At 37.7% G+C, this 279,447-nt stretch overlaps 2 protein-coding genes across 2 annotated transcripts; one reads left to right on the top strand and one right to left on the bottom strand.

Moving 5' to 3' along the window:
- Positions 1-59,271: 59,271 nt before the first annotated feature.
- On the bottom strand, positions 59,272-201,906 carry PHF14 (PHD finger protein 14). Its single transcript, XM_054384818.1, has 17 exons — positions 201,777-201,906; positions 190,367-191,016; positions 185,495-185,639; positions 178,927-179,086; positions 173,563-173,674; positions 172,496-172,633; positions 170,287-170,433; positions 166,167-166,437; positions 165,485-165,591; positions 164,136-164,231; positions 162,486-162,589; positions 161,364-161,495; positions 156,155-156,323; positions 149,005-149,055; positions 148,714-148,835; positions 116,023-116,140; positions 59,272-59,346 (listed from the first exon to the last, which is right to left on the bottom strand). The coding sequence occupies exons 1-17, from the start codon at positions 201,904-201,906 to the stop codon at positions 59,272-59,274; spliced, it is 2,727 nt and encodes a 908-aa protein (XP_054240793.1).
- A 15,808-nt stretch (positions 201,907-217,714) lies between these two features.
- NDUFA4 (NDUFA4 mitochondrial complex associated) lies at positions 217,715-221,032 on the top strand. The gene is made up of 4 exons (XM_054385044.1): positions 217,715-217,848; positions 218,496-218,584; positions 218,882-218,942; positions 220,818-221,032. The coding sequence occupies exons 1-4, from the start codon at positions 217,807-217,809 to the stop codon at positions 220,872-220,874; spliced, it is 249 nt and encodes an 82-aa protein (XP_054241019.1). The 5' UTR covers positions 217,715-217,806; the 3' UTR covers positions 220,875-221,032.
- Positions 221,033-279,447: the final 58,415 nt, after the last annotated feature.

Below are 279,447 nucleotides of genomic sequence, written 5' to 3'. Positions count from 1 at the left end.
TCCATTTCTGCAATATATATTTACACACCAGTTCACTGGAGGAGGGGAGTCCAATTATGGTAGCTATTACCTCCCCAGTAACCCTTCAAGGCTAACCCTTAAAAGGTTTAAGCCTGATTTTGAGAGGCCACAACTTTGATTATAGAGGCATTACAGGATTTTCAGAAATCCTTCCTACCTGTTTCCTCCTGCTGGAATCCACAGTAAAGCAACAAAAACGTTGGACTTGTCTTCCCACCTGCAATTTAATAGAGGAATTTTTTTTAGATCATTTGATAGAATCATAGCATGGTTTGGCTTGGAAGGGACCTTTAGTGGTTATCTAGTCCAACCCCCAAGCAGTACACAGGGACATCTTTAACTATATATCAGGTTGCTCACAGCCCCATCCAACTTGACTTTGTTGTGATGCATGGAGCTTCTACCACCTCTTTTGGTAACCTCTGTTCCAGTGGTTCACCACTTTCATACTCTTAGTGGAGGATTTGGGAGCAAGTCTTAGCAATCCTTTCTTACCTGTGAATGTCAAATTTAAATCTGTCTTGTGGCTTAACTCTCAACTCTTTAGTTCTTCCCAGTGCTGACGCATATATGGAAACAGCAATATATGAGCCCATGACCAGCATTTAATTAATAGTTCTGTGAATGCACAGAGTGGTTGGCTGTCCAGGACAGTCAGATTGTTGGTCATGTGCTGCCTAATGAAGTCCTACACAAACCTTTCCCAAACTGAACCCAAACTTTTTTTTTACACAACTTGTTGCACGAAAAAAAACCTGAAACTGTCATGGAAAACAAAGAGAGGGTGACATCCTCTGTCTTGTTTTTATGTTCCTGTCTTGATTCCCTTAACTTTCTATGCTCCCATTCTGTCTTGATGCTTGAAACAAAAATGCCAGATTTCATCCTTACCTTGAACTTTCCTGATTTGCTGTCGTAGGCTTAATTCACTTTCATGTGTTGTCTCACTCTTAAGATCATAGACAACAATAGTTACTAGTTGACAGTTTACAGGTATTTGAAGACATGCTGCGGAAAGCAAAAATATACATACCTCAACTGTGAGGCTGAAATAATGTGTTTCCTCTCTTCAAGCAAACAAACCTTGAAGATGCCTAATTCTACATGTTTCAGGTTCCATCATGCATTCTATTGCTTTACACTTTCCCTTATTATACATATTTGGTGTTACTTTTCATTGGAACATCTTAGTAAAGACTTTGTGCAATTATAGCAGAACTGAGAACTCCCTCTTTGGAAAGCTGACTCTCATATGACAATAAGGATTAAAGGAAGCTGAAATCTTCAATATCTATTGTTTTTCAAAGAATTCTGGGATGAAAACTTGGTGAAGCAGATTGAAAATATTCTCTGTGAAGTCCCTGCAGAGAAAATCCCCACAGAACTCAGCCAAAAGCCCCTAATCCTGTGTGCAGCTCCATACTGCTATAAACATATAGCTTTAAACATCAAGAGCTATCACTTCTAGGAGCAGACACTGCCTGCAAAAACTTGCTGTTAACTTCAGAAAAGGCAGTTAACTGAGAAGAGACTGAGATGAAAACTGAAAAAAAAAAAAAAAAAAAAAAATCACTGAACAGAATGGGTTCTGTTGTAGCTCAAGCCAGGACGGATGCGTAGCATCATACATATGATAACAGAGCCAAGTTCAGGTCAATAATCCATACTTAAGTCAGGAGAGGAACCTTCACATGTGTCTGTTTCAACTTTGGATCTCATTTTTAATTGTGATATTCTACAAAATGAAAGACACTTCATCACTTAATTTAATGTGAACCACTGAACTATGGACTAAAGTGCACACATACATACCAAAGACTAGAGCACCCACATACTCAAGCCTCTCCTCTGCTCTTTCCCAACCAGAGGGCTGAACCCATGTAACCCCCACCTCCAGGTGGCCATACAGACCATGGAAGCACCTGATACTTTCCCTCACTGACTGCTTCTGCAAGGACCAGTTCTTTCTGGAATCACGCTTCAACCAGACTCTATTAGGCACTGGTTAGCTTCTTAGCCCCCCCAAAACATAAACTACCAGTTATTAATTCTGACCCTCCAAAACATAAACTACTAGTTATTAATGCTGGCCATGTGACCTACTAATAAAGAACCATTGTCCTGAACAAAGGTTGACTCCCAGAATCATCTGACAAACTGGTGGGGAAATAAAGCTTCACTGGCTCAGTGTTACCTCTTATTTTAAGGGTTATTCTGGTATCTACCTCACTGCTTCTTCAGTCCCCAAGAATAAAGAATTCTGTAGCTCCATTTTAGCAGTGGAAATTGGTGACACCAGGTTTCACTCAGCTGAGGAAAGAAAAAAGAAATAATTAGCTGGCAGTCTTGTGACTGCCTGAAGATGGATTTAATGAACTGCAGCAAAAGCTTTCTGCAACATTAGAACAGCAGCTGGAGCTAGATCCTACATTTCTGCTTAAATAGCCTTCACTTACTCGTTGATGAGAAAAACATTAGTAGCAATCATTTGTTCGGTTTTACAGAAATCTAAAAGGATGCTTTGCAGCCCAAGTGAGAAGTTAATTGTCAATCTCAAAGTGGCTTTTCAAGCCTGTAGCAGAATTACAGTGCTAAAGAAGCTGGGGCAGAAGTCTAATGGCCCCAAATTATAAATGGGCCCTTTCAGAAAGGCAAAACATTATTCACATTAAAAATTGCTCTACTCTGTCTCTGTTAATGCATTCTCTTTGAAATGAGGTGGTAGTGCAGATGACAAGACTGCCATCTGCCACCTTCGATGGATGAAATGGCAGTATGGTGCCTTTTATCAAGAATTCTTCATGGGTCTTATCAAAAATGCTTACTGCCACATACTAAAAATTGTTTTTAGGTTTAACAAGTTCGTAGAAACTTTCAGTTCTCAATCCCTTCATCCTCCAGCCTGTGTAGATACTGAGGATTGCCCCAACATAGGTGTAGGACCTTACACTTGGCTTTGTGGAACCTTATGAGGTTCACACAGGCCCACTTTTGAGCTTGTCCAGGTGCCTCTGGATGGCATCTCATAAATATAAACAATTTAACCTCTGAAAAGCTTTTAAGTCCATGTTTCATCCTGGAAAGCTTTCTGAAGCAGCTAAAGCAGATGCTAGTAAGAGCAACAACAAAGGAAAACAAGTTGGAATAGCAGGAAGGATAGCAGGAGTGATAGCAGGTGTCTACATTTTTTTTTCTTTGTTTCTCTCGTGATAGCACAACCATAGTTTTACACAGACAGCATTATCAGGCAGTTTTTCTATGCAGAATCACTAGTGGTTGTGACTCAAAGATGATGATGTGGTCCAGAGAAAGACAGGCCTGATACAATAGCAGAATCCTTGAACAGTGAAGACAAGATGCAGCAAAGCAGTAGGAAGGGGCACAGCCTGGCACTGGACACCCTTTGGCTATAGGTCATCCATGTTCAGTTAAAGAAATGCAGGTTAGGAGCTGGACAGAACTGGTTTTAGGGGTAACAAAAAAACCCAAAGAAATAGTATCTATTATACATAAAAGACACCATATACAGTAAATTTGAGTCTAACATGGAACTGGAGATCAATAAAGATGGAGAAAAAAAATGTAAAAAGGTGTTGGCAGACATTTAAAAATGACCACAGGTTGATCATAGAGTGAAGAAGAAGAAACCATCAACATGAGCATCATATTTGTCACAGTGAAGGAGTCCAGATGCTGACAATTCACCATAGCAGCCCACAACGGCCATTGGCAAGAAACCATTAAGTTCAGCATCCAGCAGAGCGGTGGAGATGTGAGCCTGATGCTGGGAGAAGAGGTAGACCATAGAATGTGTGTGTAACTCTTAACTGCATTATTAGTCTCTTTTAAGCAATTAGATTTGGATTAATTTTGCTTAGACTGCTTTACTTTCAGCTAGACCAACAATAAATATTTAGCTTTACCTATGTAAAAGGAAGATGAGCTTCCTCTGTGCCCACAAGCATGATTTTGAGTGAGACAGCTCTGCAGCAGCAGAGAGAGGGCTGGGGTAAATGAATAAGAAAAAAGAACAGGTGAATTTTTTAGTTATATGAATATTGAAACAGTAATCCTCTCCTTAGTACATCAAATTCTAAAAAATACAGAGAAAAATAAAGAAAATCTTGAAAGCTAGATACACTCTGCTTTAATTTCTACACATTACTCTAAAGATTTAAAGCCAAAGATTGTCATTACCTTAAGGGCATATCTTACTATTTTTAATAGAGAAATTCACACTACTTTTGTAGGATCTCTTAATTCAGAACCAAACCAAAAATCCTGAATTTACCAAATCTTCACTATATGCAAAGCAATGTTCTGACAGAAAAATAAATAAATAAAAGCAATGATATGTAAGGTAGGAAATATTTAAAGTACTTTTTACCATAATCAAGTCTTTCATCTCTGTCACAACAGTAAATGATGTGTCACAAGGGTAACTAGCTGAACTAATTTTGTCTAGCTAACATACCAATGAGCTAAAAAACTATTCAGTAAGGACACAGATGTTGCTAATGATTAAAAAAATAAATAAATGTGACTGAGCAGACATAGTAAGAAGCCTATGGGTTAGTTACTGAAAGTAGTAAAATTATAAGCAATTGGGGGGAAAAAAATGCCTGGAGTCAATTAAAAAGTAGCTAAGATTAACTGTAAAGCACTGCAGGACAGCATTTGGGGACAAAGAAGAGCAAGGGGAAATACGTCATAAAGCAATGAGCCACAGCAAAATCTCTTATGATCAAAGGCATAAAATATGTGCTGTGAGGCTTCTCTCCCTCAGGAGCAGAGTACAATTATTTCAAACTAGCTTACAGTTGTGATAGCAAATAGCCAAACAGCACCTTTGGCTGTAACTCACCAAAACTGCTGAAGATAGTGACTCATAGTCACAAGTCAGCCAGGCTGAGCTTCTTGTGACTAGAAAATATTAAAAATGATTATAGAAAACCAATTAGTTAAAGACAAGTGAAGAACACACCCCACCCTTAGTACAGCTAGTAAACTGAATGGAAAAAAATAAAGTAAAAAGGAAAAAACAAACTTCCCCCCCCTTTTTTAAAAGCCAACAAGTCTCTCAGTAGAGACTTTCTCTCTTTCAACTTACCTGTGTTTGGTATATCATGAGTAGAACCAATTGCTAGGTTCACACTGACCAAGGAGGTCAACCTCAAACAAAAGCATATTTAATCACTACTTGTAAAATGGACCTAAAATACAGTGAAGGCACAACTCAAGGATATGAACTTGTCACTCTCAGATTTTTATGTGTCACAATTAAATAATAGTGTGAAATGACTACATTCTGCCACTGAAAATTTTAGACTTTGCTTTTACAAGATTTACTTACTGAGAGTTAAAAGCTGTCCAAGTTGTCACCTCCACATCAGTATATCAAATTAAACTGACTTTTCAAATGAGCTTCTAATCTGTTGGCTGAAAGATTTGGGGGGGAAGGCATGATCTTGCCACATAATATTTCTCTTATTGCCAGTTTGCATCCAAGCAATTTTACCTCTTGGCATTTACTGCCATGTTAGATGACTGCATAGAGCTTATTTGAATTAGCTTCACTGCATTAGAGCAGGCTATTCACACACTGTACACTGCTTTCATCACAAGCATATGGGAGATTTCTGGGATGAAGAAGCTGATGCACTAATAAGTATGCTAAGAGATTCAGACAGCATACTGTCAATTTTCCAGTTGTAGAACCTTATCTTCATATCAGAGGGTGATGTAAATTTTTGTAGTCTTTACTGTAGACTTCCTAGATACATTCTAAAGGACTGATTAACATTTTGACCATAACATATTTATACCTCAATGTGTTTTTTCAAGTCTATAATGTATGGAATTGCTTAGTGTCCTTTTAACCAGTTCAGTAAATTCAGGTACCCCTGGTTTTTTCACTGCTGTGAGGGTAATAAGCCCAGTTATTAAAATCCCATTTTGTGGACTCTCAATGTTCTTGCCTTAGAAAAAGAACAAAGGCTCAACATTTTCTAACATTTTTTCCCCTTTTCCCTTAAAGCTCCCTGTAGTCTGAGGTAAAAGCAATTTAATAAAGCCTCTTTCTGATGTTTACAGCTTTAAAAAGAAGGCAAAACTTCAGAAAACTTTAGCAGAACACTAAAACAAATTGGGGGCATATTTTTTTTTCTACCACTTCCATGATGTCTTCCAGACACTTTTACATGTCATCAAACCAATTAGCCAAAATGAAACCTATCAGTGAACAAACTGAACCAGAATGACTTCATCATTTAACAGGAATAGCACCTTTTCAAACATAACCATCCAACTGTCATTTCTTTGACTCAAAGTGGGACATCAAAGATGTTAGATTGAGAGCAAAGAACTGTAACTGCTGAAAAAAACCCTGACAATCCAAGAAAAAAAGATTAATCAAATAGAGGTGCAAATGAAATCAATGAATCTCTAGCACAGATTTTTAGTATAAACATTCGTCTTTGCACATCAAAATATGAAGAGTGAAAAACTTTACAGAATTTTCCAAGTGCTAATTACTACAAACTCTGGACTCCTGAAGAATTTACTTGTAGTTTAAAGCTGATCTGCTTGCATGTCATGTATGTCTTAGAACATTGGAATTATTAGTGTGTTATAATGTCTTGGAACAAGACCAAAGTGGAAGAACAAACTGCTTTATCAGAAGCCTTTCTACCTAGGTAAGATGTTTTCAGTCTGTGTATGTCCAATATCCATTTCTAGGAGAGACCATGTATGTAAACAGTATTACTAATACCACTAATAAATGATAAATGGATATACAAGCAGCTGCAAACAGGGTACTAAGTACCACCTGAGCATATTAGCACTGAGCCAAGACATACTCCTAAACCCAAAACTTTGGACAGCTTTTGAATTTGTAGTGCCTGAACTCGGATATGTGAATGACAGTGAGTTTTCAAAGGCACTTGCTTTCATAGAAATCAAATATCTCTCAGAAATGAAAACACAATCACCACCAAGAAAAATATTTCTTCCTATTATGAAAGAACAGCTTTCTATTATGAAAGAACAGCACAACTCAGAGTGAACACAGAATCACAGAATGTTGGGGAGTAGAAGGGACATCCAGAGGGCATTGAATCAAGCTCCCCGTCACCAAAACAGGACCACCTCAGGCAGGCTGCACAGGAATACATCCAAGTGGGTTTTGAAAGTCTCCAGAGAAGAAGACTCCACAACCTCTCTGGGCAGCCTGTTCCAGTGCTCTGTCAGCCTCACCATAAAGACGTGTGTCCTCCTTTTGAGGTGGCACCTCCTGTGTCCTGAGCTCTATGAGGTGGTCATGTGCTGTCCTAGGAGGATGAGTTTTGGGTCTAGAGGTTAGACCTAACAAAGTTAATACGGGCCTGCAACAAAAAATACACATACAGGACATATTTTGACACTTAGAAAATTAAGTCCTGGGCTTTTGTTACCCATTCTTTATGCCAATGTTCCTGCCAACAACACAGGAGCTGTTTCCAATTCCTTCCTCAGTGACAGACAGGCATGAGAGCTTCTGTACTGAACACACTGATAATGAGCAATGCACACATTTGGATGGAAACTACACAAATGAAGTATCTGTCCTGTCCTCTGCCTCTTTCTGTTGTCCATGTGATTCCCCCTTTGTAACAGTGCTTTCAAAGGATATCTCTGGAGAGACACTGGAATTAAATTAAATTACATCTCTTTTTGATTGACTACAAAGCAGCTGTCAAACAAGCAAAGTATCTCCCATCTCCCTCAGAAATAATAATAAATAGCTGCTGAGATAAACATTGCCAAGCTGGTTATGCCTAGCAGTGCTGGGGCTGAAATTTGCAATGGACTTAAATGGGAGGAGAGAAAAATATTTGGCAGCAGGTAATAAAAAGAACCTATGAAGTTCATAAGACTCCAGACAGTGAGAGCTTGTGTTTTGAGAAGTAAAAAAAAAAAAAAAAAAGTGGAAAATGAACACAAATGTAATGCAAATAGTTCATATTTGGTTATCACAGGGCCTTGGTCCCTGAAAAATACTGAGGCTTCTGCTATGAAAACACCATGGCTACATCCAAAAAGCCCTGTTCTGTATCCATTACCAAACCTGAGTGATGAATAATTTGGATGAGATAAAATGATACCTTAATTGTTTTTCTGGCAAGAGACCTCTCCATTCTGACCTGTTCTCCCCACCTAGCCATAATATCTGAATTTTCACAATTGTGTGCTTTAGATGGAGGTCTACTAAGAACAGGACAGTGCCTTGCTCTGGCTCTCCAGGGAACTATCCCCTTACTGATACAGGAATGGTGCTACAGGAGGATGACAGCCCTACAGTGTTAACTATGGAAGGCAGGATGCAGAGAGGGGAAAACAAAACAAACAACAAAAAAAGGCCAGTGTGGGAGCAAGGAGGGGAGAGAAATGTAGCAAGGTAGCAGCCAGCAGCTTCTTAATGACAATGCAAAACGAAAAAGAATCCGACCTTAGGCAAATCTTACCTTTCTTTATACTGTCAGTTTCTTGTCCAGTGTACTAGTACATCACAGCAAACTATGCACAGCGTTAGCCCCCAAATCCACGAGGTGGCACTCTGGTCACAGCACTCAGCCTGCTCCTTCCCAGCAGGAGGGATAAACTGGGCTCCTTGCTCACTCTATCTCATTGCACAAACCTGAACACAGCAAATCAACATTTTCTTCGAAAATAAACATACAGTCAGAATTTGGGAGATAAATATTCTGTAAATTCTGACAAGATGTTTTGGGTTGGTTGGGTTTTTGTTTTGTTTTGGGTTTTTTTGGGTGGTTTTTTTTTTTGTGGCAAATGCAGAAATAAAATCAGGGCAACACGGAGGCTTAAAGCTACTGATTACTGCACTGGGAAAGTCCCATTGGAGACAAAAAAAAAAAAATCCCTTTATTTTGTTCCTCCTTTCATTTATACGGCTTTGAATACAGCATTGCCCTGTCCACACTAGTTCATCTAGCAAATCACTGCTTTACCAATGCTTTCCCTGGATTTAGCTATTGCCATTGTCACTGCCCCAACCCTGTGTGCTCTTATTTGCTGATTCAGCACCCCTAGGAATGTTGAAATGTAAACCAGCAGTAATGTAAATGTTGAAATATAAATCAGACCTCCTTCTGAAATGAGAAGAGCACAAGTGGTAAAAGTCTAGTGAACACACAAGAACCTCAAGGAAAGGCTGCAGGACTCTGAATAAAATTGTAAGAGGGGACAAACGTAAAGTCATAAGATAGAAGGAAACAAGTACATTTTTCTGAAGAGATGGTACAAAGCACAGCACAATTCAGGCTACTGATGAAGAGGAGATACAACCATGTGCACTAATGAGGAGTTTCTGCAAATAAATGGGTGAAAGGAATAAGGACCAGTAGTTTAATAGATTTATCAAACATCTGGGGAAAACTGAGTTGAAAAGACAAAAGTGAACCCTGGTTTAAAAGACCAGCCTTGTAAAGGGAGATTCTTGCAGCAACTGAGATCTGCAGAGAGATTTTGTCCTGACAGAAGCTCAGCAAAGAGGATGAGCTGTGCAGGAAAGCATCTTGGGCACAACCATTTGCTATATGCATAATAATGAACCTTCAAAGGTGAAGGCCTTAGTTTCCATCAAATATCACAGCTGTCTTTCTCCTAGAAGTGGTACACACAAACAATCACTCCATTACACCCTGCATGTGGGTACTTTTCCCTCCTTGGATGAATTGTCAATGTAGTTTTATTGGAAAATCAGGGTGGCCAGTGCCGTTCTCTGGGTTATCCCAACAGTCCCCAGACTTCAGCCAAGTCAATACAGTTCTGAGAATTAGTGGACTAAACATTATTAGCCCAATTTGTACAACATACACCAATTCTCCTCCCTATTTCTTGTTTGAAAAGGTAACAGTGCAACTACTGCCTATGGAAGTCAGCATTTTCCCCACCCCCAAGTAGGCAATAGAGAATATGTGCAGTTGCTTTTCCCTATTACTATCTTTTTCCACCATTTCCTAAACTAGTGATGGGCTTTGCTTGATTATTTCATAAGTTGTAAAGAATTTCAAGAATAATTATTAGAAGATATATTAGCACAAAAAACCCCAAACCAAAACATGTTGTTGCAAACAGGGAAACTACAAGGGTGCTGATCTTGCAGGCCTGGAGGTGGCTCCTGCTGCCAACATGCTGACCATTACTCAGCTGCAGACCCTGACAACTGCACACATCTGCATTAGTGAGAGCTTGAAGGAGGTCATTCAGGAGGGGACTTCCTCTGCTCAGCCTGGATTATAGTTCTACAAATTGGTCAGAACCAGAACCAAAAGTAGTAAGAAAGAATAATTCCTCTTTCTTTAATAGCAGTAGATTAATCTATTCTACTCAAAATTACACAGATTAAACTAGATTATAATTATGAATGCCAGCAATGCTCTTTGCTGTCTTCATTAGGTAATTATCAGATTATCTTTACCTGTCATAAAGGGCTGAGCTTTCAAACATTTTATGAAAACCAGTAAAAAAGTTATATTCAAGAGAAAACAAAACACACAAACACAAATAAACAACAACAAAAAAAAAAAAAAAAACACAACAAAACAAAACAAAAAAACCAGGAACAACCAACTTGTAAGCCCCCTAAGCATAATTTAAGTATTTCTGTTTACATCATTAAATACTCTTTCAGAAAATGCATGGATTGCAGCATAGCCATCTGAAACCTGCTGCTAGAAAAGCTGATCATAGCTATGATTCTGCCATGGTTCTTATTTAGATAGCATGAATTCTAATAACTAATTCTACCTTTGAGATTTCTCTGGGTGAATGCGTTTCTAGACAAAGCAAGAGAGACCTTTTTCACATCATGTGTATACATTGTCTTACCTTATTCTCACCTCCCCAGACACCTTCCCTTATCTAGAGCTTTTTTCCTTTTTTTCCTCTCTTCCCTTTAAAAGCCCTTGAAAATTTGCTGGAAAGGGCTGAAAAGCCATCTAAAAAGGAATGAACAGTCATTTTGGTAAAAACATGTAACTTCTCTATGCTGTCAAACCACCTGGAGCTCCAAGGACAAAGAAGCTGTTCTGATGGTCAGCTTGTCAGCTCCTAATCCATCCTGTGAACAAATAGCACTTGAGGAAACTATTTCTTTGGCACTGGCTTAGCCTCTCTCTAAAGAGGAGACATAATAGAATATTGTAAAAACACCCTCTCCCAATCTCTCATGAAATATTGTACACTCAAAATCTACTTGTTTTGCCTTTGTACCTCTTGCTCTGTTTCACAGGACTCACAAAAGCGTGCTGATTATGACTTGATTCTTTAGACTCCCTCTTTTCACTGAAGAGTATCCTGTCTACAAGCAAGAGAGAGCACAAGGCTTGGCTACATGGAGAAGCTGGTTTGCAGGGAGCTAGACCTGCACTTACAGCATGCTAACCATCACAGTAATTCGTCACAGAAGCATAGTTTGCACTAAAGATATTTCTAGCACCTTACTTACTCGCCTTTGAAAATGGGCTGTACTCCTCCAAGGGTTGGAGTGGACCAAATGTCTCATTCCTACCCCACTTTCCTGAACAGAGCTTACCTGGCAAGAGTAAATTAAAACTGCCTGTCTGGTTTACTGATGGTGGTGCTCTTACATAATTTACTTTCAAAATTGTTTGCACTCACAGGGTGAAGTACTCACACTAAGGAGAATTGTTTTCTCAGCAGAGGTGGTAGCAAGGATTTATATCAGGGGAATGAAGTGTTTCTCTCCAGTTGAGTGTTTCGCTGTGTATGTGTTATATCAGTGAACTCAAGCAGCCTTCTCAGAAACAGATCAAGTTCTATGTGTGCAGTAGAGCCAGAAGGGGGAAGTTTAGTCTCTAGCCTGTATATTCTTTTAAGGTGCTTGGTGGATAAAATATGCTGCAAAATATATAAGAATTAGGGCATGTTCAGGCACAAATAGAGCTAATTTATGTTTTCCAGGCAAATAAAGTAAAGAAAAAATTGCTCTGCCTCTCTATCATTCACTCAAATAAAAATTTTGGATCACAACTAACAAAAGGACATGGTCTCAAATACCTCTGTCTTGTAATGGAAATGGATGGCAAGCTAGAGAGGTGCCTTAATGACAGAGCAACTGCCACAAACTCAAACACACATTTTCTTAAGAAAGCAGAGAATCTCACCTAGAAGATGTCCTTAGGATACCAGAATCCAAAGTTCTCTTGCTTGAAGATCTCTTTGCTTCCTAGGAGCTCAGTGAGGATGGCTCTGTGGCTGGACCCCCTCTGTTGCGTGGACAGTGCTGTATTTTGCAATGTGGATTACTCTAAAAATTTCAATCAGCTCTATTTCATAATACACAAGAAAAGATTTTAGATTCCATAATTTGGGCAACACACCCCCTTTACACAAACATCATGACGATAAATCATAGAATCAGTCAAGGTTGGAAGGGACCACAAGGATCATTTAGTTCCAACCCCCCTGCCATGGGCAGGGACACCTCACACTAGATCAGGCTGACCAGAGCCTCATCCAGCCTGGCCTTCAACAATTATTTTTTTTTGTTCCTTTTGTTGCTTGTTTGTTTTAACTGCTTATTTTCTCACTGAAGCTAATTAAAAGAGCAAACAATCAACCTAGAGACATATTTTAGTATCACAGAATCAACAAGACCCCAGAGATCATCAAGTCCAACCTATCACCCAGCACCTCATGACTAACTAAACCATGGCTTCAAGTGCCACGTCCAATCCTTTTTTGAACACTTCCAGAGACAGTAACTCCACCACCTCCCCGGGCAGCACATTCTGATGGCAAATCACTCTTTCTGTGAAGAACTTTCTCCTCACCTTGAGCCTAAAATTCCCCTGGTGCAGCTTGAGACTGTGTCCTCTTGTTCTGGTGCTGGTTGCCTGGGAGAAGAGATCAACCCCCACCCGTCTACAGCCTCCTTTCAGGTAGCTGTAGAGAGCAGCAAGGTTTCCCCTGAGCCTCCTCTTTTCCAGAGGAAAAGGACCTAAAGAGAGGAAAAGATAATTTTTCAATAGTAATAAATGCATGGCTTTTTTGCAAAACAGCACACATCTAGTTTCAAAATCTGCACACAAAATTATCTCAACAAGTGAGGCTGACCACCAAAATGAAAAACCCAATAAAGGTGATTAATAGGCAAGAGTAGCATTTATATCATAGAGTTTGGGAAAAATAAAACAAAACCAAAACAATAAGAAGAAACCCCCAAAACCCAAACAAACAAACAAAACCAAACAACAAAAAAACCCCAAACCCCCCCCCCCCCCCAATAACCAACCCAAACTCTGCTACATCAGATGCACTCTCTCTCTCGGTAATACTCAGTGCAACACAATGCAAGAGTCAGAAAGGCAGACACGTTTATCCAGAGAGCTGGTAACTACCACATAAGTTCCACAAGAGAGCAGCAGATGCTTGTCTTTCAGAAAGAAATGTCACGGATCTGCTTTTTTCCTATCCTTTTCCCTCCTTCATGATTATTATTCCCCTGAAAAACGAAATGAATGCAAAGGTGCCCAGGCAGCTGGTACACAAGCAGTTCCTGAATGTTGGGGGGGGGGGATTCTTATCTGACTCCAAGCTGACAAAGTAGAAGGTGTCATCTAAAATACATGAGAATCACAGGATGTTAGGGCTTGGAAGAGACCTCCAGGGATCAGAGTCCAAGTCCACCCACCTACCCCCAGCTGCCAAAGCAGGATGACCTAGGGCAGATCACACAGGAATGCATCCAGGTGGGTTTTGAAGGTCCTCAGAGAAGGACTTTCAGAGAACCCCACAACCTCTCTGGGCAGACTGCTCCAGTGCTCTGTCAGCCTCAATGTCAAGTGCCTCCTCATGTTTAGGTGGAGCCTCCTGTGTTCCAGCTTGCACCTGTTGTTCCTTGTCCTGTCCCCAGGGCACTGCTGAAAAGAGACTGGCACCTTCATCCTGGCACCCACCCCTCAGATCTTTATAGACATTGTTAAGACCCCCTCTCAGTCTTCTGTTCTCAAGACTAAACATCTCCAGGTCTCTCAGTCTTAACTATTAAAAAATGATATACTTAAAATTATTTATTAAGTATGTGTCATCATGCAGCTTCTAAAGGACATATTTAGTTGCAGGAAAGGGATGTGGTTTTCTTAACATATCCCAGATATATGATGGGACACATGTCCCATATGAATACATGAAAATATTTTTAAGTGGAATAATTGGGGAATAATTTCAAGAGGACTAAAATATATATAAGCATGAATAGGAAAACCTTTTTTTGTTTTTAAATTTTCAGTTCATTGGGAAATCGTGATTTTGGTATTTTTCTGTGTTTTGGTTTTTTCATTAGTAACAAATCAAAAACATGAAAGAGTCCAAGGGAGAGCTACAAGGATGATTGTGGGACTTGAACATCTCTCCTATGAAGAAAGGCTGAGAGATCTGGAGCTGTTTAGTCTTGAAAAGAGAAGGCTGAGAGGGAATTTTCTTAAGGTCTATAAATGTCTGAGGGGTAGGTGCCAAGATGAAAATGCCAAACTCTTTTTGGTGGTGCCCAGTGATAGAAAAAGGAATGGGGGTTCAAGCTAGAACACAGGAGGTTTCAACTCCACATGAGGAGATACTTATGGTAAGGCTGACAGAGCACTGGAACAGGCTGCCCAGAGAGGTTGTGGAGTCTCCTTCTCTGGAGACTTTCAAAACCCACCTGGATATATTCCTGTGCAGTCTGCCTGAGGTGATCCTGCTTTGGTGCAGGGGGCTTGGACTCAATGCTCTCTGGAGATCCCTTCCAACCCCTAACATTCTGTAATACTATAGGTTTGTATTCCTAGAGCAAAATGGATTTTAAAACTCTTGGACATCAGAGTTTTTTCTGAAAATTAAAAAAAAAAAAAAATTACAAATACTTTTAGGTGTATACTTTCCACACTTCCATACATCCTGTCATTCAGGTGAGAACTTTATTGGTCTGTACACAATCACAAAACCTTTTCAATACCAAAACAGAACTGCAGGATATGTTCAGGTGAGTCACTCTGGAAAACAAGGGAACAGAATTTGTCCATGTTAAAGCAGAAGAAAAACCCCTCCACACCCTAATACTTGCAATAGCATTAAGAACAGCCAAATAAATATATCTCTCTTTCTTTAGGTTAAAAAGTTCCATTAAAGCCCCCTTGCAGAGTGGAAAAGTTTGTGTTTAAGGCAGACACTGGCTAAGCCTGCTGAAGGGGCCATGGCAAGCATTAAGCTGAGATTCTTTTGATGTCTCCTGAAGCAGCCAGAATGACTGACCGCTCCCATTAGTGCTTCTTGCTAATGAACTGCTGTGCTGAATGCTGCTTTTTACCACTAGCACATTCTGTGGAAGATGGGCCCCGTTCAGCAGAGATTTAGAAAGATGCTGGGAGGCTGAAAGAACAGACAAAACATCAGGCAAATATTTAACGACTAGCAGAGCCTGGCAAACAGGGGGATGCGTTCCATTTTGGAAGTGATTTAGAAAAGAGTTAGCTATCATGGATGTCAATTAACATCAAATCAGTTATAAAACATCTGCAGATGGCATAAAGGTTCTTCCTTCACTCCAGTGCTTTTGGAAATCACAGTATTTATCATTATCTGGGCATGATGCTTCCACTCCTCTCCCTCCTGCCCCTGCATCTGTGGAGACAAACCTTCTGTTATATATGTCTTTCAGATTCTCTCTTTGATACCCCTTTCCAGAATGATGAAAAGAACTATTAAGGGGGAATCATACAGGAAACGTAACAAGGATTTCAGATTCTCTTCCTAAAAGCAACAGAGGAATTGTGCTACAAGAGGTGGGTCATCAATAAAGAAGCAGCCATCTGGACAGCTGTTTGACCAGCTTTTTGTCTTTCTGAGGCTAAGTCTCAGAGCCTCAGAGACAACCCCATCAAATAAATGTGGCAAGATTGATGCTCCAGCACAAAGTCTGTCACATACAATCTTTTTAAAGAAGTCAATCACGCAAACAACTGCAATTTGCATTTTATAGTCTAAAGATGGCATTTAACTGTGCCAGGTAGCCACATAAACGGACAGATAAATAGCCTTTACATATGGTGTTGTTTTCTTGCTGTATGCTAAACAGTTTGGACTTGAGACTCCCTAGATGCCAGAACTGCATCAGTCTAGGATCACTAATGTGGCCTGAAGGATTCATGCAAGTTCTCAGCTCTGTGGGTGATTAGGCCAAAAGAGCCTACCAAAAATAAGCAGCAGGAGAAGACCCCAACATTTATAATTATGGCCTTTGGATAGCATTCAGCCAGAAAAATAGATTTTTTTTTTTCTTCACAATAGCAGGATATTTTAAAAAACAATTATAGGAATATAGAAAATATTCATGTAATCCCTCTACCCATTCATTAAATCAACTGAAAGATGCAAAGTTCAGGTAAAATATTAGGGTCCCAGAGGTTTTTTTTTTTTCTCTTCAGTTATGCCTTGTAACTGTAGATTTCTAAATGTCTGTTCAAGATGTTTCATCAGTTTTACCAGCATTATTTAGATGTCCTTTTGTGCTAGAGTAATGTACCTGCAAATATAATCTACTGGTCCTAGAGATTTTATGGTTGGTGTGATTTTTCTGCTCTTTACAATCCTTCCTTTTACTGAAAGCCAAACAAACCAAACCAACAAACAAAACAAACAATAAAAAGAGCTCCATGAGAAATTCCAAGGAACTTTACATTATGGGTTTTGCAGTCATTAGTAGTTTATTTCACCTTGTTATTATTTGTTATAGGCTGCAAGCATTTACGAAATATGTGATGCAAGAGAACTTTGATACTTGGGAGATATATTGGACTGGTAGGTAGACACTCCACTCATTTCAGGACAATCTATGAGCTGGCTAGAGTATTGTAGGATAGCTCTGTCTGCTTGACACTTATGAAATTGCATTTTAGGTAATGATACACTTCCCACCTGCCTACTATCTATTTTCTAATCAATTCCAATCTGCTTCCCAGGACAGTAAACCGGTTTATTTCTGTTTAACACATACCTGTCTGGTTAATGACTACTTCTTTTGTTGTACATAACAGGCTGAATACATATTAGTAGCCATACTTTAACTATGATTTTTTTCTGTTTTTTTTTCCCTAAAAAAAATTAAATCTTTACTACTCAGATTATTATCATATTGGATAGAAAAAAAAATTATGAAACCCTACGGGGATAAAAAGAAGTGGCACGATTAATTATCCTCTGGACCATACACTTAGAATCACAGAATTGTCAGGTTTGGAAGGGACCTCGAGGATCATCCAATTCCAACCCCCCTGCCATGGGCAGTGACACCTCACGCTTGATCAGGCTGCCCAGAGCCACATCCAGCCTGGCCTTAAAAACACCCAGGGGTGGGGTTTCTGCCACCTCCCTGGGCAACCTGTTTCAGTGTCTCACCACCCTTATGGTGAAGAACTTCTTCCTAACATCTAATCTAAGTCTCCCCTCCTCTAGCTTGGATCTATTCCCCCTAGTCCTGTCACTGCCCAACACCCTAAAAAGTCCTTCATCAGCTTTCCTGTAGGTCCCCTTCAGATACTGGAAGGCACAATAAGTTTCCCTCAGAGCTTTTTCTTCTCCAAACTGAACCCCAACTCTCTCAGCCTATTCTCATAGGAGAGGAGCTCCAGCCCTCTGATCATCCTTGTGGCCCTTTTTTGGCCGTGTTCCAGCATGTCCAGATCTTTCTTGTAATAGGGACTCCAGAACTGGACACAGTACTGCAGGTAGGGGTCTCAAGAGAGCAGTGTGGAGAATGTAGATTCACAAGCACAGTTTTCAAGGCTGCATACAGAGTTTACTAGTTTCAATTTACCCCGAGATTCAAACAGTAGCTTTTCAAATAATGGAAATATAACTACTTTATATAAGAGAGATACTTCAAATTTTTCCAAGCAGGCCTCAAGCTAAATCATTTCTTTTTGTGGTACTTTTGAAGGATAAGGATTTGAGGACACTGTATTTTAGTCATTTTTTCCAGATGAGATGAAAGAGATGTGCCACACTGTGTAACAAAGCATGGCACATTCCAGGTTTGGGCAGAGATGACGTGGCATATTTTACTTACTGTTCATGTATCATTTGCTTTATTTTGAGACACTGTCCTTTCCCTTGGTACAGCATAGCTATGTTATATGAACTGTAAAAGGAAAGTTCAGTTACTGGTCAAATACACTCGCTGCCTTACTAAGAGGGGAAGGTTCTCTCTCTCTCAGATGTTTTGGTTTCTGAAGGTTAAGGTCCTGGGGATTCTGCCAGAAGGCAGATGCTGGGCTGGCAGACTGCATATCCTTTCAGTCATGGGGGTGTTTCTGAAAGAAAATTCTCTTGAATAGCTGTACAACCTCTTTTAACTGGCTTTTTTCTACCGGTTTCCTTGGGATTCATACCCACTCCACTTTTCCCAAGGATACTCATGATCTTATGGCCATCATATACTTGAACTTTTGTTCTTCTTTTTTATGAGGAAAAGCCACAACAGCAAGTTTGGTTCTTGCTTCATTCCTCTGACAGAAAAAGCATTCTCCCATTTGATCTAATTGGTTACTAGTTTATGTGTTTCCTTACCTCCCATGACACTTTTCTGATCCATACATCTAGCCTCTAATCCTAGCCAAAGGCAAACAAGGGTTACTCTGTCTGAAACTGGATTAGCAACAGAGCTCTGAGCTTAGTTTATCAGGAGAGGCTGCCTAGCTGCTCTTCTCAGTTTCTCTGTCCTATTTATTTTTTCTTGTGTATAACATGAGAACAAGATGTGTGACCTGCACTGAAAGAATTGGAAAGGACAATAGAACTCAAAAAATCGTGGTGCTTCATAAAAAGATAATCATATGAACAAGCTAATTTTTAAATATTTTAAATATTTTTTATAATTTTAATATAAATATAATTTTAATATAAACTTACTATATTTTAAATATACTTTTTAGTATAATTTTAATATACTTTTAGTATAATTTTAATATACTTTTAAAAATAGCAGGGAAACACTTGTTTTTTCCTCTGGTGGTCTAATTTTGATAACTTTTTTCAATCTACAAGAGGCAATGGTTTGAAATTAGAGAAGAGTAGATTTAGGCTGGATGTTAGGAATCGGTTCTTTACCATGAGAGTAGCAGAACACTGGAACAGGTTGCCCAGGGAGGTAGCTGCGGCCCCATCCCTGGAGATATTCAGACTTGATGAGGCTTTGAGCAACCTGATCTAGTGGAGGATGTCCCTGCTGACTGCAGGGGAGTTGGACTAAATGAACTTTGGAGGTCCCTTCAAACCCAAACTGTTCTGTGATTCTGTGTCTGTTCGGATCCTGGGGGCAGGGGACAACTGCAAGGCACAGAGAAGACTCCCTCAAGCCAGGGAAACACAGGGCTCCAATTGAAATCCCACCTTGTTTCCTTTACCAGGACTTTACTATCATAGTGTTTTATGCAAGGGAAGGAAATCTATTTCACAGCAAATGACTTGTAGCTGGAGTTATTTCTACTTGCAAAAATGTGCATTTTTAAAGTGGTTTCTTTGCAAGTATTGCATTGCATCCACCATTTGAGTGCAACGACTCCTGTCCTCTGCAGCTAGACTTCTTGTTAGTGTGGCAAGTAGCCTGAGAGCAATTTCTGTCTCTTCCCCACTATCTGCTCTCGCCTCACCGATTTCTGCTCAAGGCAATGGAACTATATCAGCTGTTAGAGACAGATGTTCAAATAAAGAAAAACCTAACCCGTTACTCAATTGAATTTGAGCTATAAGCAAGCATAATTTCAGAAATGGGAAGAAAAACATTTTTGAAATGAAAATGAGATTGTATAACCATGTGCACTCTCATTTTCCAAAAAGTAATTATTAAAGTGCTCGACTCTAGCAATTTAAAACCTCCTGCTGTAAAAAGCAGGTATAGAAAAAAAAGCATAAAGAGGAAGACAACTCTCTTCTTTTTAATGACTGCTTGAAGCAAGGTCTGACTACAAAAGCCTGCATTCCTGGTTGAATCTCAAGTCACCTTAGCTGTGAGGCTGTACCTCCCTGATGCTGATTTGGCTACCACTGGTATAATTTGTATCCTCCAGAGATGTCAGTGGTGAGGGACTAAGTTCTTGAGAGGAAGAGCACATAGGCTCTAAAGAAATAAAACCCTTTGTGACAGGTTGTGAGAGGTTCAGGACTAAAAGAAACTTATATCTAGAGTAAGAATGATTTCAGCAGCTTGAAATAAAATAAATCTGGAAATCAGAACTTCCTTTTTTTATAAGGTCTTTGTAAAACCAAATTCTTATAAATAATACAATTGAAAACTGAGTATACAGACCATCAGACTGTCTCAGATGGGATTATTATCATCTGCCAACACAAAAGAGAACACTGTTCAATTATCACAGAATCAATAAGGTTAGAAAAGACCTCAAGGATCATCAAAGTCCAACCTGTCACCCAAGACCTCATGACCACTAAACAATGTCACCAAGTGTCACGTCCAATCCCCTCCTGACACCTCCAGGGATGGTGACTCCACCACCTCCCTGGGCAGCACATTCAAACCTCTAACAACTCTCTCTGTGAAGAACTTTCTCCTCACCTCGAGCCTAAACTTCCCCTGGCACAGCTTGAGACTGTGTCCTCTTGTTCTGGTGCTGGTTGCCTGGGAGAAGAGACCAACCCCCTCCTGGCTACAACCTCCCTTCAGGTAGTTGTAGACAGCAATGAGGTCACCCCTGAGCCTCCTCTTCTCCAGGCTAAACAATCCCAGCTCCTTCATTATAATATGCCCCAAGAGTTTGTAGACACCTACTTCACAATCCACCAAAGGCAGCAGCATATTATCTTTACTCATGGGACAAAAGAATGTGGTAAACACCAACTAAATGTCTTGCCATGGGAGAAAGAAGATTGTCCATAAGGTCTAAGAAAAGATGATAGCTTTCCTACTGTCTCAGATATTCTGTTTTCATAAGGCCATTTTCCCCATTCCATGTTGCATTCTTTTTTTAGGAAGTTTAATTACCATCTTTTGACAAACATTATATTGACTAAATGAAAATGAAATTAGATTGGACCACATATTTTTCTTAATTTTTTTTTTCCAAACTAAAAATAAAATTAGTGAGACCCAAAAAACTTAAAACACAGGACAGGATGAGTAGCTTGCATTTTGTTATACCTCAGAAGAGAAGGAATATAAAATAGCAAAGAAATGCTTCATTTTATTTTACATTTCAGTAAGCATACTTTTATCAGATTTACCTTCCAAACTCAACACACTTGAGCTATCCTCTGCTGATTTTCACAGGGCAGTAAGAATTGCAGCCAAAAGACCTCTTTCAAGTCTGTATTTTGGCTCATATGTTAGCTAGTTTCTGTTGTTTGTGAATAATAAATGAAGTGGATAGCACAATAAAAATGAGCCTTCCTTTGGAAGCATTGTACACTATACCTTCTTGCAGAGAAAACAGTTTTCCTTTTCTAAACCTGGTAAAACAAAGAACTAGTTACTATTTCTCCCTATCCCCACACAAATTAAGGCTGCTTGCTTTCCTTTTTCACATTTGATGATGGCAAATATTTTAATGAAAACCAGCTTCTTATTTTACAAGAACCCTTTTGAAGGCAAGCACCCAGCACATCCTGCTATGTAAAATGGCTATGTACTACTGGTTTTACAATTGTTGATGAGGTAAAATTATTGATGAGGTGAAGACAAAATCGTCAATAAAGTGAAAATAAAGGAATGGCAATGACTTCCCAGATATTTTCTTGAAAAAAACACCACTAAAAGTTGTCAAGGTAGTATATATCTGCCTAATATACAGTAGGGTGGTAGGAAAAAGGTAAAAAGCAAGCCAGAGGCTGCAGTCAAGGTTGGAAGGATGAGGGATGTAAGAACACATATATCCATAGTCAAAATCTAGATATAATGCATATTTATATGGTAATACTTTTATCTTGTATATATATAAAAGATAATGTAATATTTTACATAACAAAATATTCTTAATATTTTAAATGGAAGCATAAACTAAATAATTTGAGTTGAAAATCATCACAAAACCTAATTACAACTCATGTTCTATACCATATTTAAATGAGGGAGCAAGCAGTCCTACAGAAAAGGGCAAAAATCCAAATTGTGGGATAAAGAGTTGGCTGCCTGTCTGAGTAGCTGTGTGACAGAGCTGGGAAGTCACCTGTAAATGCCCACTTGATGTGGTTCCAAGTCTGAGCCACCAAGCACATTCATGTCTTGAAGTGACAGTGTAGATGTGAAATGCAATTCATCAATATTGCCTATTTCTTTGGATAACAAATAGGAATTCAAGCTGGTACAAAGCAGAGAAAGTATACAGGGGAACAAGCCCTGGGGACTTTCAGAAGTTAAGCAACTGGACAGCTGTGACTGTGTTTTCTGTTTGCCTCTTTGTAACCTTTTCTTTCCAAACTTATGATTTCCAAACTTAGTCTGTAGACCTATTAAACTATTTTTTGCCTTACAGCTAAGTCTGCATGGTGTTGGAGACAGTGAGGATAAGTCTGAAACCTGTGGATTTGCAGTATTTCCTACAGATCGAGTGCTTGAAGCTATCCAGGAAGGAATTTGGACATGTCTGACAACTTCTGAAGCACTTTTGTAAACAATAGAATAAATTTTTAACCCAGGACATACTGGATATTTTGTAAGCAAGATATTTAACATATGAAAATAGGTTTTCTCAATCAGGAACCCTAACCAGCCCTCAATCACCATGAGATGAATACAGGAACACAGAAGCTGCCAAGTGTGTAGTGAGTCTGGAGAGTACAGGCACAGATATTTGGAAGAGGAAAAAAAAAATATAATAAAACTATATAACAAAAACCTCACAGTATGATAACAACAAAGCTGGGAAGCATATTTTGTTTACCCTCCATTTGTGGTTCCTAGGCTCTTGAAACAGACCATAGGAATAACATTTTGCATCAAGGCTGATAAATTACTGAGTCTTTACACCTTTGGTCACATGTTGTTCTGAAAGAAAACAATTAACCACGTACATAGAACCAGACCTTGCATTAATAATGATATTTTATTTACCTCACACTGATAATTTGAAATAAGAAAAGAGAATTCTGCAAAGAAGAAAGTATTAAAATAATGCATGAACACATGTTTGTGGTTCTTCAGAGAGAAAATACATAAAAACAGGGAAAAGAGTGTGTGTCTAAACAACCAAACAGACAAAAACCCAAACAAAAATACAGAGAGATTTGCTGAATAATGCTTCTAATATACAGGAAAGAAAACTAAGGCAAAATAAACACCCTTAATGACAAATATCCAATAATTAAATTACTTCCAGTAAAGAAGTAATACATGTATATATATAATATAAATTCCTGGACGACATGGAACAAAAAGACTTCTAGCATAAAGGAAGAAAAAGTATTTGGTGAACTAGAGCTTCCTAAATGTTAAAAGAAAGACACTTTTAGATGGACGTTTCCAGAAGAGTGCTAGGAAAGATGGTAAAAGTATGGTATGCAAAAAAATTATACAAAAATGCCTTAGTTTTTTGAGATTTGAAAAAAAAAAAAATAGAATTAAACATAGAACAAAAATCCAGACAAGACTGGAAGTTGTTTACAAAAATTTAGTATTTCTTGGATATCTATGAACTTGTAGAACTTTCTCACAAAAAGATGTAAAATTTAAAGGAATTCAAAAGCTGTCCCAAGTTTAAAAATATTTGGAAACAGGAGCTTAATTTGGAGCAGGAATACCCAGATATTTTAGTACAGCTGTCTACTTATGCCTTTAAAACCAGGTACCCACTAGATATCCATCAAAGACATCAGAATCAGTTGTGACTACATGAATCTAATGCACAGGGTGAGATGAGCAGCAAACACAGACAGAAATAAATGTACAACCAGCCAAACATCAGAGAACACTTCCAGCCACAAATACACCAAGCCCATTTCATTTTTGCTATTTTGGAGATTTATGATGAAAATCCTTAGCTGAGAGGAACATGTTCTTTTATTAAAGGCTGGTTATACATTGTGAAAGATGTAACAACCTCCAATTCCAGTGACTCCATCCATTTGGAGTAGTATCTTAAGCATTTGGTGCAATGCCAGTTGTCTTATGCTACCTTTTACTGACTATTCTCACTTTGCATACTGTGCTACAGCTCCCCAAGTTCAAAAGGAATAGAGAGTGACCATGCTTAACCTGGCCTAATGGTTAAAAGCTGGAGATATGCTGATGAGCCAGGGAAGAATTTGAACCCTGGTAACCCAACTCAGGTCCAACAAACGTGCTCTGAACTGACAATTCTAGCAAAAGCAACTTGAAAACATCCCAAACATTCCAAGTGATGGACTGCTACATGTAAAGCTAAAGGTTGTCATCATCATATTGCTTCTTATTTTCACTGTCATTACTGATCATGGTACTAGACAAAAAAAGAACCACCTGAATCTGAGTTCAAGAGCTGAGTGCAGCAGTTACTCTTTGAAATAGATCCTAAGTAAAGAGGCAAGGCTGTTCATGAAGACCATGAAGAGGAGCCTACCTTATAAAACACTGACAAAGTGGACATTCTAAGTGAACAAAAGCACCCCCACAAGAATTTCTGAGTTCAAGTCTAGGTTTCATAGAGATAAGCAGGAATTCAAACACCCCTTCTCCTCACCTTGCAACATCTCTTGCTTGGTAATTATAGGATGGCAGTTCCCATTCCAAGCCCATCTCAGGTATCCAGATTGGTTTGGATCCTTCTGCAGGGGCAGATACCAACCTATTATGCACCCAAGTTATAGGCATGCATTTATTCTACTACACCTAGGGCTTCCCTCTCTCTGTATTTTATATCCTTGTTGCTAAAGTAAGTCCTCACAACTATGGGATGAGAAAAAGGTGTTACTGGTTAAAAGGCACTGATTTGCTAATGAAGTCTAAGATAGGTTCAGCTGAGGCAAATTTATGGGTGAATTGGTGCTCTCAGTACTTTCCTTGATGATGCAAAACTTTGTTATGCAAAAAGTCTGAAATCTCAGATTTCTTTATTGACATGAAAACTTAAAATGTAAAGGTCAAGTAATCAAGAAGATTCAAATTGTAGTTTATCTCGTGCATGAACATGAAATATCCTGTTGTTTGGTTTTGTTTTTTTTCAGCTTACAAGAGCTATTATTGGAAATGCAGCTCTTTGTGGGTAAGTGTGGCAGATGGTGCATAGGAGTGAGTGGTGAGCAATTTACAGTAAACAAATTCTTTATCTCTGACGGGTCATGGGGAGAACTAACATGGTCCCCAATTCCATGAGGGGAAAACAGTGGCGTTCAAATGTACTGATCATGATGAAAGGCATTTGTAAAGAAAAAACAAAACCAATACAAGGTCTTTAGATTATTAAACTGAGAAACCCTTTCTGCAGAAATTCTAAGGGCATGCCTTCTGGGGCTGACAGCATGATGCAATCTGTAAAGGTGCTCCAGTGTGCTCAGCATCTACTTTTGAGAGCACTGTTAACAGGCTCAGCACCACCGAGGTGGTCAAATTTAGTCCAGGTGTTTACTGACAGACCACAGCTCTTGTTAGTGATAGTTATACATGGGCTATTAGGTACAAATAAGACTTTATAACTAATTTAACCATGTGTCTTACAAGACAAAAGACAGTGTGCATCTGGGAATATTTATCAGATTTTCCTCAACTTGGAGGAGTCTGTAATCTGTCTCAGAAGCATATGAATTCCTGTGTGGATAAAGCAACCCTAACTAAAGGAATGAGACGGATTTTTTTATAGACAGTTCAGATACAATGAGAAATTTATTTCTGCCCATACTAGCTACATCTGTAGTATGAACTATTAGTGGCAGAACAATAGTTTCCAAACATATTTTCTATACTTCTAAAATTTGGACTCAAATAGCAATCTCTGCCTAGCAGGTAACTACCATCACCAGTTAAAGGTGGAATAAGCAAATGCCTTCTTATGCAAACGATAAGCTAGCCAGGTGACAGCTATTCTACACTGCCCCTTCCCCACCCCCCTGCCACCCCCCCCCCCCCTCAAATTAGACCTAATGTTGCATGGAAATTAATTAATCAATTAACATCTGGTTAGAAGTAGTATCTCTGAGAACTATTTTAGTTTGAAAGAAATTGGTAATGAAGCCACTTAACTTCTCTGCAATTCCATTTATGGAACTGAAAATAGAAATTACTGCATTTTTTTGCACACAGTAAAAAAACTACCAAATACTGTGTTCCCTACCTCAGCACCTAAACCCTGCCAGATCACAGCTGCCACCAGAAGCCTCTATATACCTCTGCTTCTTCAGTAATTCCTTCCAAAACCGCAAGATGTCATGGGCATGTGGGAATGCATGTTAACATAGATGTTGCTTCCCAAAATATTTAATCTCCGTATTTTCCATTCTACTGTTTACTTTTCTAAGCTTAACTGACTCATATTCTCTAATTTCATAGCTTCTGTAAATCTGTGACTTTATAGCTCATAAACAGTCATGCACTACAGCAAAAGCCTCTGCAGATCTCCCTGTGAGTACTGCTGCTTATAACATGTAAGTAGCATTTGCTTGTGGAGTCAGAGAAGGTGGAGAGGTTGGAGAAGATTTCCTGAGAACAATGACTTGCAAAAATATATAGCAATAAATCTGTTTATAGAAAAGAGAATAAAGCTCTGAACCCATTACTTCTCTGTTTCTTATCTCCTACACTTGTTAAAGCCTCAAATCTTCCTTTGCCTGGCACTGTAAGAACCATTAAAGCGTTCACAGAACCCAGTCAGTCATTTCCCCAGGGAAATTACTGTGTCTATCACTAGCATCAAGACTAACAAAATTACTTCTCTTACATCCCCACCACCTTCAACAAAGAAAAGATAACAATGGGATTTCAATAAATAAATGCTCTCAACTAGTACCTGAAATCCAAACATGAAAAGAAATATTATTGTCACACATTTCACAATGTCAAATAGTAAGAGAAAGGAGAATTTAGCTACAGGGTTGAAAAAAAGTGTGGTTGTTTTTTAAATCATTTTCTTGTCCAAATAAAATGCTATAAAATCATTGGTAAAGCAACCATCTATACCAGGGATTTATGAGTGTGAGTTTGCTATACCATTTCAGCCTGAGCAATCATTCCTCTGTGTTGTTTTGTTCTTTAACATAAACAAACATAGGGTTTACATTTCTAACACTCTTAAACCTGGGTGGTTAAAGTCTGGATAATCCCACTTAAGCCCTTTGGGTTTTTTTTTTTTTGGCTTTTGCATTACAATTATCCCTTTGGGTTTTTTTTCCTTTTACATTAAAATTATCCCTTTGGTTCAGTTCTCAAGATGAAAGCAATCATCATTGTGATTGATGTTTGAGACAGTGGGCTCTGAGAACTTCAATATCTCCAGTGGTTGTGGAGTGTTACTGTGATTTCAAACCATTGCCCCTCGTCCATTCACTACAGGCCTTCGTAAACAGTCCCTCTATGAGAAGGACTGTTTACAAAGGCCTGTAGTGATAGGGTGAGGGGCAACGGTTTGAAATTAGAGAAGAGGAGATTTAGGTTGGATGCTAGGAACAAGTTCTTTACCATGAGGGTGGTAGAACACTGGAATAGTTTGCCCAGGGAGGTATTCAAGGTATCCATCCTGGAGATATTCAAGGTCAGGCTCAACAAGGCTCTGAGCAACCTGGTCTAGTCCCTGGTCACTGTCAAGGGGAGTTAACCTTTGGACCCTCTCAACCCAAAGCATTCTATGATTCTATAAGTACTACTATGAAGAAGACTCTAAAAGATGTGGTATGTTACTCATGTAACCTAGCAGACCTTGATTTCTTCTTATTCATATATGTGCAGTGCACTGAAAACATTGTCTTCACAGGGGTCTACTGTTCCTATCTTCAGAACATGTTATGTTTAATTTCCAATGTCTGATTAACACTGTAATGTCTGGAAGGGATAGCAATTTCTTTCTTTTTAATTACTTTTCAAAAAATTAATATCTTCTACTCAAGAGAGGTTTGAACTGCTTGTGACTTTCTATATCATCTGTTTTTTAACAGAAAAAAATCTAGGGTCTCTGGCAGGTTTTAGATGATTTGCTGCACTTTTAAGTCATCTACATACAATTCAATTCTGTATGCTTTTTGGAGGTGTTAGTCAGTGGTTCTTTATCAAAATTAACTTCAATTTCCTTGATCTTTTGTCAAGTAGCTGATTTGGTACTTCTTGAAATTGCAAATTACAAAATAAACAATTTTAAAAAATAAGGTGAACAACTGAGCTGAAACAGCTGATTTTTCACTGTAATAATAAACTAACTTGGAAATAATTATCTAGTTGCATCTCAGAGAGCTAGGTTCTTGGCTAGGAAGTACTGAATTACTTCAGGCAACATCCTGCTCTACGTGAACCTGCACGATCAGGGGGATTTGCCTAGGTGATCTCCAGAGGTGGCTTCCAAACTCTATCATTCTATGATTCTGTGATTAGCTAGAAGACAAGTAAAACTGCTGCTTATTGAGGTAAAAAATAAAAAACAAACAAAGAAATGAACAAAAAAAACCCCAAACCCCAAAACAAACAAGCAAACAAAAACAACCATTGGGCTGGGAAACAACAGTGAAGGTCATTTAGATGAACAGCCATTACAGATACACTGGATTCAGCTACTGAGTCCATGAAACCTCTAGGAAAGAGATGAAACCTCTCCAACTGACCTCTGTATCCAGTAAAATCAGGGATTTTTTTTTAATGACATAAAATTGTCCCTACCAATCTACACAGCAATATGTCTATATAAAAACACAGTTTCAGGAAGATATATGGACAAACAAACCTGTTATTATCAATCATCACATAATATATATCCATGTCTCAGAATGGAAGCATTGTTCATGAAGTACACATTATATTTTTCCTACATAAATATATTTCATCTAAGAGCTGTAATGACTAAAATGTTATTTAAATATGAGGTTTCTCTGTACTTTAACTACTGTAATTCAGGACAAAAACACTGAAAAATATTGCAAGAGTGAAAGTAGGTTAGTTCCACTAACCTGTAGTTCAGGAATATGAATTTGAAGCTTTCCTCTTTCTTATTCCCATTTTTTTGTTTGTTTGGTTGGTTGGTTGGTTTTTTGGTGTTTTTTTTTTTAAGTATTATGAGTTAAACATGTCAGTCAATTTTTTTGGACACACTAGCTATGAATCTCTCACTACCCCCTTAGTGATTGATCAAGGCTTTTTTAAAATATTCCAAGTTGGCTTCCTCAGAAATTGAAGTATCCAGATTCCTTCTTGAAAACTTTGATTATAACACTCTTCCATTTTATATTATGGTAATACAATTAAATTTTTCAAATTAATTGTTTAGTGAATATCAAACAGTTTTATTCAGGGTTAAATCCTGGCTTTTCTGTTTTGGAGAGGATGGTCATAACACCCCATAAGTAAATCTCTTAAAATCAGTTCCTGATTCTTTCTTTCCAGTTAGGTGTTGTAGTTCAGTATGCAAATCAGTTCTGCTTCTCTCTTTCTCTCACACATACTTATACAAATATTTGTGCCTCTTTTTCAACAGCCACTGCCCCATGTTGTAAAAATAAAGGAGGAAATTTGAATTAACTTGTTATCAGAAACTATCAGATGAACATATTAGTATTATTTATAATTGCTGCATTGTTGCCTGAGGAGCCAGTTGCCAAGGGAATCATTAAACCCACTGATTTTGACTTTTGTAGAAGATTTGAGAAAATTGCTTTTAGGGAAACTTCTTTCATTTTATCCACAAAGTAGAAAAAAGGCTAAACTAGGCAGAACAAATAGAACTTCTCTGAGATGCCTGATAGAAAATTCCCCAGGGTGGAAGCTTCAAATGGGTACAATAAATCTTGATTTTAGAGTTTTACTTCAAGGGAAGCAGGGTGATGGTTTTGAGCAACCATCTTGCAAACGACACATCTACAACAGAGTATGAACAATAAACAGTGGCATTGTATACTGCTTGTTCAGGATGAATGATGAAATCATTGTCAATGTAATTGTGCTAATTCAGTTCAGATCCACATATGGCCAGAAAAATAAAGCAGAGCATAGCATCATCCTTTCATATCCTTAGACTCTTGCCTATGCATCCTTTCAGACTCATTTATACATCTTCTATGCTGCCCTCTCTACACTCCCTGTGTACTACCTATTTGATTTAGTTACTTTCTATGTATTATTTATATATATAATATAAATACTATATTTATGCATATTTAGTTACTTTCTACACATTAGATTTAGTTACTTTCTGAAAACTCTCCTAAGGCACACATATACTGGCCTACATCAAGATTAATTTCTCTTAGTGTATTAAGTGGCAACATTACAGAGGGTAACTTCCAAACCCAGCCTTCTGTTGCAATAGCAGTCCTACCTGATATGACTTTCAGTCATCCTTTTGTGTTCATCTTCCATTACATCACTAAATCCTTTCCTCAGTTCCACTTCTCACCCTGAGAAGACACTATTGAGTCAGGATTATATAGCAAGCTCTCTGGGCCTGACCTATTCCACTGACCAATTCCACTGACCAATTCCATTCATTCAGTGAAGGCATTCCATTTTGGAATCCATGCCCATTAGTACTAGACAACAAGCCACCAGTAAATGGTTTCAACACAGTGCAACATTCAGCCTAATATGCAGCTAAATCCTATCAGTTACTGACTCCAAAGCACCAGCAGTTTTGGGAAATGGTAAAAGATGAAGCAGAAAGAAAACAAACAAACAAACAACTGAGGACATAATAAGCACTTTGAAGATTGTTGTGGAGGGTGAACCTGAGAATCAATGCATCCAACAACAGAAACAAGCAAAGGAAAGCAACCTTTTTTGTTCCTCATAACTTTTTCTTCTGTTTCCAGCATTCCTGCCTGAGTTTCTGCCCTGTCCCCTTTTCCAGCTGCTGGGTGTCCTCCACTTCAGATGATTTCTCCTACTTCAGAACTGGAGATTCTAACATAAAGAGCTTTTCCTTATTTTGGGAGTGGATTTTTATAAGCAGATCAAATTTTATTCTAAATTTTAGATTAGAACTTTCCAAGTTCTGACAATACTGTGACCTCTTGCTTTCCTTCCCAAGAAAATGTTTCACCTTGTATCACCCAGATTTCTACATTCGAATATGTGAGCAGGCTCTCGATCTCTACATCGAAACATCTCAAGTTTTGCCAAAAAATTACACCCATTTCCTTTATCTCATGGCTGCATGTAATGAGTTGAGGCATAGTTCCAACACTGGATGGACAGCGAATCATTTCTGTACTGTAAAATAGTAAAATCTGCCTGGAAACTTTCAGTTTTAACAGCAAACATGCAAAATCCACCACAAATATCTTTTCTTTAAATCCTGTACACCACTGAGAGACTAATGCTACAAATAACTGGCAATTACTTAAATAGTGTTCAATCCTTAAATAGCGTTAGATTTACCAACCTGTAGGTACATCATATTTTAATTGTAACAGAAAATTATCATTCAAACAGAGAAAAAGAAATAAGTCTGCAAGTGTAGCCTTTCCTCATCCAGTTTCATTTCATCAAGAAGCTCTAAAGATATTTTTCAATAATTTCATTTTGGTACAACTGTTGCAATAAATAGTGAGAATATGTGAAAACGTATTGCTGAAGCCAGATGAATGCCATGCCATAAATATCCTTTCTTTTTCTATAATAAGTCTAAAGTTCAGAAGGTGACCACAGAAGCGTTTGGAATTATGGTAGGTGTTTTTAAATTACCACGGTATCACAGTATATCAGAGGTTGGAAGGGACCTCAAGAGATCATCAGGTCCAATGCCCTGCCAGAGTAGGATCACTTAGGGTACTCTGCACAGGAATGCATCCAGGTGGGTTTTGAAAATCTTCAGAGAAGGATACTCTACAACCTCCCTGGGCAGCTTGTTCCAGGGCTCTGTCACCCTGACTGTAAAGAATTTCTCCTCATGTTGAGGTGAAATCTTCTATGTCCAAGTTTGAACCCATTGTTCCTTGTCCTATCACTGTGAACCACCGAAAAGAGCCTGGACCCCTCCACTTGACACCCACCCCTCAGATATTTATAGACACTGATCAGATCCCCTCTTAGTCCTCTCTTCTCAAGACCTAATAGCCCCAGGGATCTCAGTCTCTCTTCATAAAGGAGATACTCAAGTCCCCAAACCATCCTCGTGGCTTATTAATTATGACAAATTAATGAAATTACTTTATATAAATAATTATTTTAACTCCAAGTGCTGAAGAGATTGTGGAAGAAAAAAGGACATTTCGCTTGGACAGAATACCAACACGTAGTATCAAGATGGGTGAAAAAGGGATAAGGGTATGCTTGGCAGGAAACTTCAATAATTTCACAAAACAACTTGTTAGTTAGCAAACATCAGTGGAACAAACATTGATATTCTTTGTCCTTTTGTAAATTATCACAGTGTTGAAGATTCATTTATTTGCCTTCTTATTGTCACTATATCAGCGTCTCCAAAACTTAATACAAAATCTTTGTTCCGTATTACGAAGCATTAGGCAATAAAAGGATATAAAATGTCTCTATTCTCCATTCTATCATTTACATAAAGAACATTTGCACCAGAAGATAAGTTCATACTGGTCCTGAGATGGATCGTAACAGAGCAACTGTGCTGAACCATGAATAAAAAGTGTCTATAAAGACCACAGGTAAACTGTTAGTAGAAAATTATTTCTGAAACCTTCAGGAGTCTGCAGACTTCCTGAGATCAATTTCACTATGTCCTAGTTTGGACTTACATGATGCAAAAATCTTTGTTATTGCTCTGAGGTGGCCTCAGCATTTTGCAACACTTATAAGCTTTCCAGTCTTTAGATGTAAAAAGTTTAATGGTAAATTTTGCCCTTGATAGCTGAAGAATATCCTTCTGTGTGTCTGCTGAGCTTTCTTGCCTCTTATCTACTCAAATTATCTTCCTTTTTTGCAAATTTTTGAAGCTGAAACGTGATTAAGAGAAAACAATTTAAACCCTTTCTAAAGACAAATGTTAAATACTTCTCACTGTTCTCAGAATCTTCTCTCTATTAGCACAGTTATGATCTCTGATAGCTCAAAGCCAGATGTTTCCCAGTTGGAAGGGGGTGGCCACAAAGCAGGCTTTTATGTACTTAATTAATCTTAAACAAGAAATTTCTGGATCTTGATAGATGCTGAGATAACTATTTCAGCATTAAAATTATTATAACAATTTAATCTATTAAACAGCTTTTCTTTAATATATGCTTCCTCTATAATATTTTACTTTATTTTTATAGAACCACTCCCCTGCTTTGTGTAGCATCCCACTACAGGACCAAAGCAACATCCTGGTTTGTATAAGCAATAGAGGGGCCAGCAGGAGCAGGGGAGGGATCATGCTCATGTACTCAGCACTGGTTAGGCTTCACCTCAAACACTGTGTTCAGTTTTGGGTTGCTTACTACTGAGGGAACTGAGGCTGTTTAGCCTTGATAAAAGGAGGCTGAGGAGAGGCCTTATCACTCTCTACAACTACATGAGAGGAGGTTGTGCTGCATTGAGTGTTAGTCTCCTCCCAAGTAACAAGCAACAGCAAGAGGAAAGAGCTTCAGGTTTCACTAAGGGAGGTTTATATTGGATTTTAAAAGAAACTTCTCCACATAAAGGGTTGTCAAGCATTGGAACTGGCTGCCCAGGAAAGTGGAGGAGTCCACCATCCCCAGACATATTTGAAAGGCATGTAGATATTGCACTTAGTGTTGGACTTGGCAGTGATGACAGCTGAACTTCATGATCTTGAATTTCTTTTCCAACCAAAATTATTCTATGATTCTATGCTAAAGATCCATCCAACTAAGTGAACATTTTAGAGTGTCCTGTATCTAAGAGACCCTCAACTGCAATTAAAACAAATTTGAGATACACATTTCAGCAAAAATCCAAACTCACCTGTCTCTTGAAATGCATTATTTACTGTTTTCATCAAAGTAGCCCCAGTAGAGCCTGTTAAAGTAGAGGTTATAACTCATGAGTTACAGCCCTTTGTAAGGCATTCTATAAACACACATAAAATACTTAAAAAAAAATCTGACACATTCTGACACCACCTGCCAGATCACAATATTTGATCTGAGTAACACAATCAATAATTTAAACCTACATATTCAGACTCCACAGTATCAGTTCTGCACATGCCAAGTTCAAGAAGAAGAGATGTTAACAAACCAAGATGTGCAACAAACTTCATCTAAAATGTGTCTTTTAAGCAGTGAGCACATCAAGAAGCAACTCATGGCTTTGTGTGCCCATGCTGTCCTGCATTTTGGGCTCTGAAGTTGTATAAACTCTTCTAATGCCTTCTGACAGCATGGTGATCTACCTGGCAAACACATTCCTGGGTTGCTTATCCTGTCAGCAGCACTGAAGAGGAGAAAGTCTTTCTGCTCCACCTGTCAGCTTCCAGTTTGTTAGAAAGTGAGAAATTCCGCTGCTGAATTTGGGCAAATGATTGTAGAAACACTGCTCAGCAGTACCCAGACTGTGGCAGGACAGCTGGCAGCACAGCTTTGGCTGGTAGGTTCCATGTTTTGTGGTGCTGAGGAGAAGGCTTTGATGATTTGCTGAGTAAAAGCATGAGCGTATAAATCAGCAAAATCCTTTGCAAATCTCCTTAAACACTGAAAATTTAAATTTCCTATGAGAAAAATGAGGCCCACATGTTAGAAGACTGCCTGTGGGGATAATAGTTTCTTCTTCTCCTGGGCATTGTGGAAACTTGCAACATCTCTTCAGCCTGTGCACTGCAAGTCCTTTTAATCTGATTGCCCCTATCTCCCCCACATAGCAGCAGCAAGGTTTTTTTAAATGCATACACGTTACTGGTCTTGCATAGTGATTTCTTTGAATGTCTTACTCTTCTCCTGGAGAGTCATTGCACTCAACCAAAACAGACATGCAGAAATTCCTGTTGCTCAGGCTTGCCACTGTTGTGCTCCTTCCACATCTGCTAATTCTTTGTAATGTCTCTGAAACAGCACAAATGGCACAGTTCATCGAAACATAGCAGGCGCTGTAAAAACAAACACAGAGAAAAACAAAACCCAAACCAACTCTAGAGCTCAATTACAGTGACCTAAAAAGCCTCCTGCTATGTAGTTTTTGCATTAAGCTGTAACTTTGCAAAAATCATTCCTGCTGAGTTATAATGTGCTTATTTTTTATTATGATTTTTAAAATCTCTCACTTGTCAGGAAAAACAAAACCCAGGATGTGAATGTTGGAACATTATGAGAATGAATTCATAAGCCAGCTCTCTCTGCCAGAGTGTTCTTGCTGAATGCTGCAGGGAGCAGGAGACTCAGCATGTGGTCAACCAAAACTGCTTTCTGAAAGAAAATAAGAAGAAAACACAAAAAAACCCAACAAACAAACAGCAAAACCCAACCCAACCCAAACCAAACAACTCATGGGAATGAGGGAGAAAGAAGATTTCTGACATCTATTTAAAGATCATGCAGCTACATACACATAAAATTACTAGGCCCAAGAAAATGTCTCTTCATTTAATCAGTAACCAGTCTGGTAAAGCCAAAACAAAAGAATTAACAACAGTCCCATGGTTCCTCCCATCACACGTATCAGATAAGAGTGGGCCTCTGAAAAATGGAGCCCAGAAAGATGTTCATCTAATGTGTTCACAGCCAGCATCCCTGACTAGAGACAGTGCAAAGGCAGGAAAGGTAAGATACAGCCACAGCTGTACTCACAGCATCAGTGAGGATCCAGGAGACCTTACAGTGACTGTAAAACCAGAGACAGAAAACCTTTTCTCCTAAAATTAATGTGCTTGGTGTTTATGTTTTATTCATAGCTCTTCTGGTGGAGTTGTCATGCGTCACTTCCAAATTCTCATCCCTTGACCAAGCTGTCTGATACCGAGTGGCAGAGCACTATGGGCACCTCTCATTCTCTCTGTAGTTTTTGTACTTTTCTTGTAGTATACTTTGTTAATCTGTTCACTCTCTCAATTTTTTTTCTCAAAGGTATTAGTCACTCCTTTTACACATTCTTACAGAAAAGACCTTGGCATTACTGCATCACATCATCTCATGCAAAATCCTGGTTTTACTTACAGTGACCATAAAAAGCATTTCACTCTCAGTTCTGAAACTCTTCAAAGTGACACTTGCTCTTTACATTTCATTAATTTGTCATTTCCTTACCCTTGCTCTTGACTTCTTATTAATTTGTCATCTCCTTACCCTCAAACAGTTAAATATCTCTGCCAAACACATCAGTACAACAATAAATAGACTGTTACATCAATCTTATACAATTAACAATAAATTCAGGGGTGAAACTGACACTAGATTAAAACAACACACTGGAGATTGAAACAGAACTAATGAATTGGCAAAAGTCCAATGTAGATGCCCATAAGATCAATTTACAGGACACTGGTATGTACACAGTAAGAATTGTGATGCCTGCAATGTGCTGTGGCATAATTAGTAAAGCATGCCTGGGGTAAAAAAATCAAAAGAAATAGTTAAAGAAGAGCCACCCCCTTCCAATTAGTTTGGAAATAAACTGTGTAATATGCTGGAAGTGGCAGAGCACACATCCAAGTACAAATATGACAAAGATAAGGTGAGAACAAACTTCACACTGTACCTGATCTCTAAACTTCATTGAAATTTTTATTAGACAAAAACAGTTCTAAATATTTTCACTCCATCTCTAAATAGTTTCATTTACAGCTTTTTGGGTTCTCTTTCTCCTAATGTATGTTCTTCCCTGTTTATTGACCTTCTTTTTCCATCAAAAGAAAATTGGTTACTGACGTTTTGACCAGCAGTGTCACAGAACTCTCCATTAGACACCTTCTTCCATGGTACCACGCTTGTTACAAACATTGTAATGTTCCAAGTGCTACCAAATGCCACTCAGCTGTAAGTTAGTCCTTTAACTAATGGCAGTCCCATTGCCTGAAAACTCTGGAGCAGAAGCAAGGAAAGAAACATAACACAGTCATTAGAGAATCTTTTCCTTAAAACTAATGAAACTAAACCCACAAACTAACTGTGGTGTGAGTGTGCCATCTCACAGACTTTCTAAATAAAGAAAGAAAACTTGAGTCATGGTCACAGAGAGTAGCAGTGAAGATCAGTGCTTTGAGTCTAACACCAGCCTTACAAATTCAAGCTGAGAACAAAGGCCCCACTGCTGTGATACGGTCTGCTGTGCTTGTGCTGCACAGGGTTTGCTGCAGATTAAGTCAAAGCTACTACATTTTGTAGACATTCTCGCTCTGTCTTTTTTGCCTGCAGAGAAAAAGATTAATCTTTATTTTCTAGACTCCTGCTTTTCTTGAAGGAACAGGTAATACAGACTGATTCAGCTGAAAGAAGAAAATCCAGTTCTCAGGCCTCTCTGTATTTCTATGCTTGAGTAGCACTGTTAACTCATTTCACAGTGTTTTGGGCTGCTCATTTGCACTGTGCTGCTGCAGCCTGTACCTCTTCCTAGCTCCCCCCTGCAAGTTATAATCATTACAGTCATAGGGCATCTGTGAGCCCACTCTGTGTTAGGCAGCGATACTGAACACCAATTGGGAAAGAGGCTTCTCTTTCACAGGACCTTACACTCAGAGGCACCATAGTAAAAAACACTTAAATGCATGATAATGCTTTATGTTTCTTTCCATTGTATTTTACCAGGCTCCACCACATAAGCACTCCATGTGGTCTTTCAGTATATGTGACATTGTACCTCTGCCAAGTTTTGAAACTCCTTTATGCTGGTACACATTGATAGAAAACACTACAACAGTCATCAAACACTTGCCACACTACTCTGAAAGCAATTTTCAGAGCAAGAAAACACAGCCCAGTGATCTGCCCTGGAAGAGGCACGCTGAAGGAGATACCTGCCCCTCTTTAAATTCATTGCACAGTCAGACTTATCACCCTGCACCTCCATCGAGAGGTTGTCAAATATAACAGTTTGTTAAATTCACTGTCCCACTCCACCACACTGCTCCAATTAATTATTTCACCCATCAATTCAGTGACAAGTCACAGTACAAGTATCTCTATCATCAAAATAACCACCACTAGCTTCTACCAGCTCCATGCTGGGACTCCACCAAAATTATCTGGGATAGTGACTGGACTAGACCTTGTAGCAGAGGTGCTCCAGCCCCCGTGATCATTTTTGTAGCCCTCCTCTGGACCTGTTCCATCAGGTCCATGTCCTTCTTGTGTTGAGGACATCAGAGCTGGGTGCAGTTCTTCAGGTGAGGTCTTACCAGAGCAAAGTGGCAGAATCACCTCTCTTCATCTGCTGGCAACACTTCTTTTGATGTAGCTCAGAATGGAACTTGCCTTTTGTGCTGCAAGTGCACATTGTTGGCTCATGTCCAGATTCTCATCCACCAGAATTCCCAAGTGCTTTCTGCAGAGCTGCTTTCTATCATCTTACCCCTCAGCCTGTATTGAGGATTGTTCCTGCGAGGTACAGGACCCTGCACTTGGTCTTGTTGAACTATATGAGGTTCACCTGTGCCCACCTCTCCAACCTGTCCAGGTCTTTTTGGATAATATCTATTTTATTGACTGAAGAGACTCTTCATCATCATATTAATTCTAATCACAATTTCATACATTATTACTTTCTAGGAAGCAAACTTTCCAATTTTCATTTTTTTTAATGTCCACTAACATAAATTTTTAGTACATACTACTTGTGATAAGTATTCAGAGCTTTTTTTGCGTAGGCTCAGGCTGAGGGCCTGAGCAGAACTACTTATTCAGACCATTTTGCACTAAGGACAGAGATGAGGTCATTGAAGCAGAATAAACTAATCCAAGAACTCAGAAATGAGAGCAAAATGCTTGTGATGACCTTTCACTTTATGCAATAAATTATCTAAAACAAATGTTCCTTTAATTTGCTTTATAATGGTAATCACAGGAAATGACTGTCCAGCTCTCAGAGGTTTATCTGAAGTAATTAAGCATTTTCTAGCCCAGAATTTCTTTTCCTGTTGATGAGACTAGAAGTTCAATTCACTTCAGCTGGCAATGCAGTTCTAGAAGGTCAAAAAATAAACTTGTGCCATTTCTTTCACCTTCTATTAAAGATGTATCAAACTACCCATGAACATTCATACCGTATATCATTGAACATGAATGGGCTCAATGGCCTGTACAGAACAAGGGTATTGAGCAACCTATTAGACATGCTGACAAAAATACAATATTTGGGTCATATTTTACAACATAAAAATAATTACTTCAAAGTTACACTAAAAGATACAGCTTACTTAAAACTACAGACAACTTTTCTACTTCATAAGTCATTTTTCTAATAGAGAAGAATAAGTATATTTGTGCTGGCCTACCATTATATTTAAATGCAGTCTTGAAGTCTGTTTGAAAGCATTGTGTAGTCACAAGTTGTATGTAGAATCTAAAAATAAAAGTGCACACAACAAGCACTATTTGGTCTTGGTTTGCTTAATTTTGCCTTCTTTTTTTTCTACTCAAGAAAAGTAATATGAATATTAAAAACCTTCAGTAGAGCCTTTTAATTTTTTTTTTTAATTTGCAGATTAATTAGCAATCTGATATCAGCAAAAATCTAGTTTTCTCATCATTTGTGACAGAAATGTCATCATGGTAAAAATTACAAAAAAGAAGCCAATAAATCTTCTCCATTATAATCAGGTTCAGATAAGGTTTAGGGTATGAACAGTCCTCACTAAACAAGAATTTTGCATTTAAGAAACTCTTTAATGTCAGAATATTTCAACTTTACCAATCTGACTCTTAAAGGACATACCTGAATGGATGAAAGCAAACCAGGAAATCTCATTAAATGTTGCCAGCAGCTTCAAATCATTATGAATTTTCCAATAGAGCATCCGATAATTACATTAGTTTTCCAATAATGTAGTCAAATGTCTCTCATTACAACTAATTGAGAAAGTACAACAGATTACCCAGTCTCACTGTTTTATGAAAAGAAAATCGTGTTTGGTCAACTCTGCTAACAGCTGAACACATTAGCATGCACCAAAAGTTACAAACATAGCATTATAGAATTATTTAGTGTGTCAAAGTTGAGTCCAACCTTTGACCTAACACTGCCAAGTCCACCACTAAACCATATCCCTAAGTGCCACATCTACATCTTAGGAGTGTGACCAGCAGGTCAAGAGAGGTGATTCTTCCCCTTTACTCTGCTCTTGTGAGACGTCACCTTGAATACTGCATCCAGTTCTGCTGTCTCTACCATAAGGACTCAGAGCTGCTGGAGTGAGTTCAAAGGAGGGCTACAAAGATAATTGATGGGCTGGAAGACCTCTGCTATGAGGACAGGCTGAGAGAGCTGCAGTTGTTCAGCCTAGAGAAGACTCCAGGGGGAATCTTGTAACTGCCTTCCAATCCTGAAGGGAGCCTACAGGAAGAAGGCTGCAGAGGGACTTTTCATAAGGATATCTAGCAGTAGGGCAAAAGCGAATGGTTTTAAGCTGAGAGAGAGTAGGTTTAGACTGGATCTTAGCAAGAAGTTCTTCAGCACAAGGGTGGTGAGACTCTGAAATACATTGCACAGGGAAGTTGTGGATGCCTCCTCCCTGGGGCTGTTCAAGGCCAGGATGGATGAGGCCCTGAGCAGCTGAGTCTAGCTGAGAGGTATCCCTGCCCATGGCGGGGAGGTTGGAGTAGATGATCTCTAAGGTCCCTTCCAACCTAGGCCATTCTATTATTCTATGAGACATATCTCTTGATATGTCATCTCCAGGGTTGGTGACTCCACTATTTCTGCATGTCAGCACTAACCTTTCTGCAGGTCAGAATTCCTTTATTCATTGCTCCTATGCAAACTTCCAAAACTGACCTGTAAAAAGTTGTGTGAGGCTTCAAATTCACAGTCATTCTTTGATTACAATCATAAGTATTTTTGGTCACCAAGTCTCAATAGGTTGCTAATTTTCTCTGTGTCAAACTGAAAAGCTTTCCTGGTACTCCTGGGACCTAACCTGTTCTGAACTTCAGGGTCGTAGTTCTGGGGACAATCCCATTAGCTTTACATGAATGTTTCTTGGATAAATCCTGCAGGCAAAAGGACAGGACATAACTGGACCTACACAGTCCTTATTACCAGCAGTGAGGAGCACACTGGAGGAAACTCAGATAAAACTTGTAGAGTTGGAAGTCAGGCTGGTTCTCACCCAACACAACAATAAAATCCACATGATCATCATCATCATCTTATTACTATTATTATTATAATTATTATTATAATTATTATTACAGTTATCCAGTTAAGTAGAACAACATATAGTAGAGCCCTCTATAGCTAAGTGCATCAGGCACTTGTGTAGTAAGACAGGCAGAGCACACAGAACCTACTGCCAGCCTGGTCAAAGGGCATCTCTCAGTGTCTACAGTATGAAATCACCTCAGAACTATGAAGCCTACTTGGAGGCAAAAAATCAATGGTCATTCAGTTCTGAACTCCTGTATATTCCTTGGTAGCTTACTTATTCCAAAATTAAAAAATGAAAGAACAAACAAAAAGCTGAGGTAATGAAAGAAAATATTTTCAACATGTCCCTTATAAGTCTTCACTCAGTTGTTCCAAACTCATAATTGCTTAAAACAGGATGAAAGAGGGAAGATGTGACTTTAAGTGAGATTCAACTATTTGTGATAACATTTGGAGTCACAAGCATGACACCAAAAGCCTGCAACCAGAAACAGCGTGCAATTACTGCTCTAGATCTGTTTTGACACCACCTCCTATACATCACCCATGTGCTTCGGAGACTCTGGGGCCGGAGGCCATGAGAAGCATATGCTTTCTATTGTTTTACATACTTGTGCCTACAGACTAGAGACCAGTGTGATCACTGCACTCAGCTATTTGGTGGTGAAGTCCCTCCCTTCGAGTCCAGGGCAGCAAATGGCATCCATGGTTCAATGCCCCAGTACAGCTCTTCTGTCCTTGTCCAAAGAAGAAAGTACAGATGGTGAATTTAAAAAATAATAATAATAATAATTAGGAGGACATCTCTGTGCAGCTAGACTGAGTGTACATCAGCTTTTCAAAGTCTTGGTAAAAAGCCCTGTAGAAACTTTGCCTTTGAAACACGCTCCTGTCTAATAAGCACAAGGCTACGTTAATAGGATGTCTATAGTAATATCAATAACAATAATAATAATCTTGATAAAGGAGACAGCTCTGTAATGAATATGATAATGATTAATTTTTCAGAACTTTCAAATGGCCATTTCAGATCACTGTCCTTATATATTAAGAACACTGCACATATGTCATCATTGATTTTTTTTAACTTCAACTTTTCAAATATTTATGGCTTAAATCAGCGGCAGACACAAAATATGCATGGAAAAGATAGCACAGGGGATAGTTGTGACGTATTTGAAAGGTGCTGCATGGAGAGTTACAATTACTAAAGGAGTGGCAAGACAGGAAAATCTCTCAAAAATGAGCACGCTACATGAAAGCAAAAGAAATATTTTGCAAAAGATCTAAAAGGATTAATTCCAAATACAAATCAAACATTGCTTTCTTTTACAAACCATCCATTTCTGCACTGATAGCAGTTTTCTTAATTAGTAAATAGGCTACCCAAAGCACCAGATCTATTTAGGAAGATGGGCAATGGGAATGGATAAGAGAGCACTGCAATGAGCCAATACATTATAGCTGTGTCATGTCTCCCTATTCAGGAACCATTAGCTGCCATCCTGGCTCCTTCCGCACAAGCACTACTTGGTTAACATCACGTACCAATTTATCACTCAGCAATAATCTTTCTCCTCAGAAATTTAAACTTGGAAATGGTTTTCACTGACTGGCAGGATAGGATATTCAAGTCCTTCTTTTCTCTTTACATCCAGCATAAAATTTTTGCAAAAACCTTGAGAGAAAGTGGTCATTATTTAAAGGTCAGTTTTGAAGACAATTAATGCATCTACTTAAGAGTTCTGAAAAACCATCTAAACCAATCCTGAACAGAAAAGATGGACTGTTAGAGCCAAGGAGGGAACACACTGAAGATGCACTGCTGAATATAAAAACTTCCTGGGTCTCTCAGTGACCATATTATATAACTGAAGCCATTTGCAGCCCTTCAAAGGACCAAAACCAGCATTCACAATGACAGTGTGTGCATGCTTGTGTGTATGCATGTGCACACCTGCATTTCTAGGAGAGGAATAGAGCTTGAAACCATAAAATTGAGATTAATTTATTTTGCTCTCATTCAATTTGGCATTTTTCTAAGTGGGGCAGACAGCATCCCAGGTGTAGAACAGAACCCATAAAATTTCAGCTAATTTAAAAGAAAAACCTAAATTCTCCTTATCATGAAAACAGCAGTGATTTAAATGTTGGCAAGCAGAATTATTTATCAACAGTTGCACGGCTTCACAAAACGAAACGCAATTCAGCGCTAGCCATGAAGAAACCATATTCCTTTCTTTAAAGCAAAGATGGGAATGAAAATGAGTACTGTAGTGACTGATAAAGGGGAGCTATTGCTTTCCAATAAGGTAAATGGCACAAGACTGATCCCTGAGTAATTTGGCATAAATTTTCCTGGTAACATGAAAAGGATATTGTGTGTGGAGTCTCTTCCCATCGATTCATTCCTTCTTTTCAGGCTCCGGTGCTGCTGGAACAGATTGTCAGCTCTAGCGCCAGCCCAAGTGACACCCGATTCACCCACTGGCAGCCATTCAAGCCTATCTGGGCAAGCAGGCCTCTGTGAACTGGGAACTTCAGGTTTTGTCTACAGTGTTTATCAGCAGTTTTCATGCTGCTGAAATTATCTTGGCAGGGCTGCTTACAGTAATCCCTCACCTCTTTGTGCAACCGCTGTTTGCAAACACAGCTCTCCTTACTTGTAGGTGTGTTATCTCCAGAGACTTCAGCCTGGAAAGGCTGTGCAAATGATCACTTAAATTGGGCTCCTCAGACAATTCAGATGATGTGCAAAATCAATACCCTGTAAAAACTAATGTAGGGGTTTTTTAAATGCAATTAAGTTAACTAGCTGCATGTTTAACCTTGGCATTCAGATCCTTCAAGAGTGTGAAGCCTGCAAGTGATAAAGTCCTCCAAACATCACCTAAATACATTTCCTCTGGATCCTAGTCATGTCCTTGGGCTCTAAGAGCCACTTTGGGGGTTCAATAATCAAACAAAACCCAATGTCTTAACTTCATATTAAGTAAGATGAGTCATATGCTTAAACATCCATGGTGTCCTGGCTGACAGGCTGGGGAATAAGAGAACAATTGGATGTATATATGAAAGGAGGAATTTAATTTATCTGTACCTACAATCATGCCCAGGAGCTGGATAAAAAAGACACCAAGTGAAACAAATTGAGTTAACAGTGTGCCTCAAAATATCTATGAGTGAATGTCTTGCAACCCTGAGGGAAGGAACCAATCCATACCTATATATAATCATCAGCATATGGTACAGTGTTTTCTATCATAATTAGATATTATCCAATGAAGGCGGGCAAGAATAAAGCAAATTAAGACCCAAACCAGGAACTCTGGAGAGTCCTGAAAATGACTGAGAACAAAAGCACAAACTTTTTTAGGCATTTATTAAAGCATTTATCCATTTGATACATAAGCATCAGTTCTTCAAAGCCAGTCTGAAACACTTTGACAACTAAGATATAAACAAGCTTAAAAAGTACCGAACACATTCAAAATTACTAAGTTTGGATGAGAAATATTGCCATGGGTCAGTGCAATGTCAGAAGAAGAGGGAAGATTTGAGATGACTATACTGAAAGACAGCTGTGTTCAAAACACATCAAAAAATAACCTCACAATTCAATATTTTCTATACAAGATGACCAGAGCCCAAGAATAAAACCTATTTCTAAAAGATTCCTATAGCTGTTCCTGGAATGATACATTAACTATCTTTTCATCACATTAGTAGTGAAAGAACTGAAAGGTAAAAGATACAGTAAGTCCAGCACTCAAAGCAGAAAAACTCTCCTTGAAGATAACCCTTAAACCCATTAATATTGTGTCATTTAAAGATCAGTGAAACATGCAAAAAGGTGATGGCAATGTTCTAGTGAGAGGAGGAATTAAGTAGTAAAATTCTATTTGTTTTTCAATAAGGAATAATTTATTGCCAAGATTAAGCAAAGGACAGAAAATAGATTTTTTTTTTAACCTGCCAGTACAATTCTCATAATCATTTGAACACAGACTCACAGATTTACAGATTGCATTGGGTTGGAAGGGACCCTCAAAGGTCATCTTGTCCAAACCCCCTGAAGTGAGCAGGGACACCTCCAACTAGACCTGGCTGCCCAGGGCTACATTGAGTTTGATCTTGAATGTCTCCAGGGACAGGGCCTCAACCACATCCCTGGGCAGCCTGTTCCAGTGTTTTACCACTCTTACTGTAAAGAGCTTCTGGAGTGGGTTCAGAGGAGGGCCACAAAAACTATCAGAGAGCTGGAGAACCTCTCCTATGAAGACAGGCTCAAAGAAGAGAAGGGTCTCGGGATGGCTTATAGCTGCATTTCAGTCTCTGAAGGGGACCTACAGGAAGGCTGGGGAAGGCCTGTTTAGAAGGGCTTGGAGTGACAAGATGAGGGGCAATGGTTTTAAACTGGAGCAGGGTAGATCTAAGTTAAACATAAGGAGGAAGTTCTTTACAATGAGAGTGGTGAAATACTGGAATAGGTTGCCCAGGAGACATTCAAAGTCAGGCTTGATGGTGTCCTGGGCAACCTGATCTAGTTGGAGATGTCCCTTCTCACTACAAGGATGTTGGACAAGATGACCTTTGAAGGTCCCTTCCAACCCAATGCAATCTGTAAATTTATGAGTGTGTGTTCGAATGATGACCTGTGAGGGTCCCTTCCAACCTGAAGCTCTGTGATTCTGTGTGTATACCTAAAGGAAGGTTACATAAAGATGACTACCCACCATGGCTGTGTGGTGTACCTCCTCACCATATCAACAGCATTCATCAGGTGCACATACAGGGTTTCTGTGCTAGAATAAGAGTCCTTAGATGACGGATCAGTTATGGAAGTAAGTTCACCAAATCTTTTCATCCTGACTTACCAGTCCCTTCAGCATGGAATCAAACACTTCTTTTTGCTATAATAGCAACCTGCACCCTACTTTCCTCTGTAAAAAATTACATTCTTATCCAAAGGCTTCTTCTTATAGTAATCATTTAAACTATGAATTAAGCAGTCATGTCTTGTTTGACTCTAGATGTGTGACTTAAAGCGTACCTCCTGCCTGAAAGCAGGACATCTTACATCTGGAAATAGTTATTTTTTAACGTCTGCTCTCTTTGTGCATCATCTCCTGCTATACTTACGGTAGGAATCAAAAAATGAAATATTCTGTGATTTTTTAAATAGGATTTAGCAAAAAAGAACTTGGTCTGTAAGGCACAATCCAAATATAATATAATTTAATATAATGTCCCTGTTATGCAAATAAATTAGTCTTTTATATTAAACACATAATCTCATTTAAAAACCCTCAGAAATGAATCATTAATCATCTTCAAATTTCAAATTTATGCATGTGGGAAATTTGCTTGGATTTATTTTATGTTGGTGACATAAATTGCTCTGCCATGCATTCAGATACAAGTGTATATTTTAATCACTTAATTTGCAAGACCTGGCTACATACTACAAATATGTATGTATGTATTCTGTGATTCTGTGTGTGTCATTAATGTGGCTTTTCATGTTATTCCATTAAACAAACACTGCAGAAATAAGCAGGCAAAAAAGCATCCCTAGAATGTGTCAATTCTATTTTAATCTCAGGTTTAGTTTGCATACATGGGTACATATATCTGGAGTACTGTGTCTAGCTCTGGTGCCCTCAACACAGGAAGGACATGGACCTGATGAAGCAGGTCCAGAGGAGGGCCACAAAAATGATACAGGGGCTGAAGCACCTCTTCTATGAGGACAGGCTGAGGGAGCTGGCGTTGTTCAGCCTGGAAAAGAGAAGGCTCCAGGGAGATCTAATATTGGCCTCCCAATACCCGAAGGGGGCTGCAAGAAGGCTGTGGAGGGACTATTTACAAAGGCCTGCAGTGAGAGGATGAGGGCCAATGGTTAGAAAGCAGGGAAGAGTAGATTAAGATTGGATGCTAGGAACAAGTTCTTCACCATGAGGGTAGTGGAACACTGGACAGGTTGCCCAGGGAGGTATTTGAGGCCCAGGGAGGTATTCAGGTTCAGACTCAACAGGTCTGGGCAACCTGATCTCGTGGAGGATGTCCCGGCTGATGTAGGATGTTGGACTAGACGACCTTTGGAGTCATCCAACCTTTCTTTGGACCTTCCAGCCCAAGCCATTCTATGATTCTATGAATCTATGTTTACAGTGTAACAGGCATTATGACAATGTGGATTATTATTTGCCAAGTTTTAGTGGAAAATGTCCTTTATTTGAGCTGGCCATTACAGTCAAGCTCTCTACCAGAAATTTAGATCTGATGAGATAAATAGTGACAGTATAGAAATCAAATATTTTGTTGTAAGACTTGACATATTAAAATCAGTCTCTGCTGAATTCTCTCACATGGGAATGAAAATTCTTTTGTGCAGTGACTGGCAAAATTTAGAAATGTCTAATGTTAAACAGAAATAGAGGCTTCAAGTAATTTTTCAGCTGAAAGCTTTAAAGATAAAGCAGAATTAAGGAACACACATTGTTTCCCCAACACCCTAAGCAAGAAAGTTCTTACCTTTTATTTTTTTTCTCTTGCACTCTGAATTAATATTCTAAATAAACTGGACATTTGCAATATCTGGAAAACAACTTGATGTCATTTCTCATTACAGCAGTCCTATTATTCTATAGTATGCCTATGAACACACATAATAAAAATATGCAAATTTGCCAGAAAGTCAGTATATTTTGCCCTTAGTCATATGCAGCACTTTGCTTACTGTGTATAATTAGCATATAAAAATAAATTGGTGCCAGGGTTCCTATTCACTTGCTTTGCTATAAATATAAGTTAAATCAACAGGTTGAATTAGGTTTTAGACAGGAAAACAAATAAAAGCACTAATCTTTAAACACAGAAGAATCATTCTGCAGCCATTCATTTTATAAAAAAAGTGCTTTGCCTGTTCTATAAAGGACATCCAAATAATTTCCTTGAATTAGCAAAGTTAGGTTGATAAACAGTAAGAGTCTGAAAATTCTTTCTATGCCAAATAGAAATAATTGTAATTTTATTAGAGTTTTGTCATAGTACAACTTCAGTCTATGACACAAATGTAATTTGACCACATTCAAAAATACGTTTAATAGGAATATTCACTGGGTAGGATGGCATGAAGTATGCTAATTGTTCTCATTATTAGAAGACTACAGTATGGTCTCTATAAAAGCAGAAGACCAAGACTTCTCAAGCTCCTACATCCCTAGGAAGAAAACTGTATTAATAAACAGAGATTTTTCAGAGTGGAAATGAAAAATCCATCTCCTACTATAAATTAAATCACTCTGCAATGTAATTTCAAACAAAACAGTACTTCTGGTGGCATTCAGTCAAGTTAAAATCAAGCAGATGGCAACATGGGCACACGCTTGTGTGTGTTTCTATGTGTGCAGGGCCATGTGTGCAAGTGTTGTTGTAGGTCAGAGGAAATGATTCATTATTCCATCTTAATTCTTTGTAGACACTTGTCAGCATTGCAAACCACTTCCAGTTTAGCAGGAATGAAAGCAAGATTCATTTCTGCTGCAGAGGAGTCCAGCTCAAAGAAAGTTTTGCATATTTGGGTTCAGAAGCATGAGCAGTACAGTGCCACTAACACTGTATTGACCTAAAGAAAAGGTGTATAGAGAATTTATAGCTATTCAAGGCTTCTTGACTAGATCTATAGTCATAATTTATTTCCTCAAATATGTAAAATATTTAGGGAAAGAATTGAGAATACTAAGCTAACAGCAGCTGAACACTGTTGTCCACAAATGTCAGCTCAGTGTTTTTCTGAGTGATGTGGAAATCAGTATGTCAGTTCAAAGGAACTAGCGGCTTCTGCCAGGATCCAGGAGAGGAGACAGTGATGCCCTACACCAGGCCCTGGCTTAAGGTGACTGTAGTACAAACATTACGCTACTGACACTGCAGCAGGACCTGCATGTGGTCTCAGACACCCTTAATGTGCCAGGGTTGTCTACACTTGTTAAGGTAGGTCACCCATGAACATGATATTTACATAATAGAAGAGCAGCATGGCAGAGAGAGAAGGGCAGGATGCCTGGGTTTAATGGTGATGCTGCCCTGTGTGTTGTGAGAAAGCAGCAAGCTGCTACACAAAGCCTACAGGAAGATACACAATCCTCAGCTCCTCAGGACCCGCCATGCTGATGTACTCACAATGTCATAGCAAACCAGCTTTTCCCCCCCACGATATAGGTGTAGAATAATTTAACAAGGCAAAACAACACAGCTTGTATAATCATATGTCATATGAATGGCTCTGCTGCTTGCCATACTAGCATAGATTAACTCCAATGAGTTCTTGGCACTCTGATTGTTTCCCTCTTTTTTTTTATCACAACACCTTTCTTGACATCAGAGTGTCTGTTGTACTTTACTTCACCCAGAGATCTCTTTTCCCCCAAATTCACTGATTCCATTACCTGTGCCCACATAACTTACCTTGCTTTGGCAGAAGAGAAAGAATATATGGCCGACTTCTCATGAAGTAATCAATACTGCTTCAAAGATCAGACAGCCAGCAAAGGCTTGTAAATAAGTGCCACTTCTCTCTTCAACAGCCCTCCATAGGTGACATTTGCAATGCTTTTAATCTCAATTGACCTGACCCAAGGGAAAGATGACAAAAGCCTCTGCTGAATCAGAGCTCCTGAGGTTACTGCTTCACTGGAGAATCACCACCTTGTGTCACATTGCTTTTCTTTTATAAGTACTGAACCCTTAGGCTTTACAAAGATGTTATGTACACCATAGATGAACTCTCTAATAAATGATCATCAAACAATGAACACATCTTTGTTTAAAAGTGGTGCAGGATGTACTCTAAAGCAGCAACACTGCAGGTTATACTTCGGGGTGACTGTATTTCTAGCAGAGCACTTGGCTAACATGTCATGAATCACTGACAGCAGCTTCTACAGAATCACAGAACAGAGAGCTACTAGAACAGCCCTGAGCCGTTATTTTCTGTGGGGCATATGCACAGTCATTCTGTCAGCAGGGTGAGACAGGAAGACCCTTACAGAGCAAAAGTTTACACCCATCCTTTTGAAGAAAGAGTGAGCAAGAGAAATGCTACAATGAATAATACCTAAGAGATTAAAACACCGATTTAAAACATTATTTTCTATCTATAATATTTTTTCCTTTGATATTTAGAAGATGTTTCATCTATGGTTAGACATAAAGAGATGCAAAAATAATTATCTTTATGGAAGTAAACCAACAAAACAATACAAGAAAAATATAACTTTATCAGTGTTCTCTTGTAAATTGGTCATAAATTGAAAAATAGCAATTCCTTCCAAGGAATATCTAGGAGACTGCCACAATTTTTCAAAAATACCATGTGTGTATTATCTTACAAGTTTAAGCTTGTGTGGTTTGTGATAAAGTCCAGAGGTCAGTCACATTCCAAATATATGGAACTGGTGGTCAGTAGAGCAGGACTTGTGCACAAAGGAATGAGGAAAAGTTTCTGAAGCTTCTTTGCCATTGTCAGACCTTAGGGACATTTAATTCTGTCAGCTTCAGCTTCACAAGCATCACCTAGGTCTGAATATGTTTGAGTTGTTCAAAATTTAAGGAGAGGAAATAAGAAAAAAAACAACCACGAACCAACGAACCAACCAAACAAGTGAAAACCATTCCCAAGCCAAGACCTCAGTTCTGTTTCCATTATCATGTATTTCTGAAGAGACAGACAGTAAAACAATATGACAGAATTGCTGATGCACTCTGAAAAGGAGTACAAAAATCTGCAATTTGAATAGTTGCACTATGAGTCTTATTTCAGAAGGCAGTGTGAGTGTGAACCCCAGGAGCTTACTTGGACCATTGATCTCTAAAGCCTGCAAGACCTCAGCCTGCCATCTGCCCACGGGCTGAAGGGGAACGGCTCCTCCAGTGTGCTCTTTCCTGTCCTCCCTCACTGACCTCAGTATCCTCATGGTTGTCCCTCATTTTCCTCTTCTTTCCCCAAACAAAGGAACTTGCCCTCTTAAATACATTATCACAGAGCAGCTGACTGGCTCAACTTTGGCCAGAGCTGAGTCCAACTTTGAAGCTGGTAGGAGCTTCTGGAAGCTTCTTTCAGGAGTCATCGCAGTAGCCCCGTTCCCTGCTAACAAAACTCCACCAAACACAACCTCAGCACAACAGAATAAATAACAGGGAGGTCGGGGGGTTTTGTTTTAAGAATCTTAGTCAAAACATTTTTAAATAAAGTGTCAAGCATAGTAAATGATAAGCCTTGGTATTAAGAATTTGATATGCCACTTGACCTTATTCTAACAGTTAAAATATTAAAAATAAACACAAAATTAAAAGGTATACTTCTCAGCTTGACCATTTCTCTAAGGTTAATTGGTCACTGTTTCATCAAAATCCTCTAGGGCTTGTGCCATTTCCTTTTCACAAACATTTAACAGCTAATTATGAACATTTTTAAAGCATTGTAAGGCACTTCCACCAACCTACCAGCAGGAAAAACCCCACAGGTTAGAGGGAAACCTTCAGTAGCTGCATTGTTCTAACTCAGAACTGAATGAAGACTGCTTTTTTCTTATTCATTTGTACAGTTCCTAAATAGTGGTAATGAGGTATTACTAATTCATGTAAAATCCACACAATAATGGCAAATAGTTATAATAATGTCTCACTCATTGTGAATGAAGCAGTAGAGGGAACAGGCCATGAACTTGCTTGAAAGTCAGCAACTAGACACTTTAATTGCAATATATGTTTAGGTTTAAAACAATCTCACCTTAGACTACCTTAGACTACCTTCTCAAACAAGAATATAAAATTATTAATTATGCTGGGAAAATGACTTTAATCATTTCAACAAACTAGTTATTTTCATTGGTATAGGGGCTACATCTTCAGTTTTCTCTCAGGCCTTAGGATGGGTTTTGCCCTACTGCAAAATTCTCTCTGAAGGTTAACAAGCCTTGGACAGTACGAAGGTGGGAGATTAATTCAGCCTTCGTGCCCTCTCAGAAAACATTTGGAACTGCCATTTTTTGTGGTAAGAGAACCTAAATCAAGTGAGCCTTCATGATGTCAGTGGTGGCAGCATGCCCAGAGAAGAGGAAATCTTTCAAACAGGACACTCCCAGGTTACAGGGCAGAAGCAGGGTGGTTGGTTATAAATTTGTATTCAAATTGGTACCAGAGAGAAACAAATAGGCCAAGAACAAGAGCTTTGTGTATTTTTCCTTCTTTAGTGAGACACTTTTACTTACTTGAGGCTCCAAGCAGTTTAGGACTAATGGGAAGATTTAGATAAGCATGCTATTTTGCAATTAAAGAATGAACACTGCATTTCTTTTCAGAGACAAAACATCTTATAATACTCCAGCTGATTCAATATTTGAAGGAGAGGTTGATGTCTGAAGATCTAGATTCAAAAAAAAAAAAATCAAATGATCGTTCAAATACTTAAGAAAAAAGTTTATTTCATAACACATCTTTCATAGCAAGACATTAAAATATCCAGGTTTGAGTAAAAAAGATTCAAATACTGGTAACTGAAACAATGATCCTTAAAATAAATACTAATTAATTGTGTTTCAGCAATTTAAACAAAAACATCCCAAAGCCTTTCTTGTGGGTAACACAGCTTAGGTTCTAGCTTTTATATTTCACATCTCCTCAGCAACTAATTAGTGTTTCTTATTCCATGAGGGTTTTAAGCACTTGCTGAATACTGTTTCATGTAGCCTTTAAAACCTTCACAACTCAGTGATAATTAAAGATTGAAGTTGTCTCTATATTTTTTGTTTGTTTGTTTCCAGGTCACTGGAATTGGCTGGTTTTGTCTCAATTTATTTCACATACCCAACTCACTGACTATCCAGAACTACAGTTATTATCTCCCATCTATAGAAATGAAAGCTCTGACACCCACGTGGGAAAAACTTTTCAAATCACAGTAATGAGTTATTTGTCTATAAGCCACAAATTACTAAATTTGTTATATTGGTACTTCCCCAAATGTTTTCTCACTGTTTCAAGAATGAGGGTGCTTCTCCCAAACCTGTTCAGCTACATAGCTGAATAAAAAATGGTTTCTCTTGGTATCTCACAGTGTAAATTTCATTTGGTACAAATGGTAACATTCACTTGTAAAACCTGGTGGCAACTTTATGCTGTAAAAGAATAGACTTCATTTTCCCAACAGAAACTAGCAGAAGTATGTAGCAGAGTAGTGACATTAATTGCTTTCAGCAGCAATTCCTTCTTTTTGAAACTTCTAATTGCTGGGGCCTTGCAAGAGCACTACAGGCTGCCTGGCTTTACCTGAAAGAATATAGGCAGTGAGGTGCTATGGGCTTGTTCTGATGTGGCAGACACAGTACATAAACTTTCAATAATATACTAAAATTTACAATTATTAGATCAATATGTATATGATGTTCATTACTGTACTTACTGCATGAACCAGGAAAAAAACAAAAGGTCTCACTGTACCATTATCTGCTACTGCATTCATCATGTGTTATTATTTCATCATCACAGCTATTTCAAAACAAAGTGACTTGGCAAGACAAAAACCAAAACCAAACAACAACAACAACAAAAACCAAGAAAAAAAAATTGATCAGGCATAAAATTATTGTATTTTTGGTTAAAGTGCAGAACAATAGCACAATATAGGTATGGTAGAGCTTTAGTTTTTTTCATTCAGCTGTTTAATATGCTGTAGGTATAAATGAAACACTTAAACCAAGCATCAAAACTGAACCTTTCAGATGTTAATGTGGTGATAGCTCTGTTATTATGAGCCTAATGATATCTAGTGCACACAAGAATACATAGGTGTCATGCTGGGAAACCAATGATCTGGCTCTCATTCTGACTGCAGGCAAAGAATATCTCATCAAAGCTATAAATTTCATGAGTCTGTTCCCAAATTTAAAACCCTTAAGGAAATGGTTTTCATGGTTCAACAGTTTTAAAGGGTTGCTCTTACTTGGCTTTGTAACAAGGAAATTAATAGTTCTTCCAAAACAAATCAGAATTATGCCATAGCTGCATGCATTTTCATGCTGTTGCCTTCAGCATTTTACTTCCTTTGCCAGATAACATCACTGCAGAATCCACATTGAATTCACCATGGGGAAACATTTATTACCTGCTATGATTTCGCTCTATAGCCTTAGATAGGTGATAGAAGTAATTTACTCATTTCTATGTAAAAATTGTTTTCTTTAGGTCATGTGAAATAGAGTCAGTTTCTAATCAACCTTCACTTTTCACAGAGTAAAACCTATCCAGCCTAATGTCAGGGAGAGTTAGTTTCTGTAGCGTGATGCAGAGCAGCCAACCAAGGGGTAGACAGCTTATGGGACTGCAATAACAAAGAAGCACTGAAGTGATCTACTTCTGTCAGGATGGTTTCTTCCCTGTCAAAATTCTGACCGTGCAAATATGGAAGTGTCTGAGAGAAACAATCACATTTAAATAATTTTCTTAATTTAAAGGTATAAAAATGCTTTCTAGTGAGCAGAAAATGAATGTTGTGTTAGGATTAGCTGTTGTATGTCACATTTCATGCATATATGCACTATGACTAGTGCTGTTGGGAGAAAAAAAAAAGGCATAAATGAGCACCAAATATCCAGCATAGCAATGCATTTGAATACATCAATAACAAAATACTCTGAATTCTCATTTTAACCAGCAAGAAGTTACACATATGCTGGGATTAAAACACTGAGATATATCCTGTGTGTGCAGAATACTTATGAATGCACAGAATTTTACATCCAACTATTTCAATGCCTGTAGAGCTATGAACAGGAGATAACAGCATTTGTGTTTTGGCTTGTGCCAAATGTTTGGAGCCCTGTCTTTAATATATGAGAATGTAGCATTCAGAGTAAGGATCCTTGCATGACAAAAAAACCCAACCAATCAAAAAACCCCAGGTAAGGGAATTAATCTAACAGCAAACTATTGCACATATATCTATGCTGTATCTATGATATAACATAAACCACATTATCATAAATCATAAATGTTCCTTTGTGGGTGATTGACAAGAATTTCCACATTTCAGATTGCTGATGCCCATTGTGAGGCAGTGTAAAATTCAGATGTTATTTTCTAACAATTCGGTCTTCTCTGCAACAGAAAACACAGTGGTGGAGTCCACAGAATTTGCAATAACCCACTCTTCCACTGGGGGGAAAGAGCAAACATGGAGGACTGAACATGAACCAACAGTAACGCATCATAAGCTGCACAAAAAAGCAGTAAATTTGCTTTAATATAAGGAAAAAGACAGTTTCTCCTCAAGCATGGAAAACACAATTATCTTTTAAGCCATCCCAAAATAGCTATCACTGGTGCAGACCAGAAAACAGCAATTCCCAACCAGAATGGGAACAAATAGTTTTCTATCTAGACTTTCAGAGAAGCAAGTGAGTCCTGCTATCAAATAACTGCATAAAAAGAGAGAGAATGAAATTAAAAGGACATTGTCTGCTCGGGCACATGTATGACAACCTACAAGGAATGTACTGCCCCATTAAAATGTCTGTAATCAGCCAAATTAAAGCTGTCAAAACTTTTGCTCATCCCATCTCTAAGTTAGTGTTCGAGCATCTTTAGATATGGTTTGAGCTTCACCCTACAGGAAAGCTGCTTTCAGCATGCAGACTGGCTTGTGTCTGTCTGCAGCATGGACATACCTCTAATAAAAGCCACAGTGTTCTGCATCAGGTTTTCAACTTAGTTCTGATGAAGAGAAACAGAAGTATCATGTCATAGTCATGTGGGAACATGTAGCAATCACTCTGGAACGTGATTTAATAGTCATGGTGGTGTTAGGTTGATGGTTGGACTCACTCTTAGAAGTCTTTTCCAACCAAAATGATTCTATGATTCCACGACTGTTGCAGCCATGAATTTTACCCCATGTGTTCAATACACCACCCCCCCAAAAAACAACAAAAAACCCAAACAAAACCACCCCCGCCCCCCCCAATCAGCTGTAAGTTTTAATTATAGCAGAATCAAGATTAAAGAAATGAAGTCACCTACGTTGCATAGTCTTTATTCAGTCTTGATAAGTTAAACCCCCACTCTGTTTAGTGAAAACACTCACAAAGAAGTAATAATAAAAAAGTCTCCTCCATTTTTCTGGAAGGGATGAAGTTTAGGAGTACATTTTGATTCAATAGCTTTTATCTCACTTCATCCCAAACCCAGCTGAGTATGCTAACAGTGCATTTTGCAGTGAAAATCTCTAAATTTGGATATTTTGAATTAAATAACTTAGCAAAGGGATAGGTTTTTATTTATCAACTCTGAGTATAGACTTCTGGCTATATAGGTTGGATTTCTGAAAAAGGAATTGCCTAAAAGTATGATATATGTAATTAGATTTTCATGTTAAATTTTTAAGAGTTTAAGAAAGATACAGAAATAATCCGTTTAAGCTCATCAGCATTATGCATCAAATGGAAGCTTCTACATTTCTCAAAGTCTGAACCATTTTTCTCACTCAGGTGTTCAAGAGCCAAGTAATACATTTCCATACAAAACCTGAACATCAAATAACACCTTTCTCCTCTCATGCACTTGTACAGTCCCAGGCTGTCACAGAGCTTAGACTCACAGCAAAAGGACAAACCTGCTGCCACAGATAGAATAGAAATAGATTATTTTGCATAAATTAGATCCTATCCACTCAACTTTCGATAGGATCATTTGTGTGGATAAACCTAAACACCAAGTGCACGGGGGTTGAGAGCGGGCAGGGAAGCCAAGACTTAGCCATAATCTATCCCTGTTAATAGAATCATAAAGGCTAGAAAAGATCTCTATGATCATTGAGTCCAATTGTCAATCCAACACCACCATGCCCACTAAACCATATCCCCAAGTGCCATGTCAACAGGTTTTTTTGAACACCTCCAGGGATGGTGACTCCACCACCTCCTTGGGCAGCCTGTTCCAATGCTTGACCACTCTGTCAGCATAAAAATTTTTCCTAATATGTAACCTAAACCTCCTCTGATGCAATATGAGGCCGTTTCCTCATCCTATCATTAGTCACTAAGGAGAAGAGACCAACCTTCACCTCACTACAACAACTTCTTCCAGGGAGTTGTAGAGAATGAGAAGGTCTCCCCTCAGCCTCCTTTTCTCCAGACTAAACGGTCCCAGTTCCCTCAGTCAATCCTCATAACCCTACCTTTGTCTAAGTTCTGTGTGAAACATCATTCTCACATTATCCTGTAAGTTGCATGTTCTGTTCAAAAGGCCTTTCAGCCTTTAATAATGGCAACACTGCCCCTTCTGATCCTGGTGAAGACTAAGCTCTGAGAACTGACCCAGGCATTCTAGGCTAGCTGGAAAAAAAAAAAAGAAACAAAACCAAAACCCCAAAAAACCCCACCCTTCACTTCAGTCTCATCTCCACAGTGATCCTACACACCACTATGCACTGATAGGTCCATAAAGAGCTGCATGGTAAATCTGAGCCTCTGCATTTCCTAAATCTGACTCTTCCACTGCAGTGAAGTCAAAATCATATTCCCCCTCCTTTCTGAGATGGCTACAGTGGTTGAGCTGCACCAAATGGACCAATGCTGAATTTATTTTATATGCTAATTTACATGATAGCTGCATTCGTTAAAATGAGATCTAGTGTTATTAAACTCCTGTAGAGTAATTGTGATTGAAATTTGTCCACGAGCTACACACATTTGAACCCCATGAACCAGAAAAGAATTTATAAAAGATACTGCCTGAGCACAGGCACGTTGTTTTTAAAATATCTGAAACTATAAATTATACAGACAGGAAAAAAATTGAGGACAAATACTATTTACAATCTGATTTAACACTCAATACAGAAAAACAGTAGAAATAGAGAAGAGTGGAAAAAGAGGCAAACTTTTTCAAATGAAGACAATTCATTTCACTCAAGGGGCTTCTGTGTGTTGCCCTAACCCTAAAACAGGATCAGTAAGATTTTTGGTTTCTTCACTGCAGTCTGTGAAACTATCCAACTATATATCTCCAGGCCAAAAAACCAGGGGCAAAAATGGAAATTAAAATAATAAGCATAGGAATAAAAGTTTTTTCTTTAGATTTTCACTACTCACTTAAAGGTCTAATGAGACAGCAAGAAGTTGATTCTATTAGAATGGAGAGATTGGTATAAAGGAATCATACCTGGGAAGGGTGTCCTAATCAAGACAAAAGCTTGACATTCATCAACTGAGAATGATCACCTGAAGATGGAAAAGCTTACAAAGAAGAAAATTACAATGCAACATGAAACAAACTCAAAATCACATGACAAACAAACATGTCCAGCTAATTACTTGTGAAAGCCTACTGTACATACCAAAAAAATCCTTCCCTGCACCCAGTCCTCAGTAGCATTCATTCTAATCACTGATCAGAAAAAATCTGAGAACTCATTTAGTGGAACATAATTATCTAACTTTTAAAAATCAAAGCTCATGCTCAGAAATAGCAAAATATGTCTGAGTTATAACTATCCTTTAAGGATAACATTCCTTTGTAGAGGGAAAAAAAAAATTGACCTGTTTGCTTAGTAAATGCTATTAGTGATGAATAACCCATCAGCTTTCTAAACTATGTTCAAAAAGCTTTTTGAATGTTACTGGTATGGTGCTCAGTTCTGATAATTCAGCTTTTAATGCAATCAAGAATATCACCAGGAGCTACTTAATTAATTCCCCAGTGCAGCATGAATTTAATTTTCAATGACTTTATTGAGAACTTTTTGGGTTAATTTTACAATGAGAAACTACAGTCACTGTTACAGAACTTGCAAGTATTTCAAACAAGACAGCAATTGCCTATTTTTTGGATTTTTTCTGTTCCAAATTCAGCTCCTGAGATGGATTTTCTGCCTCAGCTCCATTTTCATCTTCCTGTAAAAGAAAATGAAAACCTGAATATTAATCAACTTATTGAAGAAGTACACTTTTGTACTTATGCATAGAATTCTGTACAGGCTGCCGCCACCTTTTTGCCTAATAAGCACAGAAATAAGCAAAAAAAAGTCATTTATTCAAGCATTTGTTTTTGCTCAAGAGCTGAAACAATGACTCTATGAAATTTAAACACAGCTGATCACCTACATTTATAGCAGAAGAATAATTTAATGAGTAAATATTTCACTGACCAGTTTACTAGATGGTTACCTGAAGAAATTACTACACCATACATGGATGACAAGATGTTCAGAAGCCTGCTGCAGATAGTGTTGCACACCTTTCCTTTGTTCTTGACCAGAGGTTTCCACTAAATTACTTTCAAATGCAAGAACTTTCATCATTGTTCTAAAAATTACTTTTGAAAAGCATCCGCCATTGAAAAATGTTTCATTTTTTGGAGACCAGATACGTTTACTTCACCATTTGATAAAAGACAATAAATTTAACTTCAGAGACACTTTATGTGCTGCAGCATCGTATTTTTGTCCCATCTAGCATATTTTCTTGACAGGTCTGCCAATTTTCCAATTACTTGTACCACCATATGTTATCTGAAGATCAGTCAGGTCTAAAATAGGAAACATGAGCATGTCAGGCAGCAGCATGCTTACAATATTCTACAGCTTCAGCTCCAAGAGTAGGGCTCATAATTCACTACAGGTTCCTCCAGATCTCACTGAAAAAAATGAGGTGACATCATAATGTCCGTTTCCATAGGAATGGATACTATTTTGTATCCAGTACAAAATCGTGACCTCCAAAGTATAAATCATGGAAGACTGAGAAAAAGTTGCCTTTATAAGGCACTTGCAACCCATTGCATTAGGAACAGTTCTTGCCACGCATTTAAAGAACGGTCACTTCTCCTGCCCGTTTTAATTCAATCTAACAGAGAAACTTCCTCATTCAAAAACATAGAAGAGAAGAAATGAACAGAAATTTAGGAATGAAGGAGTGTCCTGGATCCTGTAACACTACTCATCACAAGTCAACAACTGAGAGAAAGGAAATGTCAGGTGCTTTAATTGGGACCCAGGAATCGAGGGTGCCGTTTCACTGCTTTAAAAGAGCACCTTCATTCTTCACAAAATCACAGAACATTAAGGGTTGGAATGCACCTCAAAAGATCATCCAGTCCAACCCCCATGCTAGAGCAGGATCACCTAGAGTAGGTCACATAGGAACATGTCCAGGAGCATTTTGAATGCCCCTGAGAAGGAGACTCCATAACCTCTTTAGGCAGCCTGATCAAGTGTTTTGTCACTTACACAGTGAAAAAGTTTTTCCTTCTTTTGCACCTTAGTCTTGCTTTCACCATCAAAGGGTATTTTGAAAAGACAATTGTAACAAAGGTTTAGAGGCAAAACATATATAGGAGGATGATGTGAGCACCACAAAATAGAAGAACAGTGGTAAATCTCATTAAAAGAAATATGGTCATGCATTATGTTACACTATGCTAAAATAAAATTGAGACGCTGGTTGTTCTATTTGAGAAACATACACTCCAGACCATTCTGCTTCTAAATCCTCCCTGCTTCTGGGGATAGAAGCACAGAAATATTGAGGTTGGAATAGACCTCTGAGATCATCAAGTCCAGTTTATGACCTAACACCACCACCCTGGCTAGACCATGTCACTAAGCGCCACATCCAATCTTTCCTAAACATCTCCAGGGATGGTGACTCCACCACCTCCCTGTGCAGTCCATTCCAGTGTCTAGTTACCCTTTCCATAAGGAATTGCCATCATTCCAACATCCTGACTTGTACTCCCTCATATAGAGAATATAACCACCCCCCCACACTCCCCCCAATCATTCTTTTCCCACATTGACATATTGCTTAGTGCTTCCTCTCCTAATGGAGGGAGCATGCAGACATTTCATTGACTACAAGGCCATACCTTCACTGAGGACAACAAGAAGATGAAAGAGCATTAGGCTCCACTCTTGAACATCAGCTTCCTGAGTCTATTTTGTGTGGACAAAAAGGTCTCATCCAGCAAAAGACGATTTGTAATAGAAGCTTCTGATTTTGTGTAGACTTGAAATGGTTTAATTCTGTGATAAGATCATGCTGACTCCCTGACAGATTCTAGGTTACAGCAGCAGCTGCAGTGATCAGCGTTTTCTGAGATGAAGAAATGATGGCTGAGTGGCTACAGCAATTCCAGGGCTTGCTCTGTGTGAATACTCAAAATGGAAGAATCTGCTTTGGGATACTCTGCAGTACCAACACACTTCCTTTGCTCTACCCTTATTCAAACATGTAAAATTCTACCCTTATTCAAACATGTAAAAGCTATCACAAGTGTACATTTGATTTATGATGACAGATTCCCACATACCAGTCATTCGGGTCCCTGACTGATTGTTATTTTGTTATTTTTATGCCAAAAGCCTTTCTCAATAGCCTTGTGTTAAAACGTGTTCCACATAGGACATCTTAATTTTGTAGAGGCACTTTTACTCCATCACCATTATCCAAGAACAGAAACTCACATTTCATTTTGAAACAGAAATCTAACTGCAGTGTCTCTGAATATGAGGGACTGCTGCACAAAACACAGAGCAATGATGGCTGATCTTTTTCACAGTATGAGTTATCAAGGGAAGGAACCATTTTCTTTGTCAGATATGCCTTCAGCTAGATCAATTCCCAGATCTGTGCACTGTCACAAAAACAGCAGTGCAAACACAAAAGAGGTGGAAGCAATGATGGTCGAGGGACACTGGAAAGTATCACAGAATCGTAGTATGGTCTGGGTTGGAAGGGACCTCCAAAGGTCATCTAGTCCAACCCCCTCTGCTGTAATCAGGGATGCCCTTCACTAGACCAGGGTGCCCCGAGCCCTGTCAAGCCTGACCTTGAATATCTCCAGGGATGAGGCCTCAGCTGCCTCCCTGGACAACCTGTTGCAGTGTTCTTAAAATCCAAACTAGATCTATTCTTCTCTAGTTTGAAGCCATTGCCCCTTGTCCTATCACCACAGGTTTTTGGAAACAGTCCCATTTCAGCTGTCTTGAGACCCCTTTCAGGTACTAGAAGGCCACTATTAGATCTCTCTGGAGCCTTCTCTTCTCCAGGCTGAACAACCCCAGCTCCCTCAGGCGGTCCTCATGGCAGAGCTGTTCCAACTCCCAGATCATTTTTGCAGTCCTCCTCTGGACCCGCTCCATCGGGTCCATGTGATTCCTATACAGAGAGCACCAGAGCTGGATGCAGTGCTCCAGATGAGGTGTCACCAGAGCAAAGTGACAGAATCATCTCTCTTGATCTGCTGCCCACACATCTTTTGATGCAGCACAGGGTGCCATTGACCTCCTGGGCTGCAAGCCTACACTGTCTGCTCATGTCCAGCTTCTTGCCCATCCTATTCTGTATGGCTGCTTTCTACCACCTCATCCCCCAGTCTGTATGGATAAAGCCACCAGTTTTGGCATTAATGCAGATTTCTGGCAGAAAATAAGTAACCACAGTGGTCTGGAAATTGTAAACTTACTAATGACTGAAAACTATTAGAAAATTTTTAAGAATTAGAAGTGCAATACAACTGCCAGGATACTTGGCAAAGATTTGAATGGACAATTTAAAGCATACAAATTAAGTGTATTTCAAGATGTGAAGACTATTCTTTCAGTTTGCTGACAATGCAAAATTCCTGTGAAATGTTGTATTTTTACTTTTCTAATAGCCCAAGAGACATCCCAATGATTACACTCAGAATATTGAATTGTTTGGAATTTCTAATGCCATTAATAATGTTTGAATTTTCAACTAAAGAGCCTATATAGCTTAATGATCATGAAATTATGCCAGACTGCAGATTAAACATATTTAATATATTTGTTTTACTAATTACCACCTATCATTATCATTATAATGCTTTTAATTCTGATGGATAGCAAAGGCAAACCTTTTATTTTCATGTTATCTGTTAAAAACCAGTCCATGATGGCAGAGTGTAAAGCTCCTATTGCCAGTGGCTACACAGCAGGTGAAATACTGCATTCCAGCTCCTGTTTCACAGAAATTCAATTCACATTATTTCTATTCATGTCTCACATCTCTATTTTATATTATTCTTTATTTCACTTCCATGTGCTTATGACTCTAGCATCTAGTTCTTCCTGTTCTAAAATTCCTGAAACACAGAATAAACATTTTTGTGTTAAAATGGTCAGTGGCCAAAGTAGTTTTTGCTAGCAAATGTCAGAAATCCAATTTATCTCAATACCTCTTCTGACCACAGCCAGCCAGAGACTCAGATACTACACAATGAATTTGGAACACACCTAAAAGATGCCTCCACACATCTGTTGGCTTTTAAGAATAGCAAAGTGAAACACTCAAGACTATATTACAACCCTTCCTGAAAAACTGCATTTAACAGTACAAAGATTATTTCCATGTTGAAATGAATGATGTTTACTAGTCTGGAATTGTCATTATTTCAGATTTACAAAACCAACAGCGATAAGGAAAAGTACAAAATTTTATTCCACTAGTTGATGAAATTAAATCTGGGAGATTACAGTGATTGAAACAAATCCTAACTGTAGAAGGAATGTGACACTGGCTTGTATGTAGAATAGATCACAACCCAATTAACTGTGTGACGAAATGCATAGATTTGTGTGTTATACCACACCTGTAATTTCTAAAGTTGCATTACAAAGGTATATTCAATCAAATATGTGCTTTGCAAACTGTATCTAAACCTAATAAACAGATATATACTACAGTACCATGTAAATGAATATGTGAATCACAACCAAGTCTGCAAAACACAAAAGTACCTCACTATAAAGAGGAATGACTAAAGAGGCCTCCATGCTATCATGTAATACAGAAATACCATCTCAAAACCACTCAGGACCAAATTCAGATACCATTAGATTTCATAGTACCTTAATATTGTACTAAGCTCCAGTCATGGTGTCCAGCTGGCACTTTATCTGCCTCACAAATTCTAACTAGAAAAACCACCAGTAGGTGAAAAGACTTATAACACTCTTCCAAAACATATCAGCAACAAGGGACTTTAGAAACTAGGAGAGCTTTTCTTTGTGTATGTTGAAGTCTAGATTTCCAATGCCATACGCCAAATTTGGAGGAAAATGAGTTTTGGGCAAAGCCTGGGAGTTCAATCAGGCTGTCAAATAGGCAAAAGGTGAGCAAACAGCACTAACATTTAAGAATTACTTTGCTTCCAAAGCCTAGGCTAGCCTTTTCAAACTGACACCTCCGTAATGAAGAGCAGTGTAAAAGCATAGAATACAATGGAGAGAGTTTTTTTACCAATGGTTAAAGCAAATACAAATTTCTTGTCTAGATGACAGTTTTCTGTCAGAGTAGCTCAGCAGTGATAAGGCAGCTGTTTGTTTCCCAAGAAAAGGAGACCCTTGCTACATGGATCATTTTCATAGTGACAGCCTTGACAAGTTTGGCATTTGCTTCATGAAGTATTCTGAAGCAGCCATCAAGAAAATGCCCCCTCTGGGACCTATGGCAAGCTGACAGTTGTACATTTTAATGCACATCTCCATTAATTCTTACTGTCGAAGCCCCAACCTCCACCCCCCAGATTCCTACAGTGAAATCTCTGCTGATCTGGTCCATTAAAAGATGGAGGCTATGAATGAACTAACCATTATATGTAAGTAAACATGACATCAGTTAACTGGACACAGCTCTCTATCCCATTTTATTCAGGAAGAGCAACATTTAGCTGTCGATTTCCTTCACCAAAGCAGTGCAAGGCACCGTGCTCTAGGTGGCAATGCAAGACCAGGAGATCCATTTTTATACTAGAGTTCCTCTCAAGAAGCTACAAGCAGCTGTGTGTTTATCACAAACTCTTTCCTTTAACTTGTGCTGGAATAAGAACTGTCTTTTAAAAATGTTTGTCAGTGCCCTGTATTTTCTCTTTCCTTGTTTCTAATTCTGATCATACAGATGAATGTACCATTGCAAGAGCCCTCACAGTCAAATTTTGTTTAATGTTTAGTACAGAAGTGGAATTTCATGCCAAATTTCAACTCTTCCATCTGTTTCCCTCCTTTTAGGAAACAACTATTCCACTGAGTGGCCCTTTTGGCAGACTGCCACTACAGTTGGGACACTCTTCAGGGCAGGTGGCGCTTGAAACCCAACCATTGTTTTAAAAGTTTATCTGCTTCTCCTTGAAGAAAGTAGAGAAAAGTGCTCCCTCGTCAACAATCTGAGTCTTTAAAGGTTTTGGTTTATGCACTTCAGACTGTCTTATATATGCTTATACATCACAGATCTGAAACATCAACTAAGAAATAGATGAAAAACAACTTTTAAACAGGATTGTACTGGGCCTAGATGGCATATTTCTCCTAAATATCCACTCTGGTCTCAGAGTCCATACTTGCATTAATTTTCAAGCCTTTGCTCTGACACCATCCTAATTAAGATTTTTTTTTCCTAAGAGAAGTTGTCCCTCAATTAAAACACTTACATTTGTGTACATATGAACATATATATGGAAACCAGAATAGTGTTTTCTACTTCTCCTGAATGATAAATTAAAAGAGAAAGCTCTACTTCATAAATCCTCATCATACTATTATAATATTCAATAGCCTAGAAATGCATATTCTAATCAAATGAAGATGATTTCATGTATTCATTACTATACTCCCACACTACACATTCACTAAATTACAAGTGGCAAAACTTCGTGTTTGTAATCTTGATACTAAGACATCAAATGGCTTCTTCTGACATTAACTACATGAGAGCAGAAAGGTGCTCAGGCCAAGAATAAGGAATGAGTAGCTCTTATAAATTGTATTTCTAAGTACTGTATTTCTAAGTACTATTGCATTAAGTAATTATTGTTTAGTTAAAAACAAAACAAAACAATGAAACAAATAAGAGGCTAATTTTTAAATCCTAAATAGTTAGGCTATATATGTATCTTGCTAGTTACTAAATTGTATCTTAATTTTTTACATGTTTTAACTGTTTTCAGAAATAGGTTTTGCTACAGACAGCCTTTTATCTGAACATTCTTTGTTTCCAAAATGATTAACAACATTATGTAGAAAAGCAGGCACAACTGAGTTATGGAAAAATGCTTCTGTAAGCCAAAATCAAGGCATGCTGCCTACAGTCAAAGGCAGCTGAAAGACATCACTCTGAACATCACTGGAGTGCACGTTTTTGGTGGAAAAAGGCAGCACTGCCACATGAAAGGAACACATTTATCTCAATAACAGAGGAAATCTAGACCCTAATGAAAATGTTTTAGGAAAAATGAATGCATTGCATGCTTCTGATCAAAATTAATTAGAATTTTAATGTTTTACATTCGCAGCATAATTCTTTAAATGGTGCATTTATTTCATAGTAATAAACACTCGGTTCATTAAGTAAAGTTCAAAATCTGTGTTACTCGCTACATTTAACAACCTTTGGCCCTCTTCCTCAGTATTTCTTGATTCAGGTTTCCAAAGCATTGAATAAGCAATTGAGGAACACAATTAAATCTCATGACTCTGCATATTTAGGATCCTTATTTCATCTAAGACAAAGAGCAATTAATCTACTATTCTATACTGAATTCCAACTTTATTGAGCCATGGTGGATACCGAAATGAACTTACAGAAAATGCTTAATTAAATTACTGTAAGAAGCATAACCTAAGTTTTTTTCTTTCCTCATGACAAAAGAAAATGCACATTAAGTTAGAAGGAGCCTACTGCAGTGTTATAAATTTAATAACTTGGGAATTCATGAAAATATTGCTAGAATCTGACAACTAACAATTTAGAAAGCTTGTTTTTTCCCCCCTCTATATTTCATCAGAACATTTCACTCGAGTACAGCCATGAACTTCCTTTCAGGCTCAAGGCATAAAAGATGAATCTTTCAAAGGAGCTAATGTGGTGACAGGGAAGTCACTTGTTTTCCAATATGTAATGTAAGTAAATACTGTAAAAATGGCCTTATATTTGCTGTAATACTGTGTTCTTATATTTAGTACAGCCTACGAGGTTGCAAACAAAATTAGTAGAAATGGATGAAGCTGTAGAAGGAGATGAAGGATGGAGTATGACTGCAAATAGAACCTGTGCTACTGATAAATATGAGACAGAAGAGACTTTTACTCTTTTAAAACACAACCACCCACCATTCCTTTCAGGAGGTTCCCCAAAACACATGCTGACATTTAAATTCAAAATATAACAACAATAACTGGGCAGACATTTCAATGGTTTCAACATTCATTAAACAAAATCCCCCCAGAGAACATTCTAGGCTAGGACCAGATCCACATCTTTGTGTTAACAACCAAGGTACAAGCTCTCATGGAAGACCTACATGATCCCTATTGCTACCACTCATTTAATCTAACCCTGGCACTGCAGACTTACACACAAGTAAGCATCATTTCTCTACAAGCCGCATAAACATACTTTTAATTTGACAATATTACCCAAACAAGACAAAAAATCCATGGCTTTAGAAATTGGAATTCAGTTGCTTTGATGGCAAACGAAGGCTTGTGGATTTATTTGGGTTTATATGTTCACTTTATATTTGAAGATAGCATTTACTCTTCTGATTCAGTACTGACACCTAACAGTCCTGTTTCACAATATATCAACCCAGCTGTATTTGAAGCATCAAGGCTGTATTGGCAATAAACAGATAGTCAACTTTGAGTCAAAATTGTAACATTTAATATACCAAGATTTCAACAGATGCAAGCTGAACAGTATCTAAATTAAAAAATGAACATATTAGGTTTAACACTAGAAAGAATTCTCTTTGATCTCCACCTGTTTTTGTATTTCCAAGCCAAATATTTCTAAAGGGAAATATTATTTAATTCAATGGGTATAATGAAGGATGTTTTGACAATTTGTCATGCTAGCGATATTGCTTCACTGCATTTTTTTACTGTCAGAACCTGATGAAATTCTTTCAATTGGAAGTACAGCAATGTCCAACCATTTAAGGTAACACTATCATAAAATTGATTTTTGCAAAAAATCTGCCCTGTAAAAGCAGCATCTGCCTCTAAGTACGCTCTGATCTCCTTCCCAAACTGGCTCATGTTCTTCTGTGGCAAATGCTACCTAGTATTTGATACAAATAATTTTGCCTGCTCCCATCTTGAGGTAACTTTGTCAAGGGTTAGGACTGGGCCAGTCACTACATGAGTGATAAATGCTCTCTATTAACACCTGTTCCTTCCCCAAGGAAAAGTGAAAGGGAACATGGGAGAAAGGCTTACAAACTGGAAAACTAAAACTACTTTAATAAACATAGTATTAATAAAACAAAATATATACAAAACCAATATTGAATGTAACCCCCCTGGCTGGACACCCCGCTGGACTCAGTGGCAAATGGGAATCGAGTTCAGGAGATGGATTCTGGAACTGCATTCGAGAAATCATGGATTGGGATGGAAGGCATAATGGACAGAGTCCTCCTTGGACACTGGCCAGTGAAGAAGAGGCTTGACCCTTGTGATCCCTCAGCTTTATACTAAATTTGATGTTTATGGAATGGAATTCCTCGTTTGTTGGTCCTTGTCTGCTCCTCTCCACAGGTGTGGCCCTTTACTCTGCACCACCCATACGGTACAGGAGATTGAGCAGTGACCTTGGTCTGCACACCAATCCTTACTACTAGGAACAAGTACTATCCCTGCTAGAAGCAGATACTGTCTGCAATAACATGCCATTAACTTCAGAAAGGGCAGTTACTGAGAAGAGACTGAGCTGAAAAGTGCAATCATTGAACAGAATTAGTTCTGTTCTAGCTCAAACCAGGACAACATGAAACAATGCAATACATCAACAATTGCAGAATTAACACACTGCTATTTAGATCAGCATTTAAATTTCAAAACAAACAGGTAACTATGCAAATTCATCTGCTAAGGTAATTTAAAAATAGTAAGAATAAGACTATGAAGAAAACACAGAAAATGTTCTCTGTTTTGGCAGACAAAAAACTTCCAGGATCTTAATCCTCCTATGTTAATTGATGCATCCCTTTGTCTGTCAGCACTCTCCTTAACATCAATGACAGTGACTAGCATTAATCATTCATGACTTGAAGTGAACTGATGTATTTTCAATTCATTCAAATTCAAGGAAACTTTTCAGGACATAAGTTCTTCAACAAAGCAAAAATTAAAGAAAAAAGTAATGTTTCTTCCCTGGTCCACTCAACACCCAGTAAAGCAAGGTCTGAAACTCAGAAGAGGAATTTCTCAGCTAAAATCTCTGACATTTCTCCCCCTACCATAATGCATATTTGGCCTGGAGGTTGTGGTAAGTGAACTGGTAGCTACATTAAAGAACTTATCCATAAAATGTGAATAATACTTTCAATGTCAGGCTGGAGCTCTATGCATGAAAAGATTTATACAAGTGCTAAGTGCTGTCATTGTTATTACATTCAGAAAGTACAGGAGACTTTAAAAGCATTAACTTCTCTAGTGCAGAACATCACCTGTTCTTTCTGAAACCAGCAAAGAAGACATAAATTAATTCAGTTATTGCAGGAAATTGTCTGGTTTTAAATTCTGATGCATATTTTTTGTCTCTGGGAAAAGTAAACAACTATTAAAAGCAGGAATTTTATGATACATGATATGATATAATATACAGTAAGCTATAAAGCCTATGAAAAAGGGTTCTACTTCATCTAAACTTATTTTTCATCAGGAAATTATTTAATTGCAAAGATGCTTTGAGAGCAATCTGAAGGCAATGTAAAAAATAGGTGTCTGGCTTGGAAGGATGAAAACAGAATGGAGTCAATTTTTAAAACATAATGAAACAAGACAGTAACTACCAAGCCAGCACTAGCACACCAGCCAGAGGGATCAACTACGCTGCTGTTCCTCTTTTTCAGAAGGACAAGTACCTGCTCTCAAGGAAGACCACACCCTACCAGCATGTAAGTGGTCATCAGTCTCCTCTCCGTGACAGCTGCAGTGGCCAGCTTGAGTTAGATCAACTTTTTCTGTGAACATACTTTTCAAAGAATGACAGAATGCCCTGGGTTGGAAGGCATCTTTAAAGGGCATCTAGTCCAACCCACCTGCAGTAAGCAGGGACATCCCCAACAGGGTCAGGTTCTTCAGAGCCCCATAAAGCCTGACCTTGAATGTCTGCAGGGATTGGGCCCCAACCCCTTCCCTGGGCAACCTGTTCCAGTGTTCCATCAGCAACCTATTCCAGTGTTCCACCACCCTCATAGTAAAGAACTTCTTCCTAATGTCCAATCTGAAATCTGCCTTTCTCTAGATTACAACCATAGCCTCTTGTCCTAGTGCTACATGCCCTTGTAAACAGTCTCTCCCCCTTCAGGTAGTGGAAGGCTGCTACAAGGTCTCATTGGAGCCTTCTGGCTGAACAGCCCCAACTCTTTCAGCCTGCCTTCATAGGAGAGCTGCTCCATTTCTCAGATCATTTTTGTGTCCCTCCTCTGAACCCTCTCCATCAGGTACAAGTCCTTCTTGTGTTGAGGGCTCCAGAGCTGGACACAATGCTCCAGGTAACGTCTCACCAGAGCAGAGCAGAGTGTCAGAAACACCTCTCTCAATCTGTCTTCCATCATGCAATGGTAATTAAAGTTGTGGCCCAGAATTACATCTTTGAGTGCACAACTTTTGGATGTTTAGTTTCTGATGTTGAATTTTTAAACTGTCTTGTTTATGTCCTGCCTTGCGCTTACAATTCAAAATTTGCTGTTTACTCAGTGGACGTTGGAAGCTTCACACACGACATCCCCTTCATCCAAGAACAGCAATAATTCATTTGCCCTAGTAACACAACATTTTCAGATACAGAGAGCAGTGCCTCTACATAAAAATCAGTTTTTTCCTCTTGAAAATCTTTCATTCATTGACAAAAATTAAAGGCAAAATTTTCTTTGCTATGTATTTACAACTTTAATTACAGGGGGACAGCTCTTGGTAGTGCCCAACACGTTAAACTACTTGCTCTGAACAGAACTGTCACTAATACAATATTTACAAAATGATTTCTGCATGAATGGGATTGTTCCAGGCTGAAAGCAACATTTTAATACCATAAACAAACAAGAGATGAATGCTCAAAATGAACTGTTTAACAGGGGTTTATGTACCCCCTGCGCATTGTATTTGGAAAGGAAGCCCTGAAACTCAGAGGCAGAGGGATTCTCCATGGATTAGGAGAGACACCCAGAGCCCTTTCAGCAGCATCCCTTTATGGAGAATTTGGCACTTACACTCTGTCTGCTTCAGCAAATGACTTCACGCTTTGTCCTTTTAATCCAATTTCCACCTTAATATAGACTAAAGTGTAGTGAAAACACTGACAGAGGATGCCAGGAAATGAATTGCGTTCAAAATCTAATCCAGGCGGTAATCCAATCCCACACAGTCAGCTCCTCATTGACTGGGAAGTTTAACCCACAGCCAGCCTCATACAAACCACCATTCAGCACTAGCTGTGACTAGATATAATAATCACACATCAAGACATGACTCAACAAGGCAGATAAGAGGCTATGTCTTGACAAAAAGAGGAGCAACAGGCAGTCTATTGAAAGCCACACTAATTGATTGTAACACTTACCCCAACTAGAATAGCTCAGATTTGTAGGTTATTACAGTGTTAGGTGCTTTGCTGGTGCAGTCCTCAAGTGTATAAGCTACCCCATTCAGCAAGAGCTTCCTCATTACCAGGTATTATCTCCTTTTTATCCATCTTTCAAACAGCTGCCCCACACACAGCAGACAGGAGCTCATTGAGAAAACCCCTTCTCGTATTTTACTGACACAGAAAATAGTGATTTCCTAGTCAATGAATATTGCTACTTGTTTTTTCTTTCTTGGAGTGATCAACCACAGGAAGCAACTTGGGCAATGTCCTGAAAACAACAGGCCAGCAGCTTGCCATCCATGTGTCCTGGCACAGAAAGGCCAGGAATCCAACATCACTGCATGTCTCTCTTGCAGAAGTTCTGAGTCCATTGATAGCTCAAAGGCTGCTCGTGGACATGATGTCAGGGTGCCTGTTAGCACAGTGAGATTCACCAGGTATTTAAAGAAAAAAACCCAACCCAACAATCTTTTTAAACAGCCTAAACAGGATCAAAGCATACCACTAAGATATTCCCATCACAACATTCAGCACTACATACTTTTTTATCCTAGACAAACTAGTACCTGTTCATAGAGGTCTCTGTCTTTAATTCATGCCTTGAGCAGAAACAGGAGAAAGATAATGGTCCCAACCCGAAAGAAAAGCAGATTTCAGTAAACTAATGGATTACAGTCCTGTGACTCAGAATCTGCACAAAAGCACAAAGCAAGAGAATCAAGTGCCAGAGCTCACTGGCAGTTCACTCTAACAACCTCTAGCAGCCCACTGCAGCTCTTCTACTTCCCTTCACAGTGGAAAAACATGACAAGCATCAGCCAAGGGTAAGTAACTCAAGTTAATTCTCAAGTTTGGGGATCCATGCTAAGTTCTTAACTGGCTACTGCTGGCATTTGTGAAGCAAGCGTTTTCTTAATGTAGCTTCTTTTGCATAGTCAAGCTTGACACGTCTCCACAGGAGTGTAAATGCTTCCTTAATAATTTCTAAAATTTCTCACAAAATCTAAGGATTTTGTTGACAGAGGATATTTCAAAGTTAAGCTGGTAGAAGCACAGAAGCGTGCAGGAAGGGGGAAGAAAAATCAAGAAAAAGGAAAATACTTTTCTTGGTAATATTCTTTCCCAGGTGATTTGAAAAGAGATTGGACCCCTCCACTTGACACCCACCCCTCAGATATTTATACACATTGGACACAATACTAGACACAATACTCCTGGTGTGGTCTCATATCCAAAAGCATGTGATAGCTGAATGTGAGTGGATGATTTACAACAGGTATGACCTCATACTTCACTATAAACCTGTCCTTGTATTGTACCTGTCTTATAGCGAAACAAAAATAGATATTTTAAAGGAAAGTACAACAGGCTGTTGAGAATCCCAAGTTCTTAGTGCAAGCTACTGAAAGCTCTAGGTAGTTCTCCAGAAGCAGATCCATACAGATGCAGAAAGATTGATTTTTTGGAATGGAACACTGAGTTTTATTGATTCTCAATTGTGTGTTGTCTGCCTAGTCAATGTTTATTTTCAATACAAAATGTCTTCATTTTGAGTAGAACAACACTGGGAGAAAAGCTTGTACAATCTCAGGATAGTTAGTGTAAAGCGGAATGGTTCAGTTAACTTCTTGCCTTTATTACTATTAATTTACTCAGATTCTTCAAAAGGCGGGAAGAGTCAGTGAACCTGCAGGACAAGACCAAACATAAGTGGCTGTCTGCTGTCCTGAAAACAACACTCTTTCAAGTGTGATGGTCATTATAAATTGGATGCATAGAATTTAGAGATACAAATGCAATCAATGTCACTGCTTCTCTCTCACAAGTAGCAGAACCTACAGGTAAACAAGGTCCTCATCCCATGTGTAGATAGCTATTTTGGTTGAAGTACTGTTATTTGGAGGCCTCTTGAGGTGACTGACCAAAATTTAGCATACATAAACAGCATAATCTTTAAAAAAGATGCCTAAAAGTCTAAACAAAATGTGAAGTGGGGTTAATAGAAGGAATACCCAGAATATAACTCTCCACCCTTATCTACCACATTGATGTTAGGATGGGAAAGTGCAACCATTTCCTAATAGATTTGCTAAAAAACATATGGCAAGGGCAGGTGGCAAGCAAATGGAGACATCCTTGAAACTGTTTCTGCAGAGTGCCCACCTAAGAGTAACTCCACCAAAGAACTGCAAAAGGTAAAGATTCAGAGTCTAGAGATATTGGAAATATCTGGAAATATTTACAGAAAGATTTAAAATTGAAATTGCCAGTTTCTTTCAAGCTACTGATCATGCAGTATTAAACAACTTTTGTTGCCTTATCATAGTAATTAGTTGTGGTTCACATTAATGACATTCTTATCATGCCTAAGATGCTAATGCAATTTGACAACAGCAAATACCATAAGATCATTTAGCTTATCCATGTCACTAGCAGGGATAAATGCATAGCTTAACATTAATGACTGTCCCAACGTAAAAATTGCTTCCAAAACGAAGGACTGCTGCTGTGTTTTTGTCATGGAAAGGAAGGATCCATTCTCACATTGTCCTTTAATATCCAAGCCCACAATGTTAGGTATAACCCATAAAATTATATTTACACACATTTCCAGTTAGATACATGACCTTCCTAAATCTTTCAGCTTGTTTCAATGACAGTGTGATGTCATACTAATCAATGATTAAAGTTAAATTTATTTCAGGGGAAAAAAACACTTGGTGTTCAACATAAAATTCGCATATCCATCAGAAACACCAAGACTTCAGTTCAGCTTTCTACTCATTTACAAAAAGCTCCTCTGCCTGTAACAGATGCTTTTGGTCCTTCACAAATGAGAACAAAAATGTCTCTTCTGACCAAGAGCCTTGGAGAGCACCTGTCAGAAGACATGCACTTTCCAGCTGCAGCATGTGGCTGTAATTGTGGGAAGCTGCAGCAGCTCAGGGCTTGAGAAAGAAAAAAGAGCACAAAGCTTAACCACTCACCCTCGAATGGGAAGCAGGTACATTCCTCCCCTTGTTACAGAAATATATACGACCCTTGACAGCACTTCAAATCAATGGTTGTAAAAAGGGACAGCTATAAATTCTGCAAAGCAGGTGCGGGGTTTCATCACACACAACTTTTCTCTTGTGCTATTATTCCATTACAAATAGTACCGACTCTTTGCTGCATCTTCTTGTTAAAGAAACTGGAAGCATAGCTGAAAATGTGTTAAGATGCTGAACCATTGTATTTGTGTATAAAATGCTTCATGACAAATATTTTGAATTCTAATTATATTCTTATTAACCCAATTACTTTGCTATGTATATATCGAAACATAATAATACACTGTGATATGCATCTCATCTCTATCATGTTTACTGCTAAGGCCAATTTTAACTAAATGAAGAGTTCTTTCAAATATACTCACTATAGGTAGATTTCATGCTGTTTTTTGCAAAAGATCTTAGTCTTGTACAAAATACAAGAGTATTATACATATCTCTTAGGCATTCCAGAGTATCTTAAGCTTTCTAGAACAATAAAATCTGTACCATTAGGTTGACACTAAATAAGCATCATGATTGATAATGTGTTCTAAACAAAATAGCTGCAGAATTAATATGAAGTTTACCACAAGCTTGGTTTAACTTTCACTTGACCTTCACTTTTTGTTAAAAAAAAAAAAAGGTTTTCTTATTCATACATACATTTCTGTTGAAGATGGGGTTAAACTTGTCAGAAGCATTTTAATAAAATACTGAAGATCTCCTTTAATTTATGGCAGATATATTTTCAAGAAGGAAAATGCTGATATTATCTTGGTTATAAGCTCACTGCTGAAATGATTTAGATATTATTTTCCTTTCACACAGTATCAGCATAAAGCTTTTCTTTGCAGGCAATGAATTATAGTTGACACTTCAAGCCTATTCTATCAGTATCTTCTAGTTCAGAAGAATGAGAAAACATAAATATTTATTCTATATATACAGAAGAGACAGAGGACTCTGATAAAAATGATCCATTATGGAATGATGAATAATTGTTACACGTGTCACACTTACAATAGCAAAGGGCAAAAAGAAAAAAAATGCCACTTTTTAAAATATGAGGATTTGAGGTTATTGTGTAAATAAAAATGCTGTCAATTTATCACTTTGAGCTGATAAGTGTTTAAGCTCAGTGATTTCTGATGACATTCACTTCATGACTACATGGATGATGAAGCTGCTTGATACAGATCCTCAGTCTGATTTGACAAAGTCTATTAAATCTCTGCTTTAACAGTGGAAAAAATATTTATGCAAACAGCCTTTGATTTTCCCAGTTTATATATGGAATACTTCTCTATCCTGTTTCTATTACTCCCTTAAATATCTCTATTATGCAGGCTGTTATAACTTGCTGAATAGTAAGTTCTATAGGAAAAAAAAAGGACATTTCCACATATTTGAAACAATATTTTCAATCTTATTATCAGGCTTTCCTTTAAAAAAAAAGAGAAAAATCTCACCTATGAAGTGTAAACCCTAGCCAAAATGTAGTAAACAGAGCAAATAAAATTTGACTTTTTATTCAAAATGCCTGTTTTTATACTAGAAATGGAAGGATATAAAATTTTTAATTATTTTTCAGTGCTTTTAACCATATAGCCCTGACTATAAAATTGAAATGTATTCACAATACAAATTATGGAGTTAAAAATAAATAATCAAATTTGTGAGCTCTTAGGTAAGCTTGCCATGAGAAAGGCATAATATATAATTGCACAGAGTTATTTGCTATTTTGTGTTATGGGTGCTTCATGAACTGTAACATAAAAATTCCTTGCTTATTAAATGCAAATTAAAATGCATATTGATTTAAATGAAAACAAAGTAGCATTAAATCAGTAAACAAAATCAGGAAGTTCTAAAGTTAAAATACTCTGGGAATATTGGCTAAGCCATCTTCTCAAAGTGCCACAGTTGTGTTAAGCAGTGAACTATAAAATACAGCCCACAGATGCTAACTTAGCAGAAAAAAAACACCCTGAAAACACACCACATATGCAACATTGCATGTGAAAAGTACTTTAATTTTTGACACTATTTCTTGGCTTAATCAGTCCACCTGGACACTGCCAGTTAACTCTTGGCATAAGAAAATAAGAAGGCATAAGAAAATAAGCATTGGCTTACAATAAATGTTTATCTAGCTCAGTTTTTTTTGTCACCTTCAATGGCCACAGGCAGACACCCAGGGAAGACTGCAAGAAGAAGGCAAGAGCAAATCAAGTTTATCCCTATTAGTTTCCCAAACTGAATGTTACTACTAAATACAGTAACTTTTTAGATAAAGAAATTTTATCTGAGAGACTTAGTATCATAGGAGGAACTTAGAAAACACAGACTTTAGGAATAGTAATATTTTTTAAAGGACACTAAATTCTTTCACTTTTTTTTCTTAGATAAAATAATTCAAATATATTTGCCTCCATGGCATAAGGAGAGATCTTGCAGGGTGTAACACTTATGGTGAAGAAGGAAGTTTTCTCTACTTGATCTTTCTTATAGGATTTGGCTTTTTGTACATTTTTAATATGCTTCCCCTGTTTTAATAACTTGATACATCTGCAGACATTGAAAGCTTTCTCAAGTAACAACATGACTTCAAAATTAGGTTATTTTTACTCTGCTGCTTATCAGGCTAAAATACAAATGATGGTGATTTTGGATTATCTATAGGCTCTGAATGGCACTGCATCACTTTTGCCTCTATCTGTATTTCAAATATCATCCTTGAAACTACAAAGAGGCTGTTAAAACAAGCAACGTTTTGCAGAAACCAACATTTCCAATTTTGCACAGCACTCACACACAAATTACATTCTATGGATGACTCCAGTTTTAAGTGCTGACCTACTGAGATCTTTTTGCTAGAGCTAACTATATAACTGTCAGAAAATGAGAGTAACCACCTCAAAACAAGAAACAAATTCTCTGCTCCCTTCTGCTCCCTTCTTTGTATTTTCTTTCTTCATGCTTCCTACTTTTTCATGTCTTATCTTCCATTTTGAGTACTACTCTGCCCAGATTCAGAGCCACATTAGCACAAATATGTCCTTATTCTTGACTTTGTGTTTAATTTTCTACACTTCTCTAAGAAGATATTGTTGAACTGTATGACTTTATTTTCCTAAACTGTGCATATTTATCTTCATAATATCCATCCTGTGTGACCTATATTGGATAAACTGAGTATCTACAGAGAGAGTACTTATATGCAAAATAGTCCATTGAAAATTTGGAGAAAAATGGAGTCAAGTGCAATCAAAGGTTTGGAAAACACATTAAAATGGAGCACTAGAAGCTCACAGTCCATAAAGGCTTATACAGGGAAAAGAAAATTGAAAACAAATGAGCCTTTGATCTAGCTGGTGAAGACAGAAGCTGGACTAAGACAAATCCAGACTACAAATCAAACTGAGGTGCATTGCAAACTGGCCCCACAACAGAGTTCAGAGGGTCATCATCAGTGGCACAGAGTTAACTTGGAGGCCTGTGGCAAGTGGTGTCCCCCAGGGATCGGTACTGGGTCCAGTTTTGTTCAATATCTTTATCAAGGACCTGGATGAGGGCATTGAGAGTACCTTCAGCAAGTTCACTGATGGTACAAAACTGGGGGGGTTGGCTGACACCTGTCAGGCTGTGCAGCCATCCAATGTGACTTGGACAGGCTGGAGAGCTGGGTGCAGGCAAAGCTCCTGAAGTTTAATATGGACAAGTGCAAGGTCCTACATCTGGGGAGAAATAACAACAGGCACCAGCGAGACCACATCTGGAATACTGTGTCTGGTTTTGGGATCCCCAGTTCAAGAAAGACAGAGACCTGCTGGAGAGAATCCAAGGGAGAGCCATGAGGATGATTAGGGGACTTGAGCATCTCCCCTATGAAGAGAGACTGAGATCCCTGGGGCTGTTTAGTCTGGAGAAGAGACGACTGAGAGGGGATCTGATCAATGTCTATAAATGTGTGAGGGGTGGGTGTCAGGAGGAGGGGGCCAGGCTCTTTTGGGTGGTTCACAGTGATAAGACAAGGAACAAGGGTTCAAACTCGAACATAGAAGATTTCACCTCAACATGAGGAGAAACTTCTTTACAGTGAGGGTGACAGATCCCTGGAACAGGCTGCCCAGAGGGGTTGTGGAGTCTCCTTCTCTGGAGACTTTCAAAACCCACCTGGATGTGTTCCTGTGTGGACTACCCTAAGTGATCCTGCTCTGGCAGGGGGGCTGGACCTGATGATCTCTTGAGGTCCCTTCCAACCTCTGATATACTGTGATACTGCAATAATATTTACCACTGAGGGTCAGCACATGAAGCAAACCATTATTCAGGGGCTTGGGTTCACTCTGCATGATTTGAAATGCTTTTAGTGAAGATAGACATCTTAGTTTACAAAAATATGCCTTTATCCACAATAAATTTACAAGAGAAGCACTATGGCATGTACCACATAATAAATTAGAGTATTGGATAACAATCTCTCCTGACCTTCTAATCTATGAACCTTTAAGAACGAAACCTGGCTACTGATTAATAAAATTGAAGGTATCGCTAATATTTAACACATTAAAAAGCCCAACTACTAGCCAAACACACAGCAAACACTTCTGTTGTCATTCTCTTGCACAGATTTAAAGCAACTTTCTATACTGACTGCTCAGCTTGCAATTTCAGTTGTAAATCTACCCCAAAGCTGAACCTCCTACTTAAATTTACTCTTATATTTAGAGAGAAGATAACTCAGGTTATCTTTGGAGAGAAGATAACTCAGGTTAGAGTCCTACATTTGAATGTGGTTCCCTATACTTTCTTGTATCCAAACCAAGAGCAACAGATTTCCAGCAAGCAAGGTGTAGACACATACCAATACTCTGAAAAGATTTCTTCTGATGAGGACGACACAAAAATTCACCAGGACACAAGCAAGCATAACACTTCCTGAGTATTTCAATGCCTGCCCTTCTTGATTCAGATTCACAGTCTAAATTTTGTGTAATCTGGAAATCTTAAAAGTAGTAATTGATCATAATTTGCAGAAAGAAGAGCAGGAGTTTGATTAGTTACAACATTAAACAATAGCTCTTAAGTAATTCTCCAGAAGAACCCCAAAAGAGTTTATAAGCCTGATTTGTATAGTATACTGAGAGGAAGGCTGTAAAATTCTGTAAGATCTTCTTGCTCTATGAGAACCACTTGAAAGGAGGTTGTAGCCAGGTGGGTGATGATCTCTTCTCCTTAGTAACAAGTCATAGGACAAGAGGAAATGGCCTCAAGTTGCACTGGGGGAGGTTTAGATTTAATACTAGAAGAAACTTCTTCACTAAAAGGCTTCTCAAGCACTGGCATAGACTACCCAGGGAGGTGGTTGAATCCCCATCCCTGGAGGTGTTTAAAAGATGCAGAGATGTGGTGCTGAGGAACATAGTTTATCGTCAGACCTCAGGCAGAGTTAGGTAATGGTTGGACTTGATCTTAAAGGTCTTTTCCAACTGAAACGATTCTATGATTCTATGAAAATGAGAAGTGCTCCTTTTGAGTGGGTAAATAAATTTAAAAAAAAGTGCCAGAGATACTAATAGGTATTTTGAGGGTTAGTTTAATTTAGTTTCTGTGGAGCACTGAAATCACCATACAGTCTTACTGTCAGTTCAGGCACATTTAACTGCAGGCTGCCATTGAAGAGGGGGAGTCATTCTCCATGGCCATGCATTACCTTCCAACTCATGGATGTCATCCTGTAGTCTGCTAGATCAGCCCACAGACCCAGCTCATTCATATTCTGGTCTGGTGAGGCCAGCAGGTAGGCTGAGGGTACAAGACCAACTTTTCAGCAGCAGCGTGAATCTGGACTGATGAAAACTTTTTGAGGACTTGCTTTGCCGGCCACTGACCTGCAGAGCATCTCCTGGCCACTGACCTGCAGAGCATCTCCTGGCCACTATCTTAGCTAGCAATGAAATACATTGTCCTAGGTTAAATCCTTCTCTGATTGCCCTGAAAAGCCCTCTGCAAACAGTGAAGACAATCTGTGGAGGTTTAGACAAATCATTTTAGCCAGCTAAGTTGTGCAGTAGGTGTATCTCCACCTCTTGTGAATATGGAGAATACAGAATAATACCAAAGCAGTTCAGATGAGAGGGCACAAAAGTATCCTTAATGACTGAAGGTCTGATAATTTCCTGTGCAGACTTCAATCAGTTTAAACAAGAATCTCATCGAAGTAAAATGGATAACAGAGAACTAGCTTCTCAAAGACACCACTCCTCGTCAGAGTCTAAGTCTATCTGAATTTAATTGTATTTTCAGTAACGTTTTTGCAGTTTCTAAATAAACCAAATCCCATAACTATGGCACAAAATATCTATTAAAGGTAATACAGTGGGCTTGGGAGGCTAAAATAGCTGAGTAGCCACTTTTAAAAAAGAAAAAAGAATAATCATAGGAAACTTAAGGAGTTAGCAGGTCAATGAGGGCTATGAAAGATAATGGTGTGTGCTAATCTACTTCACAGTCTTCAGAAAATACAGATTTGGCATTAACATCAATTTAGTTTTAATTTACTGTTAATTAGGCTAGATTAATGTATGCATGACTATCACAAAAATACACATTAATATCAAAAAGAGCTATTCGAATACATAACACACCACAGATCCTACTGTGCTACAATATTTCCATAATACGAACTTTGGAATATCTAAATATTCTACTTCACAGTGAGAGAAATTTAGAGAAACAAAATTTGATGAAGCAGCATTGCCACACTTTTAGGATTGCGCTGCAGCTCAGAGATAACCCTGAAATAAGTGGGCAGGGAAAAATCTATATAACCTACGTTATTAATGACTACTGACTGACCTCTGCTTATCTTCACCACCTTAAAGATGACATTGAAATTTTCAAGTTGGCTCAAGATTCATTATGTGAAATCTAGACTATAATAACTTAAAAGGGTTCAGATATTTTCAGCCTGTCATATTAGAACAAACCAGAAAACTACTGACATGATATATCACCTGGAAGAAGGATCATTGCTTTGTTCACACAGGGCAATGTGAAGTCTAATATTTACACTGCATACAATGACCAGAGAAAATATTTGCTTAATTTTTCATTCTGCTATAACAGATAAGAAGGTAATGTACCCCTCTGAAAAGAAAGAAAAAAACCCAACACTATGAGTATGTCCATAACACACTGAAGAAAGGACTTATGTTTATTTTCCTCCACTGTTTATCACACGTGCTGCACAGATGACAATAGCCTCCATGACACTGTACCATGCCAGGGCATGAATCACAGAATGGTAGGGGTTGGAAGGGACCTGTGGAGATCATCTAGTCCAACCTCCCTGCCAGAGCAGGTTTGTCTAGATCAGGCTGTACAGGGCAGCATCCAGATGGGTTTTGAATGACTCCAGAGATGGAGACTCCACCACCTCTCTGGGAAGCCTTGTTCCAGTGCTCTACCACCCTCAAAGTACAGAAGTTTCTCCTCTTGTTTAGATGGGACTTCCTATATTCAAGTTTGTGCCTATTACTTGTTGTCCTGTCACTAAGCACCACTGAAAAATGACTGGCCCCATCCTCCTGACACCCACCCTCTAAGTATTTATAAGCATTTATACGATCCCCCCTCAGTCTTCTCCAGGCTAAAAAGCCCCAAGTCTCTCAGCCTTTCTTCAACACAGAGGTGTTCTAGTCCCCTAAACATCTTCATAGCCTTTCCCTGGATTCTCTCCTGAACTGGGGAGTGCAGAACTGGACACAGTACTCCAGATGAGGCCTCACCAGGGCAGAGTAGAGGTGGAGGACAACGTCCCTTGACCTCCCTTGACTTTGATGGCCACACTCTTCTAGACACACCCCAGGATGCCTCAAGACAATTCACTAATAGCTGACCAGATAGCACACACAGGTACAGTTAAGCCCACTGACATTAGTACAGCTATCAAAACATAAAGCAGGTGGGAAATAGCCTTCAGCTTGGACAATTTGTTGCTCTTTCCCCACCTAAAGCTTGGTTGATGCTAAATTTTCATTCTATTTTCTACTCTCTTCCTTTAGCCACTCCTCCAAATTTTTATGATTTTAAGTGTGTCATTTAAGCTGAAATGAAAAGCTGTTGTTTCTTCTGAGAATATAGCTGTCTGTTTAACACTCTGTAACGCCTCAAAGTGGCCAAATATAACACTATGTTTGTTTCAAATTGAATTATAAAAAAATAGAACTTCTTTTGTGGACAATGTGTTTTATTAAATACACAGAAGCTGTAATTTATTTGCTTCTTCTGGTCCTAGCCATGTTAAGGAATGTATCAATTTTTTTGTTTTCCAAATAAAAAAAGAATCTGGTATCACTGGATTAAAAAAAATATTTTTATTTCTTTTTATCTTTGAGAGTAATGAAATTTCAACTTCCTTTGAAGGAATGAAATTCCAACTCATCTGCATTCAGAATATGAATACAAATTTGAATGAAAGTGATTTTAAATGCTACTGGCTTTCTGTTTTCAATGTATCCACTGATTAATGACCCTTTTATGTGATCTGGAAACGCCAAAGAATAATACCTCAGGGAAAATTATGTTTTCGCTTGAGTTAAAATACTCATTTTTACAACAGAAAGAATGCATGAAATCCTAAAATCACAGATAACTCCATCCAGAAAATCTATATATCAGGGGGAAAAAAAATACATTAGTAGAGAACTAATAATTGTTCAGAGAAAATAATTTCAAACTAAAGCCATGGTAAAATTAATGAATCTCACAGATTAATAAACTGCTCACTGGGTAGCATTTATTGTGGCACATTTGTGCATGTTTCACTGTTTCTCTCTTACTTGCAATTAATTATGGCTACTTGTAATTGATGATCTCCAGGGTACACACCAGAGCCTATCAAGATTAATGAACACGCCCCAGATGCTGGAGTCATGCAGGAGGTCTGACCATGCATAGGATCTGTGCTGCAACCCTGAATGTTCTCCTGCAGTGAACTTGTAGGCATTGTTGACAACAGAGATGTAGCTGACAGAGGAAATTCCAGGAGCATCTCCTTTCCCCTCCATCACTATATGGGAGACATAATCTTAGCTGATGCGTGTGTCTGTGCTTTTGACTGGGTACTGCTTGCTGCCCTGTGCTGTCTTTCAAATCCTTCCCCCTTTTCTGTCCCCCAAAGGAGAGTCTGATACCAGATCATAACATTTAGCTAACTTTTATAGCATGCTTTTCTCTCTAGACAGTGGTGTCAATTTCTGAATTCAATTATCTGGATATTGGGCAAAAAAATCCCACAACAGTCAGTCATTTTCTAAATTTCTAGCACAATTTTTTATTGCTTTCAGAAATATGGCTGGATTTCAGGCAATAAGAAAGAATACTGCAGGGATTCTGAGCTTTTGACATTTTTAATTGCCTCTGCTTTGGTTATTACACAACAGATATTTTCGTCATCTAAATATAATGTAGCTTTGTAAAACCCTTTAAAATATGATTTCAAGCCAATGAATGCCATTTTCTATTTGCCTTTAATTTTCTCTCAATAGTAAGTTCATCAGAGTGTAACAATTAATTAACTTAATTAAGCTAACTTAATTACGTTCTTTCATAGGTCAATATGTAGAGCTACTCAGATTAATAGCAGAGCTTGTAAAGTTAATCTTCTTGTATAATGCAAATGATGCCAAGTCATGTATTAAATACCTTCCTGAGTAACAGATGATATAGGACTGAATGTATTTTAAAGAAGGGCAGAGACTGTGAAAAGGTTAAATAAAGAAAAATGACTTGGATTTGTGAAAATTTTAAACAGACCTAATTCATTTTTTAAATTAATAATGTTCTTGCAAGAGAAGCCCTCATTCTGTGAGGCCATGTGCAGCTTAAATATACATAAATAAATTTCTACTTCCAAAGCAGAACTGCACAACAGCATTTTCCAGCCCCCTCATGACCTTTATGTTTTGCTATTAAGAAGATTACATAAAACAGTCATGTGAAGAGATCAGATGGAAAATGTGTATTCCTAACTCCAGAGCATTTCCATGCTTGCTCTGTTTCCCAGTTTATTTTACAGAGGAATCACTTCAGTAGTCAAAGGTATCATGTTCTCTTCTCTCTTCATTATTAATTCACCTTTAACACAGACTCTAAGGCTTTTTAGTCATGTGGCTTAGCACTTTCATTATAAAATATTAATGGCAGCTACAGTAATCGTAATAATTATTTGTCGAAGCATAAAAAAGTAAAATCAAACAAAATTCCTGAGTGCCAAAGGATCTCAATAGGTGACTCAACTCCCATTCCTGCCTCCCCACCCCCCTTTTTTTTTTTGAATGATAAATTAGTCTGATGGTTGGAACCCAACAGGCAGTGGGATTATGGGCCAAATCACCAAAAAGCCTGCTGGGTCCATACAGCATGGAAATTTCCAATTACTTTTCTGAGCAGGAAAGCACTTCAGAAGTTAAACCAAAAAAAAAAAAAATGTAGTGCTCAAGAGTAAAGATGCAGTCCAACCCACTCCATGTGGATAACTGTATTTTTTTTTTTCCAATTAGTGTGTCAGGAAGAACCACATTTTTATAGCAAATACAGTCTGATACAATTCTTCTGTTAAATGAGTTCAAGCTAGCAGCTACACTGAACAGAGGGAAAATACTGTTATGTCCATGAAATTTAGAAAGGAATGCACAGCCTTTTCACAAGCACAAGCATAAAAGCTTTGCTTTTATATACAGGTATGCAAATGTATATTTTCTCTAAGAGTTCAATTCATCTATCTGCTTCTTGCCAATGCTTATTCTATATGATTATTTGCTCAAATGAAAGATGTCAGTGATGGAAATCTAGTTATTTAACATTCCAAATTTGGCCATGGAACTAGTTTTTATTCAGTTCTTTCAGAACGTGCTACACACTTTGTTTAAATAGCAAACACACCACAGTGTAACAAAAATAGCATAAGGATGGATTGTACACTCTGCTGACGAAACCTGTGACTTCAGGTTTTGAAAAAAAAAAAAATTAATACTAACTTCAAAAGGCCATGGGACTTGCTAGGCACAGTTTGATCCAGAGATCCAGGAAGGAAGATAACTCCAGAACCAAAAGCTAGTATCAGCTGCCAGATGTGTTTATAAAAATTAAGGAATGTTTCCTTTGCTCGTACATGAAACAATGCAGGTGGCTCCCCCCCAGATTTCCAAGAATAAAACAATGATTTTTAACACCAAGTTCTATAATCCTTTTTAAGCTGCTTGTGCCATATTTAGTATGACTAACAGAAGAGGACTTAAGCGTGGGACACATCTTCTCCTATAAAACAAAAGTGTACCTCAGCTGTGCTTTACTAATGGAAAAAAGCCTGAGCTCTACTCAGATAAGCTGCAAGCACTGAATGTCTGATAGTTCATAAACGGATTAATGGGTACCTATCTTAATCTTTCTTTAGGTGAGATTCACAATGCTTTGCACAGCTTTTTTAGCTTTAATACATCACTCAGAAAGCACCACAGATACATAGATCCATAGAACGGTTTAGGCTGGAAGAGACCTTAAAGATCATTTAGCTCCAAACCCCCAGGTCACTCAAGGCTTCATCCAAACTGGCCTTGAACACCTCTATGGAAGGGGCATGCACAACCTCCTTGGGCAACCTGTTCCAGTGTCCCATCACCCTCACTGTAAAGAGTTTCTTCCTAACGTGCAGCCTAAATCTACCCTCCTCAAGCTTAAGCCCATTCCTTCTCATCCTATCACTACAAGTCCTTGTGAAAAGTCTCTTCTTGCCTTTCTTGTAGGCCCACTTCAGGTACTGGAAGGCCACTCCAAGGTCTCCCCAGAGCCGCCTTTTCTCCTGGCTGAACAGCCCCAACTCTCTCAGCCTGTCCTTACAGGGAGGTGCTCCAGCCCTCAGAGCACCTTCTTGGCCCTCCTCTGCACCCCCTCCAGCAGTTTGTATTCATATGCTACCATCTTGTCCTTCATATTTTACCCTAAAATGCTCCAGAACATACATAGATACATACATACATACATGCTTTTTTTTTTTTTGCAGGGGAAAGTAGGGAATTGGTTGGTGAGTTAATTATTTTTTTTTCCCAAAGAGAGAGAATGACACAGCATTTCATCTGTATCTGTACCATTCTGGCAATGCAACCATTTACAAAGAACAGCTCTGTTAGCCTGTAGGCTTACACTATTAAAACATGATTAATTGACTGCCACAGGATCAGCAAAGAATATTAATATATCTAACTCATATATTTCTGTTTTTTTTTTTCTAATTAAAGGAGATGATATGTCTCTTATGAGACTCAGGTTTAAGGGAACTGTCAAAACTAGTCTCTTCTTGCTTAGATAACCAACCATTGACATCATCATTCCCCAAACATTAAAATGTTACCTATGAGAAATGGTATCAAAATACAGCTCACCCATCTTGCACTTTAGGCAACACATGAAAAAGAGAAAGTAAAACTGCTTTAACAACAGACTTTCACTTTCTTCAATGTCACTGTATATTTATCTAAAAAACCTATATACATGTATTTACTAAATATACACTGCAAATGCCCCACACACAATGGAAGTGACCATGGAAAGCAGAGTCGGGGTCATAAAATCTAATTCATCAGCCTTTCAATTTAATCCAACCCTTACAGTGTTATTTAAGCAAGTCTATTTGTACATTTAAAACATTTTAAAAGCTCTGAATCTTAAGAAATCAACTTGTTAAGAGAATTTTCCTTCACCTATTCATGGTAAAGAATATCAGAGATAAAATTCAATGTACTGACTCAGGGCATATTAGTAATAGTGCAGTTTTGAATTCTGAAATAGTTGTGGGGTCAAAATTCCTATTTTAAGTATTACTTAAGTATTTTAAGTATTTTAAGTATTACTGTTGGAGGGAAACCACCAAAACTATCTATTCCATCAAAATAGGAATAGTAATAGGAATATAGGAATATAATATTCCATAAAATCAGAGTTATTCTACAGTTTCCTAAGAAAATGCTAAGACAGGTTAATTAAATGACACTGAAATTAGGATGGCACACATCTGTCCCCTTCCAAATGCATCCCATTTTTCTTTCAGCTTGTATTGGGTTTGGCTGAGCTGGAGTTAATTCTCCCAGAGCAATTTTCTGGTGCTGTGTTTTGCAGACCCATAGCTGGGTGTTGATAACACACCAGTGTTTTGGCTATTGCTGAGCTAAGCACCAAGGCTGTGCTTTTCCAGCATTTCCCTCCCCAACAGTAGGCTGAGGGATGGGCCCAAACTGACCAAAGGGCTATTCCAACCATATGATGTCAGCTCAGATATAAAGGCTAAGTGAAAGAAGGAAGGGTGGGAAAATTCATTGATGGCGTTTGTCCTCTGGAGCAATCACTACGTGCATTGAGGCCCTGCTTCCTGGGGAGTGACCCAACATTGTCTGCTGATGGGAAGTACAGAATAACATCTTTGCTTGCACTTGCTTCCATGTGCAGCCTTTGCTTTGGCTTTTCATCCTATTAAATTGCTTCTGTCTTTACTCACTGGCCTTTGGTTGTATTTTCCCTCTCTCCTGTCCATCTAAGAAGGGGAGTGATAGAGTGGCTTTGGTGGGCATCTGGCCCCCAGCCAAAGCCAAACCATCACACAATTCCACTTTTCAATTCCAATCCTTAATAAAAACAATAAAGAAGTACAATATTAACCCATAAATCACATTGGAAAATTCTGTATCTCATTCAAACATTCAAAGCTATACAACATACATTTTATTGAGAACTGCACAGCCTTAGAAAACACAGATTAAGTTATCTTGTTTACTTTAAACACAGAGGGACTATTTTATAACCCAAAGTGTTTCTGCATCTGCCATACACTGAGGAATACACTATACTGTCTGGAATCCTTCACAAGTACAAGCATTTCACAGACATCTAAATCTAAAAACCCAACATGCTAATCATTGCTGCAGAGGCTTTTGTGCCACATAGCTCAACAGTGTCCCTGTCCCATGCAGAGTTGAATCTGATTTTAGACCATGAAAAGAAGCTGGAAAGAAGGGAGGCAGTAAAAGGAGCAAATGCCATCCTGCCCCTCCTGTTGAGTAGAACTCAAAATTCAACCATTGACTGAACAAGCAAAAGAAAGCCTCATCTGAGTGATCAGATGACATCCTACAAAGTTAAAACTGATGACATGAGTAACTGAGTGCTAGATTAAGGCTGACCTAGCTAAGAGGAAAGGAAATTGTAAGCAGGAAAAAAATACAGCTTATACAAATTAAAGTGGCAACTCATGGGGTTTTTCCTTATTTTCTCCTATTAGAGATTGCTCTCTTCTCACATTTGCAAGTCCAAGACTCTGTTTGAACATCATTTCCACATCATTCTCAACTCTCTTCAACCTCCTGAAATCCTTAGTTTGTTAGCCATTTTATCTTATTTAAACCCTTATCCTGTTTCCCTTTTCCATGGCTGCATTTGAGCTTTTCTTAACAACTACCTTCTCACCAGCACTGATGGGCAGAATTCAGATGATACCTAAATTACTACACAAATAATGAATCAGTTAGCAGCTACAGTTATATATTCTAAATATTAACTCAATAAGCAGATACTGAAAGAATATAAAGAAGTGATCTACCAGGAGACTTCAAATAAAATTAGAAATAAAAAAGTTAAAGTAAAGCTCTGCAAGTCCTTTTCTGGTTGCTGTTGTTAAAGACCTGGTTTTTAGGGTGTAGCTCACAAATGTTTATTTACCATGTTGACTTATCCATATGTAACTTAGCTGGGTTGTTTTACGGTGGTTTCTGAATTTGGATGTTCAATGCACTGGTACTCCCCTCTCAAGGTTCCCTCCAAATTCGACCACAAAACTCTTTCTGACTCACCTCTCTTTGATTTGATAAAAATTGCAGTAAATACAATTGGAGAAAAACCAGTTCTATTATTGAGGTATCCAGTAAAATGCAAAAGTTATTTCAATTCTCTGAAATTTCCTTTTCCCCTCCAGTGTAGGTGGTTTTATTCCACAAAGGCAGATACTCTACACCATCTTCCTCGCGGTCACCTTTCACCAAACATATTTCATTCCTTTGTCTGCAGCACTTTTCCTTTACTTTTACTTTTAAATATCATCTGTGCTCTCAATTTTAATCTCTCCAATGGAGGGAGATAAGCTGGAAAAGCTGAGATTTAAGAGGCAGAACTCATGGTCCTCCATAGACTAGAGGTCTTGCTATTACTGCTACTCAAGAATACATGCAGAAGCATTGCTAGAAGATTGTGTTACTCTATCCTCAGGACTGCTTAGATGTGATAACCTGACATGGAATATGTGGTGATACTTCAAAATAAGTGAAATACATATTTGGTCTTAATCTATAAGACCGATCTTAAGAATTCTCCTGGCCCTGTACCATGGACTTCCCTCTTCTTCAAAGTGACAAGACTACCAGAGGAAAGGAGAAACTCAAGAAGGTGTTTGGTAATTATGTAAAGGCTTCACTAAAGAACTAATAAGCATCTCTCTATTTCCAGTGGCTGGTATTTTGCACTCTCCTTCACTGGGAAAATAAGAGTCAAAAGAAATCTCAGAAAAAAAATAGGAAAGACTAGTCTTAGTCTTTCCTGATACTTGGAGTATCTTTAATAATTGTAACTAACCTGTTGAAGAAGTCAAAATTTATAATGCTAAGGCTACTGCAAATGAAGGACTTCCTTCTCACAGGAAGGGTTAATTTCAGGATAATAATAGCTCTTGGAAAGGATGATTACCACTGCAGAATGAAGTTTTAAGTTTGAATTCTGCAGATAACCTCTCCTGCACCTATGGTGTACTGTGACAAGTATGCACTGCAAGGACAGAAAAAAAAAAACATGTCATTGGCTACATTATGGAACTACCTTATAAGTTAGCACCTTTTCTCCTAACAACAGGGATTACGGCCTGATGGCCATACTACATCATTAGCATTTAGTACAATTTTTTTGAAAACAAGGGCACACACACACAAAAAAAGGCATGACATAAGTGAAGGTCTTTACTTTGCACACCCCAGCAGCCAGCTGTATTTTAATTTAGTGAAGGATAGCAACGCTTTTCATCTACCTGTATACCTATGCACAGATTCGATTTCTGACTCTAGTGTCATAAAGTTCAATTTGCCAGAATCTAATGGGACTCCTGTTTCTGTATTGGTATGAAAGACAGGAACAAGAAAAAATATTTTCCCAATCACTGACAATAAGAAGTGGTATTAAAACGATAGCAGATCGAAGATATTTGGCTTATAGGTACTGCTGATTAAGGCCCTGAGATTTACCTTGGTCTTGCATGTTGTTGGTATGAAAGGGTAAGCTTGAGTTTTAGCTTTAAAAAGTCTCTGCTATGAGTAAAACATCACTAGGCATGAAAAACAGGCAAATGTGTATCTCCCAACAATGAATCTTGGAAAAGAACAGACACAGAATGTCCTACCTCTTCTGGACGTTTCTGTGCCACCGATACCAGCTCTTCAGAGCTACTTCTTGAGGTAGAGGGTACCACATTACCTGGGGCCTCTGAGACCACCTCATTTGACGGCTCGGAGTCCTGAGGGCAACAGAGACAAATAGACCCCTCAGCAGCGTGTTGATGTGCCACGCCAAGAAAATGAGACTTTTCAGAGGAACTGTGCTCTAAGCACAGAGAGAGAAATGGAAAATACTTGAGGTCTCAAACTCCGCTATTTTACTATGGGCAATTTCTTTTATCCCAGAGGCAAAATATATTTTCTCTTAAAATGGTAATGCTTTATTCACAAGAGTATTATAAGAATTATTAAATAGCTATACAGCATTTCAGAATTGCAAAGTTCTGAATAAGCACACTGGTCTTGCTCATACCTACCCCTGCTCCTGAACTGCAAGGAAGGGAATATTACCTTCCATCCCCTTACTCAAGGCAAAGGGTTTTGCAAAACAGCTGAGACCATGCTAGGATAACACCCCCACCCCACCCACCCCCTGCCCAAATGTATTTTACTAATCTCTGCAAACTAATATAGCACACAACTCATTACAGTTATTAGAGTTGGCTATGAGTAACTTTAACACTACACTAAGATAAATAAAATTAAAATTCTTAAGTAGTTTGCATTCTATTTTCCACATTACCTTGATTTGGCAATGCAACACGACTAGATCAGTCAAAAGAAAAAAAAAAACTTTAATACCTTCTCTGCTTCCCACAGTGGTTTTGATAGCTGCATAGATTGAGATATTTTACTACAGAGGAAAAAAAAATAATCCATGAATTGGTACTATCTCTATTTTGCTTGTTGCAATCCTCATTACAGAAGATATTTTAGATGTCATCATTTTAGCAAGCAGGATATGCGCTTTTGATGTATCACTTTCTCTCTACAGTCATTAATCGCAAGGTAATCAAGACTATACTTCTGGAAACTGCAAGCTGCAAGGCTCATTATTAAGTTTTTCATCATCACAACCTCAAAAAAGTAAATTAAAATTTCATAATGCTAGTATTCAGCATTTGCAGTTTAGCCCAATGGATGTTTGTTGGAAGGGAAAAAGCTGAGGCATAGAAAGTTGGACAAATCTCTTTGGGCCTGGATAAGGAATACACTAATATCTCTATTCCATACATCTTTTCAGGTGAAACTCTTTAAAATAGATTCTGAACTTAAACATATCAAATAAAGCTTTTTTTGCCTTTCTGGTTGCATGACCTCTCTGTGACTTAGGAAACAAAAAACCCAAAACATATTCTGGCCTATTCTGTGGCTTACCAAAATAGATTTTAGGTTTGGTGTGTGAAAGACATTTTAGAAAAATCAGCTTTCTGTGAAGACTAAAGAATACCATCAATTAAAATATTAATGGTGAAGCCAAACTGCAATTGCACTCAACTGTTTCATGGGCCCTGTGGAACAAAAGGAAAAGCTGAATACCTAGGTAGAGCTGCCATCCCAAATAATTCCCTAACAGGAATAATAAAACACAAGTTTTCAGCTCTCTCAGCTCCTCAAAACACCATGGCTAAACACAGTGAACTATAAAGAGAAATATCTCTAGCATTCTGCTAATGAAAGTGATTTTCCTCTACTCAGGGTACAAAAGACCCGTGTTCTGTATGTCATCAAAATAAACTTGGCATGGTCTTCAACCTGACAGCTTACTGTTTTTCCCAGCAGATCTGGACTTGCACAGGCAAACATCCTCGCTTAGAGCCCTCCTCAGTTTGATTGCCAGCAAACTATAACGACTCTTCTTGCTGACCCAATTAGGCATGAACTGACTCTTAGCACTGAAAAGAACTATTTTGTTTTCTCCTTGAGAACTGGGAAGCTAAATCACCACCATGCAATTTATCAGCTCAATATGCTTTCAGAAGCTCTTCTGCACTACTTACAAAACCAAAAGTAACAACCACATCTACTGGAAGAAAATTATGTACTTGTCTGAATTCTTCGGTTCAGTGATTTCTCTCCTTGAATTCTGTCTATCTTTCATGTGTGGACAAACTTTTTTTTTTATGTTGCTATCACCTGTGGCCAGGTAATGGTGGCAATATTTCTTATAACTTAAAACTTTTGACAGTAAAAACCTGATGGTTTTCAAAAATAGTCTGAGCAGCTGCAATTTCGTAAATGCACATCCCTGTTTCATTCTTCCTGCCTCAAGAAGGCCAGCACATCAAAAACGTTCTTCCCCCATCCAGTCTCAAATATCTTCTTTCCAAGTAGCTTGGTCATCCTTCTCAATAGTTTCCTTAAGAATCAGCTAGCTAATATAAAACTTCTATTTTTAAGGAGGTGGCTGGAAATCAAATTCATTTTATTATTCAGAAACGAAGCAGAGAAAATGTGTTTCCTTTTCCAATTACACTGGTTTTATTATCTCTTTTCACACTGCTGTCACTTCTTAGGAAAACTGTATAGAGCCTGAGCATATGTAAGAAAGGCAATCTATGTTGCTCTGAAGTACAGCTTTCAGAAATAAAAATATTCAGTACGTGGACCGAGATCCTTTCATGCAAGGTACAACAATAAAAATGCTGCAAGGTGCAAGTCAGAATTTTCACAAAGCTTCTTCTCAGAATCACAGAATATATCTGGCTTGAAGAGACCTCAAAGATCATCCAATCCAATCCTTGACCCAGCACTGAAGGGTCAACACTAAACCATATCCCCAAGCACCAGGTGCACATGCCTCTTGAACAACTCCAGGATGGTGACCCCACCACTGCCCTGGGCAGTGTTTGAGAACCCTTTCAGAGAAGAAATATTTACTAATATCCAGCCTAAACCTCTGCTGGTGCAACTTGTAACTACTTCCTCTAGTCCTGTTGCTTGACACCAAGAAGAGGCTGGACCCCTCCTCACTCCAGCCTCCCTTCAGGTAGTTGTAGAGAGCGATGAGGTCTCCCCTCAGCCTCCTCTTCTCCAGACTGAACAACCCCAGCTCCCTCACTGCTCCTCACTAGACCCGTTCTCCAGACCATTCACCAGATTCCTTGTCCTTCACAGGACTTGCTCCAGCACCCCAATGTCTTTCTTGTAGGATGTAGCCTAAACCTGAACCCAGTACTCAAGGTGTGGCCTCACCAGGGCTAAGTACAAGGGCTATATCACTTCCCTACTCCTTCTGGCCACCCTACTCCTGACACAGGCCAGGCTCCTGTGCTCCAGACCCTTCACAAGCCTCGTTGTCCTTCTCCAGACACATTCTAGCAGCTCAATGTCCCTCTTGTTGCAAGGGGCCCAGAACCAGGCACAATACTCAAGATGTGGCCTCACCAGTGCTCAGTACAGGAGGATGATCACCATCCTGTTCCTGCTGGCCACTGTGTTTCTAATACAAGCCAAGATGCCAGTGGCTCTCTTGGCCACCTGGGCACACTGCTGACTCACATTCAGTCACAGAATCAATTATCAACCAATACCTCCAGGTCCCTCTCCCAAGTCGCAGCTTTCCAACCACACATCCCCAGGTCTGTAGCTTACCATGGGGTTATTGTGACCCACATGGAGGACCTGGCACTTGGCCTTGTTGAACTTCATACAATTAGCCTTGCCCCATTGATCTAACCTGTCCAGATCCTGCTGTAAAACTTCCTTACCCTCTAGCAGATTGACACAGCCACCCTGCTTGGTGTCATCTGCAAACTTACTGGCAGTGCACTCAATCCCCTCATCCAGATCTTTAATGAAGATATTAAACAGGACAGGCCCCAGTACTGAACCCTGGGGGACACCACCAGTGACTGGGCACCAGCCAGATTTAACTCCATTCACCACCACTCTTTGAGCCTGGCCAGACAGGCAGTTTTTTACCCAGTGCAGAGGGTGCTTGTCCAGGCTTTGTAACTGAAGTTTCTGAAGGAGAATGATGTGAGTGGTGGGTAAGTACAGGGTCAAACGAGTAAGAGTTCTGGCAACAAATCCTGGTAGCTTGACTAGTACTCAGCTTTGGTAGGGGAGTCAGACCCAATGATCTCTGGAGGTCAGTTCCAACCTCTAACATTCTATGATGCTATGAAATAAAACAACCTGAAAAAGGATTAGCATTGTTTATTTTTGTAAGAAGTGAAATAAACTCTATCTCTGTTCTGAAACAACATTGTGTTAAAATGTTAAAAGGAGTTAAGAAGTGTTAAAAAGAAAAAAGTTTTCCACAAATAATTAAAATTATTTTCCCATCCTTCCTAATTATTATTTATATGATGATACACTGGAGTGACTGCAAAAGGTCATCTCTTACTTTTTTCAAGCCTTGTATGATGACAACCATGCCAATGGCACTCATTCCTCTATGAGCCTCAACTGTAGCACTGATAGACATGACTGTTCATGGAGATGTAACCTACATAGTAAGTCATGTGGCATGTTTCTTTTAGTGCCTATTTCATTAAACTATGACTGTTTTCCAGCCTGCATATGAAAGCTCACACACCTGCATTTTCAAGTTGGACATATCAAGACATGATTTTCTAATGCATCACAATATTTAATTATATTAATTAATAAATCAGGTGGGAAAACCACTACTAAGAAGTACTTTTGAGTTCCTGAAAACACAGGAATTCTTTATCAAAATATAAATGTACCATAAACAAATTAATTCAGAATGCTCAGTAACCACATTTTCCTTGTAAAATGATGATTTTTATCAAGGCTCCTCAGAAGACAATCCTTCTTGGACTTATGAGTCCTTGAGGTGGAAACATGAAACGTGTAGACATGTTTATGCAAGAAAGACAACCCTGCCTTGAATTATGTCTCTTTCCATAAAACCTACATGTTCATGCAGTTTAAGACGCCACAACCACCGTTCTGCCAGAACAACAAGTCATTTGAATTACACATAAATACATAACACATTGGATATTCTAGTCCTGGGATGGAACTTGCTTGCTAGTCTTGGCACCAGTTAGAATGTTCTTGTCAGCAGACACAGAAGTATAGCTGGTTAAATTCTGAATCTTGGACCTCCAGGAATTACTATTTTTTTAAATTCAGGTCAGCCGAGATCAAAGGTGACTGGTAGGAGGTGAGAAATCAAAGGTGCATCCAAGTGCAGCAGCTCCCTCAAAGCATTCAGTTCTGTTTTCCCCTTCATCCCATTTGGCATATTTGCTATTTGCATCTACTGTAACAGAAGCAAAAAGTGTAATTTTAGTTTTGTTCTTTTCTGTGCAGAAGTATCACTGACACAGTATGCTGAAACATCAACAGTGCTTACAGACCAGATGTGGACATATATGTGAGCTACATAAAAGTGAGAGATTTTCAAGGGCAATATTTACATTTTATGCTCTGCTGATGCTGTGGCTTGAGGACTTGACTATTTTTATTTTTTAAAACCCACACCATTAAATACAAGATCAATACACAGTATACAGATATGTATTGTATATGTCAATATGATACAGATGTGATATACAGAGAGGTATATTCATAGGGAATGTTCACAGTGAACATTATGGTAACCAAATACTGTAATTGTTTACTAATCTATGTTGCTGTCAGCACAGATGTTGACTCATACAAAACAGAAACTCCATACAGCTTCTGACTTTGAAGAAAATGGAGAACTGATATATATATATATATATAAATATAGATATAGATATATAAAGTATGGATAAAATACTTTGCTAAAAAGCTTAAGAAGTTGAATTTGAAACAAGATGAGGGGAAAATAGTGTCTTACAATTGTATATAAGACCAGTCAAGCATCCACTACTTTTTCCACCATTGCTACAAAGCACAACAAAACAAAACTAAAAAAGAAATTGAAATTAATCAACCCACAAACCCTTTATAGATGATTTCAAGCTGACAGGTTTGAATATATCATGTTAACTCTGCATCAGTTTTCATCTATCATCCTTTACCTGGGTCCAGTTGAAAATTACACAAGCCATAAATTAGCTTTAAACAAGTTTTGAATCAGCCTGGAACTAGTTTCCAAATTAAAGAGCTGTCAGTACATTACATGGTACTGTCATTTTATTACCCCAATCAATTCTGTGTGGCCTGAGGAAGAAAGAAAATGGATGCTGTCTTCATTTGCAAAGGGTTTATCTCTCACACCAGGCTCTGAAAACATGACTGCAGTAATGAATTGGAAACCAAAGTTACTAACAAAGACTTTAGCAGTAGCAAAGTAGAAATATTTTTTGTCCCTCTTCAGACTTACAAAAGGAAAAAAAAACAGAAAAAAAGAAAAAAAGAGCCCTTTCTGAAACATGAAGCCAGCTTCTTAAGGCTGAAGGACTGTGGGAAGAAATTAGCACATTTCTATTGAAGTGTTAAAGTGCTTGTAGCCTCTCAGAGTACCATTTTCAGTGCTGCACAGCAAAAGCTTTTCTGGGTCAGAATGAAGGTGCCTCTCTAGCCCAGACAGCACAGCATCTCCCCATCACTCCTTTCTGCCCTTACTCTGCCCTACACCCCTGGGACATGCTCCGAAACCATTAATGAAATCTCAGCCAGAATTTGGTATAATCTAGTGAAGAGAAGCTGTCTCCTAGTTCTTGACACTTCACAGGTGGACAAAGCAAACCTCCAGGAGAAACACGGAGTTTATCTCAATCTACTTACATGTGAGATCAATCACATTGTCATCCCTAGGATTTACACTGCATCAGTTAATGAGGTAAGAACACAGGCTTTACACTTTAAAGTCACGCTCCACAGCAGTAAAATTTCCCTTCTTCTGTCTATTCTGCCTTTGTCACTCTCTGTATGCTGATTTTATTTAACGTCTGACAATCTCCAGTCTTCCTCTCCCCTCTCCCAAGAAAGAAAATTACAAATGCAACCTTTAATGCACATGTGCTGACCTCCTGCACTGCCAGACACAGAGCCAACACTGTTCTTCTGCCCTTGGCTATTTTTTCTCTCTTTTGAGAAGGGGACAACAGCTTCTATGTTTATACACTGTTAACACAACAGGGTCTCATTCTCAGCTGACGCTGAAACTACCTCGATTCAAGTAATAAACCTTAACAGAGCTCTAAAACCTCTGCCTGCTTTTAAAGAGAGAACCAAAAACCCTTGATCAAATTCTGTATTTTCTAAATATAGAAACTTAATTACATTCTTTAGCCTCACACTATTTTTCTTTCAAACACAATGTGAATGTGAAGGAACTAATAAAGTTACAAAAAGCTTCAATAAATACCCATCTGTTTCATTTTATTATTCCTCTATCACTCAGTAAGCTACAAGATTGACAAAGCAAGCCTGTATCTTTCAAATCTACCTACATTTACAAGTGTCAAAGGGTGAATTCCCACTTTCACAGTTGTTTTAAAGTAAGGATGCTACTATTGCTAAGATTTTACTCAAAGTGTTTGAACAAAGCATGAAAGGAAACAGGGTCATGTGTTTGGATCCTTTTTTAAATGGAAAAATTAGTAATTTACATGTATTTAAATCTAGAAAAAGCACTCAAACCAATGTTTTTCATATTAATTCATTCAACTATATCACATGCAAATAAAACCAGCAAACAGCACAACATTTTACCAGTTGAAGGCATTCTCATTCACTGACTTATGAAACTTTCTCCTTTCTAACTCACATATTTTTTACATTTCCATCAGTCAGTGTACTAATCCTACCTCTCACTGGACTGAATTCTCCACCTTTTTGAAACAAACTCTCCTAGATCATTGAATTTCCTTTTTAACTTTCTCATCATTCATAATTTCCTAACATTCCAAAGCTGTTCTTTTAGCTACCTTTTTGTGACCCCAGAATTCTCTGAAATATATTCAATACCAACTCTTAAAACACTGTAGTAGACATATTAGGATACAAAAACTGGAATCAAATTTCACAATACAGCTTCACCACACTCATCTCATATGCATAATGCAAAGGAGCACAACTTTCCTGTTACTATCATGGATTAAAGCCATTGATCACACAAGTACAATACAGCCCCAACTACTGGCAAAAATTTTTGCATGAACATGATCACCAGAAATTTTTAGGATTATGTCAATAAAGGGAAGAAGTGTCAGCATCCATCCATTTTGTGCTAAATCACTTATGTCTTGCATAATTTGGTAATTATCTGGTGCACCAGAGCAAAAGATTTTATATGAATATAAAAATACTTTGCAGTATATTAATTATAGTGGCCAGACTGTTGTACTATGCTATTACCACTGCCTATCAGTAACTCAATGCTATTCCCTTCTCCTGTACACGCAGCTTTCTTATCACAGAAATCATAGAATCACCTGGGTTGGAAGAGACCTCCAAAGGCCATCTAGTCCAACCCCCCTGCAGTGAGCAGGGACATCTTCAACTAGATCAGGTTGCCCAGAGCCCTGTCAAGCCTCACCTTGAATAGCTCCATGGATGGGGCCTCAACCACCTCTCTGGGCAACCTGTTCCAGTGCTCATCCACCCTCATTGTAAAGAATTTCTTCCTATGCATTGTTTTTCTATTTTTTTCTTATTATGACTTAGGTTACAGGCACATACTACAAAGTCATTTTTGTCTTGATTTTATATTTTACTGAGTTTTAAAAGTTATTTTATGGAGTTCTGAAAGCTCTTTAAGAGAATACACACAGAATTTACTACTGCTGGATCAGGATATTTCACCTGACCTATGACCATTTTGTACAGCTCTAATGTCTCTGAATCATTTTTTCCCCTCTGTCTAAAAAAAACTTAAGCAAACAACCTAAAAGTTACAGAACAAATTTTCAAACACATCACAAGCATTTATGACCCCAGCAAGTGTGGGGTTTACTCTGCAGCTGCAGGTGTGCTGCACAACACTGCAATTGTTGACTTGGACATATTTAGAGAGTGATGCAGGCACTTTACAGCTATCATTTAAACCAAGATCTTCTAAACAAATGTACAAAGCTACAAATGTACAAAGCTGTAGTAACTGTGGAAGGCAGTGCTGCAATACAATTGCTCCAGTACAAGGCTACATTTGAGGTTGCAGTTATTTCCTTAAGCAATGTTTTTCCCCTTCAGAAGTGACCAGGGCAGACCACAGCAAACCATTTGCACAGTCTCTCTAAAAGACGGAATCACAGAATCATTAAGGTTGGAAAAGACCTCTATGATCACGAAGTCCAACCATCAACCCAACACCACCATGCCCTCTAAACCATGTCCCAAAGTGCCACGTCAACATGTTTTTTCACAACCTTCAGAGATGGTGACTCCACCACCTCCCTGGCAAAATGTTCCAAAGCCTGACCATTCTTTCAGGAAAGAAATTTTTCCTAATATCCAATTTAAATCTCCTCTGGTGCAACTTGAGGCTGTTCCCTCTCAATATTGGGAGGAGAGGCTGATCCTCACCCTACTGCAACCTCCTTTCTGGATGTTTTAGAGAGTGAGAAGGTCTCCCCTCAGCCTTCTTCAGACCAAACAACTTCAGTTCCCTCAGCTGTTCCTCACAAGATCTTTTCTCTAGACCCTTCACCAGCTTCATTGCCCTTCACTGGACATGCTCCAGCACCTCAATGTCTTTCTTGTATTAAGTGGCCCAAACCTGAACCCAATACTCAAGGCATGGCCTCACCAGTGCCGAGTACAGGGGTACCATCTTTACCCTACTCCTGCTAGTCACACTATTCCTCATCCAGGCTAGGCTGGCATCAGACTTCTTGGCCACCTGAGCACACTGCTGGCTCATGGTCAGATGGCTATCAACCAGCACCACCAGGTCCTTTTCTGCCAGGCATCTTTCCAGCCACTCTGCCCCAAGCCTGGAGCATTGCATGAGGGTGTTGTGACCCAAGTGCAGCACACAGTGCTTGGCCTTGTTATATAGTTTTAGCCCATTTGTATTTCTGTTCAAATAGTAGTTAAATTGCCCCAAACTTTTCATGCTCTTGGACTGCTGAGGCAGTGTCAGCTTGGGAGTAAGGTACAGGGCAAACTTACTTGACTTCTCAGGGTCAAGCTGCAGATTTGCACAATTTACGGTCGAAGTAGTTTCCTTTCCTGCACTTCAGCAGCTTGGGAAAAAGTACACACAAAATTTACTCACAGTACATCACTAACACTTAATTTGAACTAGAAGATTGAGCACTTCAGAAGATCTCTGCTCCAAAAAGCAGCTGCTTTATTCTAACAAAAATAGAATGTAGCTCAGAAAAGGCTTTCTTTCAAGCACACAATCTTCAGATACTGTGCATCAGCATGCAGAGTGTGTCTGTCAGATGTTGGAACAAAGCTTTAAATTGTACCATCTAACTTAATTCTCAAGACAGGGTCAGCACATTCATAAAGTGTTTTTTTTTCTTTCTCTTTTTTTTTCCCTTTGAGAAGTCCTTTAAGCAATATTTATTTAGCTCCTTACATCTTCATCAGCATTGATTCTTGCTTTTCAGCTCCTTGAAGTCCAGATTTTCCCAACATCATGCAAAACAGAGAGATATTAAAATGTGTGATCACCAAAAGCATCATAAAATTGTCAAAGGCTACTTATTAAATCAAAACTCTCTCTCCACTTCCAGAATGCTTTTTCCAGTAACAAGATGAAATAAAGGGATTGCACAGTACATAATTTTTTGCAGTCTGAGTTTATTACACAAGTTTTATTGGTCCCTAAACTTTCCTTTTCTGTCTGTGCTTCAGAGTTTTTCTATAGACACTTTACCCTGTTCTGGGGGAAGGCTCTTTTGTGTGTACTCTACATTCTTCTTTCTGTTTTGCCACAGCCCTATTTCTTGATGCATCTCATTCTTGCCATAAGGTTTTCTGTGTTTTTTTCCTAAGTGGAATTTTCTCATTCTTATGAATGTGTGTGTCCTCATATTTCTATGCCAAGCACCCTTCTTGCAGTCCTATTATTTTTACCCACCCTATTTTTTTTCTCTCTCCCTCTCTTCTTAAGAAGTACCATCATTTCCAACTGATAAAGCAGAAAAATAAAACACTAATTCAAAGCTATAAAAATATTTTTATTAAAAATTAATCTATTTATTCTAAAGCTTTCTATAAAAATGTGTCTTATATCCACCTTTTCAGATCTACCTAACATCTGAATGTGTCTAATTAAAAAGTGTTTTGGACATCCTTTAAGGATTTGTCAAAGAAATGGTAGAAACACCACTATTTTGTCAGTGCCCCTGAAGTAATTAATGAATATTTCCATTCAACTTTATACTACTAAATAGGGATACATTACTACCAATATATTAAGAAATAAATACTGTTAATATAAAGTAGCCAGCTAAAGCAAAGGGATATTTTAATTCTGTCCAACTGAGCTAAACTGACAATGGGCTGCTTACTAAGGAGGGAATGACCACTCCAGTTGACACAATTTAAGATGTAACATTAATCAGTCATCTTTTGCTGAATCCACAGCATCTGGAAGTCACAACTTGTGCTGCTGTGTTAAAGTACCCTAAAAAGTCTTGGAAATTCCTCACTCTTCATGAATGAATAGCACTATAAATGATACATGGAATGATGAGGCTAAATGTACTCAAAATGTTGACTTCACTGTCTTGTTGTAGGAGGCACAAATATTTTGCCTTGGTTTTTTTTTAATTAAAGATTGCATCTACTGGAGAAAATCTGTAGTGGAAAACACACATCAAGCCCTTACTCTTACATACAGTTGCTTAGTAACATTGTAAACTAGATTCTTTCATTGGAAAACATATGCATAAAGTGCTTGTATGAACAGACAAATGATAACATTTAACACCTAGCAATATATACCCACATATCAATTTTTAGGCTTTCAACCCTGAGATTACTGATATGTGAATTCCACAACTTCTCTTACCAAAATAAGCATGGAATCACTTTTGTGGTCAATGAAACTAAACCACAAGTCTAGCTGTGATACAGCAAATTTAAGAGTGGTTTTAATAGTCACTTCATGCCAGTAAATACTGTGGTGCCATGGGGACAATTCTGTAGAGCAATTCAGTCAGTTTTGAGGATCAGCCAGATGTGCTACACATTTCAAAGGTGTGACTGCTTTGGCCACAGAGACAGCAGGCCCATTACCAATCAGAATACATTCTCAGCTTTAGCGTCCCTTGACAGGAATCTGGTTTGTCTTGAGACCACTCCATTACGTGAACCAAAGGGTGGCAGTAGGTGACAACTGGGTGATTCCTTGCAAAAATGCATTCCTGATCTTAAACAAAATGCTGAGATAAACACACAGGTAAGATACCTCAGATTAAGATCCATGAAAATGAGTGTAACAGAACATTGATTCATTTAAGTTGATCAACAGGAAGTAGTCAAAATAACAAGGTCTTTTAAACACCAGCTTTATTCAAAATTCAGTAGTATTACCCTGGATTATCAACAGCCTGAGATTTACTACACTGAAAGTTCTTCAGAGTCTATGCACTCACTCTCCCCCTTTCTTCAACTGTAAAAGCAAACCAACCAACCTCCAAAGCCCAGACACACTCAATGCCTTACTTTTAGACAATGGTTTGATTGCCATCCAAAATGAATTGGTGAACACATTCAAGCACCATAGGAAAAATCCAAAAGTCCTGGTTCACTCCCCTCTTCTTTTTTTTTCCTTAAGAGGGTTCAAAATCACATTTCAAAATCTCAAGGAATTGCACAAGTCATCTTACTAGTCTCTAGCTGAAGCAGCTGCTTTGCATGGGAGACTGAATCACCAGGTAAAAGGATTCACAGTAGCACAGTATATTAGAGGTTGGAAGGGACCTCAAGAGATCATTGGGTCCAAGCCCCTTGCCAAAGCAGGATCACTTGGGGTAGTCTGCACAGGAATGCATCCAGGTGGGTATTGGTACCTGAGAAAGGGTACAAATTGTCTGCTGAATATTTTACTATTCTATAGCAAGGAGCCTTTCAGTCTCTGTCCTGAACCCAGAAAGCACATAAACATCAACAGGTCTATAGGTCATTCCCATGAGAGAAATAGTAACAGATTAATAAATCACATCTCCCAAATCTCCAAATACTTTTATTTTCTCACAGTCAGCTTTTCAAAGTAAGATTCTTGAAACTGTCCTTACATGAATAGAGACATAACAACCTTCAAAGGGTTCCTTACCACCAGCAATTAAAAAAAAACCAAAACAGCGAGTATTTAGAATATCATTTTCTTCTGAAGTTCCTCTGCCTTCTGCAATACTTTCAATCTATAAGAAGCAGTGGAGATATCAGGCACTAGAAGAAAATGGTAGGACAAGCTGCATACTCGTTCATTACACAACCTATGTGCAAATATCAGTACCCGATATGTAATCCTTATTTATTGCACAGGATGGGTTATACATTTAATATTCATTATGTCAATGACTGTGACAATCTGCTGACACCCTTCTAATTCAAAAAATAAATGGGTGATATGATTAACCCACTCCAAGTACACTTGTGTGTACCTTCCATAATACCAAGTTATCTTGCCGTTTCCTTTTTGACACATCTTTTCTTTGGCTATTTATACCACATTGAAAAGAATGCCATCAGCCCTTCAGTCTTGGTTAACATTACTGACTAGAAGACAGATTCCAAGGCTTTCCATACATGAATTTTTTTGGTACTGTTTGACACAGCTGAAATACACTGAAGACCTTTTGAACATGCCCTGACGTGTTTCAAACCACTGAACCAGGTAATAATTTCCAACTGTTACCAAGGACATATTTACTACAAAATCTAAGATAAACTTAATTGCTATCAGAATTAAACAATGCACTATACATTTTAAAGGTTTTGGAAAAAAATGTTTTCAAAAGCCACCTGCAAATTCTACGTAACATTTGTGTTGCTGCTTGGTAGTGCTGATTGTAATGCTCTTACAGTTATAGTCCCACACAAGATATTTGCTGAGGCAGTTTTTAAGAGGGAACTTTTCTGCTATGAAATGCTAAAATCCAAGCAATGAGACACTACTTTGGACAGAAAGTGGCTGACACAGCACAAATCAGCAGTGCCCAGCTGTCTTCTGTAAAATGTGATTAAATGTGGCTGGCACTAAGAGAATCTCTGTTTGAGAATGGCGACTAAAGCTCACTACCACTATCTAACACGATGGTGAAAAGCCAATTCTCTCTCTGCTGAAAGTCATTACTTGCTTAGCACTTCACAAAATGGCCCTTTTTTTGGGTTTCTCCCCCCCCCCCCCCCTTTCTCTCTCCTGGTTCAACATGATTAGATTTTGCCTGGGTAGCATTAGTAAATTACACTGATGAGTGCCACATTACTTAAAGTACCATATATTGCTGAATTTTTTTGAAAGACTTTAAAATAAAATCAACCATGAGAATAAAGGTGAGCAGGTAATTACAGGTGGTGTGCTAAAATATTTGCAGGATAATAAATTTGAACTAGAGAGGAATTAAGATACGTAATTCTTCTTTAATTACATGCCTTCTAATTCTATATAAAACAGAAGGCAAGAACTCTATTTCTAGGCAAAGAAATTGATGTTGGTAAAAACAGAACACTACTTTGCAAAATCAGAGTGGGATGCCACCAGACTCTAGATATACCTTTGTACCACTGAGGATTCCCTTTATGTCATTGCAAGGCACAGACCTTTTGCTCTTCCAAAAGTCTTCAATTCTTCGTGAATACTCCAATTAGAAGGCTAAGCACAATGAATATGATTTTTAATATTGCCCTCCTGGCAGTCTTATGTAATCTAAACCACAAACTTAAACAAGGCTCAAAAAGTTAAAAACATTCAAGTCAGTTACAAGCCTTTAATCACACATCTTTTTTTTTTTGGATGCTCTCAAAAATGAACATGTGTTCTATTAAGTAAACAACAATCAAATTTTCCAATAGGGTTGTTAATAGATCATAGTCAATTACAATTTATTGGTAAATATGTTTATGACTCCACTCAGCATGAAGCCCCTAATTAGCAATACTCACAAGGCTCATTATTTTAGAAACTCTAGAACTTGGAAGTCAACTGAATTGATGAAGTAGATCTGAATGTGCATCAGTGATGGAAGTTATGATGCCTTGGCAGCTATAGTTTGATGACTTTCAGACACGTCAATCTTCCTTTTGTGACTTCACTTAGAAGAAACATAAAACAGAGAAAACTTGGATTACAACTACCATCTCCATGTCTTTTACATTTCAATATGATCAGAGGGCTGGAGCACCTCTTCTGTGAGGACAGGCTGAGAGAGTTGGGGTTGTTCATTTAGGAGATGATAAGGCTTCTAAGAGACCTTATCGTGTCCTTCCAGTATCTGAAGGGGGCCTACAGGAAAGCTGGTGAGGGACTTTTAGGGCATTGGGGAGTGACAGGACTAGGGGGAATGGATCCAAACTACAGGAAGGGAGATTTAGATTAGATATTAGGAAGAACTTCTTCATAAGGGTAGTGAAACACTGGAACAGGTTGCCCAAAGAGGTGGTGGAAGTCCCATCCCTGGGTGTTTTTAAGGCCAGGCTGGACATGGCTCTGAGCAACCTGATCTAGTGGAAAGTGTTCCTGCCCATGGCAAAGGGGTTGGAACTAGATGATCCTTGAGGTCCCTTCCAACCCTGGCAACACTGTGAATATGGTATCCTCAGCACATGAAATTCACTGGCACAATGCTGCTCAATATTATAAATCTCTAGAAATTGATTTTCAAAAGCAAGGAAGAGAAAGCCTCTAGTTCTTTCAGGAGCAAGCATTTCCCTTGTCCTTCCCAGACACTACTCCTCTTTCAGCCTTCTCACATGCTTTTAGAGTAGGCACAGCTGCATACCAAAGAGGAAGTATAAAACCTTCCTGTTGCAGGGTGCTCCTCAGGGCTGAAAAAAAAAGTGCTCTCAATTTTCATTCCCTCCCACTGTGTTAGCACAAACCCAGGTTTAGTGTCTTTACTTCACACACAACGTGAGCTGCTTTTCAGATTTTTCCCAATTGCAGATAGGTCCCAGCAGAGCCTCTTTGCCATTCAGTGCTACAGTAGCAGGCTGTGTAGGCTGTAAATTCATTTTGTCATGGTTTAGGAAGTGTAAGTCATAATTCAGCAGCAGAGCTATTTTCTAGATAAAGCACGTTCTTAAGCAGATTTTGTTAGAAACATGACCTAAAGAAGGTAAGGAGTAGGGTGGTGTTTCTAACAGTTGTCCATGAAGAGGTTTTGCTTTCTTAACCACTATCTTATAACAGGTAACAGTTACTCTAAACAACACCTAAACTTGGGGTTTAGACATTTAAATACTACATTATGTATATTCAGATTAGATGCATTAAAAATTAACAGGCATTATGCTATGTCTGAGATTTACATTTTTTTCAGTCTGCTGACTAGGCACCTCTTTGAATGTTCCAATAGAAATTAGACATGGGTGGGTATTTTAAAAACAATGATAATAAGTGAGGAATATTTCTTCTAATGTCAGCCATCCTTCTTTGGTTTTACTTCAATCACATATATTTAGTCTCAAAAAAAGCAAAACTCAAGACAACTTATGAAAAGCAGGACTACCTCACGAATAATTTGTGGATCACCTAAAAAGCCTCTTGAAAAAATAATGTGCTTCATTTAAAGGTAGACTAAGATGCATGTGTATAATGACAGCAGAAGGAATCACACTTTACAGTAGTATTCAAAACCCTTTTTCGTCTCTTTTTGTCATCAATGTTCAGCACTACAGAAAACATCAAATGATACTACTACTGCTTCCCTATTAAGAAAAAGAGTTTATACCAATGTGTGAAGTTCCAGCTTTAGAAAAAAATTCTGTGCTGTTGGGTTGTTTATGAAAAAAAGTGAATGAAGTTAAGCAGCAAGTGATTTCTTCAGTCTCTTGGGAAAGAAAAAACATGGGGAAGGAGAAAATGAACCTTGGAAAAGAAACAGTTTCTGAAGCAAGTACCATTGAAACAGGGCTTTTTTGGACAAAAACATTCACTTAAAACTGCTGTGCATAGTTTAAATCTTCATTTTCTAAGAATACACCATTGGGAAAACAGATTCTTATTAGGATTATTAAAACTGCTGTTTTCTGACAAAGCTTACTTCAAGAAAAATATTTGCATTCCAGTTCACACTCCTAACTGGTACTTTATTTCTTAAACATTTTAATTAACACTCTTTGATCTATCCTAGTGTTATTCTTCAAAATCAGAAATCTGCTTTTGAGTTTGGAACAACAATACCTCATTAAGAAGAAGATCCCTGTGTTCCAATTTCTTTAAATTTCTGGCTGGTTAAGCTTCTAGCCAGTTAAAAAGAGACTTCTTCAGATGACATTATGGGAAAGACAATACTGTACTCTATTGTCCATTTTTTCCTATGTTTTTTGATCATAGAATCTTAAAACGGCTTATGTTGGAAAGGACCTTAGAGATCATCTACTCTAACCTCCCTGCCATGGGCAGGGATGCCTGTCAAGACTTGGCCTCTCAGAGTCTCATCCAACCTGGCCTTGAACACCCCCATCTACAATCTCCCTGGGCAGCCTATTTCAGAGTCTCACCACCCTCGTACTGAAGAACTTCTTCCTAAGATCCAGTCTAAACCTACTCTCCCTCAGCTTAAAACCATTCCCTTTTGTCCTATTGCTGGACACCTTTATGAAAAATTCCCTCTCCAGCCTTCCTGTAGGATCCCTTCAAGTATTGCAAGTCAGTTAGCTGCACCTAAGAAGAAGTACAAGCACTCCAAGTCCATGCTGAGGGTCTAGCTGCCAGTAACATGGGTGCTGGTAGAACGGACTTTCATGTGGAGAAGAACTAAAAAACCTAAAACAAGCATCAATTCCAGAAATATTTTAGAATACTTACCCTTATTTCTCATTAAAACCTAAGCTTCCCACCTGCTCTATGGGAATCTTCTGCCAGCTATGTGTATCTGATTATTTGGATTAATCTGGGGATTTAATACCAACTAACTTTACGCTAAGCTTATCTGCTATTTGCAAATCAAGTCCCATCTTAAGTTAATTTCAAGGATGATTATTTTTGGAACATTTTATGGTATGAATTATTCATTACATAGATGCATTATACCTGTTTGCCAGAAAAAAACAGAGGCTGTGCCAACTTATTTCTTTAAATATGACACCTAGGGAGCAAATACTACAACACAGCTGGCACTATTTCAGCCAACTGATAAGAATTACTGTACACTGCAATTTCATGCTTTGGTTTTTTTACCATCTTGATAGTGAAACTAATTTCTCTGCCAAGGTTTGGCATTCCTGAAGTTCTTAAAACAGGGCATAAGTGGTGTAAGAACTTGTGTCAAGCCTTCACACAGCCTTACAGATTTGGATAATTTTCTGTTGTACAGTTTTAAGGAAATCATTTCAGTGCCAATGCTGACTGCCCCTAACAAACCTTAGAAGACAACAATGACTTCAAAACAGCACGTTTTCCAGTTGCAATATAAAAACCATCTTTGTCCTGAGTCACACAAGAACCCAAAGTCCTAATTTGATTTATGTAGTATCAAGACCTCTCCTCAGCCAACAGGCCACAAAAATGACCAGGGGGTTGGAGCACCTCTGCTACGAGGACAGGCTGAGGGAGCTGAGGTTGTTCAGCCTGGAGAAGAGCGAGCTCCAAGGAGACCTAATAGCAGCCTTCAAGCACTTGAAGGGGGCCTACAAGAAGATTGGAGAGGGACTCTTTACAAAGGTCTGCAGTGATAGGACAAGAGGCAATGGTTTGAAATTTGAGAAGAGTAGATTTAGATTGGATGCTAGGAAGAAGTTCTTTACTGTGAGGGTGGTGGAACACTGCAACGGGTTGCCCAGGAAGGTAATATTCAATGGCAGGTTCAACAGGGCTCTGGGCAACCTGATCCAATGGAGGATGTCCCTGCTCACTGCAGGAGGATTGGATGAGATGACCTTTGCAAGTCCCTTCCAACCCAAACCATTCTATGATTCTATATGAATACATAGATAAATGTTTAACTCTATCATTCTTGATGACCACATAATAAAATAGACCATAATACCCACCCCTAGTAAAAGTGTAAACAGATTCTACCCTTACAAATGCAGTCACTGAATTACACACTATACTCCGTTATTCTGTAAACCTCTTTGATATACTGCTAACTTAAGGCTGAAAAATATTGCACAAAAATTGAACTTCTTTTTTTCCCCCCTGTTATATCATGTTCTGCCTGTATCAGCAAGCAGATTTACTAGCTGTATTCTTTTATCATTTTTCAGCTGCAATGCTGCTTGCCATGGTGGTGGCAGCACATTTGCTCCTATGTTTTGTCCTCAAAAGAAGTTTCTCTGATGCGACAGTCTCTTATGATGTAAGCTGACTAAATTAAGAGTCACAGCTTCTTTACACTCTGTCATCATGTGCATGACAAACAAGTTTGAATTAATATAAAAGACCTTAAAGGATTTTTTCTGTTTGTTTTTTGAAAGATGTTATTTTAAATCTAACTACTTAAAATCCCATTGTACTGGATGATAAAACCACATATTATATAAAACATATATAAGACATGATTGAGCATGCATACACATTACCACCGTGTGCCAACCTCATCATTCAGATAGGGTTTTTTTGCATATATAAAAAGATTTCCCAAACCTTTAGTAAATGTTCAGTTAGTCTGTCCATGCAACGCTGATTCATCTTCAGTGTTTACTCAAGCAAGGAGAATCCCACCTAAACTACAAACCCTGCTAATCTGAACTAGCTGTCTTGGCTCACTCCTACAGTCAGTGCACAGGAAAAAACAACTCCAGAGAGCAACTCGTGCAAATCTAAGGAAAATATCTAAAATAAGGGTGCAGTATTGACATTTAGCAAAATAGAAACCAAGACATAAGCAGAGCAAGAATTAAAATTTCTTTTAAATTAGTTATTCCGTTTGCAATAGCCCAGCCTGCATCATTGTGGAGATGTACTTTCAAAACACTGTTTACACTGTCACCTGCTGCAGCTCAGAGAATTCAGCATTTTTGCATGTTGGGACAAAGGATCCAAGCTCGGCAACAGTTAAATAAGGAGAAAATTTACTAAACATTTGAAAATCTTAAATTGTCTAGCACTTACAGGAGCTCTGGAGTGATATAAAGGGAAAACTACTTCAAACATAAGGGTAGCTTCTTTTTTTGTGTGTTTCTGAAATCATTGCCTTAGTTTTTATGCCTTACCAAGAGAGTACCTTCTCCTAATGCTCAACCCAAATCTATCCCTTTTAGTGATCATCAACAGCTAAACCAGAAAAGGCAGAGGTCGTATAGAAAAACAATAATATCACAGCATGAAGTAATTAAAGGCTGCAAATTCACGTAGCCACACAATTCACTGCACAGCATCTTAATTTTGGTATTTCCTAAGTTTTGAGAGCTTCAGTTCAGGATTCTTTGGTTTCCTTGTTTATTTTTTTAACACACTTGTGTGAGGAAACACTCCCTGAGTTTGAAAAAAATGGGCATAATGAAAAAGGTTACATTCCATAAACCATAATGAGGTTATCACCTGCAAAAATCATGACCAGATGAGAAACTTCTACACTCCTCATAGCTCTTAACCACCAACTTTTTACTATAATAAAAATTTATGGACTACTGGAGTTAAATAGAATTTTTTTTTCTTTTTTTTTCTTTTTATATAACCAAACTAAGAAATTTTAGAACAAATGTTCTATTTTTGAAGTTCCCTAAAGTTTAAAATATTACTTCAAATATTATATCCGATATCTTAGTATTACAGTGTCCAATTCCATTGGCTTATTCACTATGTGAAAGTGAGATATCGCCCCAAAAACATGCTTCTACTTGGCTAATAAGCAAAATCATCCATGATTCCTTCCCAACACAAAAGGTGTACAAAATGATATTGCACGCCAGCATTGGTGTGTCATATATCTGTAGTTCCAGAAAATATTTCCTGAGGGGCTTAGATGAGAATTCTATGCATATATACTGACAATTTATTTCCACTGGAAAAAAAAAAAGACAAAAACCAATAGAGTAAAACAAATTAAATAAAAGCAAACTAAACAGAAGCCTAGAGATAAGGCAGCTGATCTTGCAGCACTCAAATAATGACCTGACATGTATGGTCTGCAGTGCTTTGCAAAACAGATTGCATGCAGAGATGAGCAGATGCAAAGCTAACTAGCACAGCCCCTGTGACCACCGTGATAAATGTGGAAAATGCTTTAGTCCTTTGCAAAATTTTCAAATCGAAGGAAATCTTTTGAACAGCATTTTTTAAATGGAAGGCAATAGAAAGGAATCCACATCTAATAATAATAATGAGACCTCTTAATTGGACCCTTAATCGCACATAATGAATGAATGGTCAGGCCACATTTATTCCTACCGAATATTACCACATCTTAGTATCGAATAATTTGGTTTATGCTTTATTTTTATTAAATTCAACTAAAACGAGCTTCTGTGTTAATCCTGAATATCACTATTTCAAACTACCAGGAAATGTATGGTTTGGAGTGGTTTGGCAGTCCTGAGAGCACACTGTAATCCTTTTACAGGGTAGACAGATAACGTTACAGAAAAGGAGAGCTTATAGGCTCACTTCAGCTTTCATGAGATGTAACAAAATCTACAATGTTTTTGAGATGAGAGAGCTTGCCAGACCTTAGTAGTGAGCATCACCCATTCCACAGAAGTGACAGCAAGTATTACCAGCAGAGAAGCTATTGCCCTCATGCCCTACAGCAAAGTCCCTGTCTGTCTATTATTTGACAGGCAGGGTAATGTGGGAATATGTTATGCTGGTGGAAAAACTGACACGATTGCTGGAGAGTCCTCTGACCAATATGATCAAACTGGAAGCAGCATGTCCAACATTTGTGACAGATAACAATTTAAAGCACATGTTTATTACTGCTGAATTATATCCCTTGTACTGCTGACACCTGCAAGTGCTTAGCAATATCTGAAAATAAAATTACATTCTTTGTTGTCAGCAGTATGCAACTTTTCCTGAACAACTGAAACTGAAATTCATAATTAGAAATAAAAACTAACTAAACCATTATACACTAGGCATTAGAATCTCTCTTGTCACCAAAATAGTGCAATTTACCTACCAGTTGTTTTCAGGATCTACTACTGTTACAGATGATAGTACTGGGAGATTTTAGAATGCATACTACTATAATAGTGATTTACACTGGGTCAAAAGAGATAAACAAAGCTGAAGGAATGAAAACGAAACAATATTCTCCTTGGCCAAAGCTGGAAATTCAATCCCATTTTGTTGCTATAATCCATGCGAGAAACTTCACTGTGACACACCACAAATTGGATTTAGTGACTGACTGAGAGATTGAAATTGCTGGTAGCTCAGGTTTGCAATTCATCCACAGGTCAGGCAGAGTGCAGCAAACAACACAACTTTGTCTATGGTTTTCCTCTTCTGAGCTCTAAGCACACATTTGAGAGACTTCCCCCACTAGTGAGGGGTAGAAGATGCTGTATCATATCAGCTCCTCCTGGCTCTGAAAAGCTGCACAAAATCACAGACATGTAACATAGAATCCTAAAGCCACACAGATTATTGAATTGGAAAATGATACAAAGTACAGAAACAAAGCTCTAATCCTTTTAAAAGTACACCCACACTGAGGCTGCAAGGAGTTTAACTCAACACCATGGTGTTTGAATTTGTTAGGCAGCACAGAAAAACAAAAACAAGCTACAAAAAAAATTACTTTTTTAAAACACAAAGAGCAATGCAGCTTCTTTAGAGAGATTTCTCCACACAGCCTTGAGGAAAAGCTATGGGAAAGTGACTACACAAAACCACAAGGAGTCCCCATAAGACAATTTTCCAGTATCTTTCATATTCATTACATTTTCACTCAAACACAATTCAAACTGCCTGTGCTGGAAAGTGCAAAAGACTTTATTTAAATGTGCTCATTAAAAATCTCTATGAATGAGAAAATTAGACACGATAACGAGCATTTTTTCCACGTGTCATAATCACTAAGGTAACACAAAATATATCATCACTCTAACGAGAAATTTTGTTTACTCTTCAGAACATTGTATTTTTCAACACGTACATTTAAACTAATACACACTCTGCACTAAGTGAAGTGAATCATACTTCATTTACATGATAAAGTATATTTCAAATTTTATCTGGTACACTGTGTGCTAATCTCCTGCAAAACACATTTAGAAATTACAAAAGCCTGGGTTTTTTTTTTTTTTTTGTTTACTCAGAAGAAGCCAAGAAAACAGGAGACAGAAGATTTTTAACTAACATTATCAAGAACCCCTTTCAGTTTAAGCTGGTGACAGGAATTCAATAACCATTTTAATTCACTCTTGGAATGTCTGTTGCATGTAAGTGGTATTCAGGAAAGATTGCTTGATGTCCAAACTGTAGTGGACAGTTAATTTCCGATGTCTATCTTCGTATCTCTTTACAGAACAATTTGATTAACCCCCTGGGGTGAAACTGAATACCATATTTTGTTGGGAGTTGGAGAGGGACACTAGCAAGCCAACAAATTAAAGCTCTCTCTCAACATCCTGTATTTTCCAGTCTTAAGAGTAACACCATGAAAGAGTTTAAGCATCCAAGTATGCCAACAGGTAACTCAGGACAGCATCTCTGCATAGTGGTGTGCCCATGCATCCAAATACTGAGTCGCTTCCTTACTAGTTAAAGATTCACGTGAAATACGACAGTGATAGTAATGGCCAACAAAATGGCAAACACTTTTCAGAATACTCTGCTATTTTAACATTCAGGCAGTGGATGCATTCATAAATCCAGTTTCCAAAATTAACTGGAAAGTGTCTCTTCAGATGTATGGTGAGGACAGAAAAGAATGCCAGTACTAAAGAAGCGCCTGTGCAGACAAAGAATCAAAAACCTTTATTTTTCAAAAAGTCAGTACTACAGAAGCACACTAATAGTGTCAATATCATTAAAGAGAGTTAACTCACGTCAAAAACTTAGCTCTAGGTTTACAATGTTATATTTGATCAAGACATACCAATTAATATAAAGTATTAACGACCTTCATACGATTTTCCAGCGGAAAAACAAAAAACAAACAGGTTTAGTAATTCAAATAATCTCCATTTATACAGAAAAGCATGCATTTTCTATCTCTGTCCTTAGAGGTTTAGATTTTGTACTACTCCTGAAATACTTTCACTTGTCAATAACAATATCAATCCTGATACAGTATCCAGACCCACTCCTTTCTCAGACAGAATTAACTTGAGAGAAAAAGCATTTAACTGGGATCACAAAATTCTCTTTATTGATTATTTCCATTTTTATACATTCTGGTTTTTACCTGTTTTACAGAGATTCTGAAATCATTATTTAATGACTTTCTGCTGTATTTCAGAGCACATCTATGTAGAGCATTTCAACAAAAACTTCAGATGCTAAGCAAGACTGCTAAAACCAGAATACTTGAACTATTTCACAGGATGATTTAACTTACTTTGGAGGACGTAGAGTCACATTCCTGACAAATCCATCCATAGCCAGTCTGTTTAGGAGACTTTTTCAAGGGAGGGTCTAGACAGCCAAAATGGTAGCAAAGCCTGCATTCATCACATCTGCAACACAAAACCAAAATAGGTATTTATATATAAAATGACCCTTCTATGCTATTTTAGACTGAGCTTCCCTCCAGTTCTTAGCACAAGACTGACTGATTCATGATACAGAAAATCTATTTTCTACAAGGGACATTCTTAAACACAGTCACTTCAGGTAGGATCTGGCTAATTAAGAATATCCTGATGCATACACTCATACATCACCTTTGTCATCATCTTACACAAATGACATTTCAGAGACTTGCAAATTAAAGAAAAAAATATGTAATCAGATGAATGTTTTAGATATTTCAATGCCATTCATTGCCATTTGTTTTCAGAAATTTGTGGGATTTTTTTAGGCAGTGACAATATTCAGTTCAGAGTTTAAAGACACCATGTTACACATCTACTTTTTGCAAGGCAAATTCTGATGTATTTTCTCACACACTCAACAATTCAAGTATAATTTACAGCTACAAATTGGATTTTTTACGATAGGACTTTGTGGTTGATAAATGAATGCAAAAAACATTTCCTGATTTGCTTTGAATTTTCTGGAAAGAGGCATTCATTTAAAAAGATTTCACTGTGATCTTTCACTTATAAATCCACACAAGGATTTAAAGTTATTTTTTAATAAACCTCTCATTAGCATTTTATGCTATGTATGGTCTGCATTAAAAGCTCAAAACATGCAGCATTGCTGTTCTCTTCCTCTTAATGTTCCAGCATTGAAGAGCTGCTACAGTATAACAAGTGCTTCAGGAAAGGATTTTTAAATCAGTACAATTATATGCCCAAAATAAGAGATTTTTTTAAAGCAAATAATAAAGATTTTCATATATCCTGCTAAACTTTATTTTCATTGTATATCCCCTAGAATAATTTCTATGAAAAAGAAAGCTTTTTTTCAAATTTCCTCTAAAATATTCTCTTCATTAAATGCCCTTAAGCTCTGAATTAAAGGCAGTATTAATGATCCAAAAATAGGAAATAGAGTAAATGTTTAAAATCAAATTTTCTAAGAAATCCCCTACACTTTCTTTCCCAGCTTCACTGGCCACTCATTTTCTCCTCTACAAAACATGCAAACACAAAAGTCTCCCAAACTGCAATAACATCATGGCACAGGCACCATCAGATCAAAGACAGAGGGATATAATTTATCAGCAGAACGCCCAGTGCATCACAGAAAAAGGATTCAACTAACACAACACACTGCTCTATTAACAGGAGAAAATGTTCATGTGACTTTTCTCTGAGGATTAGTCTCCAAATAAAAAGAAGTAACCATTTTCTGATTACGAATCTCTAACCTAAGTAAACATTTCTGCCCTGGCTGTGAAGGCTGTGCTTGCCAGAGAAGCCTTCTGTTCTTAGCAGTTACATGTTAAGATTCGAGCACTGGCAGGAGTATTACATGTATTATGCTCCACTAAATAGAAATTAAAAGCAATAACCTACCTATGACTTCTGTTTGGTATTTTCAAGAACAGATTATACCATAATACAATCCATATCATTAGGACTGTTTAGTAATAATTTAATACCAGCTCACATAAAACACTTTAAAAAAATTTAACCATTTTCAATTTTCGAAGAAGAGTTCTAACGTAGAAATATATGAATTACAGTCAGGAATATATGCAGTATTATTTCTTGTGAAAGTCATATTAAAATAAGAAGAAGATAGAGTGGGAGATGTCACAGGTCACACTCCTTCACCCCAACAGCATGAGTGACCTTCAGCAAAGATTAAGCCTCCTTTGAGCCTCAGTGTTCACATCTGTAAAGGAATATATTTTTACTAACCTATTTCTGTATGTAGAATCATAATCATGTAAATGCTTGCATTTCATCAGTGCTTATCAGAACTCCTGTCTTGAAAACTCTTTGGGATCCTCTACCACCAAATAAAGCATCACACTATTTCTGACTGATTCAGTGTGTTTTCAGAGATTAATCCTAAAATATGCATCTGACTTCAAAAAAGTATTAATTCAGATTTTTCCTGAAGCGGTGGCCTATAAACACAAGCATTTTTACATTTAAAATTGCACTTCTTACATCTTTTCCATTTTGTATCTAGAATGTGGCATTTCCTGACTGCAGCTTCAGATGTGTTTCAGAAGCACATTAGCAAGAGAGAGTTAGCAAAGCTGGGAGGAAAAAACCCAGAACATTATGAAATTAAATACAGATCTGGATGCGCCATGTTAAAGCTGAAAACATTTTTACTATTTATTGTCATTGATTTTTGTTACATGAAAGCTGTTTAGTTTGGCTAAAGAAAAATTGCCTTTTCCTAGAAGAAGTTAAAAATATCTGTGAAAGTTTTCAGATGCTAATAGCTTCTATCTGCATCTGCACAGCCTGAAAAAAATGCAAATAACAAAAGCATATTTTCATATGTCAAAACATAAAAAGCTGGCTGGTGATAAAAATGAAACTACACCAAATATTTTTAAACACTTCCTCCATGCTGCTTTTTATTGGGATACAAATTCTGCACTGTGAAACGCAAATTCCCTGATGGTGAAGCAGCCACAGCACGACGCTGGCAAAACGGATGAACAGACACTGCACCTTGGTTAAAGATGATGCCCCAGCTGTCTGGTAACCCTCATCTGCTGATGCTGACTTGGGACACTATGTGAAGCTTTACACACATCACAGTACAGAAAACAAAACTGGCATTCTTAATTCCCAATTCCAATGCAAAACCTTACACCTAGGTCGAAATGACACAAGTAAAGTGAGATTAAGCCCCCACATATTTACTTGTGTTCTTTTGTGTAGAAACACAAAATGATAGAAAATCCACTGTCAGATTCAGAAAATAAGAAAGCAACACAAAAGAAGGATTTCTCTCGACTTAATTAAGGAACGAAATTGTTGGGTCACAAAAGGTGTCCTGCTGACAGTTGTGCAGGTCTCTGGTAAATGCACTCAGATCAATCACAGAAGGGACATGTACAGAGCAAAAGAGACACACAGCACTGTCATTTACAAATATCACCCACTTCCATCCTGAAGATGGCTTAATAGTACAAGTTAAACTATTGAGCTGGAGGGGAGAAGGGAAAGAAACCATTTTCTCCATCTCAGAATTTTAGTGAAAGTTTTTACCTTTGTGGATTCAAGGTCACACCTTCAAAGCAGTCAAACTAGCAAATATTTTATCTTGCTTATTTTATCTTATATTTCATATTTGTGGATAACTTGTTCAGTGGTGAAGCACACGATTTACAAATGCAATTAAGTCCACAGCCATCTTCAGTGGCCTGCCCACCATCTGTAGTGAATACTTTGTGAAAATAAAAGAAGAGCTCCACACAAAGACAAGCCAACCTAACCTCCTAAATTACCTCTGACAGGTAATTGCTTACCATCAAACGTTTTAACAAGCCCGAAATTACTTTATGCATCAAAATTAGAAATCGCTGTGTTCCTTGGTCCAGCAATTAATGAGGATAGATAGATGTCCACTAAGCATTGAGAAAATGAGGAGTGAAGTAGAAAGGTGAATGAATTCTGAAAGAGACTTAGGTTAATACATTTTAAAAATAGTAAGGAAAAACTTTTCACTTATAAAAGTATAGAACACAGGTCAGCTGCATCTTCACAGCAAGAAAGCTTGATGAGGCATTTCCATCCCTGAAAAAAAGTCTTTGTTCTTTAATAAAGTGATCTCCATCTGCTTATGCCCTTGGATTGTTTTTATTAGGTTTTTTTTTCAGTACAGCTGGCTGTGCCTGAGCCCTACATAACTCTGCATTTTCCTGTTCACAATTAACTAATTATGCTCTAATCAATAGTGTAGATACTGATTTTACAATGTAAATGAGATAAATAAGATAATGGCTGGGGTCAATCTCATTTTATTTACAAAGCCCAGCACACACATCCAATTTCATTACATTGCATCTACCTGCACAGGAGGGAGTCTTATCAGTTGGCTTGCAGAAGTCTTCTTGTGAGCACCTGGGGAAAAAGACCTCTGTGCTTTTGCAGAGCAACAGCAAATGCAAAACTTGCCCAGCACTGGCACATTCATAAGTCACTGGTTAATATCATGGAAAACCACAAAGAGCTGATTCAGCTAGAGCGAAGAAACCTATTTTGCATTCACAAGACAGCATCACTCAACTATAGCTGTAAAAGTAATTACCTACATGTCCCTGAAACACAACATTAATAAGCTAATCTTTAAATACAACTTTCCAAATATGCTTCAGAGACTACAGAAAAATCTCCCACTTATGTACACATCATTGAGCATCATCTGCAGCACCATGCCAAAATGTACCATGTTGGACAGAACACAAAACTGCAAAATATATATACTGCTCCCTGTTCATCACAATGTCTTAGGGAGATTTACCTTAATGAAAAAAAAAAAGACATAAAGCTCTGATACACATTGACAAACTATCATCACCATTAAAATTAGCAAACTTCTTATGTAAGCCTTTCTCTGGCAAACTTAGAATAATTTAGAACAAAAACTAGAACTAATCTAATGCAGAATTTTTAAATCCTTAGAGAAATGCAGTGGGGTGGATGCCCCCCACTAGCTGGGGGGGATGAACAGAAAGGCTATTCTAGCACCTGTGTGGATTTAACTATTGCATCTCTCCTTGTTGGCTTGTTCTGACCTCATTTTTGACTAAAGGCTCTTACCACCTGAGGAACAGCTGTTTCTTCTCAGGCACTGATCTCTCTTCCCTTTAATCCCTCAATGTCCAAGAGCTGAGACACTCTGAAACTGCAAACAGCTGGAGAGATGCACGGGGAGTCATTTTAAATTGCAGCACATTCTTGGGTTCAGATGAACAGCTCAAAACCAGCTATGACACTTTAAGGCACCATCATCATTTTGTTTCTTGTTAGTGGCTGTATGATAGATCCAATTAAGCATGCCCCAAAAAACGAGAGTGAGCTAACGTAGCTCAAGTGAATTCAAAGCATAGAAGCAGGACTGAATTTGGACCGGACCAGGTGAGGAGCGCTCCTGTGCCAAAGTAATTGCAACTAGACCACAAAAAATATAAATTCAGGGTGTCAGGAAGGAATACTATAGCATGGGTTATATCAGCAACTCTTGTATGCAATGTCAAAGACAGCACTTTCCTGTGCCTTTATTTAGGTAGCAAAATTAATTAAAGATCTAATGGTGAAATAACTGCATAATCATACATTTAGTGTACTGTTATTAATGCTGTCAACAAGTACTTGTATTCTATTTATTGAAGGAGAACCCAGAAGAACAGCACTTTTTCATTATGAAATATGTGGAAAACAATCTTCTTTCTAGCCTTTCTCTTCTGACATCTCTTGAAACAAAGTGAAGACAAGTCAAGATACTTTTGTATCTTAACCCTGACATTCTACACCAAAACTCTTCCAATCTAGCCCCATGGATTCCAACAGAAATTGTTTTCATTTTGCTCTGATATGTCACAGACCAAGCACAAACAAAAAGTGACATAAACACTGTATTTAAGACTCTTAAAATAAAAGGTCTAGCTCTTTAGCAGCTCTTTTGTTTCTAGCCAGAATACTGCCAAATGAGAAAAACATATTAAATATAACATGGAAAATGCTGGTTTTCTTCTTCCTGCTATCTGCACTTGTTACGTGCATGAATGCAGGGTAACAGCTAAAAATGGATGCTCAAGTCATCTTGCAGTCTTTGTTCCAGGTAACAGTTTGAAGTATCTATTAGCACCAGGATAATTTAAGTCTTCTCACATAGGCCAGCCAAGCTTTAGTGACCACCAAGAAGTGAGAGAGATTCCAGCACTAAAACTCTTATGTGACTGTACACACATACAACACTGGATATAAACCAGGACAGAACCCAGTTATAGAGCCTCCTCAAACAGAGCTACTCACTATCCTGAAGGGCTCTCATCTCCAGAGATGCTAAAAATTCAATCACACATCACTCTACAGGAACTGAATCTAATTTCAGAGTTAGATCCAACTTTGCAGTCAATCCTGCTTTGAGTGGGTGGCTGGAACAAACGTCCTCCAGATGCTCCTTCCCATCTACCCCTTTCTGGATTCTACTATTTCCATAATTTTGATTTAAGTAAATTAAATACTCTTTCTGAGAAGGATAATTCTTAATGGTATTATACAAAGTAATTAAAAGCCACATTCAAAATTCTATTACACCAAGTACAAGACATATAAAAGAAGTCCCTGGCTTCAACAGCTGATAATGTTAGATGAGACAATAAATGGATCTGTTAAGCCTGGAAAGGTGGCATGGCTATTGATGAAAGGTGAGAGAATAAATCAGATGCAGGAAGATTATTAAATTCTGGTTTTTATTTCTACCACTGACGGTGACCATCTATGGGCAAGATGGACATATGGCCTGATAGAGTAGGATGAGCTCACTGATCTCCAGGTAACAGGAGCTTCACAGTAAAACACCTATACAATTTTGGACATGGGAATTGTATCATCTCTAACTCAAATTTGTACCCAAACTCAAGGGCATTAATAGAATGACTGCTCCTTTCTCTTCAGTGTACAATAATCCCATGGAAAAGGCTTCACTCACTCAAAGAATCTATGCTACACTTTTCAACATGTTACATAAAATAAGTTGCCTTTTTTTTTTGTTTGTTTTTGTTTGGTTTTGCTTGTTTTTTGACCCTGTACTTAGCACTAATTATAATACACCACAGCATGAATTTCTGTGGCTTTGACCTCTAGGAAATTCTGCTTTGGTAAACTGTAAATGAAACACTCTACCCATAAATTCAAAAGGAGAAAAACATTTATGTAGTTTCTATTCCTCACTCCTGCAGATGCTTAACATCAAGTAACCTAAACATCAAAAACTTCATTTTAACAGAACTGGCAAATGCTGTCAATCAATTATAACATAAATCTGCAAAAGAAAAGAAACATTAATCTGGCAGACATTTGTGTAGCTAGGTTTATTATGCTAAACCCAAACCTGCCACCTCTCCCACTTGATTTAACTCCCACTTTTTAATACTAAAACTAACAACCAGCCTTCCAAATCCAAAAACCTACCACTGGTGATTTATACATAAGGAAGAATTTTATTAGTTATTGTTATATGACGTTCCTATGTAACCTTTCTTTCTGAATGGTCCACAAGTCATCTATTTTATGAAATTTAGTTTGCATGTACCCAATGAATTGTAAACAATGCTATAAAGAAACTTTATTTACTATACCTGTGTGAACAGCTTTCTTCCAGCAAGAAATGTTCACCCCTCTCTCTCTGTCTGTCTTCACCCACCCCCAACTACAAAACTCATTCTGATAAATTATTTTGCAAAAATCATTAAAGAGATTATATTGATGTAAACAGGGGGGGCTGGAATTAGATGATCCTTGTGGTCCCTTCCAACCCTAACTGATTCTATGATTCTATTCTAAACACTATGTCAAACGTGTTTCCTTTTGTTAATATTACACAGCTACTGTGTAGAACTTTTATTTACAGTATTTTATAGTTCTCTGAAGACAATGCCTCCCAAGCATGCATTAAGAAAATGCTAAGAAATTACAGACCCCCAAAAAAGTCCAAAATTTATTCTTTCTTGGGAAAACTAGAACATTCTGAGAGACTAAGGATAACCACCTTGATAAACTGAAGAGTGTGAGATTTAAGAAAACTATGCATTTAGGTTTTCTAAAATAGATCCTATCATAATACATGATTACATCCATAATGGCATTCCCAGGTATTCAGACTAATGACCGTACTGAATGGTGTACTGGTTCTGAACTACTAGAGTTGTCCCATCACCATTTTGAATACTGCCATCAAACTTCTTTCAAAAGGTGAAATACCAAGTGTAAAATCTGCTTTCCAGAAAAAGTAAGGCAAGTGACATAATGACCCATACAAATGAGAGAGAGTGAGAACTAAACTAGTTAATGTCAAAACAAAGTGTCAAGGAAGGAACAGAATCCTACAGACCAGCTGAACTGAGGAAGAAACATATAAAATACACCAGGAAATCACCTTAGGATATCAAGCATGCCCAGGGTGTATCAACAATACTAAAGTAAATTTCAAACACACAGTAGTCTGTCATCAAAATCCTCCAATAGCAAAGACTACTCAACTTCCCTAACAAACTTCTCTAGTTATTTGAAGAAAACTTTCTATTGCCTAACCCAAATCATCTTGCTACAATTCATCTTATTTTTAGACTGATTGGATTTGAAGAACAACTTATTTTTTCCCCTTCTTTGCAGCAATTTCTCTCTTCATCTTCTTTGTATTAATTTAGGCTGTTTGAAGACAAGATTCCCCAGACTTCTCTACACTGAAGAAATCCAACAATTTTAAGCTTTTTTTATTCATTTATGCCCCCCCCTGTAGTCCTCTTATCATTCAACTCAGCTTACTTTGGACTTTCTCTGCATATTTCTTGCCAAAGTGTATAGAATATGCCAGCTGAGGCTTTCCCAAGAGTGAGATACCACTAGTCTTCTGAATATTCAGGACTACTTTCATGTGTTAAATGCAGCACCTCTCTTTGTACATCTCAGGTATGATCAGTTTAATTTATGACCAGTCTGAGCTCCAGATTCCTCCACACAATCTTTATTTGCAGATGTTTTCCTCTAACTAGTTACCTCCTTGTATCATGGTCATGTACTAAACACTGATGTGCCTTTTCCTTTACTGCACTGGATTGCTTGCTTAACATTTTACTTTTTTTTTTTTTTTTTTTTTTTTATTCTAACACTGTGGTCCCTCACATCACATTGGTGTCACCTGCAAATGTAAGCAAACACTTTATTTTAGCACCTAATACACTAAAGCAAAAATCAACAAAAATATAATAATACAGAATCCAGGAGAGTCCTGAGTGGAAGTCAGTGAGTGGAATGTCATTTAACAGTGAGTCCATGGTAACTTGTCTACTTTTCTAAACAGCTACATATATTATAGCAGCTTAATTAACAGAGTATCTCTCTACCTTATTTAGCAGAATGTCACACAGAGAAGTATTTAAAAAGTCTTATTAAAGCCAAGACATGGTGCATTTATCATTCCCTCTTATTTACAGTACCTTGACTGTGTTACTTTAGTAACTGATCATAAATCACAGTAAACATTAATTTCTTTTTTCCCCCTGAACTCAGCATGATGTACAGGCAAACCATTTCCCCTCCCCCATTCTTTAGTATGGCATTTGGATATAACTTTGTACTTCTGGAATTCTGGACAAGTCAATAAACTTTATTTTTTCTTCCTAAACAGATTCATGGCTTCTTAATGATCAAATTCCTGCCTGAATGTTTACTGGAAATTTATTTTCCAAGTGCCTTTTTGTTCCTTGCCAATACAGAATGGTAAGTATCTTTGATATTTCAGACAAAAATCTTACTCTGTTATCATCCCATCCCCTTTTTAAAACAAAACGACGTGTTAGACATCAGGTTAATTTTATTTCATATAATATCCAAACATGAAATGCCCTGGTAAGATACGACTTGTAGATAAGTATACACAAATTTGTATATTTCTCCTATTACTTGTTACAGCATTTATTTTTTTTCTCAAGTTTAAAAAATATTTTCAAATGGAAATGTGCCTTGAAAGATGACAAAAACTACCATATCTCAAGAAAGTGAAAGATTATATGTCATAAAGTTACAAGTGTGACTGTATTTGAGCAGAGTTTTTCCAAGCAAGTTCAAGATGAAAACGATGAAGATGTCAACACACTGCTACTGTAGATTTAAGAACTGGATCAGTACCATTTGTAGATCAAAACACTATGTCTGCATCTACCAGGATATATATGGACGAAGACGAAGATCTCAGCTGTCACGCTGTGTGATCACTTCTTCACTCCTTCCCCAACTTACATAACAATTACACATCTGTATAGTGAAGAGATAAGCTTGTCCTGAACACTGCCAGAGAAGTAAGCCAAGTATCTGCAGATACTCAAACTTTTCCTTAAAAATTCTTCAGATAGCAATATAGATATAGTTCTAGTCACTTGGGTGTCTGAAGTCAGGAACAATTAGTTCACACTAATTAAGCATAAAATCAATTTTTCCGTGGCAAATCTATTCCTTCAGTATAGTAAGTTTCAAGTGTTTCACAGGTCTCATTACCACTGAACATCGGTTTTGTTTTGTTTTATCAAGGAAACAAATCCTTTTTACAGTAAAGTCTCTGTACAACATGGTGTTCTATATAGGAATTATTTGAGTGGATATAAGCAGAGCAGCAGGCGGACGGCAAACCGTTGCTTATTTCATTCAGTATCACCATAATATTTAAGTCCCACAGGCTTCTGTCACTCTTCAGTGAATCCAAGCATTGCATAACATCATTTGCCATTCGAAGCACAGGGGGAAAAAGACATTACTTAATAGGACATTTCTGACAAGACATTTATCCAGGGATTTTTCAACAATGCACATACGAAATGTTCCTGATTAGTGCAAAAAAAATGCAGGCAAATTAACTACCTTGTCAGTCCAAGTAACAAACCAATCAATTACATTCTATCCAAGCCTGACAAGCAAACTCAACTTTTTGTCATAATAAGCTTATAGTAGAGACAAGGTAGCTGTTCTCCTTTACTTTAGGTACTCTATTGAGAGCTTTATCCACATTTAAAAATCATATTATAAAAGGCTTCCACGATTGCCTCCGAGGATGAGTTGTGGCAGGGTTGTGTCTCATGAAGGGTATCTACACAGTAAAGTGATAAGAAAAAAATATTAACATTGAAAGATCATAGCAGCTCTGCTCTGTCTTATGAAACATTTAACATTACACTAAATTCAAGCAATGTGTATGCCCAGATCCAAACAGTTTAAGATACTCATACTAAACTTCCAAGAGTCTCTAAGTGTCAAAACATCAGACTAAGTATAGCATCCTTTTAACTTTTTCTCAATACAGCTCAAAGAACAAAGACAGTCCACCATAAGACAGAGAAGTTATTCTTTCTTTTGTTTTTAATCATAAAAGCAACAATTTAATACAAAGAGGCTTGATTGTGAAGCTAGCATTTTCCTCAGGTTTGAAACCCAAAGAAATGCAGCTGTGGGATTGACTACTTAACAAGCACAAACAACATGGGTACTGTGTACCTTAAAAATGCTTGTTTTATAGAATAGCACTTGAAGGAAAATGTCTTAGGATTTTGGAAGCATCAAGTAAGGGAGGGTTTCTTTCATAAGGCACTGTTAACAATTCAGAACACAAAAAGCTTTAGTCACTTCTGAAACAATGACTTTGGGGCAATAACTCAAAAGTCTTCATAGTTTTTCTTTCCTACTTGTACTTCCTGTCTTTTGACACTCATGACTTTTCAAGAATGTTTGAAAGAATACATTTTAGAGTGCTGATTCTCTATGTTCAGCAGACTCTTTAAAACAACTTGAAATACGGCAAATTAACACAGCAAATACAAAGAAAAAGAATTATGTCTTCAAGCTGTGCTGGCATATCAAATACACATCAGTTTTCAAAGGAAGACCTATTTAAAGTCTCCACTGTTTTTTTGTGGGTTTTTTTTTTTTTTTTGGTATCTACTTTGGAAGGTATTAAAGTAGAATTGCAATTAAAAAGAAATTCTAAGCTGTTATCACACTTTAATAAAAAAAAAACAACAAAACTAAACCAATCTGATGAACAGAAGCCATAGTGTCACTTAGTGTTCCAACAACAGTTCTTTGAAAGGATAATGTTAATTTTGAGTGTAAGGATTTTAAGTCCAAGAATTAGATGGTCAATAAGAAAGCAGCATACATAAATTCAATTCTCATTTCATCTCTTACTCAGGACATGATTAGAATTTTAAATCACATGTCCTGAACTGCAAAACTACAACCCAATTTTGAAGTTATAAAGAAAAGTGAAGAAAAGCTGAGCTGCTAAACAGAAGTATTTTTAACAGCCATTACAATCCTCTTCCCTTACAAAGTGCAACTGCTTTTAATCTGATCACCTCAGAGTGGGTGAGGTTGACATGAGTGCACATTCAAGTGCAGAAATATTAAGGATAGCATCAATAAACAATTTGAGATAAGCTCAAAATCTTTCTGCCACCTCTGTCAGCAACAGTGTAAGTAGCTGCAACAGTACCATCAAAGTCACATCATCAGAATGTGACAGGCTATGGATGCCCTGCCTGGGCTAGAAAGGTTTGGACATGATCTATACCTTTTATACAAGGTTTTATTTCTGTTTCTCAAAATGAGTGTGCACAGATACATATGTGTGTGTATATGTACTTATAATTAACTCAGATAAAAAAAAATTATAAATTATTTTAATGCAAAATTTTGATTAGTTGAAACATATACTTTTATATAGGAAATAAACTTCACAGCTTAATTAATAAAATAGTAAGTTAAATTTTAACAATAGGTTCACAAATCAAAGTAAGAAAAGACAAACAAGGTTCCCAGAGGAAACTTGTAACTGTAGAGTAAAGCCAAGATCCTGATTTTTTTTGTAGTACTCAAGCAAGGCAAGGCTGTAAAAAGACAGGCACCAAGTAGGAAATGCAAGTAAACTATACCTACTCTAGTGAGTCCTTTATTTCTTTGTACTAACAACCTATCACAAAATTTTAAAGAATATTATATTTACTGATAAATTAAAGTTAATTTACTTTTTAAATGGTTGGATAATTTTTTCATTTCTTTTCAATTTAAAAAAAAATTGACTTCACATAATTTATTTTTACATGATCTAGGGTTATCTACATCCCTCTCATCTCAAAAGTACTATTTAATTAAGGAATCACTACAACCTTTGATTAAACAGAGCTCTAACCAGCAACAGATTGGTAAAAGGCAGAGGAATCTAAATGGGTAAGTACTACAGCTTTTTAAAGCTTGTAACTCACACACTCATTTGTTAACTCACTAGTGATTATGGAGAGCTACTCACTAAAAATTTTTCCTGAGATCTCCCACAGAGATGACATTTCTCCTGTTCTAGTCTCTGCTTTTGCTTTTCTCTCACTCCTACATACCATTTCCCAACTTTCCCTCATCCACAGAACTCCTCCATTTCTATACATCCATTCTAATTTCTACTGTCTGCAGCACCCAGAGCAGCCTAGGAAAAGGATATACTGAACACATACATCTGAAATAAGGGCTGTGAGTAAAAATGAAGAGTTTTCCTTTCTCATGAGTATATGGAACAAATATCATTTAGAAAAAAGCATCACAGGTAATGGCATTATAGATGCTTTCAACAGGAAGGTTCTCAGTTGCATATAGAAGGGTTGCTCTCTCCCAACTCTCCATTCCAGGACAAAAATAACTCTGAAGGCATATTCCTTCATGTTTTGGCACAAAGGGAGAGAAGCACATCAATCTCTTTCACTGTCCTCCTTAGGGAGGGAAGCTGTAATCTGCTTCCTCAGTAATACAGAGAGCCTATGTATGTGCAAATTCCCTTTTCATAGGAATTTACTGCACAAGAATCTCCACAGATTATTTCAATAATATCAACTGGAATTGCCAAAGGACTTCTTCATTTATGTAGCAATTACTGAAAAGTACAAATTCCAGACAAACATAATGCTTAAGTTAGTAGTTTCAATCCTTTTTTTTTTTTTTAGCTATTTCAACATTTGCTTTCATTTCATCAGGTTATATATCTCTTGTCAAAACAACTGGTTTTGGCTGCTAACCGTCCACAAGTAAATTACATTTGCAACCATAGTGTAAGTTCAGTTTATCTTCAAAGGTCTGCAGATTGGAAGCTGCTTCAGCGTACATTACCGATGCTGAACTATCAGAACTCTCCCACCAGGTAAGCCTGTCAAGACTAAAAAAGTATTTAAGGAAGACTTTAATGAGGTAAGATGGTAAATCAAAAAGAGGAAAACTGAGCTATTTAATTATTGAAGAAGTGCTGACAAAGACCAGTTTTAGAAAGCAAGGAATCCTATCTGCAGTAATCACCAAACCACCTGAAGCTGACATAAGCAATATGCATTTTTAAAATTCAGGCTGTTCAAGATACACCTCTTAATCCCAGGAACTGATGTGGACCCACAGCTTCATCAAACAGATGAGAGTTACAGAGCTCTTTAGTGGAGAGAAAAAAAAAAATAATCAGACCCCCAAAACAACTGTTAATTACCTCAGCTCCTGTCAGTACTGATCAAGCTATAAATATTAATAAATGCTTCCTGAATGGCTACAGATTTCTATTTGCTAATACACACACCGAGTAGTCTGTAAAAAAAGTTATCTGCAGGACAAAAAGTCGCAGCATCTGAGGTACCACTGGAACAGAAAGGCTCTACTTCATTTTGATAAAGGGCACATTGGTGGAGAAATAGCCACATTCAGAGCTGGTCACCACACAAACGCATTGACTAAGGTAAACAAGACTAGCAGTGGTTTTGATCTTTACAGAATGCTGTTCTCCAAGTACTCCTGTGCCCACTTCAAAATAAGAACACATTTTCAAACTGTTTCAAAGCCTAGAAGAAATGACATATCCTATACAAAAGATTAAATAAAATACTGGTATCACACACGTGAAATGATTCCCTTCATTCTGCACCGTCTTTGTGAGTACAGGCTTCTGAGAACCCATGAAGTAAAATTTCAGTCAATACACTCAATACTCTGCATGAAACCTATCTTTCCCTTTTAAGAGACTGCATTTACAGACCTTGTCACAACAAGGTCCTGGATGTTATCGAAGCAATTTCAAGATACTTTAATCATTGGCAAAACTCAGTAACTTGACAAGAGAAATTTGGGCCAGGAAGATTTCAGTAACTTGAAAGGAAAGTTATTGAGTGATGTAATTTCATTTGGATGTGACTGAATCCAATTGATCTGTTTTTTGCAATGCATATCTTCCCTCTGCAGCTGTCTCTATCTGATTCAATGTGCAAGGACTGAGTATCCCTTTCCACTTCAAGCAAAAATCTTCCTTCCTCCTGCTATCATTTTGAATGAGCACACAACAGATCATTTTCAAGTTTAATCCCTGTGCTCACTGCAAGAAAAAAATATACTCAGCTGAATGCCAACCCATCAATTCAATCAAATTTTGTGACTGCTAGCACATTTATTACATAGTTAAACAGGTCATAGAACAAAATTATTATAATTATTATTGTTACTCTTACCCAAAGTACTGAACTGAGGCTTACATAACACAAGGTCATGACAGTACAAAACTAATTATCAACCTCACAAAATCAAGTAATCTACACTGTAACAAACTGTGCTTATTTTGAGTACTTAGATGTGTTCAAAAGATACCCAATGAAGGCAATTTATAAACATGGCTATGTATGAAATACAAGGTTGGTTTACATCAGTTTTAACAGTAGGACCTTCACAATTAAAGTGTATTTTAAACAGTATAAATCTTAAAGAAAAAAATATGGTATAGATGGGGAGTTAACAAAGCATTGAGGAGAAATCCTAGAATGGTTTGGTTGGAAGGAACCTTAAAGATCACAAGTGAGCCACTCTCCATGGCTCCTGTTCATGTAGATTGCTGCTCTGCTAAACATTGGACACCTTGTTTTCATGACATCGGAATTAAGGGGAACACTGACACTCAGACTCCAAGTGATTCATATGTGTGAGTATATTCGTTAACCAACACATTTTCTCCAGAATTCAGTTTTTCGACTCGAGTCCCTTTGTTCCTGATTCAGGAAATGATCTTTTTCAGCTACTCAGACAACTGAGTATTGATGAATAATGTAATTGCCATTATATGGTAATGAAACCATGGCTGAATTAGGATGTGGCAATCGATGCTGCCAGCAATATGTAGCTGGGAGGTCTCCTTTTCTGAGATTGCAAACCAGAATTTCATGAAAGGTCTCTCAGTTTAATGAATAAATGACTAGTAATTGGAGTATAAATTCTAAACATTAGGCCTAACTGCTGCCTAAGAAAAGGTGTTGCTGCAAAAAGATGCCTTTTGTGGAGATTCAAAAAGGAAATTAAGCCCTCAGTTTTAATATAAAAAAATATTTTCATGAATGGAACTGCTTTTCAGCCTCTTCTTCAAATGACTAAGGGTCATCTTCCTTAATGTACTGCAATGCAAGATAAATGGAAGAGAAGCTGGACATGAGCAGACAGTGTGTGCTTGCAGCCCACAAGGCCAATGGCATCCTAGGCTGCATCAAAAGCAGCCTGGCCAGCAGATGAAGTGAGGTGATTCTGTCACTTTCCTCTGGCGAGACCTCACCTGGAGTACTGTGCCCAGCTCTGGAGTCCGCAACACAAGAAGGACATGGACCTGATGGATTGGGTCCAGAGGAGGGCAACAAAAATGATCAGGGGGCTGGAGCACCTCTGCTATGAGGACAGGCTGAGGGAGCTGAGGTTGTTCAACCTGGAGAAGTCTCTAGGGAGACCTAATAGCAGCCTCCCAGTGCCTGAAGGGGGACTACAAGAAGGATGAAGAGAGACCCTATATGTAGGCCTGTAGTGATAGGATGAGGGGGCAATGGTTTGAAATTAGAGATTTAGATTGGATGTTAGGAACAAGTTCTTTACCATGAGGGTTGTGGAATACTGCAACAGGTTGCCCAGGGAGGTAGTTGAGGACCCATCCCTGGAGATATTCAAGGTGAGGCTCAACAAGGCTCTGGACAACCTGATCTAGTTGAGGATGCCCCTGCTTACTGCAGTGGGGGTTGGACTAGATGACCTTTGGAGGTCCCTTCCAACCCAGACCATTCTGTGATTCCATCAATAGAACATTACTACAAAAAAGCCAAATGTAGTCATGTGATAAAGTTAGTAAGATAAAATACAACTAAAACTGTCCCCAGACAGGGGAGCTTAGCAGCTCAATGCACCATCTCCAATGTAATGCCTTTAGCACATGCTTAGTTCTTCTCAGTTTCTCTGCTGTCCTTGTTTTGAAAAGGAACAGATGGGAAGTTGTATAAATGCGTATCTGCCCTGACAGCAAAGTCAAACATTCTGTTCAATTATTTTACCCAAAAAGATGGACTTAACGTGCAAAAATGTCAACGCAACAAAAGCAAAAGGCAGTACCAACACAGAAATTTTAAAAAAGCTATTTCATCAACAGAAATACACAACGGTTCAAGGGCAGAATTTTTAATTTTTGAATTATGCAAAAGCTGGTCTTTTCAAAGCAAGACTCAGTACTTCTTAAAAACCTGAAATAGCATTTTCAAAATACTTCTGATCCCCTAAATAAGTATGATTTGAAATGTAAAACTTTGCCTTACAAGAAAAGCATCTGGTACTTCCTGATACAGATGAAGATTTATTTCCCCCTTCTTTCTGCTTTTATTTTGTGAAGGTGAAATGAAGTGAAATTAGAAATTGGGAAAACAGTTTTAGTGCAGAATTAAGTCAGACTTTACTCAGTCAGCCTCAGGCTGTCTGTCCACACAAAACATGCTTGACCAATTAAACATGACTAGCTGGGTCAAAGACCAAAAAAACTGGGATGAGAAGCTGGACACGAGCAGACAGTGTATACTTGCAGTCCAGAAGGCCAATGGCATCCTAGGCTGCATCCAAAGAAGCAGGGCCAGCAAACCAAGAGAGGAGATTCTGCCACTTCGCTCTAGTGAGACCTCACCTGGAGTACTGTGTCCAGCTCTGGTGCCCTCAACACAAGAAGTACAGGGAACCAATGGAGCGGATCCAGAGGGCTATGAAAATGATCAGGGACCTGGAATGCCTCTGCTACAAAGATAGGCTGAGGGAGGTGGGTTGTTCAGCCTGGAGAAGACTCTGGGGAGACCTAATAGCACTTTCCAGTACCTGAAGGGGGCCTACAAGAAGGCTGCAGAGATAAAATACAATAAATTGTAATATAAGATTGACTTGATATAAAAAAATCCTGAATAAGGGAGTAATTTTTAATTAAAAAATATCTTTAAGTATATTTTGTCCATGTCAGTATATTAAATAAAGTCTAAAGTTGTTTGTTATTATTATATTTTACAGAAAAGGAGATTATGTAGTTTTTGTGGGCTGGCTCTTTATCACTGGGAATAGATGAGTTCTGAAAAGAAAAATCTAAATTTCAGTCCAATATCTAAATTTTTAGCACTCAACCACCAGCATGGTCTAAAGGAGCTGCAAAGTCTGCATGGTTTTCATGCTGCTGTTAATGACAATGCAGGACAAAGCCACTAAGTCATTAGCTATTGATGGTTTAATGTGGAGCATTTAGAACCTACTGTTTGACTTCAATACATTACAGTCTAAGCATGACTATCAGAGCTCCACAAAATGAGCCACATTAGGAATTCTGTTTTCTCACTCATTTGCTTTATAAAGCACATGTCTAATAGTACATGTGAGCTGCCCTACTGGAGGTAAAGGCTTCCTGCAAGTCTGTTAGTCTAGAACACAGATTCAGGGCTAACAGATGGCTGTTTTTCTTTCTTTTTAAAGGAATTTCTTCTTCCATATATATTTACAAAGATTTTTCTTCCCAAAACTCCCACTCGTAGAGACCTTAAAACTGTAACAGTTCTCCTCTGAGCTATTCAGGTCTCTACAGCATCATGTGGAACGACTTTACCAAGCTGCTGTATATCACAGTCCAGGTCAAAATCTGTGATGTGCTTGCTGTTATGACTGAGAAATGCAGAAATCAATTAAGATTAAGTTTTATTTATAGTTCAGATTGAGAAGATTGATGGTACTACTGAAACTTTATTGCTTATTGGAACATTGTGAGTGGAGAACAAAGGGAGGTGTGAGTCTTATCACTGCTACAGTTTAAATACTACAAAAGAATTTACAAAATAATTTACTACTACTTCATAACAAAGGCTACCAAAAGTGCTATCAGGGCTTTGGAAGAGGAAACTCTGGCTTGTCAAAGGAACTGCTACACAGACTCCTTCAGGTGGCTGCCATAAAAGAGATTATAGTGAAAGAGATACTTTTTGAAAATAAGATTTACTCAGAGCTCTGAGAGAAACATCATTCCACTGTACAGGAAATGAGGAAATCCAGCAGAAAGTCTCTCTGGTTAAGCAAGAAACTTCTTACTGAACTAAATATGCAAGATGAGTGCTGGCAAAATTCAGAAGGCAAAACCCCAGATGGATCCAAAGAGAAAGAGAAAGCAGTTGTACAGGAAAGCAGTTCAGAAAAAATATGGATTTGATTTCAACTGATATAATGTAGAATGGGCTGGGCAGCTTGAAGTCTTTGTGCTTAATGCTTCAGTCTGCATAGTGAGAACTTGCTCCCAGACTTCCACGCCTACCACTGTGACGTGGGGAAAAGACTTCTTTCCTGCTGTTGGCTGTCAAGTCAGGGTCTGCTCCATCTCAATATATTCCAATCCACTGGGATTACCCATGTCTACAAGGAATAAGAAAATTGCTTTCCTGCCCTCTTATAGACAGCTCTTGACTATTAACACACAAATACTAGATTTTTAAGTGGTGTCCAAGTCTGATTTATAATCAGTCTTGTTGTGCACAAATAGTAACATATTGTGCCCCTGATATCATCCTCAAATTCAATGGTATTTCTCACAACAGAGGCCCTTTTCTTTGAATGAAATGAAACTTTGTATTATACTGAAACCATGACACTACTAACATTTCACCAAATAAAAGCCAGAGAAAGTTAGGAGGGCAAGATTTATACCTGTGAACATACCTAAAGCATATTTGTAGCCATCAAAATAAACAAACAAAGAGCAACAACAAAACCCCACAAACAGCAATAAATAAAAACAATAAAAAAAATCCAAACAAAAAAACCCCCACAAACAAGAAACACCAAAACACAGAAAACTAATATCATTGATGTACATTTTACAACTCCACAATAAAAGCCTTCACATATTAAATACTCTAAGTAAAAAGTTCCCAGATGCTTTTACAAAGCAAAACATAAAGTAAGAAAGGAAAAGGACACAAAAGACATTCAGCCATTCCTGTATTTTAAAATACTCATCCTAACATTAAACCTTTGTTTGTTTGTTTTTTCCAGAGACCAGTAAGTTTTGCAAACTGATTGACAGATACAGAAAGGCTGGAAAAATGTGCTTCAAAATGTATCTGATTAACTTAGAAGGCAAACATTTCACATTTCATTATAATTTCACAATTCATTATAATTTCACAATTCGTTTTTCATTGAGAGGTCTCTAAATAAGAAAAGACTAAGAACAGGATAAATCTGAAATACACAAACCCCACAATTATGGTTTTCTTTCAAACGAGTTCTGGAATCTGCAATATTTAGTATGCAACAGAGACACAAAAAAACCTCAAATATGAGGCAGCTCTAGCAATATTTAACTGGAAACAGTTTTTTTCCTCTTTTCCACATAATCTGTTACATATATTCACTAAGCTCATTGTTAGTTGACAAACTTTGCTTAAGCTGACACGAGTTACATTTTGAACCTTATCGCTTTAACTTATAAAACCCACCAGCTTCACATGAACATTTCAACAAGTATTTATGAGAGAAAACACACTTCAAAAATGTATATTATGTATTTATCAGTGAAAATTCTGAATTTTACCAGTCTTCGTTACTGAAGAAGTTAATTAGCACCCCATATACATGCCTTAATATAAAATGTAAATGTAAAAGTGAAGGGAGCATGGCAATTTTTTTCTGAAGCATCTCATGGAACAGAGAAGCTAATTTGGAATGAAATATGAAGGTACTTTCATCACTGGAATGAGACAATATGGTATTTAAGTAGAACTAAGTACATACAGCATTAACTGATGTTTCAAATGGAAAATGTCAGGTCTTTTAAAAATATCTCACGTGTTTTCTATGGAAAGCAGGGCCAAATGAAAAAAAAAAAGTAAAAAATATTTAGGTACCAAATATTATACACTGTAAACTTGATCCAAATTTCCCTTCCCACAAAACACACAGCATTATAAACACCCAGCAATCAAATCATAGAGTCGTTGAATGGTTTGGGTTGGAAGGGACCTCCAAAGGTCATCTAGTCCAACCCCCCTGCAGTGAGCAGTGACATCCCCCAGTAGATCAGGTTGCTCAGACACCTGTCTAGCCTGACCTTGGTCCAAAGACGTGCTGCAGATGTGACCAATTAGCCAAGAGCACTGCTTATTTACACAGCATTTTCATGTGAGTTCAGATGACCTGCAACATTTAAAATGCACAGCAAAATAATAGCCTTGTCCTTAGACAAACCACTCCCAGATAACGTGGCAGGGGTTGCACGAGATATGCTAGGCAGCATCAGAGGCATGATGGCTACTGGGTGAGGAAGAAGAGACTCATCAGCAAAAGGACACTGAGAACAGAATGAACGTTAGTGTAAAAGTTGTTTGCCTATAACCCACAGCACAGGCTAGTGATTTATTTTTAAGGTGTCATTTTCTTTCAGAGAATCATCAGGAGGAAATGACAGTCTAGAGGAACACAGCAATGTATTTAGCTGTCCTATCACTTACACTGATCACTCCAAATACAAGTGTGTACACATAGATATACTTATGATGTGAGCTACCACCTACAAGGTGATACCAAGGCCACAATGGGTTTGGTATAGCTTAGAAACAAATGGCTAACTGGCACCTAATGTTCAGATCAAGTCTTAAAGGAACTAGGAACTGTATCAGAAAAAAAACCCTTTACCATTATTATCCTGTCACTCTACAGAAAGTCAGTGTAGTCCCAGTTTTCTTTGGAATGAAGGGAGGAATTTTAACTCTCAACATCTGTTAAAACAGCGGTGTACCCCCACTACCCACCAAAGGATAACTTGAAGTCTGATAATCTTTCTGGCCTCATGTTCTCCATCCCTCAGGAAAGAGTCATCACCCCTCTAACGTAGATCTAGATCTGCTCTCCTGGCACTTCTAACTCCTTCCTAGCTTCAAGGAAGTGTGGTGTTTTAACATTGTTATTTATTATTTTCTGGGCTTGAATGGAATTGGCAAACAGCCCTTCACACTTGTGTTTTGGGAGCTTTTGTCTCTCTCTCAGTCCACTGGTAGGGTAGATCATACAGCTTTTTTAATGCAATTTAACAGGTGCCCACTTAAATATGCAGCTAGATGGGATGCTCTTTTAATGCACTGAATTTGGAAAAGCATTTGGAAAAAACAGTTTTAAGGGAGAGCAGAGGATGGACTTGCAACTTCAGATGTCTAACCTTAACTTATAGAGTGGAGTCCTCCACTAACACAGATAACTTTCAGTGGAAAGTTGTACGTGTTAGCATTGGTGGTCCTCAACGATGCCCAATGAAGTAACCTTTTAAACTACAACTATGACATTATTTTCCCAAAACGTGGATTTTAATGAGCCAAATAATTAAACTATTTTCTCATCCTCGTGGCCTTAATGACCCACTACACTGACTGCAGGAAGATGTTTCTATTACCAAATTTTGCCTGTTATAAACAATAGACAAATTAATTTTTAAAATTTATTTACTTTTATGGACAACAAATATGCTTTTTTCCTTCCAGTCAGCATGGGTGAAATCACATCTGGAGCAGGGTGTCAAATTCTGGGCTTGTACAGATCATGTAATGAGTTCAGCAAAGGGAACATGAACATGATGAAGGGCCTGGAGTACATGTCATACAAACAGAAGCTGAGAGGGCTGAGATTATTTAGTTTGGAGAAGGCTCAGTGGGTATCTTCTGAGTGTGTATAAATACATAATGAAAGGAGAAAACAAGGGCAGACTTCTTAGTGGCGCCCAGTGACAAGAGGCAACAGGTAAAAACTAAAACAAAGGAATTTTTCTTTTGTGAACAGGGATAAACCAACAGGAAAAAAAGCTGCCCCTGCAGGTTGCAGAGACTACATCCTTGGAGACAGTCAAAACTCAGCTAGACACTGTCCTCAGAGACATGCTCTATCTGACCTTGTTTTGAGTAAGAGGAATGGGAACTAGACCAGCTCTAGAGATCTCGACCACTATCAACTGTTCAGTGATTCTGCTCTCAAAACTATTAGAAATGGTTAAGACAAGGCTTTCACAATTGATGAAAATAAAAGTCTTGCAGTTTACTTATTGTTCTTTAATGTGGAAAATTAAAATTACCACTAGAGTTTTAAAAGCCTGTTGGTTTTCTTATCTCTTCTTCACAGCAAGCGTTATTAAAAGAACTGTCAGTAGCTACCAGCCGAGGACAGGCTGGTTTTATGTAAATTTAAACAAGTTTTTACTGACTGGCTACAAAGCAACACTTTGAGGATTTTTTATTTTCATCTGCTATGCATTTGGAGATATTAAGTTGCTGCTTTCTCACTTTTTACACATACCAATACTTGCACAGCACCTCCAAAATCTAGAAAAAAAACTTCAATTAAATATTACTAGATTGATTCACATCAGACAAATGGAGTACTAAAACTAGCACTACTGATTTTATTAATGCAAACCTGAAATCTTAATAGATATACATTTGCTTTCAAAACCCAACATTTTACATATTTTTTTTCTCAAGTGCTTAACATCACTCCTTAGACTTGGATATTGGCAGTTATAGTCCTCATTAAGCCAGTCAAGTCTAAAAGTTGCTCTCTTTTCCTGTAATGTATTGCAAAGTGGTCTTCAATAATGAAGCAACAGTGAAGCAAACCTTTTCATAAACAATGTTGTTAGCAAACCCCATCAATTATTCTCTCTGAACATCTTCAAAAATCAACTCTTCCTCCTTTTCACTGCTGATTTTTTTGGTCACAGTTTTCACTATCCTCAAATAACTTCATCTTTCTTCCTGTCAATTTCTGCATCACCAAATGGTAATGGAAAACACAAGCAGGAAGTCCCCAGCAGTTTCTAGAATGGATTCCTTCCATGTCAAATTTCAGATCTTCAGTTTACTGTCTTGAGAGGTACAGATTTTGAAAGCTGACTTCTCCTCTATGCATTACTCATTCACATCCCTCTCTGCCTGCTTACCCTTTTCTTTTGGTCTCATTTTTTTTTGTCTGTTTCCCAGTACCTCCTTCTTGAGTAGCATTTCCGTAATTTCACCTGCTTCTCAGAACACTTTATGATATATAATGTAAATAAAAACATAATTTAAATATCCTAATTGTCTCAAAAAATACTTGATGTTCTCAAAATTTGTTCTGGACTTGCATAGATTCTTGCCAGTTAAACCAGCTATGTATTCTGTTGCATCTACTTAATATCTAGTTCAATAAATATTTATAATAAACCACACTTCACTTCCAGAAAATTCTTCTACACACCTTCTCATATAGTCTGAGTTTCTCTACACAGCCAATTCAGAAAGGCATACAGACCCCATTACCTCAAAGACAGCCCTACAAAGGAAACAACAATCGAATTCACAATTTGAATGGACCTCACAACTTCCTAAGAGTTTATAAAGATTTATTTTCATTTTAATTGTGTTTCACCCAGCATAAACCAACAATCTGCACTCCCCCTTATTTGTGCTAATCAGCACTCTCTCTGTGAGATGCAAAGGCAAGAAGTAGTCTCATACATTCCTTTTGATGTTTTATTCACCTGGATTGTTGAGTAGAGCTGGGAATATTTAAATAAGCAGTCCATATCACCAGGTCCATTTTGAGGCCTGGGAAGGCTTAATACAGGCATACATCTAGAACAGAAGATTTAACTTGTCTCCTCTGTTTCCCTAGGTAGCAACATCAGCACCAGGTGTAATTTATTTCTGACTTTTAGCAACAAGTACACTTTAGAAAGCTCTTTAAATTTATGAGATTTTTAAACCCAAGGATAAACTTTGGCTGCAGTTTACACTGAAGTGTGCACTTTTATTCATACAATATTTTCTTACCAAATTATAATCAAGTTTCTGCTATGCAATTTTGGTGCTGCTATTGCTAGCTTTTATTGCTGTATTAAATTGTTAGCAAACAGCTAAAGGCTGCCAAAACAATTTCATGACATCTATTTCATTTTTAATAGCCTTTTGTAAGAAATAGCTCTGAAATTATTGTTTACATATTATGGTCAAATAAATGTCAACAAATTATATCATTTAGTTTATTGCCATTAGGGGTTTTACAATTATTTTAGCCTTTATTAGAACATTATTTCATAGAATTTACTAAGTTAGCAATCAGTCTGCTACTATCACTGATTTATACTTGTATTTACTTCCATCTATTCAGGCTAAAACTGAGCGATACTTAATACTTCTAAGCATCAGCAGCACGTTTTCCTTCAGCTATCACTACCACTTCAGCTTCCTCTCAAAAGGACAAACAACTCATCAAAACTGTTCTAGCATATGTGGGATGCTGAAGCTTTCATAAAATCCTGAAGGTGCTAGCCCATGCCACACAGTTTTCATAAAGATAAATCCTACTCTTAAACCCCAATTTTACACATTAGCTTTCAAGCAAAATAGGGAGTGAGTTGTCTGTGTTCACCTCTGATCTAGTTCAGGATGTCCCTGCTCACTGCAATGGGATTGGACTAGATGACCTTTAGAGGTCCCTTCCAACCTGGGTGATTCTATGATTCTAGCTACAAATATTTAAATTACGTATTTAATTTTGGCTTTAGATTTAAACTGAACAAACAGGTTCTCTGCCCAGAACTTGAGATTATTTTGACTTTTTCAATGCCACCACACCTTCTTGGACAATCAATAAAGAATGTGACAACAAGCATATTCCAACATACATATATCTTCTCTCAAGTAACTGTACAAATGAAACTGTGTTCATAACCAGTGACTCCAAACTAAAATATTTTATTCATATTTAGATGCTCCCTCAGGGAAACAGATTTACAGTAACAGGAACTGTGGATGGAAGAAGGATAAAATAAATAAGGTGTCAAGGAAATTTCAGACATCCTTAAGAAAACAAAGGCAAAACCTATGTTATTCATAGATAAAATTGTATACTGTGCTAGAAACACGCCAGGTTTTTCATCAGTTCTGAAACAGGAAATCGAAAGCTGACAAAGGATGCATGAACCACACTTTAGACAAGTAATTCTTCTGTCCAAACATTCTTACACATCATTACTTTAGATGCAGACAAGCTCCTGTACATCAATGGGTAGCAGCTTTGTGTTTTCTCACTCCATAAAAATTTATCCTTTTCCAAGTGACAAGTGCTGACCTTTCAGTGTACTATGTCTGCTCATGCTTTGCTCCCCGCTACAATCGTTTCTAGTAATATAACATCAAAAATGACAAGCAGAAATAAGTGTGCTGCATGTGCTGTACTGTCTAGCTGATGAGCAAGATCTCTGTGATTGCTAATTAGAAAGGATACTTGCTGAATTATCATACTTGATATGCTATTACTGCAAAGCAACAACATAAATTAACCTTACAGAACAAGGTGTTCAATATTAATGTTGGAGATTCCTACATTTTCCTTCCCCCAAACCCACTAAAATCCAACATCAGAAAGAATGTGTACCTAGAATGGCTTTGATTTTCACTTTAAAAGAAAACAAACATTTCTGTATTACAATTCAAATGCTTGGCCACCCTTCCTCTATTTCCCTAACCTAACTTTTGTTTTTCATAAGAAAAGGGAAAGTCAGCAAACCAAAATGTCACCATTAAATCATTTGGCAGCATTTTTGTGTCAGAAATATAATGGAAAAGGTGTACATCACGGGAAAGGTTACTGTTCTTCCAGAACATCTTTTCACTTGGTTCAGGGCTTATCCCTCTACATAACTGTGCAGACACTACTCATGGTTGTTTTCCCTAGGCTTAATCTGGCAGTTGAAGGATTGTGGCATTTTCAGGGGAGCACAGTGCAGTGATTTTAGTGGTTATCCAGCTGAATGTGGTGCTATGATTTAGAATAATTACTCTCTTTATGTGTGATGGCCAAAGTCAGTTACTAGACCACACATTCCAGTGTCAGCTGATTCTTTACTGTGTATTTCCCTAACATGGCATCACATCAGACCTCAGAGTCAGAATTAGAGGGATTTATCGTTCCTGTTCCTCAACAGTAAGTACACATGTAATATAATAGCATTACTATACTTAAAGAACTGCAAATTCATTTATGTTTGACTTCTGCATTGTTGGAACAGACCCCTATTCGTCTCTGCCAAAAGCAGATGTATATGAAGTTTTGCACCCAAAACTCAGGCCTCTTATTATCAAAACCCCAAATAGATTAGCTAACAACAGATCAAAGACTTGTAGAAGTACTGGACAGCAGTAACAAAAGTGAGAAAAAATATAAGTGTAATGCTTAAGAGTCACTATTCTGCATATTAAGATTTCCTACTCAAATAGTCCATAATTTACAATTATGGTTCTGTGAACAGATACCTAATTCAGAAAACTGACTGCAAACATGCTTATGTGACACTAACTGTAAGGTGTCAAAACTGATGCTGCAACATAGTATTTAAATGGTTACTGCCTCCTGCTGTGGTCTTCTACCACATCATTTTAAGACCTGAACATGAACATTCTCAGGTTCTTAATTTTGTAAGCATACATTTCAAGCTTCATGGCTTCTATAGCAACGACTCATCTTAATGATGCAAAACAACTGAATTGATTAAGAATTTGGCATTTGTTTGCTAAGCATCCTAGACTATGAAATGCTCTGATGTGATAATCTTGCTGCACTAAAAATGACTGAAATAGTTTGGCCAGAATGATGAAATACCTTGACACATTTAAATGCCAACTGAATTATTTGATGCAATTTTCATATTGTAAAAAAAGAATGCCTACAAAAATAAGAAGCTACTGACCCCAGCAAGACAGACATTTTTGCAGCCATAACCTGTTATTGGTAACCAGTCTGGGAAACAATTTGTTATCACAGAATCATTTGGGTTGGAAGGGACCTTAAAGACTATCTAGTTTCAACAACCCTGCCATGAGCAGGAACACTTCCTGCTAAACCAGGTTGCTCAAAGCCCCATCTAACCTGGCTTTGAACACTTCCAGGGCATGTCATCAGCCTCTTCATTGCTGTCACAGGTAATATAATTTCATATTCTTTGTACTTCATTTCATTAAAGAAATTTTAGTTGTTTGAAGAAGCATCTCATTCAGTGACCACTTTGTCTAAAGAACTCATTTATTATTTATAGCAAATATAATTAGCACATCCTCAACATTATATATTTTTATTTTATAAATTCTTCTGAATCCTAGGAGTTACAGAAGACAATAAAATGTGAAGGCCTCTGATGCATGTATTTCCTAAGGCAATAAAAAAGTAACATATAAATCTTGAAATACATAGCTGCTTTGGGAACAGATGACAACTACTAAATGCAGTTCCAAGCCATAATGTACAGCATGGATTTGATCAAGCAGCTGAAGGACAGAAAAAAGTAACTGCATCTTTTAAAAATCACTGACCAACAAAAAGGTAAAATTCTGTTTGTTAGGAAAAAAAAAAAAACACCAAAGTAACCCTTTAGCAAGAATGAATGGAAATTCTTATTTACAAGTAGTTATCTTGTTACATATTTCTGAAGTTTATGAGACTTGTAAAGAAGCTTTTTGGATCAGCAGACTTTAAATATCAACATTATGAACTTCTGAAGAATTTGTATGTAAAAATCTACTACAGATGCTATACACATTAAAACCCAGCATACAAGAGCTTGGTCTAAAACCATAAAAAGATGTAATGCTGAACTTTAAGGAGGTTTGACTGACAGATGACTAAAAGGTTCAGGAAGTAATGTAAAGAAAAACATTTGGAGGATGCAAGCATTGGTCCCCCAAACCCCCTCATTACCTAGTAAGAGGAACACTAAAATAAACCTTGCTAAAGAGAACAATAACACTCCAACTGGATCTTAGAACTTTCATAACACTGAAAAGACAGAAACATGATTTTTCCCCCCCTCTGTTCTAAATACTTAAAAATTACATTTTTTCACAATGTCTTTTTTTAACAGGAAATGTCATTAAATACCAATTTTAAATAAAGGAAATTAAAAATATCCTACCTTTTTCCTGGGAGAAAAAAATAAAATAAAAAAAAAAAAAAACTCTTTGCTGTATCTGCACTTGATCAGAAAGCACAGGTAGGCAAAATGACCTGATATGCTTTTCCTCTTTCTAAAAATGAAGACTTAATGCTAAATTTTACACAAAAATAATACTAGATGGTCCCATGCTTATTTCCCAGCTTGGCTTTCCCAACTGTGATAATCCAGAACTGAAGGGTAACAAAGCTTTTAATCACAGCAATATCTCAGAAATTTCATTTTTGGGCCACTCCTACATGGAATACCTCTAAGATAGTTGCTTCAACATAATACAGTATCAAAAAAATCAAACCAGAGATGGAACATAAAACCAGTATTCAAAGACCTGAGCTTCTATTCTTTAGATGGCTTAAATGTCTGTCAGATCTAACCAGCAAAACAGAGATAAAAATAATTTGGGCATCAATTCAGATTCCGCTGTCTGATTTAGGGAAAATAACAGTCAAATATACTAGAGAAATTCTTTACATACCAGGTAAATACATTGGTAAATTCATGTGTCTGACATGGACCTTCTGCTGTACAACTTCAAATGTTCTAGGCTACCATGTTTAGGCATCTGGGTAGCCCAAATCCAGACTGCTTTTAGACAAGCCCTGAATGATTGTTATATGAGTCTTTCTATCGGACCTCTGACTGTCTTTCAAGTACATCATGGGAAAGCTTCAATGTCTACAGCTTTTTCGAGATGTCTAGCAAATGAATTGACTGAAAATCTGTGGCATTTTATAGTAAATGCAATGCAACATAGGTAATTCAGTTTAAATAAAAGTCCTCCAATGTGCATTTGCCATTATATTTATTATCCTGCTATCTAGCACAAGAAGAAATACTTTTTAAAGGGCAATAGAATTAGGTAAAAGACAGGAAAAATGATCTAACAGGTAGTTAACACGCAGAATAAATCTCTACATGATATAGCCAAAATAAACTACACAACTAGATGCTTTCTTTCATTGAAGTAGTTCATTCCAATAACACAATGCATCTGTAATCCTCTGGAAAACAGAGATTGTGTCAAGTTGTGGCTGAATTAACTAACATTTTCTTTGTGATTAATCTCTACATTAACAGCCTTAAACTTCTAAAACTACTGTAAATCATACACAGCTTTCAGTTACTATGATTGATTGTTAATTTTGTTGCAGTGCATTTAAAGTAATTAATTAATGTGCTTGCCCAGCTTGTGTAGAGCTTTAAACTAGCAGCTAACAGATGAAGAAGACATCCTTAACCTAAAGGTTTGTATGCCCCTCTGCATGCAGGAAAGGCAGACACAAGCATGAACCTATACGTGACAAATGCAGTTAATGAAATATGGTGGGAAATGAATTTCAGAAAGGAAATTTCCAGAGGATTCAGAAGAGCCTATCTAGAACCCACTTTCTGTCAAAACCAGAATTAAAGTAGATCACTTTGTGCAGCTAAGCAATCAATCCTTTATACAGTATAATCTGTTATCTTAAATTTGATGCATACATTTTTAGCACCAGAATTGCAGATGTTGTATGTTTCTTTAAAGTTATTCAGCTATAGCATGATTTGATGACTCAGAGTGATGCCAAACCTTACAGTCAATTTTACTCAAGAATTGTTTTCTTTACTAAATATGACACTGCATATGTTCTCTTTCCTCTCCCTTCCTACACCTCACCTTCCCCTTTTAATCCTGCCTTATGCAGTGCCGAACATCATAGCTGCTTGAAACGTGAGACTTACTATAACTGGGAAAAAGAAAAACTTTCACATTTAGGTTATTTGCTAGTAAATACCTGCATTAAAAAAACAAATAATGCATAATAACTTGTTTTGCAGCTTTTTATGCTCTTTGAATACTTTATAAGCAGTATTCAAACCTATGTTTTCAAAATCTCTATATTCTTTCAAACACATGACCCTTAGACTATTTTACCCTTTCTGTAATGCTGAAGTAATAACTTTGCTTCATTTCCTGCAAATCAAACAAAATGGAAAATTCTAAGTGGCAATAAAGTATAAACATTCAATAGATAGAATTACAAAGGCTGATACTACTATGCACTTGCTCTGAAATGTGGGATGAAGAAATCCAATGCTTTTGCAGAGATTTCTTTAACCTGGTCAAACAGGATTTTGCTCCACACGTAAATGATACTCGGATTTTTACAGAGAACTTGTTGAGTTTTAGCATGTAGCATGCTTATTTTTGGCCCATCTAAATTACTATTAAAATATTCCAGTGTAGTCAACAATTTGCTATTGTAACTAATTTTGATTGTAACTTAAATAGCCAGGTCTTCATGGCTTTTTCTCAGCTTATACTTTCTGTCTTCCAATGTATTATTTAAGACTGCTAGAAAAAAACTGAAGAAAATAAATTCACTGCTTTTTTCCACAGTAAAGCAAAGTACATGTTGCTCCCAGGATTTCTTCCCACAACAAATTGGTCTTCTTTTCTCTTTTATTTCTTGCAGAAAGCCTTTTATCTTGTTGGCAGTTAAAAACTGAATACCATCAGTTCTCAGTAGTATAGTTATAGCAACCACTGCAACATCCCACCTCTACTTCACGGTCTGGTACTGAGCAGGAGCTAGGGGTACCTAGCAGTAGTAGCTTGTCTATGTATGAAAGAGTCACACTCTGCGTTCAATTTGGAAATAAAAACACAATCTGGCAAACAGCCCTTAAAATTGTGTCAACTTAAATAAACTTACATTAAATCAAAAGCTGTAATTGATGCTAAAATCAGCTATTCTGAGTATAATACATGTACCTGGGACACATCCTGATTGTAAAACTTGCATATGTCAAACATTCTGACCTTCCTCATAACTCTGATTCCCTGAAATAAATTAAAAGATGCAATTTGGAAAAGTTATTCCAGTCAAAACCATCAATTATTTCTGAGCTAAAGAGGAGATCTTGTCCAGAAAAATCTAGTTTTAATATATAGGGCCTAAATTCAACACTACTTTCTATCTAAACTTACTATGAGATCCTGTTAGTGAAAGCTCAGTAGATTCAGCTAAAATCCACTTTCTGGTTACTAAGCGTCATTATTCATTTAAGAATTGTAAGCAGATTCTACAGCTTTGCAAAGGGGCCACACAATGCCTGTTATAAAGTCAAAATCAGCTCAAGTTGTGGTCAACAGTAGCTATTCAATGGCAGCTGCTCTACACTTTTGATTAGATTTCTGCAGCTACTAAAATACTATTCAGTAGATTTTTTTTTCACTTGTTTCAGATAAAAAAGATGATTATAAAACCTTTTAATGATCTTCATTAATGGAGGTTTAAAACCCATAAATTCCTCATAATCTACACTTCAGGTCATCAAATTGTTACTGATACTAAGTTATTTACTTTTAGGATGATACTGTAACTTTAATATCATTAAATTGCTGGTTTGTTTATTTCTCTGGCCTGTTCTAAAACACTCTGATATGAGGAATTTAAAACTTATGTTAGAAAAATGGTTTATCTTGCTTATTTACATCTTAATCCATAGTGTAAGTGCCTTTGGCAGGTCAGTAAGCGAATCAAGTCAGTTTCTCCATTACAGTCACCATGACAAAGTGATGAAGATGGAATGTTAATTCTTCAAAATGTTAGAGTCTCAAACCTACCTGACTAGATTCTCATTGTCTCCAGTCCCTTTGCAGGTAGCACATTCAGTCCTTAAATCCTCAGACTTGGGCTTCTTTTGTAGAACAGACTGTCGCTGTCTTCTTTCTCTGGGAATCCGTTCCTGTCATAGCAGAAGGCAAAAGAAAGGAATGGGGGGACAGGAGGGAAGGAAATCAATTATTTTCAATTATAGTACTGAATGTAACCACTTCAGCCCAAACTTTTTTTTTTTTTTTTCTGTGTGCTACTGTTAAAAATACAAAATAAAAAACAAAACACTAAATTCCAACCTCAGGTTTTTCTTCTTCGGGCACAAAGCTTCGTTTTCGTCCTCTAGTTCTCTAGAACAAAATATATTTAAAATTCAGTATTAGGCAACAGAATATTTTTTGCTATTATCTATCAGTCAAAACAACAGAAACATAACACTTCAAATTATTTCTTGCAGTAACTACAGAATTACCACAAGACAACTGCAGTAACTGAGCTTCAGGTTCTAGATAGAAGTCTACAGAGCTAGCCAATAAGTAACTTAAAGACGTTTGTTGACCTGAGCGTGTGGTGTGCCACTTTCAAAAAGACTGCTTCCAGAATTAATAATGTCTTACAGATTTTGCACAAATTTTCCAACAGTGAAATGCATAATTGGGGAGAAGTTCTCTACTTCTAAGTCAAGTGATAGGATTAAAAAATAAGTACATTAAAAAACATCACCAAAAGAGAAATAGAAAATAATTCTTACAGCTTTTGAGGACTAAGCAAGAATTAAAGCTTTCAAATTGAAGCTTAATATAATGGGTATGTGGCTGATGCTCATAAAGCTGTAGTGTATGACAGGTACACAACAGCAATATAAAAAGTGGACATTATTTCAATATTGCAGTTGGCCAAAGAATTTGAGTATCAGGGTGGCGTAAAAGAGTTTCCCATGGACTGTAACAGCAAACATCAAAGGTTTAAAAGCAGCTGTCAATAAATACACACTAACACAAGTCCAATTTCAGTCAGTATGTTTTTATCTGTCTCTGAAATAGCATTGTACAACCTCCATGTGTTAAGTAACTGCAACAAACTGACAATATTACACTCCCCCCTTCTCCTTTAATGAGGACAAAAAAGTACAAGGGATGCAAAGGAAATGAAAAACATCAGAGGCTATTCCACTAACCCACAATGTCTGATAACTCTAGTGAAATAAATAAATAAATGTTAAAATGCCTTTTATTCTGGGAGGAAATAATCATAAAGAGTCATTTGTCGTATGATAAAAAACTACTCCCTCCTTTATGATTTCTTAAAACTTCTTTTGATGCAGCCAGTGCTCAACTCAGAAAAAGGAAAAACCAGGTGATTACAAAATTCCTAAGCCAGTTTAGAATCACAAGCAACCACAGATCCAAATCCAAAGAGGCTTATAAATTTGTATTTCTCCTGTTTGGGATCTTCTTTGAAGAAGGTTTTCAATTAAAACTGTTTTAAGCTGGTTAAAAACATTTCATTAGTCATGGTGTAAATAAACCTGACACTTGAACACATCTATACCCCTCTACCTGTGCAAATTCTTACCTGCACATGTTAACACCACACTGTTTGGGAAGTTTTTTTTGGTTTTAGGCAAGAGTTAACTGTAGGAGAAAGGAATGTAGTAGAAAACACTAGTCTGTTATTAGACTTAGACTGGATATTAGGAAGAAATTCTTTACAGTGAAGGTACTGAGACACTGGAACAGGTTGCCCAGGGAAGTTGTGGATCCCTGCTCCCTGGAACTGTTCAGAGCTAGGCTGGATGAAGACATGAGCAACCTGATCTAGTGGAAGGTGTCCCTGTCCATGGCATGGGGGTTGGAACTAAATGATGTTTAAAATTCTTTCCAACCCAAACCATTCTAAGATTCTGATTATGTGCCTCTTTAGAATACTTTAATTATCACTGAGATTCTCTTTCGTATTTCCCTAAATATAATTTATAAAACATAAACCTTATCTACTTAATACATATCAATATCATTGTAATAACTAATACAGTGTTAATTGAGGTGTTCTGCCTTCCATAAGCCACACAGTATATACCTCAGTGTCCAGATCTAGAAGAAACTATTTATTATAGGTAATTGAATTTATTAGCATACTATTAGAGGTATTAATGTAACATGGAATACATATCAACTAGAAGTTACACAACCCAAGGTCACTGTAAATTAAAACTAGACAAAACCAAGTCTGATCAGACATCCGCACGTTAACTGCCAATTTTACTACTTTCAACCTCTGGCATCAATCCTGAAGCCACTTTAGCAACTTTGACAATATTCAGCCATGTAGTCCCTGCTGAATGCAGCTGTGCAAAGATTAACACCAAGCAGGTGCACAGGTGAATGTCAAAATATGCAGTGCCATGGTCCTGACTCTCCATGTTTAAGCACAATAATGCATGCTCTGTACAGCCAGAGTAATGCCATCTTGATAACCGATAGGTAATTTGCAAACATAGATAACAATGTAATTATTTTTTACCCTACAATTAAAAGTTAATAGCTATATTTTAAGAAGTGATGAATCATGTTTAAACTTCAGCAAAATGGAGATACAGGACTTATAAATAGTCACCTTTGACAATGAAATGCTGCTTTCCATCTGTCTGCTATATAATGTGGGATGTATATCGCAGGGAATGTCACATTGAATTATAGTCACATTATGCTTCCATTAGATTGCTAAACTTTCGAAGATACTTGAATGTTTGACTATTGCTACAGAATAAACATTAAAATCAAAATCTTTGACATACATGTTTGTGGGAATTTTAATATGCTTTCAAAGAATTTTACACTAATATTTTCCCAAACTTCCTTCTACTCTTCAACGTATTTGCAACGCTAACTTCTGCTTACAATCACTATACTATTGGCAGCATTCACAGCAGAAAATCACATCACATTCACAACTGAAAACTGAGTAGTTTGTGATTTACAATAGCCTTCCAGTAACAAACATTTCTAATTTTACATGTTTTCACTGAAGTTACCTTGCAGGTTCACAGAAAACAATCAGATAAACCTAGATTTCTTTCTCTAGTCTTTTTCACTGCCTCAGAGTACTGTAGTTGCATTTTAAAATGCTTTGAATAATTTCTGTCAATAGTGGGTTCAGGATCAGAACATCAGGGATTATGAAAATTAACTATTAGAACTGCATGTACTTGTCATAAATAATTTAAAATTTAAGATTTCTTGTAAAGGAAAAGCCTCCAGGAACAGTGTTAATTTTAGGTATGTCCTTTGGTAAATACAACTGAGATAAACATGCTCATGTTCAGAACTTATTTGGAAATAAGTATGAGATGCACACAAAGGCAGAGATTTTTTATTCCTAAAGGTACCTCTCTCATAAAACAGGCAAAATCCCCATTAATGCCAGTGCTGTCCCAGCAGGCTTTTTGTTTCATTGCAATAGGCGAGTATCTACAACTCAGCCCAGAACAACACACAGGTAGATCTGGATTAGACAAATTCAATCCATACATGGCAACTGCCACAGGATGACTCCTTAAAACAGGAATAAACCCAAAGTTCAAAGAATGGAATGTGGTTTAAATATGTATCTATAGGATTTCCTATATATAGAAGTAAAAGATTCATTCCAAATGTTGTTGTTTAGTGATCTGGTTGCATCTCATCCTAACTTCTATACCTGAACAACTTTGGAATTCATTCAGTGTGCACTCATACAAGAGGTAAGGGTGCTATGTACTCAGACACTTCCCTGCTATTAACAGGAAGATTCCAGCCACTGAACTTTAGATCCCATAGCATCAATGGAACTACCATGCAGACACCTTCTGGTTACTACATTGACAACCTAATATTTCTGTTAAAAATTAATTATAAACCTTTACCTGATCCTATGTGATAAAATTAGACTAACTTATGTCCAAGTCATAATCATGACACAGAAAGTACATACAACTTTTTCATCTCATATCCTCTCACAAATAGAACCCTTAAATAATAACAACAGTAATAGTAGACATTAAACCCAGCCAAACTACTCAAATTTGACTTCCTATACTATACCACCATATTCCTGTTCCTCCCCTTCTCTACAGAATTCTTACTGGAGCACGTGCCTTATGAGGAAAGGCTGAGAGACCTGTGACTTTTTGGTCTGTCAAGAAGGAAGGGACAGCCTCTTCACACTAGTGCACTGTGATAGGACAGGGGTCAGTAGACGTAAATTACAGCACAGAAGTTACACCTCAGCATGAGGAAGAACTTCTTTACTCTAAGGGTCACAGAGCATTGGAACAGGCTCCCCAGAGGGGTTGTGAAATCTTCTCTGGAAAATTTCAAGCCCCATTTGGATGTGTTCCTGTGTGACCTGCACTAGATTCTATGGTCCTGCTCTGTAGACTTGAAGATCTACAGAAGTCCCTTCTAACTCCTAACATCCTGTGATTCTGTGATCCTTCTCTACTACATTAGAACCACGTTTCACACAATATCCCCAAGTTCTCCTTATACTCCCCAAATAAAGTGAGGACAAGTTCCAAACTACAAGTTCTATTCTGGACAGCAAGAGACCAAACACAAAGGATATCCAAGCTCATAGCTATGAGAACATTACAAACAATGAGGTCATGTCAAGTAGTCATTTCATTACCAAAAAACAAAAGATGTCTTTGGTATGAAATATAAGCAGAGCAGAACACTCTCACTACTACCTATCACTGCACAATCAAGACCATGCGAACTACAAATTTTCAAAAGTCTGGGACAAAAAAAAACTCCACACAGGTTGCAATTGCAAAGATAACGTGACCATACTTCTTTTCAACACAAAAACTCTGAACATTTGCTAAGGTAGCAATTTTTAATCCATGGTGTCACCCAATCCTCAGTAAGAGTACAATGTTATAAACATCTTTTGCCAATGAGAAAGTTAGCAAGCCAGCTGCAAAAAAATCACTTTGACTTTCTTTGCTTCCTTAAAAGGCAGAAAAAAATGTTAATGGTAGCAAGCTGGCATAAAATTATTTAAAATGAAGGTAAGGACAGGTATACAGACACCAGATGGCACACTCACTCAATACAGATCAAAGTGACTACCTTAAATGCTACCTTTCACTATATTCAAAATATCTCTCTGAAATAATCATTTGATTTTCTGCAAAGCTTTCAGTAATAAAAAGGGAACTGCCAGAGGAAAAGAAACAGCAGTAAATAGAAGTATGCTTATAAAGAGAAACGAGTCAAGCATAAAGTTTAATTACATAGAATTACAATTTCCCTGGTTTTTTTAGATTCCATTCTCTTGGAAACTTTTATTTTTTAACAGTTGGCCTCGATGATCTTAGAAGTCTTTTCCAACACAACAATTCTATGATTTATTTTCTAGAAAAGCAAACATTTTGCCACATTCCTGCTGTCAAGCTATACTGTCACTGAATCTGGCCTTTACCTTGAGTCCTCTCCTTTCTAAGACTTAAACATGTAATAGGGTTTGAGAACTAGCAGGATTGCCTTCTATTCTTTTTAACATTAATTTCCTCCAAAGCAAACACATTTGGAGTACTGAAACAGAAGTGAGAGGGCAAAAAGGCCAAAAAAAGTCAGTTTGCAGACGCTGCTAAACTGGAAAACTGAACTTAAATGCGCTTATTTGTAAGAAGTGATATTTATGCTAGTTAACTTTACCTACAGCAAAAAGAAGTGACCTATCTTTCATCTATGAGATTTTTTTCCTGTTTTTTTCCTATTCTTTCAACTATATAAATCCAAGATAAATTAATGCAAAACCAATGGAAACGCCCCACAAGAGCAACACATACACAATGCAACAGTCCTGCGATTGCACTTATTAATGTAACTGTAACCAAGCTGATTGCTAAGCGGGTTTGCCAATTCCTTCCAAAAGAAAACTAGATTGAATGAAAGATGCCCAGAGAAATCAAATGTTAACTGAGAAAACTATTAAGTAAGTACATTTTCAAATTATTATTTTTTTCTTTATTTTAAACTATTTTAAAGGATTTGAGTGGCAAGGACAAAAAGGACAGAGGTAGTATCTGGTCCTTGTTGTTGAACTGCGCTGCCTATGTTCTCCCTGTAGTCAGGCTCAACTTGTGGCTTTTTTACCCTCAAATATCAGGAAAGTCGAAGACCTAGCAAAGGTGAGTGGGAAACCCATACTGCTAGGAACTATCTATGAAGTCTGGAAAGGTCTGTTATTTTCATTTTGTTATACAGCCTAAGTGTACCAAGATCATGGAACTGCTGAAATGGAATTCAACCTTGTTCACAGAAAGAAATCCAGCAGGTGTCAAGGGTGTGAACCTCATCTTCCATAGTTAAGGTACTAAGAAATACCAAAAAATCCAGAAACCAACAACCTATCAGCTATGGGAAAGCTAAAAGAGTGGAGATAACTTTGACAGAGGTCTGTCCACCAGGCAGCAAAGATGTTACCTTGCAAATCTGTATGTTGTAGAAAAGCAGAGAACTGAAAGACAGCCTAAAAATTCAAGCAAAGTCTTTCTTAGAGTGGTCTGCTAGCAGTAATTCTTGCGCAGTGCTGTACCATACCAAGATACTAGTCCACTGAAAGTAACATTAAACACCACAACGTGTGTAGATACACTCTGTTACATGTGAGGTGCCAAATCACCAATATAATGCATCACAGTACAACACCTTGAGAACACTTCAGAGCAATCAGACATCTCCCCACTTAGCAATGAAGAGGCTTGGCAGTTACTACACGGGCCTTGGGAAAAACCAATCTTGTCTTCCTGTGGATTTCTGTACAATACCTTATATCGTTCTTTTGTTTGTTACTACAATGAATATTTTTCCTGCAATACTTTCAGGGTTTTTTTAGTTCTGTAACCATGAATCTCCAACCCTTAGTACCACTGCATTAGGTATAAAAACCAGGAGGAGAAAGAAAGAAAAAGAGAGAAGAGATGCAAAGGGTTCAGTAAGCAGGAACGTGAGATAATTCTTCTGTGTGAACAACAGCAAGACAGTCAGTTCAACCTACAAAGACAGTTTTAAGAACCTTTCTGTTCTGTTCCTGTGAAGGAAACTTTAGCTCAAAAGAAAGGAAAAAAAAAAAAAAAGTTTCTCCCCTACAGAGAGGTTCTCAGCTGTAAAGGCTATTTCTAAGGGCAAACTGAATTTTCTCTTATTCTGTAATTTGTAACCCAGGTGAAAGGAAAAACTTGTTTGGCTCTTCAGTAACGTCCTTCCCAGATTTTTTACTTTAGCAAAGCTTTATCTTTAACACCAATAATAAAGCATTAAACAGCAGAAAGGAATTCAGTAACAAAAATAGAGTATCAATCCATTTGAAAACCTGTAATTCAGAATGTTCAAAACATGCCATGTTAAACAAAATTCCTATGAACATGAGCTGCATCACTACAACTGAACTATCATTTACCGTGTTTCTGATTGGAATTTTCTTCGGTTCTGGTGGCACATCCTGAGGAACAAATTTAACTGGTTCCTTAATCTGCCTTCTTGATCTTTTGGTCCCATCTGGTAAGGTTTCCATGGCGATATCAGCCTCCATGTCACTGCTACCTGCCTGGTCACACTCTGAGCATTGCCTGCAAAGTGGAATATTTTCTATTTAAAATTGCAGTCAAAAAATCATTTAAAACTCAGAAGTCAAGAAGCAAATGGACACCTGAAAAGAATCTCTCAAACACATGGTACACAACTTCTTATGGTTGTTTTTTTAACTGTCAATTATTAAAATTCTGAAAACCAAAAAGCAGAATTTAATCCTCAAGAAAGATCCACCCTATTTCAATATTTGCACCCTACCACATTCCCATTTTTAATGCTGCCCCACTGATTTGTAATCCACTAATTAACTGTTGCTGCAGTTCAACCTTTACAATGACACACTGCTGAATTCACTCTGATGAGAACACTTTTTAGTGGCAGGGATTTAGAAGACATGTTGGTTATGAAAATTAATGTTACATATTTTAATAAGGGAGTGTGTTTTAAATCTGAAAAAAAATAGCTAAGAGACAATTAAAGATATAGAAGCTGAAGATGTACATTACAAAACTTAGAACAACAAAGAGTTTAAAGGAATGTCTGTGGAGTTTGTGAAGAAGAACAAAAATCACAATCAGAACCTTGCTAAGGTAATGCTATTAACAACCAGATCAGCAGCGCACTTTAGAGCCCTATTTGAATATAAATAAAATATTTTATCTTTGATGTTATTGAAGAAGACAAGAAACACCTCCATCAGATGAGGTACTGCATGCAAGGTTTTGAAATTCCTTTTTTTTTATGACCAAGCTAGCTCTGAAACAGGTGGTCCAAGTGTCACAGCAAGCAAAATTTGTAAAAGCTAAACCTTCAAAAAGAAAGCAGCAGAATCAGAGTATGATAGTGGGGATGTGAGGAAAGGGTAGTATGAACGGCAGAACAATACTTCAGAAATACACCAAAGGTTAGGGGAAAAAAGGAAAGTTATGAATGTGAACCTCTTGATTTACTGGAATAGCCTCCACTATCACAGGCAACCACATCTTAGCAACCCTATTATAAAGCAGTCAAGCCCCAACTATGAAGTATTTTGGTTGTTGGCTCCCATAGGCCCCACAGAAAAGCTATTACAGATGCACATTCCTCTGACTTAGAAACAATTTTCTAACTTTCGGCTCCTATTATGGCTTATTTCAACAGGGTTCCTGAATTTAAGGAACTCTTTTCCCATTCTGCTGTTCATTCCAAATACATTCACAGAAAGCAACCAATGAATCCACTTCCTTTTGGCTACACTCAATGTCATCCTTATTTAATGTCACCTCTTCAAAGACAATTGGTAAATGGAGAACCTACCAGAATGGGTGGTCACTTTTCCAACTATTTCAAATTAGCAAGCACTGCCATGCATCCCATGCAAATTAACAGGACAAAGGGTGCGAAAGATTCAACTTCTGTACACACGTTTTTGTTTTCCTTTTAGTCTGGACTCACCTAATCTGGACTCAGAGAAAATCAGTGGTAGGCAGTAATACATCTATTACTGAAAACCACTGGAAATGCTTGATCTATTAAGAATTCTCAGTGATGATTTGAAACCTTTCAGTCATAAAATCTTTGATTAATTGCTAGCAACCTACAGCAGAAAAAAAATTGCATGACGTAGATGTTTTCAATCTGACTTGGTACAAGAACCAGAGCTAGCTTCCCATCTCACAAAGCAAACCGATCTTCGACTCAAAAGGCAAGAATACACATTACCAAACATCACAATTCATTACTGGACTGGTCCAAGCTATTACAGTTTTGTGTAAGTGCATGATGCAAATGATACTGCATTGCCTGGTGACAAAACAATTTTTGAGCACAGGCAGCTTCAAGAACCTTGTGAGCCTATAGATGGAGCTTTACTTCAGGGCCTTACTAAACCCCCAAATACCAAAGTGTGCTTTCCATTGATGAAGTTTTAGAACCTGATAGCATAAGGCCTTGAACTGAGAAATTCACAAAGTGAAAAAGTGAACATCTACATTTGACCAGGCTGCTCAAAGTCTTGCTTGACAATGCAAAGCAGGTTGGAAATAGATGATCTTCAAGGTCCCTTCCAACCTAAACCAACATTCTCATGTATCTGTAACTGAGAACACCAGGAGGGCAGGGATAGTTTGGAGATGGAGCTAATTTTTGGTGAAGTACCAATGAAAACAAAGAAGACTTTGCTACTTCCCCAAAAATTTAGTTGATAATATTATGATGCTTCTCTATGCTGCAGCTTTACACATCAAAAAAAATCTAAATGCACCTTAACTGAGGGGCCTGGCAGATGGAAACTTGTGAAACGTGGTGGCAGAAGCTGAAGAAACACCACCATATGAAGGAAAGGTCATGAAGCTAAGAAACTGAGAATTTCCAGATTTTTAAATACAAGTATGCCACAGCACTTTACACTGTGATTAGAATTGCTAGTCTACTTTGTAAGCACCACATCAAAACAGAAATAAACTAATGCTTTCATGTTTTATTATGTAAAATAGTTGCTATGCCCTTCTTTTCAAAACAAATCCATCTGAAATGAGGACAGGCTTTGAACTTACTATGTTACAAACAATTTCCTTCTAAAATATTCAAGATGCATAAATGTTACCTTGGAGAAAACCGTCAGTGCTCTGAACTGGAGACATTTTTAAGCATTAAGTGCAAGAACCCAGTTTCTAATAAGCTTTGAGACACTTGTGGTCATCAGGGCTAAAATCTCTTATAAAGTTTCACTAGGACTAAAATCAGTATCTCCTTTAAATATTTAGAAGCATTGATATACCTAGTAATAATTTGAGCAAACAAATCAGTTTTTAAATATAAAAAAAATATTTTTTCTTACCTTTACATGTAACAGTGGATTTCATTAATCTCAAAATCCCTTTTTGTATAGTGAAATTTAAATTTCTAGTAAATGCTATATACGAAATGGGCAAAAATATAGAACTATTAACTAAGCTACATAGCATTACACACACAAGCTGAATCATTTGGCATCCCCAAACATAGTTTAAAATATGAAGCATATGAAAAAGAAATCCTAGCAGGCTCCTCAATGTTTAAATAGGTATGTATTGATGAAGTGTATAACTCTAATCACCAAACCTTTTGCAAAGGCTCATGTTAGTAATGATGAGAAAATGATTAGTAGTGGTAATAGACTACAAAGTCAAATTTAAGAAACAATTATTTTAACTGTTACTTGCTTACTATTTTAAAAGAGTGTTATATTCAACATTTTCATAGCACTTCCAATAAATCTTTCAACCTGCCTAACATTTAAGGAAATTCCCACTCTATCTCATTTTCTTATCTTCTTGAATAAGTTTCTATTATATCCTATACAAATATCTGAAAAGTACATGGCCCCTGTATAAAAAAATTAAAAATAAAATTGCATTTTTCTTCTTAACTTAATCAAAAGATTAGCGTTTTTTATTCAAAACAGCGGGAGGGGCGGAAACCTGCTGAACTCAAATTTAGATTAAAAGTCCATTCTATAGAGTCTCTACTGATTCTGAAAAGAATAAAGGCATGTTCAATGATGAAAAGAATCTAATCAGTACAGCTCAATTTGTCTGCTATAATCTCACACTTCAGAATATGCCTTAGCTAATTAGAAGTAAAAGCTAAGTTTGTGATCTGAGATATAATTGAAGCATGACATTCACAACAAAGGTAAGTCAGAGCTTTGAAATTAAAATATTTTACTACCTAACCTGACCTATTCTGCCTTTAATGCCTACAGAGAGCTGTAGTGTTACATCTTTTGGACTGATGGCTTTTAGTGAGCCTTTTCAACTTAAAAGCAGAACAAAAATTAAGAACCTCCTGTGCCAATGCAGAAGCTACTAAAAAATACACAAAAAATGTTTCCATGTACAAGTACTTGATAAATTTGACCAAAGAGCAAAAAATGCCCTCGAAATACTGCAAGGTCCAAAATGACAGACTACATTAAATAATTAAAGGAAAATTAGGTAAAATATTAGTAATGGTGAAAAACTTTCTGGGATCTTCAGCTATTAATATCTATTAATATACTAAGTATATACTCTATTAATATACTAAGTAAATTTACTGGGCAAAATCCAGGTTTTGTCCTGTTAAGATACCAAAAAAACCCAAACAAACCCAAAAAACCCAACACAGACAAGACCTCTCCTTTCATGTACTGGTTATCTTGCTCTGCAGACAATTATCAAAACTACCCAAAAAAGATAACTTAAGTAAGTGTTTTCTGGAAGTTTTTAAAAAATAAAATCAAAACATTGAGACATATGAAGAGAAATAAAGTTTTCTTGATTGCAATAGTTTTACTGTATTTTTAGAAGGGATTCTTCTACTATTTTGATTCAGTACCTTATTAACATTCAGCAAGGGGATAATGCTTCCTCAAGATGCTGTACACTAACTTCTTGCCAGATAAAAAGTGCTTCTAACACATTTCAGGAACAGTTTAGAAACGTGCAGAATGTTAACATAACACAGCAGCAAACTGATTTTATGACAGTTTGGAAATCAGCATCTTTACCACACTATGAGTTCTCTATTGTATCTCTTATCTTTCGTTCTGCTTCATTGGCACTAAGAGAATTTTAAATTCATGGAAATGCAACTGCAGTAACTATGGTTATGCATATGCCGCTGCCATTGTAGATTTGAGTCATCAGACAGAAGTGTACCCAGATGATTTCCCATATTGCAATGAACAGATCTACTATTTACAAGTTTGAGCATTTACAACTGTTTTCCTAAAGATCCAGACAGAGAGCTGCATATTAGCGTCCTAAGATGAAAGACCAAGACTTTAATTTCCTGAAGGCAGCCTATAGTTGCCTACCATTATTATATAGCATCATTAATAATCACAAATGTTCTCAAAAACTAAGAAAGTTAAAGTTAGACTATACACAGTGACTAGTAATAAGAAAAATCTTTACAACTTTTTATTTTTTACCCTTGAAAAATCACTGCTAATAAAAATAAATAAAAACTCAGTTCAGACTGTATTAAGCAATGGCATTGGCAGGTCTGTTCATGTTTATGTCCTACTCTAAGTACAGACATAGCAGAAGACAATACAATAATTGTGTTCTTACCAATAACTGTTTTTGGTCTTCCTTGGCATCCTTGTAAGAGGTGGATCCAGGCAACCAAGATGATAATGAAGTTTACAAGTATCACACAGTAGCAGTAAGTGTTGATCATGGTTCTTCTTGCAAATTCCACAGCTTTTAAAGCAGACAGCATCAAATCATTATAATTACAATTGAAGTCATAAAAACTTAATGATACATCCCAGCACATTCCCCAGTTTCAACACAAACACATGGCAATGTCAATTTGAATGCATCACTTCAGCACATAATTACTTTTTAAGCTTCTACCTATTTACAGTAAAGTATAAAAGGCACCTAATATAGTTAAAATGGTTTTCAATCTGATTTTTTGAGGACTTCTAACTAGCAAGTAATCACTCATATTTCAACAAAATGTACCAGCGGCAAGTGGAAAAAAATACTACCTGTGCCATCCGCATGATTAAGTAGAAAATATATGCTGCTATTATCCATCTTAATCAAATGGTTAGTTTAATACTGCAGGCACAATGAAATATGTCTGTGCTGCCATTATGTTGGGCAATGTAGCAACTCATAAGAAATTACATTTCCTTTAATTATTAGTAGTATTATTTTCACAGAATCACAGAATGGTAGAGTTTGGAAGGGACCTTCTGGAGATCATCCAAGTCCAAATCCCCTGTCATCGCCAGGTTCACCTAGAAAAGGTCACACAGGAACATGTCCAGGCAGGTTTTGAATGTCTCCAGGGATGGAGACTCCACCACCTCTCTGGGCAGCCTGTTCTAGTGCTCCATCACCCTTAAATTAAGTAAGTTCCTCCTCCTCTTTAGACAGAATTCTTATTTCATGCCCATTACCCCTTATCCTGTAATTGAGCACCACAAAAAAACGACTGGTTCCCTTTGTCCTTAAAGTACTACTGTCAAATCAGCAAAAAAACCTCAGAACCTTGCTAATGTGAGCTGAGATGAAAAACTGACTGCTGTTCAAGTTAGGCTTCAGAAGTAAGCAAAATGCATAGACAACTCTGAAGCATTTTGTTAATCAAAACTGAAGCAAACAATTTTCTCTTAACACTTTTGTGAAACTGTAACCTACTAGATATTTTATCTTATCAGTCAAGGCTTTATCACTTGCCTATAAAGTACAGCCGGAAGTGCAGATGTCTTTTGTGTTCCTCCTTCCTTCTTACTTGGTTTCCTTTCCTTAGGAGCACGTAAAATTGCTGGTATGTTCAATTTCTATTGGATTTGAACAAAAGACAATACATGTGAGTCTTGAGACTTTTCAGGAACACGACTGCAATCTCAATGCATGAAAAATAAATCTCAAATTTTCAGTGTGAAATTGCTTAGCAATCTATTTTTCAGGCAGGAACAACTATATATGTTTATCTCAGTATGATTTTGTAATATAAAATCACATTATATTCATGCTTTCCATTCAATAAATAAAAAACACATCAAAATGCTAGCCTTTAAAATTTTCCTTCAGGCTCTAAACAGAGGAATAGACAAGGATGCATTTGTCTAGGCAGCTTAAAGAAGCAAAGGCAAATTCACAAAATTGACAGAATACTGAAGCAGTTTATTTTCCCCAACATCCTCACTACACTGGTGCTCAATAGGTTAATTAGAAAAATTATCTTATTGGACCAAGTCCTCCACAAAGCAGATGAGATTCTCTTTGGGGTTCTACTAATCTGCAGTATGCTAGCTTCTCAGACAGCAACCATCTATCAAAGTCATTTCTGAGCAGCCCCACGGGTCCGCATCTGTTCAACCAACTGGAAAAAAAATTGTCATGCAAGCTGTGTACATGCATTCTACTTAACTTTTTTTTTTTTAATTTAGTAACATTTACACCAGGAAATACATTTGTGAATGCTTTCTGAAAGTCATCTTAAAAGGGAGGGAAAAAATAATTTTGATTCAAAACAGAATCTTTCTTTACAATTAGAAAAAGACAGGTAGACAAACAAAAATACACAAACTAGGCTACCTTGAGAATACTTTGGCATAAAGAAAGGGTAGGCTGCAGTTTCTGAACAGCAGCACAAAATCAGCAGTACCCAAGGGCGTGACAACTGTGACCTAATTGTACATCTGCATTTTTACAATTAAGAGTTTCTTCAGTCTTCCTTAATAGCCTAACTGGAAATAATTTCAGTCTCTCTAACATCTAAAATGTCCACTGTGATTTAATAGCTTTGACATAAAATACGTAACAAAACACTGCAAGAATCTACACTTCTCTATTTTCCCCATCAGTATCAATAAGAACAAAGATAACTGCTGGCAACAGGAAGTAATCCAAATCTTCTCTTCTCCTACATATTTATATTCATTTAACCAAAATATTTGGCTCTGTCCAGTTAAAACCCATCACATACATACTGCAGTTTTAAAGACTTATACCTTGAAGAGTTACCATATAATTTGAAGCCTACCAAGTAACTAAAGACATTGTGGGGATGAAAATGGTAGGATTAACTCATGCTTCATGTGAAGATTCATCACAAATGACAGGTCAATCAGTTACACCAAATGAAAGAATTTTACAAACAAGATCGCTGCTACAACAACAAAATTACACTGCAGGTTCCCAGCAGGTGGTTTGCAGAAGTCAAGGTATTTCAATCAAGATACAATATCCCCAGAGTAAAGTCTGAGCAAATCAATTTATTTGCCCATAGAAGTCACAAAGAGAAACAAAAATGCCCATTCTTGGAAAACTAGGTCTGCCTATGAACTATAAAGAAGAGAGAAAAGAAAATCAAAAACCAACCTGTCCAATGATTCTACCCAGCAAAGCCCAAATGCCTTGGCCTTCATTTCGCAGTTTTCCATTCATGTTTTGTAGCTCTTCCAAGGACTCACACAGCTGAAAATGTTGAAGGAGATTTTTGAAGAAAAACAGAAAAACAAAACCACAATGGAACTCATATTAGTATAACTCAGACCAGTGCAATCATTCAGTAATTTAATAGAAATAAGATGAAAAACTAGGTAAACAGGTTCAAAAAGAATCTAGAAGTACACACAAGCAAAACAAGTGATTGCATCAAGGGCAAAGAAAGAGCTATGGATGTCATCTGGACTTCTGTAAGGCTTTTGTCCCCAGTAGAAGTTCTGGGCTTGCAGACAAATAGTGAGTTTTAATTCAGCTGCATCAAAAGTGGTGTAGCCAGCAGGTTGAGGGAGGTGATTCTGCTCCTCTACTCTGGTGAGACCTTATCTGCAGCACCATGTCCAGCTCTGGAATCATCAGCATGTGACAGGCCTGAAAACTGTTGGAACGGGTGCAGAGGAGGGCCAAAAAAAGATCACAGATGGAACATCTGTCCTATGAAGAAAGGCTGACAGAGTTGGGGCTGTTCAGCATGGAGAGGAGAAAGTTCCAGGCAGGCCTCACAGTGGCTTTTCAGTACTTAAGAGGGGCCTATAAGAGAGATGGGGACAATCTTTGTAGCAGGACCTCTTGCAGTTGGACAAGGGGTTATGGATTCAAACTGAAAGAGGGTAGTTTTAGGACAGCTATAAGGAAGAAATTTTCTACAATGGGGGTAGTGAAAAGTGGAACAGGTTGAAAAGATTGGTGGTAGAAGCCCCATCCGTGGAAACATTCAAGGTCAGGTTGGATGAGAGTCTGAGCAACTTAATCTAGATCAAGATGTCCGTGATAGCTGCAGGATGGCTGGACTAGATGACCTTTAAAGATCCGTTCCAATACAAAACATTCTACCATTAAATGAAAACAAAACAAAACAAACAGGAGTCAAACTGTGTTGTCTCAAAATCTCAAACAAAATGGACATGAAGACCAAAACAAAAAAAGGAAGGCCTGGAGACATAATTTTGTCATCAAAGAGACATGTCTGTCCATGTGCAATTTGATACTGGAGATCCTAGTGGGGTCAGTTAGTGCATAATAAATGACACTGTAGAAGCTGATTCCACATGTGTGGGGAGGAGAGACCACAGAATGTTTTAAAAAGAAGAAATCTCTTTTTAAGTATTAAAGAAAGAATAGTTTGTATCTTTCTTTCCAAGTAATTTTGTCTGGTAAGCAAAATGCTATCAAAGTTAGCAGCAGCAACACTAAACCAGTACAAGGTTTTATTATTTTTCCTTCACCTTGTTATATTCCACATGAAGCTTTTCTTGCTCATTTTCCAATTTATCCTTTATATTCTTCTGTTCAGCCATGTTCTCCTGGATTTGAATCATACGCATATTTCTCTCTATTTAAAAGAAAATGGCATTATTTCTTATCCTTGGGTATATTTTCAAGTTTTATGCACTGAATAAAAAGCAGCAATGAAAAGCATAAAACCATAACAACACACAAACACAAAACCATAGTGCATAGATTTCTTAAATGGAGTAAAATGAACAGTCATAATATTTATGTTTTGCTGTATAAACACTTGAGCTATTTAAATGGTAAGCTCTACTCAGCCATCCACTGAGGAGTCCCAAAGTCACACTAATCCACATAGAAACAGAGGAAAATGTTAGAAAAAAAATTATACCACAAGGTACATAACCTTCTACTCCCTTCTTAGCAAAAACAGTTTAGCCTTCTGTTTACATTTGACAGATTTTCCTCTTTTTATAAAGGCCTCTTATTAAAAATCACTTTCTGTGTAGATACCAAGCAGTAACACACCTGACCTAAAAAGAAGTCATAATTCATATGTATCTATTAATAACAATGAAATACAAGTAAAATAAAAAAAGCCAATAAATTAGAACAGTACAAGTACAGCAAAATGATAATTTTTCACTAAGAGAAATATGCAATTTTCATCCTTACCAAGGTAGTAATTCACAAAATCAGCAGTGAGAGCTGGCTGTTTGTGTTTTCGTCTCCCATCAACACTGGAACTAGTATCTGAAGTATCCACTGGGAAAATGTCTGTACTGATTCCCATTAACTCAGCCTTGCGCATGAGCTTACGTATGGCTGAAGCACTGCTAGTAAGTGGTCGTGGTAGCTTCTCCCTGGGAACCCAGGCCTGAGGTCTGGTGGTGCGGGCCAGCTCCGCCTTGGCACGATACTGCTGTAGCCTGGCATTGATTCGAGCCTGCAATAAACAATTCCATAAATTAAAACCAGAAGGGAACCAATTCAAAAAAAACAAACAAAAATATGGGTTTGAGTTACATCCTTTTGGAACACATCCACATGTTATTTTCCATTGAAAAGCCACACGATCTAATCAATGCCATTCTCCAGAAGAGGCCCACAAAGATGACCCAAGGGCTGAAGCACCTCTCCTATGAGGATAGGCTGAGAGAACTGCAGTTGTTCAGCCTAGAGAAGCCTCTGGGGGGGTATACCTTATAGCTGCTTTACAATAACAAAAGGGAACCTACAGAAGGCTGGAGAAGGACTTTTCATAACGGGGTCTAATGATAGAATAAGCAGGAATGGTTTTAATCTGAAGGAGAGGATATTTAGACTGAATCTTAGGAAGTTCTTCAGTACAAGGGTGGTGAGACTCTGCAACAGATCGCCCAGAGAGGTTGTGGATGGATCCTGCATGGAGGTGTTCAAGGCCAGGCTGGATGAAGCCCTGAGTAAGAAAGTCCAGTTGAGAGGCATCCCTGTCCATGGCAGGGAGGTTGGAGCATACAATCTCTAGGATCTTTTCCAATCTAAGCCATTCTATGATTCGTTCCAGAACTCAAGAAATAGCCACTGATACAGATGTTTGTTTTTACTTCAAAAAGCATAGACAGAAAATATCCTTTCACAAGGTTTTTGAGCTATGCACAGGTTTCTTGATGAGATTTCCCTGCCAATTACAGCAGCACAAATGATTGCTGGCTTTCAGACAATTCCTTCTAATAATGATAATTTGATGGGACTGTGAAAACTCACTCCTGGGAAAAGCTTTGGCTGATCTATCAAAAGCACGTTTAGATACACTTTAAATTGCTGTCTATGTGAGCAATAAAAGTTGAGGACAAGCATTTTTTGCTATATTTGACAACCTCTCACAGGAACTCTCTCAGTGCCAGATCTCTTTATAAATGTTAACCTACATGCTTATAATGTGCCAAAATCACAATTCAAACAGAAATGAAGTAGAGAAGAGAAGCTCACAGCATATATTGTTGATGACATCTGTATACTTGCGACCATCTGGGATATCAACCCCAGAAGATCAAGCTGAAATTGACAGTTGGAAAACACTGTCTTGTGGGAACTACACGGATTGGCAATTCTGGTAGAAAATGACACCAACATACAAACCTTCAGAGGCAAAACTCAAGCTGACTATCAGTTAGAAGTTGTTTACTTGCCTGCAGAAAGAAGAAACTAAACTAATCCAACTGCCCCACCATATGGTTATGAGACACTCCTGAGACAAAAGCAAAAGAGTGTGCATACATGCAAGAAACATCTCTGATTACAAAGAGAATCATTGAAGGAAATACTACAGACAGTTTCATGTGTTACCTTACAAGGTCTTGAACATTAATGGCCAAGAAACAAGCCAATTGTGGCTTGCAGGCCAGCTCTGACCACAAGGTCTTTTTCTTGGATCCATGGCAGCAAGCAACAGGTTCACCTTCACTGGAAGGATCATAGATAGCTTATAGTTTCCTCAGCTAAGACACTTCTTTACTGATTACATACTCAGTTCTGAAATTTTGGGTGTCATTTAAGAAGTAATACAGCTGTACACCCAGATTAAAAATATTAATGTCTAAAGAGAACTCCAAAGACGAGTTACTTGGATTTAAGCAATTTTCAAGTATATGCTTTACTCAAGGAATATACATCTCCTTTATTGATGTGAGAAAAGTATTTCAGTGTAGACCATCTTCCATCAATAACAGTCCTAGACAGCTTTTTTGGATCACACTGACTCAATTAGTACTGCCTGCACTACAAAGTACCAAATACCCATTTTTTATCCTTCAAAAGTGTGCCTCTTAAAGCCATTTTCACAATACCAGATAAATTATTTGTAGGACTGCACACTTATGTGCGTTAGTTTGATTTTGTAAACTTTATTTAAGCCTATAAACTCCCCTGGATCTAAGTTTTAATATGTACATACATGTATACACACACTATATGTATACATAAAATTAATCTTTTATTCCAGACTAAGCTGTCTCAATACTCTTATTTCCCAGACAAAATTCTAATTTAACAAATATGGTTGAATCTATCAGTGAGATTTTAACTTTCTCATACAGACAACATATGGTAAGGTAAGGTGTGAATTTATATGTGCTTCATGTCAATACCCCAGCCAGACATTTCTACTATGCATTAATTACCCCTTATAGTTCTGCATTTCTAAAAATGCACAGAAACCACTCAAAGACAATTGCTTCAAAGAATTCCATTACATACAAATGGACATGGAAATGTATTTTTCAGCCATGCAATCTGTTTCATCCATGTAAACTCAGGCACACGGGCAGTCCTAATGCAAACTCATACATCAGAGCCATAATAGTGAAATAATCAGGCTTACAAAATGTGTGCAAGCTATGAAATTTATATCACTGTCCCAATGACCATGTCAAGTAACTCCACCTGCAGTTTTCAGCATTCACTCTTTCAGTTTCCAAATATTTAGTCACAATAATTAAGACTAATGAGAAAGAGGAGGAAGACAGGGAGATGCTGGGAACTTAGCAGCGTTAGCAGCACCACATAACAAATGCCTGAAAACAGAGCTAATAAGCCCTGATGGACACAAACTGATTTTGAACAACCAACACTTACCATTATGTTGGGAAGAATTCATATTGTTGTGATTTCTCCACTATACAGATGCATTTTCAGGCTTAATTGAGATCTGAGTGTATTCAGCAAGAACTATGTAATCAGTCTTAAATCAAGCTTCATGAAACTCCATACCCCATATGAATATTTTGTTGTAAATTCTTCTACAATAGTGTTTGACCATATTCATTCTTGACTGCACAGGTCCTTTTAAATTAAGATTCTTTTCTCCTATTCAAAGACCTTTGAAGAACTAGAAACGTATGACTTTTAAAAAGAGAAATTGTGGTGATATGAAGATTTACACTACAATTCTCTCTTCAGAAAAAAAGAAGTAGCAATTTCTCTCCCACAACAGCTTTTCATTATTTACAGGATCTGCTACTTTTTACAACAAACCAGGCAGGATTCATTCAAATAATAAGCTGCCTTTCTACACAGGTAGTACAAACATTAAAGCATCTCAAAATACACCACTTCCCTCAAAAGGGTTAAAATCTTTAACGCAACAAGACATCAGTTGAGCTTATGCAGTAATTAATAGTTTTACATGGATCTGCCATGAACTAGGGACACATATGTTGCCCAAGATGCTCAGGTAACTCCACCTCTGCAGCACAGACTCAGTTTTTCCATCTACATAATTTTTTTTTCTAGGAAATCTATACTATGAAAGAGTCCAGCACATAGAATTCTCCTTAGGTCTACAAAAGTGTCAAACAATCTAACAAGAAAAAACTTCAGGTAAGATAAACTCTTCTGCCAAGTTCAAGACATGAAAAAGGGGAAAAAAGTGGATTTATACTGAACTTGGATGTAGCAATATGGCTAATGTCATGCCTGGCTGTCTTTTTTTGTTAAGAATTTTGAAGAAAATGTTAAACAAAATTCTGAATGATACTGAAAATGTAATTACCAACTTCTTGCTATAAAACCAAACAAAGGAGGATTTTTTTAATTCAGACAAGTACAGATATCCCTACTTGATAATTAGTTTATTAAGAATTGTCCTTAGAGACCAAAACGTACAACTACTTCAACGCTTTGTTAAGCGAGCATGCACTATCAACATATTTCATATTTCATTTCCTATTATAATATAAATTTCCTATCCTCTTCACTGCTGTCTCAAATAACATGAATGATTAATACAGACACATTTGTGTCACAAATAAAATACCTGAGCTTCTGGAGAGAGCTGTTTTTCTCTTTCCTGCAAGGACATTTTACAGTAAGATTGTAATGCCAAGTAGTTCTTCCGCTTCCATTTTCTGTCTAACCTGTCCGCATGCTGTTTACAATAAGCAAAAAAAGGGTCAGCTATATCCTGTTGCAGAAAAACAAAGGGGAAAGGAACGAAAAGAAAGTAAGATACAGAAGGCCAAAAGGCTCTGAACAGTACAAACATTCTGGCAATCAGCTCACGTGTTCTAATAGCCATGTTTTGAAAAACGAGTATGTATGTTTCTAAATTAATTCTGTTATTTTGATGTCATTTACCATAAAAAGTGTTTTTTTTTACTGTCTTTATTGCATGACCCTAAATGTTTTTAAATGCATTAACTATTTAACTCTCTTCAACTGTTGCACTGTTTTCTCATTCCTAGAAAAAACAGCAGAAGAAATTGATAAATACGAATCCCTTTAAGACTTAATATGCATTGTTAACCTCCTTTTGCTTCTCTGTGTCTTTTCTATTACATCCTACAAGGGGTTAACAATTTTCTACAATAAAGGCAATATATTTGGTTTTCTTAACTGGATTTCCAAATGTTATTGGTGGGTATACTTAATGTGATTTATCTTCTCCCAGATGATTTTGGTTTTTACATTTTTCATCCTTTGCTCCAGCAGATCTGCACGCTATCATGGCTGGAAGTTTACAGCAACTTTTAGCATTTGCAAACCTTGCAAGCAGACTACAAATATACGAGTCATAGGGAGGCATGGTTTGAAAAGTGTATTTCACTGCCAGGATAATTTCAAAAGTGTAGAACCATCATCATAAATCTACAGACTAAGATGAAAAACTTAAAGCAGTCTTGCTTCATAAGGTAATAAAAATAGTAATAAACAATTTTCCTATCAAATTTTCCTTTACTCTGCCTCTAAAACACAGACTAATAAAATCTAGGCAGACTTTCCTTACAGAGATGTTTTATTTTGATTTAGATTTTCAGAGTGCATGATAACATTCTTCTAGAAATTAGTAGCACTCTAAAATTAGACTGTGATTAGGCCTTGATTAAAAATATTTTGGTTACAGAAAGCACTTAAAATTTTAAGGTGGAAAGACAAGTAAATGCATATGCCTAGAACAAATTCACATAGAGCATTTGAAGAATCAATATTATACATAATTTATCAGAGACAACACAAAGGTTGTCTTATTGAAGTATTATCTTCCTACTTATCAATCTCACAGAAGAAAGTATTTTGTGAGTCTTTTAAGAATCACTTAGTGGCCTGCTATTTTCAGAAACAAAAGTGTTAATGCCAATATTGCAACTAATACTTGTTTGTGTGTTACCTATTCTACTAAGGTAATGCAACACACCCCCCTGACAGGCTACAGACAAATGATACCTATCAGGATGAAATTTGGTACATTAAAAGTACTTTTACCATAAAAATCAATTAGGAAGAAGAAGCTTCAAATCTAAATTGTTTTAATCATATTACAAGGATAAAACAGATACTGAAAAGTTAGCACTAGTTTATAAATGTTTGTCTTCCATTCAGGATGCCTCCTCCCTGAGGGTGTTTAAGGCCAGGTTGGATGAGGCCTTGAGCAGCCAAGTCTAGTTGAGAGGTGTCTCTGCCCATGGCAGAGAGGTGTCTCTGCCCATGGCATTGATTCCAACGTCTCTGCCCATGGCAGAGAGGTTGGAATCAATGATCTCTAAGGTCCCTTCCAACCTAAGTCAGTCTATGATTAATGTTAACACAAAGTTGTCATATAACTGTACTTCAATTTGAAGAAAATACTGCAAAACATTAATGAAAATAAATTACATTAGAAATGTAGTTAATTTCTCAAGATGGTTCTGTTTGGTATGAAACAGAGATTACTATACTATATAAACAGCTAGGTAACTATGTCAGCCTAGGTTGAAATTCAGGAATTAGATTTATTGCATATATTGACTGACCGTTAGTTAAGTGAAATCCTGTGTTTATCTGTTTTTCCAGGTCATTTTGAAAGGTGCTTAGAGTTGGACAATTTGATGAACAAAGACCCTCCCTGGACAGTCCTTGTACTCAGCCTATGATATGCTACTGATTTACAAAAGCTTTGCTTTTGGTCGGTGAGCAAAAAAGACACAATTTCAGGTAGCTTTCACAAGCTTTCAATGCAACTGTTTTTCTTCAATCCATCCCACAGCTACCTCTTCTGCTGCTGCTTCTGAGAGGAGGCCTTCCTTCTGAGCGCAGGTCACATGGAAATAAGCTCTGCACATCCCAGCATCGCAACTAATGCACACCCCAGTTCTGGCAAAACGAGGATCTTCACAAAAACTGCATTCCTTTATGGAGAAGAGCAGAAAACGCCACAGTAAATATTTCAGATGCCTAGTATTTCATAATTTGTGTCTTACATATAAAAACTAAACATGTAGTTTTACTCCTTTGTGGTACAGGAAGCAAGCATGCTGCTGACAATTGACATTAATTAAACTTTACCTCTTGCCAACCTGTACCATTGACCTCATTTGCAACAAGCAAAGGAAAGGTGTTTAAACAACCTAAACAGCACGTTGGATGAATTTTTATATGAACTTCCATGCCTTGTATTCCCTTTTAGAACAACAACTAAATACCACTCAAGCAAGCTTTTCACGCATAACTAATTATAAGTATGATGTCCTAAACAACACCACTGCTCAGCAAACGTTCAGTTGTTCAACAAGCTCAGAGGACAAACAACAACAAAAAAAAGAGCATTGCTCTAGATGACTGAAAGCCATAGATAATTACATAGATGTCCTTTGATAAGCAATGACTGAGGAGTAAATGTGACAATGCAGAAAGAAATACTCAAGAGCTGTAAATAACAGTAAAGAAGTCTGTAATTCCCTTAATTACTGCACTATGGTTTCAGCTACATGCTTTCTAGGCATAGTTTTTTTTCCAGTAAACTGACATCCCCTAATGTTACCTGGGAAAAAAAACACTTTCTTTTTCAGCCACATCTGTAAAAGAAACTAATTAGGACCTGTGTAAAAAAATAAGGGAAATTAGGGGGAAAACAGTGACAGATTATGGATAACAGTGGTAAGGAAAATAGAGGGTAGGAAGAGCAAGGGTATAGTAACCATGAACAAAGTTCCATATCATTTTCAGTCCTGAATGTCACTTCAATTGCTATGAAATCATTTAGTTGGGAAAATGCTACTCTATTACATGTAAAAATGTAAAATGAAGCTGTTGGCAGGTATGTTTCTTCTAAACTTACCTTGGCACCATACTTGGAATAATTCATTTCTGTCAGCGTTACTGGCCGCAATTTGTCAATATCTCCAAATGCCACCCCCGGAACATAGAGGGCACAAACGATATGGACCCACCTAAAACAGCAGGTAAAATTAGGTTACTGCTATCAACATTTTCATCATATATTGTACTCACCATCTTCTGTCTGCTCCCTGCAAAAGCAATGCAGGCACAAGATATTCCTGCAGGGGATGAATGGAGCATCTGGTACCACCTCTTCCCTTCCACACTGCATCCAGAACTGGGATCAGTTTGGCCTAAATCATTACCTTTATGAAATACTCTTCTACAAAAATGCACATGTGTGTACATAAATGTATATTTTTTAAAATATTATGCATTTACTGCTATAAATACCTCATTTAAATAGGCATATTCTACTTATTTTTCAAAGGGAATCGTTTTTTTCTTCTTTTAAATCAAAATACCACATGCAGAATGAGACCTGTAACCATGAGACAAAGGAACTGTAAATAAAAAATAAAAAAAATCTCAATTCTGCAGGGCTTTTCTATACTCTTCCGCTGAATTAACGTGAACAAAATTTGTATAAACAAGTGTTAAATATCTCCAAAACTACTGTTGTAAAAAATAAAACAAAATGAAAAAATCTAAGTTTCTGCTTGAAGATTTTGGATATTAAGTTTTAATACAGCCTCCTAAATGTATCTTCTACAGTTCAATATAAAGATACACATCTTCTACAAGCAGCTGCTTCTCAATTTAATTTGCACAGTTTTTTCATGCTCCACTGGTGTATTAAATGCTGCTGCACTCTGTAGGAGTTTATCTATGATAAATCCAACAGCTGGGCTGCTTGCTTCATATTGACCTTCCCAAAATGTTTTAGTACATGTCACCCAAGTATTACAGCATTACAGATTCAAACTGCCATTTCAGTGTGATTGGCACACAAGTGCTTCATTTCTTTAACGACCTATATGTGAACTCAGACCTCAATATATTAAAAAACATACACAAGTCAGTCAAGTTCACAGCTGAGGCAATTTCAGCTGCTTTTAATACCAGTTCTAAATATTCTCCTGCTCATTTGTTTAGCTGCACATGTTTTAGAAGCTTGTAATTAAGACAAATTGAGTAATCAAAAGAAGAATAATCTTACTTGTTACTTTACTATCCATTTAGCTTGGAGCAATGATGACAGATGTTGATTAAGGAAGAAGGGAAACTCCATACCGAAACAAGGATGGAATTCATATTCTTGAATAATAGCATTCTGAGAAATAATATCTCATAAATTCAAATTTATGCTTGTGGAAACGAGAGGCTAATGTGAAAAGGCATCTGCTAAGAAATTCAGCACTTCATTATTCTAATGATTCACCTTTCAGGTATGTACAGAGAAATTATTCCAATTTGATCATGAAGAGAAACAGATTAGGTTTGGGTTGCATAATTTCCAGCACTGATGCACATGAAGAATTCATTTTAAAAAGGTAGTAAAGAAATGGAGAGCAATGCTAAGGTAAAGGATTCTATTATTCAGTAGTCTCTTTCTGCTGGCATTTCAAGAAAAGAACTGAATTGGGTTGTAGTTTACTGAGTACAATAGAAATGTCATGGACATTGTTTGTTTCAAGACCTTGCCCCTTAGCCTGTAGTGCCCAAATTATCTTTGCGATTTCAAACTTGTTAGTAAATGATAGAAAGAAAGAGTGCATAGGAATTTTCACATGGTATTTAATATTTGAGTTTTCTACTACGTAAGTTCAACATAGTTCAACATATACAGAGAAGGGCAACAAGGCTCATGAAGGGCCTGAAGCACCTGGCCTACAAGGAATGTCCGATGGAACTGGGATTGTTCAATCTGGAGAAAAGGAGGTTGAGGGAAGACCTCACTGCTGTCTACAACTACCTGAAGGGAGGTTGGATCAAGGAGGGGACCACCCTCTGCTCCTTGATGACAAGTGACAGGACTAGTGGAAATGGTTGCAGGCTGCACCAGGGCAAGTTCAGGCTGGATATTAGGAAATATTTATTCACTGAAAGGGTTCTCAAACACTGGAATGGTCTGCCTAGGGCAGTAGTGGAGTCACCATCCATAGGGGTGTTCAAGCAGTGTGTGGACCTGGTGCTTAGGGACATGGTTTAGTGTTGACCCTTCAGTGCTGGGTCAAGAATTGGACTGGATGATCTCTGAGATCTCTTCCAACTGGATGTATTTTGTGATAAGCTCTATCCATCTCAGAGAATATATGGATGTTTATTCATGACACTTATATCACGTTCTCTAACAGGTAAAAATATCACAATGACAATAACAAACTGTGTTAATGCCCACAATCACCAAAGCAGGCATGTGCTTCTGCACAGAGAACCAGCGTCACAGAGAAAACACTTGCACATTAACGAAAAGCAAGCCACCATTTTACAAGAAGATATGTCAGTAGTTTTGAAAACATTCACTGCAGCTTCTATCATAGTTATGTGGGAAATGACGTATCTGTAGTGCTTAAACTGCCTTACAGAACACAGGAATAAAGAGGCTGAAATAAAATTTACCAGGTGATACTGGCTCTCACATTTCCTAACTTAGACAATTTACTTTAGTCTTTAAAAACATATTTTCCATATAGTAGCATTACTATTAAACCAGAAAACAGAACTGAAAAATACAACATGGAACAGCTTTAAAAGGGAGACACACAGACACTGCTGAACCAAAGGCAGATCAGAAACTGAGGATCTGAACCCCAAAAGTATTTTAAAAGAAGCACAACTGCTTCTGAGTTTACTACTATTCGCTTTAAGTTCTGACTCACTTGTGGAACATTTTTTTTCCTTGCAATAAAAAAATCTTTTACATGCTGAATGTGTATCTTTAAAGTGTATCTCAGCTATAAATAGCAAAGTTCAGCTCAATGTATATTCTATGGAGAAAGGAAGATGCTTCCAGAGGTTATTGCTAGCATCTGCATCCAATGGTCAAAGTTCAGTGTTATGAATACCATCATCATGTTTTAATTCCCAACACAAATTGTTTTTGTTATCAGGAAAAAATGGAAACTAAGGGAGAAATGCAAAGCAATATACAATTTAATCCACAAAACTTGTAACATTTTAATGATGGCAGGACCAGACAGTATTATCAGCAGTAAAGTCTGTGTAAGACCAAAAAATTTTTTAAAAATTTAAAAAAATAAAAATACAGAAAACACCAAAGAACTGGGGGGAAAAAAGGCAGATACGGATATGCTTGTGCACACCTTGCAAGACAGCTTTATACTTCAGTTTACTAAAGCAGATAAGATTAAACTTTTACTTCTTTTTAACTTACTTCCTAGATTTCATACAAGTCTAATTAGGGAACTCTTCACAATGAATGAAAGACTAAGAAAGCTTCTTTTTTCATCTGTGCAGCCTTACCAACTAATTATTGCCAATAATGTGATCAAAGAAAAGCTTATGACAGGCTTATATTATTACCACACACCTGAAATTTATAGTAGTGTATGGAAAGAAAACTTAACTGCCATGGTCTAAAATTTGCTAACACTGGGCATAAATAGGACATTACTAATAATCCTGATTTTGATCATAGAACATTAGTTACCATTTGTATCTACATCTTAATTTATTTTCTAAATGTGACAAGAATGAAATATTTCAACTGAGAATTAATTTGGTTACTGTCAAATTAGACCTAAACTCCATCCTAGAAAGCCCATCTCTGGCTGAAATAATCTGAAGTAAAGCACACTGTTAAAAATTGCAATTCAAAATAATCGTAACACGCTAGGTCTGTCTGAATACCTTTAGCACAGATTCAGATGGATGTTAAGAAAAAATTCTTCACCACGAAGGTGGTGAGACACTGGCACAGGTTGCCCAAAGAGGTGGTGGAGGCCCCATCCGTGGAGGCTTTTACAGCCAGGCTGGTTGGAGCTAGTGGGAGGTGCCCCTGCCCATTGGAGGGAGGCTGGAACTGCATGATCTTTGAGTTCCCTTTCAACCCTGAAAATTCTGTGATAATTTTCTTTTTTTTCCATTACCTGACATTAGCAACACTCGATCATTGTCTCTCCTAAAAAGCAGCACAGAGTTGTCTCACTTCCATCATACTTGGAAGTCAATTGACTTGAGCAGTCTATACAAGACTGCAGTGAGTGGTGTTACCTTGCATGAAGCAGAATAAAGGATAAAGTCCGTTTTTCCTTTCTTGAAAGCACGTCTTGATTTTCCCAATGGCCAAATGCTTCTCCTAATCCAGTTGAGAGTCTGGATGGTATTCCCCCCCTCTGCTGCCGACTTCATCATTCTTTTTTTGTGACATTATTAACTGCAGAAGAGCTCTTTAGTTTTGCTACTCTCCAGGATTAACCATGAAAGAAGCACAATACTAACGAGGCATAAAATGCAGCTTTTTGGCAGCTGATTAAGTTGAAGTAGCAGAACACATGCTCAGATTTTACAGTGACTGATAGCAGATACTAAACACTAACTACAAGCTCAGTCACCACTGGAGAACCACTGAGAACAGTCACACTAGCTGTCCTCCCTAGAACACAATACTACTACTACTCAGCAGTTAGACTCAAGGGATTCAAACCCTTTATTTTTTTCACTCCAACCCCCAAGCTGAGCAAACCCAAACCCAAACACAATTCTTCTCTAAGTTTCAGGTCCCCAGTCCATGCTGTTGATAGTCAATGATTCAGTGAGAAGTCTTTCAAGCCATTATCCTTGTAGATGTCTGAATACAAAGCAAGAGTTGATTCTATGATTCTAAGAGTTTACAGGATATTAACTTTTTCCACACAGGAAACTTTTCTGTTCAAATCTAAACTGCATTCCTGATGCAAATGCAAAAAAAAAAAAAAAAGGTTTCTTTTTAAAGACTCCAATGACCCTCACCTGCTTTTTTTTTTTTGTTAAGAAAGAAGTAGATTAATCGAACAAAAAAAAGTATGTTCTGGTACATCCAGTAAGACATCTCTATACACATAACAATAAATGGTGACTTTGAAGCAAAGAACAGGACTTAATAGTCCCTGAATAAATGCTCATCTTTCTTTCACTGAGGTGCATCTTTTCCTCATAGATGCATAAATTTTCATGCTTTAATTCGCCCTAAGACGACATATTCCTAATATTATAGTGATCATGAAGATAATTAGAAGCACACAAAAAAGCCTAGGTGATTGACTACCCAAATCGCATCCAACTCAACAGTGAGGTGAGAAAGAGGATATGGGCAAAGTTTAAATTATGGTAATGTCTCTCTAGCAACAGACTAGGGCGAAGCCCAATCTTTTAAATGTAAGATGACACCAGATTCAAAACATCACTTCTTCACTCTTACCTGCCTGCATCAGTCTCTTTGAAGATCCCATCCTGGTTAGGACACAATTCACAACTAGGTGTGACACCACATTTGCATGCATCACAAAACCAAGGTTCAGTGGAATTTTCTGAAGCTGAGCTCATGATAGAATCACTCTCTCCATCAACACCATAACAACCTACACACAGAAAAATTGAAAGATCAGTATAAGACAACTGTAGAAATAAGACAGTTATGATTTCAGCAGGAAACGTACACACATACAGATTCAGAGGTATGACAGTAAGAATCCCAAGAAAGCTTACAATATGTTTGCAAATACTATCTTCAATGTTAAATTAACATTTTAATGAGATTCTGATTCTAATAAGAGATCTATATTTTGTGACTGTCTCAGATTGCAACTGCAAAACAAGGAGGAAAAGACCATTTTACTTTATTCTTCAAGCAGTTTTTCCAAACTATCGATTAAGAATCAAAGAAATCCGGACACGAAAGACCAAACAAAAGTGAAAATATCTCAAAGCATTTTTACATTTCAAGTTAAATGAAAGAATCTATGGAATTTGTTAAGCATCTGCAGGCTTCTCTTGGATATTCCTATCTTTCTCCTTCTCCCTACTCTGAAAATTAACATTATTCTGGGGAGGAGTTGGATTGGTTTTTTTGAGAGGTTGCCAGGAATACACAGTCAACAAAGTAAGGAATACACAGTCAATAAACTCAACTCCCTTTCTCCCCTTTGCATTCAGCATTCAAATCAACTAAAACAGAATATACACATGAAATAAAAAAACACTATTTGCATACTTTAAGGGTTGTAGGATTGAGTTTAGAAGACCTTATATAAATTCAAAATCAAAGTATAGTTTGCAGAGTACAGACTGATGGTTTAGAGACACCACACCGGTGACTAATGAAGTATATTAATTCTTTTTAAGCACTCTCATTTTCATCTTGTTTTAAATGCTAGACTCAAACATTCACTTTCTCTAGTATTGATTATATCCACTGTGTTCCTTATGATTGTCAAGGCATCTCTGCTTGTTTAGTCACCACAAATTTAGGAAAGCAGTATTTTTGAAGTGATTTCAAAGACTGTTATTTTCTTCACAAGAGTAGTATTGTAAGGAAATAACATATAATAATATAGTAAGATAAAAGAAATAAAATAAATACAAATATAATAAGGAAAATTTTAAAGTTTATCACCACAGAACTATTTCTGCATACGCCACACCGAACATTTCTTTGCTAATCATTAAGAGGAAAAAAAAAATGATTTTACTGTCAACACTTAGAACATAGTAGAGACTTTCTAAAAGGTTAAATGCAGCCATTGAATTTTGCAATTAAATTACAATATGATTTGTTACTTTGGTTCATTACCCGCTGACTGTAATAAAACAGCGACAGTGCTCAAACTCCCCTTGTGACAGAAACAGAGCTCTGCATAATAGACTAAAACGAATCCATATGGCAAAATAAAATCCATTTCTTTCAAACACTGATGCTTCTTCATCTTTTCTAACCTAAACGTCATCAGTTTGCTAAAACTAGGATGGTGACTTCCCCAAACTTTTACCTTCACTCTGAAATAGCTGCTCTAGTATACTTATCATTCATTTTTACCTGAGTTTTTTAATCCTTTTTTTACTAGAAAATGGCAAATGCGTGCCGTAATTATTTCCATCTTGACCATGCGTTGACATTAAGCATTGCTTCTCTAACAATACAAGTCTAGGTTCTTCTTTTCAGATAGATAAAAAAAAAGAGTTGTCTGGATTTTTAACTGGATTTTTTGCCGCAATCTGTACTGAAGTCTTAGTGACAGCTAAGACTGAGTGTTCCCAAGCACCATCAGGAGGTAATCTAAAAGCACCACAGCAGTGCAGGTGGTGTGACTACTTAAGGATTCAAAGGAAAAGAGGAAACTATACACACACCTTGTAAACTCCACGGTTTCAGTTATTCTCACTGCACCTGTGACCTATTCAGGACTAAGTCAACCACATTCACCTTTGACTGGAAAAATATGTTGAAGAATGTAACTTTGAAACATTTCACCTAAAATGCATGCCACCCTTAATCTTCATGAAACTCCTAAACTTTGGGTCTTTAGAATACCCCGAGAGCCCCTTTTAAAATATAAAGTTCATTAAATCCTCGTGTTTGTATATTCTTAGATTACTCCATGCCTCCCACTGGTTTTGTGTGATATTAACCTATAAAGACATGAAAGTCACAGAATCATAGAATGCTTTGGGCTGGAAAGGATCTTTAAAGGTCATCTAGTCCAACCACTCTGCAGTTATCAGGGACATCTTGAACTAAATCAGGTTGCTCAGATTCTCATCCAACCTGACCTTGATTGTTTCCAGGAATGGGGCATCTACCACCTCCTGGGGCAACCTGGCACCATATTTCACCACCCTCATCATAAAAATTTTCTTCCTTACATCCAGTCTAACTCTACCTTCTTATAACTTAAAACCATTACCCCTTATTCTGTTGCAACAGGCCCTTCTAATAGCATTGTCCCCATCTTTCTTATAGGCTCCTTTAAGTACTGAAAGGCCATAAAGAGGTCTTCCTGGAGCCTTCTCTTCTCCATGCTGAACAACCCAAGTCTATCACAGCCTTTCCTCATAGTAGGGGTGCTCCAGCCCTCTGAGCATTTTTGTGGCACTCCTCTGGACCCACCCCAACAGACCCATGTCCTTCTTGTGCTGAGGACTCCAGAGCTGGACACAGTACTCTAGGTGAGGTCTTATCACAGCAGATCAGAGGAGGAAGATCACCTCCCTTGACCTGCTGGCTATGCTTCTTTTGAAGCGGCCAAGTTAAAACTCTTAGAGCATTTACTGTTCCACAAACAGCATCTACTACCATTACAGCCAAGTTGTGCAATTGATGCGTATGCTATTGTATACAGAAAAGAAACTTTTTTTATTCCTTGTTTTTAAAGGCATTGTAATCTGTCAATTGCATTTTGGTATTTTATGTGACTGTCATTAAAACAAAACTGCAAACACATTAAAATGCTACCATTAGAACAACTGGTCTGAAATGTATATCACTGAGGGAAGAAGAGAGACCCAATTCTTGCCTTAGCTTCATCTGTTCCTTAATTTCTCTGGGAGGGTAATTTTTTGCCAAACAGAACATCTGTATACACTAAATACATCTACACATACTATGGAACATGGCCTTATTATAACGATCATTAAAATGGTAACTTAAGAGAAATTTTACGTTTTCAAATATTAAATGCTGTGAGATCACAACATTCAAAATATGTTATGTTCAACCCTTAATTAGACCAACACTTTATAATCAAGACATTAGTCAATTCAAGGATCATAAATCCAGAACAGTATTTTTATATAGTAAATGGAGAGTACTAAAGAACATGATCTCACAAAATGAATTTTCAGACCAGAAAGCAGCAGACTAGGGTAAATGACAAAGTGAAAATGCAAAAATGTTCTACTACGCTGTTCAGCAAATGGCAATGACCCTAATTGCTTTTAGCAAGAGAAATTTTATTCCCCAACACACACATCACAGTAAAGTAAGAAACAAATAGAGGGGATGCAAAAACAAAACAAAAGAAAACTTCTCTCATTTAATTCACAGAGACTAACTCAAGGGCAATAGTTGGCAAGTGAACTACCTTCAGTTATGGCACATGCTGTGATATGCACCAGCATTTTATTCAAACACGTTGCAATCAATAAGTCAAAAATCCTGACACCACAGTTGGAGGTGTCCTATTAAGAAGATCTCACCACAAAAGCATTTTTCCGAAAAGACAGATTAGTGCCTAAAGATGATTTTTAGAAAAAGAAGTAAGAATTATATCCACATAGAGGCAAACACAAATTCAGGGACAAAGATTTTTTCCCCTTAAAAATTAAATAATTGGGGTTTTGGTTTAGGGGTTTGGGTTTTTTTTTTTTTTGGAGGAAGAGGAGGGGGAAGGTTAATGTGTGAAATGAGAACACTTTTTTAATTGATGGACACATTAATTAATTACAGGCTGTCTGATATACATGATGAATGTAAAGTATAATAGTGGGATTTAAAATCGTATGCTACTTACTCATTTTTAGAGGCAATTCCAGATTTCTGTCATTTTGATCTAGTTATGTGCTCTGCAAAATGTATAGATTTTGGACATGTCTGCATAGCAAAGATAGCTTTTAGCCAAGTGATGCAGGCCATGCAGGTGATATGGACATCACACAGCAAACAGGTGCATTGAAAAGGAAATTTCATTTCTAAGAATCTCAAAACCTGCCAATAATTCAAGTAAAACTGTTCAGAATGGGTCCATGAGTCTAGGTCTCAATCAGAAACCCTCTCCAATTCTTGGCCACATTGCCGTATTCCACATGAGCACTCACAGAATTGCTTCCAGATGACTTCTGGAATTACAGAATCATTTCAGTTGGAAAAGACCTTTAAGATCATCAAGTCCAACCATCAACCCAACACCACCATGCCCACTAAACCATGACCCAAAATGGCATGTCTACATGTTTTTGGACACCTCCCTGGGTGACTCCCTGGGCAGCCTGTTCCAATGCCTGACCACGCTCTCAGTAAAAACACTTTTCCTAATATTCAACATAAACCTCACCTGTTGCAGCCTGAGGCCATTTCCTCTCATCCTATCACTAGTTCTTAGGGAGAAAAGGCTATCCTCGACCTCAGGGGTGTTGTAGAGATCAATGAGGTCTCCCCTTGGCCTCCTCTTCTCCACAATAAACAACCCCAGTTCCCACAACTGCTCCTCCCCAGACCTGTTCTCCAGCCTCTTCACCATCTCTGCTGCCCTTCTCTGGACACACACCAGCACATACAGTCAAAGAGAACTCCAAAGAAGGGTTATCACCCTTCTTTTCTCCTGAAGTGCACATCAGTTACCAGAAGCAAGCAATCTTCTCGATGAACACAATCTTGTCAATTAACACCAGTGAGCAAGTCAAAAAGAATACAAAACAGAACTCAACAGGCAGCTGCTGCACCAGGTGCTCAAGAGTAGAAGGCACTAGTACCAGGCACACAGGTGTACAAGCAATGGAGCCATATGCACAACAATATACACCTAGAGCAAGAGCTCCCTTCAGGGAAGGAAGGGAGCCCTGATGTACAGAAGTAGGCTTGACTCAAGAATGGCCACCATACAAGAACCTTTTTAAGTCACCTGAAAGGTTCTGTGGTAGACAGAAACTTCCACATCAGCAGAGCACAAAGGCACAAGCCAAGGGTTCAAGACCCCATCCTGTGAAGCAGTTTATCTAGCAGTCAACAAGGAGAGCTTATACAAGGTCTTTAGGGAAAGAACAATAAAATCATCAGTATCATCATTATTTGGTTTCCTGGGCTGGACACCAGTAGGGTGTGAAAAGAGTGCATTTCCTTCTGAACAAGTATCTACAGTGCTATAGAAAAGTAGAGAAAACACATCAATTTATACCACAACTTGAAATTGCATACAAAAGCCCTACAGTATTCCAACATTATTCCAGCAGCTTTGTTTCAACATTTTAGGATAACAAGCATCTTGAGCCGAAGATTCTTGGCAAAATACATCTGCTAAGTATCAAAATCAGTTCACAGACAGGCATATTATTCTTCCAAAACTTCAGGCAAACACAGGTAAACAACACTGCATCAATTTCTATCCCATCGATAAATAGGAGCCTCTTCTGTGCTAGAAACTGCATTTTCTGAAAAACTCAAAAGCTCAGATATTAGAACAAATTTCCTGCTACAGCATGGTGTCTGCAGCCACAGCAATCTACCTACTAAAGGCAACTTGAAAAAATAAGAACAAATTCTGGAATTCCAATGTGTTTACAAGCCAGACTGACTTACCCCTGGAACACATTTTTCAAACTACAAAGCAGCTGTGTGTAAAAGTACGAAGGACTCTTAGTAACATAGCCAATGTCCACACAGTTATAAGGTACAGAGTAAAGCCAGTGATATTAAGAATCAATCTTGCCTCTATAAACCTTAACAAAATCATTCAAGGTTGAAAGCAATGTCTATATGATTAGACAGTAACTATTTCTCCAACTACTTCTCACTTTGTTTATTGAAATCATCCAAGTTGAATGATTAAGCCAACAGGAACGAAAAGGAATTATTGTATTGCATTTTGGTTTTGGCTGCAACTTCTTTATGATTGTCTCTCCTATTAGGAGGCCTTCTTTTTTCATGATCTTAAATCCCAGTTCATGCAATCAAATTCATATACTGAAATCAGTAAGACAAAACACATTTAATAGAATATTCTAAAGCCCTGAAAATACAATGTATAGCTCCAGTATTTACAGGCTACGATTCACTACATAGGTATCTGTAGACCATGTCTTGTCCCAGAATTGCTTACACTTGCTTTGCTGAAGTAGAGGATGGATGCTTTACCATTAAAAAGAATCCATGCAGTGTTACAAAAAGTCACCTGCTAGAGTTTAAAGGCTTCACTTTTTTTTGAAGAAAGCAAGTAAAAATTGAATTAAAAGCAAAGCATGTGCTTTTCATCCACAATGAGAACGAAGGGTTACATTACCTTCATGCACTGTTATTCCACAGTTGTCACACTGGATGATTTCATCAGCATCTTCACTGTTATCTCCAAGACAAACGCAACAAATCAAAATATGGTCCATTTTCTGGGAACTCCAATTTTGAGACTTCTCAAGGATCAATGAGTCCTAATAGTGAAAAATGAAGACACATGGATTATGCTATGAACTGCAATTTTATTTAAAAAAAACCAAAATATCTGTTATGTGCTACATTTTTTAATAACAAAACAGGAAAAAATGGGCAATTATTTTCACAAGACTAAAACTTTCTTTGTGATCAGAACATTTAAACACTTCATCCACAAATGTAAGAGCTAGGAGAAAGGATGGATCTCAATATATATCTACAGGAGAAAGGATGGATCTCAGTATATCTACAGGTCTGTTAAGATCAAAAGGCCAGCGAAGGGTCATATTTCCTCAGACAGAAACACATGTCTGTAACACCTTTATATTCCACAAAGAGAAACAAACATGCATTCCTAAAACAACGTTTAAAAGTCAAAAGGAAAACACTAAGGCCAAATGTGACCTTCAAACGTCCCAATATCTGGAACAATGTTAAAATCTACACCTTGCAAAAAACAAACAAACAAACAATACCACTCATATGGATCTAAAAAGTATAAAAATACAGACAAGCCTGCCAAGTTTTCACTTACGTAAACTATAACAAATTACCAACTCAGTTCTATTTTTTTGTAACACAAATTTCTGTCTCTATGTAAAAACATATTATTTATTAAAATTATAAGAACTTATTTTCATCTGATTACATACAGGAGTAAGGATTTGCAGAACAAGTACATTGCCCTATTTTGGCAACTTTCTTTAAGTGGATTGTGAACTACACCACTTAGAGAAATTCTTTATTAAAAGCTACATTCTTTAAGGAAATAGAAAATAGTTTTAAAAACCAAATAAAGCTCTATGTACAGTTTTTTTTTTCATAAAATCCATTTAGGCTTTTCATTGTGAGATAAAACCAGTCTTTTCTACTAATATTCACAGCTGCCATACATTTTCTTTTCTTTTTTACACTAAAGGCAAGCCTTGAGCTTGAACTACATTCATTGGTAGTATGAAGGCATACAGGTAAGTACGAAATTTGGCACACCAGTGAAAAATAATTGCAGTATAAAAAAATGGCAGATTAGAGGCTGAGAGTTCAAGCTTAAATGGTATCCCTTCAAAATAACAGAATATTCCAAAACTGTTGTGGTATTCTACAGAAAAAAAAAAAAAGAAGTGGAAAATTCCCTCTCAAAATATATTTTTTTTCCCATTTTCTCATTCTAACCTCCCAGTTACGATTTAAAACACAGAATCGGTACTGTGCCTGTGCAGCCTAAGCAGGTAAGAAGTATCATGAATGCTACCTGAAGCTGGTTTTCATCCTCAAGGATCTTAAATTGTCACATTAATCTATGCAGTTATTCACGAGAGCCTCTCGATCTGATACAGTTAAATCTCCACACAAAATTTACAGTGAATCATTAGCAAAGTCTCTTTGTACTTGAGGTTTATCTGCGTAGCTATCTGGAGGGCAAGGGGAAAACTGTTGCTTGAATTTAATGCAAGATAAAGATGTAAAATAATCTTACCACCTAAAGCTGGGCTCGAATAGTTTACTTCAAGTAGCAGAGGTGGCTTGTTGTAACATTTTTGAACCAGGAAAGGTCAAACACATACTTGTAGCAGTTAGGAAAGACTTCTGGCTCTCCCAGGCATTTCCTCTTAATATAAGGAAACAAGCTATAAAAAACCCCAACTCTCTCATCCAGAAGTAAAATTCAAACTTTATAAAACCATTCCCACAGTCATGCTTGCTTACAGGAAGGCAACTAATTGTGAAAAATGCAAGATTCTCCACCACAGACATCAGATTTACAGAACATTTCTTCCATCATCCTCTTCTTAGGACAAAGTTCCAAAGCAGTTTAAGGAAAGCAAGAAACTTGTCCTTTTCTTTTTGCCTTCAAAAATACTGTGGCCCATCATTACTCAAAATATCCACACTTGGCTTACCATTCACATTACGGATAGGAAAGTGGCAGTAGATACTCTCTTAACTTTGGCAGAATTGCTGTGCAGTGGCACATCCCTCTCAGAGATTTACAGAAATCAGCTCTTTCTGACAGTACCTTTGACTTAAACAGTTACTTGGCTCCACTAACAGAAGTCTAAAAGAAATTTGCCATCTCTACTGCTACAGAAGCCTAAGATCTGGTAGTTAAAAAAAAGAGGGGAAAAAAAGCAAAACAACAAAACCCAAACTATTACTTTAAATTAAATCAACAGAATTGCACTGTGAAAACAACACTGAAGTAACACCAGGTGTTTAGGCAGAGAGAGCATATGCAAACATGGGAGGGAGGAAAAAAAACCAAACAAAACAAAAAAGAAAAGAAACAAGCAATAAGACAATAATGGAAGGGCATCAAATTTGGATCTAGTTTACATTATGTGAAGACAGCCAGCAGGTCAAATAGAATAGCAGAATAAATTTTCTATCCAAACACAGAGAGGGAGTGGTCTGGAACATATGCTGCTCTGCCCTGCTTCATCCATGTAAGCACCTGAAGACCCCATTCCAGAAGCTAAATCCACGTCTAAAGAATGGGAACTTTCATGTAGAGATGGCGACTGCTGCCATCTCCTGAGCAAGTCCTGCTCCCTTTTCAAGTAGGAGAAAAGGATTTTAGCTAAATCACTATGTCATTCCTGCTTCTGTGGTGTAAATGAACAAGTGAGCATTTCAAGTAATATGCCTATAAACATCTTTTAGAGGAATAAAACAAAAAATTAATAAATAAAATAACCACCTTATTGAGAATAGAAGAATCCCATAAAGTGGTGAGCAATGATAAAAACAGAAAAGCACTATTTATCTACCAATGATGCATGATCCTAGAAGAGAAAGCTAAGTTTGTATTCTGTGCTTAAAACAGTAGAAAAGCACATAGTATTTCCTTACAGCACAGGGTAAAATACTGTATATGCAGACTTCAAAGTATTTTTCTAAAGTATAGAAAAATAAAATAGAAATTACACAGAAATAAAATCTAAACAACTTGCTGTCAACACCCTCCTCCACCACCTACCCTAAAAAAGTAAGGAAGGAAAAGAAGAATGCATACTAAGGATACGATCTTATGTTCAGAATTAATAACCTGAACATTCTTTAATTAATTAATTATGCATTCAGACATCTGATTTTCTAAAAAGTGACCTTCTTCAGTGTAATGAGATTTTGCAAGATTTGTCTGCTAGACAGAATTTTATTTCTTTCCTACCATTTTATAACATTAGAGTAATGGAAAATACACTGTTATAATATAGTTAAGTATCAATCTAAATATTAGCCTATAATCCAGTCTACTGATACTCACTGCTGCAAGACTTGCTAAGATAAACAGTACTTTGCTTTACATGCAGTGAAGATGAATTATCAGTTATGAAATTACTATCTGAACTTCAATTTTTGAGATTTTCATTTTAGCCTTTGATCAGTGTCCTAAATCCAAGGCAAGACCAGAGTCTGACGTCCATGTATATTAAGAATCTTCACAGAAGATACACCAGAGACAGCTCTGAGCTTCTCAAATAAGCCTAATTTTTTTGAGTAAATGGAAATTATGGATATAATCAAGATTATATTCCTAAGCATGTAGACTTGCATCTCCATTCTGATATGGGAAACAACTATGAAAGAAAACTGCCTATGTCTGTTTGAAGTTCTGATCATTAGTACTGGTATAGCACTTTCAAGTCCAAAGCCAAAAAATATGGGTAACACCACTAGAATTACAGAGCTAGGCAATAAAAGATGACTATACAAAAAATAACAAACAAAAAACCAGAATTATGTCACCTTTTTCCCAATCACAATTATTACTAGGAAGTAAAACGGTACAGCTCATCTGCAATCATATAGATGCATATATAATACAAAACAAAGTATCTGAAATAGGCATAACTGATTCTTCCAAATATTCTGTCTAGTTCCCTGTCATTTTACACACTAAGACAAAATTTAAATGGAAGAACAGAACTTTAGTGTCATACCACTATTACTTATCAAATGTTATGTTGACATTGCAAGTATTTGATGAAAATTGAATGTAGTTTGCTACTACAGGACATGAAGCCAACCATTCTGGCAACCTAACACCTTTCCCACAGGCACAACCTTCAAGGCAACTCTACTTGTGCAGAGGAAAAAAGGTTGCATTATTAAACATTTAGAGAATTTTCACATTCTGCAATCAGAAGATATTTAATATAATAAAAATAGTTCCCAAATGTTTTTTAGTACTGTAAGAAATTACCTCATTTGTGAGCATTATAAGCAAGCCTGACATCAATTATCATGATTGTCATGATTTAAGACCCAGTGGGTTTATTTCTTTACTTAGAATTCTTCTACCTGTGAACTTAGTGTTCAGACTTTGATGTTTGTCTCAAAGAAGGGGCAGAATAAATAATAATCTGTCATTTAGCTATTTTATGAATATGTCACAGATGTTTTAACGTTTAAAACATCACAGATATTCAACATTTATGCTCAAACGTAAGTCTTGCATACTGGACCTCCTTTGCTTTAGAACTAATCTAATCCCTCTTAAAGTCAAGAGAAGTCTCTCTATTGACTTTAATGGCATTAGATTGGCCAAACTGTCCAAGCAAGGGTATTTAATATTCAGGGCCTATTTAGCACAGATTTGCTGCTTTGCTTAATCCTGCAAACACAATTCCAGCCAATCAGTTTAACTTTTCAAATTAACAGAATAGATACTGGGGAGAAGCTTCCATTTGTCAAGAGATAGATTATAGAAAGTTGGTTGCACTACCTCATTACTCTTGCTTTGTGAAAGAGCCAGGCTATCATTTGTCAATTCCTCATCATCTGCATTATTCCTGTTAAGAACTTTACTCTTCTTCTTCTTGGATCCTCCATCACTAGCGGTGCTGCTGTTATCTTCTTCATTGCCTTCCTCATCATTGTCATCCTCATCACTCCCACTTCCATCATCTTCATCATCCTCATTATCTCCATCACTCCCCTCTTTTCGCAGTGCATTTTTACCTTTTTTTTTCTCAGCAGTAGGCCTCCAGTCATTGTCATCTTCACTGTCATAGTCATCCATGTCATTTAGCCCTTCCATTGATACAAAATCCAGCAAAGGTCTGTTCCTCCGTAAATTCCATTTTTTTGGTTCATTTGTTTGCTCATCAGCCACTGTGTCAGGTTCAGTTGCTTTCTCCTTCTCTTTCTTCTTTTTTGGCTTTTCTTCTTCATCTTCCTGCTCTTTCTTTTCAGTTTTAATTACCTCTTTGTCTGCTGTCGGTACCTCTTCTTCAGTGGAGCTTTTTGGCTGTTGCTCTTCTACTTTCTCTTCTGTTGGTTCCTCCTCCAAGATATTTTCTTCTGATTCAGTACAGGAACCTTCACCACTGTCCTTTGATGCATCTTCACTCCCATGACCACTTCCTTCAGAATCTGTTGAGCATATGAAAATTTAAAAAAAAGTTCCGACACAAATGTACCCCCAAAAAATAAAATCTGTTGAAGCAAGTTGCTAAACAAAAGAATGATGCATGTTCCTCCCTCATTAGGTATTCCACCTATTTTTTCAGCTGGTGTCCAAATACTGCTATTTCGAGTGGTATGCTGAGAATCTGTTAAACATGAGTGCATTATAAGATGGTAAAAAAAAGATGGCAGAATTTCTTAAATGAACATTTAAATGTTCTTTGAACTGCAGTTCATTAACAAAGAGCAGTAGCACAGAATAATTTCCATGTGAAGTCACATCTTAAAGAAAGAGCATTCCAGTTTTTAAGTTCTGGAGGTGTTCTCTAAAGAAATCTTCAAAATAAATCACCTAACCAACAGAAGAGGTTTAAGATTACAAATTGAAGAGTTTATGTAACAAGTACTAACAATAGTATGGATAATCCTACACCTTCATCTTTAGTACACAATTATTTTCCTGATTTAGGGGAGCTCTTCTAATTTCCAACATTACTACATGTATTGATCCCACATAAGTTATGCCTCACTCAGTGTTGCACCTTCACATCCATCCTTAAATTCTAACCTTACAGCATTTGGTATTGTATCATATCTTATCTTCCATCATATGGTATTGTTCTGTGTGTAGTCACTACTTTCATCAATTAACACAGGGCAATCTGAGCAATACAAAAAAAAAGCAGCATTTGTATTTAAAATAAAAATCACAAAAATAAGGCGTCTGTACTATAAACTACATGTAAAAAATACTGGGAAATAATGAAAAGTTAACTTGTTAAATTTTACAGACATCATCCATCTCTACTATCTCTCATCCTACATTCAGCTACTACTTTCCATTTATAGTAGTAATTTTAATGATGAAAAACTCAAAAAAAATTTTATTTTTTTTTAATTAGCAAGAAAAAACTAAGTTGCTTCATCCAATGCAAGATCTATTAGGCAATGGTTCAGTTTTCAGTTTGTTCAGAGCCATCACCAAGTTCTTGATAAAGAAGAAACATGTTGATGTTCAAAGGTCTCTTTCCAGCAAAATGATTCTTTGACTCTATGGCTACAAATTTTAAAAAATCCTTAGCTGCTTCATTTACCACAAAAAACACCCCACCACTCCGTATCACCTCACACAGAATCTGTGCACACCTGTATCTGTATAAAGCCAAACAAACTCAACAGTGGGGTCAGCATGCTAAACACTTTACCTGGCATTTATTACCACCCCACAGAACAATGTCTATGACTAGCCAATAACTCAGTTTCCATGACAGAATCTGGAAGTACCTGATGGAGATTGTATAACTGTCAACCAAAACAAAATCAAATCAATCAGCAGTATTACTAGTGATCAGGACATTCCTGTGATCAGTTCCTTTACAAGATGCTAATAGAAGGTAAACGTTTCTAAACCTTTAGAGAGGCAGACAAAAAAAATGAGAATGGAGTCACACAAGGTACTGCAATGAATGGTCATAAGCTCTTTGGAAGGGATAGGCAGGGAAGGAGAGGTGTTACATACAGGAGAGGCCCTGTATGTTATGGAGTCCTTTGATTGTGTAGAACTCGACAACTGTGATGATAAGGCTGAGTACTTATGGACAGGAATTAGGGAAAGGCCAACAAGGCAGATATTCTGTTACAGACCACCCAACCAGAGTGAGGAGGTTGATGAGGCATTCTACCAGCAACTGGCAGAAGTCTCCAAATCACCAGCCCTTGTTCTCACAGGGGACTTCAATTTACCAGATGTCTGCTGGAAATACAACACAAAAGAAGAAACAATCTAAGAGCGTCCTGAAGTGTGTGGAAGAGAACTTCCTGACACAGGGGAGGTGCCTCACTAGACCTACTGTTTACAAATAGGGCAGGACTGGTGGATGATGTAGTAGTCAAGCCATCTTGGGCTTAGTGATTATGAAATGACAGAACTCTTGCTCCTTGGTGAAGTAAGAAGGGGGGCGCTGGGTAAAACTGCTGCCACAGACTTACAGAGGACAGACTTTGGACTGTTCAGGACCAGCTAAGAGTGTGCCTTGGGAGAAAGTCCTGAAGGGCAAAGGGGTCCAGGAAGGCTGGACGTTCTTCAAAAAGGAAGACTTAGAGGCACAGGGGCAAGCTGCCCCCACATATCATAACACAAAACTGTCAGTGAAGACAACCAGCCTGGATGAACAGGGAGCTCCTGCAGGGGCTCAGGAAAAAATGGCCATAGGGCTGAAAACTCTCCTGTGAGGGAAGACTGAGTTGGGTTGTTCAGCATAGTTAGAGAATGGTTGGACTCAGTGATCTTAAAGGTCTTTTCCAAGCAAATCCATTGTATTATTCTATAACAACGAAGTCCTGTGTGAATTGTTTACCAAGGAGACAAAGGCAACAAACAGATGCACTTATTCTATAAGCCTTGTGAAGAAAAGGCTCCAGGTAGATCTTATTGCAGCCTTTTGACACACAAAGGGGCCTTATCCCAATGTCACAGATTGGTGGGGGCTGGAAGGGACTTCTGGGGATCATTTAGTTCAACCCCCCCTGCTAAAGCAAGGGCACACCAAGAAGGCTGCACAGCAACACTTCCAGATGGGTTTTGGAAATGTCCAGTGAAGACTGCACAACTTCTCTGGGCAGCCTGTTCCAGCAAGGGTTTGGGTGGAACTTCTTGTGTTCTGGTTTGTGCCCAGTGTCCTTTGCCCTATCACTGGGCAACACTGAAAAGAGACTGGCTCCATCCTCTTGACATAGAAACACAGAATCAGTTAGGGTTGGAATGGACCCACAAGGATCATCTAGTTCCAACCCTCATGCCATGGGCAGGGACACCTCATGCTAGATCAGGCTGGCCAGAGCCTCATCCAGCCTGGCCTTAAACACATCCAGGGATGGGGCCTTAACCACCTCCCTGGACAACCCATTCCAGGCTCTCACCACTCTCATGATGAACTTCTTCCTTATGTCCAGTCTGAATCTCCCCACTTCCAGCTTTGTTCTATTCCCCCCAGTCCTGTCACTACCTGACATCCTAAAAAGTCCCTCCCCAGCTTTCTTGTAGCTGGGAAATAGTAGATACTGGAAAGCCACAATAAGGTCACCTCAGAGCATTCTCTTCTCCAGACTGAACAGCCCCAACTCTTTCAGTCTCTCCTCATAGGAGAGGTGCTCCAGCCCTCTGATCATCCTGGTGGCCCTTCTCTGGACACGTTCCAGCATGTCCATATCCCTCTTGTAATAGGGGCTCCAGAACTGGATGCAGTACTCCAGGTGGGGTCTCACCAGAGTTGAGTAGAGGGGGAGAATCACCTCCCTTGACCTGCTGGCCACACTTCTCTTGATGCAGCCCAGGATCCGGTTGGCTTTCTGGGCTGCAAGTGCACACTGACAGCTCATGTTGAGCTTCTTGTCCACCAGCACTCCCAAGTCCCTCTCCTCAGGGCTGTTTTCCAGCCAGTCACTGCCCAGCCTCGATTGGTGCTTGGGATTGCCTCGACCCAGATGCAGGACCTTGCACTTGTTGAACCTCACAAGGTTGTCATGTGCCCACCTCTCCAGCCTGTCAAGGTCCCTCTGGACCCCCTCCCTCTGGACCCCTCCCTCCAGTGTGTCAGCCACACCACACAGCTTGGTGTCATCAGCAAACTTGCTGAGGGTGCACTCAATGCCACTGTCCATGTCACTGACAAAGATGTTAAACAAGAGTGGTCCCAGGACTGATCCCTGAGGGACTCCCTTTACATATTTTTAAGCACTGATAAAAGAGACTTTTCACTAAGGCTTGTAGTGTCAAGAACAGTGGAATCATTTTTAACCTGGAAGAGGCTATGTTCTAAACCAAAAATAAGGAAGAATCTTTTTTTTGTACAGTGAGTCTGGTGAGACACTGGGACAAGTTGCCCAGAGAAGTTATGGATGCTTCATCACCAGAATTATTCAACATAAGACCAAATGGGGCTTTGAGCAATCTGATTCAGTAAAAGATGTTCCTTGCCACAGCAGGGAGTTGGCCTACATGATCTTTAAAGGTCCCTTCCAACCCAAACCAGCCTATTACATTTGCCAACTCTCACAAACGCATCAAAGTAACCCCTAAAGCTAGCCTCTCATACTAGACATTACAGATTAAATGCCATTTGCATCTAAAGGCAGAACGCAGTTTTGTATCTCACTTCACAGCTTCTAAGTGCTAATGTGCACTACCTGTCTTACTGTAAATACGGTAGTATATTTTTCCCTTTTAAGGGGACTTTTAAGGTACCTTATATTATTTTCTTTTTTTTTTTTTTTACTTCCCCATCATAACTCTGCAACAGTAATTTCTTTGGATACATTAACTGTGTTGTTTGATTTCTAATTATGCTTAGAATTCTTGAGAATTTAAGCTTCCACTTCATTTTGGAGGGGAATTTTAGTCCGAGTATAGTTTAACCTTTGACATCATGACTACAGCACTAAGAATACTCTGTGGCTGCTTTATGCCTTGCAAACAGCATAAATCAGAGAACATATAATTATTAGTTGTATTCTCTTCTCTCAATCCAGTGTTTGTTTTGGGGTTTTTTTTGCACATTACACTTTTTACACTTTCTTACTGCATGTACACACCAGATACTGATAGTAAGGGATATTCCTCTTCTATTTGAATGCATCCACTGTGCTAGGTACTTCTGTAGAAAGAGCCGTTCTGTGATAACAGCTATTTTTGCAGGTGTTCCTCTTTCAGATGCACCTTGAGTTAGGAAGAGGCTGTAGTATACAATTTTCTTCTTCAAAGAAATTCTTAAAGAATAGCTCTTTCAGCTTGGCAACCGTGTCATGTCATTCCCTATGGGAGAAAAGTCAAGCTACTCTCAGTGCAAGATGAGGCCAGATATGCTATCAAATAGTGAAGTATATAGAGTTACACTGGGAAAATATGAGAGATAACAGTTGAGAGAATGGCATAATTTATTTTTGTACACCTTGTGTATCTTTAGCTCTATGGAGTGCAACAGCAGGTGGCAGTCAAATCCAAGAAGGATAATTCTGAGAGGAATTCTCTGGAACAGAACATTAGGCTCAAGAATTAACATCAAAAAAATGTAATGAAGATAAACAAGTGACTATTAATCTCCATCCACATCAGCTTTGGAGTCTTGTATAGTAGATACTATGCACAGGACCTCAGGGGAAAGCTACTGAAATCACTGAAGTAGTTAAAATTCTCTCAGGGTTTTGCAGGACTGTTTTACAATACCCTGTGAACATATTCTTCTTATAAGACCATCCATGTATACAGAGAGTAAGTGCTACACTGTGTAACTACACAGCCCACTCCCAGAAGACAGGCTGATTCTTCAAAACAGTGTTTAACTTAACAAACAGCCCTCTAAAAGGGGGCTTTATTTCCTGTTTTAAAGTGAAATCTGAAGGATAAAGCTAGTGAAACACTTTGGGCTTGCCTCTTCCACTAACAAAGCCCAACGAACCCCAGAGAGCAGAAGAGAAGCATCTGGAATCATTTTGGAAAGAGGAACATAAATGAAGCTTGTTTAGTAAGCGGTTTCCTCACTTCTACACTAATTATATCTACAGTAATTATATCAGACAGCATTTCAATAGACATCTACTCAAATTACAAAAGTACTCAGAACTAAGGGCTGCCAGTTTCATTTGAGACATTAGGAACTGCCTTATTTACAATGCTATAACCCAGATGGCACTGGATACTCTACCGCATGAATTTTGTTCATGTTTCCCAGCTTCTAATGTTACCAAACTTTACTTTTTTTGGATGAAGTGCTGCATACCCCATGATTTCCCTCAGCAAAGCTACAGTCCTAAGTAATGCATAAAATTGGATTTCAATACAAATTATTCAATAGTGAGCTGGAATATATCTTTCTTTTTCTGTTTTTAAGAAATGCCTAAGACTTACATATATCATACAAATGAAGTGACATCTGGAAGACAGTTGAACATGTGTCTGGGACAAGACATGCTGAGTATAAACCCAGGTAGCACTATATTAAGCATATGCCCAAGAAACACTTGAAACATTCCATCCTCATTGATCATGTCTAGACTCTCAGAGGCTGCAAACAGACCATCCCACCAAGCTAGAGTTAGTAAAGCAGGGAAGAATCTTTGCCAGGTGGTAGGTAATATAGAAGAGACAGACATACACACAAAAAAAGAGATGAAAGAGAAAGTCAAGTAAGAATAATCAAGTAGGAGACCATAAAAATACTGTGCAAGACCAACTGAACAAGCAGAATAACACTGTACCAATAAGCCAGGGTTTGTTCCATAAGTGACAGACAGACTAGAAAGACAAGGCACAGAGTCACATTTGGAAAGAAAAAAAAAAAAAAAAAGAAAAATATTCTCATCCCATCACTAAATCCAATCTGCCCAGACCCATTGAAATTAAAGCCTAGATTTCTGTTACATTATTTCTCTACTGGCAGTAAATACACGGAAGAACAGAAATCTCAATGTTTTCAACGAAGATGCAAGTTCCAAATGCTTGTCAGTCACTCCAAAGTGTTACTTCAAGTGGTAGGCATCTATAGGAATAAAAGATCTCACTTGGAATGAAGACAACCCAAAAGGACATAATGGCCGTGTTTTTCATTTTCTCAATGACAAAAAGCCCTTTGGAATTCCAGTATGAGGGGCTACACATTACAGTTGCAAAGTCAAGCCTTGAAGTTACTGTAATGATTAAGATTGTGTAGTTAAATGATAATTTACTAATGAGTGGCTGTTCCATTTTTTCTTTTATCATCACTCTCTACTGAAACAGCCTACAACTCTTCTGTTGCATATCAAGTTTTACTCTTAAAAACAAACCTACTAATTTCTTCATCAACATTTCAGTACACTATTTTTTATCACTACACTACTTTGGTGCTTCACAAACACTTCTTTATATTACAATATCCTGTACAGAAAAGCGGAAGTGGAATCTCCATTGTGCTAAGAGGAAACGAATTACAGAAAGATAAAGATATTTTAAACTTTTTATTTCTAGATAGTCACAGATTTTTCAGAATACCTGATATATGCATTTATATAGGTCATCACACATTTTAAACAAAACTCCTACTGCCTTCAATTGCAGTAACAGTACATCATATTTATGCAAGTCAGGCTCCATACTCAATACCAAAAACCCAAATGGATACAAATGTCTCTGAAAATGAGTCTACAAGACATGTAGCAGTAGTAGTGACAGAATCCAGTTCTTTAAGGCAGTGTTCGGCTACATTCCTCTAAGCTACACTGAGATAGAGAGACAGCCCTTAAATTCACATATCATTTTTGTTCAGGGACCACACTACATTTCTCTGCATAATTTCAATTTCAATATATAACCTGACAAAACTGACCAACTTCACCAATGAAGAGAGAAGAAAATTGATAAACCCTTGCTTTGGAATCTTGATGGGCATTACTCTACACAACTATGCATCAAAACGTCACTTGAGTATATTACAGCATTGTCATTTTGTCACATAGTTGTGCCCTCTGATTCCAGAAGGGCAGGTTTTTTGATTACCTTAAGACTACATATGACATTCTTAATAAAGGAACACATTTTCCAATATGTTTATAAAAGACCAGAAAACTACAATACTTTAAAACATGGCATTAGTAATTTCTATCACATAGAAACAGAAAAGCCATGAACATATTACTTCATTCAATATTAATAGAACAAAAAGCCCACAGGCCTGATAATTATTTACAGTAAGTAAATTTACACAAATGTAACAGTACTAAAATCAGTCTCCCTACAGAAAAGTCAGAATGATGAGGTATTTATACTGGGAAAGGCAGTAATAGCTTGTTGGTGTGACTTAAATCCAAAAGAACAGAAATTTGATGTGCTATAAGTGAAGGCCATATCTCCTATGGATTTCTTTTGGTGGAAATGAGGTCAAGTGGTTAGAAATATTATCTGTACTGAAAAAAAAATGTACCAAAGCATCAAGATTCTGAATACAAACATTCAAAAATGTTGATTCCTTCCTAGAAGTACTTAATGTCAACTTTTCAAATCCTTACTGCATCTCATAATCCAAGAAATCTGACAGAACAATGAGCATGTGTAAAAGCTTAACTGTTCAGGGCTCAGTCCTCCTGGACTTGCACATTCCTGTCTACAAGCACGTATCACTTGACATCCTAGAGCTCATACATATGGATGCAACATAGTCAGCAGGAAGTAAACAATGTTGGCATTCTTTTAATTCAGTATTCAAAAGGTCCTTTCACTTCTGACTTCCAAATATTTTTTTGTAAACATCCATATATGCATTTGTGAATCAAATAAATATACATCGCAGAGCTGTGGAACTACCATACTTCTTCCTTCTGCCACATTTATTTCATTTTGAAAGGGAGCTACACAATACAATCCTCAATTCAAACAAACACTAAATACTGATCTTGAATAGGCTACACATAGAGACACCTCTATGGTTACAGAAAGGGGGGTGGGGGGGTGAAGCAAAGCGACAGCCTTGACGTTATTGGAGAAATATTCATTATGCTTTGTGAAAAGCAGGTAATACTGTTTTCTACCAGCAACAATCCAGAATTTGTCTAGTAGGGTTGCTTGCACGTATACACACATATTCTTTATGTAGGTATATATATACATAGATATATATAAAACTTTGAAGTTAACAATTTTAAAACTTTGAAGTTATCAATTTTATTTATGTGTGTCTGTATGAGTGTGTAAAAAAAAGTCACTTTGTTTCAGCAGTTCCAAATCCAAAGAGACTAGGTACAAGCAAATTTTAGGCTATGTTGTACCAGCTCCATTTTAAATCACAGCACGGATGTTCTCTTTCAAATATCCTGCAACTATTACATGTAAGACATGTTTCTTTTTACTTTCAACTTTAGAGGTTATATGTTTAATAACTTCCTATCCGCCAACTTCTCCAAAAGCCCACAAGTTTCTTCTTTCACATTGAAAATCTTTGAATAATATGCAAAATGTCAGTCTGCTGCTGTTTCAGTGTTTTCATTAAATTTTAAACTTCACTGAACAGAACATTAATTCCTCCTACAAGTGATAAATATAGCTTTTGAAATGTTAAAAACAAGGCTGTATGAGTTATATGAATACAAACCAGTAATTAGTAAAACATTTTAAATAGAACTTTATGAGGCTTTTTCTCATATGCTTTTTTCAATTCAGTGTTGCTTATTCAAAGGAGGATCCATCTAATTTCCTCTAAATAAGACTGAGATTGAAATACTCTCAACGCTAGACACTGGCCCCTCACCGTGTCTACATATGACATCCTAAAAGTCAAAGAGGATTAGTAATTACAAATTAATCCCCTGCACTTAGACACAATTGAGACAGGAAACTTTATTATTGTTTGATGATTGTCTTTTAATCAAGTAATATATTGTTCCACATTATGTATCCATCTCCCATACTCCATTACCAGTTCTCTTCTTCCTTTAATTCCTGCCTACATTGCTACTCCAGAATAGGGAATAGCGAACTAAAGATAATTCCCTTTTATGACAAGTTGTCTTTACAAATGGTAGTGCCCCTACTCAAAAGGAATGATCAAAAATCCCCAAAATAAGGGTAGAAAAGTAAATAAACCCTCCCAAAAATATTACCATGAAGTTGGCAAGATGACATCAGTTATACTCTCTTAAGTCAACTGCAGCCTGCTTCCACTAGATGAAACAAGGCAAATACGGCTAAGCTTGGGGGGAAAAAAGAAGACCCCAGAAGCATTAGGGCTTATATTAAAACTAGCAGTGGAGAAATTGCTATTAAGCACTTAAGTTCATTAATAAAGAGGAACCTGCCAGATGTGGGGAACATTTTTGCACAATACATTCACATGAAAACATAGATCAGTGCTCCCAGTGCAGAAATATGAAGCAAAGTCATTTAACAAGCTGTCATAACACTTCCCTTACATCATACACATCCTGCATCTCTGTTTATCCCCTGAGCATATGCCACAGAACACCCAATGTGCAACTGATTCACCAACATGGTCCTGCCCCTCCTTTCCCTTACCATCCATCCTTCCAATATACTTTATTTGTTTTATTTTAACATCTTGTTTACTTGAAGTTTCTGTGGGTGTTCACTGCAGATACAGAAATATGCATACATAGGAAAGACTGCAGAACAAAACCACTCGGAGGCAAAGGCTTCCTTCTAGTATGCAATGCATATACCTTTCTGCACAGCCATCTGTATGGACACATCATCTATTGTTAAAAAAAAACATTAAAAACCTGCTTAAGGCTTTCACTCACCAACTGCAACTAACCTTGAGAAATAGGCAAGTTCTTAAGTTGACAACCAACTATTATGCCAACTGATTCAAACCAAAATAGCTTTAGAACATTATTACAATACTAAATGTAGCGAATACTTCAAAAATTACTGCTACGCTGAAGAAATAAAACACAACTAAATAAGGCAGTCAGCACAGGAGCTACTTAAATGCTTCTGCTGAAACATACTGAGGTTTCTCTTGATAAAAAATAGATTCAAGTATTGTATAGATGTTTTGCTTAATCAGCTGTTTCTTATCTACAGTATAAGAATTTCCAGATATCCAACTGAGTAACTGAACTTCAAGTGGCTCCAAGTCCCAACAGTCCACTAATAGCATTCCGTCTCCCTATGATATTAAATGAGCAACCATAAACCAAAAATGAGGTAATTCTGAACCAAGGAGATGAGGAAGCATATTTACCTGAAGCATCTCCAACTTTAAAATCACTGTCATCAGAGCTATCATAATCTAAAGCTTCCAGCAGCGAAGCTGCCAAAGGCTTCACTTGTCTCCTCTTCGAACTGCGGTCCACTGCAGGAAAAAAAGACATGGTACGGTTACTAGGTGGCACAATGAGAAGTCCGCATGGTTAAAATACTTAAAAGGAGGAATAGCCATGACAGGAAGGAGCAGTCTCCACCACACCACCTGAGCAGAACCAGAGGGCACCGGGGTCCCAGAGTCATCCATGACCAAAAGTGAGGGAGGGGAGAATGGGAGGTTTACCCCCAGCTAACCAGGCGAGAGCTGCCTGTCCGGCGGAGCAGCTGTGCTCCCTTCAGGCGTCGGAAGGCAGCACAGCACCGCACCGAACGAGGCTCCCGGGCTGCTCGCAGCCCCCGGCACCGGCAGAAACCCAGGGGAGCGGGGGGGGGGCGAGGAAGGCTGAGCGGGCACTAGGGTTTGCCGGAGGCTCCCCGAGCCACGAGAACCACCTAAAGTAGCGACTCGGCGTGATCCACCAGCACCAAAGGCGACAGGCACGGGGAAAGGGAAGGGGAAAGGGCAGCCGGGACCACGAAGCGCCCGAGGGATAACGATGCATCCGCCCGGGGAAGGGTGCGAGGGCGTTCGGCGGGCATCCCGCCATCTCCCCAGGCCAGGGGCAGGAAAAGCCGGTGAGGACCACTTACTAAAGCCTGCGCAGGTGAGCGGCGGACGGGCAGAGGCCGTCAGGTGTAGCGCCGCGGAACCCCGGGCCCCTTCCCCAGACAATGGGCACGGCGGCGACCCGGATGCAGACCCGCGCCCGCCCGCCCGCGGCGGCCGGTCCCGCTGCCGCGCCTGCGCGCCTGCCCCCTGCCCGCCCCGCCGCGCTTGCGCAGAGCGAGAGCGCTTTCGCGGCCCGACGTGAAGCCGAGGAGGCAGGGGTGTTCGTTCTCCGCCCGGCGCTGTTCGTCACTCTTGGGAATGCGGCGGGGACTAGGGCCCGGAGTGACTTGGCTAGCACAGGGGTCTCCCGTAGGGAAGGATACGGGTAGACCGAGGAGTTCGAAGCGCGCGACACAAAGTTCCAGTGCGGACCCATTCATTCTCGGGGGAGGGGGCGTGTTCAAGGTTTCATTTATTAGGAAAAAACTGTGGAAATGGCCTCGAGTTGCACCAAGGGATGCTTAGTTTGGATATTAGAAGAAACTTCTTCACTGAAAGGGTTGTCAAACACGAATAGACTCCCCGGGGAGGTGGTTGAATCGCCATCCCTGGAGGTGTTCAGAAGATGCAGAGATGTGGTGCTGAGGGACTTGGTTAGATAACGGTTGGACTCAATGACCTTGAAGGTCTTTTCCAACCAAAACAATCACACAGTTCTATGATTCTTGCATTCCTACAAAATAGCAAGCCATCACATTTGGAAAACAAAGGAAAAGAAAAAATCCAGGGATTTTTTTTGTCCACATAACCCAAATCCAGGAGCTAAGCAGAAAACCTAATGGTGAGGTGTGCACAGCAAAGGAGAGCAATGCAGGGCTATTGCCTTTTACACCTCAGTCATGAGGGGCACCTCCACCCCTTGCAAGCACACAGTGTTGCCAGGCTTTTGCATAAAATGACCCACTGCACAAAACCTTCATGGGATGTTTAAAAGGACCGAGAGACTCATATGGTTTTGGGGGCTTTCTTCCTCAAACTTGTTTTCATAATTAGAAGGATGACTTCTAAAGAAGGGGTGTTCTGGCATGTCTTCAAAAGCCTGAGAATCAAGATAGTGCTAAACATAAAAGCTTCCTAAGAATTGTAAGAGCAATATTGAAGATGTGTGTTTAATGATGGATAAGTGCAATTAGGATCAAACCAGTTCTACAGTGAAGCATGGAAGAAACAAAGTGTGTCATGTATAGGGTATGTGACAAGAGCCAGCACTACGTTCAGCATGTATCACCCATGCAGGCTTTCCTGAGCTAAAACTTCTCTTGGTATTGCAAAGACAGGTAGTGTGTTATGGTTGTATTAGTCATCTTTTTCAAAAATTAGTTGGTGTATGATGTAATTATATATCTGAAATACTGGAAGGGTAGAAAATTCCAAACATAGAATTCATGTTCATTCTGTGCTTGAATTTCCTAATTTTCACATAGTTCATGTGTTCACACTGGCACCTCCCATTTCCTCCACCAATTTTTGGCTCCATAGAGTAGCCTGACTGCACAATGAACTCCATTGCTGCATCTCATTTTGCCTTCACTACCCAAATATGCTCCTGGATTATGCAGTCTAGTGTTCCTTACAAAACCCTGACCACCCTTTTGTTCCAGTAGGAGCTGCATGTCTTAGCTTTTCACACCTCAAGGGGTTTTTGCCCTTTTACTAGCATCCCCATCCTACTTTCTCTCCACACACAACTTCAATTTTAATAGGACAAGTAGCAGGGCTCGGATCCCTTGATTTAGACTCTGCAGATCCATTCTGACACATGCAGTAACAAGTTCTGCAGAAGCCCTTGCCTGACAATGGACAAGCCCCTTATTGTATCCCATACACAAAGATTGGCAGGACAACTCAAATCACACATAAGGGGAAGGAAAAGGAAACAGAACTGACCCTAGATTTAGCTTTATGTAGAAGAGCAGACTGAGGGACACAGGCAGCTTGAAGATGGAGAGCTTTCATCACTTAAATAAGGGGAGGGGACCGCCCTGTAGGGCAGTGGAGGAACTTGGGATTCCTTTCAACATGAAAATCAAAGCAGATATATGGACTGGCTTTCATTTCAGCCTTTTGGGGCAGCCTGCTATGCTAGGATTATTGCAGTTTCTACTTACACAGTTCTGGCAAGAAGTGAATTAATGGCTGGCACTGCTCTTCAGCACCTCCCATTGCCAAACCACTCCTTCTCTCTTTTTTTACTTCTCCAGAGGAATAGTCACGCTTATTTCTGTAAAGAGCATGCATGCATTGTTATATTCTGTTAGTGAGCTTGTATACTTCCCTGATTCTGTATCAGAGGAAAATCCACATCAATAAAATGAAAACAAAATTTATTCAGTTTCCCTAAACTTCTGAGCACTGCAAACATCAAACTTACCAACAAATCCTACAAGTTTAATAATTAGAAGTAAATAACATATACAGCATAGAAATTAACTAGAGCTACCAATTTATCTTTTGATCATCATTCTTTGGCAATCTCCAGCTATTAAAACATGTTAAAAGAGAAGTCTCTCTTGGTAGATGCTAACCTTCTTTTAGTAGAGTCATACTGTTTCAAGTAAAGGGACAAGAAGGGAGAATTCTTGCTCCAACTGAAAGAAACCTTCAGAGAGAATGTCTGATTCCTTATTTCTGGAAGGCCATTGCCTATCACAGCATATAATCAAGGATGTTGAAGTCTTCAGTTGCCTTTTTGGTTGAAGAAATGAGGTATTACTGGCACACTGCTGAGAGCTGAGCATTTCACTGTCCCATTAAATCTATTGCAAATGTTGTCAGTTTGGCACCTTTAAGTAGTACCCTCATACATGTACAAAAATTATCTTCAAAGGTCATTTTTAGAGCAAAATTATGAAGAGCTGAAATAATACATCAACTATGAAAATATCCTGGTGGCCCCATCACTAACATACCTTAAAAAATGCCTAGACATATTTCAGAATATCAGGTCATGTCAAGCACATCACATCTTTCAATTATCTCAGCATTCCAGTGGTTCTTTTCAGAACAAGCCTTCAGTGCACAGCCTGTTGCAAGAGCAGGTGCATGAATCTCCATTTCAGTGCTGCTCTTCAGCTGCTGAAGAAAGAGAAAATAATATCTTCTGATCGCAATTTTGCCATTAAAAAAAAAAAGAATCTTTGTTGGGGTTCTCTAAAGACCATTTTAGAAGGAATCACACAATAGCAAGTCAGCAGAGAATATAGTCACACACAAATTACCTTCAAAATATCATTCTGAGTTTAATGGAAGTGTTTTCAAAGAAATAGAATAACACAACTTTTCCTCACCTAAGGAATAAACTCAAAGGTAAGTATGTTTTTAATTCATCCATCAACTGTGTATGGACAAATAAAAGTATGAAATCTTGTATCTTTTTTTTTCTTTTCCCTGTCAGTGAGCAGACAATTAAAGCCGTGACCTACCTGCTGTCTGAATCCAAACAGCAAACTCTTTTTTTTGTCTGTCAAAACATCAGTAGGGAGACTGACCTCCTCGAATATCTTTCCGAAGGGAATTGTTCCAGCTTTCACTCTTTAACTGTGACATTACAGCAAGCACTTTACTCAGTGATCTTTGGTCTTTTGTCTAGTACTATACGGTAAAATAGAAAAAGACAGAATCGGATGTCCTTGCTGTTTCAAACTACAAAGGGAGGAAATTCAGTATTGATAGTCTCTGAACAGTAAGACTTTGAAATAATAAACTGCAGATTGCTGCAAGGTCTAATGCAGTCAAATGCTGCCAAGGAATGTTCCCAGCAGATATGAAGATACTTCTTTCACTCCTTAGGCTATGTGTTGTTGTAGTCCATTAATTAAGGGTTATTGGGGTTTGTTTGTTTTTTGTTTTGTTGGTTTTTTTTTTCATTTATTTCATGAACACATTGTAAAAGAGTCCAGGAGAAGTAAAAAGCAACAGTATATATCTTCAATAGCAGAGTTTTCTGAAAAAATATATAAAGATTGCAAAGATTAAGAAATACTAGAATTAGGGCTACCTATATCTTTAGTTCTGTGTGAATTGTCATGCTGAGTAATCTGTGGTTTGTTTGGGGATTAGGTAGAGATGGTGTCTACTCACTCTTTTACTTGCTGATAAAGGATGCAGATGTTACCCAAGGATTAGGAAAGATGAATCGATGTATTTCTGTTGCAGTCAGGTCCCATGTAAGGTACCTGTGTTCATATGGATGCTCACAGGTGGCAGACTCCTGCCTTCCATGCCCTCTCTTCCCCACTCTGTTAAGTTCCAGTCCTACCACTCTTTAACCAAACAACTATTTTAACTTTAGAAAAACATGTCATTTTGTAGAATTTTCTCAGTTCAAACCTGACAGACCTAAAAGAGAAATCTTCCCACTTGTATCCTCACTCTAGAGATATGCCTATACCTCCTTTTCAAGCCACTGTGAGACCACTCCCTGTCATTCATGCCCGTACAGTGGACATCACACTCAACTTACATCTTGCTGCAGATCCTACAACAGAAGTCATGTCTGAAAGATTCAATGCAAAACACACCCAAGATGCAGGTTTCTTATCTGCCAAGTCAGCTACAATTCTTGTCTGGGCTCATCTGCCTAGGTCTGCCATAATTTACATCGCTATTCCTTCCTCTGGTTTTAAAATATGCAGTTCTGATGTTGCCATATCTACTGTAATGATTCATCTCAGCTTCTACCATCTTCCTTTTCCATTTTTATCCCTCCAGTGAATTCACCTCTGCCACATTAGTCATAAATTTCTTGGGTTTGATTTCAGTACATTTCACAGATTGCTCTTTCTTTCATCCTTACAGCAGATGACATTTGTCATACAAATTAGTTTAACACAATGTATTGTATTAAATAGAGTATTGTTCTCTGTTACATTTGCAGACAAATTTGTGGGGGTTTTGTTGATTTTGGTTTTGTTTTTCCTATACATCCTTCATACTTAAAATGTGTTCCATGTAAATACCTGCAAATTCAGTTCATTTTTCCTCTCAAAATACTCTTCTACCACAATGATCCCAAAAAACATTGTAAGATGCAAGGTCTCTCATGTTGCCTTACAGCTTACTTGTGCTTCTCTGCAGCAGCCCTTTTTGTTTCTTGTTCTGTACTTGCATTTCTAATCCATTTGGGGCAGACCTAGTATTTCCATTTTGTATTGGTTTTGTATTGGTATTTGGTCTATGATTTATTTCAGGTAGCAGAATTTTGAGTCATGATTAAAGCTCCTAAACATAAAAGCTATAGAAAGAATATTAATATTTTTTCTTGTGTGACTTTCAGATAGTGAGACCATCAAATAAGCCATAGCCTTCTTGTTTGTCAAGTACATATAATTTGGGCCACTGTATAAAGAAATAATACTTAATAAAGAATTGTGAAAATATTAAACTACAGAGGTGTTTTACTGATTCAGATTAAGGATCTATCTAGCCTAAGTCGACAGCCAAAGAAAAGCAGGAATAGAGCAAGTATATATGATGCTGTCTCCTGATTTCCCAATTTCCATTTATTTTCAGCTTTGAGAATTTCTTGATTCTGATGTGGTTTGTCCCTTTAACGGCCTGCAAAGAATCTGTCTTCTAAGAATCTTTCTTCTAAGAACTTGTTCATTCTCACTTGTAACCCATGCAAAGTTATTTATTATCACAACAGTATTTGGCATGGAATCCCACAGATCTACTACCTCACGTATGAAAGTAACCTTATTTTGTGTGGTTTGAACCTGGCTCCTGCTATCTTCTGCTATACATCCCACATCATCTCTTTCCTAGGCTGAAGAATCCCAGCTGACACAGTCACTTCTGATAGTGTGACTCAGATAGACTATTTCTCTAATGATCCTTCTTTTCCTTCCATGAATCTTTTCCAGTCTTTACATACAGCCTTTCTGTAATGAGAGGACAGCACTGAAACACAGGCAAATAGTGCCTTTATTCACTTGAACAATAATGCTTTCTGTTTTGTTCTCTAGTCCTTTTCTAGTAATTTTTCAAGATTTTTCCTGGTGCACCATAACCATTTGCCCCTTCCCAGCGATTCTTAAATTCTTGCAAGCCTCACAGGATCACAAACCTGCCCATCTTTATGTGCAGTGACAGATTCTCCCACCAATACAACCTTTTTTCTTCCTCAGTGTTGGAGGAAGAATGTATGTGCAATGCAAGTAAGGAATGTCATTCCATTCTTTTTTAATAATCAAGGCTTACTCTCGCTTAACGAGATATGAAAAATGTGAGTGTAAGCCAGTGATTCCCACTGATTTCAGTGGGCTCTGGCTTAGATTTTTAATGATGTTGGCTGATACACTTTTTCCAGATGCAGTCCTTCATCCATCAAACCATTCTGTTGTTCTGAAAAAATCCAGGATGTAAAGAACATCTGCCACAATGAACATAAAAAGCACAGACCTGCTGTTACCAATGGGAGGTATTCTAAGGGCTTTGATTTCTTTCTTTTTTTTAAAGTTAATTAATTTTACAAGAATAATTACTTTGAACATCAGTGCCAATGACCCTTCTCACATAAAGCTTTTCCAATACAATCTTGTTTTGGTCTCACTGAGGACAAAAGATGCTTCAGCTATAGGGACAAAAATCTTTGTGAATTGCTGCACAATAAATTATACTGAAGGAGCTGCTATAGCTTCCTTTTAAATTCTATTTAGTTATTATCTGTAAACAAAAGAAGCTAAGCTGGCCTGGTTTGGGTTTCTATGAAAAATTATAATGAAATAATAAACCCTGTAAGCAATAAAGAAAGGAAATAACTGCTTTTAATGTTCTCTGTTAAATGTAATTGTGACATTTAGGAATCAATTTGCTTCTTTTCCTAATATTATTTCATGGATTAGCACAGTGTGCAGCAAAGACACGGAAGATGTGTTTTATCATCAAAGATTTTATAGAGACTAATTTTGGGGGATTTTTATTCTGGTTTTACCAAATTGCACATTTTTTTCTTGAAAAACTGTATTTTAAGAATTTGAGCTGATTTATTGCAAAAGAAAAAACATTGAGTTACAGTAGAGCTCCACTTCATAAAGACATCTTTATGTTTTAAAAAAAAGAAAAGTGATTGCCAAGACATGCCTTTGTTAAGGTAACCTGCTGGCAGCATATGGCAAAAGTACTGGCAGCTTGCCTGGAAAGTGCAGCAAGAACTGGTAGGTCTGATCTCATTCTGTGGCTGGGGAGAAAACAGACTTCAGTGAAGGCCAGTCTTATGGCCTGTGACCATCTAGTGCTTGGCAAGAAGCAAAGTTCCTGAAAACAGGGGAAGGTAAACTGATTTTGCAAGTCAGGGAAAGGCATTTTACATTCCTAAGTTATGGTAGAGCCCCCAGAACAGTCCCTGTCAGGGCTAGACCTTTAGAATTCGCTGTGTAATTTGTTTTATTGTGTTTTATATAATGTTTTATGTGATGCTGTGAAATAAATATTCCAGAGTATAAATGCTTAAGAAATAATAGTGTCAATTTAATATTTTACAGGTCAGTCTCAATTTTAAATGTTGAGAACTGGGATGAAATCCTGCAGCTGCAGGCCTTCTGAAAAAGCAGCAGATTTTCTTCCATACTGTCATACTGCCAAGCCAGATACTCAGAGTCATGACCTAGTCCATGTGAAAAGAGAAACACTGACTTTAAAAAATGCATTTATTATTTCTACATTATTCAAAACGTAGCTTGGCAGTACTCAGTTCTGGAGGGTTTAGTGGTAGTGAGTAGGGAAGCAATCTACTGTAATTGTGATGGTTCATAAACCAATGATCCTCAAAAGACTTGAACATCTCCAATCCCATTCCAGCAATGAGCTGGAATTGATCCAGAGAAAACTTTTTGTTTTGTCTCTTTTGCACAGCCCTATGTGAACTGGTGCTGGCCAAGAGTAGCCAAGGGCAAAGGATGGATAAAACTGTCTCTCTGAGCAGCAGTGTTGGCTTACTATGAATTAAAATGACTGTATAACCTTGGCCCTAGTGATTCACTGCATCCTTTACTGTTCCATGTAATAAAATCACACCTCTCTCTGTTCTTACTATTTGTATTCTGTGACACAAAGTGGCTCTAAAGAAAAAAGATTTGAGGAATCCACAGTGCAGTCTTTTCTGTTGTCCCTCGAATAACTCTTCTCTCTCTTCCAGATTCTTCAGTCATGAAAGAAGATACCAGCAAGCTGATCTAAGAGAACAATGATCTTGAAAATCATGCTTCCTCCCCCCCCCGATCAAATGGGGCAGTGGAGAAGAAGAGACAGGGAGTAAGAATTTTCACTGTCCCGATTTGTTTCTTTGGAAGATGCCATGTGGACTACTTCATTTATAAGTCGCTTCACTGGAATTTTCTGATTTTCAATCACATTATTTTCATCTTGGCAAATTTTGACCAAAGATCATTTTATCCTAGAAATATACTGAATTAAAGTTTGATAAGATAGATTGTTATTTTAAAGACTTATTTTCCTTTAAACAAAAAAAATAATTAATCTCTAAACTGGTCTCCTTGCATGATTTTTTGTTTTTAATTAGCAGTGATTCTGCTGTGGAGAGGTTGTGTCAAATGTTGCCTCCTATAAGACAGATTTTTTTGTCATGGGTATTATTTTTCAGAGCTCCAGCATTTGAAATTGTGCTTGCAGAAAATACCAATTTTAAAATTTATTAATTTCATCCACATCTGTTCTGCATTCCATGGAGAAAAGACAAAAGCACTGGGTGCCTAAGCACTTTAGGAGTACTACACGTTTGTTACAACAGCTCTTTCACAAGGGTTTGTGTTCTGCTTTTGTCTTCGTAACTAGGGATAGCAGCCTGATGGAGGTGTTTCTTAAGGGCAAGTCCCAAAGAGAAAAACCAGATGGACAGAGACAGCAACAATGGAGTAAAATCTCCAAGCATACAAGCTTGTAAGTTAGTCAGACAAATAGGTTAGTGAAAGAGAGCAGTTAACTTGTTTGGACCAAAGATGTTCTGAAATAAGCAGGCAAAGAGAACATTCTGTTGTCTTTAATCTGATTCCTTGTGCCATGTAAGATGAAACAGCATTTCACAAAACAAACAAACAAAAACCCACCAAAAAAATCCAACGTGCAAAAAAAAAAAAAACCCACCAAGCATTTTATGAAACTTTGTAATTAAATTTGCTCTTATGTTCTGCCTATTCTCAATTTTTTTATATCTTAGACACGAGAAAAGCCAGTAATATATGCTGTAGTTTTCTCCTTCACATCATTTTCACTTCAGTCTAACCTCAGCTAGACAAGAAATAAAATAAGAAATTCCCATTCAGAAGTCACATTACAGGTATATATTTCATGCAGTCACACAATGTGAACCTTACAGATATGCTGTGTACGTCTCTCAAAGGAAAAGGATGGGCTCAGCCACACATCAAAACCTGTTCTGATCCTTCTCTCATAAATGCAATAATACAATATTCTACATTTCATTGAAACTGTATTAATAGAAAAGATAATGTGGGAATACTACTAAGTGGTACATCACACAATTTTTGAGTTAAATAAGTACAACTCAAGAGTAGCCAAAACAATTACTTTCATTCACTTTTTGATAAAGCTTTTGTGATTAAAGAAATCAGGGAATAGAAACAGAACACTCACTTTTGTACAAATCTAGATATATGCATACATGGACAAAAAATGTCATTTCTCAGCATTTGTGGCAGATGAGTTAAGAGCACAATGCAGTACTAAAATCTGCATCCAGGATGAAACATGCCTACCTCCTTTCTCTGAAGTAGAATGAGTACAGGATATTTCCTGTGGCAAATACCCAGAAAGGGACAAGGAGGGACTGGATTTTATATTCCACTAGAAATTATCTGCATAAAGTACTAATGATTCAAGTGAATGTGGTAATTTGAGATACTGTAATTGTAAAAGGGCAATGGCTTGCAGATCCACTATTTGCTTCACTACAACAACCTGGCACTATGCCCTTCTGTGCAAATTTTGTTTCTCTACATTCTAATTCAGGAGACAAAGCCAGGAAAAGGTTTAAACCACTGCCAAAGTATCAGTCATTTATCCTCAGTTATAAATTTCACCATCTGCAGAATGAGGCTGATGACAAAACTGATCAGTCCTTGCAGTGTCTACATCATAGCCCTTGTAGGAAGAACCCCAAGACTAATGTTTTTGCACAGTGTGAACCATGTGAGAATACCAAGAAAAATATATTATTAGATGCTCTGCACAAGCTGTTCAGGTCTTACCAGGTTCATACCAGGATACTACAGGTATCTTAGGTTTTCTCTGACGGGTAATGAAAACATCAGGTTTAGCCAGTAACACTTTCTGAAATGCAACTGAAGTCTGTCCTTGTGCATCAGCTTGTATCTCCAGAGATTCTGGCAAGGTCCAGGAACAACATCCTGAAAGGGATTTATTCTAGCTCTTCTTTAGATAGCTTCTAAAAGCCACCTCTATCTTTCTACCAATTTCAAAAGGGAAACTTGCTTAAACTAACCCCCTAACTTCTGTATTCCTGAAGTTGTCTGAGGTGCATTGCCCCTACAGCACTGTCATTCACTGAAACAGAATCAAAACATGCTCCACATTCATGCCTTTCAGATGGCTCTGTGTTACCCAACAGGGTAAGCATCTGCAAGATAATTCAAAGACTCCTAAAGTAATCAATACTAATTCTGTCACCTCGTAATAGCAGTTGTATTGACATGTCCCTTCTTGCTGAGATGCATAAAACATAGCAGATTTCTAAACTACCTGCAAAACATTATTGTGCAATTTCTACTCAGTAAACCTTTCTACTTGGAAAAAATTAACCTTCCTCTAAAAACTACATCAGAAATGAGAAGAAAATAATGTTTTCCCTGGAAAGTGCACGAATGACATGCTCACTTCCAAAACCTGCACATTATCTGTCTTGTTCATAAATCACCAGAATACATCTTTACCTTTTCCATAAAGAAAACAAGAGCATACAACTCATGTTAGTGTAAGACAGATGAGATTTTTCTCCTGCCTAGGTTTGTAAAATATCTTGATCAGAATTATGTCTCATCCTGTCCTCTAAAGGCTCTATAATTGTCTTAAATGAGAACAAGTTTTGGCTTATTGAAGCTGTTAAGATTTGGGTGCCTTATTCTTTTCTATAAATTGTGTTTCCATTAAAATACTTACATTCCGCACTAAAGAAAAAAAAATCAAAACAACAAACAAACAGAAAAATAAATTAGAACACAAAATCTATTTATACTTTTCTGTGTAATCCTTTGTTGGCACAGCTTGAGCAGATAATGCCACACCAACAAGACTATACTTTGTAAACATATGCAGTTGCCACGTTTCTTTGTTAACACTGTATTGTTCTCTTTAATGTTTGGAATACATACAAACATGAGATCTCATATATCATTTCTTACAGCTGTTGCATAGTCGATTATAATTTTTTTTTGGGGGGGGGGAGGGGAGGGAGGTATTTTTACATTTCAGAAGCTGCTTATAAGCAGCTTGCTTTGTTCCCAGACTGCTTGAGCCATTCCTGTGGGAGCTGCATCAGCTTCTCCGAAGCAGCAGTACATCCTGGAACTGGCTGTCAACACCAGATTAGTATTTTCCAGTAAAGCTTTATTTCAGAGACTAAACTCTGATCAGACTTTTATAAACAATTAGCCAATAGCTGGTGAAATATAAGGTTTTGGTAGCACAAACCTGACTGTTACGCCAGCCATGGCAATTCAAGTCAGGGTAGATGCCCAGCATAACGGGAAAAAAAAAAAGTCAGCTGTTACTTGAATAAATTTTGGTAAAGCTGTATGCAAATAAAAGACTAATCAAAGGCTAACTTAAATTTTGAATATCAGAGTAGAGGACTTGTAAGGACTATCTGTATCTTCCTCAGCCTATGTACCAGAAGCAGCACAAAGCAGCCCTGAAAGTGTTATTCAAGTGTGCTTCTCCTTACTCCATAGCAGAAACTAAAGAGCATCATTTAACATCCTCCATGAAGATGACAGATCAAAAAACTTTAGGACACACAGAAAAATTGGAGGCATTAGAAACGGAAGTTTTGTATTTAACACGTTATTAAACAGTTGAAGCTGCACCTAGTTACAAACAGTTCCAGGGATCAGCCCTGTTTACATTTTTAGTGAAGATTTTGCCTTTCTGTTGAGCCATAAAACTTAAGTTTATTAACAGAGTTCAGATGGCTTTTCTAATCAAACACAAGAGCAGCTTGCAGGGAAATAGCATCTATGGATGCAACTGCAGGAAAGAGATTATCTGTAAAGGGCACTGAATAGAAGAGTAATTTTTAGGGAGATCATTCCAGGCTAGGTTCAAGCCTTCCAGTTGGGTGCAAGCTGTGTGGAGCCTGGAGTCCTGCATCTTAACTTTTGGTTGATATGTAGTTTAGAACACAATATGTTTTAAATATAAAGACCAGCTGTTTAATTCACTTTCTTGAAACTAGAGAGTAAGCAGGGACCACAATTTAATTCCTTTTAAGTACTTATTCTTGGCTGTTCCACTTTTGCCATGTTCATTCTTGTTCTTGCTTTCTGTTCAACTTTATAAATGTTCAGTTTTAAAACCTGGATATTTTAATCCATACTGGAATGCCTTATTACTCTTATATATCTCTATTTCTGTTTTTCTCTCATCACTGCTCAAGTTTTTCAAATGAAATGTTTCATTTTCAGCAGGATAGGAAAAATTCTTGCTGGCTTATTACTCAGAATCTCACTAAGCCAAGCAATTGAGAGACTGTATTTTCAGCAATGCTTGCACTGAGTGTACTTTAAGAATATTAGCTCACCAGTTCTAAAATTATAACGAAAAATTCTGCTTTTTGTTCATTTTCACATGAAATGTATAAACAGGCTACTCAAGTCCCTGAATTTCTGCCTCGTATGTGTATGTCAGCTGTGCAGAAGAAAGCAAACTATTTCAATTTGAGGTGACTTTTGCTGAGCAGCCTGACATGGTTTGTGGAAGACCCTTTAGTCTCTCCCTGGTCATCCTGCAGCTGCTTCACTAACTGGTATTTCCTGCAATCCAAATACATGGTGAAAAGTTCGACTATTGTACTAGGGGATGAAGAACATAACCTTCCTAATTACTCTTGGAGGCTGCAGTTACTTCTCTGTTATTAAATTATCAGCAACACTATTATTTTCAGTACGTCTAACTGCATGGGCAAATTATCTTTTCACTTGGGAACAGAGACTTGGGGGCACCTTATCACACTCTACAACTACGTGAAGGGAAGTTGTAGTAAGGTGGGGGTTGGACTCTTTGCCGAGGCAACTTGCGACTAGATAAGAGGGCATGGCCTGAAGCTGCTCCAGGGGAGGTTTAGGTTGGATGTTAGGAAGCACTTCCTCATGGAAAGGGTAATTAGACAGTGGAGTGGAATGGACTGGCCAGGGAGGTGGTGGAGTCACCATCCCTGGAGGTGTTTTAAGGAAAGATTGGATGTGGCACTTAGTGATGTGGTCTAGTCAGTGTGGTGGTGATTAGGTCATAGGCTGGACTTGATGATCTCAGCCATCTATCCCAGCCTCAATAACCCTGTGATTCTGCAAATAATGGAAAATTAGTCCCCAGCACATAATGTCTACTGAAAGGGTTAACACTCTTGGAGTACACTATGCTCCTTTCCTGTTTATCAGCTCTGAAGCAAATGAGGGAGGTAAGTAATAGGATTGCATTGTTCCAAAGAAAATGTTTTAATTTTTCTGGTGTCATCCCATGACTTGTCAAATACATCTGTACAAGTTACTGAGGATGGTCAATTGCAAGCACGTTTTTCTTGCCTGTGGTTGTATGTTAGCCAGACTGAACTGGCTCTGGCAAAATAAAAAAAGGTTGGATTATGGAAGAATCACCAAGGACAATGATAGGGTTTTTTTTCTTAAATTATGAAAGCGGTAATTTTAGACAACTCTTGAAAATTGGCAGAATCCAGTCTGTAGCACCACTAAGTGTAATAAAAACCGTATTTGCTCCAATGCATTTATTGTCTGCCATTTTATTACTTTTTAATTGAAACTTTTACTTTGTGATACATCCACACAAGCCACTTGCATTCATGTAAAGTTATTCTGATTCTAGGAAAGGGCCTGTTTTTTCTTAGATTAATAGCATGCTGATCTTCGTTCAACTTAATAATCAATCTGCATGCAAACTTGCCCGTTGAGATTGTGAAAGAAATCATACATCAAAGTGGCTGGTGATCCTACCCAAAGGAAGGCACCAGGTTCCCAATTCTGTAGGTGATGATATACAGCAATGAAGACAAAACTAGGACAGCACTTGCACTCAGTATTACATGGTACGTAGCCCTGCTGCTTATAATTACCTAACATGAAAAATAATGAATCCAACCCAACTTTGGTCAAAATATGTACAATTTCGTTACAAATCTCACTGCCAAAAGTAGTTTTTCATTATTATTGTCTGTTAAATTTCAAAACCAAAGTTCCCTCTTAGTGCTGCGTATGTGCCCAACTTTTGCCACCCTAACTGTAGCAGAAGAATTGGAAGCTTTATGTCACTCTTTTTATCTTTTGCAAGACAATTACGCTCTCGTCTCAACTTTAAGCCACCCCCTCAGGTTTTAGCCTGGGTGCCTCCAGACACACCTGTACAGCGAGGTTTGCCTTCTAGAGAAGGCAAAGGCGGCGGTAGGCCTATGCCCTCACACACCGCCGCACACCTACAGAACGGTGCCGTTGCCACCGAGCAGACAAGAGGCGCCTTTCGGGAAAGCTGTGGCGGCTTCTGGCTCCTGCTTGCGTGGCGGAGGCTCGACGGCAGCACGAGAGGCAAGCAGCAGCCCTCAGCAACCGCCTGTTGGAGACCTTTAGGCTGCACCAGGTCCCCGCGCCCTACCTGGCGCGTCCCGCTCTGCCCACATTGCAGGCGCTGCCCGCGCAGCTCCCAGCAGCAGGCGGGGCGAGGCAGCGTTGGTGCCTGTTCGGCTGCCCGCGTCGGAGCGGATCAGGGGTGTCTCCGCAGCTGCCTGCTCTGCTAGCCGTGTTGCCAGCTAGCCGCCCGGGGGCCGTGCTGCCGCCGCAGCTGCGAAGCCCAGGGAGCTCGGCGGTGCTGGCACGGGACACCGCGGCGGGGCGCCGAGTCGGGTTGCCGCGGCGGACGGCGGACAGGCAAACGCCGGACCTGCTACATCCGGGCTGCGGCGACGGCGGCGGGCACCTGCCAGACAGGGGGCCTCGGTGACATTGGGCCTTGGCAGCTGAACGGAGAGGACGGCTCCGGAGCCTTGTAGAGAGTGAGATCTTCGGCTGCGCCCGCTGCAGCCATGTTTCGCGTTATACTCACCCACGCCAAGAAACACCCCAGCGTGAGTACCCGGCGGCAGCGCCCTGTCTGCGGGGGCACTTCGGCTTCAGCGGCCGCCGCCCTCTCCCTGCGCCCTCCCCTGTTGCCAGTCGTAGGCACCGGCCCCGCCGGTCGCCCCACTCCTCGGTCTTCCGTCTCCTTTCCCTCTGGATGAGAAAGGGGCCCACCTCCCTCTCGGGTGGGCCAGGGCTGACGGCGTGTGGGCAGATCAGGGCTGGTCGGCGAGACACGGTCAGGTCCCCTTTTTCCTGTAGTACGTGTGTGCGTTTTCTCATGCTGCAGCAGCAAGGCTCAAGGTAGCTCTACATTCTTACCTCTTTTCTTACACCCCCTCACTCCCACTTTTTTACTTTATTGTTAGTGGTACAGATGGTGTGGGCTCTCTTAGGCAGTGGAAGGACTCATGTTTATTGGGTTGTTAAGCATGTAGCAGTATTTTTTCACGTCTGTCTCTTCCTAGCTGCTTAGTAGCTCTCTGCCCCCAGAGGTGTCCTGTAATACGAGGAGCTTATGTCAGGGCTTTAGAGGACAGTGTGCTATGGCTCAGTGTGTAACCTTGTTCTTTAAGTTGTCATTATTTTTGTCCAAAATTCATGTAATAATGGCATTTTCCTATATTGTGGTGTGACGTTTTCATTGTTGTTGTAGTTGATCCCTCTATTTGTGATCATTGGATCTGGAGGCATTGGCGCAGGCCTGTATCTCATGCGCTTGGCCATGTTCAACCCTGATGTCAGGTATGTATATAATCATTCACAGTGCGTATGCTAAGGGAAACTTCACTGCCTTGATCTTTATGTTTCTGAAGTCCTTAGCGTCATGCTCCAATAACACTGGCATTCATTGTGTGGATTTTTCCTGAATTTGGAGATTTGTTTGTTTCCTGCATGATGCTTAGAGACTGCTGATGGAGGACTGTGTCTTTTTCTGTGGAAATGTATTCCATGGTCTGATAACCATAAAACACAAATTTTATTTATTTTGAAGGTGCTGTCATTGTTTTAAGTTGTCATATGTTGCATTTCTCTCAATAGCTGGGACAGGAAAAACAATCCAGAACCTTGGCAGAAAATGGCTCCCAGTGACCAGTACAAGGTAAAATTAAAAATACAGATTTTTAAGAAATGTAATATCAAAGGGGGAGCCTGCTGCTTTAGGGCATGTGACTATAATTGAATGTAGCTGAAAGAGTGATGTGCTACCTGTGTTGTGCAAGATCTCTGTTTCTAGAACACAGAGAGATGAACTTTAGATTTAAAATATTGCTCGAGATAGTTAATGATGGGATGAAAGGAGACCTTACAGAAGTTGCATTGAAAGAAAAAGAAATTATCTGTGGTAAGACTACCTCATAATAGAAATGAACTATGTGGAGGACAAAACCTCATGTAAGTTCTGAATTACAGAAACTGCTGGCTTTGCTTATGAGAAGCAAAGCAGGAAAATGTCAGTGTTAAACCGTAGTCAGTTCCATGGCTTGCTTGAAAATTGTCTGTAAGTAAGTGGATGCTATAGAAGTGTTCTTTGAGTAAAATTCCAGTTACTTTATTAATAAGAACGCCTGAAAAGGTGTGTAAAACATTTGGTAGTCTACAGAAATCAGATGTATGAAGTGGTGTTTTATTTATTCTTGTTAAGAATATTTTAAAATTACTTTCAAACAACGAAAAAAAGCAAGCCCATTGTATTTTCAAAGCTAGTGCCTGTTCAGTATCATGTCTTGTTATTCTGATCATTGAAATAAACCCAAAACCCCCATACACCAAAACAAAATATTTTGCATTTCCCTTGAAAGTCCAAGGGGGAGCATCATACTTTGTTTTCTTTGCTGCTTCTGGAATGTTGCTGTTTCTTAAGCATCTAAAAGAGGCAAATTCAACATAGTGCGTGGCACAAATTCTTTCAGAGTGCATGCCTTATGTAGCATTCCCCTTCTGTCTTAGCATGAAAACACAAGCTCAAGCCTTACCATATTTGGGTGTGTGTATCATTTGGGATTTTTTTTTGCCAGATCTGCACTGTGGGAAATGGAAAGGCAGATACTCTGAAATGATGGTGACTTTAGTAAAAAGTGCTGGTAACAAGAAGTTTCAGCCTCTGAGGGAATCATTTTTCTTTTGTATACTTCTCTTTGTAATATCAACCTCCTCAGTGTTCCTGAGTTCCTAAGTTGAAGACCTGACTCCTGAAGACTCCTCTGTGTGGGAGTTGCACAGAAAGCTGTAGTCTGAATGTGCTGTAGGCTGCTTTGTTTTCTCTGAGGAAATTAAAAAACAAAAATAAAACTTGGGCATAAATAAAAGTAATCAAGCCAATAGCTATTTTTTTTTTCCTCTTAAACAATAGCATTGCATGTTTGCTGTCAAGTCTGGCTGGGCTGCCAAAATAGCTTTTAGTCTGTTAGGTCATTGTGGTCAGTGACTATTTCGGCTGTTCTGAATTGCTCATAACAGGATCCAACTTTATTAATACAAACTGTGAAAGGATCTGTTGTTACTTTCCTTCCTTCTTGTCAGACTTTGTAGTTAATAGATGCAGCTACTTAAACCAAACTTTAGAGCATGGGTTTAAATGTTTTCATGTGCCAGTATCTGTTCACCTATGCCTGGCTTTCTGTCACTTGGCAAGCTAGGTCTTAGCCTTTGGTATACAGAAGCACATAGATTTGGGGCAAAAAAAGGATAAACTCATCAGTACTGCAAGAACTTCCTGTGAAATTGGCTTTTCATTCTGGGGTTTAAAGAGGAGACACCATGGGTTTTTCTCTAGTCATAGACATGAGCATGGCAGACCTTCTAATATTGTATGTAGCATGAAGATAATGTTAGAAAGCTACTGCCGTTAAATTTATTTATTACTCTGTAGTGTACAGACTTATTTCAGTTTCTTGATGAATTCAAAGTTTTTAGTAAATTTCATGAAAAATGAATATTCAGGCTTCTTACTTATTCTTTTCTCTCCCTCTCCTAGTTCTACTCAGTTAATGTAGACTACAGCAAATTTAAAAAGGACCGTCCTGACTTCTGAACACCACACTGATCTCCCTAAGCTGCACAGAAGGTCTTCCGGAAGCCGTCCGTACAATTGTCACACTTAATCATCCTGGAAATAATCCAACTTGCCTCACACTGCACATGGGCATGTGTTTGAAAGTGTTTTGATGAGGCTTAATAAACGTTTGAAACTTGGAAGTGTCTGTTCTTTCGTTTTGCAAAATGAGAATGTCCTCGTATTGTTTGTTGTATCACAGTCAGATGGTAAGCTGAAGACAATTCATGTTTCCTCAACAAGAAAGCAAAGTTGTCTTGATGGATTTTACACCTAGAAAATAATTGCTTATTCATGCAAAATTCTAGCCTACAAGGACTTGAAAGCTTGTAAGCTTGTGTGTGTGTGTATATACATTTTCTTATTGCACCTGAATTTTTCATTTTAAGAAGTTTTGGTAGCGACAAGTCCATGCTAACAAGTCCTTGTCCAGAAGGAAGGCAACAGATGTTACCATATGTTGCTGGAGGGAATTAAAAAACCCACATAAGCCCCAGAAAAGACCAAGTCCTCTATAAAAGACTTAATTTCTTTCCTTTTTTTTAAGTCATAAGCAGTTTGTTAATAAGACCATGTACAATTTAAGAAAGTATTTAAAATAAAGTTGTAGGAACATATTGAAGATTTTTGCAGTTTTAAGGAGGGGAAGTGCACAATAAGCAGAACAGGATACAGGATTTAGGAAATTTATTTTTGCTTAAGGACAGAAATAGCAAGGGCAAATTTTCATACTTTACTACTTAACCAAGGCTTGCTGTATGAAGACAAAGTATCTTTGCAAGTCTTACAGTTTATGCTTTTCTGTAAGGATCTGGCAGTTGACAGTGGATGTAATTCTGGACTGTGACACAGTGAAGCTGTACCAATCTTGATACATTTCAGTCCACCAAAAGTGGGCTTGGAGTATAGATAACCATAGCTGCTGTTATAAATAACTCTAGATTTAAAGAAACTTGATAAGAAAAAGCTATTATGTGGTAATTGGTTTCAAAGTAACAAACTTCATATTCTGTATGGAAAAGTTGCAGGTCAGTTGGGATGTGGTTTATTTGGTAGCAGTTAAGATTATCTTCATGATATACCATTGTTGCATTGTTGCATGATATTGTTGCATTTTTCACTTGCTTTTTTGAGAGGCTTTCGTGGAGTCTGAAGAAGTGTTAGGATGGAGATGTTTAACAGTGGTGGGAAAAGTATAAGGATCCTTGGAGAGTGGTTGTTGCCTGAATCCAAATATTTTTAAGAAGCAGAACATTCTGTTGCCACAGTTTTTATTCTTCAGTTTTAAAAGTATGTTGCATATGAAAATGAGAAGTGTTCATATAACTTGCTAGTTGGTCCTTTCGATTTTACTGATACTACTGTGGGCATTAATAAAACAATATCCAGGAAGTAAACCTGAGTCTTGCTAAGGTGAGACAAGGTTTGGTCACAGATTTTGGTCACAGATGGAGAGGTAAGCCTCATGTTTTTCTTCATAAAGGCACTCAAAGTAAAAAAAAAACCTGCCGTTGACCTATTTCCAAATACATTTAACAGAAACTTAAGCTTTACAGCTTTAGATATGGGTTGAGTAGAAAACAGGCATATATGATTCAATACTACCTCTTTCCTCATGGCAGCGTCCTTGCTGTTGAAAATCAGAAAATGCACAAAACTTTTACCTTGAAATTACAACCACTATGTTTCCTTCCAAAGGCTGTTATCCTGAGAAGACACTGTTGGAGGTATGGTTCTGTTGTATTTTAAATCATAACAGGCAATAGTCACCATTACCTACCAAACTAATACACATCATAAGAATTTTGTTTCTTCTTCTATCTTTAATGCTTGAAATATTCAGCAATTGGAAAAAGTTGCACAACTTCCAAAAAGGAACCAAGCCAACTGAAGAATGTTTCATATTTTATGTGACTTTTAGCAGCTGAACCAATAGCACATTATATTCATGCAAACATACTGTGCTATTTTTTTTGTTCCATGGGACTAATTCATGACTGCAGATGGTTTTCTTATTGATCAACCCTCACACTTAGATATTTTAGGCCATACTACTTACTCTCTGTCTTAAATTATTCTTTAGGCAGAAATTAAGTGCTCAAAGCTTCGCCTCTGAGGCACAGAATCACTGAAATTCACCAGCTGTATTTGTAGTATGACAGTTCGTGTACTGCAAAACCCTAAAAGAAAAGTTTCACAATTTTGGATATTTTATACTTACGGGTTGAGTAATCTATTTACTATTTCACTTCTGGCTTCTTTAAACTATTTTCTCAGTAGTTTGGGGATATTTATCTGATTGATATTTATCTGATATTTTTCTGATTGTTTGTTTTTTTTTTTAAACATTAAAATACACTTTGAGAGTTCCTTATCCCTTTTTTTTGTTATTACATGTATTTGCTTTATTTGTAAAACTCCAGTCTTGAAGGCCTTAAATTCCTGCTTTCCTTTTTCCTCCCTCAGTTTTCCTTAGGGACAGAAGAACCATTTAGTTCATGTAAAAAGCAAGCATATGCTTGGTCCTGGCATACAGAATCATAGAATCTATATAACTGCTTTGTAGTGGTCCCTCAGTATCCAGTACATTTCTTTGCATTTTTTTTAGTATACTGTTCCTGAAAGAGAACAGTTTTCACATCTTGGAAATATTCTACCTCCATTAAAATATTCCACATGTCCTTTAAATCTTCTTTAAAGCCATCTTCTACCTCTTTCTTCCATTAAGTTGAAGATGGTATTCACTGAAGACAGTATGAAGAAAGAATCGTAGTTTGGATTTTTAGGATTCTTACTTCATCTTTGTAGAATCATAGAATGTTAGGGTTTGGAAGGGACCTTGAGAGATTATCTAGTCCAACTCCTCTGCCAGAGCAGGATCACCTAAAGCAAGTCACACAGGAATGCATTCAGGGGGTTTTGAATGGACTGGGTGATCCTGAGGGTCTTTTCCGACCTGAATGTTTCTGTGATTCTGTTCCGGTGAAGGAGACTCCACAACCTCTGTGGGCAGCCTGCTCCAGGGCTCTGCCACCCTTGCAGTGAAAACACTTTTCCTTATGTTCGTGTGGAACCTCCTCTGCTCCAGCTTGCACCCGTTGCCCCTTCTCCTATCATAGAACAAACTTAAGCAGTCTGGTTCTGCTCAAGAGAAGAGTAGATTTATATTGGATGTTAGAAACAAGTTCTTTACCATGAGAGTAGTGGAACATTGGAACAGGTTGCCCAGGGAGGTAGTTAAGGCTGCATCTCTGGAGATATTTAAGATGAGGCTCGACAGGGCTCTGGGCAACCTGATTTAGTTGAGAATGCCCCTGCCTACTGCAGAGGGGGCAGGACTAGATCACCGTTGGAGGTCCCTTCCAACCCAAACCTTTCTATGATTCTATATTCTGCTGTCTTATGTTTTTGATGGATACAGCTGCTATGTTCCATATTTTTGGGGAATACTCAGTGCAGGCCTGACACACGTGTTTTGCTAATGAGCCACCTACAGGAGACTTGTCTGGTATTCTTACAATAAAGCATTGTGCCTGCCACTGTCAGATTTCTGTTAATGCAGGTATTTCGCACCTCCTTATCAGTGATCCTGATACACAGCAGGGTGATCAAATCTGATATTAATTCTGCTCACACATACTCCATGCAGCACGCTGTAACGTATTTCCTTTGTTGTGATTTTAGTATAGCCAGTAGTAAGGATTTATGTTATTTGCCTGCAGTAAGGGAAGTTCCTCATGTCTATATAATATCTACCTACCTCTAAGAAATTAGGAGAGTGTGCTGATATTAAAAGAACAATTTAAATTTTGCATAGGATCTCTAGCTAAATGTCATTGGAGAAAATACATTTCAGATGTGTTTTCAAGCTCTGCTTTGCCTTTCAAGGTAGTTTGGTGTGTGACTATTGAATGACCTTTAAAACTAATCAAATGTATGTTTGATGCTGATTGGACTGTAATGCTTTGTCAAAGAGAAAGGTTAAAAAGTTATTACAGGTTTTTTTTTTAAGTATTTAGAACAAACAGACACTGGGTTATTGAAAAAATTAGATATGGGGAGGTGCAGACAAAGTTCTTGTTTCTACTCATTGGCCAGCTTTACTGTGAAAGCAACTGTGTAAGCTAGAAAACCCCTTATCCAGGACAAAGAGAAGCAGAGCAGGTCTATGAAAACTCAAAAAAATTAGATGTTCACTTGCATCATTGCCACAGTAGGTTTTTTTATATTCATAGGAAAACTTACTCTTCAGCCCTCTCTTTTGAAATCCAGAAGTTGGTTGACTTCATGCTTCATGATCCATTCGCTTTTTTCTTAGAAGTGGTCTTGGCATCAGTAGTTAGTGATGAGTTCCTGTGAAGTTCAAATCATTTCATCTCCCTCTCTGATCTCTAAGCTTCTTAAGAGTGTCTCTGGATACCACTATGATGGCATGTTTCCCAAATGTGTGTCAATTCTGTTGCCATCTGTCTTGGATGAACTTCGGGTGTTTTTTAACTATTTCCAAATATCTATGGTCAGTAAGACTTAACACTTTGTTAGTGTGAATGACATGTGCCAGTACAACACAAGAAAATACACCCCCCTTCCCTTCTTGAAAAGCAAATTTTGTTATCAAGTGTAACATTTATCTAAAGCAGAAAAGTATCTATCCTACTTTTTTTTCCTTTTGCTCCCTTTTAAGAGCTTCATTCAAATGAAACTAAAAAGTACTTTTTAGACTTTCTAAGCTGATGTTATTCTCAGTGTTACAAGCTGAAGAGCCTATGAGATCACTTGACTTACTAATTTTTTTCCTCTGTTTTCAGTCAGAATCAGTGTTACATTAGGTAATGTAAAATATGAACTGAAGTATGCAAGGCAAGGCAAGAACAATGCATTCAAACTTTTGTTACTTTGCTATCAGCATTTACCTGACATTCATTTGCTACTAGAACTGCTACAAGAGTGGCATGTGGAACTCCTGCAGGAGACAGCAAGGTCTGAAGTTAATCAGAAAATAGTTTATTAACACATGGCAATACATACATTGCAAAGGAGAATAGAAATTCTGCTGGAAATATTCATGGCTATTGGCAATGCTTTATAACTTAGACACCTCAAATAATATTTCTAGGGTCATTAATTTGAATTACTTCGGAAAAAAAAATAACGCACTACGCCATTTATTGTTCATCACTATAATGTAAAGACCACTTTTTTAGTATTGCTGCACAAGACATAACCCAATAGACAAATTTATGGACTTGTTTTTTGGTTTTTTTTTCCACATTGGATGCAAACTAACTATGAACATGAAATGTTTTCTAATTTTAGTTTCCCTACTGCAGGCAAATGAAACAAACTGCTGAGAAGGTAATGAAAACAGATTACTTAATGGTGAAAAATCTGAGTGCCATTCTTTCCCTAGCAGTGGTGCCACTGCTGGAATTTAATGGGGTGGCACCAGTGTGTCTGAATGAAGATGTTGGTTCTAGCTGTTTAAAAATAGGGTTGAATCTAATAAGATTTCCTCAGTCTTTTGTTTGTTGGGGTTTTGTTTGCTAGTTTGTTTGTTTTGTTTCTTTGGGGTTTTGTTTCTTTGTTGTTTGTTTTTGTTTTTGCTGGACTGAGGGCAGGAAAAGAACAGAACTCATATCAGCAGGAAGAAAATAGAATGTCAACTCAAATTTCCTGCTCTGGTACCACTTACATCTCATAATAATACATAGGATTTTGATGAAATGTTAAGGGGAAATTTTTTTCAGATGTTCTTATCTTCATGATGTGTTAAAGGGATTTAAATTCCTAGCATTTTGGGAGCTTGGGGGAAGACAACTCATCCCTGCAATAGAGACTGTGCTTAAAATGACTAGAGACCATTGCAGTGGTTTTCTGCATGTGCAAATCATATCTCTCCCTCCCCTTTATAAAAGCCCAGGCAAGTTCAGGAATTATTCCAGAAAAGAAAGGGAAAAAAAAAAAAAAGAGCAATATACATGTGACAGAACAGGCAGATGGAGCTGTATTTATTTTTACACCAATTACAGCAAGGTCTTGGTTTTAGTGCAGGAACTTTCTCTATTTATGTCTATCAATTTCTGCATGTATTGGGTGAATGCAAAAGTTGTTCATTGCACACACTGTGACAGCTTGGCCTGTTAGGATGCAGTGAGAATTGGGCTGAAAGTAAAACACAAAAGCATGGTGTTCCAGTGGGGCATGATTGAGGGTAAAAAAAGATGACTTAAACCTTACCTGTTTCCCATATCATAGAATCATAGAATCAGTCAGGGTTGGAAGGGACCACAAGGATCACCTAGTTCCAACCCCCAAGTCGTTCACAGCTGGTCTGGTAGATGGAGTAAAGATTAGTTGAGTTTTTACAAATTCTACAGTTTAATAATCTGAGCTTGAAATTATAATTAGTAGAGGACAAGGGGGAAAATTAGAACAGGATCCTCAAATTTAGAGTATTTTGCCAAAGAAATATTTCCACCATAGAGTACATCAAGTAGAGGTATGACAGGTTGATCAGATTTTTATCCTACATAGCAATAGACTTCCTCATCCTGAAGCTTAGGTGCTTGCCCCAGCAGTGAAATGAGTCTTGTAGCTGCATTCACTGACTTGTGGAGCTTAAATAATATGTTTCAGAAACAGTGGAGCTCTTCTGGATGAAGAGCTTAATATTGCATTATCTACCTGTGTGCACATCAAACACAAAATAAACAGTTCAGTACTGTAGCTGAAATTCTACTTGGATGTAGTTTTTTGTGCTGCTCAGCCATTAGAGAGGGCTTTTATGGGAAAGAAAAATGAGCTTTTTGAGAGCCCGGGAAAAGAGATTCGTTACATCCAAAGTAAGGAGAATGGAGAGACAGAAACAAGTGGCCTACTCACTCAGGCATAGGAAAGCAGAGGATGTAAAATGTGCAGTGGAAGTGTAATGAATTCCTCTGTTACAAATTATTGTCACAGGGAAATGTTTTTGCACATGAATTTTGACACAGAAAAGTGGATGGATTTTTTGTTTGTTTGTATGTTGCATTTATTGAAAATGAAAAGAGCTCAATGACAGCAGTGTATAAATGTGTATGGATATGTTGCCTGAGGTCTCCATTTTTCTTGTCTTCAGTCTTTATTCTCTCATTCTTTCTTCGGCTAGATATCCAGGGTTTCTGCTTACTAGCCTGATAAATCCTCTCCACTCATGTATCTTCTGCTTGTCAGGAGTTTTTCTTCTGTTAGGCTATGCTGTTTCCTGGCATGGTAGGCTCACAGGCTGCTTTTGTGTTAAAAGGAAGCAGCACCTTTTCCTATCAACATCTCATTACAGCTGTGGCACCAGCTTTCTGAGTAAGCAGGAAAGTTAAGTGATCCAAGTAAAACTTTGTAGAATTTGCAGTAGAAAACTGTCTTGGTACAAAAATACCCACAAACAGTCTGAGGTTCATTGGTGGAAGCCTCACCTGTGTGAAAAGAATGAGATCAAAGTTTCCCTTCAGGACTGGATTTTCAATTGGGTAGAAATGGTTCATGAACGCTGCTTTATACCAATCTAAAGTGTCAGAGAATACTTCGAGTTGCTTTGTATATTTACTATTTTGCATATGCATACAAATGCATTTAACTTTAGCAGGGCTGGCTTTTGCTTACGTGCTGGACTGTGGAATGCATGCTCTTTCCAGTTTTAGCTCTCTTTCCTAAGCCACATAAACTTTGAGGTTTTTTTTTAAGCAATCTTAACTATATTAGTTTTCTTAGGACTAATTATGTTACACAACTTCCAACAGAGAAGAAAAATTAACTTCAGATTTCTGGTGAGAGGTGTGCTTGGATGTTCAGGCTGACACTGTCAGTTAAAGGACTGTACAATTTGGTTTCAAGTATGCCCTATGCCTTAAGGAAACCTATTCAGCAAAATGCTGTGCTCTGCAGCAGTACAATTTTGGGCAAACAAGCCTATTTTTCACCCCAGTAGCAGTCTAGCCACATGAGCACAGCACACTGCATCTAGCAGAACTATTCAACCCTGCCGTAAGGCCACAACTGTTGGTCTCCATGCCAGCTTGTGAACAGCTATCTTAATTTTTGCTGTGCAGCACTGCCCTCTGCCTTGTGAATTTATATAGTTTAGAACACACTGAATGATTTTAAAGGGCAAGACTGAAGGATTTAGACCGTTTCTATGATGATTTTTTGCTTAGAAGAAAAAGAGCTGTGGGAATTTTTGGCTTTGGGCTTGCACTCTGCAAAATGAAGAAAGGATGAAGAATGCACATTGTAAATAAGAGTGATTTTTGTACAGCTGTGAGTGTAAATTGCTTTGTACTGAAGTGTGCACATATCACAGGATCACAGAATGTTAGGGATTGGAAGGGATCGCTGGAGATTATTTAGTCCAACCTGCCTTCCTAAGCAGGATCACCTAGGGCAGTCTGCAGAGGAATGCATCCAGGCAGGTTTTGAGAGCCTTCAGAGGCCTCTCTACAACCTCTCTGGACAGTCTGGTCCAGTGCTCTATCACCCTCACAGTAAAGATTTTCCTCATGTTGAGGCTGAACTTCCTGTGTTCTGGTTTGTATCCATTAGCCTCATCCTATCACAGGACATGGTGAAAAGAGACTGATCCCGTTCTCCCACCCACTCTTAGGGTATTTGTAAGCATTGATCAGATCCCCTCTCAACCTTCTCCACATAAGAGATATATAGCATATATGCATGAAATATCTTCTTCTATTTGCACTTCAAGCCATATCTTAGATACTACTATGGGGACACACTGCACTGCACAGGACTCATCTCCCATGGCATTTCAATGGCATATGCTCTTCTCCATGATAAGTCCTCTTGCAGCTGAATCTATATAAGGATGTCAGTTCTTAAGGGAGGGGCAGTCATGTTGGGCAAGCAGAAGGCAGAATTTCTAGGGCTGAGCTCTGTGTCCCCAGGGCTAGAAGGGGGCCACTGAACAGTGCCAACCCTCCCAGCCCTTCCAGCTGCACTTACATCTGTGCATCATTAGAGCAGCAGAGGCTACTGCAGTCACCCGACGGCTGCTTATGAACAACTCTTTTACCATTTTACTGCCTGGAAAGGAGAATTTACTTTCCCTCTACTGTTTTCCCACGTGTGTGCAGTGCTATGGTAGTTATTATGCTCATAATCTGTATCAGACAATAAACCTATTTCTTAGCATGTTCTAATATTCCATGTTGGTATTCCAGCAAGCTTGAAAAGCAGATCTTCCTGGTGTTATGTCTCTGTTCTTGCAGAGAGCTTATGATAAGTAAAAGAGGACTTTATTAACACTCTCTTGAGTATGGCATTGCTATTGTTGAAATATCTTCCATCTCCTGCCCTGATAAATGATGTATTTCACACAAAATTTGGGTGTGTGGTGATATTGTGTTACAAATGGCAGAGCTTTACTGTGAAATCTTGGCTTCTTTCACTTCATATTCACACAGAACACTTAATGCAGCTTTGTTTAATCTGTCAAATTTTAAAGGAGATTTTACTTATAGTAAAAAGGCATCTATTTGGGTATTTAGAAGTTTAACAAGTGTAACAAAACCAGGCATCATCCTATTAAGTGCATTTGTATGACTTATTGTTGCTCTCATTTAAAACTGAAAGAGCTTTTACTGTGGCTAAAAATTCAGGGTAAAATCTTGGACGTAACTGAATGCAATGAGAATTTATTGTTGATTTAAGTGAAGCCAAGATTTCTTTTGGAGTTATTTAAAAGTCATTAGTGGAAGCTTTTGCAAACTGAACTAGTATTTGCTTATTCCTTGTGTTTTCAGTGGAGGTACATATTTATGAAACATGCATGAGATGTCTAGTTCTTGGCAGGAGGTGTCCTGGCTGCTTTTTTTGCTGCAAAGCATTTCATCCTTGGCAAAAATAAAAGGAACAAGCTTTATACAGATTAATAGTTTATCTGATTTAGTGATCATCTTACTTTAGGATAGAGTTTAAACCATCAGAATCCTGTTCTTGGTCTTACCCAGAAAGCACTGACTGAGAAGGGGGAAAGCTGCATTTAGCGCAGATGTGCTATCACTGAAATGGATGGGTTTGGATGTTACTGTGATTTACTTTGTGTGTGCTATTCTGAGGTACATAGGTAACCCTATTTTTGTTAATAAGTATCTCTGTCTCTATCTCTATCTCTATCTCTATCTCTATCTCTATCTCTATCTCTATCTCTATCTCTATCTCTATCTCTATCTCTGATTTGTATTTTGATAGCTTTTGAATGTAATAAAATATTCAGAAGGAGATTTTTGAAATATTATTTATCATTATCTTGGTTTATTTTTGATTGCTTGTTTTGTTGGGATTTTTTTGTTGGTTTGCCTTTGGTTTTTATTTTTTTGGTTTTGTGTTCAGGGATATTGTTTGTTAAAGAAACAGTAACACATGGAGTCTAGAGGGAAATGTCCAGCTGTGAGAATCTCTATTTTTATATATTTTTATTTTATTTGGTAAGTATTTTTTTAAATAGTCTTGTGGTCCTTGAGATCAAAGAGTTAGAGAATACATCCCTTTTATCAGCTGATAAATTTTCTTGAATTTCCCTCCTTATTATGTCATGTACTGTTCAGGTTTAGAAATCCCACACTGTCCCAGCAGCTATAAATCTTTATCCTTGTGTATATTCTAATCTGATTAAACATTTGCACTGTGGTAGCTCCAGGATCCAGTGCATGCTCCAAGTACTAGACTGGCCTTTCTCAACGATTGTGCAGGCTGAATAAATAAGATAGGAAGGAGTCAGAGAAGGGGTACATGTTAATCTATAACTACAAAAATAAAAGTAATGCTTTTGTACAACAGTACATAACCCTGCTTTTATTGAATGGATTGCTTCACTTTCATTTACTTTCATTTATTGGGCCCGCCGTATGGCTGCACTTTTTCTTCACAGCCACTGATGTTATCGCCTTTTCTGTGCCAGTGTCCTAGCCCTTGAGGTTTTTCAACCCTGGGAAAAAAAAAAAAAAGAGAGAGAAGATCAAACTTGTAATCCGCTGCAGCAACAGTCTACCAGGCTCAATCAGATTTCTTGTTAATCTCCTTGACAAGCATGAGTGTAGCTTCCTCTGCCTGAAGAAGAGCTTAGAGTTCACCAAATCTCTGGTTCCCAGCATAGCTGGTTATAATTCTCAGTTTTTGAACTCTGAAAGCTGAAAACATCAAGTTGGTCCAATTTATTTTTAACACTGGAACTGATAAACATTTGTAGAATTGCCTCAACCTTAAACTCAGCAATGTGACCACACTTGAAATAAAAAGAGTAGGAATCAATCAGTTTATATATGAAACAACATGTCCAAAGGAAGGACAAAAAAAAGAGGAGAAACCAGTAAGAATTACATTGTTTTGTACTCGATTTTAAGCAGTTTCAGAATTACCAGACAACTAAAATCTAACAGACAGTACAGATGCTGAACATGGTTTCTAGACCAGCAGAGGAATAGTAAAAAAAAAAAAAAAAAAAGATGCTATGTAAGAAACTGAGACTGTGTAGAGCAATTTCACATGAAGGTTTGGCTCACAACAAACCCCACACAATAATAAGTCATGTCTGACACGTAATATGCACCGTGTTCTGTACACACATATCTCCATAGGACTCACATGCCCTATAGGTTAGTCCTGATGCAAGGAAAGTGTAGATGTCTGTAGAATCATTCAGACATGACCCCGGCTTCCTTTTTTCTGATTCTGTGAAATATAATCAATTACGAGGCAGGGATGGCTCATTTCATTTCTTTATGTATCCATTAACACTCAAAGTGGCCATTTCTCTGAAAATACTGAAGAGAATGGAAGAAAACATGGACATATCTGGGAAGATGTCACTATCTGTCAAATTGAAGCCGAACCACATCATTCAGAAAAGAAAGGTTTGGGTGTAGCTAGAATTTCTGTCTCCCTGTCCCATTAAGTGGTATTCTGTAGTGGTGGTGATATTAATGAGGGTACTCAAAGTTGAATACTTTGTAAAATGCATTTAAAGGGTTGCCCTGATAAAATGGAAGGTCAAATGAGAGCAGACATTTTGTTAGCCGACTGTATCTAACTGTATAGCCATTATCCCATGTAAAGGACTACATGAATATCTACCCCCAAAATTCTTACAGGCTCACTTCTGTGTTTTGATATTTACTATGCCAAGGAAGTCCTTCTGTGAGGAAAAATAAAAGTGTTTTGTGTAGCTCAGCACAAAATGTTCAGGCTGTAGCAAGAACTTCCATTGTTACATTATAGAGCAAAGAGATTAGGATTACAGAAAAATTAAAATACACCATACTTGAACATGAGGTTGTATAAAAGTCTTCTGGCTAAGAAAAAGATTTGAAACAAGTCTTTTAACATCTGTACCATCTACTGGGTATAAGCTGGAGCAGCCAATAAATTGTGGGAAAAGATGAGAACCATGTGTCAAGGGATTTATCAGAAATAGGAAGCTGATTATTTTTCCATTAGCATTATGTATCTTAATCAAGGTTTGTAAAACCAAAGTCACTGAAAGAAATCCCAGCACTTGGGAATTGCATACAGATAGTCTTTGCCCTTACCTACTGTTGGAAGAGGGAACTAAGAAGAAAACTGCAGGATAAGAAATGCTGCAGGATGGATAGCTGGCTAGGCTCAAGGGCTTGCTCTCCATCTCTATTGTTGCCAAGGTGAGGAATGAAAAAATGCTTTTTTTTTTTTTTTCAGTGACTTTTTGTATTAGACATGGAAAAACTGAAAGCTCCTTGGTGAGTTTTACTCCTTTAAGTGAAACCCTAAGGAATCATATATTGAATTTTAATTAAGCAGTGGTTTTAGGTGTACTTCTTCCTGATAAACTTTAGAACAATGGTTCAAAGGAATATGAAAAAAAATACTTTGGAGTATGTCTTTAGGTATTTTGAAGGACTCCTTTTTCTACCATGCCTAAGAAAAAACATGAACAAAGATAACCTCAGCACACAAGCTTACAAAACTGATAGAAATGTGTTGGTTTAAATGTGAATCAACACAAAATATTTAGATACTAAAAATAAGTGTTTGGTGTTGGTCTTTTTTTCCCCTTTTTTCCCTCCCCTCCCCAAAAAATAAGTTGCACTAGAATGTAACCAATGGTTGTAAGTCAATTTACTAAGGAAAGGAATAGTCTTGGTTCTTTTTATTTTCTAACACTTATTGATATTTATTATTTGACTGAGTATACTGTGATCAGTATCTGCCTGGATTAGTATTTTTGTTGATACATAAACACCATTCAGTTCACTGCATGCTTGTATAGTCTGGTGTGGCTCAATAAAATATTATTTGGTTTGAAGTAGTAAAACTTTAACAGTTTTATTTGGTTTAAAGTAGTAAAACTAAAATACCTCCAAAAACAGTGGAATCAGTGAAAGGAATTATCTTTATCCCTCTCCATTCTCATATTAGGAACAGCATTTATGAAAATGGCAAATACATTCTACTAACTTTCAATTTGGAATGCTATCATGGCAGAAAATGTTTATAGATTGATTGCTGTTAGAAGATATCAGGTGTGTACAACATTTGGGATCCCTGATAAGTGCAGGCAGCTGAGGTTTGAGTGAGCTTCTGTTCTAGAAATGGATAGAGATAGTAGCATATTGTATAGAGGGAGAGCATACCCTTAAAACAAGTTGGTACCTATCTAACAGGAAATATTATTTTTCCTTTTCTAGATAAGGTCCTTGAGTTAACACAACACCTTTTCCTTCTGTACCTTGGTTTTGTCTCAGTGCAATTTCTTTTCCCTGCCAACCACAGCAAATGCTGACACTGCCCCAATACACTCAGAATTTCCTTTTGTTAATCCTAACATGGATTCAGAGGAATCAATGTGCTGTTAAGGGTCAGAGTAAAAGGCTCAGAGATGCTGTAAAGCTCTGCAAGGTTCCTGTAGCACAGTTTATAACCAAGCAGGAGCAGGCACATCCTGCTGTCATGGGTGTGGCAGAGAAGGACTTGAGAAGGAGCAGCATAGAAACGAGTTGAAGAGTGACTTAAGGTGCCCAGTTGGTCTCCATCAACTTAGTGTATTTACACAATCAAAAGGACTGTAATATTTATTAATTTTAAGCAGATTTGATTGGCTCAAATTAGCTAACCTGCAACGAAACATGGAGAAATTTTACTAAGCAGAGCTAGCATGAAAATCTGTAGTGATGCTGCTGTTTCCACTTAGACTTCTCACCAAACTCAAGCATAGTTTCTTTGTCATCAAGTGCAATTTCACCAGTGCTTTAGTGTAGGTTTGATCTGTCCTCAGAATATTTTGAATAACCACCTAATTAGACCAAGATGTGCAACTTTGAACTTAAAAATATAAACTTATTTTTTATAAAATACAGCATTTCTGTTGCAGTGAGATAAATGCTTAGAAACTGCTTTAAGAACTGACCAGGGCAGCCTGGAAACAGAACAAATTTAGCTGCCTAGCAAGAAAAAGAAAGAAACATTTCACAGTTTGTGAACCCACTTTCAGACAGAAAATTACATGTTTTTAGGTTGTCACTTCTGAGGCATGTACTTCTGTGGCATTTTACTGTATATAATGTGTAAATTGAGCAAAACCAGTTTTGTAGAAGTGCTTAACTATAAGGAACGATAGAAAAAACCAAGGTGATTTGGGAAATAATTTAATCAGTGAGAAACAAAATGAGTACAAATGGAAAGAAATGTCAGAATGAAACTAACTCAGGAGGAAACACTGTAGTTTATATATATATATATTTATATATATATATATATATTCTTTTTACACTTCTTGGCTTCCTGACTGCTGTGGAGCTAAACTGACAATTTTATAGCCATCCATCAACACCAATTAGAGCATCCCCCTAACAAAGCTCTTACCAAAAACACATCAACAGTTTTGTTAGAAGACCTTTGTGGAGATTTTAACTGACTTGTAAAAAAATTGTCCCAAGATGAAAAATGACAGCAAATTATTTGTCTATCTCCTTGAAATTTAAGATGTATGTGCGTGTGTGTGTATTTATATATATTATGTAACTGACTGCAATATCACAATGGCAAATACTTAAGCAATAGTTTATACTTGTAATTATTTATAAACAACAGTAAACAAAAAAGAGCTTACCCAGTTCTGCAGCACTAAAACAAAACCAATACTACTGTGGGAATTATTTGTCATGTTTGACAGGAGACATCAAAAAGGAATATTTGAAGGAAGGATGAAATAAAGTTTCTTGGTAAATTATTCTTTATTTTATGAGAAGCTATCATAAAATTCTGGTGAGGCACTGTGGTATTATTGGTTCAATTGTTTTAATTTATTTGAGTCCAACCAATGTCATTAATATTTAATGATTCCAACTAAATTTTCAAGGCTTTGCTTGCAGTAGATCTCACCAATCTTGTTAAAGTCAATGAGCACCATGCTTTTAAATCCCAAGCAATTCCTTGGAAGTTTAGTAGTTATATCAGAAATCCTGGGTTTTTGGTAATGAGGATGCTTGTACCAGAACACACTGGGATGATGACAGTGGTAGCTTCATGGCAGATCTCAGCATTTCAGAATGAAGAAAGGAAATAAGTCAGAACTGCAATGTACAGAAGCATTCCAAAGTTCTATATAAGTAGATAGATATTCTATAAGTACTAACTATAAGTACTAATTAAGGCCACATAAAAGATGGCATAATATTTTTTAAAATCTAATATTCAATGCAGAGTATTTTCTCAGTCCTTCTCCAGCTATTCCATCTCCCTTGAAATTACTTTACTATTTTTTAAGGCCTTAAATAGCATGAAGCAGATGTAAGAATAGTAACAATAATAACCAAACAAACTTGCTACATAAAATTTTTTCCATTTTCTGTCAAAGGCAGTATTTCTCTCTAAGATTTGCATGACAAACAATAGGATCAGCCAGATTGTCTCTCTGCTAAGATTGTTGCAAGGAACTACGGAGAAGGAGGTGTGGGAAAGGTTATGGTCAGAAGTGATGCAGTGAGGAAAGAGGACAAAGAATTAGGGAAAATAACATCTTTATTTCCCTAATACAATTCCCTACTCACTGTTAGGAATTACTTTTTCTGTGATTCTGAAAGTACTCCATCAAAGTTCACTTATTCCAGGAGAAATATGACTGTTTGCTATATGTTAATAAATAAATATTCACATTTAAATAAAAGAGAATCACATAAATCACAGAAAACACCTGGTTTGAAGAGACCTCAGAGATCATCCAGTCCAACCCTCAACCCAAGTTAGGGTCTCTCTTAAACCAAGTCCACATGCTGCTTGAACACCTCCAGGGATGGTGACTGCACAATTGCTCTGGGCAGACCATTGCAATGTTTGATAACCCTCTCTATGAAGAAATATTTCCTATCATCCACCTTGAACCTGCCCTGGAGGGGAGTGTGCAGTGTGAAACCATTTCCTCTACTCCTGTCGCTTGACAGCAAGGAGAAGAGGCTCGCTAATATTTTTGAGCTAATACGTGAATAGGTGCAATAAGACCAAGTTGTTTTGTGAGTAGTAAATTTATTATCACCTCATTGCCTACAGGTTTTAATGTTGTCCTGTAACTCTTCCAAGAAAAGTAAGCTCAGGTTTTTCATCATCTCATGACACCCACCAGAAGCATGTGTTCTGGCTAGTCAGGGTGCTAGATGCATGCTTGCATGGCCGTTCAGTTAATTCCAACCACAGTCAATGACTTCTGAGTTTCTGTTTCTTCTTGCATCAGAGATGCTTATTTGGCTCTCCTCTTCCCAGCTGCCAGTTTTCATGAAGCTTCTAGTATCCTAATCATTGCAGAAATGTAAACCACTGTCTTCTGTCTTGTAAAAGTGGATCAACAGATTTATGTGTTGGAAGGGAAGGATAAATTGGCAGATAAAGAAACAAAGGCTTAATTTGTTTTTCATAGGAAACCTTAATTTCTTTTCAAAAGCTGATTAGAAAAGAAAGCACAATCAATTGCCTGTTAGATTTCATTTGTTTTGGCACAGTTTAAGTTTAATCAATCATGATGGTTTTTCTTAAGCTCTGTAAACATACCAAATGTTTCTCAGTATTGAGGAGAGACTACTAGATTGGGATTATAAAGTGGGAATAATATTAAGAGATTATTGGTGTGTGAAATTGTCTTTGCTGGAGGATAATTCAGTGTTTCACAGAGTTCTCTGCCCCAGTGAGCCTTTACCTATAAGAGTTTCTATCATTCCTTCAGCATTCAGGATCAGGTGCAGCATTATACTACTCATAATCTATTAGCTGTTTTCCTGAAGACCCCTGGTTCTAATTGCTGCATTCAACCAGTAAAGTTAGAAGACTTCCTACATGAGCAAAATGCTCTTTATTGCCTTCTGATCGTTCATTGCTACCAAATTCTTTATTCCAGATCAAAGGAATACCCAGATAACTAGTCTTTTACTTATCTTAGTTTCTTTACCAAAATATAAATGTTTAGCCCATGCCCAAACTACAAATGGAGATTGTTGCTGTTGTTCATCAGGGAGCTTCTGGTTTTTCTTTGTGGGTTTGGTTTTTTTTGGGTTTTTTTTTGGTATAAAAGTCTTCTCTTTCAGTACAATGTAAAGAATACCTATTGTGTAGCCTTGCGTGATGAATAACTGCAAAACCTCCTTCTTGTGGCAACATGGAGCTTTGAATCCCCCTAACTGTTTGGGTTTTTTTTTTTCCCTTCAAGAGATGCTGAAAAACACTGGGGGAAAATGTAATTTAAATCTGTAGTATTTTGGATTTATCATATGGATCATGTGAAACTTTCTTCCTAGCCACTAAATTAGGATAAAATGAAACCAGAGCGGCTCTATGAGTCTATTACAGTTAGGCTTTCAGATAGAGCACTGGGATTTTGGTACACAGAACTAGAAGAAAATAATGTAGATTCAGGAAGCCTGGTGAAACAAGACTGTGATCTGAATAGACTAATTAATCTATATTAATTAATCATCATTCACTCTCTTTAGTTCTTTGTATTATAGTTTAATTTTTTGCTAGTGAAGTGATGGCTGTATCAGTATTGCTTGACATGGGCCTTCAAATCAAATTTCAAAGGACTCTGCTCATTGCAGTGAAAAATTTCTGTGACAGAAATGTAGGTGATCACTGTGAGGTATACACAGGACAGACATCACCTCCCTGTGGCTACATACCATGTAAAGTATTGATGGTGTGAATCCAGGGTTTGCAATAAGTCTAATGGATTAGAACTGCAACCACTATCATAATATCCTCAGGGTATGTTATATATTTTTTGTATTAACTTGTATTTCTGTGTTTGGTTAAAATTCTTTCAGTAGTTTTAATCTCACTTCTCTTTTTAAGGCACTTGGAAAGGTCTCTGAGAACTGTGTACAGGATTCACCCTTGTATTGAAGGAGAAAGATGAGGAAATGAACTCACACAGTATAGCATACACAGACCTAGATGAAGAAAAGCAATTCCACAGTATTAACCTCAGGGTCTTTTGGAGAGTTATGAATGGACTCTTTAATAAACCTTTCTGCTTACTTCTGTAAGGCTTTGTACTGTTGATTGTGGTCCACAGTGCAGCTTGCACACATTTTTATAGGTATCTCTTACTCATGACTAATAAGAAATTTTTAATCATAAATATCTGTAATCATTGGACTCTTTTATGAAGTTACAAACTTAGATTAAGAGATGCAGCATAAATGTGTGTAATAAAAACATGGCTGAAGGAGGACCTTGTGACTGCCTTTTTGTGTTCCTACCAAATTCAAGAAGGAATAACAGCTGGTGAGATTATTAACATCTGAGGAAGACTTACTTAGCAAAAAATTCTGCTTGTTTATGTGCAACTGGCATCTTATCTTCTTGAGAAATGCTAGTATCAGTCTCATCAATGAGAAGCTTATGTTTCTCCACTAGTTTTAGTCAGTCAAGAAGAATAGGTCTTTACAAACATGTGTCATGATAACATTTCCTAAGTACAGTCATAAACATAGTAAGTGATACTGGGTGAAATCCAAAGCCTAATTGAAATTCCAGTTGTGTCTTTCTTACCTTCTGCTCACCTACAGTTAATCATCATCGACCTGATAAATCACCAGGTGAAGATCTTCCTTTTATTTTTTTCCGAACCTGGAACACAGTTCATAAATTTCTTTTCACTTCACTCTCTAGGGAAGTAAAATTGTATTAATGATCATTTGAAAGAGAATCATTGTAGTCTTTTATGCTTTTCATCAAGTGTAAAGACAGTGCCTGTGCAATATACATGTGAAGTCTACCAAACAAAATAAGTAATGTAGTAACACTTGTTTGTATTTAAGCTTGCATAAAGAAATAGTATTTTATTGTTAAACTTAGACATATCTTAGAAAGAAACAAATATTTTCAAGCAAGTGCAAAGTTCAATAGCAGCTAAATCTGCTGAAATATCCCAAAGCCATCATCTTTTCATATATAATTTTCAGGAGAGAATTTGGCAACCTACACTTATAACTCTGTGTGTGTACAAGGCATCCAGTCTAACATACATGTCATCACAAACCCAGCAGCTGTCAAGTTGTACTCCAAAACTGTTATGCAGGCCACATCCACAACAGTCTTCACTGTTATCCCTGCCTCTTCACTGTTATCCCTGCCCTACCTTTACCCAAAACATGCAGCTACAGCTCTGCTCACAGGTTTTCAGTCAGAGGCATGGTTCTTCTACAGAAGAATTGTATAAAATTGTATAAAATACATGTGAGGGGTAAGAAATTATGTTTAATAAGGACAGTAACTCATTCTGTTGCTCACATGATTGTTGATGTGAATGTTTTCATTGTGTTTGAATACTCAGATGCCAGGTAGGCTGGTGGGGTTTTTTTGTCCTTTAGAAGAAATAAATCCACATATGGTGGCAAGGAAGGCATTTCACAGACTTAGAGAAATATGAGGCAGCTGTAAGATTAACTTGGGAAGCTTATAAGCACTAAAGGCAGGAAAATTTCATATGAAAATGAAAACAAAGATGAAAGTAAGAATGCAAAGTTTTGCACAAAGACTCTCAGATCCTGTAAGTGTTAATTAGTGTGAATAGATATTTTGAATAGTTTCCTGTATTTGGAGTTCTTGTCTGTGTTGTATTAAATATTTGGACTTTGGCAGAAAATCATGGCTGGAATCACGGTCATCAAAAATAACTCTGGTAGGAGCAAACTTTGGGGGTTGCATCCAGCTTATGTTTGCAACATCAAAGAAAAAAATATCTTCAATTCATTTTTATAGTCCTTTCAATAAAATTTCTTGCCCAACCACTAGTGTGTGGCTTGATGCGGTATAAACCCCTTGCTTTGTCAGGCAGAGTGTAACAACTCTATCTTTTCTTTTAAAATCCACAAAGATCCTCCATGATGACTCAAAAGAACCAACAGACTTGTCTTAAATATGTGACTCAATGCTGAATGGTTGTAGCATTGTTAAAATGTTCTGTTTCTAGCCTATGCTTTTCTTCTTCTCCAAGGTTATTGTAGCGGGGCAAATACTGTAAGCCGTTAAGGATATGCAAGGAAAGCCATAAGTCACATGGGCCAACAAAGGCAAGACTTGGCCTTGCCTTTGACAGAGGTTGTAAATTTGACAACACTGACCTAGACACATGGGCACAGCTATTATTTAATTCAAGTACATCTTCTGAAAGCTCTACAGGGGCCCAGAGGCTAAAGCTGTTCTTTTCTGGCAAAGTCTTTGAAACAGGGCAGCACTGCAATTACTCTTTAAAAGGTGGTGTAAGGTGCAGCCAAACTGTGATTCACACTGAAGCTTGCAGAACCAAACCCAGAGACTTCAGTTTATTCTGCACCAGTGAGTACCATTACTCTGAGTATACTTCCAAAACCCTGTTTATAGGCAAAACCATGGAGTGTTTTCATCTGAAAAGCTCTAATAGAGAAGGAGTTGCAGCAGTTAAACCACGAAAAACCCAAATAGATACCTTGTTTATCCTTGTTATAAATGGTCCCCTGTAGTGTTGCTAATAAAATAAATGACAGCCAGAAAACAAGAGAGAAAACAGAACATCCACTCTAGAAAAAAGCAGAGCATCCACTCTTTTCTTTGCAGTTGCTTTCAAGAGGCCCTAGGCTTGGGTGATGGATTGTTACTAAGTGAGAAAGAGTTTTCCTTTAAAAGCCCAAGCCTTCCTTCACACTTTTATCTGATATCCAGGCAGAAGCAGTATGTGAGAGTTGTAAAATGAAACAAAACCCCACAAACTCATGTGAAGCACTAATACATTTGTAGATCAGCAGAAAAATTGGACAAGTATGTAAATACCCTACCACTCAGCACATGGAGTAATTTACTTCTCTATCATGTTTCATGACTGCTGCTATGTGACTAGAATTATTAATTAATACAATGAATCAAACTGTGGGGATAACAGCAGAATGTGCTTCTACTTGAAAAATATAACATGCGTTTTTATTAAGGCTTCTTTTATATTTATATAAAGCTGTCAAATAAAGGAATGAATAGAAATAAAAAGGAATAAATAGAAATAAAAAGGAATAATTAGAAATAAAAATTATTAAGGCACAGTTTTTTCATCTTATGTTCCTGGAAGCAACAGAAGAGTGGTTAGGAGTCTTGGATTACTTCTAATGCCTGGTGATTACCTTATTACTCTCTTTGAAAAAGTTGCCAAAATAAGGCTTCACAAAAAAACAAAACAAAACAAAACAAAACAAAACAAACAAACAAACAAAAAAACCCCAAACCCAAACCAAACTTGTTATAAGCTTAAAGAATTGTTTGGCAAAATGAAAAATGAGTTGCTCAGGTCATACATCCAGCAGACATCGACAAGTCTAATCTTTCTGATTATCTCTTCAATAAATCTTAATTTGAGGAGAAAACTGCCATTTAAAAGCCTTTTCTATTTTTTTTTTTTTTAGCTAGCAGAACAATAAAGAGGATGATGGAATTCCTGTTTCATAAATCACATTGGAGAACATATATCCAGCTCAAAAAGAATGTCTTCAGTAATATTTTACCCATCCTGTTTCAGATGGATGAATCCTTTAAAGACATTCTGTATCTTGTAATAATTTAATGGCTTGCCTATCCATTCAGTAATTCGTATCAATAATGATACCTCTCAGGCCAAGCTTTTTTCACTGGAGACTTTATGAATTTTAGTTTTATTCTTCCTCAAAAACCCCCAGTGCCCTTAATGGATACATACTGTAAGACATGTTGGAAACTTGTAGGTGAGACTATTGCTGTGCCTTAAATGCCCTTATTGCTGCTTTCCTGAAACTTTCAGCCTAAGACCCAAGTCCAGTGTAACCACATTGCTAGAGTGATACCACCTTTATTTGCCCCACTTGGAAGGTAGCTGCCAGTACCATTTCTTCAGCTTCTCATATACCACAGTAATGGCAGAGCCTCTTATTTTCTTTCTCTGTTAAAAAGAAAACAAATGCTGAAATGAAATAAATAAAAAAAAGCCCCATGAAAAATTAATGGAAAAGCTTACACAAAAATACAGGCCTTGCAGTACTGGGAATTGTCCAGTATGAATAGATTCTGATTGTTTCCCCAGTCTAAGTCCTTATCCTAGTTGTGTCATCTATTTGGGCATTAGCAGGTAGAAATATATGACTTGAGTATCTTTGAAGAGTTGTATCTCATGAGCATTTGGTGAATAAAAAAATTTAAGACAATCAAGGCATCTCAGTGGCACTTAGGGTGGCACCATTACCAGATCTGATTACCAAAATGTTAGTCAATGACTCAGATCAAAATAGAACATTTTCTTTCTTTTGTTCCCTGAAATAATTTTAATGTTAATATTCTGCTATATATTAAACTATCTCACTGATAAATATTGCCTTGATGACCAGACTGTTTATATTTTCCCCTTTATTTCCTAATATCTAATGAAATTAACCTTACAAGGGATTTTATGAATACTCTGGGACCCTTTGAAATGGGATTGACAATGCACAAAGAATGGTTGTAACCAAACTGTACTTTTAGATTACTCTTATTTTTGTCTGCAACTGTTCTCTATTAGCTATTCCATTCTAAGGTTTAAGATCAGAAAAGAAAATTCCTTAAGAATTAGCAGAAATATGGGAATCAGCTTTGGTTTGTATCCAATTGACAAGTTAATAGATATTAAAACCAGAAAAGAAAAATAAGAATGCTTGACTCAGTTAATTCTAAATGCTAGAACACTTTTTACACCCCGGTTTTATGCTGTGTCTTGGGAAATATTCCTATGAAATATTATGTAAAGCTATTTTGTACTGTCATCTTTAAAATACACCGGTTTATGACATGGAAAACTATAATAGCCATGAGTCAGAGAATTATTTAAGGGTGTAGTTCACTTCTGATGGCATACTTAATTTCAGTGTTACTATTGTGGATGCAGAATTATATTGTGATTTAAAATTAGGCATATTCATTTCATAACAAACAAATGCAAGATGTATTTATATTTAGGTTTAATTGTAAACCAAGGAGTCAAAGCTAATTTATTTTTAATAAGAAATAGAATATCACATTCATCCCAGTAACTGATGTATAGCATAAGAAAACCTTAATAATGGAAATGAGAATAAATAAATGTACAGCTTGAGTGTTTAGGAAAGGTGGTTGATAAATCTCAGTGCAAAGGCATTGAACTTGGTACAGAGCTATACCTTAGAGACAGTACCATGGGAGAGGTGCATGCAGCGTTTCATAGAGTTTGTATTGCAGTTCTTCAGGTGTGCAAATTGGAAGGGAATTTTAAAGTCTTCTGACAGTTTGAAAATTCTTCAATTTCTTTTAAATGAGCTTATCTACATTTTCACATTAGATTTCCTAAATTTGTTTTTTCTCTGTATCATTTGATTATATGCTGTTGGTTTAATCTAATTATTTGCTTTATAAGCCTAAGAAAAGAAAATATCTGTCTCATTTCCTCTTTTTATCTTCTTTAATGCTTAAGCTTCTCTCTCTTTCTCTCTAATGTGGTAGCTATGCATACAATTTGCAACTGTCTTCTTTTTGTACAAACAACTCATGATTAATATAAACGAGCTCAGATAGATTCAGATACAAGAGGGGCTGAAGAGTGATGGCTGATGCAAACAGGAAGGGTGATTAGTATTGTTCTTGCTACATGATGAATTACACTACATCTTGCATTAAAGCAATGAATTGTCCTTCAGGATATCAAAGACATTAGCAAACAACATAATGGTAAATATATAGTCTTTTATCTGATGGGGAGAGTATTCTTCACAGAAGATGGTAAGGCTAGAAGAGCATGTGCAGGATCGTCAACAGGATTTTTGGAATCTGGTTGTGTGGAGCAGAGCAGCTGCTTGGTCTGTGAAATATAGTAAACAAACAAAGAAAACATAGAAACAAAGTAAACCTTTTACAGTGAGCTCTCTTGCTGTCCTTTTGCATTTTAATCATTACCACCACCACCAGTGAAAGCCAAATCAACTCAATCAAGGGTGGAGGCTGGAAACAAGCTGTAATTTTCTGGTGCCAGTCTCACAGATCTTTCAGAGAAGTGGTCCACATCTCAAAGTCAGCCTTTAGAAAGTCAACATCTCCCCAGTTTGACAATCATGATGCTCTCGTTCTCCATTCTCCAAGCCTAATGTGCTTGATGTGGCAAATGTTTCTGAAGAGGCAGCACGCATCCCATCCCTCTTACAGTCATGCTTATGGGAGAGCTTGCTTTGTAATCCACTGTGTGACTAGCTATGGAATTTTTCAGTAATACCTTCATGATAGATAGTAAAACACATCTGTAAATGAAACAGACCACAAACACTGACTTCAGGCCAGCTGTTGGGTTATGGGTAACATCCTTACAGCTAAATCAACATTTCAGGACAGTCTGGCTGCATCTACACTACCTGGTGGGACTGTTCCCTGGCTTGAATTAAATCCAGTACCACATCTAGGCATGGTCAGGGAGCATGCTAAAGTGAAGATGCCTCTTAAAGAGAAGCTGCCTCTTGAACCTCACTGTCAATGTGAAAGCACTGCCATGTGCTGGTGCATCAGCTCTGATCCTGTTTGATTTGTAGACAGTTTTCTGCTGCTATGTCTGTTGTCTTGTCTTAAATAATAATTTCTTCTTATGTAAGACTGCTGCTTTTCCCAGTATGGGTTATGCTACTACTGAAGCTAATCATTATTTTTATATTAGCCTGTAATGGAATTATTTCTTTGGCATTGTTGTAGTAAATTTCTTTGACTATAACACACTGCTTGAATATCGCAAATCACATTGCTATTTGTGAGTAGCTTGTGGGCCAATTTAATTGGCAAAACCCACTTGCAGCACAAATACAAGAATAGAATAAACAAAGTCTTCCACTTTTAACTGCTGTTTCCAGTGATCTAGTGGGCTGATGACAGGGAAAATATGTGTGTTGTTGCTTCACAGTCAATCAGACACCTCCTGGATGTTAATCAGCAGTTCTAATTGTATCTTTCTTTGCTTCATGAAGAGTTCAAGCACCTGCACCTTTATTTATACGCGCTGTGATGACCTCTTCACCAGTAGGTGTTCAGAATCATGCCAGAAATTTAAGTTCACATGCAAATGTAGGGAAGTAAGACTTCAGATAATGAGGAATATAAAACCTGCTTACAAGTGCAGAATTTTCACTCTGCATAGAAATAATATCCAGCAGCCGACAACAATTTTAAACTCTCTCCATTATTCCATCTGAACAGATAATTTACTTTGTCATTAATCTATTTTTTTGCCCAATCAAAACTAATCATCCTGATCAACTCTAATGACATAATGTTTGAAACAGGAATACTTAGCTTGATCTGTTGCAGGGCATTAAAAATTGTATTTCCTTCCAGGGTAGACTACATTAGTTCTTGTTCACTTGCTTAGTTTCAAGGGAAACTTTAAGGAAACAGGCACTAATTCTCATTTAATTGGAATGCCACTGCTTTCAGCTCTGAAGTACTTAATTTCAACTTTCAGCAGTAATTTTCAACTTTTCATAATTTATTTTTGTGTCTAAGACGGAAAATGAATTTCTTCAAATATCACTCTTACATCTTTAAGAGAGGGGTTTCTTTTTGTGGATAAAAAAGTATTTTCAGAAAATTTTAAATGTCATCGAGTGATACTTTTGGAAATTTCTGAACTGCCTCTAAAAAATCTGATTTGTCATATCCATTTACGGGTACATAACATACATTTATCGCACCAAGAACACAAAGAGTGACAAAAATCACCATGCTGAATCCTATCAATGAACCATCTACTCTAATACTTGTCCAGCAGCTGCCAGATGTGGAGAAGTTTTTAAAATCCTATATTAAGTATCCAAGGCCTTTGCTTTGTTATGGAAAACCCCTAAGACTGAAGAATCCAGGGATGGTCCTGACTTTTCTTCTCTGCTTTGAAGTCATTTACTTTTTATCTGTCTTGCCTGAGACAGCTGTTTCATTTCACTGATAGATGTTATGTCACCTTACAGCTATCTTGGACTTCTTTCACTTTATGAGGGCTGTTTTCCTCTACATGTTCTCATTTCAACTCTTGTCTTCTTATATAAATGATGAGCTCCTTAAAAACATACGGCTGTAATCTATTGACACAGATCAAGGAGTGCCTGCAATCCAGAAATGAAAGTGGTGTGTGGGTTGTGGTTATCTCAGCTCTATTCTATTCTAGACACCAGAATCATAAACTTTGACATTTCGCAGAGGAAATGAAATGGTCTTATATTTTATCTGGAATACCTATATCCTCATTTGTTTCAATTGCCTCAGATTACATTGGCAATATATACTCTTAGTAACAAGACCAGCTATAGCAATGATAATAATAAAAATATGTTTGTTTCAGACTGAACTGAATTTTCAATTTAGTTGCTTTCCGAAAGAGAGCAGTAGAAAGGGAAGTACATTAATCTGCACAATTTAAGCTTTAATGGGCTAGGAAACAGGCTTTAATATGATTTAAAGCTAAAGTACTGCAGTTCCATTAAAAATAAATCAACTTCTGTGTATGTCTGAATAATCAGGGGTTTAGCAACTTGTATTACTTTTTCTGTTCTCTAAAATGAGGGGACAATCCTGAAACGATTGACATGGGGACTGCAAGCTGCAGTGAGCAATGAAAACCTCACCTAAAAGCAGAAGTACAGGTTGGCGATCTGAGTATCTTTTACACACTTCTGCTCTCAACATATCTACAAGCAAACTATATTAATCTGTGGGACTTGTTTTTTCCTTCCATTGTGTAGTTGTTTGAGGCCTGTTTCAAGCACAACATGCAGGATTGTTCAACGGTTAGGGCTGGGCTACCCACTAAAAGAGTGACAAACTCTATTAACCCCTTTCCCTTCCCAAAGAGAATACAAGAGAGAGGTGGAAAAGAAAATGGAACTGGCTTTAATGAAAATTATAACCATGATATGAAATAAATGCAAACATGCACACCCAATATCAAACCCAAGTCCCTCAATGGCAGTTAGTCACCATCACCACTGATGATAAGGGCAGGCACTGGGGAAGTCCCAGACTGGACTCAGGGGCAGAGAGAGCTGGATTCAGGAGCTGGATTCTGGAACTGGATTCAGAAAAACACAGATTGTGATCAAAAGGAGAATGGACAGAATCCTCCGTACACACTGGCCATTGGAGAAGAGAGCTTGACCCTTGTGATCCCTTAGCTTTATATCAAATATGATGCACATGGAATGGAATCTCTTGTTGGTCAGCTTAGGGTCACCTGTCCTGTCTGCTCATCTCTTCATGTGTGACCTTTTACTTTCTGCACCCTAAACATAATACACAACACTTTGCAGTACCCTTGGTCTGCACATCAATCCTTGGTAGGAGCTATAAACATCAGGCATTATAATTTCTAGAAGTTCACACTGCATGCAAAAATATGTCGTTAACTTCAGAAAATGGAGTCACTGAGAAGAGACTGAGCTGAAAAGTGAAATCACTGAACAGAATTAATTCTGTCATAACTCAAGTCAGGACAAGGATTGGAGTAGGGGTCAGCCAACATCACCTATACTCAGTGTATGCACAAGTTTTCTGGGCTGTTTCTTTGTGAGGGCTTTGTTATACAATGGCACGGCTTCCATGAACCAGCGGGGGAAAAAGGCTGGAAGCTCATCTTGATTCGACACTGGTTGTTAACTGCGTGCATCGGAGAAACTAAGCAAACATTGAACTTCACTGTATGAACCAGTGGCTTTTATATAACAGTAAAAGGCTGACACTAGTGGTATAGTAGTACATTTTTGTGGTGTTTTTTTTTTTTTTAATTTCATATGGACTTTGTAGAAATTGCAGTTTTATAATGCTTTGCCTTTACTGAAACTTTAGTCTTTGTCTTCCACTTCCAGAGTGTGATGAATGTAGCTTCACTGTGGCCTGAAGTATGCTTAAATACACTCTAAGTGGATATGACAAGTTATAAATATTCAGTAAGTATCTTCATTATAAAACTCCATGGAAAAAAAAGAGAAAGATGTTAAGACAACAATGCTGAGGTTTTATAAAGCCAAGCATTTGAAAGTGAAGACACTCCATTGTGCAGCAGAATTTTCACCCCTTCTGTTGTTAGCTATTTATTAAGTCCCTGAGTAGTCCCCTTTTCTAAGAACTGTGCTTCTGTGAGCAGTAGCATTGTGACCTATAGCTTGAGCAATGCCTGGAAATAAAAATAATTAGCACTAAGCTGAACACAATGCAGTCACCTCCACTGTTAACATTCATTCTTGAAATTTAGTTGATCCTTCAGCTAACGTGCTTCTATGCCTGAATTAGGTACTGTTTTAAACAGGAAAAGAAAGAAAACAGATTAAGGTAATGAATACTCAGTAACTAAGAGGTTATCCTAGTTTGAGGGAAGATCTTATTACCCTCTACAACTACCTCAAAGGATGCTGGATTGAGGTGGGTGTCAGTCTCTTCTCACATGCAACAAGTGACAGGACAAGAGGAAACAGCCTCACATTGTGCCAAGGGAGGTTCATGTTGCATATTAGGAAAAGTTTCTTCACAGGATGGGTTGTCAGGCACTGGAATGGGATGCCCAGGAAGGTGGTTGAGTCTGATGCAACTTGAGGCCACTAATAGGAAATACTAGTCATGGCCTAAAGTTGTGTTTATTGTGCTTAAAATCCTGTTTCCTCACTCCTTGTGTTGACTACAGCTTGACCATACTGGAAGAGTTGAGGTTTTTCTTTCTGCTACTTTGCTAATACTTTTATCATGTTTTATTTATGTGGCTTTAAGTCCCTACCCTGGAAACATTTGCTTCTATGACAAAGAAGATATGACCTAGTAACCAACTTCTTCTTAATGAGCCTGTGTGGTAAATGCCAACTATTTTAAGTATTACATGTCAGCTAATGCAGAGAAATAAGATTTAGGAATTTTGTAGGTAAAAACAGGGAAAGGGCTTACTAATAAAATCAAACAAACCTGCATTGTATTTTGTAATAAATATAAATACACAAATTATTTAAACTGAGGTGGTGTTTTCTAACAAAGCCTCATTAGCAGAGTATTATATAACCATATTGAGGATCCAGTCCTTTGACAGTGATAATTATTCTGCATTTTCACAGAATCACGGAATGTTAGGGGTTGGAAAGGACCTCAAAAGATCATCTAGTCCAACCACCCTGCAGAGCAGGATCCCCTATACCAGGACACATAGGAACACATCTGGGTGGGTTTTGAATGTCTCTGGAGAAGGAGACTCCACAGCCCCTGTGGGCAGCCTGTTCCAGTGTTCCATCACCCTCACAGTGAAAAAACTTTTCCTCATGTTTCCATGGAACTTCCTATGCCTCAACTTCCACCCACTGCCCCTTGTCCTGTCATTGGGCATCACTGTGAAGAGCCTGGCTCCATCCTCTCAGCACTCACCCTTTACATGTTTATAAACATTAATGAGGCCACCTCTCAATCTCCTCCAAGCTAAAGAGCCCCAGCTCCTTCAGTCTCTCCTCATAAGGAAGATGTTCCACTCCCTTAATTATTTTTATGGCTCTGCACTGGACTCTTTTTCTCTGGCCAATTGTTTTCCTAGGCAGTAATTAATGAAAGGTCTGTTTAGGAATCATGAGGTTTTAACATAGCAATGAGTAGGTATTCCACCTTAGGGTATAGCACAGATGTCTAAAAAGTAATTTGCTGTAACAGGCAGCACCTAGTCTCAGTTGGGAGCATTTCAGAGAGGGTTGCATTTTAGCCTGTGCTTCTGGAGTACTAGTTACAATTCGATAGGCTGCCAAACAAGTACAATATCTCCTACTAACAACAAAGACTTTTGGATTAGGAGTAATTTGATTAGCAGTTATTTCTTTTATCTGAGTTTGAAGCCTGAAATGATGGTTCAACATAGCACAGAAATTTAATTTCTTGAAAGCTCAGCACATGCTTAGTTATTAGTCATATAAAATTTACATGTGAAGACTTTTTGTTTGTTTGTGGCAGGATAATTTTCTGCAGCCTATATTTCTTTGTCTTTTAAAATATACTAATGCTCTCCAGCTAATTTTTGTCATTAAACCCTGAAGCACTTACTAAAAGGAAAAAAATTATAATTCTATCCCTTGCACAGAACTGAAAATTTGCGAACCTAAGATTAGGTAGAACACATTAGCATGTGCACAAGTACTTAATTGCATTAGTGATGCAAATATTTTGCTAGATTAGGGTTTTGTAAACAAAATTATCTTGTTATTATAGAGAATTTATGAAAATTGCAATGTGAAGGAGGCTCAAAGACTATGAGAAATGAGGCACGCTACTGTGTTTAGTGCCTAAACCACAGGTTTCTTTAAAATCCATTGAATCCTCCAAGCAGTATTAAAAAATCACTGCTTAATTTTACGTAGTAGAGTCTGTAAAAAGATCTCTTCTGGTGTGATTCTTGTTCTGGATGGGTTATTTTAACTTTAGTGTAATATAACTGGAGGAATTTTTCCCTAACTAAGCTTCTGGATGTTCTAAATCCCTAACAACTGAAAACACGTGTGAGCACAGAACCGATTTCACACCTCCAGCACTAAAACTTGGAATACCTATTCATACATTTAATTTACAAATATTAGAAAATACATGATGTGGTATGGAATATGCTGCAATGAATAGCTAGGATTCTTAGGAAATAGGGGCTCATTCACTCTTGACAGATATCTGCACCTTGAAAATTAGTACTTATGTGTCTGAATTATTTTCTATCCATCTGAAGGTGTTTGCTAAGTTTCTTACATTTCCATTCTAACATTAAATTCTTAATTATAATTTACTATTAATAACACTTCTTTTTACTTTCTCTTTTTGTGGGGTCTGTATTGAACATCTGCATATTTTTGTTGAATTCTGTGGGAATCTTAAGTGAACATAGATAACAGAACTGGCTGTAAAATGCTTTTCTTGCTTAAATACAAAATATTCTTGCTTGATTAGCAAATAAGAGAATTTGAATTCTTGTCTGATGACCTTCATAACTCAGCATGGCTTTTGCCAGGGGCAGGCATTCCAGTCTTACAGCTATCAATAGTCTTCTGGCAGGGCACAGCAAGGGCTGGGTGCTCCCTAAGGGCCAGGAAGCTAGGAGCAAGTCATGATGTGAGAAGCATTTATGTTATGGAATATGTAAGAGTAGGAAAAAAAACAAGCAAACAAACAAACCCACAACATTATTTGGATTATAAAATCTTGTTCACAGAAATTAGGATGCACTAAGATACATAGTTGCTGTGCAAGCCTCCTTCCCCTTCCCTCTGTGAGCAGGTTGTGTGCTTAAGAAAGCAAACGTATTCCGTGGAAAATAGTGTGCAACTGGTTAAGCCAGCATAATATTTTTACATAAAGAAGAAGAAAACACATATTTACAGAACACCAAGTTGGAAGGGACCTCAAAGGTCATCTGGTCCAATCTTTTCCTGGCAAAAGCATGGTCTAGACAAAATAACTCACCAGCCTGTCCAGGTGAATCTTGAAAGCCCAGTGTTAGCGAAATCATTGCTAGCATGTTAAAACTGAAACCATGATTTTGAAAACTAACCCCCCCCCCACCACCACCGTTTAGAGTGGAATTTAAACTGTTATTTCCTAGTTTTCTTAAAGAAAAGATTTCATAGAACCCTGCAATCCTGTTTTTTCTTATTTGGCTTTGAGTTTTAAACATCTGACCTACTTGTACTGAGTTTCAGCATTTTAACCACATGCCAAGGGGAAGTCGGTGTTTTACTGTGTTTTGTAAGGAATATGCTAGGACAGCCAGAACATTAATAGGTGTGTTTTATGACTTTAAATCTAAATAAAACTTTTTTTCCTTCTTTTTTTCTAAAAGTATAACAAGCCTGGGTCTGTGTCCATAAACACTGCACAACCTGCAGTAGCTCATGATATCTCTGGTGAGAATATCATGAAAGGATCAGTTCTGGAATGTTTGTTCTTCAAATGACCAAAACGTTTCTGAAAATCCAGCTGCTGAAGGACCAGCCATGACTTTAACCATGTCTAATAAACAAACAAACCAACGAAGAAGCAAATAAATAAATCTCCAGCTAAACATTAATGTAATTTCAAAGCATTTTTTTTTAACTCCCATGGATTTTCTTTTGGCTTTCTCAATTTTTGCTTTTAACATCAAAGATAACTGAAGACATGAAAAGGACATAAAATATTTTAGAATGGCAAAAGAAAACCATGTACTACTCACTCCAAGTTCCCTTATGATATATATTAATACACACAGATGCATGTATCTCTATATATACACACACACATGCAGAGCCAGATCCTCAGCTAGTGGAAACAAGTTATATACCAACTTTATTTGTAACAAGATGAGAATGTGTCTGATAAGGACAGATACAATGACACAAGTATAAACAATAGAAGCTAAACAATATTATCCTATTTCTGTATTAAAATCTAAATACATATGTATATATGCAGACATATATAGATATATATACACAAATATGCAAGATTAGTTTGCAGCTGTCTATCTCTCCATTTATCTATGTAATTTCAAACAATTTCTGTAATACCACAATGCTTTATTGCCATGAAACTCATTTCATATTCCATCAGTCCCTTTGAAAATGATAAAGTGAGATCATTTACCCTGTTCTTGTTAATGGGTTGGGTTTTTTTTATTCTTACTACAACAAAATGAGAGAATAGCTTGGCAAATTCATATCCATTACTACAACAGATGTACTGCAGTGATACTAGTCAGATCATGTTTAATATTTCTGCTAATAAAGAAAAATATTCTGTCATTGGACGAAGTCTGAAATGAGAAAAGTTGGTGTATTTTCCTTCTGTTCTGCAGAAAGCTCATGTTCTGGCTCAAAGGATGCTTGACCTCCATCTTCATGTGAAAACTGTGAATTTCAAGAGTGCTTAGGTGCATGTGACTTTGAGACCTGTGTAAGATTGAAGTTATCTGCTTTTAGCATGTGGCTCTAATTAATAATAATTTGTGGGCATCCAAATGTCTCTAAACCTTCTGTGAGATTTAATTAGTACTTGTAGCAAGCTGGAGAGGTAGTCATGGGAGATAAAGGAATTCTTTCGCATGAATTGAAAAGCATCTGCCTTTGGACTGGCATGTAGCAGCTGTTTAACAGGAGATGGAACCACTGTTTAAGGCCAGGGGTAAGCTAAAAGCAGGAGTAAAATTCAGTAGTAAAGATGCAACATCCAAGGTTGTTTCAAGAGTGGACATTATGGCAAAAGCTCTTTTGGATGTATGATGATTCTGTATGCCTGGCTTATGATAACTGATCTGTTGTAGATTAGAGAAATAGACACCTTACTAATAGATATCTTATGTATACATAGATGGACAGATAATTAATTAATCAGATACAAACAAAATTGTATTGTGATAAAAACAATGTGCCAAATGGTACTTCTGATTTCCCCAATGTGAGCAAAGCCCCACAAGTCAGAGATTATTTTTGGAACAGTCTCTTGTGGATGTGTGGAGAAGCAGGAGTAATATTTATTTAAAATAAAGTGGTCATTTTAGTTCTCAAACAATAGGATGCCAAAATAAAATTCAAATAAGGTAATTCCCCATTATAATATTGCTATTGATGGAGGTTTCTTAAGAATTTTGGAGGCCTTGTCTGCAATAGTGACTGGAGATCTTTGGGAAAGCAAATGTGTTCACAGAGCAATTTTCCATAACATACACTTTGGAAGTGATGAACGTGTATGTTGCAGTTACCAGAGTAATTTCTGTATACAGAATTGTCCTTCATAGAGTTTCTGGCAGCAAAAGGTTTCAGGAAAAGTGGCTTGACATTACAAGAAGACAGTCAACAACCACACATTTTTACTTGGATTAGATTGGGCTGCACCTTTGGATGACTGGCTGTTGATATGACATTAAAACATCCATTGTAGTTCACTTTCATTAGTGTGTATTAAAGGCTTAAAAGGTAATACAACTCCCCATTTTCTGCTGTAGTGGTTCATACAATATTAATATATTAAATATCATTACTTTGAAATGAATTGTGATAAAGGGAGTCAGCAATGTTCCTCTGGGTTAGTTCCTTCATTCAAAGAGACATGCTTCTACTGCAGAACAGTCATGGCAATAGTAATTTGACAAACAGCTATAAACCAAGAAAAAATCCTACTCTCCAGTATTAATCCATCAGGAAGCTTTTAGGGATTCATCTTGTCTGAAATATTCATAGGCAGCAAAAAGTCCTGAATGTCCTACAGAAATTGTGCAGAGTCAGGTAGGTGATTGATAGTGAAGTTCTGTTCTGAGTCACTCACAGTATGTAATTCTATTTGTCTTGCCAAACAGTAAAGAGCAAGCAACTCATAAAACCTAGAGGTAACAGGGCTTGTATTTTCCTCCATTTAAGAGAGAACCTGGTGTCTCCACTTCACTAAACTTCACTGGACTTAACAAATTTCCATTTAATCAAAGGAGAAAGGCACAGTGTTCCTAGTGGAGCACTTAGGAGCTGTATTAGGCAGGTGTCATTTGTTGTATCATGTATATTTGTGTATATGATTTCAACAAACTTCTCCACATTATTACATCATAAGCACCTGAGATAAATCAATAGACAGCTCTCTCACTTCATTTATAATGGCATTGAAAATATATTGAAGATACAACCATTCAGTCCTTAAGCAAAAAAATCCAACAATCCCAATGCTTTGCTAAGATATCTTTGTCACTAAATAGTAGCTTAATTTTCCTGGTTATACTATGACAAAGAAGATAATAAAATACAATCCAGATTTCTTTATTAACTTTTTTTAAGATGCCCTATGGTAGTTTTTGTTTGTTTGTTTTGGTTTGTTTTGGTTTTCTGCTTGTTTGGTTTGGTTTTGGGTTGTTTTTGTTGTTTGTGTGGTTGGTTGGTTTTTCTTGTGATTTTTTTTTTTTCTCCCAAGAAAATGCTGGTTGTATCTGCATTCATATTCCTCTAAGACTCATTGAAATCAGTAGTACAAGGATCCTCTTTCAATCTGCAGAAAAGTCAATTGAAAAAAAGGAAATAAGGTGTAAAAACAGGATTACTTCCTTCTGGCAAGATATTAGTGGTACTGATTATACTCATCTCTTAATAAGGAATCAACAGGCCAGATCCATCAGACATTAGGAAGAAGTTTTTGGACATTAGGAAGAAGTTTTTGGACATTAGGGAGAAGTTCTTTACTATTAGGGTGATGGAATACTGGAATAGGTTGCCAAGGGAGGTGGTGGAAGTCCCATCCCTGGAGATATTCATGGCCAGGCTTTATGGGGCGCTGAGCTGAGCTGAAGATGTCCCTGCTTTCTACAGGGTGGGTTGGACTAGATAACCCAATGCATTCTATGATACTCAGCTGATACAAAGGGATGTCAACAGTGCTGCTTTAACTTGGGGTCAAGTGAAGATAACATTCCATTTAGGGAAAGCCATGTTTCACCCTTGGTTCCAGAATCTAATCACTTGGTAATGCTGGGGATGAGAGGAAAGTGTGTTACTTAATAGGTCTCTGAGCAGATGAAGGGCTGATTGCCTTCTATTAAGTACTCTAGAGTGCACTGTAGTTAAACAGATACCTGTGAAAGGTATAGCTGGCCAAAAATCAGTCAGCTGCTTCTCTGCTTAAAATGTGAAAATAGAAGGAAGGATAAAACTCAGAGTCAGTATTGTCTGGGTTCTGGCTCCCATCATGAAGCTCATGTAACTTCTACTCTGATGGTTGAAAATATGGTTAACTTCAGTGTGGCTGGTATCACTGTGCAAAATAGTCAACAGAGAGACTCAGGCTGTGATTTCTGTGCTCTGGGCAAGTGTAAAGGAAGGTAGAATTAATGCCTTTTGAAGCTGGTATTGTGGGCAAACCTGAATGGTAAAAAGGTTAATTATTTACACTGTGTGCCAGCAGTGTAAGAACAGCATGTGCTCAGAATGGGAGTCAGACTCCTGCTGAGGAATATGATCAAGATAAAACAAATGCCAAGAGACTGATAAAACAATACAAATGACAATACTTGCCTGGCTTGGTAGAGCAGATGGAACAGGATAGAAATACTAATCAGGTGAGGTCATTCTATGAGGATGTCACCGTATGGAGGCAAGAATATTAACAGTATAAAAGCTTGATAAAGTACAAAAATGGAATTATCACATGAATAGAATACACATTTATACAGAATGCAGTTACAGAGAGATAGTGAGATATTTTGATGAGTACTTTAATGAAGAGCTCAATAAATGTGCACAACCATTGGTTGAGTTCACTGTTGAGGAACTGAATTTTAAAAAGTTTGAAGAGGCATCAGGAGTATTCAAACAACAAAGCTTCTGGTGTCAACCCACTGAGTTCCACTGAAGCATTAAAGACATGAAGGGATAAGTTAAGCAAATTCTCTATGCATTCATTTCATTTGTTTGAAAGTTTGAAAAGAAACCAGAGGACTTATCAAAAAGAAATTACTATATACCCAGTTTTGAGAAAGGAAGGTAAAACAAGAATCATAGAATCATAGACTTGTCAGGGTTGGAAGGGACCTCAAAGATCATCCAGTTCCAGCCCCCTGCCGTAGGCAGGGACATCTCACACTAGATCAGGTTGCTCAGAGCCCCATCAGCCTGGCCCTAAAAACTTCCAGGGATGAGGCTTCCACCACCTCCCTGGGCAATCTGTTCCAGTGTCTCACCACCCTCATGGTAAAGAAATTCTTCCTAACATCCAATCTGAATCTACCCACATCTAGTTTTGCTCCATTCCCCCTACTCCTATCACTACCTGACATCCTAAAAAGTCCCTCCCCAGCTTTCTTGTAGGTTCCCTTGAGATACTGGAATGCCACAAGAAGGTCTTCTCAGAGCCTTCTCCTCTCCAGACTGAACAACCCCAGCCTGTCTCAGTCTGTTCTGACAGGAGAGGTGCTCCAGCCCTTTGATCATCCTCCTGGCTCTTTGGACACGCTCCAGCACATCCCTGTTTTTCCTGTAATAGAGGCTCCAGAACCGGATGCAGTACTCAACAAGTGTGAAGGTATTCTATGCCTGCTTATACCAAGCAACAGTCTATCTCTGAGGTTCTTTTATATTGGCTGAGTCATTGTAAAAAGGCAATATAAGCTAGGTAATAATCTAGCTGATTGTAGGATCAGTATGAATTCCGGCAAGTGTTCAAATTGAGCTAATACTTGAGAAAGGTAAGTAATATAACATATTATACATATTATTATGTTACTTTCAGAAACAAGTAATAAAGTCCCATGTAATGATTTATGAGATAAAAAATTATAATGTAGAAGCTCTTACTAAAGTAATTACATTGCCTTGGTTGTGTATCTTTGGCTCACAAAAGCCACAAAAGTAAGGATTAGAATTTCTGTTTGGTTTGACTGGTGGTTGTCAGATTTTGGGCAAGCCTAGAGAGACATAATCCCCAATTTCATACTGAGATAATTTGCTATCTAGAACCATTAATTGCTAATAAAATTTGACAAGGGAGAAAGTTTAGGCACAAAAAAGCTTGAATTCTTCTCTTCTAGAGAATTGTAGAGAATTGTAGCTCTATTTAGCTACTAAGAAAGACCCTGTTTGACTTGTACCTGGCCAGGTGTTCCATATGAACATGAGCATGGTCACTTCTCTAAGGAATAAAAATACAAACAAGTAAATAGAAAAAGGGGACTTGATTTTTTGTGTCCACTAAAGCTATATGGGGAGACAAAGTTCTGAGAAGAAGTGGTAAGAAGGCTATGCAAATCCACACATAACCAAAAAACCAGAATCCAGCTCACCTGGAACAATGAAGGTGTCTTTAAGAAGCCTTTCATGACAGTATTTGACCTCATCTCCATTGAAGAGAGGGCAATATTCTAAAAGCAGTTAATACGAATGATCAACAATAAAAAAAAATAAAATCCCAATATGTTAGAGAAGAGGGATTCAGTCTGTGAGAGAGGTCATGTAAGGCCTGCAGAGACATATCCCCCATGAGACCTGAATTTCAGTGGTCCTCAGGAGTGGAAAACAAATTTTGTCTGTGTGCCTTCAACACTAGGAACTGAAGGGTGGGCTGGTGACAGGTTTGCAATAAATGGCCTGACTTGTGTAGAAAGTCTTCACTGGTAAAGAAACTTTCTTGAGTTAGTAAACAAACATGAGTGGCTAAACACAAAAGAGTTGATTTTAGCAAAGTCTGGCCTTTGACTTATATTTTCCTAAATGCTAAATGAATTATCCAACATTTCTTCTCCTCAGATGTTGTCTGGAAGTATTTTTTTGGTGCTGCCTTATCAACTGATTCTCATATGCTTATTCTTGTGAATATTTCTGTCTTTGATCTGTTACCATAACCATCACAGCTCCTGTCTCCTGCCTCTGCAACACTACTTTTTCATTGGAGATCTACATATTGCACATACACTTTTGTGGAACTTATTATCCCTTACTTTTAAAAGAGAAAAATGTACTCTCTCATTTCTCTTTTTGAGCAGCCTCTTTTCTTTTCTGACAATGGCTGAGAGAGAACAAAGATTCCACACTCACAGAGCTCTTTCTTTTTTTCCCACAGCTTCCCTGTTTTTTACCTTTGGTATTTTAAAAGGCAGAAACTGAACTGGATTTCATATGTTTCATTTCATCTGAGGAATAAAAGCAACGTAGGGTTGAAAGCTTAGAGATGGACAAAGGGTTATTGTAATCTATGACTCCTCTTGCAGTTTTGTCTTCTGTAAGTCTTTCGTCTTGATATTAAAAGCTGATCATTCAGTAAAAAGTACAGCAGGGAAAAAAAGTACTCAAATGTCACTTTTGCTATATTCAGTAAGTGTTATAACTCTACAATGTGCTATCATTTTGTAAACCTATGTGGAGGTCTATTTTGACTGCTTTGATATTTACAATTTGACAAATAGATGTGTTCATGTCTCCGTGTATACAAATGGATTACAGAGTATAATTTATACAAGAGAAATACACTCACCTGCCAGATACAGGGGCTTCTTCCACTTAAATGTTACTGGATTTTATTTTTAACCCTATGGAACTATTTACTTTTAAACTGTAACATATAGAAATAAGACTTTTCCTGCTCCTGATAACTTGCACTTTGTGTTTGGTATCTGACAAGTCCCTTTCCAATAGCTTTTCTTGATGTTATTCTGCCTCCAAATACAGAGAATGTTACAATTTTGGGTTGACTTACAAGAGTTTAGAAATGTGTTTTCACTTCCTTCCCAGGAGGCGTTGTTATCTTTTAGCAACTCTATTGTCTGGTGTAGCAGAAGGAAGCTTACCACTTTGATTCCTTCTAAAGCAGTGCAGAGCATTAAACTAGTGATTCAGAGTGGCAGAGAGTCAAAAACAAACAGTGCCATTTCAGAGAGCATTCATGAATTCAGCTTCAGGAAAAAAAAACATCCCAACAACTCATAGATAGAATAACAACATTAAATTTTATCTGTTGATATGTCACTTAAAAATTAGCAGTATGAATGGCAGCATAACTCAGAGCATATCATCTTATAATTAAATTGATTCACAATTGACTCTGATTCACAAACGACTCTGATTAAGCAGGAAAATTGAACTAGATTATTTTAAGAGGTCCTTCCTAACCTAAATTAGGCCATTGGAATGGGCTGCCCAGGGAGGTGTTGGAGTCACCATCCCTGGAGGTGTTCAAGAGGGGATTGGATGTGGCACTTGGTGCCATGGTTTAGATAGTCATGAGGTTTAGGGTGACAGGTTGGACTCGATGATCTTTGAGGTCTCTTCCAACCTTCTTGATTCTATGATTCTATGATTCTAAATGGTCCTCTGTGAGTGTGATTTGAGGGCATATTAAGAATTTTGCATTGCACAATTCGTTCATTGCTAATGGATCAGTAATACCAGCTGCTTCAAAATTCAGTTTGTTCTTATTATTACTTCTAGACACCTTGCTTACCCTCTCAGTTGACATACTGTGTCTTCTACCAGCCAGTGCAGTGGAAACCATTGGTAAAGAGTCAAAGACAAAGGGACTCCTCTATAGACAGCTAATCATAGAATCATAGAATCATAGAATCAACCAGATTGGAAGAGATCTCCAAGATCATCCAGTCCAACTGATCACCCAGCCCTAAGCAATTGACTAGACCATGGCACTAATCCTAAATCTCTGAAACCATGTTTCATGTCAGGGACAACAGACATTAGTTATCTAAACTAACACATCTCAGAACTGAATCAGTGATGGACCATAAGTGTAAGCATGGGGAGTAAGTTGCAGAAGTGACATTCCTGGCTGAGAAAGCAACAGCTGAAGTGCACGTTAGATATTATGTTCCATCTCTTGGCTGCTTAAATTCATGCCCATCTGTCAGCATGGCAGAATGCTGATTAACAGGGCTGTGTGCCAGTTTATCAGGTCTTGGTGTAACCTGGAGATACACTTAGGTGGGAAGCTTGACCGTAGCACTAAATAAGCTCACACCTTGTGCAGGAGTCGCTCTGCTTGGATGATGGAGGATGATGTCAATGTGTGCCTTTTCTTGTGATTTTGACTTACTGACATGAATGCCAGACAAGGAGAAAAAACTTAAGAAAGACTTGGGGAGCTGTAGCTGCCAGAAGGACAATCTGCAGTTTGTAGACAGTGTGAAAGACTCTTTAAGACTGCAAGCAATGTAAAAGATAAGCCTTGAGGTCCAGGAATATACAAAATATTTTCTTCAGAAGCTGAATGCAGAGGATATACTTTTATGAAAGGAATTCAGGACACAGTTTCAGTTACAAACATTCCAGACTAGCTTTCAATGCCATTTTGTGCAGCTGAGAACATAAGCTGTAGTGCAATGAACAGTGTCAAGCTGTGATTGTTAAAAACTTATTCTGCTATCAACTTTTTTTTGTTTGTTATCTCTTTATACAGATAAGTTTCAGCCTTCTCATGAAGAGTTTACTTGCTATCACATTTCAGTAGTGTGAAGTGTCCATTAAGAGAGAGAGTTTTGCTTCTTGGTATTAGCTCTGCCACAGTAAGGAAGTTATATTCTCAGCATTTTTAAGTTTGGCATGAGCTTTAGTTCTTTGTTGAACTAAACAGCATGAGGATAATCTTCATAAATTGCTTGTATTATTCCAAAAGTACCAATTAGCAAATAAGCTTCATTTTGGAACAGACTGCATTCATTTATGAAGTAAAATAAAACTCTTCTTCCCTCTGAGTGGCCCATGTGAAGAGGATGATAGATCACAGCTCAAATATTGAGGGAAGCAAGAGCTCCTTATTAAATGCTTCCAACAGGTAGATCTCACCAGGAGATGGAGCTACCTAATGCTCCATTGTGCACTGGGTGTTGGAAATTTTTGGAGAAGCAGGGCAAAATAGGCTTTCAACCAGCAGCATAATCCTTGAATTTAATGGAACATTGTTTCTTCTGATTTTTTTTTAAATTATTTTTTTACCCTATGATGGTATAGCTACAAGCCTCTGACCTTGTCCATCATGATTAAATGGATCATGTCCATTTGAGTTCATGGTCAAAACCTGCTCTCTGGGGCCACTTAAAATAACACCTTATTCTGCTTGATTCTGCAGATGTGTGAGCTTCATGGGGGCAGCTATCATCATGTTCTGCAAAGCGGAGATGGTAGTATATGTGTCCATTGCTCTCCCATGCATGCAACAGCCCTGTTTATGTGGAGCTGGAGAAAAAGCAAGGAGAAAAGACCAGAGGTGCTTCCAGTGTTTGACTGGTTTTGCATCAAAAGGCTGGAGGTAGAAGGCTGACAGTGAACTGTAACCATGGAGATGCCTACCAATTTTTAAGTTAAAAAAAAAAAAAGAAAAGAGAAAGATAAGAAAAAAAAATATCTTCCAGGAAAATTGCTGCAGTAACATTACCAGTCTGATGGAATTAATCCATCTATCACCCCTGTGCATGTCTGTGTTCTCCATACAGGGTACAGGAGCAGCTTGCCTTTGCATAGTTGAGCCACTGTCAGCATGGTTGACTTCCATGTGTGGCCATGAAGAAAAGAAGCAGAGATGGCTCCATCTGTGAATGGTAACATGATAGAGTTGTGCCAGCAATGTGGGCTTTCAGCTGGGGAGTGGACTTTTGTCCTACTCCTTTGTTACTCCCAGCTTCCTCATCATAGAATCATAGAATCAGTCAGGGTTGGAAGGGACCATAAGGATCATCTAGTTCCAACAATCATCCCCTGTTTGCACCTTCACTCTGATTGATCAGATTTGCCAGGTGGGTTCTGGGAATTGGAGAGGAGCTGCAGCACAATAGTAAGGATTTAGGTGGTGTCAGGTTTGCAGCAGGAGCAACAGACAGGAGCTAATGAGAAGCACAGAGGTTTTCAGCCCAGCCTAGGAAAACTATGTCAGAAGAATAATGAAATGTTATGTTAATTTTCATTGCAATAGGAGGTGTCTGTCAGCTTGTCCGTCTGCCTATATGTTGCTCCTGTATTGCTCCAGAGAATGGTGAAATACCTCCTTTGTTTAATACACAAATTTTCACATCCACATTCCCAGTGTAGAAATATTCACAGTCCCAGTTAATATATAGGAAAGCTGTGATTTTACACTGAAAAGTGAGATACTTGTAAAATTTGAAGTAAGCCATTTTTTTTTGCACAAATTAAAATCTGAAGGCACTCCAGGATTTATGATGTAAGCAGAGCATTCCACTCAAATAAGTACTGATTTCTCAGAAATATTTGTAATGAAATGAGCAGAGAGAAGTAGAATTTCTGCCTGAATTGTTCACGATATCATAGAATCACAGAATCAGTCAGGGTTGGAAGGGGCCACAAGGATCATCTAGTTCCAACCCCCCTGCTGTGGCCAGGGACACCTCACACTAGATCAGGCTGGCCAAAGCCTCATCCAGCCTGGCCTTGAACACCTCCAGGGATATTGCCACTCTAATTTTTATTGAACCAACAGGTTTGAAAGGAAATACCCTCCTGGAAATTATATGGGATATTCATTCTTCCTGCTAGAATGTGATTATTAAGTACATAAAATTAAGCTTCAGCCTATAGTCTTAAGTAACTTTAGTATTTATTTTTTGACTTTTATAGGTTGTCCACTCGCTGTACTCTGCCCTGGAATACTGTGTCCAGTTTTGGGCTCCCCAATTCAGGAAAGACAGGGATCTGCTGGAAAGAGTCCAATGGAGAGCTACAAGGATGATTGCAGGACATGAACATCTCTCCTATGGAGAGAGACTGGGAGACCTGGGGCATCTTGAGAAGGCTGAGAGGGGATCTTACCAACCTCTATAAATATCTAATGGGGGGAGTGTGTGTGGGGGGGTGGGTTTCAAGATGAAGGTGCCAGTCTGTTTTCCGTGGTGCCCAGGGATAGGATAAGGAAAAACAGGTACAAGCTAGAACACAGGAGGTTCCACCTCAACACGAGGAGTCACTTCTTTATGGTGAGGGTGACGGAGAACTGGCGCAGGCTGCCCAGAGAGGTTGTGGAGTCGTCTCCTCTGGAGATTCTCAAAACCTGCCTGGATGAGTTCCTGTGTGGCCTGTCCTAGGTGATCCTGCTTTGGCAGGGAGGTTGGACTTTGTGATCTTTGAAGGTTCCTTCCAACCCTTAACATTCTGTGATTTTGTGTGATTCCAGATGTAAATTTACTTCCTCTGATCAAACTTCTATTGTCTTTTACAGCAGTTTTCCCATGATAAAGTTGTATTTCTCTGCTGACCTTGACCAGCATAAATTTTCTTTAGAAACAGTTTGATATAAAAATAATCCAAGCAAGAGTTATCCCTTGGTGTTTAAATATGTGACTTCTGAAACATTTTTGTAAATAATAAACAGATACATGTTGAGGATAACAGAGATACAATTTTAATAATGAGATTCAAAATTTTTGCTTTATTTATGCTCTTTCAAGATCACACAGTTCAGTTAAAACATTGTAAACAGTTATATAGCAATAATTTAACAATGTAAATATTTTGAGTGTTTTTATTTTGTTTATGTTGAAAAGAAAAGGTTTGTTTTTCTTTTACAACAGTGACTGTTTCCTCTTCAGTGTTTTTAGAAGCTGGGTTTAAAGATGCCATAAAATGTGAGTGAGACTAGGTGAGCTTTCAAGGGTTGTATAAGTCAACACAAAAAAAAAAAAAAAAGCCCACCACACCACATTTCCAAAGGAACACCAGAGAGCTTTCTGTGGCAGTTGGCAGCTACATAAAGGCTTTATTTTGCAGATATTATTGTTGATAGGTTTGATATACAGCATGGTTTGTCTGAGCCAATGGGACATTGTCCTCTTAACAAATCTCGTCATGCCAGCAGTGTTGCTTCTATAGGATGTCTTATCAGCTCCAACCAGAGTCTGCTACACTTGCACTTGCCTTCATAGCCTGAGAGGAAAATAAATTGTTCCCAAGCAGTTAATAAGAAAGAATTATTGTGAGTGAGATGCATGACATTATGAGAAAGCATGGTGTTTTACTGACTAAATGTTTCTTTGTAACCGTCCCCATCTCCACTAGCTTGGCAACATTCCCTCTTCTCTCCCCTCCTCCTCCTGCAAAAAAACCAAAAAACAAAAAACCAAAACAAAACTCCAAAACCAACCCACACTAAAAAAAAACCAAAATCAAAACCAAACCCAAACAACAAAAACAACCCACCCCAGGATCAGTGTAAATGAAATAAACATTTAATTTCTGGAACAGAGTCTCTTTAAACACTGCTACTGATGTGTTATTCTATTTCAAGAACTGTACTTATGACATTTCTCCTCTGCATTTTAATATAGACGTTGTAGCAGGCTGGAGAAGCATTCCACTCCTGTCTGTGTTATGACAACATTTTTTCTGTCTGTACAGTTATAAATACAAATATATTGTCCAGTATGTGAACACTAGATCTGAATATAGCTCTCCTTTTTCTGTGGGTTAGCAGAGCCACTCCTGGAAAATTAGAATCATAGAATCAGCCAGGTTGGAAGAGACATCCAAGATCATCCAGTCCAACCTATCACCCAGCCATATCCAATCAGCCAGACCATGGCACTAAGTGCCTGATCCAGTCTTTTCTTGAACATCTCCAGGGACGGCGACTCTATCACCTCCCTGGGCATACTGAAGGTGTGCAGCTTATGGGCCAAGTGCTTCTCACCTTACATACATTAGTGGGTCCAATTAAATTAATGGAGCCACACAGGTAGTACTTGTGAGTGGAATTTAATCTTCCAGCCAATAGATCGAAACTGTTGCTTGGGAATCAAAAAACAGTGGGGACCCTAACGATCTCTAAGCTCATGTGATTGTTCAGGGAAGGAAAATGTAGGCATAGAATCATAGAATCAGTCAGGGTTGGAAGGGACCACAAGGATCATCTAGTTCCAACCCCCCTGCCATGGGCAGGGACACCTCACACTAGATCAGGCTGGCCACAGCCTCATCCAGCCTGGCCTTAAACACCTCCAGGGATGGGGCCTCAACCACCTCCCTGGACAACCCATTCCAGGCTCTCACCACTCTCATGGTGAAGAACTTCTTCCTCATGTCCAGCCTGAATCTCCCCACTTCCAGATTTATTCCATTCCCCCTAGTCCTGTCACTACCTGATATCCTAAAAAGTCCCTCCCCAGCTTTCATGTTGTCGTGCAGCTTTGCTGCCTTCTGTGGTGGTATGTACATATGTGGATTAGCCAAGAAATTGAGCATACCTTTAACTTTACACCCCTAATCAACTACATTTTGGCAAAGGAGAAATGCAAAAGGTTGGCTTAACTGTGACTTTATCTGGAGCAAAGAGGGAAATTAGATATCATATTATTAATGGCGTTTATACAATTCTGTCCATTTGTTATCCCGGTGCTGTCATGTGGGGTGTCTTGGAAAGCACTGAAAATTCTTATGCAGAAACCACATCTGAGGGAATTGTTCAGTATTTTTTTGCTTTGAAATGGAAAGTGACTGTGAAGATCAAAGCATAGGAGAAAAACATTGATAAATGCAACACTATTACAACTCCTGAATGTTCTGGAATTTGCTAGTATCTGTGGTTCTCAAAACATTTTCAAATATTATTTAAACTTTGTAACATGTCTGTAGACAAAGTTGTTCTGTTTTATAGGTAGATAATATTGCAAACAGAAGTGTTCACCTAGTCTGTGAGAGGCACTAAGTGACACAGCTACTGAAATAGCAGGGAACTGACTGAGAAAATACCATATAGCTGTGCATACTAATGAGTCCATACAGTCAGTTTCTAAGACACCTGGAAGCTGAACTTGTACCCTTCTTGTCAGTATTAGTCTTCCTTTATGCTGGTTTTCATCATGGTTAGATTTAGAGCTTGTCAAACTCATGATATAAATTTGGAAGACTGTGAATTCAAACTGATTTCCCTGTTTTAATTCAAATCTGTACAGATCACTGTGAGGGTGGTGAGGCACTGGAACAGGTTTCCCAAAGAAGTTGAGGAAGCTCCAAACCTGGAATTGTTCAAAACCAAGTAGATTGATTGGGTCCTTGAGCAACTTGGTCTAGTAGGTGTCCCTGCCTATGGCAGATGGGTTTGAACTAGGTGACCTTTAAGGTCCCTTGTATCATTTCACTGCAGTATTTTGATACCCTATAGGCAAGTTTTGACACCTCTGCCAAATTTTTAGCTCAGCTAAAAATTTTCCCTGACATTAATTCAACAGTACAAGAAGTTCCAGGTGCCTTTTCCAGTGAAGCAACTCACTATATGGAGATGTATGTATATAATGCTCAAGTATTTTCTTATGAGGCTAGCTGAATCTTACCTGTTCCCACTCTATTTAAGGAAAAAAAATATTAGGTGTCTGAGATTTGCAGAAACAGTAATCACATAGTGCATGAAATCTGCATGTGTTGGCAAAAATAGTCACAGCAAAATGTATTATGCAGAACAACCAGTCGATTTGATTAATTCCTATTCAAAATAGAAAAAGAGTAGGAAGATTTATTTCTTTTTATTATTCTGCACTACTAAAGCAAGTAAGAAGAGAAGGGGATAAGGGATAAATTGAATTCAAATCGAGATTGAGACAAGCAACATTCATAAATTCATATCCATGCTGTTCTCCCAGAGCTTCATAACTAATTGCTTTGAATTTTCCTCTTTTTCCTATCTAGGCTATCCTCCATATGGCTCCATATGCCTGAGTTTTTTCACCTTGAATTAGTTCTTTGTGTTTTCTCCCCACCTACCCATAGCCTTTCTTAAAACCCATATGCGAACACCTTAGACTTCTCTTCCTCGTGCTATTAACAAGACATTTAAAATTATCTGCATTAAAACACTCTCCAAATAAATTTATGGTTAAAATGCCTGCTTGGTTGTTTGCAGCAATTTGCAGTCTGAGTCAATACACATCAGCATATTTAATGAATTCCACTCCATGCTGATTCTTCAGTGTTGCCACGTCCACTTCAGAACTTTGAAACAAAATGCAGAGAGCAACTAGGAAATCAGCGACCTCCTGAGACTGTTTTCCTGCAGAGAAACATCTGCTGCCCTAAAATAGAGTCACAGGCTTAAAATCAGGCAGAACATAATAGAGACTTGTTAACTATGTTGAGGCAGCAGAAGACTGAAAATGTGGATGAAATCTAACTCCACACAGGAAGTTTTAAAAAATAAAATAGTAATTAAAGAAAGCAATTTCCTTGCTGATTCATGAATGATAGCAGATTCTGCTGTGTTGAAGCTCTTAGACCATCTTCAAAAGGTATCAGAAGGAATCTTGTTGGCAGCCAGCTCTCCCTTTCATTTTGTCAGTGTAAGGTAGATTTTGAACTGTAAGTTTGTAGTTGCACAACTGCTATTATTCTCCTTGCATCTTCTGGAGCTTTAAATCTCAAAGCACCAGCTGACCTGCTGGCTTTGGCACAAGGTTTAGCTGGATTCGCTTGCTTTTTCTTTTTCCCACTGCACAACTCTGGTTCATGTCCAGATGATGTGTTGAATAAGACATAGGCTCCATGGAAAAATAGTATATGGTTACCTAATTTAAGACTATATATTATAATAACACATGTTCTCTGCTACCCTTATAGGAACATGAAGTCCTTTTGCCTTGGATCACAGTGTAGATGTCAAGGAAAAACTTTATTTAGCAGAGAATAGGGATCTGGCAAAACTGTTCATTAATTTAATGATTATTAGATAGATGGTTGGGGATCTTTTTCCATGGTCCAAGCAAATACTAATCTCTTAGATCATGTGTGGATTTTTTTATTATGACCCCTTCACTTCACTCCTATAGGTCCTTGAAGTTTTTAATTATCTTACTTTCCCAAGTTTCTTCCCAGTAATTTCTGTCTGAGCTGCTGAACTTTGTGAGATGTTCCAGTATCTGACTAATGTGCCAATTACAAGCTGCAGCATTCAAAACCTGAATCCAAGAATTGAAAGAAGGACTATCATTAATTTCCTTGTTTACTCCCTGCCACATGTAAAACATCATCTGTACTACTGTTAAAAAATTAAGGCACATAGGATTTTCCTGCACAACTCTTCCTCTTGCTAAGTGTCCTCCAGCTGAGGTAGAGACTGATCAGCTAAGGCTCAGGTAAACAATATATGTGGGCTGAATTAACAGGGAAACAAAAGTTTTGGCATTTCTTGATTTCTGAATTTTCAGTCAGAATATTCTTTAAGTTCTTTTTTTTCTGGGTGGGGGGTGGGGAGGAGGGGCTGAATGGAAAATGTACCATGTTTAAAATAATTTCCTTTCACATGAATGCCCTAATCTAGAACAGTAGATTATCTGTGAGTTGTGCTTAGTCACAATACCTGGCACTTAGGTGTAGTTGCATAGTGAGTATTCTGACCACTTTACTCATGCTAGTTTGCAGCAGCTGAGAGCCTGGCCTATGACTACCCACTAGGAATGGACTAACTCATTTGCTCTGGCCTGCCGCCTTTGCTTAAGAGTGCTCCTGGTTTGTAGTGGAATCATAGAATCATTTAGGTCCAAAAGACCTCTAAGATCATCAAGACCAATGGTCAACCCAGCACCACCATGTCCACTAAGTCTTGTCCCTAAATGCCACGTCTACACATTTTTTTAACGCCTCCAGGGACAGTGACTCCACCACCTCCCTGGGCAGCCTGGACCAATGCTTGACCACTCTTTCAGTAAAGAAATTTTCCTTCATATCTCATCTAAACTTTCCCTAGTACAACTTGATGCTATTTCCTTTTGCCCTGTTGCTAGGGAAAAGACCCCTACCTCACTACAAAATCCTTTCAGGCAGTTGTAGAGAGCAATAAGATTTCCCCTCAGCATCCTCTTCTCCAAACTAAACAATCCCAGATGCTCCTTACAAGACTCTAGACCTTTCACCAGATTTGTTGCCCTTCTCTGGACATGCTCCAGCAACTCACTGTCTTTCTTGAAGTGAGATGGTACTAATGTACCCTCTCAAAACCTGATGAAGCAAAAAAGTTTGATCAAAACCACTTTTGCTCACTGATGACATGTATCTTTACCCTTTTGCATGTTGCTCAGTATGATGTGTACAGTACCTGAATGAAATTATTTTAAACCTTTCTAGGAAACTATCACATCGTATTTGCTTAGAAACCTTGTTTATCCTAGGGAATGCTAATTAAAAACAAGTAGTGAAATAGTAAAAGATGACTAGATTAATAAAAAGATTGGAAAGAAAAAAAATAGGGTAAAGAAAAAGGAGAGGACTTAGAGGATCTTGTTTGTATCAAGAGTAAGGTGAAAAGAAAAAAGACAAAAGGAAGAGTGGAGTGAAGAAAACAAAATAATCATCCATTGTACTATTGGGTTGCTTGCATAAAGGAATAATATTTAAAGCTCAGGAGCAAAAAAGTTTTTTAAAGAGTATGAAATTAATGTAAAGTGGAGAATTATGTATTTAGTACAATGTTCTCCTACCCTGGGAGTTGGAAATATAGAGTGATTATTAGCTAGGTTTCTGTTTTTGTTGAGCAGGTATCTTTTCTGTTATTACTCTGTTCCACTATATATGTTCCATCATATTTCTTTGCATAATTTAGATCTGATATATGCAAGTGCCTCCATTTTGAGCAGGCCATATGGAGAGCTCCATGAGTGCCCAGGGAACCAGAAGCATTCAATGATTAACCATGGTTTCTGTTATTTGTTGAACAGATGAAAAGAGCTGTGAAATAAACGGCATTTCATGATGGTTTCTATGTCCTTGCACTGCCCTTTATTTGGTTGCGCTGCACTAGGAAACAATAAAAAAAAAAAAAAAGAGGGAAAATATTTGAATACAGCAAATTAAATTGCATAGCCATTCACAACACCCAAAGTGAGAAACAAAGGAAAAGGTGGCAATGGAAGAAAAGACACTGATCAGTATAATAATTCAGTGGTTAACTAAAGGAGAAAAAGATTGCTATACATAGGTATACATTTTCTGGATGTATATTTTACTGGATCTAAATGGTGAGTAAACAGATAAAGGAAAAAAGAAAACCACAGAGAGAGGAGGAGATTCATAAGATATGAAACATCATAGAATCATAGAATGATTGAGGTTGGAAAAGACCTTTAAGACCATCAAATCAAACCTCATTCCACTGATCCCAGCCCATTAACTTAACCTGTCCAAATCTCTCTGCAGTGCCTTCTCACCCCTGAGAAGACTGACACTCCCACTCAGCTTAGTGTTGTCTGCAAACTTGCTGGTGGTGCCTTCAACCCCTTCATCCAAGTCATTAATAAAGATATGAACCAGAACTGATCCAAATATTGAGCCCTGGGGGACACCGCTTGTGACAAGCTGCTGGCTCAATTTAACTCTGTTTGTCACAACTCTTTGTGCCTGGCCCTCCAGCCAGTTTTTAATTCAGCAGAGTCTACCTGGCTGTGCCATGGGTTGCAAGGTTCTCCAGGAGAATGCTGTTGGAGACAAGGGCAAAAGCTATACTAAAGTGCAGATAGACAATGCCCACAGCCTTTCCCTCATCCACTAGGTGGGTCACCTGGTCACAGAAGGAGATGGGGTTGGCCAAGCAGGACCTGCCTTTCAGGAACCCATGCTGGCTGGGCCCGATCCCACCATTATCTAAAGAGAGAAAAACTATTAAACTGTTTCTAAGGCTATCACCAGTATCTCTGAATTTTTTTAACTTCTGTTTAGTTAAGGACTTAATTAAATTATTTTAATTTATTTTGTCTTTTAAAGGAGAGAAATATAGCATAGTCAGGTTTTTACTTCACACAATGTAATTTAATTTAACATAAGATAACACGTCTACATGGCCAGCTGGTGTTGGTACCAACGTTCCTGTTGTTGATGTCTTGTGGGCAAATGTCTTACTGCAGCAGTCCAGGGGCAAAGCTAGTACCATGGTGAAGCATCCTTATGCATTAAGAGCTCAGACAAATATACCTGATGCAGAATGGATCAATTTTCTTTCTTGGATGTAGTTAATGCACTGTTATATGTCATCTACATATGACCTATGTGGCATGTTGCTTTTGCTTTTATACAGACAGAGGCTTTGGTTGATGTTCTGAAAATGGGAGATATTCATCTCTTGTAAAAAGTGGAAAATATAAAACTTAGTAAAAAGTAATCTGAAAATACAAAGAAAATGAGTGAGGTAAATTAAATTATTCATGTAAATTATTCATTTAATTTCTAAATTAAATTTAATTTAGAAATTGGAGAGAAAAGGGAGAGAAAATAAAACTGGAAAGACCCCATGTAGGCATTCATTATGTTTGATGACATGAGATAAAAGGAGAAATTTTTCTCATTTTATTGACAGACAGGAGAGAACAAGGATAAATGGTAATTACCAACATGAGAAATTAAGTCTTTCTTGTCCTAGAGGTTAGTCCTTTGACTGGGGTTCAATATGATTTTTAATAATAATATTAAATACAGAGTTGAAGAATGCAATAATGGAGAGAACAGTCTTTAGGTTCATTCAGACTTCAGCATCTTGAAGGAAAGAATTTGGCCTGGTGTAATTCGTGAGATTTAACCTGACATAAACTTGTATTTCAGATTTCATAGGGAATAATTATTCCCACAAAATAATAACCTATGAAAAACTTGCCACCCTCATCCACTGTTCTCCCTGGAAGTTGTGGTTTATTTATTTATTGGAAAAAAAAATATTGCATGTCAATGTCAAACCTCTGTTTTCACCTTTCTCAGCATAATTTTAAAATCTGAACAGCATAGACCCCTTAACTCCATTGATAATGCATTCTAATACATGACCTGTTCATTTATTCTTGCTCTCTTTTCGCTCTGTATTTTAACCAAAAGCTTAACTGTTATCTTTTGGCATCAGCCTTACTCAGTATATGATTGGTGTACCTTGAATATTTCCATGGAGTTGGATTCTCTAAGTACTTTGCTGTATTTTGTGCCACTTCCATCTTTGGCTCTTTGAAAGGATCTAGATGCTCTCACTACAACTATTTTAAGCAAATGCATAACCAGAATCACATTCCCCAGGAAACTTCCAGTCGCTTAGTGAATTTTGGGGACCATTTGAGATGGAAAGGTGGTAAAGAAAGGGTTTATAAATACAGCTTTGAGGCATAGTGGAAAAAAAAGTGCATCCTACAACTATTTTCAATGTCTTTTTAGATCTGTCATTTTGCCTGTTGCCAGAATTTCATCGTCTCTGCTGCTTTGGACCTCATACACTTGGTTGTCCAGCTTCAGATATTTGAGCATGATGATGAAATGAAGGATGAAACATCAATAGGAAAGAGATTATATGTTTGATGACTTCACTAGACTGATTTGGTATTGTTTCTGTGGAAATCTTTATGATTGCTTTCTCATTCTCTGTGTGAGGTCACTGTTCATCATGTTCTAGTTGGCCTAAATACAGAGCATGTGTCAAAAGGAATAGAAAATGTTCCTCTCAGAGACTGATTATAGATCTTAAGAATTTTAACTGAAACAGGGACAACAGAAGAAAGATCCATAAATGCTGACAAAAAGGGACCATGTCACAATTAATCTAATATGTCAGGAATGCTAGCCTTCATTTGTCAGTTCTAGCAAAGAAATCTTTATTTTCTCCCTAAGCCAAACACTTGCATTCTGTAAAGACAATACCTGGGATGTTTTGACAACTGCTCAATGATCTGATCTGAAAACCTCTTTGGGAGATTTTCTGTTAAGAATCATATGTTTAAATATAAACCTATCAATGAAGTGGTGTAATAACTGCTTAGAATCTAATGGTCTTGAATAGGTATTACTTGTGTGGATTTGTGACTGAAACTGTGTTTTGTTCCACCATTCTGAATAATTGATGAAAATAAAATTTATTTCCTAGCCAAAATATTTGTAACTGCTTTAAGTAAATATGTTGGAAGCATGCCTATGTACAAACACAGGTAAGACTTTCTGTGCTACCATTGTTACCCCTCTTACCCAACTCTGCAAATTTCAGGATGATGGACAGATGACTACAGCTGATTTCTCTGGGCTTTTTATAGACAGCTACTTTAGGTGTCTTTTAAATATAAAGGCCTGCATTTGATGTGCTGAACCCTGCCTACAATGAATAAAAATATAGTCAAAAGTCTATTTGAGTATATAAAATCTATATAAAATATACCCAAGAGTCTAAGGCATGATAAAAGATGTGGTTACTTCTTCTAGGAACAGATCATTTACCCTAGCTGAAAGATCAGATCCTGAGACCTATATCTTAAGAAAAATTGTGATTCCACATAGCCACATTTCAGAAAAGAAGAGAGAATTGCTAAAAAAATATATAAATAATCTTTACTTGAGATGCTCTTTATACTATGAAATTCAACCATGCTTAAAGTGTGTTATTAAAGCTATATATACTTATACTAAAGAGCTTCTTTTTTTGACATTCCTCCTTGAGAAAAAAAACATCTCTTTTAAGTCCTAATAAAGCATTTGAAAATATCCTTTAAAAATATTTGACAAAGAATCTCTGGCCTTCGTTCTTCAGATATCTGATGAACACACATATTATTCTGAAGCACAAACTCTTGGTTTCAGAAGGGAGAAAACACAAATCTGACATTATATCCTAAAGGGGATGCACCACACAGTAGCAGCTCCATCAAAGACTGTTTGATGGGAATAATCACAACATTTTGTGTCTAAATGCAAGTCTCAGAATAATTTAAGAAATTAAAATCTCAACTTTAAATAGACTGTGAGACTTTCCCATGAGAGACTCTGAAATATAATAATACTGCTGTGTATACAGAAACTGATCACTGATCCAAGCACCAGAATTGCTGGTTCTGAGACTATCTCATAAAAGTATTGAGGCACTAAAAGATGATATTTGTTAGCAGCTTAATCCTGTCAAGACTCTGTATAAGTGTTTTTTTTCTTCAATTATATCCTCAAGAATTTTACAAAGAGATACTTATTTTTTCTTTGCACTAGAATTCACCTTTTATTACTCTTTTTATTGATGCATTCTCACTCTTGCTCTCATTAACCATCACTCTTTTGTGCATTTTATTCAGTTCATCTCTACAGGAAGCACGAAAACAATATATGGACAAGACAACGAAGAAGAGGGAAAGAAAACTTGCAACACAATTTCAAGAAGCAGAAAAATGCCTGCAATGATGTGATGCAAACATTGCAAATTTTTTTTTTTTTTAAAAGGGTCACCAAGACATTTTTTTTTCTGCAGCAGTTTGAAGAACATGTTGAAGTACTACTATCATTAAGGCATTATCATCTTGAACTGGTTTAAATGAAGATTCGTGGAGAGATGTTAATTGACTACGACGAGCACAGTGAAAATGTGCATCCCATAGATAATGGAATGTAAAGTCACACTTGTAGGCTTTCTTCCTCAAAGTCCTTAAAGAAAGAAGCATGCAGCTCTTTTAAAACTTAATTTTCCATTCTTATGTATGCAGCATTTGATGTTGCTCCTTTGTGCAAACAATATGATAATGTCTCCACCTTTGGGAGACAAGATTCTAATAGCTGAAGGAAAACACAATCTCTCAAAGGAACTGATCCAAAATCAGTTTGGATGTAAATAGATGCAACAAATTGTTTTCAATGGAGTGGTATCAATTTGGAGCTAAATTAGGTCTGTGATTGGTCCAACACTATAATCTTCAGTTAAAATTTCCATTATTGTAATTGAAGTTTGTAGGATGTAACTATGAAAAAGAAGATAATTCAGAGAGTCACATGTCCCATTTGTCTTTCAAAGGGAAATTGCGAGTGCTTTTCCCTTTGATCACAAGGTCAAACAATACTTTTGCCACTTTTCACAACATGAAAATACAAATAATGAGTTAAATCTGTAACTGATGTAAACACAAATTCAATTACACCACATGTGAGTTTAGTCTCGTTGTCCTTTGACTGGAATTACATTTTTAAGGATGACATAATTAGTTGCATATGTGTGTGTGTCCCATCCCCAGCATTAATGTGCAAAGAAAACACATAAATGAAATAAAATAAAATAAAATAAAATAAAATAAAATAAAATAAAATAAAATAAAATAACTGGTCCTGCTAGCTATATAGCACATTTCATCAGTATTATTTGCACCTGGGTCACAACACCACCATGGTAGGTTATAGACTTGGGGACGTTTGGTTCTAAAGCTCCAACTTGAAGAAGGACCTGGGGGTATAGGTTGAGAGTCGACTGAACGTGAGTCAGCAATACCCAGGTAGCCAAGACAATCAGTGGCATCCTGGCTTGTATTATAAACACTGTGGCCAGCAGGAACAGGGAGGTGATCTTCTCCCTGTACTTAGCACTAGTAGGCCACATCTCAAGTATTGTGTTCAGTTCTGGTAGGCCATTCACTGCAGGAAGGGCACTGAGGTGCTGGAGCATGTCCAGAGAAGGGCAACAAGGCTCGTGAAAGACTTGGAACACATAGCCTATGAGGAGCCTCTGAGAGAGCTGGAGTTGTTCAGTCTGGAGAAAAGGAGGCAGAGGGGAGACCTCATTGTTCTCTACAACTACCTGAAGAGAGCTTGCAGCAAGGAGGGGGCCGCTGCCTTCTCCTTGATGACAAGCGACAGGACTAGAGGAAATGGTTCCAAGCTACACCAGGGCAAGTTCAGGCTGGATATTAGGAAATATTTATTCACTGAAAGGGTTCTCAAACATTGGAATGGTCTGCCCAGGGCAGTGGTGGAGTCACCATCCATAGGGGTGTTCAAGCAGTGTGTGGACCTGGTGCTTAGGGACATGGTTTAGTGTTGACCCTTCAGTGCTGGGTCAAGAATTGGACTGGATGATCTCTGAGGTCTCTTCCAAACAGATATATTCTATGATTTTGTGATTTAACTGTTGAGAGAGCAATGTATATGACCTTTTTGCTTAAGAAATGAATTGTACTGTTCTGTTTTAATAAACTGCTCCATCTTTTAAAGTTAAAAATAATTTTGTACCTATGTAAAATTTAACGCTTTTTCCACTTTTAAAGTAAAATTCTTAAAAAGAAAAACTCAAATATTGTTAAAATCTATTTTTAAATTTTTTTAAAAGCAGTCATATTTTTTATTAAAACCAGACCTAAGTGTTTTTGAAGACTTGAAAATGGCAAACTTCTCTCTCCCCACAGCTGCCAGTTTTAAAATCTTTTCTTACCCATTACTGGCAGATATTGAAAGAATGGAAAATGTGCATGCAGTCTCCCAGTTGGTTTTCTGTGACTTATTTATAGATGACAGAAGCATTAGAGAAGTCCAGGCAGCTGGACGATGTGTAAGAGTTCCAGTAAATGATTTTATTTAGTATGTTGTTTTGGCGAGATAAATGCAATTAATGTATCTGGGAGATGAGAAATTTCACACACTGCATCTGGAAATTTTTCCTTAGGAAATCCTTGTAGCTCACTGTTCCTGTCAAGCAGGGTAATGTGCCAGTAAGCCACCTTTGACAGAAAACATATCTCTGTAACAGAAGGAACAGAAAATGACAAAACATACAAAATGTGGAAGGGTGAATGCCAATGTCTCTGCATTAAGAAAACTTAGTCGTAATTAAAAGAAACATAAATCAGCTAGAAGCTTGTAAAGTGCATCAAAAGAACAGCTTGAACTAGGGTATTCCACTGGTTCTCTTAATAGGTATATAAACCACTTTGAATAAGTGAGAAACTTCAGTATTAAGCATAATAAACACTTGCTTTGCACAGAAAACAACACAAGAAGCCACTACAGCAGGTAATAGGTTTTGAATTGAGGTTTTGTTTGTTTTGTTTCCTGCATTGTAGCTGCCAGTCCACAGTGAAAAAACAAAGAAATATGAGGGCCAATACATGCATTTCCATATAACTTTTGTCTGTAGACTTCCTTGCCTTTCAAGTCACATTTCCAAGCTTTTCCTATTAGCCAAGAATTCAAAAACATAAATAAATTGAACTGCAAAGATTTGAAAGAAAAATAAGAATACTCTGCTCAAGGGCCAGTGGCTCACTTCCTTCAAAACAAATCCACCTCATCAAATTCTAAGCTCTACTAGAGCTAAGCAAATGCTCTGTGCAGACCACTTTTCATCTGTGGAAATTATATAGAGATAACTACATGTGAGTTGTGCAGACATGTCTCTGATGAGGATGCAACTTGGGTATACCATTAATTCAAATGAATTATGCCCAGAAAGAAAAATGTTTTGCATCCTTATATGGAAAGAAAAAGGTAAAAACAAACTGCTGTACCTCTTAAAAGGAGGGTTATTTCTTTATGAATTACTACAAATCCAATCACTATGGGTTATCACAAAAATAGTTGGAAATGGCTGCCTGTTTTGCTATGGAACTACAACAATGTATAAACTCTCTTCAACATAACAAAAAATATATTTCATATTTCAAGGAGATATTCTTGTTTTTAAAATCATGATAACAATTGCAATCATTATCTAAGTACATCTAGGTCAGCTTATGATATATATTACAATATTATCTTTCAGTCTGCTGCTTTTAACAGAAGGACTTGCAGAAATGGTTAACTAATGTGATTTCTTGGGTGCTTTAAATACTCTTTTA

Source organism: Indicator indicator, chromosome 11 (assembly GCF_027791375.1).
Source record: "Indicator indicator isolate 239-I01 chromosome 11, UM_Iind_1.1, whole genome shotgun sequence".
NCBI classification, from domain to species: Eukaryota; Metazoa; Chordata; class Aves; order Piciformes; family Indicatoridae; genus Indicator; species Indicator indicator.
This window is presented reverse-complemented; position numbering and strand designations above follow the sequence as displayed.

Coding starts and splice junctions, on each gene's coding strand:
- NDUFA4 (XM_054385044.1), top strand. CDS start 217,807: ATGTTTCGCGTTATACTCACCCACGCCAAGAAACACCCCAGC. Junction 217,849..218,495: donor ACGCCAAGAAACACCCCAGC/GTGAGTACCCGG, acceptor TTGTTGTTGTAG/TTGATCCCTCTATTTGTGAT. Junction 218,585..218,881: donor ATGTTCAACCCTGATGTCAG/GTATGTATATAA, acceptor TTCTCTCAATAG/CTGGGACAGGAAAAACAATC.
- PHF14 (XM_054384818.1), bottom strand. CDS start 201,906: ATGTCTTTTTTTCCTGCAGTGGACCGCAGTTCGAAGAGGAGACAAGTG. Junction 173,675..178,926: donor AAAGAGACTGATGCAGGCAG/GTAAGAGTGAAG, acceptor CTGCTGTTTTAG/GTGGGTCCATATCGTTTGTG. Junction 170,434..172,495: donor CAGAAGCAGCAGCAGAAGAG/GTAGCTGTGGGA, acceptor TTTCTGCAACAG/GATATAGCTGACCCTTTTTT.